The 284,640-nt window shown below is 44.8% G+C and overlaps 10 protein-coding genes, 1 non-coding gene and 2 pseudogenes across 38 annotated transcripts; 5 read left to right on the plus strand and 8 right to left on the minus strand.

The window, feature by feature from the left end:
* The first annotated feature begins 10,021 nt into the window (after nt 1-10,021).
* LOC132514206 (U6 spliceosomal RNA) lies at nt 10,022-10,126 on the plus strand. The gene has a single exon (XR_009538693.1). It is a non-coding gene; the product is annotated as a U6 spliceosomal RNA (small nuclear RNA).
* A 125-nt stretch (nt 10,127-10,251) lies between these two features.
* ITGB1BP2 (integrin subunit beta 1 binding protein 2) lies at nt 10,252-42,926 on the minus strand. Of its 3 annotated transcripts, XM_060137812.1 has the most exons (12): nt 42,788-42,926; nt 42,482-42,531; nt 42,336-42,392; nt 42,113-42,258; nt 41,142-41,236; nt 40,977-41,035; nt 40,764-40,834; nt 40,545-40,644; nt 40,161-40,274; nt 39,854-39,916; nt 10,616-10,735; nt 10,253-10,497 (listed from the first exon to the last, which is right to left on the minus strand). In XM_060137812.1, exons 1-11 carry the CDS (start codon nt 42,849-42,851, stop codon nt 10,643-10,645), a joined length of 912 nt encoding a protein of 303 aa, XP_059993795.1. In that variant the 5' UTR covers nt 42,852-42,926; the 3' UTR covers nt 10,253-10,497; nt 10,616-10,642. The 3 variants fall into 3 exon arrangements, with proteins under 3 accessions (XP_059993794.1, XP_059993795.1, XP_059993793.1); XM_060137811.1 differs by having other exon boundaries at nt 10,252-10,735; XM_060137810.1 differs by lacking the exons at nt 10,253-10,497; nt 10,616-10,735 and adding an exon at nt 39,085-39,492.
* A 559-nt stretch (nt 42,927-43,485) lies between these two features.
* Nucleotides 43,486-57,236, minus strand: NONO (non-POU domain containing octamer binding). Of its 4 annotated transcripts, XM_060137885.1 has the most exons (13): nt 56,993-57,092; nt 56,255-56,311; nt 51,433-51,592; nt 50,103-50,296; nt 48,565-48,866; nt 47,576-47,671; nt 47,184-47,380; nt 46,755-46,839; nt 46,223-46,325; nt 46,084-46,108; nt 45,603-45,642; nt 45,265-45,374; nt 43,486-44,530 (listed from the first exon to the last, which is right to left on the minus strand). In XM_060137885.1, the coding sequence occupies exons 3-13, from the start codon at nt 51,581-51,583 to the stop codon at nt 44,514-44,516; spliced, it is 1,320 nt and encodes a 439-aa protein (XP_059993868.1). In that variant the 5' UTR covers nt 51,584-51,592; nt 56,255-56,311; nt 56,993-57,092; the 3' UTR covers nt 43,486-44,513. The 4 variants fall into 4 exon arrangements, with proteins under 4 accessions (XP_059993868.1, XP_059993864.1, XP_059993867.1 ...); XM_060137881.1 differs by lacking the exon at nt 46,084-46,108; XM_060137884.1 differs by lacking the exons at nt 46,084-46,108; nt 56,255-56,311; nt 56,993-57,092 and adding an exon at nt 57,143-57,236.
* An 11,309-nt stretch (nt 57,237-68,545) lies between these two features.
* On the plus strand, nt 68,546-83,259 carry ZMYM3 (zinc finger MYM-type containing 3). Of its 4 annotated transcripts, none has more exons than XM_060138076.1 (25): nt 68,546-68,566; nt 69,760-70,445; nt 71,428-71,471; nt 71,793-71,865; nt 72,295-72,589; nt 72,823-73,000; nt 73,354-73,572; nt 73,865-74,015; nt 74,249-74,364; nt 74,532-74,618; nt 74,746-74,896; nt 75,149-75,321; nt 75,524-75,689; nt 76,339-76,436; nt 76,519-76,681; nt 76,958-77,070; nt 77,211-77,385; nt 77,570-77,716; nt 78,165-78,268; nt 78,598-78,766; nt 79,052-79,203; nt 79,798-79,912; nt 80,500-80,754; nt 81,545-81,662; nt 81,779-83,259. In XM_060138076.1, the coding sequence occupies exons 2-25, from the start codon at nt 69,779-69,781 to the stop codon at nt 81,969-81,971; spliced, it is 4,122 nt and encodes a 1,373-aa protein (XP_059994059.1). In that variant the 5' UTR covers nt 68,546-68,566; nt 69,760-69,778; the 3' UTR covers nt 81,972-83,259. The 4 variants fall into 4 exon arrangements, with proteins under 4 accessions (XP_059994059.1, XP_059994058.1, XP_059994060.1 ...); XM_060138075.1 differs by lacking the exon at nt 68,546-68,566 and adding an exon at nt 68,891-69,002; XM_060138077.1 differs by lacking the exon at nt 68,546-68,566 and adding an exon at nt 68,891-69,002 and having other exon boundaries at nt 71,799-71,865.
* An 886-nt stretch (nt 83,260-84,145) lies between these two features.
* Nucleotides 84,146-84,493, minus strand: LOC132513141 (large ribosomal subunit protein eL33-like; annotated as a pseudogene).
* An 8,438-nt stretch (nt 84,494-92,931) lies between these two features.
* On the minus strand, nt 92,932-137,860 carry GJB1 (gap junction protein beta 1). Of its 2 annotated transcripts, none has more exons than XM_060137813.1 (2): nt 137,727-137,860; nt 92,932-94,191 (listed from the first exon to the last, which is right to left on the minus strand). In XM_060137813.1, the coding sequence occupies exon 2, from the start codon at nt 94,173-94,175 to the stop codon at nt 93,321-93,323; it is 855 nt and encodes a 284-aa protein (XP_059993796.1). In that variant the 5' UTR covers nt 94,176-94,191; nt 137,727-137,860; the 3' UTR covers nt 92,932-93,320. The 2 variants fall into 2 exon arrangements, with proteins under 2 accessions (XP_059993796.1, XP_059993797.1); XM_060137814.1 differs by lacking the exon at nt 137,727-137,860 and adding an exon at nt 94,575-94,678.
* Nucleotides 134,937-157,539, minus strand: NLGN3 (neuroligin 3). 3 transcript variants are annotated; one of them, XM_060137808.1, is made up of 8 exons: nt 157,424-157,539; nt 154,182-154,838; nt 153,488-153,547; nt 149,466-149,525; nt 147,604-147,753; nt 141,293-141,478; nt 137,727-138,516; nt 134,937-136,855 (listed from the first exon to the last, which is right to left on the minus strand). In XM_060137808.1, exons 2-8 carry the CDS (start codon nt 154,636-154,638, stop codon nt 136,012-136,014), a joined length of 2,547 nt encoding a protein of 848 aa, XP_059993791.1. In that variant the 5' UTR covers nt 154,639-154,838; nt 157,424-157,539; the 3' UTR covers nt 134,937-136,011. The 3 variants fall into 3 exon arrangements, with proteins under 3 accessions (XP_059993791.1, XP_059993789.1, XP_059993790.1); XM_060137806.1 differs by lacking the exons at nt 149,466-149,525; nt 153,488-153,547; XM_060137807.1 differs by lacking the exons at nt 149,466-149,525; nt 153,488-153,547; nt 157,424-157,539 and adding an exon at nt 148,359-148,426 and having other exon boundaries at nt 154,182-154,259.
* Nucleotides 157,540-159,308: 1,769 nt separating this feature from the next.
* On the minus strand, nt 159,309-181,427 carry MED12 (mediator complex subunit 12). Of its 15 annotated transcripts, none has more exons than XM_060136908.1 (46): nt 181,123-181,427; nt 180,501-180,605; nt 180,102-180,293; nt 179,806-179,965; nt 178,908-179,089; nt 178,609-178,719; nt 178,008-178,262; nt 177,496-177,642; nt 177,233-177,332; nt 176,966-177,102; nt 176,607-176,738; nt 176,142-176,268; nt 175,417-175,646; nt 174,826-174,906; nt 174,524-174,694; nt 174,177-174,321; nt 173,960-174,010; nt 173,518-173,636; nt 173,185-173,328; nt 172,582-172,745; nt 172,238-172,369; nt 171,582-171,809; nt 171,260-171,404; nt 170,966-171,086; nt 170,503-170,604; nt 170,289-170,414; nt 169,862-170,037; nt 169,502-169,681; nt 168,357-168,428; nt 167,774-167,907; nt 167,444-167,605; nt 167,052-167,163; nt 166,803-166,892; nt 166,201-166,310; nt 165,834-165,969; nt 165,405-165,566; nt 164,041-164,415; nt 163,667-163,817; nt 163,306-163,511; nt 163,075-163,152; nt 162,928-162,982; nt 162,765-162,852; nt 160,625-160,847; nt 160,063-160,234; nt 159,805-159,886; nt 159,309-159,584 (listed from the first exon to the last, which is right to left on the minus strand). In XM_060136908.1, the coding sequence occupies exons 1-46, from the start codon at nt 181,219-181,221 to the stop codon at nt 159,392-159,394; spliced, it is 6,663 nt and encodes a 2,220-aa protein (XP_059992891.1). In that variant the 5' UTR covers nt 181,222-181,427; the 3' UTR covers nt 159,309-159,391. The 15 variants fall into 15 exon arrangements, with proteins under 15 accessions (XP_059992891.1, XP_059992894.1, XP_059992892.1 ...); XM_060136911.1 differs by having other exon boundaries at nt 163,315-163,511; nt 170,289-170,402; nt 181,123-181,426; XM_060136909.1 differs by having other exon boundaries at nt 170,289-170,402; nt 181,123-181,426.
* Nucleotides 181,428-184,159: 2,732 nt separating this feature from the next.
* IL2RG (interleukin 2 receptor subunit gamma) lies at nt 184,160-187,747 on the plus strand. Of its 2 annotated transcripts, none has more exons than XM_060137992.1 (8): nt 184,160-184,307; nt 184,499-184,652; nt 184,864-185,051; nt 185,256-185,395; nt 185,800-185,962; nt 186,522-186,636; nt 186,884-186,953; nt 187,295-187,747. In XM_060137992.1, exons 1-8 carry the CDS (start codon nt 184,169-184,171, stop codon nt 187,469-187,471), a joined length of 1,146 nt encoding a protein of 381 aa, XP_059993975.1. In that variant the 5' UTR covers nt 184,160-184,168; the 3' UTR covers nt 187,472-187,747. The 2 variants fall into 2 exon arrangements, with proteins under 2 accessions (XP_059993975.1, XP_059993976.1); XM_060137993.1 differs by having other exon boundaries at nt 184,260-184,311.
* A 609-nt stretch (nt 187,748-188,356) lies between these two features.
* Nucleotides 188,357-190,317, plus strand: CXHXorf65 (chromosome X CXorf65 homolog). The gene is made up of 6 exons (XM_060137333.1): nt 188,357-188,381; nt 188,501-188,587; nt 188,790-188,924; nt 189,258-189,326; nt 189,785-189,884; nt 190,188-190,317. The coding sequence occupies exons 1-6, from the start codon at nt 188,357-188,359 to the stop codon at nt 190,315-190,317; spliced, it is 546 nt and encodes a 181-aa protein (XP_059993316.1).
* Nucleotides 190,318-190,759: 442 nt separating this feature from the next.
* FOXO4 (forkhead box O4) lies at nt 190,760-197,852 on the minus strand. Its single transcript, XM_060137843.1, has 3 exons — nt 196,970-197,852; nt 192,508-193,573; nt 190,760-192,185 (listed from the first exon to the last, which is right to left on the minus strand). The coding sequence occupies exons 1-3, from the start codon at nt 197,432-197,434 to the stop codon at nt 192,178-192,180; spliced, it is 1,539 nt and encodes a 512-aa protein (XP_059993826.1). The 5' UTR covers nt 197,435-197,852; the 3' UTR covers nt 190,760-192,177.
* A 16,799-nt stretch (nt 197,853-214,651) lies between these two features.
* Nucleotides 214,652-215,489, minus strand: LOC132513802 (small ribosomal subunit protein eS1-like; annotated as a pseudogene).
* Nucleotides 215,490-218,207: 2,718 nt separating this feature from the next.
* On the plus strand, nt 218,208-224,644 carry SNX12 (sorting nexin 12). 2 transcript variants are annotated; one of them, XM_060136999.1, is made up of 4 exons: nt 218,208-218,491; nt 223,129-223,224; nt 223,759-223,883; nt 224,293-224,644. In XM_060136999.1, the coding sequence occupies exons 1-4, from the start codon at nt 218,339-218,341 to the stop codon at nt 224,393-224,395; spliced, it is 477 nt and encodes a 158-aa protein (XP_059992982.1). In that variant the 5' UTR covers nt 218,208-218,338; the 3' UTR covers nt 224,396-224,644. The 2 variants fall into 2 exon arrangements, with proteins under 2 accessions (XP_059992982.1, XP_059992981.1); XM_060136998.1 differs by having other exon boundaries at nt 218,208-218,503; nt 224,293-224,642.
* Nucleotides 224,645-284,640: the final 59,996 nt, after the last annotated feature.

Below are 284,640 nucleotides of genomic sequence, written 5' to 3' on the forward strand. Positions count from 1 at the left end.
TTCTTGAGTTTCATCCACAATGTAGCATGTATCAGTATTTCATCCCTTTCTATTGCCAAATTATATTTTTTCTTTTTAAATCAAATATATAGAGGTATAATTTATATACCACTAAATAAGCTCATTTTAAGTTTATAGCTTGATGACTTCTGACAAATGTATGTACCACGTAATTACTACCACAATCAAGACATACATTTCCATCACCCCCAAATAGTTCCCTTGTACCCCTTTGTAGTCAATCCTTACCACCCCTAGCCCCAGAGGACCACTGTTCTGCTTGCTGTCACTGAAGATTAATTATACCTTTCTAGAACTTCATATAAATGGAATCAGAGCATTTACTCTTTTGTGTCCTTTTTTTTTTTTTTTGGAATAGGATATCTCAGATAACTGAGCAACTGCTCCAGAGAAGCATGGTTTTCAGCACAGTTTTATATCTTGTCAGAACAAAGAACATCAAATACGTCAGGGATACATTCCTTCAGAGTTTCAAAAAAAAGCAGATCAGTACATACACAGTGAGTCTCTATGGCCCTGGCACCTGGGAAGGGAGTCTTATCATCAAAGGAGTACTAGCACTGGTATCCCAAAAGGGAGGCATTTAATCTTTATTTTTAATATGGACATTATTTCTGGTCAGTGTACCCTTTTCTTTAATAATTACAGCAGGTGTACGATGTATGTTTGATAGGCCACAAGCAGGTTGTTTTAGCTAGCATAAAATTCAAGTTAAATCATGTATAAGCCAGAATGACTTCCCTCATACCTCAATATGTGAAAATTTCTTTCATCACATTGTATATGATAGCTTGATAGTTACCTTCTTAACTTGTATAAGTATTTTGATTTTTCAAAAACCATGAGCTGCTAATTGTTTTCTCAGCATAATATTTCTGAGATTTATTCGTGTTGTGGGGCATAACAGTAGTTCATTCCCTTTTATTGCTTAGTAGCATTCAATCGCAAGGATATATAGCAATTTTTTTCTAGTTTGGGGCCATTATGGATAAAGTTGCTATGAATATTGTATATAAGTCTTGTTGACGAAAATAAAAAATAATCTATAATAGGAAGAGAAAAGAGTTTTATTTGAGCCAAACTGAGGACTGTAGCCCAGAAGACAGCCTCTCAGATAACCCTGAAGAACTGCTCCAGATAAGCATGGTTTTCATCACAATTTTGTATCTGGTCAGAGCAAAGAACATCAAACAAGTCATAGATACATTCTTTCAAGGTTTCCAAAAACAAACCAAAAACCAAATCAGCATGTGCACAGCGAGTCAGTACTGGCCTTGGCACCTGGGAAGGGAGTCTTATCATGGAAGGAGTATCAGTATTGGCATCTCAGGAAGGGAGGCATTTAATCTTTATTTTTAACATGGACATTGTTTACTTCTGGTCAATGCATCCTTTTCTTTAATAACTAAAGCAGAGTTACAATCTATGTTTGTTAGGCCACAAACAGGCTGTGTGCATAAAATTCAAGTTAACTCAAGCCAGAATGACTTCCCCATACCTCAATATTTGAACATTTCTTTCATCAATCAGTCTTTTTGTGGACATATGTTTTCATTTCTCTTGAGGGATACCTAAGAGTGGAATTGTTGGGTCATTGGGTAGGTGTATGTTTAACTTTGTATGTTTAACATTTTAAAAAACTATCAAATAGTACAGCAAAGTGGTTGTACCATTTAAAATTCTAATGTATGAGAGTCCCGGTGCTCCACATCTTCACCATCACTTAGTATTGTCTTTTTAATTTAGCAATTCTAGTGGGTATATATAGTGGTATTTCACATGCATTTCCCTGATGCCCAATGACTTGAGCAGCTTTTCATTTACTTAATTGCTATTGATACATCTTTCCTGGTGTAGTGTCTGTTCAAATCTTTTGCCTATTTTGCTATTAGGTTGTTTTCTTATTTGGAGTTGTAAAAGCTCTTTATATATTCTGGATACAAATCCTTTATCAGAATAGATATTGTGAATATTTTCTCCCACTCTGTGGCTTGCCTTTCATTTTCTTAAATGAAATAGCAGAAGTTAATTTTGATGATGTCCAATCAAATTTTTCTTTTATGCTTAGTGCTTTTTTTATCCTCTCCTATATAAGAGAACATTGCCTATATTCTTATATATTTTATAGCTTTTGTTACTGTTGTGAATGAAATTTCATTTTCTACTTAGTTATTGCTTATATAGAAAGTTATTGATTTAGATATATTTTATAAGTGGCCATCTTGCATGTAAATATTTCTTTTTTAATAACTTGTAAGTTGACTCTCTTGGATTTTCATATCAACTGGAAATAATGACAGTTTTGTCTTTTTCTTAATATTTATTTATTTGGTTGCACCAGGTGGGCTCCTTAGTTGCAGCTCGCTAGCTCCTTAGTTGCAGCATGCAGGCTTCTTAGTTGTGGCATGTGGGATCTAGTTCCCTGACCAGGGATCAACCCGGGCCCCCTGCATTGGGAGCGTGGAGTCTTAACCACTGCACCACCAGGGAAGTCCTGACAGTTTTGTCTTTGCCTTGCCAGTATTTATACCTCTTATTTTGATTTCTCATTTCATGGCATTGGTCAAGACTTCCAGCATAATGCTAAATGGTAGCTAAGTTACCTATGAAGGTCCGAGATTAGATTTTGGAGAATAACAGTGAGACTGGAGAGAAGCTAGAGTCACTACAAGGAAAGAATCAATAGAACTTGGTAACTAACTGAATAAGGGGAATGAAAGAGAAACACAGGTTAGAAATAATTAGGATATTAAGCTTAGGAACAGGGAGAATGAAATATCCATTATCAGAAAGGAGGAAACGAAGAGAATTACTTGGCATGGGGGAAATAGTAAGCTCAATTTTAGGTATTTTCAGTTTGAGTTTACAATAGGGCTTTCATGCAGAAGTGTCCTGTAGGCAGTTAGAAATAGAGAACTGGAGTTTGGATGAGAGGCCTGGGCTAGAGATGAAGATTTTAGTCATTAACAAAGGTGATGTTTATTTTTAAATTGATGTATAGTTGATTGACAGTATTATATTAGTTTCAAGCAAAGGTGATAGTTGAAACAGTAGTGTAGATTAGTTACCTGAAAAGGAAAGTTAAAGAAAAAGAGAAGAGTTCAACATTGGGTCTCAAGGGTACAGGTAGGAGGAAGTAGAGGAGCCAAGAAAAAATAAAAAAGGATTTAGAACAGAAGAACATGCAGAATAGCTTTAAAAGTTATGAGGGGGCTTCCCTGGTGGCGCAGTGGTTGAGAGTCCGCCTGCTGATGCAGGGGACACGGGTTCGTGCCCTGGTCCGGGAAGATCCCACATGCCGCGGAGCGGCTGGGCCCGTGAGCCATGGACGCTGAGCCTGCGCGTCCGGAGCCTGTGCTCTGCAGCGGGAGAGGCCACAGCAGTGAGAGGCCCGCGTACCGCAAAAAAAAAAAAAAAAAAAAAAAGTTATGAGGAATAGCCAACAGTGTCAAATAGGAAAAAGAGCTTAAGGGAAACAAGGAGTGGGAGTGGCAGAGCTTCCGAAATTGTCAATAAAAATATCTGAAGGATGGGGCTTCCCTGGTGGCACAGTGGTTAAGAATCCGCCTGCCAATGCAGGGGACACGGATTCGAGCCCTGGTCTGGGAAGATCCCACATGCCATGGAACAACTAAGCCCGTGCGCCACAACTACTGAGCCTGTGCTCTAGAGCCCATGAGCCACAACTACTGAGCCTGCGTGCTGCAACTAATGAAGCCCACGCATCTAGAGCCCGTGCTCCACAACAAGAGAAGCCACCACGATAAGAAACCTGAGCACCGCAACAAAGAGTAGCCCCTGCTTGCTGCAACTAGAGGAAGCCCGTGTGCAGCAACGAAGACCCAACGGCAGTCAAATTAATTAATTAATTAATTAATTTAAAAAAATCTGAAGGTTGACAGCTGCAAAGTAAAACATTTTTGAGCTACTAAAGGAAAACTAAATACAAACTAGGTATTAGATGATATTGAGAAATTATACATTTTATTGAGTGTGATAATGTTATTGTGGTTGTATTTAAGTCTTTATCTTTTAAAGATATGAGCCAAAATATTTAAAAGTGAAATGATATATCTAGGATATGCTTTAAAATACTCCAGCAAAGTTTTAATAATAATAATATTAATGATAATAAATGCGAGGGATAAATAAGACAATAATAACAGAGTGTTCGTTATTATTGAAATAGGTGATGGGTTCATCGGGCCTCATTATACTATTCTCTCTTCTTTGTACATGTTTGAAAATTTCCACAATGAAAGGTTTAGAAATGCATAATTTGGTATGACCTCCAAGATATATCGTTAAGACAAAAGCAAGATTCAGAACATGTGGATGGTATGCTATCATTTGGATAAGAAAAAAATTAAAAGAAAGACCATGAATGTTTGCTTGTATATGCATAGAATATCTCTGAAAAGATTCTCAAGAAACTGATAACTTTAGTTGTTTCCTCGAAGGAGAACCTGTATGGCTTGGGAACAAGAGTGAGAAGGAGATTTTTAAATTGTATATCCTCTTAAAACGTTTGAAATTTTGAAACTATGTAAATATTCATAAAAGTAAATAACACTAAAAATAAATAATTTCTGATAATATGGTTTTGACTGTTGTACAATAGTTAAGAAAGGATTGCTAAAAAAAATTTAAAAAGAAAAAAAAAGGATTCCTAAAATAAAAGGTATAATGTAGCCAAGAATTTTAATAAGCCTAGAACCAAAATTTCAACTAATTTTACAAAAACATTAGAGGTGGGAAAGAAATATGAGGGGAGAACTATAGGTACTAAATAATTATTGCTATGTACAGAAAAAGTGTAAGTTTAAATATGTTTTTAATATAGGGGTTATTACTCATTGACTAGAAATAAGAACTAGAATTAGAGGGAAAAAAGGAACAAGGACAACTTGATCAGCCAAGCAACCAGACAGATCAATGCAGAAACAGAAGACTTGAACAAGACTATAAACCAGATGGATGCTGGCTCAGGGCTTCTGGATAGCCTCAGGATGGGAGGTGATAGCCAGGGGAACCAACCATGTGATTAGAGGATTGGAACTTTCAGCCCCATCCCCTGACCTCCAAGGGAGAGGGGCTGGAGATTGATGTAATCACCAATGGCCAATGATTGAATCAAACATGCATATCAAACATGCACTCCCAGAAATATCCTAACCAAAGGAGTTTGGAGAGCTTCCAGATTGATGAACATGTGGAGGTACTGAGAGGGTATCGCACCCAGAGGAGTCATGGAAGCTCTGCACTCCTTCCCCCATAACTTTATGTATCTCTTCCATCTGGCTATTTCTGATTTTTATCCTTTTATAACAAACCAGTAATCTAGTAAGTAAACTGTTTTCCTGAGTTCGGTGAGCCATTCTAGCAAGTTATCAAACTCAAGAAGGGGGTTGTGGGAACCTCCAATATGTAGCTGCTTAGTCAGAAACACAAATGACAACCTGGACTTGCAATTGGCATCTGAAGTGGGGGCACACTTGTGGGACTGAGCACTTAAATTGTGGGATCTGATGCTATCTCCAGTTAGATAGTGTCAGAATTGAGTTAAACTATAGAACACCCAGTTGGTGTCCGCTGAGATCTGGAGAATTTCTTGGTGTGGGAAAAACGCTCACACATTTGGAATACAGAAGTATTCTATGAGTAGAGTAAATGAGTATGTCCCTTTCACAGACAATCTACCAAAAATGGCCCGTAAAGAAATAGAAAATCTGAAAAGACCTATAACTAGTAAGGAGATTTAGTCAGTAATTGAAGACTTCCCAACAAAGAAACACTCAGGATTAGATGGCTTCACTGGTGAATTCAATCAAACATTTAAAGAAGAATTAATACCAGTACTTCTCATTCTCTTCTAAAAAATTGAAGAGGAGGAAATACTTCATAACTCACTCTATGAGGCCAGCATCACCCTGATACCAAAGCAAGACAAAGACACCACAAGAAAAGAAAACTACAGGCCAACATCCCTGATGAACATGGATGCAAAAGTCCCCAACAAAATACTAGCAAACTTATTTCAACAGCACATTAAAGGGATCATATACAATGGCCAAGTGGGATTTATCCCTGGGATGCAAGGATGGTTCAACATATGCAAATCAATCAATGTGATATATGATATTAACATAATAAAGGGTTTAAAAATCACATGATCATCTCAATAAATTATATCTATATGTATGTATACACACATACACACAGTTGTAGGGAAAAAAGTGATCTACAGATTCAGTACAATCCTGATCAAAATTCCAATGGAATTTTTTGCAGAAATAGAAAAATCCATTCTAAAATTCATTTGGAATCTGAAGGGACCCTGAATGGCCACAACAGTCTTGAAAAAATAACAAAGTTGGAGGACTCACACTTCCATATTTCAAAACTACCAACTACTACAAAGCTACAGTAGTCAAGACGTGTGGTACTGGCATAAGGAAAGAAATATAGATCAATGGAATAGAACATACAGCCCAGAAATAAACTTTCACATATATAGTTAATTGATTATCAACAAGGTGCCAGAAGATTCAATAGGAAATTGACAGGCTTTTCAACAAAAGCACAGGCAACAACAACAACAAAATAGATAATTGGAATGTATCAAAATTAAAATCTTTTGTGCATCAAAGGATACTATCGAGGAAGTGAAAAGATAATGTATGGAATGCGAGAAAATATTTTCAAATCATATATCTGATAAGGGAATAATATCCAGAATAGAAAAAGAACTCCCACAACTCAGAACAAAAAAACAAACAGCCCAATTCAAAGATGGGCAAACGGACCTCCCAGGTGGTCCAGTGCTTAAGACTCCAGGCTCCCAATGCAGGGGGCCCGGATTCAATCCCTGGTCAGGGAACTAGATCCCTCATGCCACAACTAAAGATCCCGCGTGCCGCAACTAAAGATCTCGCACGTGGCAACAAAGATCCCGCATGCTGCAACTAAGACCCGGCACAGCCAAATAAATAAATATTAAAAAAAAAAAAAGATGGGCAAAGAGCTTGAATAGATATTTTTTCAAAGAGGATATATACAAATGGCCAATAAACACATGAAAATATGCTCAACACATCATTAGGGAAATGCAAATCAAAATTACAATGTGATACAACTTCATACTTATTAGGATGGCTATGATAAAAAATGGAAAATAACAAGTGTTGTTGAGGATGTGAAGAAACTGGAACTCTAGTCAATTTATGACAAAGGAGACAAGAATATACAATGAAGAAAGGACAGTATCTTCAATAAATGGTGTTGGGAAAACTGGACAGCCACATGCAAAAGAATGAAACTAAACCACTATCTTACACCATACACAAAAATTAACTCAAAATGGTTAAGACTTAAACGTAAGACCTGAAACCATAAAACATCCAGAAGAAAATATGCGTGGTAAGCTCCTTGACATTGGTCTTGGTGATGAATTTTTGAATCTGACAGCAAGAGCAAAAGCAACAAAGGCAAAAATCAACAAGTGGGACTACATCAAGCTAAAAAGCTTGTGCACAGCAAAGGAAATTATCAACAAAATGAAAAGGCATCCTATTGAATGGAGAAAATAATTACAAATCATACATCTGAAAAATACAAAGAACTCATACAACTCAATAGCAAAACAAAAAACAATCTGGGCAGAAGATCTGAACAAGACATTTCTCCAGAGAACACATACAGATGACTAACAGGTACATGAAAAGATGATCAACATCATTAATCATCACAGAAATGCAAATCAAAACCACAATGAGATATCACCTCACACTTGTTAAAATGACTATTACAAATAAAAAAACAAACACACACAAAAAACCCAAGAAATAACAATTGTTGGCAAAGATGTGGAGAAAAGGGAACACTTGTGCACTGTTGGTAGGAATGTAAATTGATGCAACCACTATGTAAAACAGTATGGAGGTTCCTCAAAAAATTAAAAACAGGACTACCATATGATCCAGCAGTTCCACTTCTGGGTATTTATCCAAAAAAACCCAAAAATACTAATTTGAAAAGATGTATGCACCCCCATGTTCATTGCAGCATTATTTACAATAGCTCAGATATGGAAACAATGTAACTATCAATGGATGAATGGATAAATAAATATATATTATTCAGTCATTAAAAAGAATGAAATCTTGCAATTTGCAACAACATGGATGGATCTCGAGGGCATTATGCTAAGTGAAATAAGTCATACAGAGAAAGACAAATACCATATGATCTCTCTCATATGTGGAATCTGAAAACAATAACAACAACAATCTCCAAGCTTGTTGGAGATTGTTTATTTTATTTTAAAAAATAAAAATTCTTTTTAAAAATTAAAAAAAAATTTTTTATTTTATTTTAAAAAATAAAAATTATTTAAAAAAAATTATTTATTTTTAAAAAAATAAATTTTTTTTAAAAAGGAAATTGGAACTTTTGTACATTGCTGGTGGAAAGGTAAAAATGTTTGCAGCTACTGTGGGAAATAGCTTGGTGGTTTCTCAGAAAGTTAAACATAGAATTACCATATGATACAAAAACTCCACTCCCAAAGAAATTGAAAGCAAGGACACAAACAGATACTTGTACACCAATGTTCACAGCAGCATTATTCACGATAGCCAAAAGGGAGAAATGACCCAAGTGTCCATCAACAGATGAATGGATAAATAGAATTTGGTATATACATGCAATGGAATATTATTCAGCCATAAAAAGGAATGACATTCTGATATATGCTACAATAAATATGAATCTTGAAAACATTATGCTAAATGAAATAAGACAGAAAAGTTCAAATATTGTACAATTACACTCATATAAGGTACGTACAATAGGAAAATTCATAAAGACAAAAAGGGGGCTTCCCTGGTGGCGCAGTGGTTAGGAATCCGCCTGCCAAGGCAGGGTACATGGGTTCAAGCCCTGGTCCGGGAAGATCCCACATGCCGTGGAACAACTAAGCCCATGCACCACAACTACTGAGCCTGCACTCTAGAGCCTGCAAGCCACAACTACTGAGCCCACGTGCCACAACTACTGAAGCCTGCACACCTAGAGCCTGTGCTCCACAACAAGAGAAGCCACTGCAATGAGAAGCCCGCGCACTGCAACCAAGAGTAGCCCCCGCTCGCCTCAGCTAGAGAAAGCCCACACGCAGCAACGAAGACCCAACGCAGACAAAAATAAAGATAAATAAATTTATATTAAAAAAAGACAAAAAGTAGAATAGAGTTTACCACGGCTGTTGGGAAGGGACAATGGAGAATTACTGTTTAATAGGTACAGAGTTTCTCTTTGGGATGATGAAAAAGTTCTAGAAATAAATAGTGGTGAAGATTATACAACATTGTGAATGTACTTAATGCCAATGAATTGTACACTTTAAAATGGTAAATTTTGTTACATATTTTTTGCCATAAAAAATGCAAAAAGAAAATCAAAGGCCAAAGGAGAAATTCAGAAAATATATTTCAACCCACATAACAGAGGCCTGATTTACCTAGAATACAAACAGCTTTTACAAAGCAATAAAAAAGAGAAATAGAAATAGAAAACTAGGCAAAGGACATGAGCAATACACACACACACACACACACACACACACACACACACACACACGAAAAGAAATATATGTGACTTCTAAGTATATTAGAAAGCTTAGGGAATTCCCTGGTGGTCCAGCGGTTAGGACTCTGCACTTCCACTGCAGGGGGGACGTGTTCAATCCCTGGTTGGGGAAGTAAGATACACATGCCACACAGCGCAGCCAAAAAAAAACCAAACAAACCAAAAAAAGCTTAACCCTACTCATGATAAAAAGATTGTGTTAAGATACCACTCTTTTCCTAGAAAGATGGCAATATCAGAAAGTTTGATAATATATTGTTTTGGCGAGGCTGTGGAGAAACACTCTCATATTCTGTTGTTGGATTGTAAATTGGTATATTTTTTGTAAGGCAACTTATCAAAAAAATTTTAAAGTGTGCTCGCTTTGGCAGCACACATAGTAAAATTGGAACGATACAAAAGATTAGCATGGCCCCTGCGCAAGGATGATATGCAAATTCGTGAAGCGTTCCATATTTTTGAATGCATGTATAACTGAATCACTTTGCTGTACACCTGAAACTAACACAACATTGTAAATCAACTATACTCCAATAAAAATTTCTTAAAAAAGAAAAGAAAATTTAAGTACATATGCCTTTTTATTGGTAAGTAACAGAAAACCCAACTCCAATAGGCTTAAACAATAAAGAGGATGTAGGGCTTCCCTGGTGGCACAGTGGTTGAGAGTCCACCTGCGGATGCAGGGGACACGGGTTCATGCCCCGGTCCGGGAAGATCCCACATGCCGCAGAGCAGCTAGGCCTGTGAGCCATGGCCGCTGAGCCTGCGCGTCCTGAGCCTGTGCTCCGCACCGGGAGAGGCCACAACAGTGAGTAGGCCCGCGTACCGCTAAATAAATAAATAAATAAATAAAGAGGATTTATCAGTTCAAATAACTGCAAATTCCAGGGGATGAGTGAGCTCTGAAATTGGTTTGATTTTGTGGATCAACAATATCACCAGGGACCTAATTTCCTTCCATCTGTCAGTTCAGTCATCCAAAGTGCGAGCTCCACTGTAAATCTGACTCCCTTCTTGGTAGCAAAAGGGCTGCAGCACTTGAAGTCTTCACATCAGCTACACCATACTGTCCAAAAGAAGAGACAAAGCTGGCTTTTGTTCTCTCTCAGAAGAGCAAAGAAAAACAAAAACAAAAACAAACCCTTCTTCCCCCAAATACTTCAAAAAATATCCTCTAACATTTCACTGACTTGCATCATTGGCCCATTCCTGAAATTTCCCCTTGACAGGACAATAGTATGCATTGATTGGCTAAGGCCTGGGTTGCTTGAACCAATAACTGAGACATGGGGGATGGACTTACCCTGATTGGGTTACATGTGTGGTGCACCCCCTCCAGAAGCTGGGAGTGAGATCAATTCTACCCCCTTCAAACTTTATGACTGCTAAACAATGGGGAAGATATGGAATGGATGTTGGGCAGGGAATAACATCAACCACTATATACTTTGATACAGCAACCATACTTCTAGGAATTTATCCTAAAAATATGCTGACCCATGTGTACAAATAAGTATGTTCAGGGAGATCATTTGTAATAACAGGATATTGGAAACAACCAAAATGCCTGGGACTGGTTAAATAAATTATGATGTAGCCATACAAAAGAATAAGGCAGATATAAATGTATTGATATGACACAATCTCAAAAATATATTAAGTGAAAAAAGCAGAGTGAATAGCCTGCTACCATTTGTGACAAAAAGAGAGAAGAAATGGATATATGGATATGATATATTTTAAGTGAAAAAAGTATGATAAACTCCCATTTTCATCAATAACCAGACAGATAGATATCCAAATGCATGTGCACACACACATATATACCCATTTATACTTGTATATCCATGGTTTGCATAGAATATATCTGGAGGATAAGCAAGAAATTGACAGTGGGGTTCTCTGGAAAGGGAACCAAGGGAACTAAGGAATAGGGGTAATATATAACTTTAATTGTATATCCTTTTATATTGCTTGAGTTGTTTTTTACCATGTGCATGTATTTTTAGTTAAAAAACAAAAATATTTATTAGTTATAAGTTTCTATTTTTTACCTGTCAGATTGTCAAAGATAAAAATATTTTTTAATAGTTTTATTGGTCAAGATGGCATAGTAGGAAGACTCTGAGCTCACTTCCTCTCACAGCCACACCAAAATTACAACTATTTACAGAGCAACTATTGATGAGAAAGGCCAGAATCTAGCAGAAAAGATCTTCTACAACTAAAGACATAAAAAAGGAACCACAATGGGGCTTCCCTGGTGGCTCAGTGGTTGAGAGTCCACCTGCCGATGCAGGGGACACGGGTTCCTGCCCCGGTCTGGGAAGATCCCACATGCCACGGAGCGGCTGGGCCCGTGAGCCATGGCCGCTGGGCCTGTGTGTCCGGAGCCTGTGCTCCGCAACGGGAGAGGCCACAACAGTGAGAGGCCCGCGTACTGTAAAAAAAAAAAAAACCACAATGAGATGAGTAGGATGGGCAGAGTCACAGTATAGTCAAGACCCACACCCCAGGGTGGGCAACCCACAGATGGGAGAATAATTACAATTGCAGAGGTTCTCCCCATGGAGAAAGGGGTCTGAGCCCCACATCAGGCTCCCCAGCCCAAATGTCCAGCATCAGGAAGATGATGCCCCAGAAAGTTTGGCTTTGAAGGCCAGTGGGGCTTACTTTCAGGGGAGCCAGAAGGCTGTGGGAGACAGAGATTCCATTCTTTTTTTTTTCTTTGCAGTACATGGGCCTCTCACTGTTGTGGCCTCTCCCATTGTGGAGCACAGGCTCCAGATGCGCAGGTTCAGTGGCCATGGCTCACGGGCCCAGCCGCTCTGCAGCATGTGGGATCTTCCCGGACCAGGGCACAAACCCGTGTCCCCTGCATCGGCAGGTGGACTCTCAACCACTGCGCCACCAGGGAAACCCAGAGAGATTCCATTCTTAAAGGGTGCACACAAAATCTCACACACTCCAGGACCCAGGGCTGCAGCAGTAATTTGAAAGGATCTTGGGTCAGACCCACCTGCTGATCTTGGAGAGTCTCCCAGAGAGGCAGGAGGCAACTGGAGGTCACCCTGGGGACACAGACACTGGTGCTGGCAAATGCCATTTTGGAATACTCCCTCTAGTTTATTAGCCTGGGGACCCAGCCTTGCCCCTGCCCACCAGTCTATAGACACCCATACTGGGATGCTTCAGGCCAAGCAACTAGCCAGGCAGGGACAGCCCCACCCACCATCAGGCAAGCTGCCTTAAGACCCCCTGAGCCCACAGCTTCCCCTGGACACAGCCCTATCAACAGAGGGCCCAGGACCCAGCCCCGTACACCAGAGCACAGGCACTAGACCCAGGACCCCCAGGGCCCTGTAGCTAGAGACCGCAGGACCCAGCTCTGCCCACCAGTGGGCAGGCACCAGCCTTAGGACACCCTGGTACCTGGACCCACCCACCAGTGAGCAATCTCTAGCCTTGGAACCAGCCTCACCCACCAGTGGGCAGACACCTGCCCAAGGACAACTGCAGCCCCACAGCCTGCTATGGCAGGACTCAGACCACCCACCAGCAGGCTGGCACTAGCCCTGGGACCCACTGGGCCACGCCCTTACCCACCAGCAGGCCAACACCAGCTCTGAGACATCTTGAGGCCCTCAGCCAGCTGCTCTAAGATCCATCCTCAATCACCAGTGGGCTGACACAAGCTTCAGGACACCCCAGACCCTGCAGCCATGTCAAGAACTGGCCTCAACCACCAGTGGTCAGACCCCAGCTCTGGGACCCCTGGGCCCTTCAGCCAGAGACCCCAGGACCTGGTTCTACCCACCAGTGGGCTGGCACTAGCCCCAGGACCCAGCTTCACCCACTGGTGAGTGGGCACCAGTGGTGAGATCTCCTGGACTCAAACCCCACCAACCAATGGGTGGACACCAGCCCCAGGATCACCACAGCTCCACAGCCTGCCTTGTCAGTACCCAGCTGAAACACCAGCAGGCAGAGAGTAGCCCTGGAAACCCCACAGACCATGACGCTTCCCACCAGCAGGCCAACTCCAGCTCTGGGACACCTTGGGCTCCTCAGCCAGTGGCCCTGGAATCCATGCCAGTGGGCTGACACCAGCTTCAGGACACACAGGACCCTGAAGCCGGAGACACCAAGACCTGGCTCCACATACCAGTGAGCTGGCACTAGCCCTGGGACCCCCTGGGCCCTAGCCACACCTACTAGCAGGCCAGCACCAGCTCTGAGATGCCTTGGACTCCTCAGGCAGCCACCCCAGGATCTAGCCCTATTCACCAATGGGCCAGTACCAGCATTGGGACACCTGGGAACCTGCAGCCAGCAATGTCAGGAACCAGCCCCACTCACCAGGAGGCCAACACTAGATCCAGGAACTCCAGTCACACAACCACCCACCCTAGAACAAGGTTCTGCCCACCAGTGAGCAAGCACTAGTCTGGGACCCCCCCAGGGTCCCTCAGCCAGGATCTCATGACCCGGCCCTGCCAACTAGCAGCTGGTAGCCTCCATGCAATGCAGGGCCTGACAACCAGTCAAACCAGGGGTGAGCCATGCCTATGAGACCACCCACAGTAGTCAGCCCACCATAACAGAAGGACCCACCCAGCCAACATAGGGGGCACCCCTAGAGCATATAGCTCTGGTGATAACAGGGAGGTGTGCTTCTGGGACACACAGGATGTCTTCTACAAAAGGCCACTTCTCCAAGGTTAGGAAACATAACCAACCACCCAGATACATAGAAATAAAAACAGCAAGTTAGGCAGAATGAGGTGACAGAGGAACATGTTCCAGATGAAGGAACAATATAAAACCCCAGAAGAAAAACTAAGTGAAATGGAGATAGGCAATCTACCCAATAAGGAGTTCAAGGTATTGATCGTAAAGATGATCAAAGAACTCGGGATAAGAATAGATGAAGAGAGTGAGAAGTTAGAAGTTTTTAACAAAGAGTTAGAAAATATAAAGAAGAACCAAACAGATGAAGAATACAATAAGTGAAATGAAAAATACACTAAAAGGAATTAACAGTAGATTAAATGATACAGATAAATGGATCAGCAAGCTGGAAGACAGAGTAGGGGAAATCACTGAAGCAGAACAGAAAAAAGAATAAAAAGAAATGAGGACAGTTTAAGAGACCTCTGAAACAACATCAAGCATACTAACATTCACATTACAGGGGTCCCAGGAGGAGAAGAGAGCGAGAAAGGGACAGAGAACATATCTAGAAGACATAATAGCTGAAAACTTCCCTATCCAGGGAAAGGAAACAGATAGCCAGGTCCAGGAAGCACAGGGTCCTAAACAGGATCAACCCAAGGAGGACCACACCAAGACACATTGTAATTAAGATGGCAAAAATTAAAGATAAAGATAGAATATTAAAAGCAGCAAGGGAAAAGTAACAAATACCATACAAAGGAATTTCCATAAATCTATCAGCTAACTTTTCAGCAGAGACCTTTCAGGCAAGAAGGGAGTGGCACAATACATTTAAAGTGAAGAAAAGGAAAAACCTATGACCAAGACTACTCTACCCAGCAAGGCTTTCATTCAGATTTGAGGGAGAGAGCAAAAGTTTTACAGATAGGCAAAAGCTAAATGAATTCAGCACTACCAAGCCAGCTTTACAAGAAATGTTAAAGGGACTTCTCTAAGTGAAAAAGAAAAGGCCACAGCTAGAAACATGAAAATTACTAAAGGGAAAAACTCACTGATAAAGACAAATATAGTAAAGGTAGTAAATCATCCATGTACAAAGCTGTAGGAAAGTTTTAAAATAAAAGTACTAAAGTAATCTATATCCACAGTAAGTCATTAAAGACTACACAAGACAAAAAGATGTAAAATACAACATCAAAAAAGCAATAATAGGGAGAAGGGAGTAAAAATGCAGGGCTGTTAAAATGCATTTGAAATTAAGAGATAAGCAGCTTAAAGTAATCACATATATGTGTATGTACATGGATTATATATATATATATATATATATATATATATATATATATATACCTGATGGTAACCACAAACTGAAAATCTGTAATAGAGACACACACAAAAAGAGAAAGGAATCATCCAAACTAACACTAAAGATAGTCATAAAATTACAAGGGAAGAGAACCAAAGAAGAAGAAAGGATAAAAAAAATTACGAAAACAATGCCCAAATAATTAACAAAATAGAAATAGGTACATACCTATCAATAATTACTTTAAATGGAAATGGACTAAATGCTCCAATCAAAAGACACAGAGTGGGGACTTCCCTGGTGGTCCAGTGGTTAAGACTCTGCACACTCCCAATGCAAGGGGCTGGGTTTGATCCCTGGTAAGGGAACTAGATCCCACGTGCCACAACTAAGACCCAGCACAGCCAAATAAATAAATAAATAAATAAATATTTTTAAAAAATGACATAGCATGGCTGAATGGATACAAAGACAAGACCCATATATACACTGCCTATAAGAGACACACTTCAGATTTAAAGACACACACAGACTGAAAGTGAGGGGATGGAAAAAGGTATTCATGCAAATGGAAATCAAAAGAAAGCTGGGGTAGCAATACTTATATCAGACAAAATAGACTTTAAAACAAAGACTGTACAAGAGACAAAGAAGGATGTTACATCATGATTAAGGGATCATTCCAAGAAGATACAACAATTGTAAATATATATGCACCAAACATAGGAGAACCTAAATACCTAAAGCAAATATTAACAGACATAAAGGGAGAGATTGACAGCAACACAGTACTAGGTGATTTTAACCTTCCACTTACATCAATGGACAGATCATCTAGACAGAAAATCTGTAAGAAAATTCTGGCCTTAAGTGAAACATTAGTCTAAATGGACTTAATAGAGTACATTCCATCCAAAAACAGCGGAATATACATTCTTTTCTAGTGCACATGGAACATTCTCTAGAAGAGATCATATGCTAGGCCACAAAACAAGTTTCAATACATTTAAGAAAACTGAAATCATATCAAGTATCTTTTCCAACCACAACACTATGAGTCTAGAAATCAACTACAAGAAAAAAAATTGCAAAAAAACACAAACACATGGAAACTAAACAATATGCTACTAAACAAACCAATGGATCACTGAAAAATCAAGGAAGAAAATTTTAAAATATCAATACCTGGAGACAAATGAAAATGAAAACACAATGATCCAAAATCTATGGGACACAGCAAAAGTAGTTCTAAGAGGGAAGTTTATAGTGATACAAGCTTACCTCAGGAAATGAGAAAAATCTCAAATAAACAACCAAATCTTACACCTAAATGAACTAGAAAAATAAGAACAAACAAAACCCAAATTTAGTAGAAGGAAAGAAATCATAAAGATTAGAGAGAAATAAATGAAATAGTGACTAAAAAAAACAATGGAAAAGATCAATGAAACTAAGAGTTACTTCTTTGAATAAAAACAAAAATAAACAAACGGGACTTAATGAAACTTAAAAGCTTTTGCACAGCAAAGGAAACTATAAACAAGACAAAAAGACAACCCTCAGAATGGGAGAAAATATTTGCAAATGAATCAACGGACAAAGGATTAATCTCCAAAATATATAAACAGCTCATACAGCTCAATATTTTAAAAAAACAAAAAACCTAATCAAAAAATGGGCAGAAGACCTAAATAGACATCTCTCCAAAGAAGACACACAGATGGAGAGGCACATGAAAAGATGCTCAACATCACTAATTATTAGAGAAATGCAAATCTAAACTACAATGAGAGACTTCCCTGGTGGCGCAGTGGTTAAGACTCCACGCTGACAATGCAGGGGGCCTGGCTTCGATCCCTGGTCAGGAAACTAGATCCCACATGCATGCTGCAACTAAGAGTTTGCATGCCACAACTAAAGGAGCACACGTGCCGCAACTAAGGAGCTGGTGCACCAAATAATAAATAAATAAATAAAAAACTACAATGAGGTATCACCTCACACCAGTTAGAATGGGCATTATCAGAAAATCTACAAACAACAGATGCTGGAGAGGGTGTGGAGAAAAGGAAACCCTCTTGCACTGTTGCTGGGAATGTAAATTGATATAGCCAGTATGGAAAACAGTATGGAGGTTCCTTAAAAAACTAAAAATAGAATTACCATATAACCCAGCAATCCCACTCCTGGGCATATACCCAGAGAAAACCATAATTCAAAAAGACACATGCACTTCAATATTCATTGTAGCACTATTTACAATAGCCAGGTCATGGAAGCAACCTAAATGCCTGTCAACAGAAGAATGGATAAAGAAGATGTGGTACGTATATACAATGGAATATTACTCAGCCATAAAAAAGAACGAAATTGGGTAATTTGTAGAGATGTGGATGGACCTAGAGACTGTCATACAGAGTGAAGTAAGTCAGAAAGAGAAAAACAAATATCATATATTAATGCATATATATGGAACCTAGAAAAATGGTACAGATGAACCAGTTTGCAAGGCAGAAATAGAGACACAGATGTAGAGAACAAACATATGAACACAAAGGGAGGAAAGTGGGGGTGGGGTGGGATGAACTGGGAGATTGGGATTGACATATATACACTAATATGTATAAAATAGATAACTAATAAGAACCTGCTGTATAAAAAAATAAATAAAATTAAATTTAAAAAATTTTTTAAATTAAAAAAATAAAATTGTACCCTACAAACTTGCCATAAAAAAAGTTAGTTCTTTGAAAAGATAAATGAAATTGATAAACCTTTAGCCAGACTCATCAAGAAAAAAAAGGGTCCTGGGCATGCCTGATGGTGCAGTGGTTAAGAATCTGCCTGCCAATGTGAGGGACACCGGTTCGAGCCCTGGCCTGGGAAGATCCCACATGCCGTGGAACAGCTAAGCCCGTGCACCACAACTACTGAGCCTGTGCTCAAGAGCCCGCAAGCCACAATGACTGAGCCCATGTGCCACAACTACTGAAGCCTACATGCCTAGAGCCCATTCTCCGCAACAAGAGAAGCCACCGCAATGAGAAGCCCGCGCACCACAACGAAGAGTAACCCCTGCTCACCGCAACTAGAGAAAGCCCGCGCACAGCAATGACGACCCAACATAGCCAAAAAAAACCAAAAAAACAACACCACAGGAACGAATAGGATCATAAGAGATTACTACAAACAACTATATGCCAATAAAATGGAAACCTAGAAGAACATTCCTAGAAATGTACACTCTCCCAAGACTGAACCACAAAGAAATAGAAAATATGAACAGACCAATTGCCAGTAATGAAACTGAATCAGTAATAATAATTTAAAAAACTCCCAAAAAACAAAAGTCCAGGACCAGATGGCTTCACAGGTGAATTCTACCAAATATTTAAAGAAGAGTTAATACCTATCCTTCTCAAACTATTCCAAAAAATTGCAGTGGAAGGAACACTTCTGAATTCATTCTACAAGGCCAGCATCACCCTGATACAAAAACCAGACAAGGATATCACAAAAAAAGAGAATTATAGGCCAATATCATTGATGAACTTAGATGTAAATATCCTCAACAAAATATTAGCCAACCAAATCCAACAATACATTAGAGGATCATACATCATGATCAAGTGGGATTTATCCCAGGTGTGTGAGGATGGTTCAATATCCACAAATCAATCAGTGTGATACACCACATTAACAAACTGAAGAATAAAAATCTTATAATCATCTCAAAAGATGCAGAAAAAGTTTTTGATAAAATTCCACATCCATTTATGATAAAAATAAACTCTCCACAGAAAGTGGGTATATTAAAAAAAAGGGGAATTCCATGGCAATCCAGTGGTCAGGACTCTGCACTTTCACTGTCGAGCGCCCCGGTTCAATCCCTGGTCGGGGAACTAAGATCCCACGAGCCATGCAGCACAGCCAAAAAAAAAAAAAAAAGTAGGTATAGAGGGAACATACCTCAACATAATAAAGGCCATAAGCCCACAGCTAACATCGTACTGAATGGTGAAATGCAGAAAGCATTTCCTCTAAAATCAGGAATAAGACAAGGATTCCCACTCTTGCCACTTTTATCAGTACAGTATTAGAAGTCCTATCCACAGCAATCTGACAAGAAAAAGAAATAAAAGGCATCCAAATTGAAAAGGAAGGAAAATTGTCATTTTTTACAGATTGCATGATACAATACATAGAAAATCCTAAAGACAGCACCAGAAAACTACTAGAGCTCATAAATGAATTTGGTAAAGTTGCAGGATACCAAATTAATACACAGAAATCTGCTGCATTTCTATACACTAACAACAAACTATCAGAAAGAGAAATTAAGGAAACAATACAATTTACAATTGCATCAAAAAGAAGAAAATACCTAGGAATAAATCTAACTAAGGAGGTAAAAGACCTGCACTCAGAAAACTATAAGACACTGATGAAATAAATTGAAGATGACATAAACAGATGGAAAGACATACTGTGTCAATGGATTGGAAGAATTAATAGTTAAAATGACCATACTACCCAAGATTATGTACAGATTCAGTGCAATCCCTAACAAAATACCCATGGCATTTTTCACAGAACTAGAACACATAATTTTAAAATTTGTATGGAAAAACAAAACATCCCAAATAGCCAAAACAATTTTGAGAAAGAAGAACAGAACTGGAAGAATCATGCTACCTGATTTCAGACTATACTACAAAGCTATAATAATCAAAACAGCATGGTAATGGCATGAAAACAGACAAATAAATCAATGGAACAGAAAAGAGAGCCCATAAATAAACCCACGCACCTATGGTCAATTAATCTATGACAAAGGAGGCAAGAATATACAATGGAGAAAAGACAATCTCTTCAATAAGTGGTGCTGGGAAAATTGGACAGCTACAAGTAAAAGAATGAAAGTAGAACATTCTCTAATACCATATACAAAAATAAACTCAAAATGGATTAAAGACTTAAATATAAGACCAGAAACCATAAAACTCCTGGAAGAGAGCATAGGCAGAACTCTCTTTGACATAAATTGTAGCAATATTTCTTTGGATCTGTCAACTAAGGCAAAGGAAACAAAAGCAAAAATAAACAAATGGGACCTCATTAGACTTAAAAGCTTTTGCATAACAAAGAAACCATTGAGAAAACAAAAAGGCAGCCAACTGAATGGGAAAAAATATTTGCAAATGATATGACTGATTAGGCGTTAATATCCCCAATATATAAATACCTCATACAGCTCAATACAAAAAAACAAACAACATGATTAAAAAGTGGGCAGAAGACCTGAACAGATATTTTTCCAAAGAAGACATACAGAGGTTCAACAGATACTCAACACTGCTCGTCATCAAAGAAATGCAAAATCAAAACCACAATGAGATACCACCTGTCAGAATGGCTATCATCATAGAGACAACAAATAACAAGTGTTGGCGAGGATATGGAGAAAAGAGAACCCTAGTACACTGCTGGTGGAAATGTAAATTGGTGCAGCCACTGTGGAAAACAGTATGGAGATTCCTCAAAAAACTGAAAATAGAACTACCATACAATCCAGCAATTCCACCCCTGGGCATATATCCAAAGAAAACGAAAACACTAATTTGAAAAGATACATGCACCCCAATGTTCATAGCAACATTATTTACAATAGCCATAATATAGAAGCAAGCTACGTGTCCATCAACAAATGAATGGATAAGGAAGATGTGTTAGACAATGAAATTTTGCCACTTGCAACAACATGGATGGACCTGGTGGGTATTATGCCTAATGAAATAAGTCAGACAGAGAAAGGTAAATACTGTATGTTATCACTTATATGTGGAATCTAAAACATCAAATAAATGAATGAATATGAGAAAACAGAAACAGACTCACAGATACAGAGACAAAACTAGTGGTTACTAGTGGGAAGAGGGAGGAGAAAGGGCAAAATAGGGGTAGGGGATTAAGAGGCACAAATTAATAAGTATAAAATAAATAAGCTACAGGGATATACTGTACAGCACAGGGAATATATCCAATATTTTATAATTTAAATGTGACAATCTATAAAAATTTTGAATCACTATTATATACCTGAAACTAATATAATATTATAAATCGACTATACCTCAATAAAAAAAAATTGTTAATAGTTGGCAAGGATGTTGGGAAACACATCCTTAAATATACTGTTGGTGGACTTATAAATTAGTACATCCTCTTTGGAAGGCAATTTGGCAAAATCTATTAAAATTAATAACGCACATAATATTTCACTTAGCACTTACACATCTAGGATTTTATCCTACTGATATACATATTGGCAAAGATGCATGAATAAACACATGCAGTGCAGTAGTATTTATAGTAACAAAAGACTGAAAACCATTTATATATCCATCAATAGAGGATTTGTTAACTACATTATGATATATCCATAAAATGGAAGTTCATTTTAAGAAAGCAGACTTCTACACAGCAATGAAAAAGAACATATATATATATATATATATATATTTTTTTTTTTGGCCACGCTGCGTGGCTTGCAGGGATCTGAGTTCCCTGACCAGGAATTGAACCCAGGCCCCCGGCAGTGAAAGCCTGGAATCCTAACCGCTCGGCCGCCAGGGAATTCCTAAGAACAAACTACTGATATATTCAAAATAGATGAAGCTCACAGACGATGCTGAATGAAAGAAGGCAGATGCAAAAGAGTACACACTCTGTATGATTCCACTTATATGGAACTCAAATAAAAGCAAAACTAATCTATGACTATAGAAGCCAGAAAGTGGTTAATCTTGGGACTGAATAATGACTGAGAGAGTTCACAAGGAGCTAGCCTCTGTAGTGCTGGAAATGTTCTGCATTTTGACTTGGGGGAGGTTTCATAGATGTATACATACACAAAAACATATACTTCAGATTTGTACATTTTTCTATATGCAAGTTATACTTCAATCAATAAAAAGAAAGAAATGAGGGGACTTCCCTGGTGGTCTAGTGGTTAAGACTTCACCTTCCAATACAGGGGGTGTGGGTTCAGTCCCTGATCAGGGAGCTAAGATCCCACATGCCTCGTGGCCAAAAAACTAAAACAGAAGCAATACTGTAACAAATTCAATAAAGACTTTAAAAATGGTCCACATCAAAAAAAAATCTTAAAAAAAAATAAAGAAAGAAAGAAATGAGGTAAATTATATACTGATATGGAATGAATTTCAAGACATATTTTAAGTGTGTATGAAGATATATATCTCTGTCCATATAGACATATATGGCGCACTGGCAGTAAAGCAGAGGAAACAATTACAACTCTACTGGGTAATTGCTAGAGCAGACTTTTGCTCTGAAGTCATCTGATCCCTCGTGGCCTACGGCCTTAGTTTTAAAAACCCCATACTTACAGGTGATGTCTAATTGGAGTTCAGGCAAAGAAAGAGAAAACAGTAGAGCAGCAGTATTTGAAAAGAAATAGCTGAGAATTGATGAAAAATGCCAAGCTTAAAACTCAGGAATCCCAAACAGGAAAAAGAAAACAAAGAAAGAAATCCCACCCAGACACATTTTAATGAGACTTAAGAACATCAAAGACTTTTAGAAGTATACTACTTATAGAAGTATACAATACTACCTATGACATATTCTTGCCCCTCAATAGAGGAAAAAATAGAACCTAAATCTAAATCTAATCAAGCCTCTAGTTCTAATCAATATTCAGGAAATATAAGGAACAGGGAAACATTACCACAGGGATGCAATTACTAAAATCCATTTTATGCAAAATGCTATAGGACAAACCACCCAGTTTCTTGAACTAATAAATCCCATGGGAGAAAAAAAAAGGGGGGGGGAGAAGGAAGGGGCACCTATAGATTAAGAGATTTGAGAAACATATCAACCAATTGCAGTGTATAGCCTGTATTTGGATCCTGATTCAAACAAAGTAAAAATAAACACACAAACATTTATGAGACAATCAGGAAAATTTGAACAATGACTGTACATTTGATGTCATTAAAGAATTGTTAAGTTTTTAGAAGTGGTGGTTTTGTTGTAATGTTTAAGAAAAGTCCTTATATTTTAGAGATACATACCAAAATATTTATGGATGAGATGAAATAATATGATGTGGGATATTTGCTTCAGAATAATCTTGTGTGGGTGGAGGAGCAGGGGTTAGTGAAATATAGATGAAACGAGATTGGCCATGAGTTAATAATTACTGAAGCTAGGTGACAGGTACATGGGAATTCAGTATACTATTTTCTTTACTCTTGTATGTTTGAAATTTTCTATAATGAAAGTAGGGAAAAAGAGCCAAAAAGAAAAGGCAGATTGATTACCTACAAATAAATGACTGACAGCTGATTTATCAACAAAAAAAATCGGGGTTTAGAATAGTGTTTATAGTATGCCACTATTTGTGTAAAAAATAACATATTCACATATATGCTTATATTTGCATCAATTTATCTCTGGTAGTTCACCTAAAAATTGTTAATAGGAATTGCTTCTCGGTAAGGGAACTGGGAAACTAGGGAATACAAATGGGCAACTCTTCACATACCATTTTGTACCATTTGAATATTTTACCTTATGCTTGTAGTACCTTAAAAATATTTTCTCAGTAGGCTAGGGACAGGAGAATTTTATAACTTGATAAAGAATATAGAAAACAATTGCCATCATCATACTTAATAGTGAAATACTAGTGGCATTCACCTTAAAGTCAGAACAAAACCAAGAATATTCACCTGCTTTCACAACTATTACTGAACGTTGCTCTCCAGGTTCTAGTCAAAGCATTAAGACAAGAGAAGATAAGTTATAAATGTTGGGCTTCCCTCGTGGCGCAGTGGTTGAGAGTCCGCCTGCCGATGCAGGGGACACGGGTTCGTGCCCCGGTCCGGGAAGATCCCACATGCCGCGGAGCGGCTGGGCCCATGAGCATGGCCGCTGAGCCTGCGCGTCTGGAGCCTGTGCTCCACAACGGGAGAGGCCACAACAGTGAGAGGCCCGCGCACCGCGATGAAGAGTGGCCCCCGCTCGCCGCAAATGGAGAAAGCCCTCGCACAGAAGCGAAGACCCAACACGGCCCAAAATAAATAAATTAATTTTAAAAAAAAAAGAATCCGCCTGCCTACTGAATAATATTCCACTGTCTAGATATATCACAGTTTATCCATTCACCTACTGAGGGACATCATAGTTGCTTCCAAGCTTTGTCAATTATGAATAAAGTTGCTATAAACATTTGCATGGAGGTTTTTGTGTCGCTGTAAGTTTTCAATTCATTTGGGTAAATACCAAAGTGTATGACTGCTGGATTGTATGGTAAGAATACGTTTAAAGTTGTAAAAAAACCACCAAACTGGCTGTGTTATTTTGTATTCCCACCAGCAATAAATGAGAGTTCCTGTTTCTCTTAAAAAAAACAGAAAAGAAAAGAATCTGTCTGCCAATGCAGGAGACATGGGTTTGATCCCTGGTCTGGGAAGATCCCACATGCTGTGGAGTAACTAAGCCTGTGTGCCACAACTACTGAGCCTGCGCTCTACAGCCTGCAAGCCATAACTACTGAGCTTGCGTGCCACAACTACTGAAGCCCACACGCCTAGAGCCTGTGCTCCGCAACAAGAGAAGCCACTGCAATGAGAAGCCCACGCACTGCAACAAAGAGTAGCCCCTGCTCGCCACAAGTAAAGAAAGCCTGCGCACAGCAACGAAGACCCAACGCAGCAAAAAATAAATAAATAAATAAAATTTTAAAATGTTGTAAAGTAAGCGTCATAAAATGTCCTTGTTTATATATGTTATATCGATAATCTAAGAGAATGAACTGATATACTATTAAAATTAAACAGAAATAGAGTTTAAGTTTTAAATCAATAACTTTTCTCTATAAAAACAATATCCAATTAGAAAATATAATGGGGGGGAAAGATCCCATTCACAGCAGTGAAAAAAAAAATGATAGGAATAAACCTAACAAGAAACGTACAAAATAATGACATGAATAAAATTACAAAATATTACCGAAGGCTCTAGGTATGAATATTTGACAAATGGATAGATGTATAATATTCCTGAATGAGAAGTTTCATAATTTAAATTTTTTTTCAAAGAAGTATAAATTCCTATAACAATCTCTTTGGGATTTGAGAGGATAGGGTGGGAGTACTGAACAAGTTGGTTCTGAAGTTCATCTGGAAGAACACATAAAAAGAGCCAAGGAACTTTTAAAAGATAGAAATGAGGGAAGACTTACCTACTAGATATCAAATTATTATATAAAGCTGTGATATGGTTCAAGAATAGACAAATATATGAATGGAACTGAATAGAGAGGCGGTTACGTGTGAGAATTTAGTATACAACAAATATAGCATTCCAAATCCTGTCTGAGGCACCACTGAAAGTGTACCAAAATAATATATAAAATATGTACAAACCCAAAAGGACAAAAAGTTCTTGGGGTTTTCTAGATGCAAGAGAAATGGTAGCTGAAATAGTAGCTGGGAAGAAATTTTGGTCTAGTACAAAGGATACAGATAAGAAGGGGCCATTTTACCAGTAAAACTATGGAAAGATACAAGACACCAGGTACAGCAGAGGATGGACATGACATATGGGGCTGAAAACAGAGTTTAATTGAAATTCTGTACATTAATACAGTAAACCCCCCTTATTTGCAGGGGATACTTTCCAAGACCCCCAGTTGATGCCTGAAACCACCACGGATAGTACCAAAACCTATATATACTATGTCTTTCCCCCTATACATACCTATGATAAAGTTTAATTTATTAATTAGGTACAGTAAGAAAATATCCGAATTGCCAGCATCTACTCTTGCACTTTGGGGCCATTATTAAGTAAAATAAGGGTTTCTTGGTTACAAGCACTGTGATACTGAGACCTCTGATAACCTCCAGGAGGTTACTAAGTGACTGATAAGAGGGTAGTGTATATAGCATGGATATGCTGGACAAAGGGATGATTTACATCTGGAGTGGGATGTCACAAGATTTCATCTTGCTATTCATAACTGTGTTCAATTTAAAACGTATAACCCAATCAAAAAATGGGCAGAAGACCCAAACAGACATTTCTCCAAAGAAGACATACAGATGGCCAATAGGCACATGAAAAGATGCTCATCATCGCTAATTATTAGAGAAATGCAAATCAAAACTACAATGAGGTACCACCTCACACCAGTCAGAATGGCCATCATTAAAAGTTCTACAGGGCTTCCTTGGTGGTGCAGTGGTTGAGAGTCTGCCTGCCGATGCAGGGGACGCGGGTTCGTGCCCCGGTCCAGGAAGATCCCACATGCCACAGAGCAGCTGGGCCTGTGAGCCATGGCCGCTGAGCCTGCGCGTCCGGAGCCTGTGCTCCGCAATGGGAGAGGCCACAACAGTGAGAGGCCCGCATACCGCAAAAAAAAAAAAAAAAGTTCTACAAACAATGAATGCTGGAGGGTGTGGAGAAAAGGCAACCCTCCTACAATGTTGGTGGGAATGTAAATTGGTACAGCCACTATGGAGAACAGTATGGAGGTTCCTTAAAAAACTAAAAATAGACCTACCATATGGCCCTGCAATCCCAATCATGGGCATATACCCAAACAAAACTATAATTTGAAAAGATACATGCACCTTTATGTTCATAGCAGCACTATTTATAATAGCCAAGGCATGGAAACGACCTCAATGTCCATCGACAGATGAATGGATAAAGAAGTAACATGGATGGACCTAGAGATTATCATACTAAGCAAAGTAAGTCAGAAAGAGAAAGACAAATACCATATGATAAAACTTATATGTGGAATCTAAAATACGACACAAATGAACCTATCTACAAAATAAAAACAGACTTACAGATATTGAGAACAGACTTGTGGTTGCCAAGGGGGAGGGGGGTGGGGGAGGGAAGAACTGGGAGTTTGGGATTAGCAGATGTACACTATTATATATAGGATGGATAAACAACAAGGTCCTACTGTATAGCACAGAGAACTGTATTTAATATCCTGTGATAAACCATAATGGAAAAGAATACATATATATATGTATATATGTATAACTGAGTCACTTTGTTATACAGCAGAAATTAAATACAACATTGTAAATCAACTATACTTCAATAAAATTTTTTAAAACTTATGAATTGCTTATTTCTGGAATTGTCCATTTAATATTTTCAGACAACATTTGACTGAGGGTAACTGAAACTGTGGAAAGTGAAACCATGGATAAGGGGGACTACTGTATTCAGTAAAAAATGCTTACCCTTTCCTGTAACCAGAGGAAGTGCAAAATAAAAATGAGATACCATTATTTGCATATCTGGTTGGTAAAAATATTTTTTAATGATAACATAAAGTATTGATGAGGGTATTAGGGAAAATGGTACCTCATACACTGTTGGGTGACCATATAAATTGAAACAGCCTTTGTGGAGGGAAATTGAGCAGTATCTATTAACACTTTAGATGTGTAAAGATGTATATACTTTCCTTCCAGCAATCCCACTTCTAGGAATCTATCCTCAAAAAATAGTAGCACAAATATTCAAAGATACATGTATAACGATTTTCATTGCTGCATAATTTGTAACAATAAAAAATTATAAACAACTTGTGTTCACCAATAGGGGAATAGTTAAATAAATCATGGCATATCCATATGATAAAGTACTATGCAACACAAAAAAGCATGTCAGAGATCTATATATATTGACATGGAAATATCTTAAAGTACAATAAAGTGATATGCTTAATGATTAAGTAAGTTACAGAAAAATATTATAGAATGATTCCAAATTGGCCAAAAAGAAAAAACAAATTTCTCTATATAAATGCAGGTATCTGCTCAGATTTTTACTGTCTGTACATGTTATATGCCAATATCTGTTTGTAAATATATAGAAAATATTTGTAATGATACACACCAAACTGCTAACAGTGACTTTCCCTGAGAACAATTTAAGTGTTCAAATATTGTATTTTCCATTTTTTTCACATCTGCGAGTTTTTTTGTTTTTTTAAAGATGAAGGGAGCTCATACAAAGTAAGTTGAATGTTTAAGTGTCACATTGAGGCAGATGATACTCAAATCTATCTTCAGCGCTGACTTTTCTCATGAACTCTAATTTTGCATTTACAATTCACTGCCTGCTAGCATTTCCACTCTTATGCTTTGCCATCATTTCAAACTCGTACCTAAAATAAAATTCATTAGTGGATTATTCAAATAATATTAGTTCTAGTTCTCAGTTTTCCTGTTTCTGTTAAAAGTACTAGCCTTCTACCGTTACTTAAGTTTGAAGCCTTGGAGTAATTATTTTATACCCTTCCCTCCCCTATCAGAAAAAAAAAATCAAGTCCAAGTTTTTTTCTTCCTTTTAAATAATAACTTTTGGGGAAAAACAAAAGACCCCAAATAGCCAACGTAATCTTGAGAAAGAAAAATGGAGTTGGAGGAATCAGGCTCCCTGACTTCAAACTATACCACAAAGCTACAGTAATCAAGACAGTATGGTACTGGCACAAAAACAGAAATATAGACCAATGGTACAGGATAGAATGCCCAGAGATAAAAAACCCACACACATATGGTCACCTAATTTACGACAAAGGAGGCAAGAACATACAATGGAGAAAAGACAGCTTCTTCAATAAGTGGTGCTGGGAAAACTGGACAGCTGCATGTAAAAGAATGAAATTAGAACACTATCTAACACCATACACAAAAAATAAACTCCAAATGGATTAAAGACCTAAATGTAAGACCAGACATTATAAAACTCTTAGAGGAAAACATAGGAAAAACACTCTTTGACATAAACCACAGCAAGAACTTTTTTGACCCACCTTCTAGAGTAATGGAAATAAAAACAAAAATAAACAAATGGGGGGACTTCCCTGGTGGCACAGTGGTTAAGAATCCACCTGCCAGTGCAGGGGACATGGGTTCGAGCACTGGTCTGGGAAGATCCCACATGCCACGGAGCAACAAAGCCCGTGCACCACAACTACTGAGCCTGTGCTCTAGAGCCCATGAGCCACAACTATGGATCCTGCATGCCTAGAGTCTGTGCTCCGCAACAAGAGAAGCCACTGCAATAAGAAGCCTGAGCACCACAATGAAGAGTAGCCCCCGCTCGCCACAACTAGAGAAAGCCTGTACGCAGCAACGAAGACCCAATGCAGCCAAAAGTAAACACATAAAATAAATAAATTTATTTAAAAAAAACAAATGGGACTTAAACTTAAAAGCTTATGCACAGCAAAGGAAACCATAAACAAGACAAAAAGACAACCCTCAGAATGAGAGAACATATTTGCAAATGAAACAACAGACAAAGGATTAATCTCCAAAATATACAAACAGCTCATGGAGCTCAATATCAAAAAAACAAATAATCCAATTAAAAAATGGGCAGAAGACCTAAATAAACATTTCCCCAAGGAAGACATACAGATGGCTAAGAGGCACATGAAAAGATGCTCAACATCACAATTAGAGAAATGCAAATCAAAACGACAATGAGGTATCACCTCACGCCAGTCAGAATGGCCATTATCAAAAAATCTAGAAACAATAAATGCTGGAAAGGGTGTGGTGAAAAGGGAACCCTCCTGCACTGTTGGTGGGAATGTAAATTGATACAACCACTCTGGAAAACAGTATGGAGGTTCCTTAGAAAACTAAAAATAGAATAGAACTACTTTTTTTTTTTTTAATGATGTCTTCTTGGTCAGGACATTTCAGCTGGCTGCTTTTTTTTTTTTGGTAAGATGTTGGGGGTAGGAGTTTATTAATTAATTAATTTATTTTTGCTGTGTTGCATCTTCGTTTCTGTGCGAGGGCTTTCTCTAGTTGTGGCAAGCGGGGGCCACTCTTCATCGCAGTGCACGGGCCTCTCACTATCGCAGCCTCTCTTGTTGTGGAGCACAGGCTCCAGACGCGCAGGCTCAGTAATTGTGGCTCACAGGCCTAGTTGCTCCGTGGCATGTGGGATCCTCCCAGACCAGGGCTCGAACCCGTGTCCCCTGCATTAGCAGGCAGATTCTCAACCACTGTGCCACCAGCAATCCTACTCCTGGGCATATACCCTGAGAAAACCATAATTCCAAAAGAGACATGTACCATAATGTTCATTGCAGCACTATTTACAATAGCCAGGACATGGAACCAACCTAAATGTCCATCGACAGATGAATGGATAAAGAAGATGTGGCACATATATACAATGGAATATTACTCAGCCATAAAAAGAAATGAAACTGAGTTATTTGTAGTGAGGTGGATGGACCTAGAGTCTGTCATACAGAGTGAAATTACTCAGAAAAACAAATACCAAATGCTAATGCGTATATATGGAATCTAAAAAAATGGCACTGATGAACCTAGTGGCAGGGCAGGACTAAAGATGTAGATATAGAGAATGGACTTGAGGACACGGGGTGGGAGGGGGAAGCTGGGGCGAAGTGAGAGTAGCATCGACATATATACACTACCGAATGTAAAATAGTTAGCTAGTGGGAAGCAGCAGCATAGCACAGGGAGATCAGCTCGGTGCTTTGCGATAACCCAGAGGAGTGGGATAGGGAGGATGGGAGGGAGGCTCAAGAGTGAGGGGATATGGGGACATATGTATGCATATGGCTGATTCACTTTAGTGTACAACAGAAACTAACACAGTATTGTGAAGCAATTATACTCCAATAAAGATCTATTAAGAAAACAATACCTTATATGTTTCCTTCATATCTTTCTTTGCCACCATAATTCAGGCCCTTCAATCAACAAACATTTATTAAGCACATATTATATATGTGCTAGGCAGTTTTAGGTGCTGGGTATAGTGAAGAAAGACATATGCTAGTGAAAGAGAGAAATAATGTATAAGCAAAAAAAAATTATGCAATAATATTGTTAGCATTTATAATGCTTATCCTGTACTAGGCACTGTGATAAGCTATGAGATAGGTATGTTATCTCATTTAATATTCCTAATGACCCTATGACATAGGCACCGTTATTAATCCCATTTTATAGTTGGGGAAACTGAGGTCCATAGCTCTTAAGTAGTTTAAGGTCACATAGCCAGTAAGTAGTCAAGATTTGAACCCAGGCAGCGTGATGTTATAGTTTGTCCTCTTAACTGTTATGCTATATTGCTTCTCATGTAAGGAAACCTCAGTTGATGATAAGGGATATGGGGAAAATAAAACAGGGTAATGTGAGAGTAACTTGGAGAGTGGGTGCTTATTTAGAGAAGATGGTCAAGAAAGGCTCTACCTTTTTTTATGGAAGAACTCAAGTTTGACCTGTGAAACTTCTCACTCAGCAGTTTGCCAATTGCATAGGCATCATGCAGTTACTCTATCTGTATTTCCTGCAAATTGGCAGCTGGATCCAAAGACTAGATCAAACTGAGGTTCCATCCCTTTCGTATGACTACAGGATAGACATAATGTCTGATGTCTTTTTATAATCTTAGAAGCTGCTGATGCTCACTATCTCTTTATCAAGGATTGCAAAATGGTGATATTCTAAGTTCATTTCTTTTTATTAATTGGAATCATTTTGGAAAACATGTCCTTTCATCTACTATTTTGTTACCCAGTTCATCTAGGAAAGGAAGGATAAATGCTTGATTCTCTCCCTTTATTGATTAAATTTTGAAATAATGAATTGTTTCTCTATCATGAGTGGTGATATTTGAGCTGAGACTTGTGAGTGACAAGAAAGAGCCAGCTATTCAAAGACCTGGAGGAAGATTATTCCAGGTAGGGGGAACAGATAGTACAGGGGCACTGAGGAAGGAGTGAGTTGCATAAGTTCAAGGAACACAGAAGACCAGCAATGGCCACATTACTTTCACTCCTACCTGTGTTATGGACTGGATGTTTGTGTCCCTCTAAAATTCATACATTGAAATCCTATCCCCCATTGTGATGGTATTAGGAGATGGGGCTTTGGGGAGGTAATTAGGATTAGATGAGGTCATGAATGGGATTAGTGCCTTTGTAAGAGTCATGAGAGAGCTTGCTTCGTGTCTTTGCTCTCCACCTGATAGATGTCCCTCACCAGAACTTGACCATACTGGCACCCTAATCTCAGACTTCCAGCCTCCAGAACTGTGATGAATAAATTTATGTTGTTTATAAGCCACCAAGTCTATGGTACTTTGTTATAGCAGCCTGAACTAAGACATATCTCTTAAATCCATTATTCTCTCCTCCATTCTTACTACCACACCCACTTAGTCTGAGGTCTCATCTTTCTCCCCTGCACCACTGTGATTATCTTCAACTGGTTTCACTGCCTCCAAGTATCTATCTCTTCCACCCTAGTCAATTAACTTCTTACCTACCAAAAGCTTTCAATTCAGTGTATAATTCTTTTTGGTGTGAACACATCTATAATTTTATTAACGGATGTCACTGGCAAAATAACAGTGATTTAATGGAAGGAGGTGTTTGCTGGAAAGTATGCTGGACACCAAAGAGCACAGGCTTTCTACTCAAACCTGGATTTGTGTCCCAGCTCTGACACTTGATAGCTATGTGACCTAGAGAAAATTACATAACCCCCCTGAAGCTCAGTTTCCTCAACTATTAAAAAAATAATAATGCTTTTAATACATTGTTGTGAGAATTAAATGAGAATATAAAATCTCATTTGATATATATAATATAGAGAGATAACAGAAAAAATGTGTATATATATATATATACATATTTTATTACAGTGCTTAGATCATAGTAAAGAGTAGGGTTTTTTTTGTAATTACTCCTCCCACCATGTGTCTTGCAGAATTTCCAGCTTTAGTGATGAATTCCACCTGTTTAAACTTCAGTCATTGCTAAGAGCTGTCTGACAGCCATCTGAGAATATCCAAAAGCTAAGGACCCAACGGCGATCTTTGAAGAGGAGCTTGATATCACATCCCTGTAGCCTAGCAGAGTCCCTTCGACAAGCCTATCTGGGAACCAGCGAGGCCCTTAGTTGATCAGTGATATCTCACACTGATATAACGCTTTCCCAACCACTTTTTGTCTCTGATCACCTCATCCCTAACCTAAGTGGGACCCCTGGGCACTTTACCTCTCACTTCATCCAGATCAGTAATTATCTCCCAGTTACACCAGATTTAGTGTTACTGACTCTGGGACCCCTGCTTCCACTGTCCTCTTTTTCCCTTTCTGCTCCCAAAGTCCAAGAACACTGCTAGAGGGAGAACCAAGCAGACCAATATGAATTCATGCTGTCCAATTTCAACTTGGCCCTTGCAGCTGCTCAGCAACCCTTTTATTTGTCTCATACATTCCCTGGCACTCTCCCCACAGAGGCTGTTCCAGACCTTCCTCTTCTCATATTCCAGCTCCTCCTGTTCCACTCCTTCAGACTAGTACACAAACTTTCATCAGATGTTTGACAATTCAGTAACATTTTAAAAAGCTTTTTAATGGAGAATTTAAAACATGTAAAAAAGTAGACTGGATAGTATAATGAATCCCCATTTACCAAACACTCAGCTTCAACTAGTATCAACTCTTGGGCACTCTTGTTTCATCTATTTCTCCGTCCTGTAATATTTTGGAGCAGATCCCAGACATGACATCATTCCATACCTAAATATTTCAGTATGTATCTTTAAAAGTTAAGGATCCTTTTAAAAAAAATCATAATGGTAATATCATTAGCACACATAAAATAAGCAATATTTCCTTAATATCATCAAATACCAAGTCAGCATTTAAATTTCCAATAGTTTCATAAATGTCAAAAGAATTTTTTACAGCTTTTTTGGTTTCAATTAGTATCCATATAAAGTCCACACATTGTGATTGGTGGATATGTATTATATGTCACTTTTAAACTGAAGGTTCCCCTTCATTTCTTTTTTTCCTTGCAATATTTTTGTTGAGGAAGTTGGACTGTTTTTCAGTAGTTTCACAGTCTGGGTTTTGCCAATTCCATCTCTGTTGTATAGATTAACATGTTTCCTTGACCTCCGTTTGTTGTATATATTGGTAAGATCAGTAATGTCTGTACAATGCATATTCTATATTCATTGTCCTGCTTTCAATGGTGTGAGGAAATTGTCCATGTGACCAAAGAAATGGAAGGTGTCTGGCCCGGAGACTTACTCAGGAAGGAGCTAGGACCTCTTTAGCAGGACTGAAACAGATGGCTCGATAAATAGTAACTGGAGGTCCAGGCAAGATAGAATGGGTGAGGGGCCATGTAGTGTCAGATTTCTACTCTGCTGGTATGTAGAGCAGGACAGTCAGGAAAGCAGATCATGCTGAAGTCAGAACTAGAAAAGGAGAGGTAGCACTTGAGGCAGCAGGTGGGATTATTTCTCAGGGGATTACTCTACTTGCTATACCCTGTTTTCTAAATATATTGTACTCATTTTCACCTCTGTGCCTTTGCCCCGGATGTTTCCTCTGCTTGGAATATCATCTCCTGTCTCTCCACCTATCCAAATCCTACTTATCTTTAACAACCAGTACAAGTTCCCTCCTTTCCGTATTTTTGCTTGTAGAGTCATAAAGTATCTCTGAAAGGATAAATAAGAGATCAAGAACATTGATTGCTTTCCCGGGAAGGAAACTGGATGGCTAGAGGACAGGGCTGGAAGGGAGAAAGATATTACTGATTTGCTGCAGGAGGGACAGTTAATCAGATGAAAGTGTCTAATATAAAATCTGTGTAAGTAGAAGCAGGGAGATTGGAATTTGTAGTCTGAGGAGAAAGAAGAAGTTCTGGAACAGCCTCTGTGGGGAGAGTGCCAGGGAATGTATGAGACAAATAAAAGGGTTGCTGAGCAGCTGCAAGGGCCAAGTTGAAACTGGACAGCATGAATTCATATTGGTCTGCTTGGTTCTCCCTCTAGCAGTGTTCTTGGACTTTGGGAGCAGAAAGGGAAAAAGAGGACAGTGGAAGCAGGGGTCCCAGAGTCAGTAACACTAAATCTGGTGTAACTGGGAGATAATTACTGATCTGGATGAAGTGAGAGGTAAAGTGCCCAGGGGTCCCACTTAGGTTAGGGATGAGGTGATCAGAGACAAAAAGTGGTTGGGAAAGCGTTATATCAGTGTGAGATATCACTGATCAACTAAGGGCCTTGCTGGTTCCCAGATAGGCTTGTCGAAGGGACTCTGCTAGGCTACAGGGATGCGATATCAAGCTCCTCTTCTAAAATCCCCGTTGGGTCCTTAGCTTTTGGATATTCTCAGATGGCTCTAGAACAATGACTGAGGTTTTAATCAGTAGCCATGTGACCTCAGGCTAGCTATGTCCTTCTCTGAGCTTTGGTTTCCTCATCTATAAAAATTGGGGATAATAATACCTACCTCACAGAGCAGATGTGAGGATTAAATAAAATAATGTGGGTAGAAGTGCCCCACACAGTGGCATTCTATACATGATACTTTACTCCCTCAGCAGGTGAATACAATCTTCCTTAATCCTAAAGTTGATGCAATGGTATGGTAAATATGTTATCACTTTATAGACTAGCAAAACCTGACTGTCAAGAAAAATCCTATTTTCGGGAATTCCCTGGCGATCCAATGGTTAGGACCCGGTGCTCTCTGCTGGGACCCGGCTTCGATCCCTAATAGGGAAATTAAGATCCCACAAGCCACGAGGCAGCTGAGGGAGTAAATCTGACTCAAGCGAGACTCAAAAAAGAGATATCAGTCCCCTAAATTAAGAATCTACATTTAAGGGGATTCCCTGGTGGTCCAGTGATTAGAACTCGGCGCTTTCACTACCACGGGCCTGGGTTCAATCCCTGGTTGGGGATCTAAGATCCTCCAAGCCATGTGGCGCAGCCAAAAAGAAAAAAATCTACTTTTAAAAAGAAAAGAAACCCTGGTCGCGCAGTGGTTAAGAATCCGCCTGCCAAGGCAGGGGACACGGGTTCGAGCCCTGATCCGGGAAGATCCCACATGCCATGGAGCAACTAAGCCCATGCGCCACAACTACTGAGCCTGTGCTCTAGAGCCCGCGAGCCACAACTACTGAGCCCGCACGCCTAGAGCCTGTGCTCCGCAACAAGAGAAGCCACCGCAGTGAGAAGCCTGCACCGCAACGAAGAGTAGCGGCCACTCGCCGCAACTAGAGAAAGCCCGTGCACAGCAATAAAGACCCAACGCAGCCAAAAATCAATTAAAAGAAAAAAAAGGCCTATAATGCCTTTTTAACTCTTTTAAATCATGTTCAAAATCCTTGATCTAGCATTTTAGGCTCTTGCCAATCTAGCGACACTTCACTTGACTTTTTTGTTCCCTTGCTTAAACATACCCTTCTGAGGGAATTCCCTGGTGGCCCAGTGGTTAGGGCTCTGCGCTTCCACTGCAGGGGGTATGGGTTCAATCCCTGGTTGGGGAACCAATACCCTCTGATATGTTAGCAGTGGTTACAAACAGCAAAAGGACTAAGCTTGGAGAGAATCTGAAGAGGAGCATTTACTTCTTACTCCATATACTTCTGCATTGAGTCTTTTACAGTGACAATATGTATTGCTTTGGAATTTATAATAAAACACAAAAAGTAAAATAGAACAACTTCCTACCCAAGCCTGGCTCTCCCTACTCTTCCATATCTATCCAAATTTCTCATTCTTCAAATTTCCATTCAAAATATATTTCTTAACCCTCACATTTATGGTTAAGTGGTTTTCAACTAGGGTGCTAGGACAATTCAATGGGGACAGAATAGTCTCTTCCACAAATGGTCCTGGGACAACTGGATATCCATATGCAAAAATGTAAAGTTGGACCCCTACCTCGTACCACATACAAAAACTAACTCGATGGATCAAAGACCTAAATGTAAGAGCTAAAACTATAAAACTCTCAGAAAACATAGGAGTAAATTTTCATGACCTTGGATTAGGCAATGGTTTCTAGGATATGACATCAAATGCATAAGCAACCAAAGGAAAAATGGATAAATTAGACTTCATAAAAATGAAAAAATTTTGCGTATCAAAGGACACCATCAAGGAAGTGTAAAGACAACACAGAGAATGGGAGAAAATATTTATAAGTCATATATCTGACAAGAGACTTGTCTCCAGAATATATTTTTAAAATACAACTCAATAAAAAGACAAACAACCCTATTAACAAATGGGCAAAGGATTTGTATAGACGTTTCTCCAAATAAGATACAAAAATGGCCAATAAGTACATGTAAAGATGCTCAGCATCATTAGCCATCAGGGAAAGTCAAAGTAAAACCACAATGAGATTCTACTTCACACGCACTAGGATGGCCGTAATAAAAAAAGACAAGTAACAAGAGTGTTATTGAGGATGTGGAGAAATTGGAACCCTCATACACTGCTGGTGGGAATGTAAAATGGTGCAGCCTCTTTGGAAAACAGTCTGGCAGTTCCTCAAAAAGTTAAAAGTTACCATTTGACCCAGAAATTACATTCCAATTACACTTGGTATATATGCAAGAGAAATGAAAACATATGTCCACATAAAAACTTGGAACATGAATGCATGGGAGCATTATTATAGGAGCGTTATTCATAATAGCCAAAAAGTGGGAACAACCCAAATATACCTCAACTGATGAAGAGATAAACACAAGTGGTATATCCACACAGTGAAATATTATTTGGCCATTAAAAGGAATGAAGTACTGATACATGCTATAACATGGATGAACCTTGAAAACATCCTAAGTGAAAGAAGCCTGTCACAAACAACCACATATTGTATGATTCCATTCATATGAAATATCCAGCATAGGTAAATCCACAGAGGCAGAAAGTAGATAAGTGGTTGCCTAGGGCTATGAGTTTGGGGGGGACACTGGGAGTGACTGCTAATGGGTACAGAGTTTATTTTTGGAGTGATGAAAACATTGTAAAATTGATTGTGGTTGTACAACTCTGAGTACACTAAAAAAAAAAAACCCTGAATTTTACACTTTGAACGGGCAAATTGTATGGGGTGTGTATTGTATCTAATTAAAGCCGTAAAAAATGTACTTCTTCCATGGAGCTTTCCCTTTCTACTACAGTCCACATTAATCACTCCATTCTCTCAACTCCTACAGCTTTTCAAAACTGTACTGCACAATTTAGCACTCAGTTAAACTACCTGATAATGTTTATTATTATCTCATGTAGAGCCTTGACTTGTCAGCCTGACTACAATTTTCCTGAGAGGAATGAATGAGTCTTCTGTTTCTCAGATACCTCTAAACCACCTAACATATAACTGGGCACATAGTAAGTACTCAGTAAATACTTGGTGGTTGTGAAGAATTGATTACATGTGCTTTTTTCACACATGTGTGTTGCACACACACGGAAGTTGGAGGGAACGAATACAATCTTAGATAGTGAGGTGAGAGAACGACACTATGTGAAACTGCAGAATACAAGATTTATTTAAGGGAAAAAAACAGAATGGTTGGGACACTTTTGTTCTCCCCTCCTTCTGCCTCCTGCTGCTCAATGACACCACATGGCCAACCATATCCTGGTCTCTGAGATCCTAAGGGAGTCACTGAGGTCCTATCTAGACACTTGACTGTCTGGTGTCACTACTCCCCCATCACTTCCTCCTCTTCCTCCTCCTCTGTCCAGCTCAGGTCATCATCTGAATCCTCAGATTCTTCCTCATCCATCTCTAGCCCAACCCCTGCCTTAGCCTTCTCAGCCAGTGCATCGGGGTGCTCCAGCTGGGCCCAGGATCCTGGGTCAGCCTTGACCAGGGAGATTTCAACCCGAGATGGCATCAAGGAGACAGAGCTCTGCTCCACGTTTATGACCTGAGGAGGAGGGAAAGATAGTGGAACACAGAAGAGAAAATGAGGAAATCAAAGGGATTGGAGTCAGGGTAGGATGGTGATGAATGACAGGGAGAAAAATAAAAAATGCAAGGTGGGGAAAAATATAGGGACGAAATAAGTAAGGGAGAGAGAGAAAGAGGAAAGAAAGGGGAGTTGGGGGGGGAGAGGGAGAAAAAGAGGGAGGAAGAGGGAGAGAGAGAGAATATCAAAGCAAATGAAGAGAAAACCTCCACTTTCCCACTACAACTCCTTCCCTCAAGACACCCTCTATTCATTCCAGCCTGGCCCTTCTTTTTACCCCATCTGCCTCCCCCTCCTGTGCCCCCTTATCTTCACTTACCCCCCAGAGCTTCATCTGTGCTTGGAACACACGGTTACCATCAAAGACAATGTGGACATGAAGCTGAGAGAAAAGAATTACAGGGGTAGTAACAATCCCAGAAGGTCAGAACAATTACGACAGAGAAGCAGGCCAGTGGTGTAATCCCTACATCCACGGGTCAGCCAGATAACCCTGACCTAACAGCTCTACCTTCCTCTCAGAGGACTATGGAGCCTACATGTTTACTGCCTACGACGACTCTGCCTGTAAGATTATAATATCACCCAATTCACTGGCTTCCCATCCAGCATCAGACGTTCCTCACCTCAGTTTGACTGGCCTTCACCCAGTTGAACGCAGGAAGTGGAATCTGGCCGTATACAGTCACCACTACTAAGGAATCTGTCTGGTGCCAATCATGACGGCAAGACGCTGGCAGCTAAAAAGAAGACGTGAAAAGTGGGTGGTAAGAATGAACTCTTAACCCAAGGGGCGTTCTCATGGTATATGTGGAGAAGAGACAGAGAGTGTCAGAAAGATTAACACTACCCCATATTGCAAAACCACTGGGCTGGTAAAGGATAAGGAGCAGAATCTTATTTGGTCCATGCAAAAGGGAGAAGATACAGAGCTTGGCCATGAGGTACAGGGAGAAGAAATTATTTTGGAATTGGGTTCTAATCAAGAGTTCAGGAAAGTCGGGACTTACCTGCTTCCCCCAGTCATGTCTACCAACTCTGCACCCTGGCTGTGCCAGGAATGCCCCAAAATCCAGGGTCTGGATACCACAACAACTCCAAGATTTCATCCTGAGGTAGGAATAGAATTCAACTGACTCTCCTTTCCCGTCCCCACAAGCCCCCACTTCCATCTTAAGGTCAACATTGGGAGAAACCTGTCTCACAGCCCACCCAGTCCCCTCCATCACCCCTCATGGAATCGAGGTGCTCCTGGGTGGTAGGTACATGGAGTAGCATCACTCTCCGGGCCTTGGTAAACCTAAGACAGATAAAGGAGAATCAGGAAAAGAATTGGGTCATTTAAAAATGTACCCTATGCAGCCTCATATCTATACCCAGTTATCCCTCAGGCATGGCATCTCTCAACCACATGCTTGAGTCCTCCACAAACTCTCACTCACAGCATCACATCCTGGGTTCTGGCAGCTGGCACCAGTCTGGATCAGACTACTGTCAAGTCCTGGGCAAAGGAAACAGAGTCAGGAACCCTATTCATTTCCTCCACCCAATTGCCACTTTCACTAAATTCCTGCCTGTGAAGCCTGTCCTACTAAAGACCCACTTACCTGCTCCAGGTTCTTGGTCTAATTCCTTCTGTTCCAGTGCCATTCCCAGGGCTTGGGATATATTTAGCGGAAGCAGCTTTGGAGGCAACTCTGACCTAGGGAGTATGGGTGGGGTGATTTCGTCCTGACCCACTAACCGTGATCAACAGCGCCAACCTTCCCACCACTGGTAATGGAATCGAAGAAGTCTGGTGAAAGTGGAGCAGGGTTAGAGAAGATGGGTAGCAACCCCATTGCCAATTTTCTTCTCTGTGGACATGCCAAATCCTTGAACCCTGGGGAATTCTCCAGGGCTCCTCTTGCCCATCTATTCAGTTGCTCTAAATCCAACCATATTTCTCTGCAGAACTGCATCATCCCCTCTTCTTCTTCATCTAATTAGTTATAGACCTAATATGACTTTCTTCTGTTGCTCATACTATTTCCACAAAATTAACTTATTCTTCTCTGCAGTCTCCTGGCTGCCAATACTACTACATCCTTTTCTTGATGCAAACCTTATTTTAAAGCTCTTTTCCAAAAGAAAAAAAGTCATTCTCAACAATCCCCCTTGTATTATAACTAAGTATGTATTCACGAGAGGCTATCTACTCTATTGATTCAAAATACCTATCCCAGGACTTCCCTGGCGGTCCAGTGGTTAACTGTGCTTCCACTGCATGGGCACGGGTTCAATCCCTGGTCAGGGAACTAAGATCCCACATGCCAGACGGAGCGGCCAAAAAAACCCCCAAAAAAACAAAACAAAAAACCCCCACAGAATACCTATCCCATCACCCCGTACCACTTTAGCACAAAGGACATTATTTCCGGACACAAATTTCACCTAAGGCACCAAAGATACACCAAGCCTTGACCCTTGGGTCTCCTGACACCTCTAGTGACTAGTCCCCAAACCTCAATGACCCATTAATCACCCCTAGTAAGCTCCGTTAATGTAGGAAAAACCCAGGGACCTCCCTCCTCTTTACTTGGGCCTCTCTCGGCGCAAAGTCTCTGCTGACTTTGGAATCGTATTCGGAGGTTTTTGCTCCTGAAGTGAACTGCTTGTGGCAGGGCTCTCAGGTTGAGGGGTCTCAGGGAGCTTCTCAGCACAGTGTGGTCCCACAGTACAGCCCTAGTACAGATAAGGAGAGAGGATTAGGGATAGAATCCTTCTGTTAGGGGCAGAATCCCAGGAAGTAAAGAATTTACCTTGATGTTTAAGAACTCAGAGAAATCTACAGTTCGCTTCCGGCAGCAGGACCAACCCTGATAACAAGAGATCCAGCTCAGCTTAGATTCCTGGCTGTATTTCTTTTGCGAAATGCTCTTGCTATCCCGCCTTGCCTATTCCTCACCTTAAGTGCATCATGGAAGATTGGGACCCCAGGGTGATGGCAACAGGAATCTGTGGATACCGGTAGAAGGATCAAGGAAGGAAAGATACTATACCAAACATCACTTCTTACCTTTTTTCCAGGTTTATATGCTTACAGTCTTTCCATATGATGTAAAAAAAATCAGTGAAGACTGAAAATCACTCAGACCAATTAACTATGGCAGGTACACTAAATTTTTCTTTTCTTTCTTCCTTTAACAGAGTGCCCACAGCTGACAACTCCCCCAGCACTCACAGAGCTCCTGGCAAGGTCAGGATTACTCACCAGGAAGGTTGGTTTGGGGGTCAAAGTGCTGCCCACAGCCTTTGTTACGGCAGAGTAGAGACATGGAGGCGTTGGTAGAATTATTGAAAGGGTGTTTCAAGGAGTCTGGCTGCCGAGTGGGGAACACCTCTTAGTCTGGAGGCTTTTAGCTGCCTGGAAGGGCCAGCTGTTTCTATCTTTAGTTCAGGAGGCGTACACCTCCTAACATGGGCAAGGGAACTTCAATTGGTCTGCCCAGCCAATAGGAAAGAGCTCAGGAACATTTTAGCTCTGAGGCTCAAGAAAAAAGGATCAAGCAGAGTAGGGCTTGGAACTTGGGTGAGGTCAGCTAACCACTGCTGAGACGGTTTTAGATTTACCATGCCAATTCCAAGCCTCTGACATACCAGCAGCTGCTCAGAAATGAATACCAATTTTGAGCCCCCTCCCAGCTTGAAGGTATCCCAATTCCTCCAGCCCATTTTCTCCCTTTCAGAGCAGCAGCTTTCCTCCCATCCTCATTACTTCTGTGTACCACCAATAGCCCCGGATCTTTGTCAACCATTTCAGTCATAGCATGCATCCAACCTCCCCATGTTTGCCTGGATAGATGATTAATACTTTAAGCAAAAGGTCATAAAGGATTATTCTTATAGCCTTGTGCTCATCTGAGACAGAACTCCCCTCCCTCCTTGCCCCTTCAAAAACAGCACAGAAAATTAAAAGGCTTAAAATGTATTTTAATAAGTTGATGTTGCATTACTTCATTTCTCAGAAAAACTCCAAAGGTATCAGGGACAAATCAATCATGGTACACCAATAAAAAATGCACAGCATACCTACCTAAGATAGGCAAAGCTAAGAGCTACTGTCTGACCTTCAGCATACAGCAACCCTATTCTCAAGATTGTACTAGGCCTATCAAGAAAAGCTGTGAACAGCAATATCATAGACACAAAAGGGCCATTTCTGAGTTGTCCTTACCCAAGAAAAAGATGGAGGTAAGTTTAACACAAGTTTTTTTAAAGATATACTAAATGAAAATCTCTAAGAGAAAATGTCTTCCTTAGGACACAAAGGCATAATATATGGGATATAACAGAACCGTATGTATGTTGCCTGTGACCTCTGTGGACATCTGCCTGAATTCCCACCTGGGAGTGAATGGAGCAATGGGGCCAAGGTCATTGGGGGATGTTTGGTTTTTGTGGTATATGTGGCAGTGTCTCTGGGATGGGGGGGTGTAAGGACAAGAAAGCAAATAGAACAGGGTGGACAAAGAGTGGAATGATTAAGATTAATGGCCCTAACTGGATCCATTTTGTCATGGCTCCCCGCCCCTCAGGCTCTCAACAATCACATGAGACTTTAGGAATGCACCACACAGAACTGGTTAGTTAAAGGATATACCACACAGAACTGATTTGTTAAATATCGCCCCTCCCTTACCCTCTGCCTCCAGCATACTCCCTAGAGTACTACAGGCAGGGAAGACCTAACTATCGGGAGGAATCCCTAACACTTTTCCAGGGTAGAATTCACCTAGTACACTTTTCCAGGGTAGAATTCATCTAGTCCAAAAAGGGTCCTTCTTTTAAGGGTTTTGGGAAACTAGACACTGCAATTTTATTAGTATCGGCGACGTTTGTTTGGAGCAAATTCAGCTCCAGGAGCTGCACGGTTGAATGCAGGAGGGGTTCCACCAATTGCCCCAATTCCTTCCATTGTAGCAGCTTGGCCAAAGCGTTCAGTTGTTGGTGGGGTCTTAAAGAGAAAGAGAGCAATGTTATAATAGAACCTATGCCCTAGCTTCCCACCCATCTGTAGTCCCTCCCCGGAGGCCATTTCCACCCAACTATTCAAGGCTCCTGATGGTAGGGTTGACCAAGCCTGTTTAGAACTCTAGTGGCTATCCCTAAAAGGAAAGTAGCCTGAAATACAGTCCTACCCAACCATCCTACCTTTAACTTTTTATTCGTATTTCTACATGCTAAGCAATATTACATACTAAATTCCTAGGCTGGATAAGTGCTAGCCAAGTCCTTTTTCCTGAACCAGGTATATGGACGAGGGCAGGCCATCACTCTTCAGCAACCTTAAGCCTATCTAATTGAAACATTTTGACAGTAGAACTAAAACCACCTCAGGATTGTATGAGCCATAAAGCTTTTGGACTCACATCTATTTTATGTGATAATGCCTAGCCTTCGTTGCCTTCCCTCCAAAGAAGAACCTGTTCACCCAGGGTAGCAACTGAACAGTCAATCAAGACTACCCAGTCAGACAGTTATTTGCTTAACTCCTGGGTAAAATATAGTCTGAGACTGGGTTTGCACAAGACTCCAAACAAAGATCTTGAGGTAATATTTCATGGATAACAGTGATCCTAAAAACTGTTATCTGTAGCAAAATTGTGGCAGGCCCAGGGATCACGAAGGCAAAGTCTTTCCTCCTCCTATTACCATTTAGAGTTACTATAAGGCCCTGCAGTTTATTACCAATCCCAAGGTTCCATCTGGCATCATAGTGGCAGGTCCTGGAGGAGCTGGGGTACCAGCTGGCACAGGAGCAGGGGGCATAGCGCCTCTGTTGTTTATGCCCATAGCACCTAAAGCAGAGCAGTGTGATCAGTATAGGAGACAGAGATTGTCAGTCTTTTTCTATGCCAAAGGAAATAATTCAAGATCTCTGGGCTAAGACATGTTACCCTCCCACCAAAATGATGCTCCCAGAAATGTCAAGCCTCTTAAATTTGGACTAGGTAGGAGAAGCTACCTAGTTTACCAGAGACGAGACAAAAAAGGAAATCAGAGCCATTAACCCCTTAAGTCCTTACCTCCCATAGCCATCTGGCCCATTCGTATCTCCTGCTCTCTCTGAAAAACAAAAAATACTCAAGACAGTCCACGACAGCACTGCATTCATTCTACCACAATCCACTGAGGCCCACATACTAAGGGAAGTAGACAGTGATAACACATCCTAAGTGCACTGAGACCAAGCTGAGGAAGAACATCAACAACAGCTCCTTGAACTCATTACAGCTGTACAATGAATTCAAGATTAGAGCTACTAGGACACAAGTCAGAGTTTCCTATTAGGAACAGAAGGAAAGATGAAAGAAAAGGAGAGACATAGCTGATTTCTTCTAGGGCTCCAACCTGTACAGCTGCCAAGGACATCAGAAGACCAGTCAAGGCTGCTACAGGACTGGGTCTATCTGATCCTGCAGTCACTGAGTTTAAACAGCATACAATGGCCTCCCAGCTTTTCATCCTAAATTGCCTGTGAGGCAAGAGCTCCTCTTCAAACCTTACCTTTCCTTCCTATGAATGCTTCTTTCTATAAGGAGTGTCATAGAATGGAAAAATTGGTCATAGCCTAGTGTGTTTTTAATAGTCCTAATGGACAATTCATGATGAGTTTTTCATATCATGGGCACATGGGAGATAATACCGCATCAGGGAATGTTCCCTTGAATCCTTCCTGCTGTCGTCGCATCATTTCTTCTTGTTGCCGCCGCATCTCTTCCTCACGGCGCCTGCGCTCCTCTTCCTGCCTACAGAGAAGTCACCAAGATATTTAAGCAGAGGCATTCCAAAACTCGAACAGATTATCTTAATAGGGGACTCAGCCAAGGAGATCAAGAGCCTACTGAAAACTATCATAGCTCTCCAGGAAACTCACTGTTAAATGTGCCCAGCCCTAAAACAACCCAGATGTGTCCTTCAGGGAAAAAAGTTCTTTCCCAAAGGAGCCAGTCTCTTAAGACCAGCACTCAGCTGCTTTCCTCTTTAGCGCAGTCCCAGGAATTCCTAGAACCATGGGTACCTGAAACATCTCCCATCTAAAGGGAGAACTTGAGAAGCAGCCAGGAAATATTTGCCAACATATTTACAAATGCATGAGGTAGCATGGTGGTAGGAAACAGGAGAGAGACATTACATTTTAAAGTTGTCAGATAAAAAGGGTTGGAGAAAAGAGTTACCTGAGCTCCAGCTGCTTTCGTTTTTGCACTTCTTGGTTGTGCAGCTCTTCCATCCTCCTAAGTTCTTCTTGACGCCTCATCAAATCTATGAAAACAACAGACTGACTGAGCGTATTCTTCATGATCCTCATATAGGCCCAGTAATTTTCCATAAAGATAGATCCAGAAAGCAATGGGGATATTTAATCCCTGAGTGGCCATCCGAGGTATCCAGATTCCAAAAATGAAGTCAAACCTATTATTTCCTTCTCCACAGAATCCAGTATCCTCTGCCACATCTCCAAGCTCATTTGCCTACCAAGATCAACAAAATATTTCAGAGAATAAAAGTTGAAGTTTAGGCCTTTCTCTACTGATTGATAAAGAAACTCCTGAAAAAAAGTTACTCTGTCCTTCTTCTAGTTATAAGACTTACAGGCCGATACTCACCCTGCCTCATTAGCATGACCTGGTGCTCATGGCGAGCAGCCTCCATCTCCATCTCCAGCTTCTCACGAGCTTCCTTAATGTTTCGGTCCACTTGGTCCTGCTGCTGCTTCTCCATCTCAATAAGTGCCTTCCAGCGCATGGCATACTCATACTCAAAGGAGCCAGGCTGTGCAAATCTGGGTGGCTGCTCTCGCTCCCTATATACAAGGTTCCTAGGTTACTAAAACTTTTGTCCAAGATTTTCCCAACAAAACACTACATTCCTCCTGAGGGCCAAGACGATGGCTGCCAGTGAACACATACAGCAAAGATGTGCCTCTTTTACACATCTCTTTACAAGCTTCCTTAAGAACAGGCAAATACCTAACAGGGAATCTATCAGGACCACATACTTGTGAAATTGCTGGTTCTTTATAACCAGCTTCTCTGGGAGTCCCTCTTCATCATCTAACTGGTCCATGGGCTCCACAGTCACAGGTCGAGGAAATCTGGGAGAGAGACGCTCAGTGTTAATCAAATTATACCGGCACAGTGAACTAGTTAGGGGTCAGGACTGGACAATTAAACATACTTCTGAAGGGGTTTTTATACCCAGTCCTAAGTAACCACGCCCTTTTAATGGCATCATGTGGAATCTGGGGTTGACAGGATAGAGTCAGGTTTCAGATCTCTGAATACAGTCTTTAAGTAGGTGGAGGACTTAAGTGCAGCCTTTATTTATTTATTTTTAAATTTTATTTATTTTTTTGGCTGCATTGGGTCTTTGCTGCTGCGCATAGGCTTTCTCTAGTTGCGGTGAGCAGGGGCTACTCTTCGTTGTGGTGTGGGGGCTTCTCATCACGGTGGCTTCTCTTGTTGAAGAGCACTGGCTCTAGGCACACGGGCTTCAGTCGTTGTGGTGTGTGGGCTCAGTATTGTGGCGCATGGGCTTAGTTGCTCCGTGGCACGTGGGATCTTCCCGGACCAGGGATCAAACCCATGTCCCCTGCATTGCCAGGCAGATTCTTAACCACTGGGCCATCAGGGACGTTCCAAGTGCAGCCTTTATATATGGTATCTACAGAACTCAAGGTAACGACTTGGGGTAAATACTAAGAGAGATGCTACATGCACAAAACAACTTTTTAGAGTTCTAAAACTTCACCATAAGGGGAGACTTAACACTGATTAAATGACAACCTACTGAAAGACTGCAAAGGTTTATTTTTAAATCCTCATACCATTTCCATTAATTTAAGAGTACACTGAAAACTCTACTAGAGCTGAATTGTATCAAAAGTCTTTAAATGAACACAGGAACATGGTTCTTAGAGGCTAGCTCCCCAGACCACAGAAGGAAGTAGCATTTAAGGTATGTTTCTGAAAATGACCCCTCACTCACGTGGTTAGCAGGAAGGAGCCTTCACTGCATCTGTCCAGAGCTTTCCGAGCCGCTGGCTTCCCTGAGAATTCAACAATGCCTTTTCCTGAGGGCCTTCCTCGATCATCCACAATGACTACAGCCCTCTCCACCTGGCCGAACACAGAAAAGGCTTCCTCCAGCAGTTCATTGGACACATACTGAGGAAGGTTTCGGACTGTAAGGGATGCACTATGGCAGGCAAAGCGCACACGCAGCTGCTTTCCACGGAGCGGCATGTTGTCCAGTTCCACTTTGGCAATCTCTGCTAGGGTTCGTGTTTCCTAGGAAGCAGAGGAAAGTCAGAATAACTCAGTTGGACAAAGATCACGTACACAGCCATCAAGAGCCTCAAGAAGAATAGCTCAATGTCTCCAAAAAAACCCAAAAAACCCTTGGCAACAAGCATACAAAGAAACATGGATAGAACTGGAAGAATGGAGTCAGGTGTTTCAGATAACTCTTTGGTTAGCCTAATTTCTCTGATGGCCTTGCAATATATCAACTGGAAATTCTAGAGTTAATACCACTTACATGGTCACTGGTATCATAGGCTATTCCCTGAAGTGTTAACAGATCATCTGGACAAGAATGACCATCATAAAGCCTACCCTTAAAATACAGCAGCCAGAATTATTTTAATTTTTGCTAGCTACATACAAGTTTAACCAGAATCACTATGCCCTACAAGAGGCCTCTTTAGAACCACAGACCTTGATGGGACCCTCCACATTACTGAAGAGGAAGCTGAGCCCTAGAAAAAATGACTTGCCTATATAGTTAGTGGTAGATCTGGAATGAAGACTAGTTCTGACCGTAACATCCAGTGATCTTGCTAGCACATTATGTCCCTCATTTATGGAGATAGATAATGCCCAGAAACGTTTCCCCCATGCACTTAAACAAATTTCCTAAATCAAATCAGATTTTTTTAAAAGATCTACACTTAAAATTTTTTAAAAAATAGATACAAATAAAACTGTTCCCTCAAGGTTTTGACGAATCTTAAGTGAGATAACATATGTGTAAGGGCTTTGGAAATAAATTATATAAACCTTGATCATTACTAAAATAAAAACCTTTTTTCATTTTTTTTTGGAAAAAAGGCTAATTTATTAAAATATTTGTGGGGAGCAGTAAATAGAAGGGTAGAGATAAAACAAAATTAACTATGAGTTGATAGTTACTGAAGCTGGGTAACGAGTACATGCAGGTTCATTATACTATTCACTCCACTTCTGTATGTTTGAAATTTCCGAATTAAAACAAAAAAAGTTCCAAAGGGCATACTTTATCCCCAGAGTCCTAGGCAAATAAACCTATGTTGTCCTTGAAACAAAACAAAAACCTATGAGGAAAAATTAAAATAAAATCTGCATTTTTGTCCTGTTCCGCCAACTGTAACTATAAGCTTTTAATATCATCTGAGAATTATTTCTACTGCCTAACTTTCCATATCCATCATTGCCCAGCTTCCCCACCTTTTAGAGCACATGCTCTAAAAGCCCACAGTTGCTCACCAAGCGGATAAAGCCAAAGCCCTTGTCCTTATGAATGAAGACTTCGCCTGCCTTCCCATATTTCTCAAATAGTTTCCTCATTTCCTCCTCAGTGATGTCAGGAGGAAGATTGCCCACAAAGAGCCGGCTACGCTGGGTGAAGGTCTTCTCTCCTGGTTTCCTAAAATTCTTCAGGTCAATAGTCAAGCCTTCATCTGAGAGAAGACACACAGTCACATTCTCAAAGAGTTACAACTGCCGCTAGATGGGCAATATAATTGCTGTAGAGAAGTCAAACACCATTTCCCAATGGAATCTATCCACTAACCACTTATCGGTAAATTGCACCTTAGAATGTGAAAGCAGTAGGCAGAGATCTGGGGAGACTTCTTAACAACTCTACTATGGGCCAGGAGCCACCCCGGACTAACTCAGAGACAGAAAGAGAAAATTAAGCAAGTCAAGGAGCCCTAGATCAGAAGAGATCAGATTTTTACATTTAAAACATAATTGTTCCATTTCCCAATCCCTCACTAATCTTCATAACCTTAACAGTTCCCATTCTTTCAGGCTTGGGGTAATGGAATGAAAAGAATGAGTTAGGAAAGAGTATTCTTTGTAGGAATCTCTGGAAATAAAAGAGGGTTGAGGTTGGTTGTAGTCTTAGAGGCACACAACAGGTGCTCAAAATTTGCTGAATGGATGGAAACATACCTTTAAAGACCTTTTACTCTGATTAAAAATGGGGTGGCACAGAGACTTCCCTGGTGGCACAGTGTACAGGACTCCAGGCTCCCAATGCAGGGGGCTCAGGTTTGATCCCTGGTCAGGGAACTAGATCCCACATGCATGCCAAGGCTGGGAGTTCGCATGCCACAACTGGGAAGCCTGCCTGCTGCAACTAAGACCCAGTGCAATCAAATAAATAAATAAATATTTTTAAAAAAAATGGGGTGGCACAGGCCCCAAGATAAAAATATAATACTTAATACCAGATTTCTTCTCCATTAAGTCTTAAAGACCTTTTCTATATTTTCTCTATGTACTAGTCATCTGATGCTTACCTCTAAGAACCAAGCTCTGAGGTAAAGCATGCAGCCATCTGTCTAGCAACAGAATGTGCCAATGCAGCAAAGCAACCTGTACTCAACTGCTGTCCTACATGTCTGCTCCTTATTTCAGAGAATCAGCCTTTTTCTATCCTAAGTATTAAGAGGTAAATAGAGAAAAGAACAACAAAGGTGTGCTACAAAGGCCCATTACTTTATAATCCCAAGAATCTAATCTAAAAATCCAGAAACTATTCCCAAGAAGGGACCTATTTCTACCCCACTACCTAGCATGTACTCACTTTGGCTGCTGGCTTGTTGCCCATTTGCAGGTATTGGTGGAGGTGGTGGCTGCTGCTGTTGCTGCTGGTGGTGCTGCTGATGGTGATGCTGATGATGTTTCCTCGGAGTGTGGTTTTGTTTCTCCAAGTTAAAAGTTTTATTGCTCTGCATTTTTGCACCCTAAAAAGAAACGGTAGGTCAAATACATTCAGTGCTAAGAGCACAATCAGCCATCTTCCTGATGACTTGTATGTCATTAATCACCTTTGGTATTATTTTTAACAAGTATGGCAAAGGAGTACAATTCAAAAATCTAAAAACCACCAGCACTAGCAGTTATGTTGTACATAGAAACTAGACAAGTACTAGATAAGAACAGCTTGCACTAGAATGACTTGAGGAAACTTCCAGTTCAATAACTATATGGATTAATAGGAAACTACTTTCCCAAAAGAATCTACTCCCTAAAAATTGGCCTTATCATAATATTAAAGCACACTTTAAAACACAATGACTAAAACAGATTCTAGTTATCACAAGGACTAATAATAAGTCCTGTTCTTCTCTGGTACCTTGCAGTCCTAGCCTACAGTAGATACTGTGGAATGAACAGCAGGAAAAGTATGGGCTGTGGAGTTAGATATACTTAGATTTGAAGCATGGTCCTAATACTTACTTACTAGCCATGTACTACTTAGTAAATTACTTCTGCACCAGTTTCTTAAGCTGTTATAAAGGGAATAATAAAAATACCTACCTCTCAAAGTAGCTATAAAGATTAATGAGTATGTGAAAACACTAGTTCTGTACTGGCATATAGTAAACACTAGGTAAATACTGCTATTAATCACAATGGAAAAATAAACGACTACCAAAGCAATAAAAGCAGCAAATACAAAATTATACAATCATAAAATCTTAAATTCTGTCATTTAAAAATCAACATAAGGGAGTTCCCTGGTGGCCTAGTGGTTAGGATTCTGGGCTTTCACTACTGTGGCCTGAGTTAAATCCCTGGCTGGAGAACTGAGATCCCATAAGCCACACAGGTGTGGCCAAAAAAAAAAAAAAAGGCAGCATAAAATTAAATGAAAACTCCTGGTATAATCCAGACTGAATCAACAAAAGTTGATGGTTTTAAAATGGAAATTTCCTAATGGATCAGGTTAACAAAGTGAGGACCATCTTCCTCATCCAAAGGCAGTTCTCCAGTAAATTAAAGGGCAAAATCAATCCTGAATCTTTTCCCCTCAACACAGGACCCTCCAGTCAGATTTAACTGAAGGAAAGATGCAGAAAAGGACCTTTTCCCTGAATACTCTATTATTAACATGATTCCTTTAAAAGAAATTATATTCCTCAGACAAAAAAAAATGTGACAAAGGCTTAATAACTGTTGATTTTGGATTATGGGTATATAAGAATACTTCTATGTGTATAAAAACTTTCTAATACATTTTATATCATATCCCACCAAAACTGAAAACATCAATGCAATTAAGTTCTGTATCCAAAAGTTGTTTCATAAGACAATAGGTAACAAGAGCTATCAAGATGTTCCTATTCTTTTAACTCAGGAATTCTACTTCCAGTAATTTATCCTAAGAATATCATTTTAAAATTTAAAACTACATCCAAGAAATACTCACTGTTATGGGCTTTCTGGTAACAAAAATGATAAAAATGACTTAGGTACCCAAAATTAGGGGCAGTGTTTTTAATAAATTGTGGTACATCTATACAATGGAATGTTACACAGCATTAAAAATTACAAAGACCATGTAAACATGAAAAATGTTTGATGCTTTAAGAGGGGAAGTGTTTTTTTAAATGCATGAATGTAGATAAGAAACAGAAGGTGGGCAAAAATGAAATCTGTCCTGCTTGTAGATTGATAATTTTTTTACTAATTTTTTAAACTTATTCATTCAACAAATATTCACTGAATGCTTCCTATTTGCTAGGCACTATTCTAGGTGCTTGGGATGCCTCAATGAACAAAGCAGATTCTTGCCTTCAGCAGTGATAGCCTTCCAGGGAGAGAAAACAATATATATAATAATTAAATTACACAGTACTTAAGAAGAGGTTAAGTGTAGCGGAAAATAAAGAAAAGGGGGTGGAGGGGGGGAAAAAATGGACAGGGAGTGGAAGGGGGAAGATTGCAATTTTAAATAGACCTGTGAGGTTAGCCTCACTAGAAACCTGACATTCAAGCCAAGACTTGAATTCTCATTTGTATCATTTCATTAATCTTTTGTTTCTCATTAATAAGGTACAAAATACATCTTTAACATAGAAAACGTAGAAATAAAAATAAAGAAAACCCCGAAGACCCACCACTACAAAAGTCACTGTTAACATTTTGGTATACCCTTTCAGTCACTGATTTATACATTTGTATGTATTCTAAATGGTATATTCCATGTCACTAAATCTTCTACTGTTGGCAGACAAAGTATTCAGCTGTCAACCAAGCCCCTATTGTGTTGGGACACTTGGGCTGTTTCTAACTTTTCACCATTATAAACAATGCTCACAGCTAAATCTTGGGGCACCTCCATGACTAAATATTCCTCCCACAATTTCCATTTTTGCTTATTTACCTTCAAAACATACACTATCATTTCAAAACTGTAATCATAAATGCATTGTTGTATATTCACCCTTTCCCCATTTCTATAGTGTCAACTTAATTATACTTGTTAATGGCTACATAAAGTCCAATTGGATGTACACTAATTTACTAAACTACTCCCTATGAGACATTTAGGCTGTTTTCAGCTTTTTCCTATTAAAATGCTGAAATAAATACCTTCTTGCTTATAGCTTTCTGTTGATTTCCTTAGGATAAATTCTTAAAAATAGAATAATTAAATGCCTTTGTGACTCTTGCCACATAGTGTAACAACTTTAAGCACCATGAATAAGTGTACCAGTTTCACAGCAAATGGGATACCTTAAAAAATGTTTTTAAAAACAAGATATAAAAGTAGGAAATTAAAAATTTCCTACAAAATTTAAAGTCTACTCCAGCTACAGGTGAGGATAGGTAAGTGGGCGTTAGAACCAGATCTTTTCCTATTTGAATCCCATGAATCAAACACCTCCATTCCCCTGACCTCAAAGTGGCCTACAGCAGAAACTTGAATTATCCACAGCCATTTCTCCAACTAGTTCTTACCTCTGGCTAGAATCCAAGGAGCCTCTTTGTTTTTTCCTCCAGCCTTTAATATAAGAGTCAGTGGCCCCAGCCTCAATACCCTGCATCCCATTCAGGAACCCACAATGTATATGTTAACAGAAATCCTTATAGCGATCCACTCAAAACTGAAATATTAAAAACTCTATATTTACATCCTAACCACACCTCACCACTCCATTTCAAAAAAAGCCATTTTACAACTTAGTAGAAATGATCTTGAGCACTGGGATGTCCTAAACCATTTAGAATTACTTCAAGGGAGGTTATTTTTGGTTTTAGAAAGTGTAGCCTGGTAGTTAAGATGATAATACCAGATATTTATTGACCACTATATGTCAGGCACTGTGCTAAGTCCGTATTATCTCATTTAATGCTCATAACTATCATTCTTCTGAATAAGAAAACTGATGCACATCCAAGGTCACACAAAAAGGTGATGGAGCATGGAGTAGAACTCAGGTCTGTTGAACTCTAAAGCTCATACTCATCCCTATGCTACAAACTGTGTAATCAAGCTCACCTTGATTTTAGAGTTCAGAATCCAAAAAACTTACTAAAATGTCACTTAACTTCTGAGCCTCAGTTTCCTCACCTGTAACATCCATCTCACAGGGCTGGTTATTTTGACTAAATGAGGTCACTTGTTCCTGCTGGCAACCACTACCCTTAATTCTACATATGGTGGGTGCTCCAGTTAGACAAATGTCATCAATTACATTCTTCCCCTGCTCTTCTGCATTCTAGCAAAAATATTTTTACAACCAAACTGCCTACCTTTGTGTTGAATAAATGTCTCCATACTGCCAATCTTTATAATCTTTCCCTTCAGTTTTTTATTTCCCAAGCAGGCATTCAACGGTGAACACTAAATATTGTATAAATCACCTAAAACAGTGCCCACAAAGTAGCAAGTACTCAGTAAGTGTTGTCCCTATAATGTACTTCTGATGATGACCACCAATATAATTTGTAAGTATGTGCAGGTATCTTGGTAATAAATTCACTGCCCCCTAACCACTGGGCCTCTGAGAAAAGAACACAGCATAAAGATCATTAGTAAGGATTTCTGTCTACTTATCTGCCCTTAAGTCTAACCCTGATGGACTTTCTTGAGAGAAAACACATATTTATGTTAGAAAAACTGGTGCTATTTGCAACACAACTGCACAAATGTTGTTCAGGTACAGACCAAACACTACATCACATATATCTGAAATCTAAATAAATGTCCCCTTAATTTTCAGGAAAAGGATCAACTTTTTTAGTGGAAACTGCGGGGGTAAATCTAGTAAAAATCTACCAGACGGAGATGGCTGCCTGGATGTGGACCAGCCTGAAAGCTGTAGGAGGCACTGGCATGGTAAGGTCCTTTCCTAAGAGTCTCTTAAGACCTTTAGTAATAAGAAGTTGGACAAAGAAACAATGTAAGTGCAACCAGCACCCTCCCATTACAGTTGCCAGACGTATCAAATAAAAACACACTACAGTTAAATTTGAATTTCAGGTGTTAAAAAATGAATGATTTTTAGTATAAGTCCCATGCAACGTATACTAAAAAATAATCTGTTGCCTACGTGAAATTCAAATCTAACGGGGTGTCCTGTATTTCATCTGGCAACTCTACCCCCTACACCTACCTCAACTTCCACCGAAGATAGCAAAGTGCCTCCCAGTCCTCTCTAACCTCGACTTCTCTGTTAAGAACACAAAGAAAAGCATCAACTTTCGACAATAATTTTTCCAAATGTAAAATACCCAATAGAAAATCCATAACATTCATTTTCATTTTAAAAAGTGATGTCATAGATGGGTCGAGTAGCTAGGCAACAAGACCAAAAAAAAAAAAAAAGCCTCCAGGAACCTGCCTAGGAAAGCGGCGAGGTCTGGACTAGCAGATGAACTTCCCAGCTAAGAGTTTCTACAAAAAAACATCGCTGGGAGGGGGGGCGCTTTCTCCTCCGGAATTAATGGCCTCAAGAGGTCGAGAGGAGGAGCACCCGACAAAGCGCCTCCTCCTGCAGCCGCGACTTCAGGGCTCTCGGATAATAGACCCCACACCCTCAGGCCCAGGTCGGCTCAAGGGCCGGGGAACTTACTGACAGGGCTCAGATTCCAAGATGTGTCGCACAAAGAAAAGAGGCGGGAAGGGAAACGGGAACCAGGTTAGAGCCGAAGGCGAGGCGAGGGGAGAGCGATGGGCCTCCGCGGGTGGGCTGAGGAGGCCGTGTGGCGGCGGGGACAAGGCCTTAAGAGGCCTCGGAACGAACGGCCCAACTCCCTCCAAACCCAGCCTCGCTCTCGCCTCTATCTTCACCGACTGTCGCGAAAAATCCTACTCCCCTCTCGAACAAGAACTAAGTCGTCCCCAAACTCACCCTCTACCGACTGTTTTCTCCTCAGAGTAAAGGCGACGCTACACGGCCTCTACCGTCCCGAGAAAAGAGCGCGCGACCGCCGGAAACCAGACGACGGAGCTCTGTGGCTCCCAAGGGCTACAAAGTGGCGTTCTCTATTGGTTTTCTTACCTGCCAATCAACGTTTATCTCCAGAGGCGGAATCGGTTTTCCACGATTTCTTCGATCTTATTGGCTACCGAATGCGAAAGACTTGAGTTCGTGTGAACGACAGTTGGGGACAAAGAGCGAGGCTTTGTACCGAGTGCGCATGCGCAAGTTGCGTCCGCTAGAGGCGGAAAAGGAGGGGGGAGGGGGATAAAGGGTTGGAAGGAGAGACATCAACGGACTGACTGAAAGACCGAAAGACCAAGTGATGGGAGGGGGAAAGGAGAGGGGAAAAAAGGGAGAGAGGAAAGTGGAAAGAGAGTGAAACAGAAGGGGAGAAAATGTGCGCGTAGGCGTGCTCTGAGAATTCCTGCACTGCGCCTGTACAAGAAGCTAGAGTAACAATGTCATTGTATTCAGTGTAGTAGATCTAGACTTTTCCTACTGAAAAAATGCCCCGCCATGTTTCTTTTTTCACACTTCCTCATTAGGGCTTGCACTCTGACACTCCTTACTTAATCTGATTTTCTAGTTGCTTCTCCTGCTGCCAGGTTTACTCCTAAAGCCCAGCTGAAATAGTCATCACTATGGCTATGGTTATAGAAAGGGATGGGGGAGGGGGGATCGATACTTTAGTCTCTGTGTGATTACAAAGAACTGTAACCAGTACCCTCATTTCCATGGTAACCAGGGAACCCAGCAGTCCAAACATCACTATTCTCATGATTTACAGAGACTCAACAGGTGTCATCATTGCCATGGATACATTGTAGGCCTCCAGATCAGACTGATTCTATATTCCAAAGGATGCCAATTAGGTAATCACCTTCATTTTTCAGTAACGCCTAACTAGCCCTGTGGTTAATCAAGGGCTACAACACTCAAGTGATAGGTGTTTGTAGTTAATTCCCACTAATTAACTAATTCACACTCAAGGTTTCAGGGTGTTCCGACTGGCTCCACCTTATGTGGGGACACAGTGATCTAGAGCCTGTCTAGAACCTTCTGCAATGACAGAAATGTTCTATATCTTCTCTGTTCAATACAGTAGCTACCGGCCATATGTGGCCATTGAGGGCTTGAAATATGATGAGTGCAAGTGAGGAACTGAATTGTTAATTCCATTTCATTTTAATTAGCTAAAATTAAGTAGTCACATATGGCTAGTGGCTACCATATTGGACATATCTAGACCAATGGAATTGTTATTTTTGAGAATAAATAACACCTCTATTATGAAAAAAGAATTCCTCTATTCTGAAAAAGCCATTTTTTCTTGCTTACAGAAAAAAAAAATCAAACAATACCCAAGAGTAAAAAGAGAAAAGTCTCTCCCTCTATTCATCCCAGTGATTACAATTATGACATTATTGCATTTCTATTTTCTATGTACTGTCCTGGTCAAAGGGAAAACTTCATACCTTTTTATACATGTAGGATTAAGCTATACATACTTTTCTGAGCCATGACTTTCTCACTTAAAATACTTTAGCTATCTTTCCATATAAATGCATAAAGATCTATGAGGACTTTTCATATCTAATATTTTAGAGACTCCAGCATGATGGTTTCTAGTATCTGTTAAGTGAAAAAATACATAGTTACAAAAAAGCTACTATGGGACTTCCCTGGTGGCACAGTGGTTAAGAATCTGCCTGCCAATGGAGGGGACACGGGTTTGTGCCCTGGTCCAGGAAGATCCCACATGCTGTGGAGCAACTAAGCCTGTATGCCACAACTACTGAGCCTGCATGCCACAACTACTGAAGCCCACACACTACAACTACTGAAGCCTGCACGCATAGAGCCCATGCTCAGCAACAAGAGAAGCCACTGCAATGAGAAGCCTGCACACCACAACAAAGAGTAGACGCCGCTCGCCGCAACTAGAGAAAGCCCGCGTGCAGCAACGGAGACACAATGCAGCCATAAATAAATAATAAATAAAGCTACTATGGATTCAATACCATTTTAATGAACTTATACTTTGTTAATCACGACAGCTGTTTACACCATTGAAAAACTAAAATAACAAATGAAAAATTGTTGTACTTTTGTGTAGCTCCTCAAGGCAATCACAACATAAGCAGAGAAATGTTAATGTAAACAAATAACTTCAATACTGTAGGCAAATAAAATAATAGTATCATATTAGAGGTAAAGGTAGCTCTGCTTGAGTGGATCAAGAATGCCTTCACAGAAAAGAGCACCTTTGAATTGGGTCTTAACTAAGAAGTTGAAGTCAGATCAGTGTGCAAAGGGTCAGAGACAGAATGACCTATGTTTTAGGTAATTTGTCATGGCTGAAGAGAAGTGGGGAGGCTGAGTGACAGGAAATTAGCCTAGAGAGATAGACATAGGCCAAACAATTAAGGGCCTGTGCCATGCTTAGAATTTTTTACTTTAATCTGTAGGTGATGGAGAGATATTGAAGGGTTTTGTAAAAATAATGGGGTTTTTTTCTGATTTTAAAAGTAATATATACTTATTGAAGGAAACATTCAAAAATACACAGAAGTATATTGGGCTTCCCTGGTGGCACAGTGGTTAAGAAAAAGAGAATAACTTCCGGGTTAAATTCCCTGAGAGCCTTGTCAACAAGGTGTTGAATTTTTTTTTAAACTAGTCCCTTATCAGCTCTGTAGATGTGGTCCATGAGTTTTGGTGGACGTGTTTTCATGCCTTCTTTTAAAAGCAAAATAAAGTTAGTCCCTTCTGGCCACTGTTAACTTCCACTGAGAGGCTATAAAAGTGCTAGCAACTACAGATACTTTTTTAATGTGCACTGACTGAAATCCCAAAGAATAGCAAGCCCTTATTTTATGAGGCTTTCACTGATGCTGGGTGTCCCCCCACCAAATGCACACTTTATGTTATGAACAAGATCCTTTGCCTGGTGTGGATTCATTGCTAATCTATGCTAGGAAAAAAAAGATACCACTGGAAAAATGCATTGAGGAAGTCAGCTGAGAATAATATACTCATACTTATGGTTTTTCTTTTCATTACTACTCAGTATACTGAAGCATATTGTTCATGTTGAGGACGGATAGATTGGTAAAGGGAATGAATTAAAAGACATTTATAGGTCTCATATTTTATCACTGGTAAATTACCTCTGTTTAACATCATATGCTTTGTGGCAACCTTGAGGGGTGGGATAGGGAGGGTAGGAGGGAGACGCAAGAGGGAGGAGATATGGGGATATATGTATATGTATAGCCGATTCACTTTGTTATACAGCAGAAACTAACATACCATTATAAAGCAATTATACTCCAACAGAGATGTTAAAAAAACATACGATTTCATGAAACAGATTGCTTTTTTTTTTTTTTTGGCGGTACGCGGGCCTCTCACTGTTGTGGCCTCTCCTGTTGCGGAGCACAGGCTCCGGACACGCAGGCTCAGCGGCCATGGCTCACGGGCCTAGCCGCTCCGCGGCATGTGGGATCTTCCCGGACCAGGGCACCAATCCGTGTCCCCTGCATCAGCAGGCGGACTCTCAACCACTGTGCCACCAGGGAAGCCCCACAGATTGTTTTTTTTTTTGTCTCCTTTTTTTAAGTTTTATTTTTTTATTTTTAAAAATAAATTTATTTATTTATTTTTGGGTGCCTTGGGTCTTCGTTGCTGCCTGTCGATTTTCTCTAGTTGTGGCGAGCGGAGGCTACTCTTCGTTGAGGAGCAGGGGCTTCTCATTGCGGTGGCTTCTCTTGTTGTGGAGCACGGGCTCTAGGCGCACAGGCTTCAGTAGTTGTGGCACGTGGGCTCAGTAGTTGTGGCTCGCGGGCTCTAGAGCACAGGCACTGTAGTTGTGGCGCATGGGCTTAGTCGCTCCATGGCATGTGGGATCTTCCCGGACCAGGGATCGAATCCGTGTCCCCTGCATTGGCAGGCAGATTCTTAACCACTGTGCCACCAGGGAAGTCCTGCCTCTCTCTTATAACAACACTTGTCATTATATTTAGGGACCACCTGGAAAATCTCCCCATCTTAAGATCCTTAACCTGGGATTGCCCTGGTGGTCCACCAGTTAAGACTCCATGCTCAGTGCAGGGGACCCGAGTTCGATCCCTGGTCAGGGAAGTAGATCCTGCATGCCACAACTAAAGATCCCGCACGTGGCAATGAAGAGCCCACATGCCACAACTAAGACCCGGTGCGGCCAAAAGATAAATATTAAAAAAAAAAGATCCTTAACTTAATCACATCTGCAAAGTCCTACTTTTTTTTGCTATATAAGGTAACATTCACAGGCTCTAGGAATTAGGACATGGATATCTTTTCTTTTTTTGGGGGGGTGGCGAGTATTACTCAGCTTACCACAATCACCCTGGCAACAGTATGTAGAAAAGATTGGAGGAGATAAGCTAGAAGATAAGGACACCGGCTAGAATACAATCATAATAATTTCAGGTGAGGGACTTCTCTGGTGGTGCAGTGGTTAAGAATCAGCCTGCCAATGCAGGGGACATGGGTTCGAGCTGTGGTCCGGGAACATCCCACATGCCACAGAGCAACTAAGCCCATGTGCCACAACTACTGAGCCTGTGCTCTAGGGCCTGCGAGCCACAACTACTGAGCCCACGTGCCTTAGAGCTCGTGCTCCACAACCAGAGAAGCTACCACATTGAGAAGCCCATGCACCACAACAAAGAGTAGCCCCCACTCGCCACAACTAGAGAAAGCCCGCGCGCAGCAACGAAGGCCCAACGCAACCAAAACTAAATAAATTTATAATAAATAAATAAAATAAAATAAAATAATAATAATTTCAGGTGAAAGGTGGGGAAGGCCTGAACTAAGACAGTGGTTGTAGGGATAGAGAAGAGGAAACCAAATCTAAATAATTAGAAGGTAGGATCAAGGGGACTTAATCAATTAAACATAGGAGGTAAGGAGTAGAAGACTAGAATGATTTGAAGGTTTCTGGTTTGGGTGCCTGGTTGTCTGGTTATAACCAGGACAGGAAATAGAGGCAGAGGGTAAGTCAATTAGTGCATTTTGGTTTAAGGTGAGAGGAGCCAGCCAAGCAACAGATGAAAAGTGTCAAAGCAAGGCTCTGAGAGGTCAATTTTTTTTCTAATTATCATTATCAATCACATAATACTTATTGAATATTTTTAAGATACTGAACATAATAATGTGGGGTTTTTCAGTACTAAGGATGACTTCTGTCCTCAGTAAATTACCAAGTAACTAGATAAACAGGTAACATCAATCAAAAAAAACAAAAAGGGAATGGCCTAGTGTACAAAAACTATAAGTGGATGCCACCTGTATTCAACATTGTATTAGAGGTTCTAGCCAGGGTAATTGGCAAGAGAAAGCAATAAATGGTATCCAAAATGGAAAGGAAGAAGTAAAACTATCTCTACTTGTAGATGACATGATCTTGTATACAGAAAATCCTAAGAAATCCACTAAAAAAAGATTAGAACTAATAAATGAGTTCAGCAGGGTTGCAGGATACAAGATCAATATACAAATGTCAATTGAATTCCTATTTACTTGCAATGAACAATTTGAAAATGAAATTAAGAAACAATTCTATTTACAATAACATGAAAAAGAATAAAATGCTTAGGGACAAACTTAACAAAAGAATGCAAAAATATACTCTGAAAACTATAAAACATTGTTGGAAGAAATTAAAGAAGAGCTAAATAAATGGGCTTTGATTAATCAAATAAGTGTTAGCAAGGATGTGGAGAAACTGGAACTCTGCTGGTGGGAATATAAAATAGTGCAGCTACTTTGGAAGACAATTTGGCAGTTCCACAAACAATTAAACATAAAGTTACCATTTGATCCAGAAATGCCACTCCCAGTTATCTTTTTTTTTTTTTTTTGGCTGCATTGGGTCTTCGTTGCTGCACGCGGGCCTTCTCTAGTTGCGACGAGTGGGGGCTACTCTTCGTTGAGGTGCGTGGGCTTCTCATTGCAGTGGCTTCTCTTGTTGCGGAGCATGGGCTCTAGGTGCGTGGGCTCCGTAGTCGCAGCGCACAGGGCTCTAGGGTGCACGGGCTTAGTTGCACCACGGCACGTAGGATCTTCCCAGACCAGGGCTCGAACCCATGTCCCCTGCATTGGCAGGCGGATTCTTAACTACTGCACCATCAGGGAAGTCCCAACTCCCAGTTACCTACCCAAGAGAACTGAAAACGTGTTCACATAAAAGCTTGTAAAAGTGAATGTTTATAGCAGCGTTATTCATAATAGCCAAAAGGTACATCAACTGATGAATGGTTAAGCAAATACGGTATATCTGTACAATGGGATATTATTCAGTCATAAAAAAGTAATGAAGTTCTGATACATGCTACAACATGGATGAACCTTGAAAACATGCTAAGTGGAAAAAGCCAGTCACAAAAGACCACATATTATATGATTCTATTTATATGAAATGTTCAGAATAGGGGAATCTATGGAGAAAAGAAGTAGAACAGTGCTTGCATAAGGCTTTGGGAGATGGAGAGATGGGGGAAGATAGCTAAAGGGTACAAGGTTTCTTTTTAAAATGATGAAAATGTAAAATCGACTGTGGTCATTAATGGTTGCACATATCTGTGAATATACTAAAATCCATTAAGTTGTATACTTTAAATGGGCAAATTGTATAGTATATGAATTCTATCTCAATAAAGCTCTTATTAAAAAAAAGAAAGTATAAGTGGGACCTAAAGAAGTAATAATAACCTAAGTTGATTTCCCAAGGGACAGCACCATAGCAGAAAGTCCTGTAGAGATCCTGGAACCCATATAGACCCTAGGGTGTGTGTCTCATAAAGTCAGTTGACCTCCTGTGGAGTGAATTAGGATATGTTGCCTCCCAAATTGGGAGAGATGTTTGGACAGGAGAGAGTGAATGTTAAAGAGTGGCGTGTAGTCAGAATCACACTAAATCAGACTGCCACCATTGGACTTGCTGATAAGGAGGAATAGGCGCGCTTTTACTACATTTCACTGATTTTTCTTCATTTTTTTTAAAGTTTCAAATAATACTGTGTTTTAAAACTTTCTTAGCAATACAAAAAGAATTTTGCTCTCAATAGAATATTCGTTTGATAATTTTCACTGAGGCAGTGTTATTGACTCTCTGCTTAATTTTTTATTGAAGTATAGTTAATTTACAATGTTGTGTTGATTTCTGCTGTACAGCAAAGTGATGCAGTTATACATATATACACACTCTTTTTTATATTGTTTTTTAAATTATTTTTATTTATTTTTGGCTGCGTTGGGTCTTTGTTGCTGTGCGCAGGCTTTCTCTAGTTGCGGTGAGCGGGGGCTACTCTTTGTTGCGGTGCACAGGCTTCTCATTGCGGTGGCTTTTCTTGTTGTGGAGCATGGGCTCTAGGCACGCAGGCTTCAGTAATTGCAGCACACGGGCTCAGTAGTTGTGGCACGCAGGCCCTAGAGCACGTGGGTTTCAGTAGTTGTGGCTTGCGGGCTTAGTTGCTCCTAGGCATGGGAGATCTTCCCAGACCAGGGATGGAACCCATGTCCCCAGCATTGGCAGGTGGATTCTTAACCACTGTGCCACCAGAGAAGTCCCTATATTCTTTTCCATCATGGTTTATCACAAGATATTGAATACAATTCCCTGTGCTGTACAGTCAGTAGGGCCTTCTTTTTTATCTATTCTATATATAATAGTTTGCATCCATTGACTCCAAACTCCCACTCCTTCCCTCCCCCAACCCCCTCCCCCTTGGCAACCACAAGTCTGTTCTTTATGTCTGTGAGTCTGTTTCTGTTTCATAGATAGGTTTGTTTGCATCACATTTTAGATTCCACATATAAGTGATATCATGTGGTATTTGTCTTTCTCTTTCTGACTTACTTCACTTAGTATTATCATCTCTAGGTCCACCCATGTTGCTGCAAATGGCATTATTTCATTCTTTTTTATGGCTGAGTAGTATTCTTCCTTTTAAAGATAAAGATGAAGATTCCTTATCTTTGCCTGCCTGCCTTTGCTCCCCTCTTGCTTCACTCTTACCTCTTTCCTTATATCATAGAAATATTACTACAATTTGAGTTCATTGAGGCTTTTTTTCCCCTCTCTCTCCCTTATTCATTCATCCAACAAACATATCAAGGACTATGCTAGATGCTGGAGACAGAGATGAGTAAGAACTGGTCCCTATTGTTGAGGAGCTCACGGTCTAGCAGTTCCCCAAAGTCTCTCTAAATGGATATTTCCTTTTCTTCATTCCATGGTAATTTAGAATGGTATAAGACATTAAATAAGAATCCATATGTTTCCAGAGTCGGTTCTAAAGAGTGAACTTCACTCTAATCAAATGGCTGCCAAATAGAATAGATCCAATTGTTTGATCAAGTTACATGTAGCCTTGCCTGTCATAAAAAAATAATAAAAGTTTGACACCCAGCGTAGTTCAGTAAAGCATGGCACATGCAAATGATGGAATAATATACAGCCATTACAATTATGTTGTAGAACATATTGTACAAGATAATACCAATTTTGTAAAAAAAAAGTATGCAAAAAGAAAACAAAGGACTGGAAGGATATACATCAAAAAGAGTAGTGGTTATCTCCAGGTATGATGGATAGGATAAAAGTGATCATTGCTTTCTTCTTCAGATCTTCTATGCTTTCCAAAACTTTTACAGTGAACATTTATATTTTTGTAATCAGAAAAGTATATATATAATTAAAATGAAAGAACTCTCATGAAGACAGGGACTGAGTTTTTACCTGTCTTATAGTATTACAGAGCTTTAGGAGTGCTTTATAAATGGTGAATAACAAGTAACAGAATTGAGTACTATGCCATAAATGCAACAAGGCTGAAAATGAGAGTGTTGAATTGCAGGCCATACTCTTACTCAACACCTTCCCTGTCGTCCCCCATCAGCCCATTTATGTTAGAGCTTTTCATCTGTGGCTGATACATACTCAAACCTATCAACTATGGGCACTCTTGGCTTACTCAAAGAGAAAAAGTAGATATTTATTTTAAGGACATGAAGGTTCCAGGGTGTGAAGTCCCAAACCTTTCATAGGTCAGCTCTATTTCTCTTATAATAGTAACAAGTATCTATTAAACACCTGCTATATGTCAGGCAAGTGCACACCTCAATCTTAGTAGCATTGCTATGGGGTATCATTATCCCCAGTATTTCTTTCCAGTCTTTTTCTAAGTATACATGTATATAGAATTTCTCTACAAAGTTGGTATCATATTTTAACTCCTGTAAAAAATGTAACATTATATCTGGAGCGTTTTCATGTCTCATTTGCTTTTTTAACAGACTTTATTTTTTTTTAAAGAAGATGTTGGGGGTAGGAGTTTATTAATTAATTTATTTATTTTTGCTGTGTTGGGTTTTCGTTTCTGTGCAAGGGCTTTCTCTAGTTGTGGCAAGTGGGGGCCACTCTTCATTGTGGTGCTCCGGCCTCTCACTATCGCGGCCTCTCTTGTTGCAGAGCACAGGCTACAGACGCGCAGGCTCAGTAGTTGTGGCTCATGGGCCTAGTTGCTCCATGGCATGTGGGATCCTCCCAGACCAGGGCTCGAACCCGTGTCCCCTGCATTAGCAGGCAGATTCTCAACCACTGCGCCACCAGGGAAGCCCCTGTAGACTTTAATCTTTTAGAGTAGTTTTATGTTTGCAGCAAAATAGTAATTTGTAGTAACGGTTGTTAATTACTACATCCATTGTATGAATATAACCAAAATTGATTTGACCAATCTTCTATTGTACATTTAGCTGGTTTTCTTATCTCTGTTTTAAAGATGAGAAAAATAAGACCTGGTGACTTGACAAGAGACAAATCCAAAGTCAACTGGTTAAAAAGCAGGCAGAGTTGAGATTAGAATTCTGGTCTATCTGTCTCCAGAACTCACACACATTGCCTCTGAATACACCATCAGTCCCCTTTAGATTGTCTCCCCTCAGTTTGAAACCAGGCATTCTCCACAACCAGAGCAGTCAAGGATCCAAGCATGTGTTGAGAAGGGCAGGCAATACAAAAGAACGACGTGACCCAACTGAGATGGAACAAATTGAAAATGCAAAAGGAGGTACAGGGACACAGAAATAAGCAGAAGGTGTGAGATGGGTGCACAGTATACTGGTTAAGATAAAGAGAAAGCTGCATTTGGGAAACCTAAAGGGGAAAACTCTTGCTTTTATCTCTGTATATAGGAGAGAGCAAAGATAACCTCAAGGCCATGGGGGGAGCCAGGAAGGATAAGGTTTCTGAGAAAGTGAATGAGATAAGGGAGGATAAAACTCCGGAGGACTACAAGGCTAGCAGAGGCATAGTGTGGGAAGGAAGAAAGGCCCAGGTCAAAGAGGCAGGCCAGAGCAGGCACTGGACACCAAACCTAAAAATGTGATGGGACTCCCTTCCAGCCTGAGCCTCTTCTAGTATCTCAGATACTAAATACCCTCCAGCGTTTAGGGGTCGGAGTGGGAAAGTGGAGAGAGCGGGGATTGTAAAGTGCTCTAACTCTAATGGGGACTGAGAATGGATCCTGGCACACATTTTTTAAAGCCAGTAGGCCTAATGCTAATGCCTCCTCCCCCTACCCCACTTCCCTAGCTTCAACCCCAGCCACACCCACACGCTAAGGACCATCCAGGAGGGGGAGTGTGTGTGTGCGCGCGCGCGTGCGTGCTCGTGCCTAAGAGAGCCTGAGAGACAGAGACGAGACAAAAAGAGACCGGGAGAGAGAGAGTGCGCGCCAGAGTGGGGGGGGGGGAGAGAGAGAGGGACAAGGACAGAAAGAGGGAGGGAGGGAGACAGAGACAGAGAGACAGAGAAAGGAGGAAGGAGAGCTGTCGGCATCGGTGAGGAAAACTACTGAAGAGATAACGCTGGGGGCTCCTGCGCGAAGACTCAGGGAGAAGATCTCAGAACTTACCCTAAGACCGTGGAAGGAGTGGGGGAATGTCTTTGCAGGACCTGGTTTTGGGGTCATCAGGCAGTAACGGTTACTGCATAGGCGTTGTCACTGAGCCAGAGCCATTTAACTCGCCCTGGGTGGCTGGAGACCAGGCTTAAGACACCCCACAACTCTGAGTCTCAGAATGGTTAGGGGGGCCCGAGGCTGCAGACAAGGGGAGGAGGGGCACGTGAGGGTTGGGTCACTGCCTCCCCCCACCCTTCGCTGTCACTCATTACCCCAACAGTCGCCCAGGGGGCGGGCCCCGGAGAGGTGGGGTTGGGGGGGAGGGTAATCTTGGCAGGCGCCTGCGGCATGGCGTAGGTAGGGACTGTTGAGGGGGGCGGACGCCGGGGGGTTGAACACGAGTGGGAAGCAGAGAGAGACACGGGGAGGGGGAGGGGACCGGGAACCATTTGAATGAGAGGAGGGGATCACGGGTAGAGTGGGCTCCAGGAGGTAGGGCGGGCACGGGTGTTGACGGGGGCCAGACTCTCAAGCCAGGTAAGGGAAGCAGGTGCGTAGATCTGTTTTTTGTGGGTTAGTGTACTCGGCCCTTTGGTGGAGAGGGGGTGCCGCCTTCCCCGGGGGCGGGCTTCCAAGCTCCGGAGGCTAGCTTTTCCTCCTCAACTAACGGGGCCCCGGGCGGGGGCTCAAGCTCCATCTCCAGTGCCGACGTTCCACTCCACAATTTCCAGGCATCCACTGGGCTGGGAGTCTCGCGCCGGGGGCCGGCGCTGTCTCGCGAGCCCCCTCCTCGAGCCAGCCAATGGGGTTGGTTGCTGGCGCCGCCCGCCCGCCTGGTGCAGAGCGCTGGGCGCTGTGAGCGGCGCTGCCATTTAAAGGGGCCGCGACCCCTGTCCCGGCTGCTAGGGAGGGAGGTGGAGAAGGAGCGCGGGGCCGTCGCTGTCTGCAGTTCTAGGCTTGTAGCCTTTACACTAACCCTGCCGCAGGTAGGGGTCGAGCCTGATAAAGCCGAACCGAACCTGCAGGCGGGTTCTCGCAGTAGCCGGGAGGGGGGTCTAAGGAGAGATCGTAGCTCCAAAATGTCTTCCTGTAAATGCCTGAGGTGGGGGGTGGGCAACAGGAGAAGGAGGACTGGGGGAGCAATAGGAAAGGGGGACTGGGCTGAGGAAGTGGGCGACCCTGAAAGGTAACTGGGGGGGGAGGGGTTAGGAAGGGCAGTTTGTGGGGGCGAGGGAAGGGCTGAGGGAGGACCATGCAACGCGGGGAGGGGGGGTGGGGCCAGACAGGGTGGGTAAAGACTGGGGAACTGGGGGTCTCTAGGAGAGAGGGGAGGGGATAGAAACTGAGAACGCGGGGGCGGGAAAGGCTCCTGTTGGCAGCGGCCCTGGGAGACTCTAAGGGGGCGTTCAGCCCGCGTTGTGGGGGGGGAGTGAAAGGTGAGGGGGGAGGGGAACTGGGAGTTGCAGTGGGGTGGCGGGGGCTAGGCGGGCGGGTGGAACGACGGACTGCCTGGCGAGTGGGGCACAGGGCCAGGGCGGGGAACGCCTCTCCCCACAGGGGGCGCTGTATGTTGGTGGGGGGAGTGGTCATTTGCACTAAAGCCTGTGGAAATGCTTGTCTGTTGTGGTGGGGGCGATTCAAGAGAAATCCAAGTGGATGATGGGGTGTGTCCCAGAGCCTATATAAGAAGGAATTCTGGCGAAGACCACCTCTTCTGTCCTCTTTTCTACCCCTAACCTACAGCCTATATCCAGTCATCCTCATGGACCCCAGTGATTTCCCCAGTCCGTTTGACCCGTTGACCCTGCCAGAGAAGCCCCTGGCTGGAGACCTTCCAGTTGACATGGAATTTGGAGAGGATCTACTGGAATCCCAGACTGCCCCAACTCGAGGATGGGCCCCCCCTGGCCCTTCTCCATCCTCAGGAACCCTGGACCTGCTTGATACCCCTGCTGGCCTGGAAAAAGACCCTGGAGTCCTGGATGGAGCCACTGAGCTGCTGGGGCTGGGAGGGCTGCTCTATAAAGCCCCCTCCCCCCCAGAGGTGGACCATGGTCCTGAGGGGACCCTTGCATGGGAGGCAGGAGATCAGACCCTAGAGCCTGGACCAGGGGGCCAGACCCCTGAGGTGGTGCCACCTGACCCAGGGGCTGGGGCAAATCCCTCTTCACCTGAGGGGCTACTAGAGCCTTTGGCTCCAGATTCTCCAATAACCTTGCAGTCCCCACATATTGAAGAGGAGGAGACCACCTCCATAGCTACAGGGCGAAGGGGCTCCCCTGGGCAGGAGGAGGAGCTTCCCCAAGGGCAGCCACAGAGCCCAAATGGCCCCCCCAGCCCTTCAGTGGGAGAGACTCTGGGGGATGGAATCAACAGTTCTCAGACTAAACCTGGGGGCCCTAGCCCCCCTGCACACCCTTCCTTGCCAGGTAGGTTGCCTGATCAGCTGGAAAATCAAGGATGGGGAGAGGGTGGGGGTAAGGAGGGTGGCTGTGTGTTTGGGGAAGAAGTTGTGGGAGGAGGGTGGAGAGATAAGCGTAGGGATGTGTATGGAGGAGTTGGGAGTTTGGAAGGAGGAGTGGGGGTGTGGTGAAGAAGGTTAAGGAAAGTAGGGGTGGGGGAGCTCAGTGGCTGTGGAGGAGAAATAGGAGTGAGTTTTCAGGGGGTGAGTTGAGAAGACTGGGTTCGGTGGCAGAGGTTCCCTTTTTCTTCCCCCAGTGGGCTTTTGGTACCAGGGTCCTCCTTCCTTCGGGATTTGGGGAGGACACCAGGCTTCTTGGTTCTAAGATCTTTCTAGCTGTTTTGTTCTAGATGAGACTGGGGTTTCTGGGTTTGATGAATGATAACTAGGCTCTGGAGCCACCAAGTGCATAGTGATTTCAGAGGAATGGTAGACATGCAGGGCCTAGGATTGTGTCTCTGATAGGGGAGGGCCAGCCTAGACTTGAGAGGCTCTCATTTCTCCCCAATTCTGCCTAGTGTTGTGCCTCTCCCAGGCTGTGACCAGGGTCTTAGGGCTTATATAACCACCTGAGTCCAGGGGAACCTCCCCATACATTAATGCTTCCTTTTTCCCTTGCTACCTTTGGGTGGTTGCATTTGTTTTTGTTGATAAACTATAAATGCTTGATGAAAGGTGTATTACTTGTATTTCCTTAACTCCCAATGATTGGGACAGAAAGCTGGTGGGAAGGTAGGATTTTTTTCATGGAGAATAGCTGCGCGCCGCCCCCCCTCCTTAGTGCAGAGCTCAAGGTAACCCTGAGAGGGGCCCCAAGAAGCCACAGGCACTCGAGTTTTCCCTTTCAGTTTTGAGTAAGTTCTTCCCCAGGAATGGAGGTGGGGGTTGGGCCAGGGAGGGGGTGGTGAAGGCAGGCTCAAGATTTAGGTTGCTTTCTGCTTCCTTTGCAGGAGATGGCCTGACTGGGAAGGCAAGTGAGAAGCCGCCTGAGAGGGTGAGGGGGGGAGGGGATTGGAGGGAGTCTGGTTCCCCCTGTAGCTCTGGGAAGGACAGACCCTTCATTTTCCCTCCCAGATGTTGCTCTGTGGAGGGTGTGTGTGAGGAGAGTTAGGAGGAGGGAGGGAGTGCTTGTGTCTATTGCTTCTTAAGGAGAAGGTCCAGCCTCCTTTTCTCCCCTCCTCCTAAGGGCAGGGCCAAGGGTCCCTACTCTCCCTTCCCCCTCCTATTTCTGTACCCCCCCAAACCCTGTACTAGTGCAGCTGGCCCTTTAGCCTGGCCCTGGTGTCAGCTTTCCTCCCCTCCCCATGTTTCCAAGGTGCAGAAGAGAAGCGAGCGCGTTAGAAGAGTAGAGCCTCCAAAACCTGAGGTTGTGGATTCCACTGAGAGCAGTGAGTAGGCCTTGAGGAAGTGTGACCCAGTGGGATGTGGCGGCCACGGATCTCAGGGCTCCTGTAGTGCCGCACTCTGCAGAGTGCAAAGCGCCTGTCTCTGCTCTGGGTTGGCATGGGAACCAGGGGCAGTGGGGGAAATTGAAAACAAGAGCAGTGAGAATGGAGTTTCCTGTTTCAGCTCTGCCATCCCTGTCCCTGAATCTTCTCACTTGGATCCCTTCCTTCCCCTCCCTGGGAGGTTACAGAGTAACTAAGGGAGAGTGACACCGGGTGGCTTGAGATTCCAATGTAATAGGGGCGGGGTATAAAGCCAAGAACTACAGGGATTGGGGATCCCAGGATCAGCTGAGCTACCTGTTGGTCAGGTGATGGCTGGAGGCCTGGTCCCTCAGCCTTTTCTCCCCGCCCCTCCCCCCTCTTCCTCAGTTCCAGTGTCAGATGAGGATTCTGATGCCATGGTAGATGACCCCAACGATGAGGACTTTGTGCCATTCCGGCCCCGGCGCTCTCCTCGCATGTCCCTACGCTCAAGCGTGGCACAGAGGACTGGGCGCTCAGCGGTAGGCACCAAGATGACTTGTGCCCACTGCCGGACACCACTGCAGAAGGGCCAGACGGCCTACCAGCGCAAGGGGCTGCCACAGCTCTTCTGCTCTTCATCCTGTCTCACCACCTTCTCCAAGAAGCCCTCCGGCAAAAAGACCTGTACCTTCTGCAAGAAGTAAGTGAGGGTCCCGGGCTGTGGGGAGGGCAGGGATCGGGCTGGGAGTAAAGGGTGAGACAGAGACTATGTTAGCAAGAACCTAGCAAAGTGGAACTGGGAGAGAGGTGATTTAGGGAGGGGGTCCGAGAGTATTTTGGTTCTGTGGTCATTGATCCCAGAGGAGGGGGGTGGAGGCTGATGAAATGAGAGGGTGGTACTGAGTGAATGTGCAAACCTGTCCCCACCTCCAGGGAGATCTGGAACACCAAGGACTCAGTTGTGGCGCAGACTGGTTCAGGAGGCTCCTTCCATGAGTTCTGCACGTCTGTCTGTCTCTCTCTGTATGAGGCCCAGCAGCAGCGCCCAATCCCCCAGTCTGGGGATCCCGCCGATGCCACTCGCTGCAGTATATGCCAGAAGACTGGAGAGGTGAGGAAGCTCGATGGGGGCTAATTTACAGAGCCTGGCCAGCCCTGAGCTGCCCCTGCAATCCTGGGGCTGCAGGGGCCAGGCCCTGTGGAAGAGGGGAGTGGGGAGGGGTAGCAGCCATCGTGAGGGAGCGTATTCAAGGATAGAGCTTCTCCAGGATGTGTGCAGCTGGCCTTCCTTGCCTCCCAGGACCTCACCATCAAGTCGGCAGCCCGATGTGCAGGTTGGGGGGTCCCTGGGCCCACTGTCTGCTGTGAAGGTCTAGGGTGAGGCGGGGCGGGCCGTCCTTGCACTAGGGTGGGTGGTGGTGGCCAGGCCCTAGCTCAGGGTATGTGTGTGTGTGTATGTGGCAGGTCCTGCACGAGGTCAGCAATGGCAGCGTGGTGCACCGGCTCTGCAGCGACTCTTGCTTCTCCAAATTCCGGGCCAACAAGGGACTGAAAACCAACTGTTGTGACCAGTGTGGGGCTTACATCTACACCAAGACCGGGAGCCCTGGCCCCGAGCTCCTCTTCCACGAGGGCCAACAAAAGCGGTTCTGCAACACAACCTGCTTGGGGGCGTACAAGAAGGTGGGGCCGAGGGAGTAGTGCATTAGAGGGCTGTGGAAGGGGGTGCGGTCCTTGGGTGAGAAATAAAGGTGCCTGATGGGTCGAGGGCTGGGAGAAATAAAACGAATAAAGGGGGTTTCAATTGTATCTGTTATGTTTTATTTTTGAAGCTGGCTGGTGGATACACAGGTCTTTGTTATCTCATCATCTATACTTTTTTTGTATGCCTGAAATATTTCATGTTTTAAAAATTTAAAAAAATAAAAGTGAAGGGACAAATCCAGCCTCAGCCTCTCCTTCCCCATCCTCACAGAAAAACACACGGGTGTACCCATGTGTCTGGTGCAAGACCCTGTGTAAGAACTTTGAGATGCTATCCCATGTGGACCGTAATGGCAAGACCAGCTTGTTCTGTTCCCTGTGCTGTACCACCTCTTACAAAGTGAAGCAGGCAGGGCTCACTGGTAGGTGCAAAGCCCTCTTCTCTGAGACCCCTGCTGGCCTTCCTTCCACCTCCCATACTCCCTTCTTCTAAAGTAACCCCTGCTGCCCGACTTCAGCCCCAACCACATCTTCCCGTGGATTTCCTGTTCCATCTCTGCACTGCCTTACACCTTCTGTGTGCTCTCTCTCTCTTTCTCTCTCTCTCTCTTTCTCTCTCTCTCTTTCTCTCTCTCCTTTTCTCTCTATGCCCCAGGCCCTCCCCGACCCTGCAGCTTCTGCCGCCGCAGCCTCTCTGACCCCTGTTACTACAACAAGGTTGATCGCACAGTCTACCAGTTCTGCAGCCCCAGCTGCTGGACCAAGTTCCAGGTACTCCAAACCCTGGACCAGGGATAAAGGGTGTGGCGACGTAGAGAGGGTATGAGATTTGGGGTAGGTAGGCCTGGGCAGAGCAAAGAACAAGCCTGACTTCCCCTACCCCTACCCGCCCACCACACACATCTTGCCCCTCCCTTACTTGTCTTCCTTCCCTCCAGCGCACAAGCCCCGAGGGGGGCATTCACCTGAGCTGTCACTACTGCCACAGCCTCTTCAGTGGCAAGCCTGAGGTCTTGGACTGGCAGGTAAGATCCCCACCCCCACCCACATCTCGCTACACAGAGACATCTGTCTGAAGGGGTCCTTCCACTTGGCTCTCGCCAGGTCCAGATGTCACAGCCCTGTCCTCCCCGCCCTGTGCCCCTGTCCCAGGACCAGGTGTTCCAGTTCTGCTGCCGTGATTGCTGTGAGGACTTCAAGCGTCTTCGGGGTGTGGTGTCCCAGTGTGAGCACTGCCGGCAGGAGAAACTCCTGCATGAGAAGCTCCGATTCAGTGGGGTGGAGAAGAGCTTCTGCAGCGAAGGTAAGGAGATGGGGAAGGGGCAGAGGGCTCTGTACCTCACAGCTGGGGAGAATGGCAGATTAAGTAAGGAGGGCTTGCAGTGTGGTCTGCGGGGCCAGGGCCTTCTGCTCAGGATGCTCTACCCCGTCTGTCCCCAGGCTTTGGGCACGGGAGGTTGTTAGAGGTTTCAGGTGCACCGCCTTGAAAAGGTTGGGTCTCACGGCCATGGAGATTTCTGCGTCTCTGGACTCTTCCCTCTCGCCCCCTTTCCAGGCTGTGTGCTGCTGTACAAACAGGACTTCACTAAGAAGCTGGGATTGTGTTGTATCACTTGTACTTACTGCTCCCAGACCTGCCAGCGCGGAGTCACCGAGCAACTGGACGGCAGCACCTGGGACTTCTGCAGCGAGGACTGTAAGAGCAAGTACCTGCTGTGGTACTGCAAGGTAAGGGGGGCAGCACGTTACAAAGGAGGGAAAAGGTGGCAGGGAGCATGGGCTCTTGTGCTGCCATCAGGGTGTGGGCTGATCTCCAGGGAGGGGGCTCCGGCTTACCCAGCCTCCAAGGGGAGCAGCACAGCTTATCCCAGGGCAAAGGGCCCAGCACATTTTAGGGAGGCAGGTCTGACCATCCTGTTGACACCCTCAGGCTGCCCGGTGCCATGCCTGTAAGCGCCAGGGGAAGCTGCTGGAGACCATCCACTGGCGTGGGCAGATCCGTCATTTCTGCAACCAACAATGTCTGCTACGTTTCTACAGCCAGCAGAACCAACCCAACCTGGATACCCAGAGTGGGCCCGAGAGCCTCCTGAACAGTGAGTCCTGGGCAGGGGGCACAGTCTGTTAGAACTGGCCTGGACTCTTCTGATCCTGGGCCTGGCCCCTTTCTTCTTCCTCTCCCGCTTTCACCTCATCCCTGGCCAGAGGTCCTGGTACTGCATTCTCTTTCAGCTTCCGGACTGTAGAGGTACTAGAGGAGTCTCGTTTCAAGGTTCTGAGAGTTAGATCCTACTGATTTTCTATAAAGGATTTATTGTAGGGAATGGGTACCTGCCCAGGTAGGGTGGGGCATATGGGGGCTGTGGTTAGTTTTAAGAGAGAAGGAAGTGTTGGCATAAGCTCTGCCTTTAGTGAGAGTGAAGGCTGTTGTTTCTAGAATGTTACCCTGGCCCCTCCGCACTCCAGGGGTACTAAACTCCTGAGGGCCATCTAAATGGAAGGCCTTAAATTATGGGTCATTGGGGGGACACTATTTTTCATCCTTGGCATCCAGGAGCAAAGAATCTTTTTGGCCACTATTGCTGGGACCTAGAGAAGACTAGACCTGGGGGCGGGGGTGGAGGGAAAATTTGAGACTTCCCATTCGTATTTGGTGTTCTCTTAATGAAGCTCTCCTGGAGCAGGGGTGAGGAAAATGGAGAGCTAGTGCCTCAGCTGAGAGCTTTCGTTTGCTTTGATCTACAGGTCAGTCTTCTGAGGCGAAGCCCCAGACACCCTCTCAGACCAAAGTGGAGAACAGCAACACTGTAAAGACCTCAGAGGAAAATGGGAATCTGGGCAAGGTCAGGGCAAAAGCCAGGGGGTAGGATGGTCTCAGAGGAGGGTACCGTAGTCAGCAGCACTAAAATTCCTTTGTCTTTGCAGATCCCTGTGAAGATCCGAACAGCCCCCGCTGCTCCCACCCCTCCTCCACCCCCACCGCCCCCAGCAACACCCCGCAAAAACAAAGCTGCCATGTGTAAACCACTGATGCAGAATCGGGGGGTCTCCTGCAAGGTGGAAATGAAGTCCAAAGGGAGTCAGACAGGTGAGTGAGGGTGCCAAGACGCCACAGGCTGTATTCCATGGTCTTGGGCCTCCAGCCCTGTGCCTGGGAGCTGGACAAGGGGGTTTCTTAGGTGGCCGAAGCGTCCTGCATATTGTCGTCCTAGAATCCCAGAGTTGTCTCTCAACATTTGGTTCAAGGGCAGTTTTGTGACACTGAGCACGTGTTAGAGCTTTGCGGGGGTAACAAGCACCAGGTCCTGGGTCAGATGTGACCCATCTGGCAGGCACTCTGAGAAGACCCCTTTTTTGTCAGCAGAAGAGTGGAAGCCACAGGTGATCGTGCTGCCCATCCCAGTGCCCATCTTTGTGCCAGTGCCTATGCATCTGTACTGCCAGAAAGTCCCGGTGCCTTTCTCAATGCCTATCCCGGTAAGTTTTCCTGCCCTTCCTGGTGGGGGCCTCCTTTACCCTCCCAGGCTTGAGACCCACCCTGCCCCCTCCCTCTCACCAGCCGTTCCTCTCATCTGCTGGTATGGTTCTTGGCGTTTAGTTGGGATTCGTGCCTCCAGGTGCCTGTGCCCATGTTCCTGCCCACTACCTTGGAGAGCACAGACAAGATTGTGGAGACCATCGAGGAGCTGAAGGTGAAGATCCCTTCTAACCCCTTGGAGGCTGACATCCTGGCTATGGCAGAAATGATTGCAGAGGCCGAGGAGTTAGACAAGGCCTCATCTGACCTTTGTGGTATGCCATGGACAGCGGCGGTGAGGGAGACAGGGTGCTGCCAGTCTGTCTCTGCCTAAGGGGGCGGAGAGTGGTGATCTCGGTGCCTGGCGGGATGGGGGAATAGTTGGGATCAGCCCCTGAAAGCCAGTTGAGGGCGCCAAGTAGGAGCTGCAGGGACTAAGCCAACCTCTCTGCCTCCCAGATCTCGTGAGCAACCAGAGTGCAGAGGGACTTCTGGAAGACTGCGACCTGTTTGGGCCAGCTCGGGATGATGTCCTGGCCATGGCCGTCAAGATGGCCAATGTGTTGGATGAGCCTGGGCAAGACTTGGAGGCGGACTTCCCCAAAAGTGAGTAGGATTCAGGGCGTGCCCGCTGTGTACAGTAGCATTTGCGCTATCAGGAAAGGAGTGTTCCTTGTTACCCCGAGCATGACCCTAAACAGAAGACTGTCACAGGGAGTGGTGCCAGAGACACCGGGACAGGCAGACTATTCTATACTTGAATCTTGTTGTTGTTGTTTTTTTAATTGTGGTAAAACACATAACATAAAATTTACCATCTTAACCATGTTTAAAAGTTTACAGTTCAGTAGTGCTAGGAATGTTCCCATTGTTGTGAGTTTTTGTGTGTATGTGCCTCTGAGCACGTTCTTAGTATATAGCTTTGTCCTGGTGACCACGATGAAGCTGTCTGGGAGGCTCATCTCGAGTCAGGTGAACAAGTAGCAGGGGTGGGGTGGGAGGACTACAGGGTTGAGGTCTTAGAAAATTGATTTCTTCTTCCTTTCCCCTCTAGATCCTTTAGATATTAACCCCAGCGTAGATTTCCTGTTTGATTGTGGCCTGGTAGGGCCTGAGGACGTGTCTACTGAACAAGACCTTCCCCGAACCATGAGGAAGGTGAGGGCTGGGGCTGCTGTATCCACAAAAGAGGGATGGAGGCTCAAAGGGCGGGGTGGGGGGTGGCTTTCGTAGCCAAGTCAGCAGCCTTAGTTTCGCCTTCCCTAGCCTCCTTTCTCCACCACTGTGAGTGCTAAGGTACAGCCAAACTCTGCTCTCTCCCCAGTTCATCAGAGGTTATAAGAGCTGTTCCTGGGGTTCTGCGCTGTGGAAGCTTGCTGTGTTCTTTCATCAGTCCCCACCTCCCCTGGTGGTGAACACTGTCCTGACTAGTTTCCATGGTGCCCTGGCCTTACCTCCACCACTCCCTCCTTTCTCTTCCCCTCCAGGGTCAAAAGCGGCTGGTGCTTTCAGAGAGCTGTTCCCGGGACTCCATGAGCAGCCAGCCTAGCTGTACTGGACTCAACTATTCATATGGTGTCAATGCTTGGAAGTGCTGGGTGCAGTCGAAATACGCCAATGGAGAAACCAGCAAGGGTGATGAGCTGCGCTTTGGCCGTAAGTACCCAGGCGGGGAGCAGGGGCAGAGCTGTGATTCAGCTGTAGATGTCTACAAGTGATAAGGCTGTGATCACTTAAGGGTATCCTGTGAAGATGGGGAGCAGTTGCAGAATAAGGGGAGATGCCATCTAGGTTTCAAGGCTGAGGGCTCTTTGTGTAATTGGTGGGTTTGTTCTGGAGCTGGACGTGACTAAGGGGTGAAGGGGTTAATGGTGGAGCTAAAGGAAATTCTTAATGTGCAGTTGTCTTAATGCCAGCCACCTCCACTGTGTATCACTGCAGCCAAACCTATGCGTATCAAAGAGGATATTCTGGCCTGCTCAGCTGCTGAGCTCAACTACGGTCTGGCCCAGTTTGTGAGAGAAATCACTCGACCCAACGGTGAACGATATGAACCTGACAGTATCTACTATCTGTGTCTTGGCATCCAACAGGTACCCCTTGCGCCCTGCCTCACTTGCCGTCACTTAACACAGCAGGCAGGGTCCCACCAGAAATGATCCTGTCCCACTCCCTGTTCCTCACCTTGTTTCCTGCCTTGAACAGGCAGCTTGCCTCTCATCTCCTACTCTAGACACGACAAGAAATGAGAATACTCTTCTAAAATCAAAGCTGTGTTCCAGGACTTTTGACCAAGGAGCAGTCTTCATTGCTCTGCGGGTCCCTTTGTCATCCTGAAACTCACTTTAGGAGGGGAGGGATGGGCAGAGCTGGGTTCCCTGAGTGGTGGGGTAATGTTTGGTTCCCACTGGGAGACGTCAGCCATGCCTCAGCTGACAAGGGGGTCTGGGCTTGTGAAGAAGCGGCTGTGACACATCTCTTCCAAACTTCCTCCTCTTCCAGCAAGGCCTCAGCTCCTCAGAGCTGTAGGTATACCTGGGGAAAACCACTCTGGATCACTAAATCCAGCAACTGTTTCCCATGGGCTCCTAACGGTCAAGGTCGCCATGTGTGGGGCCTTCGGTCTCATCGTCTTTCCTCTAGGGCCTAGAGTCTAGCTCTATGTGTGTCTGTTTTTCTTTTTCCAGTACTTGTTGGAAAATAACCGAATGGTGAACATTTTCACGGACCTTTACTACCTGACTTTTGTTCAAGAACTCAACAAGTCTCTGAGTACCTGGCAGCCCACACTCCTCCCCAACAGTAAGGGACAGGGACTTAGCAACCCCTCCGCCCTTTCCTCCTTTCTTCCAGTGCACCATTCTGAGTCCAGGGCTCTTGGGTCTGCCACTCTTCACAGAAGGGTCTGAGCATAGACGTGTGTAGTGGGGTCCCTCAGGGTTAAGAGCTAGAGGAGCCAGAGCCCCTGTCCTTGAACATAAGGAGGGGATCAAGACTTAGGTCTGAAGGGCTATCTCTGGGACCCAAAATGGTGACCAGGGTTTGAGTGGTAAGTGAAGGAAAAAAAGGAAGAAGTTGTGGGGCTCCTCAAGGTTTACGTCGACCTGCCTGTAACCTGAGGATGGTGAGCAAAGCTCTGAATGCAGGTGGAAACTGTTAAAAAATAATATCCCCCCCAAAAACCCCCCACCCAATACCGAACCAAAACAAACCCCAAAATCCAGCCCTCCTGTGCAGTATAGCGAGGCGTCAGGGTTTTACGTGCAATGGTCCCTCACCGAATGAGTCTGGCGTGCCCAGTGCTTGTGAGCCGGACATGTGGGAGCAGAAGTGGTTGGGTTTGTGTAGTCAATCCCTCCTGACCAGCCTCTCCCCCTTGCCCATTGCAGATACGGTGTTCTCCCGAGTGGAGGAAGAGCACCTCTGGGAGTGTAAGCAGCTGGGGGTCTACTCGCCCTTTGTCCTTCTCAACACCCTCATGTTCTTCAACACTAAGTTTTTTGGGCTGCAGACGGCTGAGGAACACATGCAGCTCTCCTTCACCAACGTGGTGCGGCAGTCCCGCAAGTGTACCACCCCTCGGGGCACCACCAAGGTGGTGAGCATCCGCTACTACGCCCCTGTCCGCCAGAGGAAAGGGCGAGGTACGAAGCTGCCCCCTCCGTTGCTTTTCCCCCCCTCTCTACTTTCCCCTTCCGTGCCCCACCGTGCCACCAGGTTGGCCCTCTCCATTGCCCCTAGCTTCTCTATCCTTCCGTTCCTGGGTTTGCAGAAAAGATGAAAACAGCCAGTCCTTCAATCCGATGGGCAGTGGCTATTGCATAAATAGGAGGTCACCAAGCTGCCTGTTTCCCACTTTTCCTCATTTCAGGGCAGTTTACTTTTGGGGCTGGGGGGTTGGGTGTTGGACAGGTGGGAAACTGTTAGGTGTGTTTGGCTGAGGGGAAAAGTTGACGAGAGTGAATGACAGCCTTTCCATCGCTCTTTGCTAGTGGGCATAACTGCCACAGCACCTTGGTTTCCATTCTGGCCCTGGAATCAGTTCCCAAGGTCCCTTCTGAACCTGAGCCTCTACCAGGACTAATGTGCCAGGGGCTGGGGCCATCGCTGTTTATCCCAGAAGGCAACCCCAATCTTGCAGTAGGGTCGTTTTGTCAGTTTTTCCGTGTAACTTCTGAGATCACCTCTTCAGGAAATCAACTTGGGGAAGATGATAGAGACTTTAGCAATGAAAACCAGGGTACACTGCAGAGCAACACCCTGCAGAGCGTTGGGTTGGTACAGAGAGACTGACAGACTCTTCTTCTGCCTTTATTTCTCCATGAGACTGTTTTGTGTCCTGAGGCCTTTCCCCTGTGCCCTAGACTGTGCTCTTGGAGGTGCCTCGTTGAGACTGCACTTTTAAGGAGTCTGGTTCATTCGTCTCCTTCACAGACACCGGTCCTGGGAAACGGAAGAGAGAAGACGAAGCCCCCATCTTAGAGCAGCGTGAGAACCGCATGAATCCCCTCCGCTGCCCTGTCAAGTTCTATGAATTCTATCTCTCAAAATGGTGAGTTGGCAGGTTCGCAGGAATGGCATTAGCGGGGACGGGGGGACCCACAGGCTCTACTTCGCCCAGGAACTGATCTCTGTCCTCCCGCCCCACCCCCACCCCCACCATTGCAGTCCCGAAAGCCTCCGGACTCGCAACGATGTGTTCTACCTGCAACCTGAGCGGTCCTGCATTGCCGAGTCACCTCTCTGGTATTCTGTGATCCCCATGGACCGCAGCATGTTGGAGAGCATGCTCAATCGTATTCTGGCTGTGCGTGAGATTTATGAGGAGCTGGGTCGTCCCGGGGAGGAAGACCTGGACTAAGCCCACGTGCTTCCCGGATCCATCTTTCACACCAATGTCTGTCCCGTGGCCACGTCCCACAGGGCGATTGGCCCAGGAACCAATGCTACTCATTCTGAAGGGCCCTGACTGCCCTTTTCTACTCATCCATTCCCTGCCTTCCCTAGGAATCCCTGGCTTTTGTCTTCTCCCAAACCACTTGACAACCGCAGGGCCCCAGTTCTCTGTACTGAGGGACTGGTCTCCCAGTGATGGGCAAAAACCAGCTAGGCCATTTTCTTTATGTTTCAGAGTAAACCCCTTCTCCTGGGGCCAGACTCTGGGTGGAGTGTTAATGGCTCTGGTGATCCTGTTGGCTTTGGGTTTCCTGACCCATCCCACATAGGTAAAGGCCCTTGTTCCTAGGTTTGGCCAAGGGAAGAACCCAGCTGCCTTCTCTGCCCTGTGCCCACTCCCTTCTCTACTCTTCCCCGGTACCAAGCTAAAGGGTCTTGTATGAAAGATACGAGAGAAAGCATGAAAGTAACGAGGGGACCATTTACCTAAAACACAGAGCTTAGGCACTCTTCCCTTCCCATGAGATAACTGGTGGTTGGAACCTCCTCGCCACCTTGTTCCCCCTCTCCACCCCTGCAAGCATCAACCCTTGGTGCTGCGATTAAAAAAAAATCTTCCAAATGCTTTCTTTCCCTCAAAGGCAGAGAATGACTCTTTAAGTATGGGGAGCAGACTCCTGTCCCCTTGGTTTATGTGTTTGTCTCTCTCTGCCATCTTAGGTTGGCATGAGCCATGGTGTCAACATGCTTAGCCCCCTTCTGTAACTGCTTCCCTTTAGTTCAGTGGACAGAGTTCCCAAGGCAAAAACTACCTTGTGACTTGGGTTGGGGCTGGGTTCCCCACTCTTGTTCTTCCCCCATCGTGAGAGCCAGGCCAAGCCTGTGGGGGCCCTGGGTCATGCAGGATGGGATCTGTAGTCAAAGGGTAGGTGAGGAGCTGTGGGCGTGGGTCCTGCCCCCACTGCCTCCATCTCCTCTCTTCCCCATCTTGCCTCTGTAGTTCCAGAAAACTCTTAGCACCTGGCAAAGGGGTACCCAGTTCTTTCCCTGTTGGCTTTGCTGTTCCCCCGCCTCCTTTTTGTGTTTTTATAACTCACCAGTTTAGCCACTGTTTAAATTGTATATATTGTTCTGAGGCGCCTGGCCTGTCCCTTCAGTGAGCCATGCCCGCCCTTGTGTTGTAGTGAGAAGCTGTTGTCACGACTAACCTTCTGTCTCTGGAATTGTTTGTTTCAAATAAAGAGTTAAAATTGTCTTTTGCCTTCACTGGGGGAGGGAGAGCAGTGTATGGAGAGGTGAGGGATATAGAGGAGCAATGCTGGACCACTTCAGATCTCTCAAGGTATAAAGAAGTGAGGTATCCCACCACAGGTTGAGAATCATTTTTACCCAGCTCACTGAACGGCCCCACTAGGAGTATGGGCCTTGTTATAACAAATTTCCAAACACTTAAGGGAAAAATTTATTCAGCAGCTGTCTATTAAGGACCTACTATGTTTAAGGACCTAGATTCCATGTTTCAGAGAAGACAGAGATTAACTAGACCGGGATCCTATCCCCAGCAGGCTCCCGGGCTAGAGGGGAGACAGAACGGTGCACAGTTAGTTGCAAGACCGGCAGAATGAAATAAATACCTAGTGCTATGGGAGAGCAGAGGAATAAGGAACTCATTTCAAGTTTACAGGGGGGTTGTGTGCAAGTTCACGAAGGGAGGTGACATTTGACCTGGGCCTCCAAGTGTAGGTAGGAGGGGTTGGGGGACCAGCACAATCAAAGGCTGCGATTTTCTAACCCGGGAGGGACAGGATCAGATCTGTTGCTTTAGGGAGGAGATCCCTAGGACAATATGAAGGATCGGAGGTGGGGCAGATCTGAAAGCCGGGGCAGATCTGAAAGGCAGGACAGCAGTGAAAGGAGTGTGGCTAAGAGATTCTGTAAGCCTCGATGGGGATAGAGAAGCAAAAGAGAGGATGAATTCAAAATGAGTTTCAGACATTGTGAAGGTCAAGTCTGCAGGCTATGGAGGAGTGGGAGGAATCGAGCATGAAACCAAGGTTTCTAGCCTTGATGATTAGGAAAGTTAGATACTTTTTTTTTAACAAGAAAACAAATCCACACTTTATTTACTTTTCAATAAGTTTAACTCCTCAAAGGGTACGGCGTCACACGGATTCTGTGTCCGATGGCCTTAGCACGAAGGTTCCTTCGGAATTTGGCACGAACCATGCCACTGATTCCATGAGTGCGAGTTACCTTTCCCCAGATTACTCTGGTTTTGTTAGGTTTTCCACCAGGAGTTACTGTGTTGTTCTTTGCTTTGTACACCTAAGCACATCTCTTGCCTAGATAGAATTCAGTTTCATCTCGAGCATAAACACCTTCAATTTTAAGAAGAGCTGTAGGCTCCCTCTGGTTCTGGAGACACCGCTTATAGTCAGCAAAAGTGGCCTTGGGCCACAACCTTCGAGACATATTTGTCGTTTTAGAAGTCCTTTTCCCAGCAGGCCTCCATTAACCGAGTTGGGAAACAGAGGCAGGGTTTTGTTGTTTTGTTTTTTGGGTTTGTTTGTTTTTTCAGGGGAGTAGGGGTAGGAGGAGGTTGGTAACAAGTTGAGGTTTTGATCACGTTGAGTTTGAGACTCCATTGAAACATCCATGTGGTGGGCTGTGCAACATGGCATAACAGAAAGAACACCCAAACTTGAGTTTTTAATCATAGCTCTGCCACTAAAACTTGGGCAAGCCTACCTTTCTGTGTCTCCCCTAAAAAATACATTCATATTCTGCCCTGACTTTCTCACAGAACTGTTGCAAGGGTCAGATGAGAAAATGGATATGAAAGCAATATTGATGCTAGATATTACCATATAAACTAGGCAGTTGGAAATGTGGGTCTGAGGCTTAAAAGAGAGATGAGTTGTCTGTTTTTTTCCAGCTTTATTGAGATGTAATTGGCATATAGCATTGTATAAGTTTGAGGTGTACAGTGTGTTGATTTGATGCACTTATATATTGCAAAATGATTACCACCATAGTGTTAGCCAACACCTCCATCCTGTCATATAATTACTGTTTCTTTTTTGCGATAAGAACCTTTAAGATCTCTCATAGCAACTTTCAAGTATATGATACAGTGTTGTTAACTATAGTCACCATGCTGTACCTTAGATCCCCAGAACTTATTCATATTAGAACTGGAAGTGTATACCCTTTGACCAACATCTCCCCATTTCCCCCACCCCCTGGCCCCTGCAAACCACCATTTTACTCTCTGTTTCTATGAGTTCAGCTTCTTTTGGATTCCACATATAAGTGATATCACACAGTATTTGTCTTCCTCTATCTCGACTTGTTTCGCTCAGCATAATGCATGAGGTGTCCATTTAGAAGTCATCTACAAAGGGCTCCTAGCTGAAGCTCTGGGAGTGGACAGGATCATTCAGAGGAAAATAAGGAGAGAAAAGGACAAAAAAAATGGTACCTTGGAGAATATCTCCGGTTAACCAGCGAAAGGAACTGAGAGGGAGAGACCAGAGAAGTAGGAAGAGCCGCAGATCTGCCAGGTGCCAAGGGTAAAAGCACCTGATGAAAAGCTATCCTCATACCCCAGGCCAGAATGGAGTCTGTTAATTTGCTTTCACCTTCTTCCATCCTCAGCAGGGCCCAAAGCCATCTGGCTCTCCTACCTCCTTCCCCTACTGGAACGGAGAAGGGTTTGATGTCATTTGTGCAGCTAGATTTCCGCTCTGTGCCCACCCTTGTGCTAATCACTAGGGATACGAAGATAAGTAAGAACTTGGAGTCTGTTCTCGAGGACTCCCCAGTCTGATAGGACCAAGGCTGGGACTAAGGTGAGGCAATTAAGGTACTTAGGGTGCAAAGTTTAAGGAGGCACTCACTGCTGGGGTCAGGCGAGTATAGGGTTGGCATTTGAGCAACCCCAAGAGCGAATGCCTCTTTAGATTTTGCACCCCAGGTGCCTTGATCGCCTCACCCTAGTGTGACCCTGGGGAAGACTCACATGTCAATAAAATGGTCAAGGTAGAAGGTAATTGTTATTCATTCTGTCCCAGGGAATCAAGAAAGACCACAGAGGTGCTGTGGGAGCTGGGTTCTCATGAAGAGTGGATAGTTTATCAGGCAGCATAGAGGTACAGTGTGCACAAAGGCATGGAGATAAAAAAGATCTTGGAGTGTCTTCAGGGAAGGATGGTTGGGCTGCAGAGGACGTGGAGAGGGCACAGTAAAAGGGGTGAGGAATGGTGGGAGCTGTTGCTGGGGAAGAAGAGATCGGGTTGTGAAAGGCATCCAATGCCACGCCCTGCTAGGGTGACCAACCATCTCAGTTTGCCCAGGACCTTCCCAGTTTTAGCCATGAAAGCCCAGCAACCCGGGAACTCCCCCGGTCCTGGCAAACTGAAACAGTCATACCTTATCCTCAAAACAGTGGAAAGCCATTAAAGGATTTTCACAAAGAACTGGCAGGGTAGGCTTCATGTTTTAAGGTAACTCTAGCATGTCTGGGTGGGTGGAGGAGAACTGGGTGCTGAAGAAACCTGGGAGGCCAGTTATAGGGAGCCAGTGGCACAGAAATGGGTACGTGCTTTGCCTATGGCCTCTGGCAGACGTGAGTTCCAGATCCCCGGCTCAGCCCTTTCTTTCCTAGCTGTTTGGTCTGACCAAGTTACTACGTGGCCTGTTTCCTCATCTGTAAATTGGGGCAATAATGGTGCTTACCTCCATGAATAGTGAGGATTAAGGGAGATACAGTTTAGCACAGTGCCCAGCACACAGCAAGCACTTAATAAACATTAGTTTTTTTTAATTAATTAATTTATTGATTGATTGATTTTGGTTGCGTTGGGTCTTCGTTGCTGCCCGCGGGCTTTCTCTAGTTGCGGCGAGCGGGTGCTACTCTTCATTGTGGAGCGTGGGCTTCTCATTGTGGTGGCTTCTCTTGTTGCGGAGCACAGGCTCTAGGCGCGTGGGCTTCAGTAGTTGTGGCACACGGGCTCAGTAGTTGTGGCTCATGGGCTGTAGAGCACAGGCTCAGTAGTTGTGGTGCGCGGGCTTAGTTGCTCCGTGGCATGTGGGATCTTCCCGGACCAGGGCTCAAACCCGTGTCCCCTGCATTGGCAGGTGGATTCTTAACCACTGGGCCACTAGGGGAGCCCCCTAAACATTAGTTTTTATTGTCCACATTATCAGTCAGGAGATAATTTCAAGGCCTGAAGGAAGGCAGCAGCACGATGGGACTGCTGAGGAGGAAAGGGACTTGAGAAAGATGTGGGAGGCTGACTTACCAGACTTTCTTCGTTGGTGAATTGATTATATTTTAGCATGAATGATTTTTTGTTGGCATTAATCCCCCAAAGTATCTGCTTTTCAAGACTTTTATCTCTAATTGTGGAATGAAAGTCTTTGTCACCTTGAAGGGAAGGCGGAGGGGAAAGAGAAAGGAGCAAGGGAACTGCTGGAAAACCAAGCATGTGTTTGAGATCCCTAAGGTTAAGGGAAAGAAATAGTGGAATTTTCAAAAGCTTATCTTGATTTAGGGGGTTGAAAGGTAGGGGTTCTGAATAACTCTCTTGCCCCATCTTGCCTGTACTCCCCACATTGCCTTGCTTCCCAGGGATGGACAGTTTCTTCATCCTGCTCCAGGCAGAGATCTCAGAAGACACCCTCTCCCTCCAGACTGCCCTTCCCTGTCTGAGCACAGGACAGCCCCTTCCTCAGCTTTCACCGTTTCTCTCTCTTAACCTTAGGGCCCCCACAAAGCACATCTTGGTTTCCAGCAGTTTAATATTTTCATATCGTACTGAGCTTCCCCCACTTCACCCCTCCATCATGAAACCCTTCCTGAGGCAGCGTAGAGTGGTTACTTTGGTGTAGAGGAGATAGCACAGATTTTGGATTAGAATAGGCCTAAGTGTTCATTCTAGCGCTGCAGTTTTCAGCTGGACATATTACTTAACCTCTCTGACCCTCCATTTCCTCACCTACAAGCATGGGTGTAGTAATAGCTATGTTGCCATTACTGAGATGATGTATGTAAGTGCTTAATTTGACACCAAATCTGGTCCATACTGGGTGCTCCATAAGGAGCCTCCTTTCCTTTCATCCGCCTAAGTTGTTTGTAAGTCTGGGAATAAAGTTTCAGACTTTATTATGATTGAGACACATGCTTTTCATTAAAATTACATTAAGAATTAAGACCACCACCCCCTGACAGCCATCCTTCCACTTATATCTGAACGTGGCCATATGTACCGCTACGTCTGTGCAAACATGCTGACTTGCGTACTTCAGCACACACACGGCAATTGACAACTAGACAGTCAAGAAAGCACAGTTAGGTGAGACAAAGAGTTTAGTTCAGTGTTTCAAAGATCTGGTGAATTGTTGGAGGGTGGCAAAGATGGTGAGAGGAAATAGAAATACACACCTGTATAGAGCTTACTATCAACTAGGCACTATTCTAAGTGCTTTTTATGTAATGAATGCATTTGATCCTCACTACAGCCCTGTGACATATGTACTATTATTATCTCTATTTTACAGAAGAGGAAACTAGGCATAGAGTGGCCAAGCGACTTGGCGAAGGTCACTATGCCGTACCAACTTTTCACAGGGGCTTTAGTTGACATGGAAGACATCCGGTCACCGTCCTGAGTAAATTACCCTTTCTCTCTGAAGTCCATTGAAGTCCACTGTCAAATCGCTCAGCCATTTCTTCCACAGTTCACCGTCAACCTTAATGCATCGATCTTGGATCTCCTCAAGATCTCCACAGTCTGCCTACCATGATGAGTACAGAATTGCCTACAAGTCTAGTAGGGGCCTAACTTTTAAAAAAAGAAGGGTCCTGCCTGCGACAGCTGAGAGTTCAAATTCCTGTGTAAGTTTCTCCACACAGCTTATGAGACCCTTCATGACCTGGCCCCAACCTACTTTGCCAGTCTCACCTCCTATGATGCCCCCCACTCCCCATCCCCGGCATTCTTTGCTCTAGAACACACTCTACTCCTTCAAGACTCTGAGCCTTTGCACATGCCTCTATCCTCTTCCCTGCTGCCCTTAATTCAACAGGCTAAGCACCTACTGTGTGCTAAGGTTGTGAAAGTAATTACCACACAGCTTGACAAGCACTCTAATCAACCGCACTACTACAACGTCCTGTGGGGATTCAGAATGGGGAGAGGACTCCTTCTCCCTGAGGGACTTGGGGGGAGGGGGCGAGGAGAAGAGAGTTGAGGGCTTCACATAGGAAATGACCTTTGAGCTGAGCCTTGAATGATTAGGAGTCTGCCGGTCAAGGAAGGGGAAGGAAACCGCTAAATTATCTCTGGCTCCTCCATCTCCCCACACTCAGACATCAAGTCCTGGTGTCGATTCTACATCTGAAGTGTCTCTTACGTTGGTCTCCTCTTATTCCTCCTGCCACTGTATGAGTCCCACAGGCCCCACTTGGGCTATTGCCCCAGTTCCATAGCTGGTCATTCTGCCTCTCATTTTTCCAACCCCCAATCCACTGTCTGTAGCTGCCAGAGTGAGCTCCCCAACCGCAAATCTGAAGGTGGCACTCCCCTACTCAAAACACTTAATGGTTTCCACCAGCCATAGGACAGTCTTAACCCCTTATAGTGACGTACAAGGCCCATCATATGATGGTCATAGTTTATCTGTCCTACCTCCCCTCTAGCCATTCCCCTCCTCAAATCCCACGCAGCAGATTATTTGTCTAAGTCTGAAGACAATACCATACACTTTCAGACATCTGTGTGGTTTCTGCCTGCTTTATTCCCCCTCCCTAGAGTGCCCCAATCCTTTCCCCACCTGACAGGTTCAGACTGGCCTAGTCCAGGGATCAAAGAGAGCCCAGCTTGGTGGGCTTTTATAGCACCTTCTCTCCCACAGGTCAGGTCTGGCATTTAAGTACTGTGGAATCAGTAAATGGAGCAAGCAGTCCCTTCTAGCCACCACTGTGTGCACCCAGGCTGTCTGATTGGGCATCTGAATCAGTTCATGGTTGCCATGCCAATTCTCTATGGAGACTGCAGCCTGCTTTGAAATCCCAACTCAGTTGGCTGGGGCCTTGACTACTCTCCTAGTTCGGCCAGTCCCTTCATCCAGGAGCTGACTCTGTTCCTTTGTCCTCAGCTCCTCGTATCTCTGCACACAGATGCCTTTAAAAGACCATAAATGTCCCTAGAAGCACCAGTGCCATGAGAGAGAGTGCAAGAAGCTCCTATTACCAGCCCTTTTCTACCTCCAGATCAGACCCCTTGAATAGTGACCCTTAAATGGATCATGCTCAAGAGAAGTTTGCGACATCTTCTGGACTCTGCTGTTTGGACTGCTGTCCATTCCCTCGGGGAGCCAACCCTACTGTTGCCAAGTTCCTTCCACTATCTCCAGCCTAGCTGAACCGGCCTCACTCCTTTCTGGCTCTTTGTGAGTTCTAGCATGCCCTAAGGCTGTGGCCTCAGTGCTTCTGATACTATCATTCCTTACTTTACAGTGTGTAACCGGCTTTTGAACACATCTTGTTTGATTCTCACAAAAGCTCTGTGAAAGAGGTAGAGAGGTTATCATCAATCCTATATTGCAGATGAGGAAGCTGAGACTCAGAAAGGGTAAGTATGATGTGTCCAAGGGGCTAGAGCGCCAGGTTTCCGAATTCCATCGCCGTCTTCACTACCCTGGTCACTCTTCCAAGTGTGTACTGTGTGGCAAGTACTAAGCCCCGCTTGCCTCCTGTTTCTCCCTTACACGATTGTGACAGAACAAATACAAAAGTCAGTCCTGGGGTTAGCCCGCCACACCCTCCTTGCTATCTTGTGTACACCAGCTCCCCTCAAGCTTCCTTTGGCCTGCTCCCACCTGCTTCACAGCAAACAAGAGTGAGTCCTCCTTTTGGCTGGAACACCCTGCCCGGTAGCTTTATTGTTCCACCACTGCCCCCTGGAGAGGAAAGCCTGGATCTGGAGATGGAACCTCTTTCCAAGGGGGATTCGTAGACTCTTTTGAAGAGAAACTAGATGTCTGAGGTGAGGGATTTAACATTTCTCAATGTGAGAAGGGCATGAAGTTCCTTTGTTGAACCAGGATGGATTTTTAAAAAGAAAAGCTTTCTCTCCATGGCCTTTTGGACAGAGAGGAAATGCTGTTGTTTGTGTTGTGTTGTGTTGTGTTGTGTTGTGGGTGGGTGGATTTCAATAAGAAAAGAAATCTCCCTACCATGAGGGGGTGGGGACCTCTCCTCTGACAGAGTATGCTGTCTGTTTCTAAGGAGGAAGGAAATTTCTTGCAGGAAAGGAATGTCTCTCTTTTATGAGAGGGGGAAGCTCTCTCTCAGGATTGCTGAGTGTGTGGGAAAGGAATACTTACTCTCCTTTCTTTTCTAAAGGAGAAACCTCCTTGAATGAGGAGCCCTTCCAGGCTTTCTGTCTGAAGGGAAAAGACTGTTTCTGGAGAACAATTCTGATAAGATTATGCCTGATTTTCTCTTCCTTTCTGATATACATTCACACTCAGCATTCTCTGAGAGGGAGTGTCACATTTTTTTCTATTAAGAGGTAGGGAAGCTGAGGGGAGAAACTTACTGTGGGGAAAACTCTTACTCCGAGGGGCCATAGGTGAGGGCAGTGACTCTGTGATGGGGAACCCTCATGAAACTGGGGGAGTCCTTTGGGAATCCGAGGAACCCAGAGTGTTAACGGGAGCTTAGAGAGGTGCTAGGGCAGCCCTTGTCTGCTCACAAGGAAGCTGAAGCTTGGGGAAGGGAATGCCTTGCTACTAAGTGACAGAACCAGGAGTTGAACCCAGCATTATCAAGGGCCAGCCTGGACCTCTTCCTACCACAGCTGACCGAGAGAGAGGGAGCTACCTGCTTCTTGGGCGAGTGATGCTGGCGAGGAAACTGCTGCTGCTGCTGTGAAATCTTTGACCTGTGTTAGAGGCATCTCTGGGGTGGGAGGCATTGATTCCTGAGGGAAGGAAACTGGGGAGGAGGGTAGAATCTGGGGCTATGTCGGAGGAAAGGGGTCAAAGTCACTGTGCAATCCAATGGGTGGCTTGGGGGCATCAGTCAGCAGTGAACGCTGATTTTCGAGGAAGAACAGGGTATATTTCTCCCAGGAGCGCAGGGGACGTGTGGATGGAGCCACAGGGATGCCGGCTACCCTCTCCGACTTGCGAACTTTCTCTATCATTTCCTGTCTCTCCAGGAGGAGTTGTCGTTTTAATCTTTTTAAAATCAGAGGAAGGGGCCCAAGGAAACTTTTTGAGGGAATGTAGATGTTTTATAATAGATCGTGGTCATGTTTATGAAACTGCCCACAATTACCAAAACTCAATAAACTGTATACTTAAAATGGATGAAAAAAATCACATCAGAGGAAGGGGTAAGTGAATTAAAGCCCAATAAAGCTGTTATTAAAAAATGGGAGGGGGGAACCCCAAACCAAAACAACAAAAAACAGGAGAGAATGGCCCTGGGCCTGGTTTTGCCCGGCCTGGGGGGTGGCGATCCCTCCTTGGCAGTCTCAGCTACTCAAGTCACTAACTCTTTTGCCCATTCCTTTCTTGATCAGCAAAAAGCCAAGGTCAGCTCATCCAGGGGGAGGTCAGAGGTTGCAGGAGAAAGAACTTCACAAACACACAAGCCACCTCTTCGTTTACTGTAAAATCCTGTTTAATGTGTAACATTTCAGGCAGAGAGAGGCCTTAGGGACTAGAGGCAAAGGCAGCCCTGACCAACCCCCACTCCAGCTTATCTGCCTGCTTCTCCCCCCCTACCTCCTCCACCCCAGACATGTCCTCCTTTTCCTCGGGCCCGGCAAGCACTCTTCCTCCTTTTCTTGTGTTTGCTACCCTCCCTTCTCCACCCACACGTCCACAGCACCCTCCCTCCACTCCACTTGCCCACATCCCTCCCTACTGATGTGACTCCAGAAATAGGGTATCTGACAGCACGGGGTTAAGATTAGTTTCATAATTGGAGATGTTGTCAGAGCATCCTACCTCTGGTCCCCAGTGGTCCCAGGGAGAGAGAGAGTGAAGTGGAAGGGGTGCGGGCAACGAGCGCGGCCCACACGCCCAGTAGCCTTGAGTGTTGGCGTGGGTGGCCTCCAGCTCCCCACCCCTTCAGCCCCTGAGGCAGAAGGCCCTGGGAGGAAGGGAAGTTGGGAGGGAAGGAAGGTTTTGATGGAGCAATCCCTAGCAGTCCGAGGCCTGTGCACCGGCAGGGGAGAAGGAGGGGCAGGCCGGTGCAGGGTGGGGGACGGGATGGGAGGTTGCCTGGTCTGTGGCATCAGCAGGCTGAGCAGCGGTCGCTCTTCTCGGCCAGCCCGGCCCCGGTGCCGGGGCTGCGGCGCAGTATGTCTTTCAGGGAGCCGTCCTGCTCGCTGAGCAGCTTGTTGATCTCGTTCTGCTTGTACTCAGGTGAGAGGCGGTGGCCGAAGCCCCCGGAGCCCTTGCGGGAGGGTGGATTGGAGTGGCGCTGGGCTCGGCGGGCGCAGGCCCGGAAGATGAGGTACACCACCTCAGCCACGTTGAGGATGATACAGATGCCGGAGGCGGCCAGCATGAAGACGGTGAAGACGGTTTTCTCCGTGGGGCGGGACACGAAGCAGTCCACTGTGTTGGGGCAGGGGTAGGCCTCACATTTGACCAGCCGCACCATGGCATAGCCAGGGTAGAGCAGATAAAAGACGTACATGAAGGCGGCCTCGAACAGCAGCCGGAAGACCACGCTGATGACATAGGTCCACCACAGTGTCCCTGAGATGTGGACCTTGTGCCTCTTCACCTCCTCCAGGTGTAGGGGGTCCCCGTGGCCCTCAAGTCGCAGCATTTTCTTTTCTATGTGCTGCTGGTGAGCCACGTGCATGGCCACGAGGAGAGCTGGGGTGGAAACCAAGATGAGCTGCAGAGACCACAGACGCACATGGGAAATGGGGAAAAAGTGGTCGTAGCAGACGCTGTTGCAGCCAGGCTGGAGGGTGTTACAGATGAAGGAAGACTTCTCGTCACCCCACACGCTCTCGGCAGCCACCACCAGCACCATGATTCTGAAGATAAAGATGACCGAGAGCCACACTCGGCCAATGGCAGTAGAATGCCGGTTCACACCACTGAGCAAGGTGTACAAACCCGTCCAATTCATCCTGCCTCATTCACACCTGCAAAACATGAGCCACAGAGCAAGCTGTCAGGAAGCTGGGGCCGAAAGCCAGGCACCATGACACTGCCTGACACTCCCTTACCCCTTCCAAGAGCCAGTGACAAAAAAGGAAGAAGGAGAGTCATAGCTTTCCTCACCACCCCCTCTCCCGTGCTAGCCTCTCCTTCTCTTTCTCTTCCTCCTCCTTCTCCTCCCTCATTCACTTGATGACTTGACCTCCCTGAGCCCCATCTCCCTTCTTCGCCTTCATCCAACATTCTTTCCTCTCCTGCCCTTTGTTGCCAGGCCCATCTTGTTCTGCTGTCGGCCCATCCTCTTTAGCTCCCCCTCCCCCAGCTCCTTAAGTCTGGACCTGGGGCAAACCCAACAAAGCCTCATTACCTTGGGGAGCGCCTATCCCTGAGGCCACCCAGACAGGTCCCCTATGGTCTCATGTCTGTGCAGGGGGAGTGGTCCCTGGGTCCGCGCCTGCGTCCCAATTCATCGCCGCCCGGTGCTGGGGAGTCATATGCTGCTTTATACCCAGTGTCTGCACAATGGGACCTTTGTGGGGCTCTGAACAACGCCCTTTAGAATTCAGATCAAACGCCCTGACTTCCGCCCACCCTACACACAGAGCACTTGTGTCCCAGCGCCGGACACCCAGCCTGCACCCACCTGTTCTGTGCCCGCCCGGTCCATCGCCGCACCCGCCCCATAGCCCCACCAGAAGAATGGCCACAGCGGGGCGGGCGGGGGGAAGATGGAACAAAGACAGGTGCATGTAAGAGGGGACCCGGGGGAACCAGGAGGCTCTGGGCTGAGGCCCTCTCCGGTGACTCTACTAGAAACTTAGATTCAGCAGGATTTTTCCTAGGCTTAGATCCGCTCCAGGGAACGGGTGAGCTTGAGCTTAGGAAAGGGAGCTCACATTTATCAAGCCAGGAACTGTGCTAAGCGTTTTCCCATACATTCTTTCTTTTGACCCATTTAGCAAGCGTCTAAGGACTGTTACCCCAGTCTTTCCAGCTGAGGAAGCTGAAGCTCAGATAAGTTAAGTAACTCACTCAAGATCACACAGCTGAAGTGTTTGAGTAAGATGAAACACAAAGGTATCCGCAGCAGAAGTCTAGGCTCTTTCCACGGTATAATCCTTGTGCTTTTTCTGATGGTGTCCACAAAAGCGAAGCCTAGCCGTTAATGACAACAATAGCAGCAGCAGCAACAAAAGCAAAGGCTAATGCTAGCCATAAAAGCACAAGAAACAAGGAAGCTGCTGACCGGTGCGTACAGTCCAACTCCAGTGTCATGGAGCAAACCCTGACCATCCCTCCTTGAGCCCATATCGAGGGTGGCCAGGTGAGGACAAGCCAGGAGGAGAAAGCAAACGTTAAGCAAGCAAACAGAAAGTTAGAAGACGGAATAGGTAAGAGTCACCTAGCTTTGGGTGTGAATCCTGGTTCTTCACTGGCTACGACTTTGGGCTGAGTTACCGAACCTCTGAGTCTGCCGTGTTCATCTATAAATGGGGCTAATACCCAGGGTTATGGTGAGGTTCAAAGAAGCAACCTGCAAAAGTTCTTAGCCCAGCTCCAATATCATAGTTGGTGATCAAGGGAAGTAAAAACCTTATCAGGAAGAGAATACAATGTGGCTTCGGAGGAACTAAGTGATCTGCCAAACCCAATATCCCTCTTTTTTCCTTCCCAATGCTGTTGTTGACCTATAGTGTCTCTCTGAGACAGAACAGACTGTTCCATTGCTGCCCTGCCCCCAAGTCAAGCATACATGGTAACTCCTGGTTTCCTGAGTTTGCCGGTTGCTCTAGGGAAGAAATTCCCCTCTGTCCCTTAGGCAGGCAAAGAAGGCCTCCTTCTACCTCCCACCACTTCTGCCATTAAGTTGCAAGGAGATCATGCTGGAAGCCGGGAACTGGCTGTGAGAACACACAGGCCTGGATGCAGGGGCAGTGGTTGTTGTAGGGGAAAGGGTAGGGTATTAGCAACTGGAAAAGCTGTGGGGAACGGAACGGAATGACAGGAACTAGGGGACGAAGGGACGGCCCATGGGAGATAGATTACGTCCCTGAACAAGGTTCCTTCATTTAGCTTAACAAAAAAACCTCAGCCAGTTTATGCTGTGGGCCTAAACCAGTATGGGAAAAGCAGGGACGCAGGTGCCCTTTCTCCCAAGCCTGGGATTCTGAAGGCAGAGCTGCTACAGGAGGTACCCCGGGAAGAAACGCTTCATCCAGTGAGACATGTTAGAGTCAAAAACAGGTGGTCGAGGAGCATTATTAAGAATAACCATTTCCTGAACCCCTGTTATGTGCCAGGCCCTTGCACGCACACGATCTCATGTGAATCTCAGAACAACCCCGTGACGGAGGTGTTATTTGTAATCCTCATGTCACAGACGAGGAAACTGAGGCAAAGGAAGGCGAAGGGACTTACCCCAGTGTCACAAGGGTCATGCAGTGAGTACGTGCCAGAGCTGGGATTTGAGCCAGGTCAAGCTGACTCCAGAGCCCATACCCTTTCCCATAAGGTTTTACTGCCTCAGTAAATCATTTTTCTTTCTATGAGTGTGTTTCAGAAACAGAGAGATCGAAGACTGGTCTGGCTTTTATTCTCCTCTAGCCCTTCTCCCCTTTCCTATAACTGACAGCTGTTTTCCTCTCCTCCCTTCCCAGGGCTTTCGGGGGCCTCCTGATTTGTTCTGTTTCCCCTTCCTTACCTTTCTCCAGCTGCTTCCTCAAGCCCCAAAGCAAACTTTATGTGTTCTCTTCTCTCTGTCCCTCAGCGGTGCCCCACAGACAGCCTGGCCACCCCTGAGTTTCTAGGTTCTTGTAGCTCTCCGCCTCCCATCTTCTTGAGCCCTCTGGGACATATCCAGGAGCTCCCTTTGGGGCCCCTAAGGACCCTTGTGCAGGCGCTGGGATCTCAATTTTTGCTCTCCCTTTGGAAGGAGAGCTGATCCCTATGTCAACATCAATACCTCAAGGGTTTCATTTCAAAAACATCCAGGGGACTTACCTGATTTTGAAATCCAAACTGTTTTTGTGACTTTGGGTTAAAGTCCAGGTATTGATATGCTCTGTGTTGCTCCAGGAGTGTTTTGCTCTCATGTTTAATTGGGCAAGACTTCTCTGACCATGTCAGGCTCTGGCCTTGTCCTCATATTCAGGTTTGCCCAAGCACTCGAGCACAGTTCCAAATCAGGAGATCGTCCTTAGTGCCTCCAACTAATATTATACCCACTTCTCAGACAAGGCAGTCGAGGCTCAGGGAGGTTAAATAACTTACCTCAATGACAACTGCACTGCTGCTAAATGGTAGAGTCAAATTTCAAATTTGTTCTCCTCTGACCCTAAAGCCTTTGTACACTGGCAGCCTCTCTTCCTTAAAGGACAATGCATTCTGAGACCAGGCCCATAACTCAAAAACGTATACTCCTTTCCACATGTGCCAGCATGCGTGGGTGTGCGTGCACACACGCACACTTTCATCAAGTCTGTCTCTCTCTTTCTGCTCCCACCTCTTCCCTGTACCTCCTTCCAACTCCTTGTGTCTTTCTGGTTTGGGGAAGAGAGGCCCGGCTGGGCTGGCTGAGGTTACACTCAGCTTCAGACTCCACACTCCCTCCCCTGTTTCACAGGCAGCCTCTGGCCAGGAAAGGACAGGGACCTTTCTTTGAGATTTTCTTCTGAATTCTGGGCTGCCTTCATCAGTTTGGCGTGGCTAAGACCAAACTCCTCCAGCCCTCTGCCTCTTCACCTGCTTCTCTTCCCTGCCTACCCCCTGTGGTTCCACAGCACCTCAGTCGCTGCACTGTTCCCTCTACGCTGCCATACGTATTCTGTGGCCGGGCTTGGGTCAGGGCCAATCTAGCTCATTCCAGTTTTCTTCTTCTCTCACTCTGCCATGGTCTTTCCACAGAACTCCTGCTAATATCAGCTCCCTTCGTCACTGTTTGGACTATGCCCTCTTACGGCTCAATCAGACTATGCCCTCTTACGGCTCCATCAGCTATCTGACTTCCTGTTGCTCTCTACTTGGGCTTATTATAGCAGCCACCGTTTATGAAATACCTACTGTGTGCTAGAAGTGGTCTGTTCCTTAACTCTTATCCTCACTACAACCCTGTGAGCTGTGGGTTATTGTCTGCAATTCACAGAGGAGGAGATGGAGGCTCAAAGAAGCTGAGTAACTTATCACACAGCTGGTAAGCCAGTCCTGGAGCTCAGATTAGGATTCATGTTGGCCCCTCACCAAAGCCTGGGTCCCTTCCCCATTGCTCTGCTGCATCCTCATATATACTTCTCTCCATTCAAACCCCTCTTGTCTCTATTCTCCTCTCCCCATCTCATTTTCTAAAAGTCCATGCATTCTGAAGTACTATTCCCAACAGCTGGAACAACTTTTAAACAGCTGGGGGGGGAGCCACCCGTCTTTTAGATCTCCCAGTCATCAGTTACTCCAAGCTCAGCTTGAGTCTCCCTGTCTCCCTCAAGAAGATGGAAACACATGCTCCCAAATCTTGGCCCCATTGGCTGGTCCTCTGGGCCTGCTGAGTGCACTGTATTCATCCGCTGACAGCCCCCATGTTGGTTGCATGCCTGGTTTACCTTCTAATCAGGGAAGGAAGACAGCACCTGGCAGTGCCCAGAGGCCCCACCGAACCCTAACCCTGTGTGGCAGGAAATGTCTTAAAGAGATAAACTTGGCCACCCTGAGCTTGGTGGGGGCCCCTCAAGTCTTTCTGGGGATTTGACCCTGTGGAGATGAGGGGGATTCTTGTCTGGGAAAAAAAGAGTGAGAGCAGAAGCAACACGGAGCCTGGAAAGAGGATGAGTTGGGGGTTACAGAGAGAAACTAAGCAAGCCTGGCGGGAGGGGCCTCAGCCCAGCTCAGAGGGAAGCAGAGGAGGGATCTAAGTGGCTGAATGCTGAGCCCAAGAGAAGGCAAAACCCGGGCCTCTCCCCAGCCCCCGCTTCTGCCCTCCTGGGCCACACCAGCCCCCGGGGCCCACCTCCCTCAGCCCCCAGCTTCCTCACCTGGCTGCTGCTGCCCTTTCCCAGGGAATGTCTGCAGGCGTGTCTGCACTATGTCACTAGGTACTGTCAGCCCAGTCCAGGGGAGGGACAAAGAGTCCAGGGCTGGAGCCAGATATGGCCCACAGCCCAAGAGGAACCAGACAAACATTAACCAGCCCTACTTCCTCCCACACACAATCATTAAATAAGATTGATCCCCTGAGCTCCCAGTGGCTTTGGAGACACAAATCACGTAGCCTGAAGTTACTGCCCCGTCCCAGAGGAAGAGAGGCATCATCGTCGCCCATGTATGCATATTTAGCCCAGTCTGGGGGGCTGAACTGGATCTGGGCTCATTAACAGCCCTCAGCCTTCCCCCACCCCTGGCCATAGGTAGATCCAATGTGTGCCATCCCTTCCATCCCTTCCAGCTCCCAGTCTTTAAAATGATATGACTATGGGGAGGAAAAAAAAAAGCCATGGGCAATGCTTACTGGCCCCTTGAGGCTGAGGTGAGAGACAGCAGTGTTTCCCCCACATGGCAGTACCAGAGTGCTCTGTGGCCCTCTGTTTATTGCCCATGCCCTGAGTGGCTAGGGATGGACCAAAGTATTTCCAATCCCATCCCAGAACCCCAAAACCTCTTCAGAATTGCCTTCTACCCTCGGGGCCAAGGCAGTTGAACCACAAAATGTATCGTGTGCAGCAACAGATCTTGGCAATCATTAAGGTAAACAGAGAATGTCAACCATTAACTGAGGGATCAGTCCAGTTTGAAGGAAGGTTTACCTGAAGATCCTGCTAATTCTGTGACCTGAGGGGCAGTGAAGAAATAAGTGAAGTCAGCAGAAACTGGTCATCTGCCTTCTCTTCACCCCAGCCCAAGCTCACTGCCAGAAAGAGAGCCAGAGCTCTGGCTTCCCTTGGCCATACCCGGGCATATGGGTACATCAATTGATAAGTCTTCACTGGACACCTGTTGGGTACCCAGTACTGGTTACATGCCAGGGGCAGATGGCAGGAGAGGGGAAAACATCCTAACTGTTCTTAAGGAATTTATCAACTTCCGGAGGAGACAAGACCAAGACTCAAAAGTTGCCATGAGGGATTTCCCTGGTGGCGCAGTGGTTGGGAATCTGCCTGCCAATGAAGGGGACATGGGTTCGAACCCTGGTCCGGAAAGATCCCACATGCCGCAGAGCAACTAAACCCGTGTGCCACAACTACTGAGCCTACGTGCCACAACTACTGAAGCCCACGTGCCTAGAGCCTGTGCTCTGCAACAAGAGAAGCCATCACAATGAGAAGCCCTCGCACCCCAACGAAGAGTAGCCCCCACTCGCCGCAACTAAAGAAAGCCCATGGGCAGCAACAAAGACCCAAAGCAGCCAAAAATAAATAAATAAATAAATAAATTGTGTGTGTGTGTGTGTGTGTGTGTGTGTGTGTGTGTGTGTGTATACATACATAATAAGAGTAAAGTATGGGTGGGAGTTGGAAAGGTAAAGGGTAGGGTTAGCATTCCGGGGAGGAAGAACACTGTGAGTAAAGGCACAAAGGTAGGAATGAGTGGGGCATGTCTGGGAGACAGAAAGGAGACAAGACTGTGTTGGGTGGCTGTGGACAATACCATCAGTCAGCTAAGGGGCTCAGAGCAGGAAGAATATTTAAAGTCAGGTAGGGAATTCCTTCAGTGAGTGTCTGGTAAACTTGGTATAAGGCAAAACTGAGCTAGACACCATGGGGGACAGGCTGAATGCCATTCTTTGGCGCTTGGCAGTTCCTGCTGAGAGTACAGGTTGGAGTAGATAAAGAGGACTAGCTTTTCTTGAGTACTTAATGGGTGAAAGGCAACGTTCAAAGTTCTTTGCAAGTATCACTTTGATTCTCAAAATAACCCTCTGTGGGCTTCCCTGGTGGCGCAGCGGTTAAGAATCCGCCTGCCAATGCAGGAGACACGGGTCCAAGCCCTGGTCTGGGAAGATCCCACATGCCGCGGAGCAACTAAGCCCGTGTGCCACAACTACTGAAGCACGCGGGCCTAGAGCCCGTGCTCCGCATCAAGAGAAGCCACCACAATGAGAAGCCCGCAGACCGCAACGAAGAGCACCCCCTTGCTGCAACTAGAGAAAGCCCGCGCACAGTAGCAAAGACCCAACGCAGCTAAAAGTAAATAAAATAAAAAATAAATTTATTAAAAAAAATAGCCCTCTGCGGTATATGCTATTAATATTCCCATGTTACAGGGGAATTAAGGCACACAGAGGATAAGTGACATAACTGAGGTCACCCAGCTAGCAAGTGACAAAGCAAGATTTGAACCCAGGGAGTCTGGCACCAGAGCTTGTTAGTTTAACCATGACATCACAGCTGATGAGCTCTATAGGTCCCATGGAGTATCTGAGTGAGAACTGGTCCTTGACTCTAGAAGGGTCTAAGCTAGCAGGAGAGATGAGAGGTATACCCGAGTACCTACAACAAGGGAGTATGTCCTAAATGACATACGTAGATATGAGGGGCCAGAAGGCATTCAGATATAGGAGTATTAAGGTAGGTTTTATTGGAAGAGGCAGAGTGGGACATGGGTCATAAAAGAGGTAGAGACGCCAGGCATTCCAGGTGACAGGAAGCTGTGAGATGTTTAGGGAATGGTGGGCAGACCTGTTTGACCAGAAGAGAAAGCTCCTATAACAGAGCTCCTAGGAAGGGAAAATACAGGTCAACATCAGTGTGTATTCATTGTTTCTTAGAGTTCGGACATGGTCTCTCTAGGGTGCTTGCAGTTCTAGGCTACAGGAAGTCTTTTAGAGTAGTTTGTAGCTGTATAAAAAATACTATTGTTAGAAGCCACTTATCCTCTGCCTGTTTATTGCTGCTTGAATACATCTTCTGGATGGGGTGCTGCAAGAGAGAGAGGAAAGGCGAGGGGAGAGAAGGGAGAGCAAGGGAGAGGGAAAGAGGGGAGGAAAACGGAGAGGAGAGGAGGAAAACTGTACTGCAGGGAGCAGTGCAAATCCATTTGCTTCTGGTAAGCAGCTAAAATCAGCGTCTGCCTTGAATCCTAAGTAGACCTTCTTCTTGCAGTGGACGTTTTGGGGGAATATTAAAATTTTTTTTACATCAGACTGCTTATTTCCTCAGATTCACTCAGGGAGATCTTCATTAGATCTGGAAACATACAAGATAAGAGGCCCTAAACATAAGCCTGCTGTCTCCGGCGTGGCTCAGACATTAGCCCAAACAAGGGCTTTCCCCATTCTGTTCCACCCAGGACCAGGACAGTTGCTGGAAAAAACTGATCACTTTATTTCAGAGCACATTTCACCAGCAACATGGTCATAGTTCAGAGGTTCTGAACTCATCAACAGAATCAGCAGGCCGGTGGGAGCTCTGCTCATCATACCCCAGAGCAGTGCCGGCTGCCTCAGCACAGCGATCTTGAGGCTTCCCGGGATGGCCTGCAGCAGTACTGAATTGCATGTGGAGTCCATCATCCAGTCCGTCCCTGGGCCTCATTACTGAACAAAATGTGGCATTTTGTATGGCTTTGATCAATGAGACAGCATTGCTGTATGGCTCAGCAATCAAAGGGGACAGCTTCCCATATAAATGTTGCTTAAGACACACAGGCCAAAAAGATCTTCCCAAATGGGTCCATAAGATTAAGGAAATGGCTAACCCTGAAAATCTGCAGAACATTTCAAAAGTCCCCACCCCAGCTCAGGCTGTGGAAGGTTATGCAAACTGTTTCCATAAGGGCTGCTAGGGAAAAATGGAAGTTTTCCTGTATTCATAATTGGTTTTCGTTGTCACAAATCCTTTTTAAAGGACACATATTATATGAATGAGTTTGTGTCTCAGGAATTCATATTCTTAGAAGAGGTCAAGAAGGGGGAGTTATTGGGCTTCCCTGGTGGCGCAGTGGTTAGAGTCCGCCTGCTAATGCAGGGGACACGGGTTCGTGCCCCGGTCTGGGAAGATCCCACATGCCGCGGAGCGGCTGGGCCCGTGAGCCATGGCCGCTGAGCCTGCGCGTCCGGAGCCTGTGCTCCACAACGGGAGAGGCCACAACAGTGAGAGGCCCGCGTACCGAAAAAAAAAAAAAAAGGGAGGAGTTATCAATATTTTTTCAAGAGAGTTTCTGAACAACTGGACACAGTGTACCAATTCACTTGACATTAAGCATATACCTTTTGCTCTCAGGACAGTTTGGAGCAGGGAACAAAGCAAAGTTGCTTCAGCCATCCCCTCAAAAAACCTAAGAGTGTAAAATATCCTGAAACCAGCCCCACATGGTCAGGATAGTGCACTCATTCTACCAACAGTAAAGCTTATTGATTTCTTGGGAGTAAGAGCATTAAGCAGCACTATATCCACTCCCTGCAGTTTGAAATTCACTTTGCCTCCATTTTTGTATTTTATCAAGACCCGAATTCCTGGGGTTTGAGGAATGGTACTGTATTTCACTGGCATCTGATCACTGCACCAAAAGAGGGTACGCTTGCAAAAGATTCCAGAAAATTCCACATCATTTCAGGTAGCCAAGTGAAACAAGGGTAATGGGAAATTGGAACTTTTGGGCTCCCATCTTAATGCTACAGCTTGATGTCCATTTCCTGATCTTTCTGCTTTGGGATACAGTGTGCTGTAGGACCCAGGGAGCGGTGCAGGGGAAGAAAATTCCTAGGTTGCATCCAATCCCAAGGGGTCTAGACGTAGCATGATAGCAGTGAGGAATCAGAGAGGAGTCCAGGTTATAGCCAGAAAAATGAGGCCAAGAGTCAAGTTTGAAGGGTGACGCAAAAAGGACACAGAAGAATTTAGCTTGTTCTGCTAATTGTCCAAGTTTGCTAATTGTCCAATCTGATGAGCTGACTCCCTGCCCATTAAGCTGCTAATAGTTTAGTACTTTCTTTCCAGTTTCCTTTCTTTTTCTTTTCTTTTTTTTTTTTTTGGTCGCACCCTACAGCTTGTGGGATCCTAGTTCCTCGACCAGGGATTGAACTCGGGCTCTCAGCAGTGAAAACTGCAGAGTCCTAAGCACTGGACCACCAGGGAATTCCCACTAGTTTCCTTTCTTTACATATACACTGATCACTGAAATCATACTGTATATAAAGGGGATTTCTTTTTCATAGGATCCTTTTCCAGGACTTCCAAGTAGAAATGTATTGGTTCATCACCCACCCCCTCAAACTGATAATCCAATAAAACATGTAAATCAGGCCTAAATAGAAGTCCCGAGGCTCATCATTTCTGTCTAATCTTTGGACTTCTCTGCTCTTCCCTCTGTCACCCAAGTTTGTCAACAATAACACCATGAATGCCTCATCCAGAATCCCTCTGCCTCAGCAATCAGAGCCACTGCCCCTCTTATTTCTCTGAACCACCCAGTGCTCTTATGTCAATACCTAAGGGAGTGCCAGGCTGCTGACGACACCCTGAAGGCCAAGGCTTTTGTTGACAAGCATTGCTCATAGGAGGGATGGTAGGCTGCCTAGGTACGAAACCCAGGCACTTTTCCCCCAATTCCACCTGCCCCAGTCAACTCTGCTGCCAATTAAAGGACTGATTCCTAGGCCCATTCAGATCCTGAAATCATGAACCCCATTGCCTTCTGCCTAAAGCTGCCCCTGTTCCTGTTCACGTACATCCATCCACCCTACCAGGGATAGGGAGTCAGCAAGTGTGTTACAGGGATTCCTGGATAGCCTCACCAACCTGGATTCCAGGGAGAGAACTGTGGGTCAGAGGGGTACCCCTAAGAGCTTGAGTCCAACCTTAACTCTCATCCATAATGCTTTGAGCCAACTCACCTCCAGCCCCAGCCAATACAGTGGTGTGTGTGTGTGTGTGTGCGTGCGTGTGTGTGCGCGTGCGTGTGTCACAAGGAGAAAATAGGATCTACTCCTATATATCTTCTTTAAACTGCCAAATCAGTCCCTGCAACAGGCTCTGAGCACTGTATAAAAGAGGGAGCTCTCATACCTCTTCATCCTTTACAGCCTTCATTCTAACTTGCCTACTTCCCTTAATTTGTTCCTTGCACCTGAATAGGACAATCCTGCTCCCAAGCCTCTCAGACAAAGATTTTGTCTCCCTTCTGTTTCCATCCTCATCTTGCCTTCTGTTTAAAGATTATGGTTCTCCTCTATGGCTTTGCTGCTCTGGGCCTCCACATGTGAAAACCTCTTCTATTTGGATGCCCCTAGGATCCTTCTCCCTCTGCTCGCCCCAGAAGCAGACACATCCTGAATCAGGATTCCATAATCTATGGAGCCTCTGCCTCAGATAAAAAAATAAGAGCTTCAGATTCTCTGAAGAGGCCTCCATTTTGGTTGATTTTTCCTCCTACAAAAGACAAGGGTGATTGAGCTACTTCATTGTCTCCTAGGCAATGGGTGTTCAGTGGCATTGGATTTGCCAGCATGAGGGCGCTTTTCAGAATGTCAAGTGGTTATTGATTGCTGAATCTGTGTTGGTGCTTTAATAAACATAAACTGCTCTTTCTCACTGTTGACATTTCACTTCACAGTGTTGGGGATGGGTTGAGCTGTAGCATGCACTGAGGTTTGGCCTTACTCCTAGAGAACAACATTGTCTACAAAACTGAGTTACACACCTTGATAAAGAAGCCCTGACTGTTATCACATGAGTCACAAGAACTTCCACAATGATTTCATACTTATCACAAGATTTTGGGGAGGGCTCTTTCCCAAGTATTAACCCACACTTTAAACTAGGTAGCCACATACGTAGCATTGGAGTGTTTCACTCAGTTCTAATGATCGTAAGTTTGTCTCTGAGCCCGGAAGAGCAATTTCTGACGTTGATTCCTAGAGCTGGCTGTTGCTTCCAATTCCACACTATGCTGTACCCCTTACACTGAAAATTTGAGTGTCAGAAGACCTTCATAACCTACCCCTCTTCAGGGTGCTTAAAGCCACCACACATAGTGTGGGAGTCTTAAACTGGATGATATCTGAAAGTGGGCTTCTGCCCTATGTCTTTTCCTTCTTAACCACCTTTTTAAAAATTAATTTATTAATTTATTTTTATTTTTGGCTGTGTTGGGTCTTCTTTGCTGCACACAGGCTTTCTCTCGTTGCGGCGAGCGGGGGCTACTCTTTGTTGCGGTGCCGCAGGCTTCTCACTGCGGTGACTTCTCTTGTTGCAGAGCACAGGCTCTAGGCACGCAGGCTTCAGTAGCTATAGCACATGGGCACAGTAGTAGTGGCTCACAGGCTCTAAAGCGCAGGCTCAGTTGTTGTGGTGCACAAGCTTAGTTGCTCCGTGGCATGTGGGATCTTCCCAGACCAGGGCTCGAACCCATGTCTCCTGCATTGGCAGACAGATTCTTAACCACTGTGCCACCAGGGAAGCCCTTAACCACAGTTTTTGAATGACATGTCTATACTTGCCGTCTACACTTCTTCATCTCCCGTTCACTCTTCCATTCCTCTCCAGTCTGACTTCTGCCCCTGCTCCCTACTCCATTGAAATAGTTTTCACCAGGGTCACTTTGTTGCTAAATCCAATGGACATCCCTCAGAACTAGTCTTACTGACTCTGAGGTGTTGGATTCAGCTGACCACTCCCACCTTCTCTAAAGTTCCTTCTTTGATTTTTTCCCTTTTATATTAATTTTTTTTTTTTTTTTGCGGTACACGGGCCTCTCACTGTTGTGGCCTCTCCCGTTGTGGAGCACAGGCTCCGGACGCGCAGGCTCAGCGGCCATGGCTCACGGGCCTAGCCGCTCCGTGGCATGTGGGATCTTCCCGGACCGGGCCACGAACCCGCCTCCCCTGCATCGGCAGGCGGACTCTCAACCACTGCGCCACCAGGGAAGCCCTATATTAATTTTTTTATGTTTGCTGTTACACAAGTAATGCACGTTCCTTATGGAAAACTGGAAAATACCAAAACAAATCATAAAAATAGTCTGTAACAGGAGCCTGCGAGCCACAAATACTGAGCCCACGTGCTGCAACTACTGAAGCCCACGCACCTAGAGCCCATGCTCCACAACAAGAGAAGCCACCGCAATGAGAAGCCCGTGCACCACAACAAAGAGTAGCCCCCGCTCACCGCAACTAGGGAGAAGCCCGCGCGCAGTAACGAAGACCCAACGCATCCAAAAATAAATAAATAAAATAAATAAATTTATATTTTAAAAAAGTGTTATTCTAGGGACTTCCCTGGTGGCACAGTGGTTAAGAATCTGCCTGCCAATGCAGGGGACATGGATTCGAGCCCTGGTCCGGGAAGATCCCACGTGCCACGGAACAACTAAGCCCGTGCGCCACAGCTACTGAACCCACGTCCCTAGAGCCCATGCTCTGCATCAAGAGAAGCCACTGCAATGAGAAGTCCGTGCACCGCAACGAAGAGTAGCCCCTGTTCGCCACAACTAGAGAAAGCCCGCATGCAGCAATGAAGACCCAACGCTACCAATAAATAAATAAAAAAGAAAAAAAAATAGTCTGTAACATCACCACCCATAGATAACCATTACTGCAAGGTGTGAAACCTTAGTCATTTTTCAATGAAAATATATACATATACTTTTAAAATAAAATTGTCATTATAGAATGCATATTATTTTTATGAGGTATAATTGACATGTAACATTATATTAATTTTAGGTGTACAACATAATGATTCAATATTTGTATGCACTGTGAAATGATCACCACAGTAACTCTAGTTACCACACATAGGTACAGAATTTTTTGTGTGTGATGAGAACTTTTAACATCTACTCTCTTAACAACTTTCAAATATGCAATACAGTATTATTTACTACAGTTACCATGCTGTTCATTACATCCCCATGACTTATTTTGTAAGTGCAAGTGTGTACCTTTTGACTCCCTTCATGCTTTTGCCCACCTTCCACCCCCCACCTCTGGCAATCACCAATCTGTTCTCTGCAATATGTATTATTTTATATCCTCTTTCACTTGCCATTATATCATGACCATTTAAAAAATGTCATTAAATATTTTTCTAAAACATATTTTTTAACAGCCTCTTCCAATCCATTCTCCAAACTTTATTCAGAGTGATCTTTCTAAAATATATATCTGATCATATCCTTCCCCTGCTTCAAATGCCCCATTGGCTCCTCACTGCCTTTAGGATAAAATCTGCCTATAACACCTCTTCCCCATTTCTTTGCCAACTCTTCATTCTTTGAAACTCAGCTCAGATAGTCTGCCCTTCACATACAAAGGTTGAGGAGAGGTGAGAGGTAGCCAGTAGCCATTTATGCTAAATTCAGGAGTTTAGGTTTGGTTCCGTCCCCTTTCTCTATCCCTCATTTCCTCCTCTGTGCTGTATATCGTAGTCCACCATATTGTCTGTTTACTTGTGTGTCTCCTCTATTGTGTGTCTCCTCTTACTTGTGTGTCTCCTCGTAGTCCACCATATTGTCTGTTTACTTGTGTGTCTCCTCTATTAGAATAATACTTTTCTTTTAATTAATTAATTAATTTTATTATTTATTTTTGGCTGCGTTGGGTCTTTGATGCTGCACGTGGGCTTTCTCTAGTTGTGGCAAGCAGGGGCTACTCTCCGTTGCGGTGTGTGGGCTTCTCATTGCAGTGGCTTCTCTTGTTGCGGAGCACAGGCTCTAGGGACGCGGGTTCAGTAGCTGTGGCGCACGGGCTTAGTTGCTCCGTGGCACGTGGGATCTTCCCGGACCAGGGCTTGAACCTGTGTCCCCTGCATTGGCAGGCAGATTCGTAACCACTGCACCACCAGGGAAGTCCCTAGAATAACACTTTTTTATATATAAATTTATTTATTTTATTTATTTATTTTTGGATGCGTTGGGTCTTCGTTGCTGCGTGCGGGCTTCTCCCTAGTTGCGGTGAGACGGGGCTACTCTTGGTTGTGGTGCACGGGCTTCTCATTGCGGTGGCTTCTCTTGTTGCAGAGCATGGGCTCTAGGTGCGTGGGCTTCAGTAGTTGCAGCACGTGGGCTCAGTAGTTGTGGCTCGCAGGCTCTAGAGCACAGGCTCAGTAGTTGTGGCACACCGGTTTAGCTGCTCCATGGCATGTGGGATCCTCCCGGACCAGAGCTCGAACCCGTGTCCCCTGCATTGGCAGGCGGATTCTTAACCACTGCGCCACCAGGGAAGCCCCTAAAATAATACTTTTTAAAAAAAATTTAATTAATTAATTTATTTATTTTTGGCTGCGTGGGGTCTTTGTTACTGTGTGTGGGTTTTTCTCTAGTTGCAGCGAATGGGGGCCACCCTCCATTATAGTGCATGTGCCCCTCACTGTAGTGGTTCTCTTGCTGTAGAGCACAGGCTCCAGGAGCGCGGGCTCAGTAGTTGTGGTGCATGGGCTTCGTTGCTCCGTGGCATGTGGGATCTCCCCAGACCAGGGCTCGAACCCATGTCCCCTGCATTGGCAGGCAGACTCTCAACCACTGCACTACCAGGGAAGTCCCTAGAATAATACTTTTTAAAGGCAGAGACCATTCATCTCTGTATCGGTACTAGGTACCTGGCACGTAGTAGGTGTTTAGAAAAATTTTAATGAACGACAATTGAATTAATGATGGATGTGGCCAACAAAGAAATGAAATTGAGTTTTTCAACCTGTTATTAAACTGTCAACATGAGAATGCAGGGAATTCCCTGGCAGTTCAGTTGTTAGGACTCTGCTCTCTCACTGCCTAGGGCCCGGGTTCAGTCCCTGGTCTGGGAACTAAGATCCCACAAGCCGCGTGGTGCGGCCAAAAACATGAGAATGCAAATCGTCTTTTATCTAGGCATTACTCCAGGCATCACTTCCAGAATTGGGATGATCTGCAGAGTGGCCTTAGCTAAAAGCTCCATCCAGTATGTCCTGGAACAGATCCTGCTACTGAGAGACCATAAAGGAGTGTCACACATGCCAACCTACTCGGCCTGCATCACCCATCACAGTTACCCACTCTTCCAAGGGAAGTGATCCAGGGAGCTCAGTCAAGAATCCTTTTCCATACTACTCAGCCATAAAAAAGTACAAAATAATGCCATTTGCAGCAACAAGCTGCAAGTAGAGATTATCATACTAAGTGAAGTTAGTCAGAAACAGAAAGATAAATACCATATGATGTTACTTATATGTGGAATCTAAAATATGACACAAATGAACCTATCTATGAAACAGAAACAGAATCACGGACGTAGAGAACAGACTGATAGTTGCCAAGGGGGTGGAGGTTAGGGGAGGCATGGAGTGGGAGGCTGGGGTTAGCAGATGTGAGCTTTTATATTTAGAATGGATACACAACAAGGTCCTACTGTATGGCATAGGGAACTATATTCAATATCCTATGATAAACCATAATGGAAAAGAATATAAAAAAAGAAAATGTATATATATATATATATATATATATATATACACATATATATATAAGTATGTATAACAGAATCACTTTGCTGTATGGCAGTAATTAACACAACACTGTAAATCAACTACACTTCAATTTAAAAAAAAAAGAATCCTTTTCAGGGAAAGATTAATTTCTGGATCATGATAGCCTCCCTTTGCTAAAGGCTCCAAAGAGGTTCTGCTTCCACCTCCTCCCCTCTTCAGCACCAGTCTCTGCTCTCTCCAGCTATTTGTAAACCCGCTGGCCGAGGACAATGGACCTGCATTGACCTCAGCTTATTTTAAATAAGGTGTGGATAAGAACTTTATCTGAGTTGTGTCACGTCTCCTACCTTATCACCCTCAAGCAAACTGTCAGGTTGAACCAAGGCTTCTCCGAAGCACACTGTTGAAGATTTTCCAATGAGGTTTCCCAGATTTTTCTTCTCTCAACATGTCACTCCATGTTCAGCAGCAGGAATTGGCCTTGCTGAATTACTAATGAGGTGATGTCTCAAGACTTGGCTCCAAAGTTTTCCTCTCCTTTTCATTCCTTTCAATAAATATTCGTTAAGTACCTATTGTATGCCAGGAACTCTGTTAGGGGCCGTAGGGGATGCAAAGATGAATAAGACAAGTCTCATTAGTTGTTTAAATAACCAGTGTGAGGCTTCCCTGGTGGCGCAGTGGTTGAGAGTCTGCCTGCCGATGCAGGGGACACAGGTTCGTGCCCCAGTCCGGGAAGATCCCACATGCCGCGGAGCGGCTGGGCCCATGAGCCATGGCCACTGAGCCTGCGCATCCGAGCCTGTGCTCCCCAACAGGAGAGGCCACAACAGTGAGAGGTCCGCGTACCGCAAAAAAAAAAATAAATAAAAAATAACCGGTGTGAATAAGTGAAAAGTGTTAAACAGAAGTATAAGCAATATGTTGTGGGAACACAGGTGAAAAAAAGGGGGACAGGAACTCTCTAAACACTTATCTATGTTGTCAACTACTATCACATATGTTATCATAGAGATTAATTCTGACTGGGGAAATCTGAAAAGTATTCATGCACTAGGACATTTAGTTGGGCCTTGAAAAATGAATAAGAATTTGACAAGAGGAAATCAAAGTAAGACACTCAAAGTTGAAAGAACATTATGTAAAAAGGCAACAGGGCATGAAAGTGCATGAGCTGTTCAAAGAACACAGAGTTTTGGGCATGGCTGGGTCATGAAGTATAAAAGGGTAGTGTGGGTAATGAAGCATGGAAAGGTGGGCTGGCAGCAGACTTTGGAGGAGTTTTGATGCCTAGCTTAACCATTTGAATTTTACTTAGGAGGCAATGAGGAACCACTAAAAGCTTTTCGATGAGGGGAATGACAAGACGGAAATGAAGCTTTAGGGAGATTAATGTGGCAGAATGAAATGGGGATGGGTAAAAAAGAAGTTGCAAGAGTAGGTAGAAGGTTGTGTCAATAATCCAGGCACAAAGTTACAAATATTCAGTCTTGGGAGGTGGCGGTGGTGACAGAACCAATAAGATTGCGAGAGGCAATATGGCGCAGGACAAAGCCCATGAACTGGGGACTCCAATAGCCCTGGGTTCCAGTTCTGACTCCTATTTACAGTCAATGGGGATTTACCTTTCACAGATTCAGGTTTCTTTTCTGGAAAAGATGAAGCTTAGAGAAATAATTATCTTCAAGTTCTCTTCCAGCTCTAATGGCCTGTGGTTCAGACTAAGTCACTTGTCCAATAACACAGAGCCAGGATTTGCTCCCAGGCAGTCTTGTGTCTAGGGGCAGTGTGCTTAACTCCTATACGACTAATTGACCAGATTTGGTAAGGGATTAGCTGTCTCGGAGAATGAAGGTGCCATTGATATGACGATGGAGTCAAAGAAGGAAGCTAGCCTTGTGGGGAAAGATGATGTTTCAGGCATGCTGAGTATGAGGTGTTGGTGGAACATCTGACTAACTGTTGAAAGGGTGGGAGAGCAGCTCTGGAGAGAGGCAAGGGTGGGAGATTTCGAGTTGGTGATCAAAAAACCTAAAGGCAATCCTAGAAGCTGTGCAAACCAATGAGTTTATAGAAAGAGGAAGTGAGCATAGGAGAGCAAAGAGCAAAGAACTATGGGAAGTGAGAAAAGGGGAAAAAAAGGCAAGGAAGGAACAACTGACTGTGAACCTTGAACCAGCTACTTCCATTTTCTGGCTCTTCTGTCTCCTCATTTGTAAAATGAGGGGGTTGGCACAAGTAAGCGATAAGACTGAGACATCCTATGCATAATCAGAGAAGATAGAAGAGAAGAGAATGCCATGGAAACTGAAGAAGAGAGTTTCTAAAAGAAGGTTTGAAGAGGTCACTTGCATCCAGTGGTGCAGAGGTGTCAGGAATTGACGACTTAGATGAAGGCACTGCGTTTAGCAGTTTAAGGAGATCCTCTCCATGGACTTCCCTGGCGGTCCAGTGGTTAAGACTCCATGCTCCTAACACAGGGGGTGCAGGTTCGATCCCTGGTTGGGGAACTAAGATCCCACATGCCACGCGGTGTGGCCAAAAGTTTTAAAAATAAATAAATAAATAAAAAGATCCTCTCCAAGGTAAGGACTTCTCCCTCTCTCTCACACCACTAATTTTGTGTACAATATTCTGCAAAATTCCATTCTCTGCTCTTCACAGTGGCTCAGCCAGTCTCCGAGATTATAAGGTGACTCAAAAATCTCTGGTGTGTGGGACTTCCCTGGTGGTCCAGTGGTTAAGAGTCCGCCTTCCAATGCAGGGGATGCTGGTTCGATTGCTGATCGGGGAACTAAGATCCCACATGCCACAACTACAGAGCCCACGCTCTCTGGAGTCCACGTGCCACAACTAGAGAGAAGCCCCCGCACGACGCAACGAAGAGCCCATGCACCACAAAGAAAAATCCCACATGCCGGAACTAAGACCCAACATGGCCAAAAATAAATACATAAATTTTAAAAAAATCTCTGGTGTGAATCAAAAATCTTTGGTCCAGGGACTTCCCTGGTGGTGCAGTGGTTAAGAATTCTCCTGCCAATGCAGGGGACGCGGTTTGAGTCCTGGTCCGGGAAGATCCCACATGCCGCGGAGCAAATAAGCCTGTGCGCCACAACTACTGAGCCTGTGCTCTAGAGCCCGCAAACCACAACTACTGAGCCCATGTGCCGCAACTACTGAAGGCTGCGTGCCTAGAGTCCGTGCTCCACAACAAGGGAAGCCACCACAATGAGAAGCCCGCGCACTGCAATGAAGAGCAGCCCCCACTCGCCGCAACTAGAGAAAGCCCGTGCGCAGCAACAAAGACCCAACACAGCCAAAAATAAATACATAAATAAATTTATTTTAAAAAAATCTCTGGGGCTTCCCTGGTGGCGCAGTGGTTGAGAGTCCGCTTGCCGATGCAGGGGACACGGGCTCGTGCCCCGGTCTGGGAAGATCCCACATGCCGCGGAGTGGCTGGGCCCGTGAGCCATGGCCGTTGAGCCTGCGCGTCCAGAGCCTGTGCTCCGCAAAGGGAGAGGCCACAACAGTGAGAGGCCCGCGTACCACACACACAAAAAAATCTCTGGTCCATACCTTCCTTTTGCACTTCAGTTCACATTTCTAACTGCCTATTAGGCATTTCCATCAGTCACTGAAATTTAGCTGGCAGTAAAAATAATAATATTAAACATAATAGCTAACATTTATTGAGTACTTACTCTATTTTGTCCCATATGGTAGGCATTTTATTATCCCCACTATGCAATGAGGAAACAGACTCAGAGATGTTAAATAACGTGTCTAAGATCACACAAATGGAATGTTGCAGAACTAGGATTCTTCCTGATTCCAGAGCTCGAGAGCTTAATAATTCACTATGATCAATCAATCACAAAGTCATAATCTTTATTTTCTAAATCAGTTCAACTGCGTTACTTTGCTATTTGTTTCATTCTCCTTCAACATCTTGCCACTCTCTTAGAACAGGTTATCAGCCCCTCGTGATCAGACAGTTATGAAAGTCTCTCAAGTCCACTTGCAGTTTGACCCTTCCAATTCTGGACATGTGACTAATCTAGCTTTAAAAAACTCTGGAAGCTTCCCATTACCTCCATTAAAGTCCAAACTCACTAACATGCCCTTTATCTGTACTGAGCCGCTAGTCATCCCCAAACATAGCAGAGACATTGCTGTCTATAAGCCTTTGCCTATGTGTCCCTCTACCTAGAATACCCTCCCTACCCGTCACCAGAACTTCCACTCATCTTTCAAATCCCAGCTCTAATGTCATTTCCTCCGTCAAGACTTCTCAGATTCCCAACCCCTTCTTCCAACAGAAATTATATTCCCTCCTCTGTGCTCCCAGACCTCTATGTCTGTCTTCTACTACACTATGAGCACCTTGGGGACAGTGACCTCACCTTGATCTTCTTCATATCCCTAACGACCAAGGAAGGCACCCAATAAATGTCTGCTGGAGTTGAAAGGAATTGTAATACTCACCTTCTGTATATTTGTTATTTAACATATGGTAACTGGTATTGCTACTGCGAAAAGAAATGCCCAGATTCCAGTTTTCAGGAAAAATAGTTCACACTCACTATCTTCACTTCCTTACTTCCCACCATAATTCAATCCCTGCATTCTGGTCTCTGCCCCAACCATCAGCTTTCATTATGCTCGTAAGTGGCTTCCATATTGGAAAAGCCACAGACATACTTCAGAGGGAACTTCTCAGTAGTATTTGATACTAAGAACAAATCTCGTTTCTAGAAAGTTACTCCTCCTTTGACTTCCGTAATATCATGCTCATGATTTTACTCTTCATTTTCCTCCTCTGGCTTCTCTGTCTCTGTAGATGTTGCCCAGAATTCTAGCCTCAGTGTCTTCTTACTCCAAGACTCTTGCTGAGTGATTTACTTGACTCTCTTGCTTTCAAGTACCATCTGTTTGTTGATGACTCCTAGAGCTGTATTTCAGGTTTTGATGGTTCCTTTCCACCTCCACCCCTCCAGCTCATTCCAGCTATTCCCAGTGTGAACATCCATTTCTCTGCAAACTCGCATACTCCTCTTCTGGAATCTATGCAAGGTCAATAGATGAATATATCTTCATATATAGTCTTCACCTCACATCTGGGAAGGTTTTTTTTTTTTTCCTTTCTTTCTTTTGGCTAAGCTGGGTCTTTCTTGCTGCACAGGGGCTTTCTCTAGTTGCGGAGAGCGGGGGCTACTTTTTGTTGTGGTGTGCGGGCTTCTCACTGTAGTGGCTTCTCTTGTTGCGGAGCATGGGATCCAGGCGAGTGGGCTTCAGCAGTTGTGGCACGTGGGCTCAGTAGTTGTGGCTCGCGGGCTAAGTTGCTCAGCGGCATGTGGGATCTTCCCGGACCAGGGATTGAACCTGTGTCCCCTGCATTGGCAGGTGGATTCTTAACCACTGTGCCACCAGGGAAGTCCCTGGGAAGGTTTTTAATCCATTTATATGCTATGGTGAAGGGCAAAGTTGCTGGGCACTCCTGTGAGTGTATCAGACAGTGATTATTTGTGGATACAGTAGTGTCCATCATAAGCACATTAAACTGAAATGAATGAATTCACCTAACGATTTAGAGAGAGAGAAAAAAATATTTAAATAGTCCAGATCCCACCTTTGCCACCCCCCCCGCCACTATTCCAAATCAACCCTGTAGTGAGGTACTATAGGAAATGTGGATCTAACGTTTTCTCCAAATTGCTCTCCAGCCCCATAGGAATTTCATGACACCAAGTGGGGCTTGAATTTACAGATTTCCCAGCAACATGGTTCCTAACTGCATGTGTACAACTTCATCAATGGCTCAGCTCAAGAAACAGCAATCTGTCGCAAGCTCTGTTGAATTTCTTGAGATAAAGTATGTTGGTCTCCAGCGTGATATCTTCCTCATGGGTTTTTAAAGGGTGGGTTTAACTACTGTTGCTTGGGAAGAAGAAAAAGGGAGGAGGAGTTGATATAAAGGCAACTGAAAGAAACATGTTAAGTAAATAATAGTACAAGTGGTCACATGGATCTGTCAAAAATTGTGAAGGTTAGGCTTCCCTGGTGGCGCAGTGGTTGAGAGTCCGCCTGCCGATGTAGGGGACGTGGGTTCTTGCCCCGGTACGGGAGAATCCCACATGCCGCGGAGCGGCTGGGCCCGTGAGCCATGGCCGCTGGGCCTGCACGTCCGGAGCCTGTGCTCTGCAACGGGAGAGGCCACAGCAGTGAGAGGCCCACGTACCGAAAAAAAAAAAATTGTGAAGGTTATTCTTGAATGACTAAAGCTTGGGAAATATTGCCAGGGTACTCAGGTGAGAACTGGGCTAAACTGTCCTGGGGGAGTCTTGCAAGACACTCTTGCATTGAGTTGCAAAAAAGATTAAATTACAATCCAAAGGGTTTGTGGAGGACGGATTCCTGATCCTGACTTGCTGGTATCTAGGAGAGGGCTAAGGGAGGCTATGCAAGAATGCATATGGGCAGGCCCTTCAGGAAGAGCTGGGCCAGGGCAAGGACCGAGGCAAGGGTAGAGAAGCCCTGACCTTCCTAGCTCTAGACCTGTGTTTCCAACGGCCTTCTAAATATCTCCTAGATGTTCCTCAGGCACCTCTATTGGTATGCTGGAGTCAGCCTGTACTGGCAGTCGGTTGTTAATTTTTTAAAAAGACAATTTTTTTTAGAGCAGTTTTAGTTTCATAGCAAAACTGAGAAGAAGGTACAGCGATTTCCCATATACTCCCTGCCCTGACACATGATAGCCTACTTCACTATCAACATCTCTCACTAGAGTGGTACATTCAAAGTCCATAGTTTACCTTAGGATTCACTCTTGTTGTTGTACATTGTATGCGTTTGGGCAAATGCATAATGACATATATCCACCATTATAGTATCATACAGAGTAGTTTCACTGCTGTAAAAATCCTCTGTGCTCTGCCTATTCATTCCTCCCCCAACTCCAGCCCCTGGCAAGCACTAATTTTTTCACTGTCTCCAAAGTTTTGTCTTTCCCAGGATGTTATATATTGAAATCATAGTTATGTAGCCCTTTCCAATTGGCTTCTTTCACTTAGTAAGGTGCATTTGAGGTTCTTCCTTGTCTTTTTATGGCTTGATCACTCATCCCTTTTTATGAAAAATACTCCATTGTTTGGGTGTACCACATTTTATTTATCCATTCACCTAATGAAGGACATCTTGGTTGCTTCCAAGTTGTGGCAATTATGAATAAAGCTGTAATAAACATCTCAGTGCAGGTTTTTGAGTGGACATAACTTTTCAACTCCTTTGGGTAAATACCGAGGAGTGTGATTGCTGGGTTGTATGGTAAGAGTATGTTTAGTTTTTTAAGAAACCACCAAACTGTCTTCCATTTTGCACACCCACCAGCAATGAATGAGAGTTCCTGCTGCTCCATATCCTCACCAGCATTTGGTATTGTCAGTGTTCTGGATTTGGAGGATTCTAATAAGTGTGTAGTGGTATCTCACTGTTGTTTTAATTTGCATTTCCCTGATGGCATACAATGTAGAGAATATTTTTGTATGCTTATTTGCCAGTTGGTTATCTTCTTTGATGAGGTGTCTGTTAAGGTCTTTGGCCCATTTTTAAATTGGGTTGTTTTCTCATCATGGAGTTTTAAGTGTTCTTTGTATATTTTGAATAACAGTCTTTTATCAGATGTGTCATTGTCAAATATTTTCTCTTAGTCTGTAGCTTGTATTCTCATTCTCTTGACATTCTTCACAGAGCAGAAGTTTTTCATTTTAATTTTAAGCTTATTAATTCTTTCTTTCATGTGCCTTTGGTGTTGTATCTAAAAAGTCATTGCCATACCCAAAGTCATCTAGGATTTTGCCTATGCTATCTCCTAGGAGTTTTATTTTTAGTTACTTTTATTTTTTTATTTTTTGGCCACACCACGTCGCATGCGGGATCTTAGTTCTCTGGCCAGGGATCAAACCTGTGCCCTCTGCAGTGGAAGTGTGGAGTCTTAACCACTGGACCACGAGGAAAGTCCCTAGATCCATTTTTTGGATGTAGATGTCCCGTTGTTCCAGCCCTTGTTGAAAAGGCTGTCTTTGCTCCATTGTATTGCCTTTGCTCCTTTGTCAAAGATCAGTTGGCTATATTTATGTGGATCTATTTCGGGGTTTGTATCCTTTTCCGTTGATCTTTTTATCTATTCTTGCACCAATACCACAATGTCTTGATTACTGTAGCTTTATAGTAAGTCTTGACGTTGGGTAGTGTCAGTCCTCCAATTTTGTTCTTCTCCTTCAGTATTGTGTTGGCTATTCTGGGTCTATTGCCCAGAATAAATTTGCTGATATCCACAAAATAACTTGCTGGGATTTTGATTGTGGTTTCTTTGAATATATATATCAAGTTGGGAAGAACTGGGAAGACATCTTGACATTATTGAGTCTTCCGGTCCATGAACATGGAGGATCTCTCCATTTATATAGTTCTTTTTCACTTTTGTTCATAAGAGTTTTGTAGTTTTCCTCATATATTGTATGTACATATTTTGTTAGATTTATATCTAAGTATTTGATTTTGGAGGGTGCTAATGTAAATGGTATTGTGTCTTCAGTTTCAAATTTCACATGTTCATTACTGGTATTTAGGAAAGTGACTGACTTTTGTATATTAACCTTGCTATAATTGCTTATTAGTTCCAGGAGTTTTTTGTCATTGTTGATTCTTTTGTATTTTCTACATATCATGCCATTTGCAGACAAAGATATTTTATTTCTTTCTTCCCAATCTGTATAAATTTTCTTCTCTTTTCTTGTCTTATTGCATTAGCTAGAACTGCCAGTACAGTGTTGAAAAGGAGTGGTGAGAGGGGACATCCTTGCCTTGTTCCTAATCTTGGTGGGAAACTTCAAGTTTCTTACCATTAAGTATGATGTTAGCTGTAGGGTTTTTGGTAGATATTATTTATCAAGTGGAGAAAGTTTGCCTCTATTCCTAGTTTACTGAGATTTTTTTTTTTATCATGAATCAGTGTTGGATTTTATCAAATGCTTTTTCTGCATCTACTGATATGGTCATGTGATTTTTCTTCTTTAACTTATTCATGTGATAGACTACCTTAATTGATTTTAGAATGTTGTACCAGTCTTGCATACCTGGGATAAATCCTAATTGATCATGGTGTATAATTCTTTTAATACAAATTAATTCTTTTAATATAATTGTTGAAGTTGGTTTGCTAATATTTCATTGAGGATTTTTGCATCTGTGTTCATGAGAGCTATTTGTCTGTAGTTTTCTTTTCTTGTAATATCTTTTTCTGGTTTTAATGTTAGGGTAATGCTGGCTTCGTAGAATGAGTTAGGAAGTGTTCCTTTTCATTCTATCCTCTAAAAGAGATTGTAAAGAATTGGTATAATTTCTCCTTAAATGTTTGGGTGAATTCACCAGTGAACTCATCTGGATCTGGTGTTTTCTGTTTTTGGAGGGTTATTGATTCAATTTCATTAATAATTAGGCCTATTCGGATTGTCTATTTCTCCTTGTGTGAGTTTTGGCTGCTCGTGTCTTTCAAGGAATTGGTCCATTTCATCCAGGTAGCCAAATTTGTGGGCATAGAGTTGTTTGTGGTATTCCTTTATTATCCTTTTACTGTTCATGGATCTGTAATAATGACCCCTCTTTCATTTCTGATGTTAGTAATTTGTGTTCTCCCTCTTTTTTCTTAGTTAGCCTGGCCAGAGGCTTATCAATTTTTTTTTGAGGCTTATCAATTTTATTGATTTTTTTCAAAGACTCAGCTTGTTTTTGTTGATTTTTCTCTATTGATTTCCTGTTTTCAATTTCACTGATTTCTGCTCTACTTCTTCTTTTTTTCTTCTTCTGCTTATTTTACATTTAATTTGCTCTTTTCTTTTTTCCTGTTTCTTATGGTGGCAACTTAGATGATTGATTTTAGATGTTTATTCTTTTTTTTCTTTATTCTTTTTGAATACAAGGATTCAATGCTATAAATTTCCCTCTAAGCACTGCTTTTGCTGCATTCCACACATTTTTGATAAGTTGTGTATTCATTTTCGTTTAGTTCCAAATATTTTAAAATTTGTCTTGAGATTTCTTCTTTGACTTTTGTGTTATTTAGAAGTGTGTTGTTTAATCTCCACATATTTTGGGATTTTTCCAGTTAACTTTCTATTATTGATTTCTATTTTAATTCCACTGTGGCCTGAGAACAGACATTTCTCTCTACAGCCACCCCACCTTTTTGATTCTTGTTTACAAAATACATCTCATCTCATTAGATTTGGCCTGATTATTTACCTAAATGCAGCAAAAAAATGGTAATTGACCACATAGGCCTTTTAAAGTTTGCTTTGCTGGAACTGTTCATGAAGAGTCTCATGTTAGACTTTCAAAAGCCTTCTGGAAGCCAAGCTGAGAACTTGCCATCAGATTTCACTTGCAGTACCTATAGATGTGGGTGAATTCCTCTTTTCTTGAGGTCTCCAAAATATCTCAAGATTCCTGGGCCTTCCTTGCAAGAAGTGACCTTCTTTACTCACCTGTAAGTCTGGGAACCCTGTAAGCCAGGTACCAGGCCAGTTTTCTCAAGAGGACTTTGTAAGTATTGGCTCCATAAAGTCAACCTTAGTTCCTTAAAGCTGTCTGGTCATATCTGATTCTATGCATATCATTTTCAAATATGACATTCCAATCAACGTCTTGGTTATATATGCAATGTTTCTAATTATGTCCTGTTACAAGGAGGACAGATCCCTACTGAACTTATGCAAATAATTATATTGCCATGGAAATAAGAATACTCAATAAGAGTTTTCAAATTCTGGAGAGAGGACTTCCCTGATGGCAGAGTGGTTAAGAATCTGCCCACCAATGCAGAGGACAGGGTTCGAGCCCTGGTCTGGGAAGATCCCACATGCCATGGAGCAACCAAGCCCATGCACCACAACTACTGAGCCTGCGCTTTAGAGCCTGCAAGCCTCAACTACTGAAGGCCATGCACCTAGAGCCCATGCTCCTCAACAAGAGAAGCCACCGCAATGAGAAGCCCATGCACCACAATGAAGAGTAGCCCCTGCTTGCCGCAACCAGAGAAAGCCCACACACAGCAACGAAGACCCAATGCAGCAAAAAATAAATAATATAAATTTTAAAAAATTCTGGAGAGATCAGTTAGGGAGAAAATATAAAAGTTTCATTTCTGTTTACAAAAGTACAATATACTAGTTTTCATGAGTATAGTTAACTAAAGAGAAAAGAGAAAGGGGTTCCTTGAACCCAGCAGCGATATTCCAAACAAAAGCTATAATCATCCTTCATCAGTTCATTCAGTGCCATATAATTCATTCTTGTTCTTCTTGATCTTGGGTTAGCAGCTTAATGAACCCATTAGTTCTCCACTGGAGTTCTGAAAATCCTAAGTCCACTGGTATGGTCTCAAAATTATTTCAGTAATGCCATCAGAAGCCTGTGCCCCAGATTACCTGGCACAGTCCTTTCTGGGGCTCTGAGACTGATTGTTAAATTTTCAGGAATTTTGTGAGTGGGTTGACATCACATTGGTAGCTTGAAATTGGCTACGGTGGGTGTATTTACACCACAGAAATCAGTAAGTTAAGGATCCCCCCCCAACCGCCACTCCAGAGCTGGTAGTTAAGCATTTACCAGCACAATACCAGGCACCTCCAACTCAGCTTATCCCAAACTGAACTCCTTATCTCCTCCCATAAAACCCACTCCTCACCCTATATTCCCAATCTTTATGTGAATGATGTCACCACAGATCCAGTTGTCAAGCAAGAAAACTTTGGCACTGTCCATGACTCCTTTTTCCCCATCACTCACCACATTAGTCACTGAGACTTGTCAGCTCTCCCTCAGAAATATTTTCCTGAACTAATCTTCTCTGTCACTATTTTAATTCAAGCTCCTATCATTTTTTACCTGCACAATTGCAATAACCTCCTGAGTGATCTGCCTGCCTGCAGTACATCTGGGCACTATTTCCCATGCAGTCTTCCCGAAATACCTCAGTGCAATCCCATCACTTGTCAACATAAAGACCGCAGCTGGGTCTCCTTTACCTGTGGGAGAATGTCCAAGATTGTCAGCAGCACCCACAAAAGCCTTCATAATCTCGCCTCAGGTCTTATTCAGCTTCATATTCCCCACCCCTCCCTACTGTATACCCCATGATCTGGTATGAATTGCTTATTGTTCCCCAAATGTGGCCTATTCTCTCAAAACTTTAAGCCTTGGCCCATGGTATTCCCTCTGCCTGAAATCCTCTCTACCACTCAGAGCCTGGGAAATTTCCCCTCTTCTTTGAAGACCTAGCTCAGAGTTAATATTCTCTGTGAACTCCCCAAGGAAAGTTAGTCTCCTCCCTCCTCCACACACAGAGTCTGTTTGTTCCTCTAATATAGAACTAATCACCGTTTTGTAGCTATCCGTTTTATAAGTCTGTCTCCCCCAACTAGACTGTGTCTTACCCCAGAGCCTAGCACAGCGCTTACAACCTAGTGAGAGCTCAAAAAATGTTGTTGAAAGAAGAGATGGGAGGATGAATGAATGGAGTTGATTCCTAGCTCTAATAACTGGGCTGTTTCCTGGTTTGTTGTATAGAAGCCCATACTTTAAGCCCCATTCAGGTGCTCCCAGCTCCTTAGTCCTACCTTGGTGCCCTGTCTGGCACCTTAGTCTTTGCTAGAATAGTGCTTCATCTGGCTCTTGCCAGACCTTTTGACATCTGGCATCCTGCTCTGGAAGCCCAGGCCCCATGGCAGAGCCTCTGTCACTGGCTGCCAGAAACTCTGGCTGCCAACCACCTGCCTATCTGGGCTTCCTCCTAGTGTCTGCTGTATCCTGGTTACCCTGATGCTTGCTCTACCTGCCTGTCTAAATAGCTGACTGGGGACTCTGCTGCTGCTTCTGGGATCTTCTGCTTTACCTGGTCTACTTTCAGAGTCCTGGCCCTCCTGTTTTGCTTCCCCTGCCATCAAAGGAGTTCCATTTCTATCATTGTCCAACTAGAAGATTAGGTAAAGCATACTGATTAAATTCATGGGCTCTAGACTCTAACTGCCTAGATTCAAATCTCACCTCTTCCACTTACAGCCAGCTGTGTGATCTTGGGGCAAGTCACTTCACCTCTTTGAACCACAGTTTTCTCATCTACAACATGGACATAATAATGATACCTACATCATAAGGCCAATGTGAGATGTAAATAAGATAATGTACTTAACACAGTACCTGGCACATAGTACGTACTCAATAACTATTTGCTATCATTCTTATTTTTATGTTCCCAGTATCTAAGACAGAGTTGGCATTCAACAAGTGTGTGTTGAGAAGGGAGGAGGGAAAGGAATAACAATCAGTGGTTATTAAAGCTTTCCTGATCAAAGTCTACTCCATCTGCAAATTCCACTCCCACCTCAGGATGTAAATCCCTTGTGGCCATTTGGTTCTGTCACTCAGCTATTTCTGAAATCGCAACTCCTCTAGGAATCCCTTACAATTAAGAGCCAATAGCTTTGCTTGTCCCAATCTACCTAGATCTAAAACTCTCACAACTGCCCACCCCCACTTTCATCACCATTACATGCATTTATCCTGATTCCTTAGCCACAAACGGCATTGATCCCCAGATGTGTCACTGGCATGAACATCTCTGGAATCCACATTTTACCACATTAGCCCACTTCTCCCCTCCCATCTCCATGTGTTAGTGTTTTATGCATTTTCCGTGTCATTCACTCCTTGTTGCCTTCGATGGTCAGGGCAAGGACTGTGTGCAAACTAATGAGGATAGACAGAGCTTTGGACAGAGGAACACTTCCGAATTGTTTTTTGATGAAGATGAAGGAGAGAAGGTGCATGCAGAAGCTGAGAAAGGGACAGGATTTGTGTCCCCACTTACTCTTCACCCCAGCAGGGGCAGAAAGCATGCTGCCTCTTTCTTGTTCATTGGCTACATTCCTCTCAGAGGCCAGAGGGGCAAGCCTGGACAATGCAAATGAGCTGTGTGGATGGGACTTAGCCAAGGGGCCTCCAAAGGGAGAGCAGCGGGGCTGCCGAGGAGGGAACAGAAAAGGAAGGTGCCTTACATATTTCTCAGCACCTTCTTTTCCCCAAGCAACAAACTACTCTCTTCTCCCAGAGACACAATACCAAAGTGCATAAGCTCCCCCTGAATAGATGCCCGAGCCTGAGAGCACTTCGCAAACTGGGTGGTCCCTGAGTCTCTAGGCTTTGGTATGATACTCAGACTCCAGGGAATTTGTTGTGCACCCACTCTGCACAAAGCCCTATACAGGCAGTGTTAAACCTAGGCAAACTGAAGCTTTCAATAACAGGCTTTAGCTGTGGCATAAGAGACAGAGAGAAGTGGTGATGAGCATGTGAGCATGAAAGAGCAACTGAGCCTACAAGTGCCCAAAGGGGACAAATTCAGCCAGTTCCTTGCCAATTTCCTACTATCGATTTTCTGCTGGCGTCACTTCACCCTATCCGGGGAAAGCATGCTGTGAGGACACTTGCCCAGGTGAAACTCCATTCATTCACTTATTTAAATGGACGGGGTCAAGGACAGCTTCTAAGTTCAGTCCCAGCCCCCTACTTGTTTTGCTCACCGCCCCCCACCCCCAACCGCCCACTTCCCTCTCCACACCATTAACGACTCCAAGTCTGTTTCCCCTTTAGGGCCGTAGTCCCCAGCACAGCTGTCGTATGTACCTGATGCAGATGCCCAAGAGACCCACAGAAATGTTTGAAAACTTCCAACCCTAATCGCGCCTCCCCTTGAGTCCTCCCTCTGCGAGGCCAGCCGCTGAAGCAGGACTACTTGACCTTTGCTAGGAACTCAGAGCTGCCTGGGGTTTGGAATTGAACTGGAAACAGAGGCAGAAGGCAGCCCCCATCACCCCATCATCATTTCTCACGAGAAAGAGAAAGCTCAAAGAACAGTGACGGGTTAAGCTCCTTATAAGGAAACGAACCTTCCCGTTCCTGCGCGGAAATTGTTTTCTGCTTCTGTATCTTTCGAATACACTGTAAAAACTACACTTGATAGGATTCACAAAAACCATTCCCCCAAGGGTGGGGGACACCTTGGAGCCAAGAGAGATAGGACGGGCGGGGCGGGTATAAGTAAGGAGCGTCAGCGAAGAATTTAAGGGATGAGTCATCAAAAAGAAGCTGGGAAAGAGAGCGGAACAAGTAATCTGAGCTGGGAAGGAGGCGAGCATTCATTAGGCACAGACCGTGTCAATCACGTCTGCTCCACAAATGACCTGAGAGCCTCCCAGGCTTCTCAGACCGGAAAGAGGGTCTCAGTGGGCGGTCGTAAGGCTTTGAAATCGGAAAAGACAGAGCGCGAGCAGCAGTCGGAGGACTCTGATGCAGCGCCGGTAGGCTGCTTGGAAAGATGGCGTTTGCCATCAAGGTCGCATGGCCACTTTAGGGGACTAAGAGAAATACTAGTGAGAATGATAGGAACAGCCAACTAAGGATTCAGATTTTCAGAAGCAGTCTCGAATCCAAATATTTTTTTGCCAGTTAAACTCATAAGCACACTTAGGTTTGTCAGAACGTAGGTCCTAAAAAACATAAAAACGATATGGGAAGGGGTGGAGTTTCACCGGGGCTCTTCTCTCAGGGAGCAGGAAAGTGTGGGAGATCCCAGGGCTCAGGGTGACTGCACAACCAGAAGGCAGCTGGGTGCCTGCCAGGAGGCAAGGTGGGAGGCCGATTCTGCCTGGGACTGCTAATCTCACCAGATCTATGTCAGGCTAAAGTCAAGGCAGCTTGGTCTAACTTCTGGCCTCTCACCTGTTTTGCAAGGTTGCCCCGACACAAAAGGACTTGGTTGGGTTCCCTGTACATTGCACCAGGTAAGTTCACCTACAGTTAGACTTCAGCTGATCCAGGATAGGATAAGGAATGTTAGTTAACCCCTAAACCCATTTGTTTGTATGTTCTTTTGTTAGTCTTCTTATCTGTTTCCTAGCAGATGTTACTTTAAAAAAATTGGCAACCCAGTTGTAGCTAAACTACAGGATAAAAAGGGATTTGTTAACTTCTTGGCCAGTCCCGTTTGGGGGCCTCCACTCATGCCACCCTGTATTGTAGGGACCAGGGAAGAGCTGGGACATGTAAAAGTAGTGATCTGAGAATGAAAGCATTCTAATCTAGCTGATTCCTTCCATTTGCACTTCAGCCATTTTCAGTCTCCCACCCACAATCCATAATCCAAACAGAGCTACCCAGGATTCCCAGCACTCAGAGGAGCCTGCAAAAGCTGTGCCTGAGAAGATGGGGGCACAACAGAAAAGCAGACTTCAAGGGTACCTGAGAATGCAGGCAGTGGCAGAGGGATTCACCTCTTCACTAGCTCAGTCTTGTCCTAACTCAGCTCCGGCCATCCCAATTCAAGCGACCCCCTCAATCTACCCTCTACGATTACCCCATTGTGAGGCATCATCAGACCAATTCGGTTTTAGTTTTATCGATCGTTTTGAATCTATTCAGGAATGGGATTTGAGGGCAAAAGGGGCTACCGTCTGTTCTACTCTCTGAGAACCCCCCATTCTCCCTCCCCTAACCTTTTAGAAGGGCTGTAGGAAGCCTAAGTATAGCCTCCGGGAACAGATTTCTCTTGGAAGAGTTTGGGCTCAGTCATTCTAGAACAGTATAACTCACACGGGAGGAAACAGAGGTGAGCTCATGGGGGAACCAGACCTTTTTACTGTTCCTCCCTTGGCCGCCCTAGAGGCTGACAACAATGTCTCTTGGTCAGATCTGAAAGAGAGATCTTGTAGCATCTGTTACGGATATTCAAGCCATCGTAAGAAAGTGTGTGTGAGTGGGGTTGGGTGGAGGAAGGGGGACACAGCAAACATAATCCTGTAGTACTTGGGTAAGCACACATCTCCAGGGGTACTCTGGGGGAAACTGGAGCTTTAATGACAGAGGAAAGGATGGCCATGAGGCCTGCCTGGAGCAGTATTTTCCCTTTCTCCCTCTTCTTTTCTGTTACCCAGACCCCAGAGTGACTCTACCCTACTGGAAGGAAGCTTGCCTCATCCTAGATGCTGGGCGGCGGTCCAGTGCTCTCAACTTAGGAAGGAGGCTGCTATATTCCATCTCGGACACCAGGTGGCACCAAAGTATAACCATAACTCCAAAGAAACCGGCAGGAAATGGACCTTGAGAGAGTCCTTGAACTATTTTCCTCTCCCTCCCCGCTCCCCACGTGGAATTGAAAAATAAGAAGCCTTTCAGATATGGTGGATAACTCTCATTCAATAAAAACGCTTGAATCTTTAATCTTCCAGCTGAAGATTCCAAGGATTTAAATGCAGCCTCAGTCCTCACCCTTCTCGGAGACCTATTTCTCAGCGGCAGATAAGGAAAATGGGACTTTCCTGGAATCATTTCAGATGCCTCCACCCTCCAGAAGAGTTGTTTTTCTTCAAGGTGGTCAGCTGAGGAGTAGCAGACATCAAACCTCGGCGGCTCTGCTCAAATCCTGGGCCCCCTTCTGAAGGGCTGAGTGCTCTGTCATGGGCATGCTAGGAATGACCATGTCTAAACAAGTTGTGATGTGGCCAACCAGCCTCATGGCCTCTTACAGTCAAACAGGACTGCTTCCAGCCCCTCAGACACGCTCCATAAATCCCCATTCCCAGGCTCCTCCACCTGGAATTCTGTCCACTCTCAGCTGTTTTTATCTGTCAGATCCAAGGCACTTGTTGAGGTGCAGATAGAGCTCCATGAAGCCTTCCTTCACTTCCCCCAGTCTGAAGGGACCTCCACTTTTCTAAATTACCATAACAACTTGTGCCATTTGCCCTATTCTTCTACTTTATGTTATAGTTGTTTTTGAACATGTCTCCCCTACAAAATTATGAGCTCCCCAAGGGCAAGGACCATATTTTATGTATCTTTTTTATACCCTGTACTGATGAACACAGTAGGCACTCAATAAATAATGATAATAATATCTTACATTTGTATGGTGCTTACAGTTTACAAAGCACATTCACATCCATTTTCCCATTTAATCCTCACAACAACCCTGTGAGGTAGGTGTTATCATCCCTGTTTTACAGATGAGCAAACAGACTCAGAGAAGTTAAAGAACTTGCCCATGGTCATACAGCTGGGAAGAGGCAGAGATGGGTCTGAATGCAGTTTTTCTGACCCTAAATTCAGTTCTTTCAACTTTCTCTACCTGAGCTGGTGGCTGGAAATTCCTTCCTGGAGACTGAGGTCATGGAACTCATCATGGGACTGGGGAAAAGGGAGGGGAAGATCTAAAGGTCAAACTCCTTTCATCTCTGCTCCATTCGCTTCCCCCTCCCTTGTTTCCAAAGAGGATTTCAGAATGCAATCTCACTTTGTTTAAGAATGTCCTGGTGTGAGATGTCCTTGTGGATAAGAAGAAAAAATGTGGGGTGAAGATAGGACAGTAAAGGTGTATTCACAGCCGGTGACTAGTGGATCTTTGGAGGCCTGAAGGGAGGTCCCTGGCCTGTCCAATAATTTAATTAACAACTTGGATCAGGACATTGATGGCATGCTGGTCAAATTTGTAAATGATGCTGGTTTCAGGAAGATCCCAAGAGGCCATAATGAACCAGGAAAATGAAATGTGAAGTTTCATAATCTAGTTCATCAAAACCAAATGCTTCAGTGCAAGGGAGGAGAGACGTGACTCTGTGTGAAAGGGTTTCAGGTGTTTGAGGTGCCTGTAGGCTCATTATTTTTGACATTAGCTGCCTGCAGTGCTAATGAATTCAGGGCTAGGATGTGGGAGATTACAGTTGTGCTTTCTTCTCTGCTCACTAGACCACAGTGGAGGACTGTCTTTAGCCTTGGACACCACACAAGAACAGGGGCATTAGCAACCTGGAGCATGCACAAACGACGGAGACCAGGAGTGTGAGGGGATTTTAGAATCATCGTCTGTGAACCTGGAGAAGGGATCAAAAAGGGGATGGTGGTGGATCCAGATCAAGTTTTCAAATATTGGAAGCTTCATCATACAGAAGAAGGAGTCATCTTGTTTTGCTCGATAAGAGGGACAAAGGGCATGTGCTCTGGGAAAACATATTTTGACTCAACCTAAGGAAGAACTTTATGATGGTTCAAGATGACCAAATATTATGCAATGGTCGGCTTTGAAAGGACAAGATATTCCCATCACTGGAGGTATTTAAACAGAGAGAGGCACGATAACTATTGGCAAAGAGGTTGCAGAGGGGATCAAGCATCAGATCATTAGGGTGAGGAATTAGGCAACCATTAAGTCAGCTTCTGACACTGTAATTTGGGGATTCAAGTCAGGGGTAGGGGTGGGGGCCAGAGGTGAAAATCGTTGTGGCCCTCAAAGTAGGTACCTCCCAACCAGTTAGTATCTCTGCTTCCAGCCTGCCCTGCACAGAGACTCCAGTAATATTTTTCTGAATACTTTATCATGAGACTTTCCAGCTCACGTATCATAGAATCCCAGTAACTCTAGAGGTCATCCGGCACAGTCCTTTATCAGATGCTTTCTTTGCCTTTGAATCACCCACATGAAGTGATTGTCCAGTCACTGTTTGAATATCTCAGGTGATGGTGAGCTGCCTACCGTTTGGGGTAGTCTATTTCTAATTTCAGAGACTATTACTAATCATTAGAAAGTTCTTCCTAAACACAGCGAAATGCTTATATCAGGCTGTTGAGATTAGGAAATTTTTTCTTCTCTGTTTTTGAAACTGTCGGTAGTAAATTTTAAAAGGACTTCAAGAGGCTGGAATCATGAGCCAAAATTTTTATTATCATTTTTTTCATTATAAAAAAGAAAAAAAAAGCCTCTTCCTCTGTTGAACCAAAATCTGCTTTCCTGTAACTTCCACCCATTAGATCTCAGAGCCCTTGGAGTCATACACAGAATAAATCTGCAGCTTCCTCTTCACCATGAGCCCAGTAATGATTTGCTGACAGTAGACAAATTTCTCTGGGGATTTGCTAGTCCCCTCACTATTCTCACCACTCTTTCTCTGGCTGTACTTTTGTTGACATGTCCTTTGAAGTGTGATGCCTCCATTGAACGGAGGACCTCAGGTGTGGTCTGACCAGTGCAGAGTAGCACAAGATGATCACCTCCTTTATTCTGGACGTTATACTCTTATTAATACAGCCCAAGGTCACAATACTTTTTTTTTTTTAAAGATTTGTTTTTTTGATGTGAACCATTTTTTTTTAAAGTCTTTATTGAATTTGTTACAATATTGCTTCTGTTTTTTGGTTTTTTGGCCGCGAGGCATGTGGGATCTTAGCTTCCCGACCAGGGATCGAACCTGCACTCCCTGTATTGGAAGGCGAAGTCTTAACCGCTGGACCACCAGGGAAGTCCCCACAATACTTTTTGTAACAACCAAACCGTGCTTTTGACTCATGGATCATGAAGAGTTTTCATTTATTCTAAAACCCTCTAAGCAACGTCTCTCACTTCCTACGGTTGTACTGTTACATTTTGGAATTCAAATAGGTGACTTCATATTTGTCCCTGTAAACTTTGATTTTGCTATAGTGAGTCCAGCCTCATGACTGGTATATATCATACCAGCCTCTTGACAGCTCTACGAATTCTTTTTCTGTCATCTCACATTTTGGCTCTCTCTCCCAGCTATGCGTAATTTTCAAATTTGATCTAGTGACATTAAAACAGAAAGAACCCTTTTGTGTGTGGTCGTTCAACTGCTTAAGAATCGCTTAGAATCCCCACATTTCTTTATATTGTCCCAAGAGTATGGTGAGAGAACGTTTTATTGAACTCCAAATACATTGTAGGGGTAGCATTCTCCTCATCTGCCCATCGAGACACCCTATCAAAGGAAATGAGCTTGAGCGGGGAATGACTTGTTTTTCCTGAATCCATGCAGAGGCTGAGTGATCTTCTCTTCCTTTTGTAAGTGCTCACCAATCCTCCTTTTAATCATTTGTTCTCGAATCTTGCCTTCAATCAATATTTAACTCGTTGATCTCAGTGACACCACAGCAGTGTGCATCCCTTTCACCCTCCGTGGGGTTTTCAAAGACATCACCAGTTGTCCTGCAACTTGAGCTGCAGGTCATCATAATGCCCTGGGCTGTTATTGACCTAAACTATGAGATGGAGTTGCTCAGAGCAGCTAAAGGCTCTCTGGGACTAGACTGCCTTGAGGAGCCTCTCTCTGGGGCTCACTTTGTCCCTTTGACTCTGAAAATCCTTCTCTTTGCAGAAGAGAAGGAACACAAAGGTTGCCTAGGAGGTTTTGATTCCTCTCTGTAAAACCATTAGCAAATGAAAAAGGGCGCCCCATCACTCATCTGGTAACACCCAAACTCCTCAGCTGTTATGAAGGCCTCCACAACCTACGTTTCCAATCTGATTTCCCACCGTTTAACTTGAACCCTCTACTTCGGTCAAGTCAGTTCCCTCACTGCTCCTCAAGCACATCTAGACCTTATCTCCATGCTCTGGCTGAGGACTTTCTCCCAATTTGGAATGCCCACTATTCCACCCATCTCATCATAGCCTTTCTTGCAATTTCTGTAACTCCTTTAACCTTTATCATACAATTGAAGTCACAGAGATTATGCATGTCACTCATTTGATCATAGTTCAGTTTTGTCTTCCTGACAGTATGCACACCAAAAGGGGTATGTTTTATCCCTCATGGTATATAAACCAGCACAGGGCCTGGCCTACAGTCCTGATAACCATCTTCACTTCCTACAGAGATTTTCCACAGTGACCAACCTCTGGCCCTTCACACATACCACAAGTTCAGATCCCAAGATAGCTGTGTCCAGCTCCTCAAAGGACTAATATAGAAACTAGATAAATCTAGGGATGCAGGCTGGACCTGGTCTAGGCACTAATGATTTTTGCAGTGTGAAATCAAATCTAACTATACCCTCAGCCCTTTCAACAAGAACCTGGGCTTTCTTAGCTGGGCTCAGGGCTGGCGGTCAACAAGGGGGCCAAGAACACTCAAGGCACCCCGGGACAGCACTGACTGTCAATTAGACTGAAACCCTGCCTGCCTTGGAGGTCACTCAGACCTTTTGAAGGTGTGAAGACCAACTGTAATCTCTCACTGATGGGTCCCAAATAGGATTGGAGCTGGGTTTGCTATGGCACCTTGAGTTCTTAGAGGAGAAGCAATGTCTAAATCTTCCCAACTAGAAAGCCTCCTAATTTGGAGGTACACACACACACCCCATAAGAGGAGGCCCAATTTGGTAATATCTGACATGGAGCAATGAAAGGATCATGACAACAAAGACTCTGAATTGATCTAAAATGGTCACGTAACCCAGCCCTCTCCGCCTTCAGGAAGGTGAGCACCATGGCTTCCCTTAGTCATTCACTCAATTTGGCAATTATTATTGAGGACTTACTACGTGCCATGATCAGCTCCTATCTACAGCAAAGTTTTGCCGTGTGTTTAACAATCTTTTCCCCTCTATCTGTCTCAGAAGAAATGGAGAACAGATCACCACCTCTGTCCTTATTTAAGAGTTACATTTTTGAAGATGGTATAGCACACTTGTCATATAGTAGGTGCTCTACAATTATTGAATGTTACTTCATCAGCTTCTTCCTTTCTAAATTAAAAAAAAAAACCCTAGTCCTTTGGCACATTGTTTTTGCTCTTCTCCAGACCCTCTGCAGCTTTTCCACATATGCTGAAAATGTGTTGACCAAGGGCAGACCCACGACTGTTTTCAAAGGCCTAACCAATACTAGGTAGAGTGGAGAAAGTTGAGGAGCATGAGAAAGGTCATATGTTACTGGACTGCATTCTAGATCTGTTTCTAACACTGTGACATTGTGCTTTTCTGAGCCCATTTACCCAATTATAAAATAAGTGGGTTGGACTACATGACTCTGAGGTTACTTCTAATTCTAAAAATTCGGATTCTGATTACTTCCCAGGGATTCCATCCTAAATTTTTGTTATGATATGCTAGTATTATTTATTTATTTATTTTGCGGTACGCGGGCCTCTCACTGTTGTGGCCTCTCCCGTTGCAGAGCACAGGCTCCGGACGCGCAGGCTCAGCGGCCATGGCTCACGGGCGCAGCCGCTCCGCGGCATGTGGGATCTTCCCAGACCGGGGCACGAACCCGCGTCCCTTGCATCGGCAGGCGGACTCTCAACCACTGCACCACCAGGGAAGCCCCAATGATATGCTAGTATTTGAGTTAGTTTTGTAAAGAAGGAAGGGAGGGAGGGAGGGAGGGAGGAAGAGAAAGAAGAGGGTGGGAGGGAGCAGGGAGGGAAGAGAAAACCAGTTCTACACTACGGACTCAGACTCATTCAACTCGTGACCCACCCTGCCAGCCTCCCCCCAGTTCTTTTTTTCTTTTGTAACTAACCTGGGTCAAGTCAATCATTGCCCATCTCTCTTGTCCCCACGTACCATAGTAGTATACTAGTCCTCGATTTTGGTCTTTGTACTGCCTTGTGTTTGTCCCCTCTGAACATCATCCTGTTGTGTTGGTTCATCTCCCTCATTTTGTCAGGGTCACTTTGAAGAATTCTATTCCTGGTTTCTGAGGTGTGAGCAACCCCACCCAACTGTCACACTTGATGAGCAGACTCCTGGTTCAGTCCTTCAAGTCACTGAGAATAATACGATACCATAATGCTAACTCTGTGGAGCCCATTGAATCTGTCCCCCAGGGTTGACAGGGAGCCACTGATCACCATCCTGGAGAGGAATGCTCCAAGAGCCCCAGTGACTTCTCCAATTTTAATTCATAGACCAGGAAACCAGTATCTCTGGGGAGGAGAGGGCCCCTGCTCTGTCAGTCACCCAAGGCCAGGGAGTCCACATATCTGATGCTGCACTGGATTCAGACACGAAAAAGAATTTCAGCACGTTAGACGGCAAACCTCCTCCCAGCCCCCAGTCCAGGACGAGGGCAGGGTGGTGGCAATGGTGGCAGTGGCAGAGGCAGCGGCGGGTGGTGGCGGCGGCAGCAGAGTGGTGCAGTGAAGAAGGAAGTGTTTTTTTTTGATGTTTCATTAGGAGGCCCGAGGTGCTGAGAGAAGGCTTCAGCTGCAGGAACCCAGAGCGTTGGGGGGGTAGGGGGGTGGGGACTGCAACCTGATTAAGATTGGAGAGGCCTTCGTGAAGGGGGCCGGTAGTGTGCTGCCCAGACTTGTATCAGCTTAAAGGCACAGGATGCAGAGGGAGGCGCCCTGCCAGGAGGTCTGTTGGGCAAGGCCTGTGCAAGGGAGGCAGGTTGGGAGTGCTAACTGGATTTTTTATTTTTATATCAAGACACTGTGTTTAAAATTTTTACAAAGGACAAACTCCGTGGGTTTCCGTTAGTGTTTTAAGAACTTTTCTTTAAAAAAAAAAAAAAGCCAACAACAACAAAAAACACCACCTTTTTGAAAGAGAAATGACAGACACAAAAGAGACTCTGTAAAGAAAATGGGGCGAACTTCTGATAGCATTACCCCAAGGGCAGAGGCAGAACCCAGATTGTACCCAGGGCACCGATAATCACATGGCCTCCACAAAACCTCCTTCACCAAATTTGCAGTCCCCTGCCTGGTCTAGCTAGGCCGATGCTCCTGGCCTCTGGGGGACGCAGGTCACCCTGTGGTCTCTGCAGCCCTCCGCAGAGATACAGAGGTGGCTGGCAAGTTGCCCCCTAAGGCCCTCCAACCCCATCCAGTGAGAGCCCCTTCCTCCTTCTCCCCATGGTTTTGCTGGAACCTGTTTCTTGGGGGCCATGTTCCTTGGTCGGATTGTGTGAGCACTGGGAGTTCCAGAGCCAGAGAGACCTGGGCCTGGAGCCCTCCCTTCCGGAGCTTCTTTGCACCCATCGGTTGGAGAAGCGTTTGTTCCAAAATTTTTTTTAAAAATCAACAAAAACAAGACCCAGAAAAAAGACCAAGTCTGGGGGAGAAAGAGCTACTCTGCTCTTTAAAGCTCCCAAGTCTGGAGTTGGTCGGTGGTGCAGTTCCAAGAGAGGTGGAAGGCGAGCACCAAGGGGGTGTCCAGCTGGTGCTTCAGGCTCCCCAGTAGTGTCTGTGGTCAGGCTCGGGGAGCCGGCTTCAGCTGCTGTTCCACGGGTCCTCAGTTCCCCAAGGACTTGTTTGCGTCCCCACTTGAAGGGTTTGTTCAGGTTTACTTCCTTATTTGTGTTGTTGCACATGCGGGTGCATGCCCACATCTGTCTATGTTTGTGCAGGTGGGTCTGCTGTCGGGTGTGGGTGCGTGCGTATACATATATGTCTGTGTGTGTGTGTGTGTATGTGTGTGTGTGTGTGTGTGTGTGTGTGTGTGTGTGTGTGTGTGTTCGTGGATCCGGGAGGGACAGAGCCGGGATATATGCTGTGCTCTGGGCTGCAGCTATACCCGGGTGGTGGAGTGTGAGTGGGGCAGCCCGGTACTGTTGAACCCTGCGGCAAAGGTGTTATAGGGGTGCAATGTCTGCAGCCCCACCAGGGAGTTGGGGATCATAGTGATAGTGTTGGGGGTCATGAGTGGGATGTCATCAGGGGAGCGCCGCAGGGTCAGCGTGTAGTCGGGCAGTGCAGTGAGGCGCAGGGTGTCATGGGGGGGACCCGCCTCACACTCGTGGTGGGTGGGGCCCAGCTGCAGTGCTGCCAGCTCCTCCTCGGGAGCAGCTCCCAATTCAGGAGCCCCGGCTCCCCTCTGAGGGCTGGGCTGCCGCAGGGGCTCCTGACGCCGCTTGTCCTTCCGATAGTAGAGGGCAGCGAAGGCCAGGACATTAAGGAAGAGGAGGGAGGCCCCCACGGCGATGGTGACGCTTAATTCAGTGGAGTAGTCACGAGGGTTCTCCACCAGGAGCGGCCCTGCATCCTGGTCCCCGTTCCAGGACCCTTGGGCATTCTCATTGCTGTAGGCAGGTGAGATGGCTGGTCGTTTGGTGCTCCAGGTCTTGCCATTGGGCCTGCGGGTGATGTGGGAGCTGTGGGTGGTATCCGGGGGTGGCACTTTGGTGGTTGTGGACGTGTAGTGGAACATGTCATGCAGGTTGTATAGGTGGGGCACCAGGTGTTTCCAAAAGGCCACCTTAGTGGCACGGTAATGATCGCGGACCCTTGGCTTCAGGCCGATGTGAAGGTAGAGCTGGTCTCGGGGATTGTATTTGGACCAGGCCACTTCCTCAAAGCGGTTGGCCTTGGTGTGAATGAACTTGGTGTCCTGGGGGACCGGCTTGTTGGGATCCCTGAAATACCACATGGAAATCTGGGGTCACCACTCTACCTAGACAAGGAAAGCGTCCAGGATTCTTCCTCTCACACCCAGCCCTAAACCCCTTTCCCAGTCCAAAATGTCCCACCGTTTCCATCTTTTTCAGGGTCCTTCCCTCTGTCCATACCCCTGTTTGTCCCCAGGCCTTGAACTCCTATTGCCCGTGACATCATGGAAACCATTTCATCCTTCCCTACGCCCATCCTGTGAGATCAACCTATAGGACGCTTCTTCTTCTTCTCACAAGCTACAGAGCACCCATCAATCTTTTCAGCTGCCCAATTTTTCTGAGCGCCCTTTAAAAGTTCTTTCTGAATGTACTTTATTCCCACTTCACATGGCCTCCGACCATCTAACCTTGAATCCCATAGTTCTGCCAGTAACTCTCACTCCTGCTCAATCCTAATGCTGAGTTCTGAGCCTCAACAAAATTTTTTTACTTTTTTTTTTTTTTTTTTTTTTTTGCAGTATGTGGGCCTCTCATTGTTGTGGCCTCTCCCGTTGCGGAGCACAGGCTCCGGACGCGCAGGCTCAGCGGCCACGGCTCACGGGCCCAGCCGCTCCACAGCATGTGGGATCTTCCCGGACCGGGGCACGAACCCGCGTCCCCTGCATCGGCAGGCGGACTCTCAACCACTGCGCCACCAGGGAAGCCCAGCAAAATTTTTAAGGGAAGGAAATGGCATGAAAGACTAGAAAGGGGGACGTAGGAAGAGGGATGAAGGGGTTACCAATCAAGATTTGGGGACTGTCTTAGGAAGGGAGATGATGGAAGAGGTTTGGATAGAGGAGCAGAGGGGAGGGCATGCTGGGGTCCCAAAGAAGAACCCCCAGTTTCTCCTTACCCGGTCTTGGCAAAGTTGGTCCAGTAGGTCATGACGACAGCACTGAGCATAACGTCATTCTTGGAGAAGTTGCAGGGGAAAAGGTCAGTGGGGCCTACCATAGGGACACCGAAAACGTAGGGTACTTCATCCCCATGAGCTGCGTCTGACCAAGCAGGCTTCATGAGGCTCTGGCAGTGATGGTAGAAGGCGTAGAAGTAGGTAGGCGAGCCATAGCGGGCGTGCAGATCAGCTGTCACCACTGAGGGCTCCACCCACTGGTGGTCAGTGAAGAGTGCCACCAGTGTTTTACGGCGGGTCTCAGGATTGTCACGGTCTGCCCAGTCTGTGTACATGAACTTGATGGTCTCCCGCAGGGTGTCCTTACCCTCAGGATAGCCATACAGATTGTCCACAAAGTTGGAGACTGAGTAATCAAAGTCAGTGCCAGAGACACCATCTTCAGGGTCCACCACCCCTTCCACAAACTTGAGCCCCTCACCCTGGTTGACGCCTAGCATGATGTCATAGTTGAGGAACTCGCCCTGTTCCATGAGAATCTCCGGGTCATCAGGAATGACATCACCGTCAATCACGGGGCCAAAGGCCACATGGTAGCGGGCAGGCTGGATGTCCTGCTCTACCAGCTCCTTGGCACTCTTTTGCCGAAGACAGTCCACCATGTCGACGGTGTCTAGCACGTTACAGCCTACCTTGTCTGCCAGCAGGCTGGTGTACTTCACTGGTTGGTAGTTCACAGCCCAGCTGGACAGAGCAGAACCACTTTGGATGATGGCCCTCTGGAAAAGCCCTATAGAAAATAAGCAGCACCAGGTCAGATCTGTCGTGTCTCTCACAGCCTAAGCCTCCCTTGCTTGTCCCTGAGGGACAGATTGAACACCTCCTCATTCCTTTGTTACTGAGGCTGCCCTCTGGGTTGAATGGACTGCAAAGGACAAGTAACCCTTTCGGCTGGAATGATGGGTTAGGACCAGAGGATGGTTGTTGGGCTCCTTTCCTGACTGATCCCCTGCCTGCTTCTTGCTTCCTTGTTCTGGGTGATGGTTGGTAACTTGGGGGTTAAGGAAACACCAGGAAGAATTAACCCCTTGGGTCCCAGACATCAGCTTCCTTATGCTCCCTCTCTTTATCTCTCCTTGTCTTCCCCTCTTGCTTCCTGCCCAGCTGGGCCCAGCTCTGTGCCAGCACACCACCAGGGAGCTGGCGCTTCCACCACAAAGGGGTCTTTTTCATGAGAGATGAGAAATGCAGACAGGAGAGAGCCTCACATTCTGGGAGTTTAGGGAAAGATTCCCAAGGGCAAAGGCCCTATGGTCTGAAAGTCTCCAGGGAACATGCCCTCCCAGGCTGTAACCTCCACAGACACTTTCCTTTTCCCAAAGCTACTGATGCCTCAGATCCAAATTTCCCCCTAGGTGAGAGGGAACCAGTCCCCCAAACTCAAAAAGTAGATGATTCTTCCCCCCTAGGGGAAAAAGGTATCATTCTCTCTCTGGCCCCAACATTCCCAAGTAAGGGAGAACCTGGCCCTCAGGTGCACAGTTCTGTTCCTCTAAGAGAAAGGGAGTTTACGGGACTTCCCTGGTGGTCCAGTGGTTAAGACTCCATGCTCCCAATGCAGGGGCCACGGGTTCGATCCCTGGTCAGGGAACTAAGATCCTGCATGCCGCATGGTGCGGCCAAAAAAAAAAAGAGAGAGAGAGAGAGAGAGAGAGAGAGAGAGAGAGAGAGAGAGAGAGAAAGGGAGTTTGCATGGGTGAAAAAGAGAGGGAGAGAAATATAGATGAGTACTTAAGTGAGCCTCACTTTTTGAAAGATTATTCTCCATTAATCAGTTACAGAAAAACAGAGAGAATAAATCTTTTTTTTTAGATTTTTTTAAAAAAGTCTTTATTGAATTTGTTACAATATTGCTTCTGTTTTCTGTTTTGGTTTTTTGGCCAGGAGGCATGTGGGATCTTAGCTCCTGGACCAGGGATCGAACCTGCACCCCATACACTGGACGGCAAAGTCTTAACCTCTGGATCACCGGGGAAGTCCCAAGAGAATAAATCTTTTTTTTTTTAGATATTTCTTTTTTAATATTTATTTATTTATTTGGTTGCTCCAGGTCTTAGTTGCGGCAGGCGGGCTCCTTAGTTGTGGCATGCAAACTCTTAGTTGCAGCATACATGTGGGATCTAGTTCCCTGACCAGGGATTGAACCCAGGGCCCCTGCATTGGGACCTTGGAGTCTTATCCACTGTGCCACCAGGGAAGTCCCGAGAATAAATCTTAAAAGCAGCCAGGTCTCCAGGGACACAGGCCCCCTATGAGACAGAGAATAGCAGCACACCAAGAAAGGCCTTCTCCTCCCAGGAAAACAGTCCCTAATCAGAGGAGGCACCGTTCCTCTTTCCAAACAGAGGCACCCTCACAACTAGTCACTTCACCCTCCTTGGTGGAAAAAAGGAATTCCCGTTCCTGTACTGTCACCTAGAAACATATTCTAAAGGAGGGATGTACATCCGACATTCCCTACATCCCACCTTAGTCTCCCCTCATGGAGTCCCTGGAGGGATAGAGACAGAATTTCTAGGTCAGAGAAGGTGATTTTTCTTCTTCAGAAAGACAGGCCTTCTTCAAAGAGAGACTGCAAGTCTTTCTGTTAGAATATCACTAACTCATAAGGTTGATTTCAGTAATAAACCCTGTCCTCTCTTACGGCCTTCCTTATCTTGGAGAAGGACACTTATTTTGGGAAGATCTCTTTGTGAGAAGCTCATCTTTGCCTCTCAGAGGTAGAAAGGGCTCTTATAGTCCAGAGGTGAAGAGAATGAAGAGAACACTTCCTGCTGAGCAAAAAAAAGGCCCTATTTGGCCCCCTTGGAAGGGTCACTGGCAGGGGGACCCAGAGCAAGGAGAGAGGTTTCCCTTCGGGCTAAAAATGAAAGTCTCCCTTAGAGGGGGCTGTACAGCCCGGGGGCGGGAGAGGTCTGGTCTGGAGTCTGATAAGAGCTCGACATCCCTCAGGCAAAGCCCACCCGCAGGTTTGTAATCCTCACTTCGGTCCCATCTCTGCCCCCCCCATCCCCACCCCCACCCCCATCAAGGGCAGTTCCCGTCTTGCACAGACTTGTTCTTCAGCGAGAAAGGCAGAGAATGTCTCTTACACCTAAAAACTAATTTCCACTCTAGAGCTCTACCGGAAGTCATGTGTCCTTCCCACACGGAAAGATTTCCCCCCCCCCGCCCCCGCCCAAAAAGAGCCGTTGTCCTTCAGAGAGAGACATTCTACTCCCACGCTCCTCAATAAGACTCCCACATCAGGAGAACATTCCTTTCTCAAGATGTAAATGGGATTCTCTCCTTCCCTCTCTCACAGTGGGAGAATTACATCTTCCCCTCGAGAAACATTTCCCTTCCACTTCTCCCCAAAGGGACACCGAGCTGGCAGGTGAGGGCTGCTGACTCCCCTGGATGCTCCTGGGACATGGAATTGGGTACCCTGGAGCCTGGAGGGACTGGGGCTCAGGGTCGGCGGCCAGCACTTGTCTAGTTCCTGTTTCGTTCCAAGAGCTACTCACCCTCAGAGTGATGCGACAGCGTGAGGAGGCTGACACAGGACGCGCCAATGCCCGAGCCAAAGACGGTGATACGGCGGGGATCACCACCGAAGAAGGCAATATTCTCGCTCACCCAGCGGAGGGCCTGGATTTGGTCAAGGAGCCCATAGTTGCCCTTGGCAGCCTGATCGCCAGTGCTCAGGAAACCTGGATTCAACAAAGGGCACGAGGACAGTGAAGGTGGAGGGATGGAGGATTTGGATGACGGTGACAGTTGGGGGCATGAGGACGGAGGATGAGCATGCAGTGCAGCTCTTTCCACCCAGCTAGCATTAACCATTGCTCCTTTCTGCAAGGACCAGCGCCATCACTATAGGAAGGATTGGCTTCCTACCTCCCACCCATTCTCCAGTTTGGAAGGTGAGGTCTCCAAACCGTTCAAAAGGGATGCCTCCAGCTGGGAGACTTAAACTGCAGGAACTGCAAATGACCAGGACCCAGCATCCTCTGCCCTGATGTACCAGCCGGGACTTTACCCTAGCACCTGGCAAGATAGAGTGGAAAGAGCAGGGACCCTGGAGTCAGTTTGGTTTGAGTCCTGGCTCTACCACTTACTGGCCATGTAGCTTTAGGCAAGTTATTGAGAATCTCTGGGCTCTAGTTTCCTCTTCTGTAAAATGGGGATAAAATACCTCAAAGGGTTGTAACAAGGATAAAATGAACATAAGCGTCTCGAATATGCTCAGCACATTACACATCTATAGTTACTTCTCGTTCCCCATCCTTCTCTCTCTGGAGGAAGTGAAGATCCCAAGAGGCTACAATTCCTAAGCCTTCCTTGCCCCTCCTGTCCAAGTTCATCCATTTCCACTTCCTTCCAGGGTCTCGGATGCCCCCTTCTCTTCATTCTCACGGCAGGTCCTCACTTCCCCCTCCTCCAAGACCTAATGAATCGGAAACTCTGGGGATGGGGCCCAGCAATCCGTGTGTTTAACAAGCTCTCCAGGTAATTCTGATGCCTGCTAAAGTTGGAAAACCACTGGGTTAGACCATCTTTTTCCTCTAGTGGAGAAATGGGGAAGTCAGTGCAGTGCGGTTACCACAGAAACAGGTCTTCCTGCCCACCCACTGGGATTTGCTGCTGAGGAGACATGTCACCATGGAGACTACCTTCCCACCCACCTGCTGGGATTTGCTGCTGTGGAGACTTGTTGCCATGGCAACTACCTTCCCGCCCACCTGCTGGCTATCCCACAGAGATGTCCTATATTCCCCCCCACCCTGCTTCCATTTTAGTCTGATCTTGCTGCTTCATTTTTTCTCTCTTCCCTGATCCTTAGTCTACTTGGAAGGCTCTATCTTCTCCTGCCCTAGGCTTTTAGAAAGGTTCTTTCCAAGTGGGTAGCTGTGGTGCTCCTACACATTGGAAACCTATACCTGGGTGAGTATTTTTTGACCCCACAGTTAAAAGCTCATTTGTAGCCCCTGGGATCAACTTTGTGGGAGGCCATGTTTGAGGAGGCTCCCTCAGCTCACAGAGAGTTCTCTGACGGTCCTGGTAGTCCACGGGCAGAAGCTGACCTTAAACAGACTCAGGCAGGCACAAGACCCCATCACTGTCTTTCTTGAGTCCTTTTGTTTCTAGTTTCTGTAAAAGAGCTCATTTCACCCTCTTCAAGTGTGTTATTAATTTACCTTTGGTGCAATTAAGTATGTAAAGTACTTAGTTATTCCTCCCAGGACCTAGTCACAAGCCCTCTTTAGCCCCAGGTTCCCGATGAGGAAATGAGAAGGAATTAGAGAAAGCCTGAATGAGGATGAACGGAGGAGCAGCTCTTGTTCCTCTAGACAAGAGAACCAGCTTCTCCTTTGCCTGGCTCGTTCACAAGCTGAAGTTGCTCCTGCAAGTCTTAAAGTATGCTGACCAAGATCCATCCCGGCTGTCCAAGCCTTGAGAACCTCCAGCAAAAATCACTATGTGTTTCTCTTAGCCTGCCTGTCCTCTCTCCCTCCTCTCTCCTTCCCCCGTTTTCTCTCTCCCTTTTCTCTTATTTTCGCAATAGCAGACTTGGCTTCGGTCTTTGCCAAGGTATCGTTCAGTGAAATGTGTCAAATACGTCTGTCCTAACCAGCATGAAGAGCCTGCATTTGGGTGCAGTAGATTTCTCCAACATGTACCAATTCCCTGGCTTAGAAACAAAGGTCTGAAAGGGCTGGGTGGAGGATTTGACCATCACTCTCTGCTCCCTCAGATCCCACAAACCTCAGGATAAGAGGCACTGAAGCCTGTGGATGACGTCATGCCAACCATCCTACTACAAGCGTCCTGCTTGAAGTGCTCTATCCAACAGGCTCAGGCGGATGATACAGAAAACGTCGCGGACCACAAGCACACAAAAACCTGTCAGTCTGGGAGAGCGATCACTCGCTACTAGCTCCCCAGTAACTCAGTCACCCACAGAAACCATGTGAGAATGAGGGCTGAAACACCAAACTCCATAAACTGTTAGAGCAAATCTGAGCCAGTCTCCCTGGGCCCAAGTTTATACTGCAGTGCATGGTAAGCTGCTTGTCAACAGAAGATAGGGGAATCTGGCACATTGTATCAAAACCAGGTATCTGTGTCACCCAAGGCTTGACATTTATCAGGTTTTCAGTTTGCCTGAAGGGTACCTGAGCAAGAATGTAGGATTAAATTCTGAAACCCAGAATAAAACTCGGCAAGCCCCTACTTCCTCAGCCCCAGGGATATCCACGTCCTGTATCCTGCTGGGGTCCCTTTCTTTTGTTGGTCTCAAGCCCAGTGGGGGCTTCTCCGATTATAGCTACCCCTCTGCCTTGGATGGGATCCATGGAATAGCCTGTGACATTCTCCAAATACATGAATCACCAAGATGTCTAAAGAAGCACCTTGGAGGAAACCGTCTGCTTGGGCTCAGGGCTCAGAGAAGCTGATGGGAGGGAGGGTGAATGAATGCATATAATTGAGGTCCAAAACTGGCCACCTGTTCTGGGATGTTTTGGGAAACAAAACAACAGAGCCTCAGCTCTACAGCAAAATCCCCAAGATTCAGAGACAGACCCGTGTTCTAAATCTGGCGCCAAGAGACAAAAACATCTTGAATGTACCCAGAATCCAATCAGCGGCTTATTGATTACATTTGTGTTCCAGAGCAGGCACTAAAGGGTACACAGGAAGTGGTGGGGAACTTCTGGCCAAATCTCAGTTTATGGCTCCTTCTGAGGTTTGGGTAATATTAGTTTGATCATTAACTATTTAAGCTCAAAGAATAAAAATCCTACCCCGAGATGTGCTGTTCTGGTTACCCAAACGAGAGGAGGCTATAAGGTGGTGGTGGTGTGGTCTTTTAACCTGAATTTCGTGGATGAGTTTCAGCGGGATCCATGAAATAACTTCTGTGTGTGTGTGTGTGCACACACATGCATTTTTGGGGGAAGAGTCCATAGCTTTCATCAGAATTTCAAAGGGGTCCAAGACTCCCCAAAAGGTTAAGAACTTCTGATATACAAGCTTAAAGATTAGAGCAATTGAAGGGTTGTGAAGTAATCAGCAAATCAGAATATCATAGGGAGCGCTCGCCAGCAATAATAGCCTTCCGTGAAGCCCACAGCTCCCAACTGACACTTCAAATCTTGAGTCTCTCCTCTGTCTCCTTTCCGCCTCCTTTCTGTGTGTCACTCGTATCCTCTTTTCTCTTTCCCGTCCTTTCCTTCTCTTCCTTATTTTCTCCTCTCTTCTCCCCCGATGCTCCACTCTCTTTTCTTTCATTCCTACCTGGTCCGATCATTTGGAACTGAAGCATATTCTTAGTATTCTCCGTGCTTTCCATTGATCCTTAGAGACTGGAGCTTTGTGTTGATAATTTTTAAAAGCAACCGAGTTGAATATTTCCTGTCACCCTCATTTAGAAAATAAAGTAACACAGTTACTTCTGGCCTTCAACAACCATGCACTTGTGCCTGTGTATCTGTGTGTGATTACGTTTGTATACGCATTACTCTTCAGGAACTATGCAGCCCAAGCGTGTGGGTTTGCAGCCACCTTCATGGTACCATTTTTACTATCAGACACTCAGATCCCCTTTCTCAACAGGACAGAACAGCTTACAGAACAGAGCCTTGCCATGATGTCTGTGGCAACTCAGAGAGACAGAGGAGCAGTGGCAGAACCATGAAACCCAAAGCCCACTAGACTGTGGAGAGGCCAGGGAGATGCCCTGCATATGTCACACCCAGCATCCAGATGCCGCTGAAGGGAACGCAGGCTCCACTTTTTTCTGGGAATATCATTTCTCTCATCTGAACCCCCAGAAGGTGTCTTGCTATCCCACATAGTATTAAGGGGAAGTCAAGAGAAGATTGCCTTTCCGTGTACGTGGATGCACCCAGAAGTGAAACGCAGCTCTGGGGCCTCTGGGATGCCAACTGCCAAAGCCACAACATACTCAAAAGCAAATTAAAATAGGGTCCTGTCAGCCGACAAGCCCTGGAGTAAGCCGTGCCTAATTGCTCGTTCAGCACCCAGGCCTGCAGACCTGAGAAACAGCCCAGACACCCACTGGGACTCAGGACCCCAGCCTTCCGGGCAGGAAGTTGGCTTCTTTGTGCCACTCCAGGGCTATGGGGCCGCGTGTGCCCTCAGAGGCCTGGGTGAGCATCCGAAAGGGAGCAAGGCCGTGTGTGCTTGGTCGCCCTCTCTGAGGCACTTGTTTACCTCAAGACCTTGGCCACAGTTAGGCATTAACAGTTACCAAGGAAGGCACAGGGTAGAGGGGCAGCGTAAATCACCAAAATAAGCATGTGGGTGACAGAGTATGTGTGGGGAAGGGGATATGGGTGTGTATCAGGAGGTATTTGGGAAGTAAGTGTGTGTGTGTGGGAGGAAGATGGTGTAATGGGTGGGAGTGTATGGGGATGTATGTGTGGAGAGAGTAGAATAAATGTGCAATGTGTGTATGTGGGATATGTAAGTGTGGGGTGTGCATGAGTGTGTATGCGTGTATGGATATGGAAGACCAGGTGTGGGGATATGGATGCGTGTATATTCGTGGGGTAGGAATATGTAATATGTATGTATTGGACATATATATGCCAGATGTGTATAGGAAGAGTGTGTGTGTGTATGTGATATGGGTACGTGTATCGGGGCCTGTGGGTGTGTGTTTAAGGGGGGATGTGTAAGCGTAGTGCATGGGATGTGTACGTAGATGTGGAAGCAGGGATATGAGGGGTCCGTGCGTAGTATCTGTGTACTATGGGCTGGGGAGGTGTGGACGTGCAGGTATGGCTCCCACATGTGTAGGGAGGGGAACGCTGGTTCGTGTTTGTGTAGGGAAGGTGAGGGACATACGTGTGTGTGTGGCTGTTGGAGGAGAGGTGGAAGTGGGGTGTGTAGGGGGACATGGATCTGCCCGTGTATGTGTGGAAGGAACATTTGTGTACATTTAAGGTGTATATATGTGGGGCTTGTGCGCGGATGTGGACGTGCAGGGTGTGGGTCTTTGTGTAGAGTGTATTATGGGGGTAGAGGAAAGCGTGAGCGTGGGGGCACTTGTGGTGTATGTGGGCACAGATGTGGATACAGAGATGTGGAGGGAGAGATACATGGGAACGTGTGTGTGTGTATGCGTCCATGGAAGGTGAGAGAAATCTGTGTAGATGTGCGGTGTGGATGTGGAGTGTAGAGAGGCATCTGGGTATGTGGATATGTGCATCAGGGAGACTATACGTGTGCAGTGTGTATGGAGTGGTGGGGGAATGTGCATATATGTGAGGGGGTCTGTAGATGTAGATGTCGGGGTCTGTATGTGTATGGGTATGTATGTGTGTTTGGGGGGGTGAGCGAGAAATAGATGCATGCTGGTGGATGTGGGCAGGGTGGACGGTGGACATGTGAGGGTACGTGGGTGTGTGGATATGTGATTGGCTAGAAGGAGTATCTGTGCATGTGTGGGGTGTTTAGGGATGTGGGGTGGGTGGGTCGGGATGAGGCTAGGACACCAGAAAATGAATCGACTCTACAAAACTCAGTCAGGCAAAAGTCTGGAACCAGAGACCTGGCTGGAGACCTAAGAGAAGGTGTGAAGTTTGAATTGAGTTTCCAGTGGCATCTCAACATTCCAGGAACGGGCCTAGGGACACTGTGGGGAAGCCCCAGGCAGTTGGGTAGGGGCTATGGTATAACAACATTGTGGCCATGGTCATTAGCACCAGCTAGAGAACCAAGGCGGCCTGTTCTCAGCTCCTCAGCTTTCTTTCCTCCCTCCTTGAGAACCCAGGCTTCCTTCTAGGCACCCAGCAGGGAACCATACCTAGCACTCCAACCCGATAGTTGAGGGTGATGACGATGACGTTGCCATAACTGGCCAGGACGCTGCCGTCAATCATGTTGCCTGTCCCTTCCATGTAAGAGCCTCCATGGATGTAGACCATGACAGGCTTAGCGCCACTGTCCCGGATGTCTGCAAGGAGAAGGGGTGAGACACAGGCTGGGTAGGCTGCCCTTCCTCCCCCACCCCCGCCAGCCCTGGGTGGGGGGGTGTGGGCAGCAAAGCTATCCCAGGTGCCAGGACACCACCGCCATCTCTGAGGGCAGGACTCATGGGGCTGTTCAGCCCGGAGCTTGAGCATCAGCCAGAGAAAGTTGGACGTCGGTGATGCTTTTAAAGACTCTGGTTTCAAGTGCCTCCCAGTAGAAGGCAGCCAGGCGTTCCTGATACAGCTAGGTCTACAGAGGCTGTGGCTGGGCCCTGGGGGACAGGGGGAGGGAGGAAGAGAAAGGGCAGGTCCCTTAGCTGGATCAGTGAGTCCCTGCCCCGGGCACCCAGGAGTCCTGGGACCTGACATGGCTTTAGAGAGCAGGGGCTGGGGAGCCCTGAAACCCCCAGGACTAGACCAGTTACATGGAAATACGGCCATTGGCAGCAGCTGGCCCCCCAGTGCAGACAGAGACAAGAGGGGCGGGAATAGGGGGTGGCACAGGAAGAGAACAAGGGAGAATGTGGGGACAGGGGAGTGAATGGCAGAGATGGGGTGTGTGTGTTGTGGCGGGGAGAACCTCACTGACATGGTTTCTCAGCCACGTGCTCGTTTACCCCATTCTCCCCGGGCATCAGGCAGACTTAACTGGAAACACTGGGGATGGGGAAGAGGTGGGGGCAGAACTAAGGATGAGAGAGCCTGCCCCCAGGCAGCTTTAAGATGAAGATGGAGCCTCCGCAGAGGCCACTCAACGAGAGACCTTTAAGCGGCTGCTCCCAAGACCCGAGCAGTGCGGCGACTGGGCTGGGCGGCCACGAGAAGGCTCCCAGCCTGATCACCTCGACCTGAAGCCTCTCGGCCTGTGAGCTGGACCACACTCTGCCGCACCGGCACAGCCCTACCAGCCACCAGTGGGTCCCCCTGAGCTGTGTGGCCCCCAGGCCAGGTCTGGGGCGTGGAGGTAGAAGAGAATGCTCTCTGCTGCCGAGCAAACACAACCTGTTTTCCTGAGGAGGAAGGAAGACTGGTTCAACCGTCACCCAAGGATCTTATGCCATCCACTGACCGGGCTGTGGCGTCCTGGCCTCAGCCCGGTGCTTTGGCCCAGTCCTTGTGGCCCTGTCCTGAACCTAATGCAGCCCCTGGCCCTGAGGCCATCTCTCTCTTTCTGGGTGAAGGCCAAGGAGGTTCTAGGTGGCGCTGTTCCCCAGGCCCTGTGGTTGTCACTGCCTCACTCCTCAGTTCAGCATCCTGCTGGGCCCCTCTTCCAGGAGCCAGCCTCCCCGCAGAAACACAGGGGTTCCTCGCCATTCCGTTTCCTCTGTGCCTCTCCTCGCCCCCGCCCCCCTCAGTCCTGCTTTCTCTCCACTCTCGCTGCTGCTCAGTAGGGGCAGGTGCCCGTGAACCACAGAAGATGGGGGAGGAAGCTGTCTCTGGGCAGTGGGGACCGGGGCGAGGAGGATGCCCTCCCCATGGCTCTGCTCGTGGTGCCCTGTTCCCGCCAGCCGTGTCCATCACCCTGGAACTCCCAGGGGCCGACCAGGCCAAAGATGGATGAACAGCCCAACGGCCTCATACAGGAACAGAAACACACCAACGGACGGACAGACAGACAGACGGGGCTTCTCCCCATCGAGAGGGGGAGGGGCTCTGTGCCATGCACCAGCCGCCACGCCCTGCAGCCCCCAAATACCTTCATCTTCATCCCCGTCATTATCCGCTAAGTCCTCGCCCTGTTTCTTAGCGCCGGATCCTGGGGACCAGACACGGGGAGACACAACAGCACAGAACAGAGAACAAAACAGAGAGAGAATTCAAAAACAGCATGACTGCAGTGTGGCCCAGCAAGCCAGCTCTGGGCCTGGGCCCAGGACAGGCAGGAGGGATGGCAAGAACTGAGGGAATGGGTGGGCTGAGGCCCAGACCTTCATCAGGATGACAGTGTTGCAAGGCCCCTGCTGTGCTGGCCTCCCTGCACCTCTCTGTCCCCAACAGCCTGTCTCAACCAACCACCTTCCCAGTTAGGAAGGAGGTAGCAGCAGGTGGGCCAGGGCACAGAGCCAGAGGCCCACTCAGGGAAAGGACTTCTCCTGGGTGGAAGGGGCTGCACGTGTGTACACAGGCAGGCTGAGCTGGAGAGCAGAGGCAGGCACCAAAGGTGAGAGGCGGCATCGCCAGCACGTGTAGATACGGATATGAGCTGTTAAGGCAGAGCCAGGGACCCCAGCCCTGAGCTATTCGGGCCCAGTGGGCAGGCTCCAGCTGGGCCTCAGCTGACCCTGATTCCCACAGGAGAAAATGGGAGATGAAGCTTTCCCTCCGGTCTTCCTCACTGGGGCCTGCTCTGGGTAATGGCAAATGGGGTTCCTGCCCACAGGAACCAGGCCTGAGAGCAGCAAGCATTGCTCTGAGATCGAAAGAGAGCCAGAGAGGGAGGGAGGGAGAGAAGGAAGGGGAAAAGGAGAAAAGGGACATGAGAGAGAGAGAAAGAGAGAGAGGGGGAGAGAGAGAGAAAAAAACAGAGATAGGAATAATGGTAGCAGCTCCTACCATGTACCGAATGGTTACCATGTGCCAGACACTCTACTTCTGCCTTACTGTCTGATCCTTACACCCCACTGAGGGAGGGACTATCTTTATTCCTGTTTCACTGATGGGGAAACTGAGGTTCAGAGAGGCAAAGTGACTTGCTTAAGATTGCACAGCTAGGAAGTGCTAGAGGTGAGATCCAAACCCAGGTCTGCTTGATTCCAAAGCCCATGGTCTTTCCACTGCACCATGCCACCTTTCTGGGACGGGGGAAAGGGAAGGGAAAAAATAAGTCAGGAAAGAGGTGGAGCATGGGGTGGGGTGGAGGGGAGGGGAGGGAAGGAGAGAAAAGAAGAGACCCGAGGAGAGAAGAGAGACGTTTAGGGCCTGGGTGAGCTATCCCCAATTCTCCTTCTCATTCTAAGGAGGTGAGAAGTTCATCATGAGAACGGCTTTGAGAAAGAGGACCCACCGCCTGGGTGCTTGTCAGTGTGTAGAAACGGAGGTCATTCTGTTGGCACCCCAGGGCTTATCCTCTTGTCTAAGACGTCAGATACTCTCGGCCTGGAGGCAGCAAATAGCCCTCTTTCTCAGCTGGTCTGGGTTCCCTTACAGCTATTAATCACAACAGGAGCCGCCCTCCAATTACAAAATGGCTTTTCAACCAGGGCAAGAGCCCAGCCTGAGGGGCAGAAACTGCCTCCGGCTTCCCGAACCTCCCGTGGCGCCTACCCTCTTAACACCTGACGACGACGACGACGGTGCTGCCCTCAGAAACCCTGTGGGACATGGGGCGTCATCACCCACACAGCAGACAGCCCCCCGAACGGCAAGGAATCACCCATCCCTAAACATGAATTCCCTCCAACTTGATGGGGGTGGAGGTTGGGGGACAGGGCTGATCTTCCCCAAGAAATCCTTCGCTTCCCCTGGACCCCGACTTAGAAGATGCATCCCGTTTGCCCCCCTCTGGGAATGTCCCTGGGTTGCTGCCTTGTCCCAGCTTCCTCCTTACAGATGCCTTTGCTCCCTCAGCTTAGCACTTGCTGAGCAACTCCTTGCTGCCACGCCTGTCCCCCACCCCCGGGCCAGCTCGACCACCGTCCCCCAGCCCAACAACTGTGCTGAGGCAGGAGCCCAGCCAGGCCAGCCCTGCCTGCCCTGCACACATCACAACCCTAACCACCTCTGGGGACGGGTCTCCCCCGAGAGGCAGACTTTTTAAGTCTGTTCCAAATGGCCAACAGGCCCTGGATAGGGAACTCATTTGAGCAGCTAAATGACCAGATGCCCTCTCCCACGCTGTCTGGAACCCACTTCCCAGCTCGGCCTGTGGGGCTTAGCTAAACCAGCTGAGTTTCAGTGCTAGGCTAGGAGTTTCCTCAGAGTAGCAATCAGGTCTTCAGTTATTTCTAAATCTTTCCTCCACCTCGTATCCCTCCACATCCCAACAGCACCTAGCACGTGACCTTGCCCATAGTCAACAATCACGATTGGTAAGTGTTTGAACTTGACTGGAGCGTCCAGTTGGCTCTCTAGCCAAACTCTCAGGACTGGACTGGACTGGACTGCCCTAGGCTCTTACTGGTGCCCTGGGGGATCATTGCTCCTAGGAAATGGTTAATGTCATCGCCTCCCCCTCTGCCACCCTGCACCCAAGTAAGCAAGTAACTAGTAGCAGTAGGTTTAAGAGACCCTCTTCCTGAAATCTTTGATACGTTAATGGAATGTTAAGACCAGAATAGTCCCCTACCACCTTCAGATGCACAAACAGAGGTTCTCAAAGGAAAAGACTTGTCTAAGGTTTCACTGTGAGTGAGCAGCAGAGCTGGGACTCGGTCAGGCTTGTGGCTCCCAGACCCATACTCTTTCTGCGGCACCGCAATGCGTCTTCATTCGTGCAAAAACATGTTTACTGATTGCCTTCTGAGTGTGAGGTCCTGGGCTGGGTGTGGGGAGGTGGTGTAACGCTTATCCCCAGGGCAGCAGACCTCACTCAAAGCTTCAGTGAGCATCAAAAGTGCAACAGGCAGATCGCCGGGCTCTGCCCGCAGAGATTCTTACTTAGTAGGGGGCGCTCAGTCCCAGGAATCCTGACGACCCCACTTGGGGGAACCCCGCCCTATGATTTCAAAGGAAAACAAACTCCAAGCTTGCCAAAGGGTTGTAGGGACTAGGCTGTGCTTTTCCACTTGTTCCTTAGTCTTACTGTTTCCAATTCGGTTCAACCCATCCACATTTCACCATTTGTTTCAGAGTAGGGGAGGTGGGAAGGACTAGATGGGAGTTGCCTCGCATGCTACAGTGGAAAGAACACGGCCCTGAGGGTCAAGAGACCCAGGTTATGGTCCAGGCCCTGCCACAGACCAGCGACGGGGCCCTGAGCAGCAGCAAGTCACTCCCCTGGGCCTGTTTCCTCATCTGTAAAATTGGGATACCAATTCCTGCCTCATAAGCTTCCACAGAAGTGGGAGGGGGGGATTTTCTGAGGTAAGTATGCAAGCGCTTTGCAGAAAACCTAAAGTGGTATTTGAACAGGAAGAATTATTACACGGGTGGAGGGTGACAGATTCCTCCCGGAAAGAGGGTCAGTTTGCAATTCGGGATCCCGTGCCTCCTTCAGAGTGCACAGTTCCTGGAGACCCCCAAGGTCTGCCACCAGGCTAGCCCGGGTCACTCAGCTAGGCCCTGGCCAGAGGTGGTGGGCGGGGGTGGGGTGGGTGGGCAGGGTTGCTACACTTGGCTACAGTTTGGTCTAAGCTCCGCGGCTGGAGAGTTGACTCTCGACTTTCAATCCGGGAAAGAGCACGGAAGGATGAGCTGGTGGCTCCCTCACCAGGCAAAGGTCAGAGCCTCTGGCTCCATCTTGGCGGCTTAGAGTTTCTCCTGAGGTGTCCCAGAGGGAACCACTGGCTCTGTCTTTGGCACACACTTTAGGGTGGACTTTGGGGCTGGGAAGGTTGGAAGAAATGGGGTTGCTGCTTCTGCTCTGGACCTGCCTTAGGCCACCAGAGCCTCCCTGAAGAGCAGCCGGGGCCCTCGGACAAGATGGAGCTTATGCTTGCTCACCGACCGCCCCCTGAGCCTGGGCTACTTGAAGGAAGGCTGGGTCCTCGGGGGCAAGGGCAGGTGGGCAGGCAGCCCTCCCTCTCTCTCTCTCTCCCTCCCCGCCGGCTCGCTACCTACCTCCTTTCCTACAAATTTTCTTGTTGGGCTTTCGGGCGCATTCCTTGGAAATCCGCTTTACTGTAAAATGAATAAAAAACTAAAAAATAACAGGAGGCCTCTGCCCAGGGGCATGCACCCGCACCCCCCCAGGCCCCAAGAGCTGCTCTGCAGGCGGCACGTGGCAGAGAGCCTGTCCCACCATCTCCTTGCTTCTGTCACTTACCTTAGTGTGACCCCCGCGGGAGGAGGCATCAGCTAGTGAAAGAGGAGGCACCTGAGCACTGCCCACCAGGCTTGCCCCCTGCCCCCTCACACACCCAGCTCCCTTGGCCACACACACCTACCACCTCTCCGAGCAGGTGGAATGGCAACAGGGGGGCCTGGTGGCGCCAGCATCCTCCCGCGGGCAGCTGCCAGCAGTGACCCATACTCCCCCAGGGAACCCCCATCCAGCACCTGGCCCTAGACCTGTCAAAGCTCTCAGGCCTGGCCAGGCCCCTCCTGGTAACAGTGTCACTCACACATGGGAGCTCAGACAATGCTGGGAGAGGAAAGAACAGGGAGGAGGAAGGGGGAGGCCAAGCAGAGTGATGGTTAGAAGCATTTTCACAGACAGACAGATGCATGCAGCAGGGCACACCACCACATGCCAGCCACAAACACAGCGGGGCGGGTGGGAGGCAAGGAGGGCACAGTGCCTGGCCGCACTCACCATCCTCCGTGGGCACATAGACGTTCAGGTAGAGGCAGTCTTCGTTGGGCTCCTGAATGTAAGTAGCGACGATATCCAAGTTGGCCGTGAACCAGACAGGGAGCATGACTTCGGGCACAGCTGTGTGGATGTTCTGGGGGCACACTGGGGGAAAGTGTGTGGCGTTCCGGATGCCCGACCAGGATGGGGGTGGTTCAGGGGGCAGGAAACGTTTTTCGCCGATGGGGGGGGCTGCGTAGGGCACCCCAAGGTATTGGTCCACAGGCCCCAGGATCTCACTGGGCAATGGTACCCGGGCACCCCTTAGCTTCCCAAAGTGAGTATTGACTGTGGGTGCTGGGGCCTGGGTACTGGCCCTCAGCACCAAGCTCAGGAACCACAGGGTGAGGCACAGGCTCCGGCCAACTGTGGGCTTGGGGCTCAGGGACAGCGAGGGCAGGCCAAGCCGCAGCCACATGTTCCGGGCCGGGGGACTGGCAGGAAAGGCAGACTCCGGGGTCACAGCATCAGCCCAATAGGCAGCCCCTTCATGGCCACACTGACTTGAACCTCAAAACTGAGCTCTCGAGGGACACCTACAGGTGCCCGGCAACGTAGAGAGCAGGTCTTCCGAGCACCACAGCTTCAGAAAGGGGACTCCCTCAGGGCCAGACAGGCCTGTGGAAAGAGGGAAGTATGCGTCATCCAAGATGGTCACAGAGGGCTATGGAGTGGGTCTTTGGGGCCCCGCTGCTCTTGGGCTACTCTCCTACAGTTAGGAGAGGTTTCCCATGCCCAGGGTTCCAGGGACCCTCAGACGATCTCCACTGCCAGTCAGAGCCACTTGCTGTGTCCGGGCCATGGTTGGAAAAGCCAAGGGGGTCGACAGATTGACAATTGTTGCCACTGCAAGTTGCCAGTCCCCGACTTCAACTCCTCAGCCAATGGAGCTCATCGGGGTCAGCTGGAACCAGAGTAGCATATGGTAGCAGGCGATGGGAGAACAGGAAATGGAGCTGGGCACGCTGCGTGGACACTGAGCTCCTAGCCCCCCAAGACCCATGACCCCACACAGGGACCTCAACCTCAGGAGACGGTAGGATTGTGAACCTCACTCCGGGACTAAGGCAGAAGAAGGGAACACAGCAGATAGGCAAAGGGGCCCCCAGAGAGACCCCGTCTCCCTCTGGCAGGGCAGGGGGCAAGACAGCCATTCACCAGAGTCCCCAGACCCTCCTGTACATTTCTCAAAGCCCTCACTGCTCCCACATCCTTAAGCCTTGGTCCTTTCTGTCAGCTATCTCTAATTCACGTGGGGTGCCAGAGACTGAGGCAGAAAACGTTCTGCCTAGCACCCTAGGCATTGTTGATGCTCAGCCAGTGTAAAATAAACAGCAGAGTGCGGGGGACACACACTCAGAGACTCATAGAAATAAACTCACAAACACTCAAAGAGGGAGTGAGAGAGCAAGCCGGGACCACAGACACCATGATGTTCACTCACAGAGACATACAATCCAAATCCACAGAGATCGCCTCATATAGTCTCACATTCTGAGACAGAGAGCTTCACAGAGCCAGAGACTCACAGAGAGATACATTCAGAGACACACGCAGAGACTTACTGAAACATAATCACACACACATCGCATAGGTAAATATCCAGAGACACATGCAGCATAATGGTGACACATAGGTGGAGACAGGAACAGAAACAGCAACACACTCGAGGCACACAGGCCTTCTGACAAAACAGTTGTACAGTCAACATATATACACAGGCACACACAGACACTTCCGCATGGACACACACACACACACACACAATTTAGCTTCCCCCTATTTCTCCCGCCTTCCAAGATTGTGGGCCTGCTCCTTTAAGAACTGGCTGAAGGGGTGGGGGGAGGGAGATTGGGAACGCCCGGCAATCGGCCACCGAGAGAGGGGAATGAGAATGTGTGTGTGTGTGTGTGTGTGTGTGTGTGTGTGTGTCGTGTGTGTGTGTGTGTGTGTGTGTGTGTGTGTGTGTGTGTGTGTGTGAGAGAGAGAGAGAGAGAGAGAGAGAGAGAGAGAGAGAAAGAAAAAGAAGGAGGAGGAGGAGGGAGGGCGGGCAAAGCGACTAAAGGGGTGGGGGCTCGGAGGAAAAGGGGAGCAAAGTATGGGTGGTTAGATCCCAGACGCTGCCCAGAATGCACCCGGGTGGAGGGGAGGAGGGGACGGGGAAGGAAGGGGTAAGGGTAGGGAGGTGGGGCAGGAGGGAGTGTGTGTGTGTGTGTGTGCGTGTGTGTGTGTGTGTGTGTGTATGGGGGGGGATAGTCCGCAGCTGAGTTCACACAATCCCCCCATTCACTGTCTCCATGGCAACTCCGGGGCACAGACCGCTCATTCACACGGCTTCCCCGCCAGCAACCCCCCCACACACACATCATTAACCCCCTCGGTGCCGCCCCTCCCCGCAAATTCCATTAACCCTTTCGGGATGCCTCCCACTCCAGTAACCCTTCCGCACCAGATGCCATTCTCCTTTGAGTCAATTTCCTGCAGCCCCTCCCCCCGTGAACACCTAGACAAATCGACCGACCCCCAAACGCCCTTTGTACCCTAGGACCCACTGTGAGTCTTCAAGGCCAAGATCTCCATCCTGGTCCAACTTGCAATTTGGGAGAAGACAAGGGGAGGCGGCAATGCCGGGGATTAGAATGGCATCTGGGGGTACTTTCTGGGCTGGAGCAGTATTGGGCTAGGGGCATTGTGCAGGAATGGACTGGTGTCAAGAACTGCAGTATTGGGGGCTATGCGGGTTCGGAATGGTATTGGGGGACGGAGCTGCATTGGAATGGGGGAGGATAGGATAAAGGCCTCCATTGGGGGGGGCTGCAGAGAGTGGGGGAGGGAGCCTGGCTGTGAGATGCTATGATGGAAGAGAGATGGGGCTGCACTGCGGGGGAGGGGGGACTGGCAATGTACTATACAGGAATGGGGCTGGGGGCCTTCAGGAGGGATATTTTGATGAGCATGCGGGCCGGGCTGTGGAAATAGAGGGACCATGGGCGGGAGGATGATAAGGGTGCGGGATTCAGGGAGGAGGTGGAGGAGAAAAGCAGGGGAGGATTGGGGGGTCAGGGGTGCTGATGGAGAACGTGGGGTTGAGATGGATGGAGAGCACTGGCTGGGAAGTGGAGCACCCCAGGATTGGGGGGGGGATAGGATCAGGGCAAGGTATGGGCAGCTAGAGGATGAGAGACCGGGGCAGGCGGCCTCACCTGTTCCCCGGGCTGTTGCGAGCGACTGAACCGGGCCACGGACCACCCATATCGCCTCCAGGCCAAGGGCTCCGCACCCGAATCCCCGAGATCTGCTCTCCGGCAGCCTGGCTGCTGTGCCCGCGCACCGAGGGGGCGCGCTGCGCGTGCCCGGACACGGGGGGGCGCGGTCCCTGCCATTAACTCCTTTTGTGCCAGAGATGGCTCAAGTCCTGGGGCATGGCCCAATTCCTCCCAGGCTCAAGCACGCTCTCCTCAAGCTCTCTCCCCACCCTCTCTCTCTCACACCCCTCAAGTCACAGTCAGGTGATCTTCCGGGGCAGCTAGTCCAAACTTTACCTGCAAAGCTTGAGACCTTGAAACAAAGGGAGAAACTGAGGCACTGCCTGCAGGAGTCCCCAGTCACACTCCACGAAGACCCACCTCCACCTCACTTGGCATCCCTCACCTCTCCTCAGCACCAGCACCACTCAAGCAGCAACCAGGAGGTGTGCGTGTGGGAGGGGCACTTTGCCCTCATCCTGTCACTTTCCCAAAGGTCAATGCTGTTCCTTTCTGCTGGGGCATGTCACACTCCGGCTGTCAGCGTGCCAGTTGTCGGACCACTTCAGTCTCTCTCCTCCAGATCTGGCTGTCTTTGTGTCTTGTGTTTCTGTGTGTAGTGCACCTGTCCAGTTTCAGTAGCCCCCCACCCCAAGCCCCTCTGAGTGTCCCTTATCCCAGCAAAGCCTCTACCCCTATAGCTCCTCAGAATGTTTCTGTCAGGATAGGACAGGGCAGAAGAAAGCTTTAATCATGTTCAACTTTACCCTGTCGGGGAGTTCCACTCCTTGTGTACGCAACTCTTAAACTTGGTAAGTCCCATCTGAGCAAGGGCTTCATGGACCTCAAAGAGGGAATTTTTTGTAACTTGGGTATTGACTGGTGCTCCTGGTTTTACCAGCACACTTGACACTTCCCAGTAATAGAGTGCAACTACGACCTGGACGGTATCCTGAAGTTGTCAGATCATCTGGTACCACCCACCCATGAGGCTGGGGCTAGCCCTCTTCCAGCTCCAGCCTGGGCATACCAGAAGACTCCATGGTAGTAAACCAGTTGGCTCTACTGGATAGCCTTAGATCTAGGGCCCCAAACCTGAAGGCAAGGGGGCTGAGAATGGCCCCGCTGCAGTTCCAAACGTGACCCCGGAGCAACAGTTTTGAGTTTTCTCTACTGTAAAATGGGAGTGAGCAGGTCACACTGGGTAACTGCCAAGGTGGGTCGTGTGAAAACAAGCAGTTTCGGCAACAGAGCAGAGAGAGAAAAGGGTGCTTCCTTTTGCTGGTTTCTCTTCCTCCTAGAACCATACTGTCCTTCCACCACCTATGTGGTGGCGACACTTGCCAATGGAGGGCAATGTTTCATCCCAGAAATGTGACTCAGGGAAGTTCTCTATCTAGGATATCACTTGGAACGTTAGGGAGACCACAGAAGGTGGCAAAATGGGTAAGCAGTGTCTGTCACCCCCCACCCCGAAGCTTGTTCGAGACCCAGCATGTGGGATGGGTGGAAGGAGAATCAGGTTCCAGTGACTTTTCCTCTGGCCCAGCGGCCCCCCACCAATCCCAGTGGTGTATCCTCCCATGGAGACAAACTATACAGAAGCCGCACCATCTAGCTGAGAAGGTGAACCGCCCTTACTGAGAGACTAAGGCCCCAACCCTTAACACGTTGCCAGGTTGGAGAAAAGAGAGGGTAGTAAGCCAATTAGAATTCAGAAATTTAGGAGGTGGAAGGTAAACAGGGGAGATGATCTGAACAGAATGAAGGTGCTGACTTGCTGGTCCGGCCCGCACCCTTCCGAGAGCCCGCCCTTCCCGGACATGCAGACTCACACACTCCCTTTGCAAAGAAGCTCTGTGTATTGGGTGCAACAGCTCTGGGGTCTCTATATAAATAATATACAAAACCCAACAGCTCAATGCCTCACATTAACAAAAATACTAAAAACTCATTAAAAATGGAGCCTGAGGGAAGAGCCCCAACCACTACTGGTGCTAGCCCAGGAAGGGGACTGGGAATTAAGAGGAAAGGGTGGGGCCCCATCCAGTGCACAAGCAGTTCCTCCAGGTGGCTCAGTAGCGTCCAAATATGTTGGTACTGGGCTGTGGCTGGGTATCTGTGAAAAACCAGAGATTATCAGGGGTGGGAGGCCGAGCAGGGGTGGCGGCGGTCTGCATTGAGGAGAGCCATTCAGGCACCGAGGGAAGGGATGGAAGGCAACGCTTCCCCTCACAACCGGGGCCTGAAGCAATCACCTCAGCTACTTTGGCCTTCCCCGCCCCGCCGGCCCCCCAGTTATTCTGTGGGGCTCTCCTTGGGAAGAAAGGCGGGCTTACTGGAGAGCTGTTGTTGGAGCTGCCGGACCAAAGCTGCTGTCTGCTGTTGTTGCTGGGTCTGCTGAAGCCCCTGGCGCTGGAACTGAGGTGAAAATGGGAAGGGGAAGACTGAACTCGAACCTTCCCCCTTCCTTCCCCGTCCTCATGTCCCCAGCTCTCGGAGGAGGGCCCTGCCTTGCCCCCCGCCTCGCCATGGCTGCACACTGTCCCCAGCCTGGGCCGCTGTCCCAGAGCCCGGGGCTGGAGTCCAGCAGCTACCTGGGGCTGGGACTGGGGCTGGGGCTGGGGAGGAGCTGCCTGCTGCTGCTGCTGCTGGTGTGCCTGCTGCTGCTGCTGCTGCTGCTGCTGCTGCTGTTGCTGCTGCTGCTGCTGCTGCTGCTGCTGCTGTTGCTGCTGCTGCTGCTGCTGCTGCTGTGAAGACAGAAGAGATCTGTCTAAGGAGAGCGAGGGGCTGAACCTCAGTGGTGGAGGGATGGGGATGGGGGAAGAAGCACAGGGTGGGAACTCCGGCTCCGCTGCCCTCCCCGCTCGGAGAGCTGCAGAGAAAATCAAATGTGGAGCACCAAGCAGATGACCCCCAACACTCTCCCACCAGGACCCCCGGAAAAAGGGGGAGGGAAGGAACTGGCTTCTTAAGCCCCTACTACGTGCCAGCTGCCCTGCCGGGGTACGCCCTTACACTGCCTCATTCAGCGCTGAAAACCACCTGGAAGAGCCTGTGCCTCTCCTCCCCCTCCTCCTCTCCGCTCCCAGTCCCCTTCCTCCTCCTCCCCCTCCTCCTCGGGCTCCCAGGTCCCAGGCGAAAATCCTAGGGCCTTACCCGCAGGATCTGCTGCTGCTGCTGCTGCCGGATGTGGTACTGTTGCTGCTGCTGCTGCTGCTGCTGCTGTTGCTGCTGCTGCTGCTGCTGCTGTTGCTGCTGCTGCTGCTGCTGCTGCTCAGGCAGGATGGAAGCCGACCGGACGCCAGCCTGGACACCCTGGGCGCCCAGTGGGGTCATAGTGCCTATCATGGGTGTCTGCTGCAGTGTCTGGTGGGAAAACCTACAAAGACAAGGAGGCGCAGAGATCAAGGCACGGGCTGTGGGAGATGGGGGTGCAGATGAGCCCCAGGTCCCTGACCCCAAAGAAACATCAACAGGCCATTTCATTCACTCCTCCTGTCACCAACCAGAAGAGACTTTTTGGCTTCTGACAGATTTCTAGGTTGGGGAATGAGGAGCAAAGACAACACTCCATTTTAGTGTCTCCTAACCTTCGTGGTTAGGAATTTTTCAATTCTGTTGTAGCTGGTTTTCTCTTATGAAAATGAAACACAGTCTCAGCACAAGCTAGGCATTCCATAGACACCACTGAGGTGGTTCTGCTTATCACTGTTGTTGGTCCCCAGTAACCGTCAGGGTCTTGAAGACTGTTGTGTTCTATTGCTCCTTACACCTTTCTGATCCCAATCTGTACTTCACTGCAACAGGCTACTGGCTGGGCCCGTCTCAAGTCTTCTGTCACCTTCCGTACGCATCCTCTCCATGAATTCCACATTAATCTCTCAACACGCCCAAATCATCACATCACTTTCCTGATCAAAAGAGTACTTTCTGGGGACTTCCCTGGTGGTGCAGTGGTTAAGAATCCGCCTGCCAATGCAGGGATCACGGGTTCGATTCCTGGTCCGGGAAGATCCCACATGCCGCGAAGCAACTAAGCCCGTGCGCCACAACTACCGAGCCTGCGCTCTAGAGCCCACGAGCCACAACTGCTGAGCCTATGTGCCACAACTCCTGAAGCCCGCATGCCTAGAGTCCGTGCTCTGCAACAAGAGAAGCCACTGCAATGAGAAGCCCCCGCACCGCAACAAAGAGTAGCCCCCGCTCGCCGCAACTAGAGAAAGCCCGCGCACAGCAACAAAGACCCAACGCAGCCAAAAATAAATAAAATATAAATAAATTTGTTAAAAAAAAAAGAATGCTTTCTGGGATTGTGTCTCAATCCCTCACCGAACGTTCAAGGCTCTCTCTCAACCTGCACACTCCCAGCTTATCCCTACTCCTTCCCTGGCACAAGTCTTACATTTCAGCCAAGCTCTTCTCCTTCCTGTCCTCCCAGCCACCCTACTCACTCGGGTCCCCATGTCTTTGTTCATGCTACGTCCTCTACCTGGGATCCCCCTCCTTCTCCTCCTCCCCGCAAATCCAAATCACAGCTATGCTTCAAAGGCCAACTCAAGTCTGACCTCCTTCACGGAACTTTCTCTGATGACTCAGGCCCACAGTGATATCATCCCGCACTCTTCCTGAATTCCCATTTACTTCGCGGCACCCAACTGCACAGCTGATTATATCTTTCATCACTGTGTTCCCTAAGTGTTCTTCTGAGTAAGTCTCCTCTCCCCAGGTATAGTAGAAATTCTCTGTGGTGAGGGACTTTGTATTTTTTTCAAATAGCTTTCCTCACCCCACCTGGTCCTAGCATAGTGCTGGCCACACAGGGGGCCTAAGGCACGTCTAAGTAAGGGACTTTGCTTCTGGTCCACCCTGCAATGTTCTCCACCCTAAGCTGCAGAGCCTCAAGCCATGACTCCAAAGTCTTAACTAAGGCCTGACTGACGTTCGGCATGGTGGGAGAATGTGTTCGCTGGTCCATTCCAGCACTAAACTGCTCTAATAGTGGCTGGATGACTCCTTACCACACACTGCATCTATGAACCCCCGATCTTTCCTTTTCATAGTCATATATAAATGATTTCCCCTCTTTGGTCCTCGAAGAAATGTTGGGAAGCAGGTGTGAGAACACTGGCCGCCAGGGTCCCTTCCAGCTCCGGCATTTTGTGGCGACAGGCCAGGTGGCCAGATAAGTGTTCTTGATGCCTCCAAAAGTTCTGACTAGTCCCATCACCTCCAGGCCCAGGTTCTCCCTAATTGAAAGCCTCAGTGTGTCTTCACGACCCCCGGCTCCCTTGGGTACCTTTGAGTAGAGGTCAGCCCGTGTCCGTAGGTTGGGGCCTGCTGGTGCACATAGCCACTGGGCCGCTGCTGCAGATGGCGGGTAGGATCTACAAGAGTAGGATTGGTAGAAGAGTGGGTGCTCTGATAAGGCTGGCTGGAGTAGCTGGGGGGCACCATGGTACCTGCGGGGCCTGTGTGTTGCTGCAATCCCACATGAGAAACGTAAGGAGTATAGCCCTGGAGGGAAGGAAGAGAGACGGAGTCAGGGCCAAGACTGTGCAGCGCAGCCTGCCTCAAGCTCCCTGATTCTCACCATCTTGTGCCCTTACCTGGGAGGTCTGCAAACCGTAGGAAGAGCTGGGAGTCATCTGATGGACAGATGACTGTCCCAACATCCCCTGACTCTGCTAGAGGGAAAAAGGAGACAAACTCAAACTCAGGAAGGGCTTTCTGCCACCTCGTTTCTTGTATCTCCTACTCTGTGTGTCCTTGTGAAGATCCCAATCCCTGTGACCCCAAAAGCCCCTCTCCCTGACGGCCCTCCCTACGGCCCCTCTCACTATCTTTGCCTGGAGCTGTTGGCGAAGGCGCTGTCCCTGGGGCACCGCAGGCTGCTGCTGTCGGTACACAGACGTCTTGTAGGAGGAGGGTTCCAGTCCCATGACGCCAGTCATGGTGGTGGGCAGCACTCCAGGGTAAGGTGGTCGGGTCGGCAGCTTCTGCATCGGTAACCGCACAGGGCGGTACGGGTCCACACGGGGGCCACCTGGAAAGGGGAGCAGGCTGACCTCTTTAGGCTCTTCGTCCCTCTGCGCCCTGCTCAGCGCCCCGGGCATCCACAGCTCCTGGGAGGAGTGGCATCGCCCCTCAGGTGGAAGGCATGTTCGGGTCAGTCCCTCGTGCCTGGTAGCTGGCACTCACCTGCCGGCAGTGGCTGGTTCTGGGTGTAGAGGCCTATGGAGCCCTGCCTGTAGCTAAGGTGGGATATGGAGCCAGGGTTGGTGTGGTGCAGGAGGTCCGGAGGCACTGTCACTCCATAGGGGCCACTCCGGCCTGGGCCCATTCCATAGTCCTGTGTGAACGGCACAGGAGGAAGGGGAGAGGGCTGGGGTCAGGTGGGGTAGGAGGGGGGAACAGGAGCTGGATGTACGTGGTTCCCTGTTCTAATTCTAAAGGTACCCCTTCCCCAGATGCCCCCAGCCCTCCCACAAACCAGTCGCTCGACAGCATCCGGAAGAGAGAGGGGCTGGGGAAGGGGCATGACGGGGCTGTGGCGAGGTGGCAGCGGCGCTCACCTCTGTCTTGGCGGCCGGCTGGCTGCGTTTCTTGCCCTTGGTGGACTTCTTCTTGCGTTCCTCAGTGCTGGGGGGAGCGGCCCCAGGTTTGTCAGTTTTGGGGGGCTCTGGAGCCTTTTTCTCAGGCTCCAGCAGGGCGGGGGCTGGGGGCTCCTCATCTTCCGGCGGCAGCGGCAGTGGCTCCAGGTAATAGGCGCGGGGCCGGGGCCTCAGGTGCGTGTGGTACAGCAGCAGCCGCTGCTGCTCCTCTCCGCGGGCCACGCGCCGGTCCACCCGGACTGTTCCAAACCAGCCCCAAGACAGTGGTGCTGATGGCTTCAAGCCTTCAAAAAGATCCCAGGGGGAGATCTTTTGTTTGGTGGAAACCTGTAGACCCTGCTCCGGAAAATGAGAAACAGTGAGCTGTTGAGACTTGGAAAACAGAAGACAGAAGACTTGGAAAACTTGAGGACTTGGAGGAGAGGGAAAAGTATCTGTTGGCAATAAAAGAAAAAGAAAGTCATGGGTAGATTCAGGGAAGATGGTGAAAGGAAGACACACGGACACACGGAAACACACACACACACACACACACACACACAGGGGAGAGAGAGTTAAGAGGAGATGGCGGGGAGCAGAGGGAGACAGAGACAGAGACAGACACTGACAGAGGAAGACAGATACAGAAACAGGAAGGTCGAGAAAGAAAAGGCAGTGAGAGACTGAAAACAGGCAGAGAGAGAGACAGGGAGAGAGAGAGAAAAACAGGAAGAGAGAGACAGGCAGAGAGAGAGAGAGAGAGAGACAAAGACAGGCAGAAAGACAGACAGAGACACACTGAGCCAGGAAAAGAACGAAGAGTATGGCTATATGAACGGGTTGGACTTTGGCTTTTGAACTCCGCGTTCTCTTGCTCCTCTCCCTCTACTCACACAATGATTATGGTTACTCAACAAATACTGTAACTGACAAAGAGAGGGGACAGAGAAAACTGTGCAGAGATGAGTTGACAGGGTCGGGGGGAGAGAGATGCAGGGATAAAAGGGGTGCAGGCCGGGGTGGAGCAGTATGGGAGGCAGGTGGGGCAGAGGAAAGAGGAGGGTAGGGTGCTGAGAAATGGGTGGTACGTATAAAGGTGGGTGGGGGTGATGAGAGGTGCAGAGGGGTGAAGGGAGAGACCAAGGAAAGAGAGGGAGACTCCCAAGATGGGAAGAAGAAATGTGAGGAAAATTAAGTGATTAGCTCAACACCCCAGGGATGGCTCTCGCCCACAGAGCCTGATAAACCTGTTGCAGCTACAGAGGTTAATGCAGGGGAGGCTCTGACCCAAAGGGGAACAAAGGTGGGGAGCGGGGAGCAGGGGATGGGAAGATAATGGAACATGCCTCCTTCTTGAAGATGGAGTCGAAGCCGGCGATCTTGTTGCCTTTGGTGTCGATAAGGGAGCCCTGCGGCTCACATGTGATGACATCTCGGGTCTGCTTGGGCAGCGGCAGCAGCTGGCGAACTTTTTCCAGACTGTCTGACTGGCGCTCCCCCAACTCCTTCTGCAGGCACAGAAAGACAGGACAAGAGTTCAAGGACACAGGAAAAGAGGGACGGGAAGTCTCAGGGGACAGTACAGAAGCTAGCAGGAAGAAGACACTCGGTAAATCCTTACCATATGAATAACAAAGAAAACACGGACGTGAAAGGGAAGGGTAAGGGGCTCTGGGCAGGACGATGCCACTGAGGCTGGACAGCAAACGCAAGGTCAGGGAATAGGGGGCTGAGACCCCAGGCCTCTAGGCCTCGCCCTCGTCCCCTCCTCTCACCCGCAGCTTCTTCACCAGGTTCATGTAGGCACGTTTGTTTTCCTCCATGCTGCCCTGGGAGATGCTGGACATGTCCGCAGCTAGGGTCCCATTGATGAGCACGCTCAGCATGTCCAAGACGGTGGTGAAGAGCTCACTGTGGCAGGAAGCCGGGGGCGGGGGGGAAACCAGAGGAGAAAGAGTTCAGACAGACAGAGACAGCCGGGTTGGACACGAGCAGGGAGCGGGCACCAAAACCGTGTGGGGAACCCCGGACCGCAGAGTCCGCAGTATGAGCCACACCGATTGCGGCGGGTCGTGCACCTGGTGTCAGGGAAGGGGATCCTCTCGGGTACAAAACTGGAGGGAGGGGATGGGGATGCTTTACTTGTTGGACTGCATGTCGACAGTGCCGCTGATGATGATCTCCAGGAGGAGCACAGCCCACTCCGTGGTCTGCTGGGTGCTGCGCTGCACCGTGTCAAACATGCCCCCCACCTGCCAGGGCCACAACAAGTCAGTCAGATGGCTCAGAGGCGGAGTGCAGCATTTAAGGAAAGCTTAGATTAGAACCTGGGCTGGATGTGACTCGGGACACCTGAGGTCAATGTTCCAGCTGTACCTATGATTTGCTACATGATCTCAGGCCAACGACTTAATTCTTGACATCTCTCGGCCTTGGTTTCCTTACTTATAAAATGATGGAGTTGGACCAAAGGATGTCCAGGATCTCATTCAACATTCCACAATAGACGTCTAGGGCTTCTCGGGCCCAGCCAGAATCTAGGATACTGAGGCAGGTTCCCTGCAAGGATCCAGTCTCCTTAACCACTTTCAGGTCCTGCGTCCTTTAGGAGAGCTGGGCTAATACGTGAAGACCCAGAAGAGCCTGGGCCCTCCATCCTCACCCTCGCCTCCCTGGGCTGGGGCTTCTTTGTCTGCAGTCCTAGCCCCACCCCTTTCCTTCGTCTCCCCAGCTCCCTCTCTCACCAGGTTGAGCCGCAGTTTGAGCGCCTCATGCATTAGCTGCTTTGGCTTGCAATCGTCTAAGTACTGGTCATCTCTCCAATTATTCACAATCTAAGATAAAAACAAGTACAACACACAGCTCAGGGATCTTCTCGTTTCCATGCCAAAGCACCCAGGGTGTTCTTGTCAGAAAACACTGAAGATTCAGTGGCCTCTTGGCTGCATCCTTCTCTGCCCTCCTGCCCGGCTCCAGGGCCCAGAGACCTGTACCTGGTGGACCTGGCTGTAGAGGGAGGTAAGGAGTCCCTCGCGCTGCTCGTCCTGACCCTTCAGACACGTCAGCACCAGGGATAAGAAGGGCTGCTGGCTCAACAGGGACATGCTAGAGATGGGAGGAAAAGAAAAAGAAAAGTACAGGACTGTGGGTTGTAGGTCAGGCGACTTGCAACCTCATTCCTCTGAGCCCCAGACTCTACTCTTTTAAGATCTAGCCTTCTTCTTCAAAAAAAAAAAGATCTAGCCTCTTGCTCAACTATCACTCTTATCCTCTGTCCACTTTTCTGATTTTGATCCTCACCTCTTTGCCCCAACTTTTCTTCTTCCCTGGGTATGCCTCCTCTCCTTTCTACCCCTCAATCCCGGCCCCCTCGTAGCCGCTTTACCTCTTTTGCTTTTGTCGATCGCGTTCTTTGCGCGAAGAGGAACCCAGGTGCTGGCCCTTCTCCAATTCTTCCCCAGCAGCCTTTAACACATGCCCCTGGACTGAGGTGGGCAGTTTGGCAATGAGAGGAGCCACCAGCCATACACCAGAGCGCTCTAGGGAGCTGGAGAGATGGCGCGCACAGGGTTACAGAGGAGCCGGGCAAGGTTGGAACAACCCATCCTCTCCTTTCCTGATGGACATGCCTGGCATCTCCAGGTGGCTGAAATCATTTACACTACCAGAGGAGAAAACTCAGAAGGGGATGGGTCCTAACACGTTTCTACCCAACCTGAGCACGGGCTTGGTCTTGCTGCTGCTGGGCATGTTGCTTGCAGTGTTTCCAGAAGACGACCCTGTCTCTGCAGACTGTTGGAAAACCTCGATTGTGGCCTTGGCGATGTTCTCTAAGAGGGAGTTCATCTCCTGAGGAGGATGAAGGGCACAGGGGTGCTAAATAGGTAGCTGGCGGCAAAGGCAAAGAGATGGTAGGAGAGCTGGGAGATGAGGACATAGGAAGGCATCCATGGAGGTTGATAGGAGGGTAACGGACACAACTCTGCTGGGTGTCGTGTCCTCCAGCACCTCGCAGTATCTCTCCAATGCCCCACTGTCTTCTCCTTTACATACCTCCTTACAGCTGTGGCCAGAGAAACAGCCTCTATGGCCACCGCCACCAACCTTCCCCACAGCTCAGAGCCCCAACAATCCCAATCCATGTGCCTTATCATCGGCTCCAAACGTCCGCCATCTTCCCATCCTCTCTGATCTCCAGAACCCAAAGGTAGGACCTAGGTTCTTCTATGGCGGCCCGCCTCCGTGACATGTGTCGCTGGAAGTAAGCATGGGAAAGAGAGGGCCCGGGCACCACTCACATTGTTAGGGGTCTGCTTGATCATGAGCTGCAGCTCCAAGGAAGACTGGCGCATGGTCCACTGGTCCAAGTTCTGTGACAGAGACCCCACCCACAAGCTAGTCATCATTGTGTCATCCCAGCCACTCAGCACCCCGATGCCAGCTCCTGATCTCTCACAAACTTGAATCACATATGCCTGGAGGTCTGAAAAGGACCTCTATGTCCCCTCTTTAGGGAAGATCATACCTAAATAGTCCAAAATGACTGAAAAGTCTATCCTATTTTAAAAGTGGTTCTGGAAAGATTTCACATCTTTCCCCAGTTTCCTGTTCCAGAGCCTCACATTCCTTAGCATCAGGAAGTTCTGCTTAATGCTTAACCTAAATCTTTGATGTTGAAGTTGAAGCTCGCCGCTCCTGTTTCCAACCAGCTGCTCAAAGTCCTTTACAGACCCGAAGGCTAGTCTCAGCTAATCTCTCTTTGGCATTATCTCCTCCAGGCTGAAGAGGCCTCATTCCTTTAGCTTTTCCTCAACGGCTTTATTTTTCCACCCTCCAGTCACATGAATGTCTGCAGCAGCGTGGTGAGGCAGGAAGGGCACAGGCAGACCTGGGCTCATATACTGACTGGGCTCATAAACTTCCTAGCTGTGTGAGTTCCTGAACCTTGGGCAAGTTACTTAACCTCTTCAAGCCTCAGTTTCCTCACTGGTCAAATAGGGATATTCTTACCTACTTCACAGGGCTGTAAAGAGTAAATGAGAAAATGTACGTAGAGTGCTGAGCATGGTACCCCACGTGAAGCAGCCGCTCGATAAGTAATAGCTCTTCGGTAGTATTACTACTCATGACAGAGCCACGACCAACATGCCAAACATACAAGGCCAAAAACTAGGCCTCCCAGATGCTATGCCTCCCACTGATAAGCTGGAGTCCTACTCCAGATAGCTGTGCACTCACCCAACAGTTCACTCTCCAGTCTAGACCATATTGGCTTAACTTCGAAACCCATGCTGGAGCTGTTTCTCTCACCACCTTTCACCCACATCCTCGAGTGAAGCCTTCCTACTTCACTCCCTCTCTCTTTTCCTCTCAAGGTCCCCATCGTCTCACCCCAGGCTCAGGCCCCACTGCTTCCTCCAAGACCCCCATCGCTTTGGCCTACCTGGAGAATACGCTTAATGCGTTGCCGCTGGGGGTTTTCCCCATCCTCATTGTCCAGCAGCCGATGTGGGTAGCAGATGAGCTGCATGAGGCGCTGGGCCTGGGCGCTACTCAACACTGGGTCTTGCAAGTCATTGCTGTCCTCACACAGCGATTTAAGGCAACGTTCTCCTACCCATTCCTGAGGAAGCCGAGAATCGGGGGACTGGGGCAACCAGTAAGCAGGTTAGGAATAAGGGGGATGGACTGGGGGGTTGGTGAGGGACATGATGTATGGCAGGGAGGTGGTGCGATCACGGTAGGAAACAGGACTATATTATATAGCGGCGTTTAGGAGGTGTGGGGGGAAGGTGAGACTGACCTGCTGGCAGATGCTGCGTAGCACGTACTTGGCATAGACATCCAGACTGGCTGTCTCCACAGAGATGTTGCGGCCACCCTGCCTCCGACCGCCACTGCCACCTCCTCCCTCCTCCTCTGGAAGTTCTTCTGTTCCTCCTGTCACAGTGAAGCCTGAACCCTTCAGTTCCGCATCCCCTGTGGTTCACAGGCAGGAGATAGGGAGGGCAGAGTGAGATCCGAATGCTGTGTGGAGACCCACCCCGGACCCACAGAAGCAGCAACTCCCCAGATCCTGCCCTATGGGACAGAAATATACTTCCCTCCCTCGTCTCCTCCCCAAAGGTCAGAGAGACCACCTTCAGGAGAGAGAAAGACTGTCCTTTGTAGTTTAGCTGGCGCTCCACCCTATACACACTTCTGGCACCACTCCCTTCCTACCCCCATACCAAGTACAAACACAGCCTTGAGAACAGCAAACACAGCTCCATCCACAATGCGGTTCTGGGAGGCAGCCAGCAGGTGGCGGTCACAGGAGGAGCGGATTCCTACCGTAGGCTTGTCTGGGGAGACAGCTGAAGTCAGGGGAAGCAAAAGTAGAAACGGTGTGGGTGGGGTGGCCACACTTTCCACGGCTGGCCGGCTCAGATCAAGGTCACTTACTTCCGTCCGACTGGCAAGGATTGAGTTGAGGTGTCTTGAAAAGGTGGAGGAGGATGCGGCAGGTAAGCCGGGCCCCCGGCTCAGAGTCCTGTTCACTGCAAGCTACAGAGAGGAAGACGAAGCAGAGGGGAAAGGATGAAGGCGGACTGTATGTGGATCTGTAGGTGGTGAGGGGCTAAAAGGGAAGCTGAGGCCAGGCGAAAAGAGATAAAACATTGGAGGAGAGGTGGGGTAGCAAACTGTTCTGCAGTATAAGGGGAGTACCTGGAAGGGTCAGGAACCGGAAAGATCGGGGCTGCAAATGCAGGGTTAGAAAGACGCCCCTCCCAGCCTGAGGCACACCACAGGACTGGCCTCTGGTGCCACCAGGAGCCCCACACTGAACAACCAGAGTGCGGCCATCCAGTGTGTATTGAGACTGGGGGGGTCTAGACATTCTAGGGGTTATGGATTGGTAGTTCACCAGCATTAAGAAGCGAAGGGATGGCTGCACAGCGAATCAGATCCTCCAGGAGCAAACACTGCCGAGCGATGAGGATGGCAACAAAAGTGGCCAGGGAGTCGTGAAAAGACAGGTCACTGACCTGGAGGAAAAAAGCAGACAGACACCAGGACTCAGTGTGGAGAGAGGGCGGCTACTCAGAGCGCTTGGCCTCCACTCTGCAAAACTCTGTCCCTCCGCTCCTGTGATTACTGGGAGCAGACCCCTGCCCCGGGACATGCCCGGTGTCCGGCACTCCCCCACCCCCAGTCTCACATCTACATTGCAGAGGAGGTCGTTGAAACCACAAGTGCCATTGTTAGAGGAGCAGCACAAGGCCTTAAGCACTCCCAGCCACTCTGCACTCAGTGACTTGCAATAGCCGGTCAGCTCTGCACACAGGATTGCGATGTCATTCACCCTGGGGAAAAGTACAAATGCCCTCAGGAAAAACCTTGTTCCCGGCAAAACCTCAGACTCATTAACTTTTCATCTCCACCCCGGCCATAACCAAGGTTGCAGTACCTCCCAGGCATCTCATCCCTCCCAATATCAGGCGGGAGCGTGGTGCCCATTCCTCACTCAGTACGCCCCATACCTATCGGGATCATGGTGCCCCACACAGACGTGCATAAGGGCATTGCAGACAAAGCTGTAGCGGTTAGCAGGGTTCTCACTAAGACTCTTGCCTAGCCCTGTGTAGGTGAAGGTGTGAGCGGCAGGGTTCTCCAGAGTGTCAATCATGAACTCAGGTGCCCAGCGCATGTTGGATTCTGACGGCTCCACGTTGCAGTAGATGGTGTTCTTCACCTTGGAGCAGAAGTCGCTGCAGGGGTGGGGGAAAGGAGAGAGCAGCGTTGAGGAAGGGCTAGTGAACTAGAGGGATGGTCAGGAAAGGCGAGAAAAGAAAGAAAAAAAAGGAGAATGTGAGGGACAAGGGGCCTTAGGGCAAGAAAAGGGGAAATGGGACAAAGCAGACCGACCGGGCAGGAAAGGAACCCAGTGAGAAGAAGGCACAGGGGCCTCTGGAGGCAGGGAGGAGGAATGTGGGCCCCGCAGACATGGGCTGGAGGCAAGGCTGATGAGGAAGGAGGCCCACTCTCAGGAACCAAGAACACGCAGAGGACACCATCCCCAAATGACCCTTCAGAGACAGCAGGGTCCTGGGCTGTGCTCTGCTCCTGAGTGGGGCAGTAATGGGAAGGAGACGGGACGAGGTCCCAGTCTCTACCCCTTACCTCCCACCTCTCTTACCTGAAGAGCTCCCCAAATTTGCTCTTTAAATGGCTACAGGAGGTGTACAGATCATAGAGATAAGCAAGGATACAGCGTTCTGCGGAGGAGCCATCGGACCGGTTCATCCCATGCTTGACTACGCCACACAGCCTGTCACGAAGGGGCAAGGTCGGGAGGTGTGCCTGAAGCAATGGCAGGCCGGGGCGCAAAGATTCCCATCCCTTGGCAATACTCTCTCCCCTCCCCACCTGAATGGCACGCACTTCCGCACAGTGAGAGCCCCACATGTTCTTCGCAGGCCACTTCCACCAGCATTCACCAGGGCCCTGCACCAGGGCCCTGCAGTTTGAAGCCCTGCTTACCCCTCAAAGACCTGTGCCATCTGGTCCTGGTTGAGGATGAGGCAGGCGTGATAGTGCCGCAGGACAGCCACGATGCACAGGCACAGGCTGGTGGTGTAGCTGCCCACCAGATCCGAGGATTTGAGAAGCAACTCGGCCTCAACTACACTCAGTTCATTCAGTAGCTAGAGCAGAGTGAGCGGGGGTTGACAAATGAGAAGAGGCCTTGAGTATTACACATAACCCGCCTTCCTGTGAGAAAACTGGAGCCCCTTCCTGCTGGAGCTGCCTCAGCCTGGAAGGGCCCTGGTGCCATATCCCACTGTCCTTTATTCTAGTAACGACAAGTCACGTCAATGATGTAACCAGTCTCCGGGATACAATCCTATGAACCTCACGATGGGAGGACAGTCTGTGCCCAGTGCTCTAATCCATCTCTCGGGTCTCCTCAGGGAGCACTTGAGTCTCTATTCCTGCTGGCTTAGCTCATGGGCCACTCCCCCCACACTAGTCTTTCGGTCCCTCCAAATAGCCTGGGACACTGGCTTGAGCCTCTCCTCCTGTCCTTATGACCCTGTACAGCACAAACTCCTTCCTCCACCCTCATCTCCCCAGCTTCCCCACCTGAATGGCAAAGTCGATGAGGCCACTGATGCTGAGTGAATATTCCATGAGGTCGAAGATGAACTGCACATGCTGCACCAGAGGCAAGTGGTACGACATGCCAAGGGCAAAGCTCGTGATCTGCTCCAGAACATTCCGGGAGACCTAATAAGGGCAGTGGGAGTGAGACAGGAATGGAGAGAGGTGGGAAAAACCAAGGAAGCAGGAAAGGATGGTGGAAGGGGATGAGACCAGGAGGCTTAGCCTGCCTGAGGGGGGAAAAAAGACAAGGAGGAAAGGAAAACGGGACAAGGAGGCCGGAATGTGGGAAGGGGGCTGGACTTAGGCCCTCACCTGAGCTGTGACCTGGTGTTGGTCATAATGTGAAAGGTGCTGGAACTTAGCAAAGATATCCTCGGCAGTGGGGAAGGCTTCAGGCCGGTTGCGCCGCCGCTTCTGCCCATCCTCCCCACCTGAGGGGACAGTTGAAAGGGACCAGTCAGGACAGGGAAGATAACTAGGTGACTGGGGGTGGGGAGGGGGGGTATGGAGAGAAGGCTATTGGGGGGGCAAGGGGAAGGAAGGGATGGAGGGAGAGAGGGAAGGAAGGAAGAGGGAAGATGGGAAGGGAGGGTCAAGGAAGGGGCGGGGAGGGATGAAGGGAAGGGGACAGTGAAGCAAAGGTTTGGAGGACCACAGACTATGTGGACCTTAGAGGAATACGTACAGGGAGGTGCTAGGTTGAGGGAGGGAAGGGAGAGGGAGGGCGGGCAGTATGGGGCTTACTGTGAGGTACCTAAGAATGTCAGGTCTCCAGGATTCAGAGGCACAATAGGAGCAAGCTGGTCTGCAGAGGGGGGGAATGAGGGGGGAAGTTTCAAAAGGACTAGAGCTCTCAGGAGACTCCAAGAGACAGGACATCGGGACATGACTGGGAGTTCCCTACACTGGGGAAGGGAAGACTGACTAGGGCGCTTTTTGGGGGAGATCCATTTAAGGTGCCTCAAACCCACCAGTTTCCGCTGTCCCTTTGCGGTTCAGAACCTTCAGGATATCCTTGGTAATTTTCTTGATGGCATGGCGGGCATCATCTCGCTGCTTTCCCACCCCAAACAGTACGACCAACCGCTGGTTGCACTCATGGCTGCATGACTCCTCCTGCATCCCAGCGGCACCATCAGACTCCAGCACGGATCGTTCTCCCTCCTCTTAAAAGCATGCTCCATGCCCCTCAGCATCCCAGTGCTCAAGCCCTTCCCAGCATACCACACCCTTAAGAACAGCTCCAACCCCTCAGCACAGTCCTTGGACAGAAACCTGGGCTCAGAACAGATGGTCGCAAGGTGTTGGGGAACGGTACCTGGGGGATGGGAAAGTGCGTGGCATACTGCACATGCCGCGGCTGGTCATAAAGAACCCCAAGGGTCCCTTCTAGCTTCTCCTTGGGTGGGGGCTTCACCTCCTTCTCAACATCTGGTTTCTCAGGGGATGGACTGCCCTTCCCCTCACAGGGCATAGTGGGGGAGAACAACTAAGAGAAAGGCGAAAGGGCAGAACATTTAGAGGAAGACAAAGGGATGAGGGGGCACAAAGAAACTCCCCAAAGTGGCATAACGGGAGGACCTCAGGAGCTGGATTCTCCCACACCAGGATCTAACTTACTGAGAAATCAGGCTTCTCCATGTCCTCAAAGAGCACACTGGAGCTAGGGTCGATGTCCATAGACTCCGAGAGGCCTGGATCCTGACGGCAGAGAACAGAAGCGAAGCTGCTTTAGCCCCGAGGAGCTGCTCCCCACCATCTAGAAAAGTTGACCAGGGAGTCGAAGAGAGGAGACCATATTGGGAAAAGCACCAGTTCCAGATGCAAGCCTTGACTGGTCCATTAACCACCACAGGCCTTGGTTTCCTTCAGCTTTAAAATGAGGATAAGAATACCTCACAAGGGGGAATTCCCGGCAGTCCAGTGGTTAGGACTCAGCACTTTCACTGCCATGGACCCTGGTTGGATACCTGGTGGGGGAACTAAGATCTGCAAGCCGCCCGACACAGCCAAAAAAAAAAAAAAAGAATACCTCACAGGGCTGCTGTGAGGATCCAATGAAAAAAACTGATATGAGAGTGCTTGCTAAACTGCAAAGCACTAAGCAAATCTTACCCTTGTCACTAGGTAAAGGATTCTCAGAGGATTCCAGGAGCCAGGAAGATGGGACTGTCAGAAGAAATGATCTAGGGCGAGGAAAAGCCCCCTCACCTCCAGCTTGCTGCTGCTGCTGCCCTCAGCCTCTTTGCGCTCAGGGTCATCGGCAGGGTCATCAAAGGGAGAGGGAGGCCGGGGACCAGGGGCTCCGAAGGCAAGGTCCCCTCGGGAGATGAGGGTACAAGTGTACATGTTGTGGGAGAAAACATCATGTCGAATCAGTTCACAGAAAAGCAGTACCAAGTTAAAGAACTCCACTCGCTCACTCTCACTTCGGGGGTCCGCTGGAGAGAGGGAATGAGAAAAGATGAGTTAGGGGAGCACAAAAGAGATGGGCAGAAAGAGAGAGAGACACACCTAAGGCATGGTGCTCCTAGGGTTCCTGAAGTAGGCAAGAATAGCAATGACTCAAAAAAAAAAAAGAAACCCGAAAAACCAAAAGCCAAACCAAAAACAACAACAACAATAAAACCAAAACTGTTGAAGGATAAAGTGTGGTTGGTTACCCAAACTCCTGCCCCACACACCATCTCATAAAGGAATACAGCATCTCTGCTATTTATACGTGAAAATGCTTCGATCGTATGCTCCTTTTATTCTTCTCTTTACTTCTCTACTCTGTTAAACTGTAAGATGAGCAAAGGCTAGAATTATGTCCCAAAGTCATTCTGCATAGAGCTCAAGACAGAAATATATCCAGAAGGCCCTTCATATGCTTTCTGATGACAGGGATGGGTGAGTCTAGGCAGAGGTAACCAGAGGGTGGCAGGGGTCCATACTCAGCATGGGAGCCTGTGTATCCAGAAACTGCAGGAGGACATCCTGGAAAATGGGAGCACTAGGAGCAGAAAGGGAGCCAGAGGCTATGGAACCCTTCTCATCTGCGGCTTCCGATTCTCCACAACGCTGTAAGATGAGAGAACAAACTGTAGGATTGGGTTTTACCTGTTTCTTCACTCGTCCATGTGCAATCCTTGAACTACTGCCTATTTTGGATCCATCCCAAGCTTTTCACTTCTACCCTCCCCCCCTTGACTCCCATTTTCTTTACCGTCTCCCAGCTGCAGCCTTGGTCACTTCTCTAACTCTGACATCGATCCACTCCTTTCTACTTTTGCCTTATGTCCTCAATTTTCCCTGTACATTCTCTACCCCTTCTTCACTCTCACAACTTCAACTTTGGTCCCACTACCAGCTCAATGTGGCTCCAACCCCAGCTGCCACTGCCCCATGGGCCCCCTAACCTCAGCCTCAATCTCTGCCTGTCTCTTCTCCAGCAGCTTGGCTACCACCATCGCACGATGACGACCAGAGCGCTTGCAGCTGACAGCCCATTCACACAGTAATGATACCACAGCATCATCATCTGAGGAGATCTGGAGACCAAAGGAAGACCAAAAGGGTGAGTAAGGTAGAGCTGGGGACAAAGAACCGAGTTCCAGTCTCCCAGCGACTAGGCCCCATCTTAAAACATCCTAGGCCCAGTAAGACCGGCTGTCTCTTCAGACATCCTCTGGTTTCAATGCCTTGCCAAGCCTTCCCCTCATATATAATGTTGCTCTTGCTGTTTTTCACTTCTTCTCTTCCCCTTCTTGCTTATTACCTCGTGCCCATCCTTGCTAGGCCCCAATCCAAAGATTCGATTACAGAGGGAATCAAGAGAGTTGCTGAAGTCAGAGCGCTCAAAACTATGGCTGTCCAGCACTTCCAAAGTATGGAGCACCCGTCCAATGGTGAAGCCTGAGGAGGAAAGTGGTAAAGGGGACTTTAACTAGAGGCCCGATGTACTCCAACTTTCAGATCTATATGTCCTTACCATCCCCATCCTTTCCTCAAACATCCTTCTTACTGTCTGTCCTCTGGCACCCACCTGCAGTAGCTTCTTGGCACTTATCAAAAGACCAGCGAACCTCAACGGCCTGTCCTCGCTCCTTGATCTGCTGCTCAATCTCCCGCAACTTTGCACGGACCTGCAAAGAGGAAGGCTTTAAGGATGTAGCAAGGCATACAAAAAAGGCCAGGGCTCCAAGCTAAAAGAATAGTAGCAGACTCCGAGTCACTATTTCTGAAAGAGTAACTTAAGCCTCTCACATCCCAGTTGCCTGGGAGTACCAGGCTATTGGTCAGACTTACCTGCTGAGTGAAGGCACTGTTGCCCTCTGGCATGGGCAGGTTGGAGGGGGCAATAGGCAGGTGGTCAAGTGGTGAGCCAGTCTTGATTCGGCTATCAGTCAGTGAGTAGTGCCAAACCAGGGCACTAGGACAACACAGGAGGATGGTCTGCCAGACAGCAACAGCTAAGTCAAACTCAGTTATCACGGCTACCTGTCTAGAAGCCCATTATAAGACCCAACCCTTCAGTTTCTGATCCAAAGTTATTCTGAGCCCCTGAGGTGGCATCACTCCATCTCTGAGCCCCTCCCCTCATCCACTCTCCTAAAAGGCTTTGGGCCTCCTATTTAGACCTGGAAGGGAACTAACTGAAAAGGAACTAACACCCCAGAAATGAGAAGCCAACAATTTCCAAGCAAGTACTCAGTGCCTACTCTCGCCTCCAATTTAGAACCAGTCCCATTTTCCAGGACAGGCACCTGAGTCTTCTCAAGATGCCTTTTAATACTTCCATGGGCCCACCTAGTACCTACCTGAAGGATACAGCTGAGGCCAAAAACTAGGGGCCGGTGCTGAGGGCACATAAGCAGGTCACTAAAGGGTGTAGAGGGTGTGCTGCTAGTTGGGGGCTGAGGAGCAGGGGTCGTGGGCAGTGTGCTTGTTGACTGAGCAGACATCACATGAGATGAGTGACTGCTCATGCCATCCAGCTGCAGGGCCAGTCTCCGCGTACAGAAGTAGGCAAGGCGGCGGGAGAGGTATGCAGACTGAACGAATTCCCCAGAGTACTGTGAAGACACGACGATCAAAACCCCCCAGTTGGGGACTTCCCTGGTGGCGCAGTGGATAAGACTCTGCACTCCCAATGCAGGGGGCCTGAGTTTGATCCCTGGTCAGGGAACTAGATCCCACATGCATGCCGCAACTAAGAGTTTGCATGCCACAACTAAGGAGCTCGCCTGCCACAACTGAGGAACCCTGGAGCCGCAACTAAGACCCGGCGCGACCAAATAAATAAATAAATATTAGGAAAACAAACAAACAAACAAAAAACAGTTCTCTCCAAGGGACATTGCTTTCACGTCTTATATCTCCTCACATCCTCCCTAGACCCCCCCAAATCCTAGGCCTTACTCGAAGCAGCAGGGGCAGCAGCAGTTTAAGCAATTCATCCTCTCCAGGGCGGATTTTCTCAAAACACTCAAGTACCCAGGTCAGGAACTCATGTCTGTCCAGCATTCCGTCCTATGGGTACAAGGGATGGGAAGAGGATTAGTTTTGCCAAGGGACTATTAGAGATGAGGCAGAGAAAGTAAATGAAATAATAAAGAGAACCACGAGTGGGGCAAGGTGGCAGGCAGATTCTGTTCTATGCTGGCAGAGTGTGAGGTCAGGCTCAATCCCACATCCCACACGACATGCCTTCTTCCTACCTGAAACATGAACATGGCTAGCTTCTCATTGTAGTCCCACTGCCGGATTGCCACCTCTACATCATGGGGCAAGGGCCCTATAGTAGAACCACAGCCCCCACTTCCGGAAGGCCCTGGCCGGTAGTATTCAGCCATCTTTTGCAGCTGCTCCCATAAGTACTTGGTGATGATCTGAGTCCATTCTAGGGGAAAGACGGGAAAAGGGCTATTTTATACTGTCCCTTTGCTTAGAACACCTTCTGTCCCCCACCCCCAGTCACCATACTTCTAAATCCTATTCATCCCCTTAGGCTCAAGTCAAGTGCCACCTTCAACAACAAGGTCCTACTGTAGAGCACAGGGAGCTATATTCAATATCCCATAATAAACAATAACGGAAAAGAATATGCAAGAGAGTGTATATATATATATATATATGTATATATATGTAAAACTGAATCACTTCGTTGTACACCAGAAACTAACATGACATTGTAAATCAACTATACTTCAAAAAAATTAATTAAAACAAAACAAAGAAACAAATGCCACCTTCCTAAAGCCTTCCCAGGTGTCCCCAAAAGAAAGTAATCTTTTTGTTCACTGAATTCTCAAAGAAGCTTCTGCCTCCACTTTTGACACTACGCTTCTATATTCAATTATGGGATTCGTACATATGCCTTAGCATCCCTACTAGACTATAAGCATCCTAAGGGCAGGGATTAGGTAGTGGTCATCTTTATAGCCCAGTACATGCACACAGCAGATACTCAAGATACGTGATGCTTACTAATTGAGTGAATGCAAGATACAAGCAGAAGCAAGGAATACAGATGAGGAAGGAGAATAATTGCAAGGGTCTCTCTACCGCTCCTTGAAGCGATCAGTGGTGGGACCTCTGGTATTAGGAGTTACTCACCCATGAAAGGGTCAATGACGTGTCTCTTCTTAACCTTGGTCTCTGTGATCGCTGCATAGTAGGCACAGGTCATCTTAATGAGCCAGGCAGCCCGCATCACAGGCACTGTGTACTTGGCCAAGTACCCAAACACTTCTTCTTTCTTACTGAAAATGGGGACCTGGATGGACATCGCAAATAGTGAGACCTCTCTCACCCCCATGAGCTGGCACCCGTGTAGCTTCATCTGGAAATCGGAGGGTACTTGGCACCCGCGCTCCCCTCCTTGGCCTGAAGAACAGGAAACAGTACCTCACCTTTTTGGCTAGTTGTGTGAGTGGCTTGGTGCCAGCCAGATCGGTGAACCAGGTGTTAATGGCACTCTGGGATCGTGCAGTCACCAGCCAGAAGTTGTCCTTCTGGTTCACTTGGGGCTTCCTTCTACCGGTGTCAGGGAGGGTGTTACAACGTAACTTCTCTGCAATAATGCTGCTGAAGTTGGAACTGATCTGAGGGAAGAAAACTACACCTCAGGGTGGGAAGAAGGGGCAAAGAAGTGGTCGTGCCTTTGATGGGCAAATGCCAATGTGGTAGCATTAGGTTATGAAGGAAAACTCGGCCATTTAGGTCATCCCTTTAAGTCTTCCCAACCCAGGGCCTTTGCTCCTTCTCAGATTCTTCCAGCCTTTTCCTTCAGCCTGGCAGGGTTGTCTCACCTTGGCAGGATTGAAGTTGACGTTCTTGGCACTGCCATGTTCATCCCCAGAGACAGCTGGCTGGTTATTGAAACCTTGTTTTACATTCAAGGCTGTTAGTTCATCCTGAGGCAGGAAAACAACATTTTACCTTTTTTTTTTCCCTTGGGGGTGGGGGTGATGGGAGAGGAGGGTAGAAGAGAGGGGAACAAGCGGGGGAAAAGGTAGGAGGAGGATTCGGAGAACAGATTGTGATTTAAAGCTAGGCCCTTATATTCATTTGGACCCCACCCTCACTAAGATTCCCAATTCCCCAGAGCTCGCTCAACAGCACTGTGCCCCTGCGAGCTTGCAAGCAGCCGTAGCTCACCCAGCCGCCTCAGACAACTTTCTGAGGTGTGTGTGTGTGGAGAGGGGGGCGCCTCCAGCGTGGCCCCGACATCACTCCCGGTTCGCGCCCAGGAACCAACCCCCACCCCCACTAGGTCCTACTCTCCTACACCAGCCCACTTTACTCTTCCCCCTTTCGGGACTTGCGCTCCCACCGAACCGCCCCGCCCCCCCCTTCCCCGAGCCATCAGTTCTTCCTCCTATGGCGATCGCTGGCCCCTGGCCCCGTGGGAGCCCGGATTTCTGAACGCACCTCCTTCTGTTTGGGATCTTGAGGGTATACATCGGGAGGCCCCAGCCGCGGCCGCTTCAGGGGCCGGTGTTCGTAGCTCAAGATCCCGAAGGCCGCCATCTTGCCCAGCCCGTAGCGCCAGAGGCGCCAGCCGGGCCCGGCCGCGGGGGAGGGGGAGAGGGAGCCGAAAAGGGGGGCGGCGGTGGCGAGGACGGCAGCCGAGAGACAAGGGGGCACATTAGAAACTCTCGATCATTGCCGGAAACTACCGAGGGAAACCGAGGGACGCCGGGAACCATCGGACAATACCGACAGCAGCGGGGGGGGGGGGGGGGGGGCGGGGCCCAGCCCGGCGTGGGGCGGAGCTCCGCGCTCGGGGAGCTTTTCCACCCCGGCCGCCGGAGAATCGATTTCACTCAGTCAAGATCCCTGCAACGTCCGCCAGCCAGGCGCTGGGGATACGAACCTGCGAGGCGGGAGGCGGACGCGGCGCTGAGCTCCGACTGGAACTGGATTCCCAGCGCCTCGCTCAGTTCTCGGCCTAGAATAAGTGCTCTATCGTCTGTGCGTTGCTTAGAAACTCTGCCTTTTGCAAACCGCTTCTTTGTTTCTTAGTTCCTGCATCTGAAAAATGGGTGTACTAACACCTTCAAGGGACTGTTGCGAAGATTAGAAACTACGTATGCATAAGAAAGCACCTATTAAACCCTGAAAGGTCGGCTCTAATCTTTATTAGAAACTATGTATGCATAAGAAAGCACCAATTAAACCCTGAAAGGTCGGCTCAAGGTCTTTATGGTCTAGCACTGAGGTTCTTAACCTCTTCTGCTTCACAGTCCCTTTAAAATGCTGATGGAAGCTATGGCCCTTCTTCCCAGAAAACTGCACGTAAAGATATACAAAATGTTAGATACTTTGCCGGGAGATTCTTAGACCCCCTCTTGAAGTTCACTCACATATCTCCTAAAGGTCCATGAACTCCAGGTTAAGAACCCTTGCTGTATCGAAAGAGGCACCTACTGAGTGTCAGATGCTTTTCAGACATTGTCTCCTCTAATCCGCAAAAAACTCCTATGAGTTAGGGATTATTATTGTCTCCATTTTGTGGATGAGGAAGCTGATTTTCAAAGAGTGGAAGTTTGCTTGCCCTATATTATATGGCTACTGTGTAACAGAGCTGAGACTAGGATTTTTTCTTGTCTCTGTCTCTCACTCTCTCTCTTTAAAGTAGTGTATCATCTCATTGCTGTTCTTTTTTTTCCTGCCTTTTTCAATTGCAGTATATTCGATGTACAATATTATATCAGTTACAGGTGTACAACATAGTGATTGACAATTTTTAAAGTTTACACTCCATTTATAATTATTATAAAATATTGGCTATATTCCCCGTGTTGTACAATATATCCTTGTAGCTCATTTTATACATAATAGTTTGTACCTTAGTCCCCTACCCCTATATTGCCCCTCCCCCCTTCCCTCTCCCCACTGGTAACCCCTAGTTTGTTCTCTGTATCTGTGAATCTATTTCGTTTTTGTTATATTCACTACTTTGTTGTATTTTTTATCTTTTTTTTTTTTTTGGCCGCGCGGCTCTCACGATCTTAGTTCCCCAGTTCCCCCACCAGGGATGGAACCCGTGCCTCCTGCAGTGGAAGGGCGGAGCTCTAACCACTGGACCACCAGGGAATTCCCTGTTGTATTTTTTTAGATTTCACATATAAGTGATATCATACTTTTCTTGACTCTTGATATTCTTTCTATGATGGTATTGCCTTTTAGAGAAAATATAGAGTGCTGTAATAAAAGTAACAAATAACAATAAATAAAAAATAATAAAACTAGCACATAACAAATAAAAGTAACAATAACACAATGCTATTGAATCACAATGGAACGACAAATTAATTCTGATTGGGGAGAGGAAGACATATTGGAGGAGGTAACATTTGCGCTAACCCTGAGGAATTTAAACCCACGGAAAATTAGGGTGGGTTAGAACATAAGCATAGTGCCTGGCACATATTAAAGGCTCAGTAAATGTTTACTAAATAAACTATTTATGTAAATAGTGTCTCCAATCAGCTCTGCATTTGGGGGAAGATACATCTGGCAACAGAATGAAGAGTGGTTTAGAGAGCAGGGGGCCTTTAGAAAGGGAGGCCAGTTAGTGGGTTCTAGTACTAATCGTGACTAGAGGGAATGAAAGGCTGATTTAGCACCATGGCCGTGGTCATGGAAAGGAGGACACGACTGGGAGAAACACAACAGAAGTAGAGCTGATAGGATTCTCAGGGTGAGAGAGACGGAGGAATCGAAGATGACTTTGAGGTTTGAAGTCTGGGTGACTGAGAGAGTGATGATACCATTAACTGAGATACGGAACACAGGAAGAGAAGCAGATTCAGGGGAAGATGAGGAGTTTGAAGCCAGTATTGTTGTTCCTTCATTTCCAGAATCTACTTCTAAGTCAGACCTCCTCACCAGTCACAATGGGGACCCAGCTCTCGCAACAGCTAAGGGTGGCTATTCTGGTTTGGATAAGGTCAGGGGAAAGATAGCTATAGATGTGCCCACGGGAGCCAAGACTGCAATTTCCATCCAGCCAAGACAGTAGAGCTTTGATAGCGATTTCAGGGTGACTGAGCCAAGGAAGGAGCATAGCATAGGATGGAGGGAGGTTCAGACACTCCACTATATGGGATAAAATAATTTAGATGAGAAGGTGGCCGGGAATGGTGGTGGTGATGAGCAGATCCTTCCCGGGATCTAGGTAGTCTGAGGCTTCTTGGGTCTGTGACAATTTTGGATACCCAGCTTTAGTCTCTACTTAACACCACATTACAGTGGTGGTATTACTTCTACAGATTAGATTAACACCTAATCTCCCAGAGGATTTAGCCTGTGTCATAGCACACATTCACCACACCCTCCGTAAAGCCCTGGCTTCTAAGGTTCTTTCCACCGGAAGTTATGACAGAAGGAAATGTGTGGGTGGGGAGGGGTAGTGGGTAAGGGGCCCAGGTTCCTGACACAGTCTACACCCAGGGAACGAAGAGTAAGCGCCATGTTGAAGCCACCATTGCCACTCAGATCCCTCTTATTCCTGCAACTGCCTCTGCTGGGGGTGGGGCTGAACCCAAAGGTCCTCACGCCCAATGGGAATGAAGACATCACAGCTGGTGGGAAACCTGGGACTGGAGGAGGTTGGTGAGAAGGGAAGCTGTGGGAAGGGGTCCTATTGAATTCTGGAACCTGCCACTGGACATTAGGATGCGGGCAGAGTTTTAAGAGTACCATGGGGAGGGCAAGGGGAAGGGTTCCCTGCCTCACGCTGCTTCTTCTGACCATCGTGTCTTCTCTTACCCTCCCCCACTTCATTTTCTCCCCAACCTAGATTTCTTCCTGACCTCTACACCCGCTGGGACCCTCAGTGTTTCCACTCTGCCCCTCCCAAAGGTTCAGTGTTTTGTGTTCAATGTCGAGTACATGAATTGCACCTGGAACAGCAGCTCTGAGCCCCAGCGCACCAACCTGACTCTGCATTATGGGTATGAGAAGGGGAGAGGGAATCGCACGGGGGAGGAAGAGGAGGTGGGCTAGATGTGAGAGACTGCGTGGGGACCAAGAGTATCCCAGGCTCCCCACTGTTTTCTCGTGGGGTGAGTCATAAGTCAGTTCAGAGGAACTGAGGCTGGGCTGTGGAAATCCGGAGTACCCAAGTTTACCTCACTGTTCTTCTTCCTTGAAATCCTTCTCTAGGTACAAGAACTTTAATGATGATGATAAACTCCAAGAGTGTGGCCACTATCTATTCTCTGAAGGGATCACTTCTGGCTGTTGGTTTGGAAAAAAGGAGATCCATCTCTACCAAACATTTGTTGTCCAGCTCCAGGACCCATGGGAACACAGGAGGCAGCCCGAACAGTTGCTAAAACTGCAGGATCTGGGTAATTTGGATAGGAGGGTCAAAGGATATTGTGGGGTATTGAGGAAAGGGGTATATAAACTAGTGTTCTTTCACCATAAGGGTACTTGGGCAGAAAAGAGGCGAGGAATAGAATGGGGAAGGGAGGAGGGCTCAGGCGCACTACCTTCAGGATCCTGACTTGTCTAGGCCAGGGGAATGACCACACACGCACACATATCTCCAGTGATCCCCTGGGCTCCGGAGAATCTGACACTTCGCAACCTGAGTGAATTCCAGCTAGAACTGAGCTGGAGCAACAGACACTTGGACCATTGTTTGGAGCACCTGGTGCAGTACCGGAGTGACCGGGACCACAGCTGGACTGTGAGTGAGTGGGGATAGCAGCTCAGGCTGAGCAAGTGGGGATGAAGGATTCAATTAGCCAATAGGAAGGTCTGATCCCCAGCTCCTGTTCTGTGCCTCCCAGTTCCCCTGCCCACCTTCCACCCTCCTCTGACTCCTTTCCCTCTCATCACCAGTGAGTTTTCCTCAAGGTTTCCCTACCCATGCTCTTCCCAAAGCCAGAAAGGCAAGTAAACAAAGGCAAGCCTTTAAGGAGGCATTAAATTCTAGGCAGTGAAGGGAGCAGTGTGGCTTGAGTAGTCAAGAGAGGAGGGAGAAACTGGGAAGAACCAGAAGATGACCTGGGGTGGGGGTGGGGGGCAGCAGTTTCCATTCTCCCTTCTTTTATAGACACCCATCTTTCCCTCACCCTCTTTCACCTCAAGGAACAAGCCGTGGATCACAGACATAGCTTCTCTCTGCCTAGCGTGGATGCACAGAAATTCTACACGTTCCGTGTTCGAAGCCGCTATAACCCACTCTGTGGAAGCGCTCAGCAATGGAGTGACTGGAGCTGCCCCGTTCACTGGGGCAGCAATACTTCAAAGGGTAAAATGGGCCTAATGCATCACCCCAACCCATGAGCCCAGGAACCTTTCTAGCACCACTGTCTTTTGCCCTACCTCCCTACCCCTAAGCCCCCAAACTTGGTGGCTCATCTCCCCTCACTGTTCAACTCCAACCCCCAGGAAGCAGGATTTTTCTGTGTAGGGTTGGATCAGTGTGTTGTTACAGTAGGGGGGTGGATTGGGAAGGAGGCTGAGGGGGTCCTCAAAGGGGATACAGAACGTATAAAATTTCCCCGCAGCATTCCCAGAAAGCCTGCATGGTAAAGATGGCTTTGGAATCAGGCAAATCTAGGGTTTAAACCTGCCTCTGCCACTTCCTACCTCTTTGACCTTGGGCACATCACTCACCTCTTTGATTCTGTTTCCTCATCTGTAAAATGGAGATAATAATTGCTCCCCGCCCCGCTCAGGAGTTATGAGGATTAAGTATACAGATAGCGTCTGGCACAGTGTCTGGCACCAAGTTGGGGCTCTAAATGTTGGCACGTAGTAGGGGCGCTACAAATGTTCGGTCTCTTTTCCTTTCCTCTTTTCCATAGAGAATCCTGAGAATCCTGAGACTCTTTCGTTGTTTGCATGGAAAGCTGTGCTGATCCCCCTTGTCTCCATGGCATCTATCGTGATCCTCATCTGTTTGTACTGCTGGCTGGAACGGTGAGAATTCGGAATCCCAGAAAAATGAGGTGGGGGCTGGGAATAGGGGAAGAGGGTTGTTACCGGGTCTCCAGGAGTAGAGGGCGGGACAGTAAGGAATGAGGGATCACCCAAGTGGGCATGGTGATGGAAGGAAGATGCAGGCGCAGACAACACAGAATCGCTTCATTCCATGTGGGAGAACTGCGAGAAGGGTAATAAAAGAGCGTAACCGATGTGTTCCTGCTCCCTCTTTCTCCCCACTCAGGACGATGCCCCGAATTCCTACCCTCAAGAACCTAGAGGATCTGGTTACTGAATACCACGGGAACTTTTCGGTGAGAACATTGTCATAGGCAGACTGCAGTCTGTCAATGGCCAACTGCCTGCCAGCTAGACAGACAGAGCATGGGGTGCAGAGGGGAGGGGAGGGAGGCCTGCACTAACAGGATGTGGCCGACCAGTTGGGGGATAGGCTAGACGCAGAGAGACACCCAGAAGAACTGATCCTAGATTGGTTGAGGCAGATGGAAACAGTGGTATTGAGGGCCCAGGAGTGTGTGTGTCCCTTCTGTAATCACAGTGGTTGCAGATCTTGGGAGAGTTCCCCTGGCACAGAGCCTGGGTCTTCTACTTCCTGCTCCTAATTGAGCCCTGACCTGGAGATATCTGTCTTTAGGCCTGGAGTGGTGTGTCTAAGGGACTGGCAGAAAGTCTGCAGCCAGACTACAGTGAACGGCTTTGCCACGTCAGTGAGATCCCCCCAAAAGGAGGGGAAGGGCCTGGGGGCTCCCCCTGCAGCCAGCATAGCCCCTACTGGGCTCCTCCATGTTACACCCTGAAACCTGAGCCCTGACACCCTGACAGAACCCCAGGGCCCTGTAGCCCTAAATTTTACTAACTTGCCCTTGTCCAACCAACCTGGGTCCAGGGCTCACCTCGCCCCCCTGTGGCAGATTTTGAATTTTGTGCCCCCTATAACTGCCTTCTCATTTAATATCTCCTACTTGAGAATTGCCCCTTTGCCCTGTCCATGTTTCTCATCTCCCCCAGCCCAGCCCTTCCTCCTCACAGCATTGCTTCTGCTGTCCCTCCCTCCCTCCCCCTTTCCATCTACCCTTCAACTGTTCCAGAAACGAATGAGAAATAAAAGTTCTGTTGATAATCATCAAGGAAGTCTGCTGTTGGGGGGGGAAGCAATGGAAACGTGGGGTGCAATGCGGGTGGGAGGCATGGTGCCGAGGGGAGGAAAGAGGCGCGGTGGACTCATGCCGCGGAGGCAGCAGCACTACAGACTCACTCGAAAAGAGTGCTGTTCCAGAAACGGACTTTTCTCTAGGTGTCCTACACTCCTTCTAAGGGCCAGTTTAGAGTTAGATTTACCATGCTGCCCCCATTTTCTGTTGTTGTTGTTGTTGCCCCCATTTTAACAAATCTTTTATAGACCCCACCCAGGTTCTTCTTTCCTTAGCCTTACCTCACCTTCTGTCACACATACCACTTCTGACCTCATAATCCCTCAGCTGCAGCCTCAGGCCCTACCCCTAGGGATGCTGCTTATCCACAACTGCCCATAGCTCTCTCCTGTTTGCACAGTCTGGACCTCCTCAGCCAATTTAATCCATCTTCCTCTCCAGTCCCCCGACCTTATGGGCCCACTTGGCCCCCCAAGGCCTCTAGAACACCCTCCTTCTGCCATGACTTATTAAGACTCTCTGAAGAATGAGAAGATCTTCAGAGCATGTTCATCTATGTCGAACATGGAGGTGAGGGGTATCACATAGCTGATGTCTATGTGTAGGGTTGGGGATGTTGGAGGGCAGTGGAGATCACAGAGGTGGTATAACTGCGGAAGGACCACATACCCCGTGCCATCTCTTCTCAGATAATCAGCAGTTTCTGGCCAATACTAATTGTTCTGTCCTCCTGTTGCTGCAATATGTCCGTCATGAAGTGGGGGTGCCTAAAACAGGTGAGGAGTGTGGGGAGGAGACTCATGGCCAAGGATCAGAAGTAGCAGGGTCATCTCTAGCCGTCAAGTCCTCCTCCTGCCAAGAAGAGAGCTTCTTGAATCCAGACAGCTTCCTCCAACACGTTCTGAATAGGATCACTGGCCTCTTTTGCTCCCTCTCTCCCTCCTTAGCTGCCCCAATTACCCTGTGGTCTCCCTCCAGACATCATCGATTTGTGTGATGCAATGGGGACAATGCAGATGTTTTTCCTGAAGAAGACCCTTGGAGACTATGCCAACAAATTCCTTACAGCTCGAGACACCTACTACGTTTGCAGGGTGGAGTATGGGTTAGCAGGTAGCGGCTTGGGAGCATTCCCCAGAGATAGAGCAAGGCCCCAAAGATGGACTGTGGACCTGGTCCTTCAAATAGGGCCCCTAAACCAGATCCAAATTGACCGTCTCTAGTCAGCCTAAGGAAGGGCACTGCCTCTATGACATTGGTTAGGTTAGCACATTCTATGCACCGCTCCCCCCCTCCCCTGACCTGACCTAGGGATGGACCAGAGGGGAGAAAATAAGTTACACCAGCTCAAGGTAGTGTTGAGTGTTAGGGTCCTGAAATCTTGGGCTTTGGAAGGGTGGAGGCTGGGTGACGGGGGCTGGGGATCATGCACTGCCGTGTTCACAGGAACTGTACTTCAGAATGTCTACAGAGCTTTTGTGCCCCTCCTGAAGAACCCAGATCCCAAGCTAATTGGTAAGGAGCATGGTGGAGGAAGAAGGCACATGGAGGGTACTGTATAATGGTGGGTGATGGAGAATATAGGGTGGGGCTGGTGTAGTCCATCAGGCAGGATCACAAGATCCTAGGAAAAGGGGAATAGGGTCTAGGGCCACTTCAGAAGGGATGTTTAGCTCAAACCAGGTGCAGTGTGCCTGTGTCACTCATCCCTCCTCGCTGTTTCTCAGCCATCTCCTCAGTACATCTCCCTATCCCCACCACATCATTCCCATCTTTCCCTTCACCTTTCGCTCTTGGAGTCTTGGTGTCCCGATTGCCACTGAAAAGAGCAAAGCTTGGGCACCTTCAGGTCACTCCTCAGCCTAGCTTTAGGCCCGGTTACTCCAAGTGATCATTTGAATGATGGGAGGGACAGGATGGGAAGGGAAGTTCTCCAGTCCTCGGAGGTGGGGGCGCCTTTTCCTGGTTCCTAGATGCCTTGCATACACAATGTGACCTCCTGCGGAGGGGTCAAATAAAAATGCTTAGAAGACAAGAAGCCAAGAAACGTGCTCGAACTGAATCCTCAATGAAATCGGCAATGAAATCGGCAATGAAATCGTCAATGAAATCGTCAGGGAAATCGTCAGGGAAATCGTCAGGGAAATCAGTGAAACTCCCAGTAAGCCTTCCCAAACATGGTCTGTCTCAGCAACCTCCTTTCCCCCGCCAGTCTACCGAAGGCTTCTCCACCTTGGCCCTCTGGGATGAATTTCCTTTCCAAATCCAACATCCATGCCCAAGACCTGCCTCTCACCTCTTTTGTCCTGCCTTCGGTCCTAGTTTGTAGAAAGCTTCCCTGCAGGGGCCTCTTTCTCTACTTACTGACCCTATCCTTTTCCAGTCCAAATCATCAGGACGCTCAGATGGAGGAGGGACCACTCGCAGTGGTCCACCCGTTAAGACCAAAGCGAACTTAACTCGTAGTAGGGATAAAGGTCGCCAGCAAAATAAAGTGACCAACTGAGAGCAGCAATACTAGGTATGAAATTACTGGCATTTAATGTGAGGTTCCTTTTTTCAAGAAAGACTTCTTCTCCCAATATCTGCACCAAGGCTTAAGTCTGCGCCAGGCATTGTGGAGGCTCTCAGGGTGGGTAGGAGCAGCGAGGGCAAGCACATGGGTGGGGGTGAGGAAAGACAGCGAAGTCTAGCACAATGAGCCTTTGAGGGACAGAGTGGGGGGTGGGGTCTTCTCCAACCAGACTACCTCCCCCTGGGAGACCTATCACAGCCCGCCTACTCCTGCTGGGGTTAGGTGACGGATGGGCATCCCCCCCCACCCCCGCCACACTCCACCAAGTCCCCGTCTGAAATTCCCCCACCTCCCATCAGTCTGCCTCTGGGCAGTCCCTACCTCCCCCTCCGCTATCCGCGGGGAACAGCGAGGCAGCAGAAACCAGAGCTGGTTATAGGCATTTATTGAATTTATTCATTTATTGATTTGACACACTTCCCCACTCCAATCTAGCACATGATACAATCTGGGTAGGCCAGGCGCTGACACAGGAAATGATGGGAACCCACAGCAGGGGCGGGGGAGGGGACAATGCAAAGGGGACTGGGGGAGGGGCTGCTTTGGGGGCTAGGGTGGAGAAGGAGCCCCAGATGGCCTTTCCTAGCAGGTGCTAGTAAACCTGATCCACATTCCCCTCCATCCCTGCTCATTTCCCAGACCCTCAGCCAAGCTCCCCAGCTCCCCTTTCCCTGTTCCGCCCCTCCCCCTGCCTGCTACTGCACACACTTCCACATAACCCCTGCAGTCAGGCAAGGGGAAGAAGGGCAGGGACAGCTGTCTGGGGCCTTGAACAGGGAGGTCTCTGTGCCTAACTTTACCACCCTAAATCCTTCCCTCCTTCTCTTCTCCCCCCTCCCACCCCCTTCCCAGGCCACAAACTCATTCCTGGCCCTCAACACACTCTCCCACCATAGCACAAACCCACAGGGGGTCACACGAGAGTGTGACTGTACCCCAACACCACACTCCCAGGCACAAGGTGACAGAGTGAGGGGACCTGGCTTAGGGAAACTCCAAGCTAGTTCCGTGTAGGCCATGTTTTACACCTGGTCCTCACGGGAGCTCTTCCCCTTGCCCCCTGCTCTCTGCTGACCTGGGGTTCTCTCCCCTATTTCCCCCATGTTTCCCGGAGTAATGTCTGTAGTGTTTGCATCAGGTCACTATGACAAAGCCTTCAGAAAGAAGAAAGCATTCTCCCCATCACTAGCACCTTGCCACTGTTAAAAATCTCTATATTTGTGTTTATATTTCTTTAAAAGTTTATAAAAAGCCTTTCTGTTATCTGTAGCCGTCCAAGGGTGATTTGGCCTGGTGAGCCACTCCAGGCTTCAGACCTCGGCCCTTCCAGCTCCCCATTACCACCCCCCCCAGTCCCACACCACTGGCCCAAGGGGCCACTGCATAAAAATCCCAGGCTCAACCCAGCCTGGACCAGCTCAGATAAGACTCTACAAAAAATCCTGCTCCCAAAGGCAGGGGTAAGGCCACTGGTGACTTCACATTTCCAACAGTACTGCCCGCCCCTGCTACAAAACCTATGGGGTGGGAATGGGAGGGGCCCAAGGATGGCTCCTGAGAGGGGGGCCTTACCCCCTAATTGGCACAGTGAGAATAAACCCTCTCCCTTTCCCCCTCCCCTTTCCCTCCCCACCCCCAGCTTTATAATTTCCTCAACACCCAGGTGAGCAGACCCTACCCTAGCTCTAAAGCAGGGTCCCAAATTCCCAGGGAGGGGTCAAGGGTAAAGAGTGGATATGGGCACGCCTGGCTCCGTCTCTGAAGCAGGGAATAAAGCTGCCAGCCAATGGCTCAGGGATCTGTGGGAAGAGAAAACGGAGGACAACGTAAGAGGCTCATCTGGGGCATGACAACTTTCCACCATCAAGATCCACACCAAGGAAAACAGAGACGGCCCCTTCCCCACCTCTCCCATGCTACCTTGTAGGGGTGAGCACTGCTGAGGGGCCTGGAGGTCCCATCTGGAAACTATGCCACTCTAACATGACATTGCCCTTCCAGTTCCCCGGGACCTCCAGCTACCCCTTGTTCTAGCTCTCCTTCGCTCAATCACAGGACTAGCTGGACACCTAGGAGGAGGTATAGGTTGTGAGATGCTACCGTGATTCGGCGGTGCCGTACCTGGCTCAAAGTTGAAGTCCAGTCCTTCGCCCCCATCCATGAGGTCACTGATGATGTTATCCATGTCACACTCCAGATTTTCCATGTACATATCAAGATCGAGATCCTGAGGCATTCGGTCTTGGCTTGGAGCTTCAGTAGGAGGTGTGAGCACAGGAGCCCCCAGGGGCTTGGGGACGGGAGCACCCGCCATGACTGGAGGCGGTGCTGGTGCTATCATCGGAAGGGTGGGAACCAGACCACTGGGGCCTGGAGCCTCTAGGGGCTTAGGACACAGGCCACCCCCTGTGCCTAGCTTACTGGAGGAAGGTATCCCCCCCAGCAACAGAAGTGTCGGAGCCTGGGACAGAATGGGATCTACCTGGGTCATGAGGACATCAGCAGGAGGTGGTGGCGTATCAGAGGTGAGCAGGGCCTCCAGGGACTGGGAGCTTGAGAAGCACCCTTCTCCTGCTGACAGGGGCCCCTCTGCTGGGCTGAAGAGGGAGGTGCTGTAGGTGTGTAAAGGGCCTGAAACCCCAGGATGCTGCAAAGAGAAGCCAGAGAGGCTGCTCCGAGACAGCAGGGAATGGGGAGATGTGAGATTGAGCCCATCTAACAGCTCCAGATCTTCTTTTAGGGTGGGAGGGACACCCCCAGCATAGCTGCTGGCCGAGGCTGGCATTTCCTCTTCCGCCAGCACCTCAGGCTCTGGCCTCCTGGGGGAGGGCCGGGTGCTGACAGTGCTAGCATTGGAACTGCTTCGTGGACGGAAGGTGCTCCACACATCAGCTTCCTCGCGGTTTCGAGAGCAAGGGCTGCCTGACCACTTGGCAAAGTGGCCAACAGGGCTCCTCGGAGTGGCACCTTCGGGCGGAGCTGGCAGCACAGCTGGTTTCTTCTTGGGGGCCTTGCTGCGGCCCCGGAGCAGCTTGCTGCTGCTATCCATGGAGGCTGCCCGGCGGCGGGGCGCCTTGCCACTCTTGCCTCCCTCTGGATTCAGCATCCACCAAGAGCTCTTGCCGGTAGCCTCGTTGTGAACCTTGATGAACTTGCTGTGCAGGGACAGGTTGTGGCGGATCGAGTTCTGGAGGGGGCAGAGGCAACAGGAAAGGAAGGTCAGCGGCCGGCAGTGCAGTCTAAAAGGACGCTGGGATGCAGCGGGGGCATTCCTGGAGACGCAAAGCTATTCAAATCCAGGGGGAAAAGAGGCAAAGGTAGGGGTGGGGGGTGGTGGCAGGGGATGAGACCACACACAGTTCCCACCCGAGCAATGAGCTAGTCAGAGGGCACCGTGCCCCCCTCCCCGCACCCCCCCCAAGAGCTCACAGCACTCTACCCCTCCCAAGTCTCTGGTGGCTGTCTGGGGCTTGTGGGCGTTGAGAAGACGCACTCCTGGTTCAGCAAGAACTAGGCTCAAGTGGGAAAGAGCGTTCCACAGCTCCACCCCTTTCCTTGAGTGCAGGCTTGGGTGGAATTTACAGGACAGTGGCGCAACAGCAGCCCAGGACAGACCCACCCTGTCCTGAGCCGGTCCTCGGAACTGGCTGAGGGGCTGGAACCTCAGCAAGGCTGGTGCTCCACTCTGTACAGGGCATTTGGGCCCCGACTCTCTATAGGATCGGCAGATTCCTTTTTTCTGATTTCTCCCAATTCCTGGACACACACCCTCAAGTACATTCAGGCCAGGCTTCTCTCTGTGCCTCAAATACACCAGGCCCATCCCTCCCCTCCCTCCCTCCTTGTCCGGGGAAGGATCTCCCCCCTCTCTAAATTCTACTAGCTCGTCAAGATAAAGCTGAAGTCCTCTCTCTTTTCTAAAGTGGTTGCTTGACTTCTGCAGCCAAATTTCTTGTACAGCATTTTTCATCTGTTCCACGCAAATTTCCCCAATCTATATTATGCTGTTTATGGTTTCAAGTAATTCGTCTTATCAAGTGTAAACGCCAGGACACGTTGTCCAGGTGGGCAGCCCCCAGCAGTGCCCCCCTCAGAGTGCCAATCTCCCAGTACATAATCAATATTTGTTGCCTGATTGGTGGGTGGCCCTCTGGTGACGGATGGTGAATCTCCCCTTGAGGCTCCGTCAGCTCTTGAGTGCCTTGAGTATTAGAAGCTGTGTTCTTCCTTCCTCCCTCGCTGCTGATTTTCTGCTAGAGATAAGTTTTTTTCTCCAGGGGCCCAGGGAGCTGAGATTGGCAGCTTCTTGAGCCCCCAGAGCAGCTTATTTCTACTGGCTGCTCCAGGCTAGTTACACCATCCTTTTGTGTCCGCCCCACCCCACCCTCCAGGAACCTCCCTTCTCTTTCCTACCTCCTTTTCCCCACTTCTCCTCAGGAATTTGTGCATAGGATCTCCAACCTTAGAGGCATTTGACCTCCCACATGAAGGTCTTTAGTGTTTAGAAACTTGGGAGGAGCCCAGAAGGGCTTAGAGCAACTAGCAGGTTGAGGCTATGGACAGTCAGAAATCACTTCATGTGTTTCAGACTGATGCTCTAGATAAGGAGACCCTCTGCCTGGGGAAAGATGTTTAAGCAGCCTCTTGCTCCAGGGCTCTTTAGAAGTCATTGTCTGTAGTAATGGCATTCCAACTCCTCTGGCTGCGTTAATGTTTTTGGTTCCTTCAAGGAATCACACTTGTCCATCCAGCCTGGGCTCTTAGTAACTGAGAACCACGGTGACTTTTGGCACTGTGATTTCCCCCCCCCCCGCACCCCCTGCCTTCCCATCCTCTAACTCTGGGTCTACTGAGAAGGCTCATTCCTTTCCCTACTACTCAGTACCCACGAGTGCCATTTGTTCATCCTCTCTTCTTTAGGCCTTGGAACTAGTACATTGTACAGCCTCCTACCTGGAGAGGTCGGCTCCCTAGAAGCCTACCGTTCTAACCTGTTGGAAGGGGGGTGACTGCTAATTGCTCCACCAGCCACCTAAATTAAGCCTTCTTGTTCTAGGTGAGTGCCGCCCCCTGGTGGAGTGGTAGTAACCTTGGCACATCACCAGGGAAGCCAGCTCAGTCTTGAGGTCTCCCCCTTGGAGTGGGGTGGGGGTGGGGAGTGGGAGGTGAGGGCCTTGGAGGCCCCAGATTTGGCCTGATTTGACTTTGCCATCATTCCATGGCAGCATGGATTAGCAGAAAGAGCATATGATTTATAGTTAGACCTGAGTTCAAGTCCTCATTCTATCGATTTTGGCGAGTTTCCTAACCTTTCTGTACCTTAGTTTCCTAATATGTAAAATGTGGAATCTCAGAATTGCTGTGAAGACAAATGAAATTAAAATTTTTAATTACTTTGTAAACTAAAAAACCCCGTACAAGTGTAAATTCTAAGGAGGGACTACACTACCACAGCATAACTAACAACTCATGGTTATTTCTTCTACCCTGGAAAATGAACCTAAGAGAAAAGAAAAACAGCTGTGTAGGCTGGGTCCAAGGAGGGGAGCTCTGTATGAGCTGAGACTGTGGTGTGGCAGTCTACCCAGAAATAGTGCCAAGGGTCTCAGTCAGCTGTCCTGCTTTCTGTTCTGCCCAACCCCTAGGGATACTGCGGATCCGATCCCTTGATCTCTTATACCTAGGACAAGACCCTCCTCTGCTCACTCAACCCTCTGCATTTCCTTGCATGCTGATCTCACCACCTATGGGGGCACAAGGCGTCAATAGGAGTTAAAGCTCCCAAATCTTGTGATTAGAGTCCCATATTTCTCAGGACAAGCTTTCAGAGCATCTAGCGAGATCTTTCCTCGCAGTTTCCTCGTGGAAGGCCAAGGGAGCTCCCAACCTTGTGCTCTGAAGTCAGAGCCCTATCTATTTTTTCCGTAAATATTCCTCAACAGTAAATGAAAACTTCCCCCCACAACTTGGATAGCCCCTTACTAAGGAGAGTTTCTTGGCATTATATAGGGTAAACCGAGACAGCCCACCCTTTTTTCTTAGTGCATAAGATCTGCTACCTTACCACATGGATATCACTCTTTTTACCTTTCGCCACTTCACTCCATCTTCTTGGGTAGCAGAGTCCTAGAACAGTACTTCTACCCTGAGGTATTGGGAGGCAAGCAGGGAATCCAAGTGATCCCACAGGAATGGGAGAAAAGGTGTTGGGGTGGGAGGTGGGGGAGGAGGGAAGGCTAGGTTCCTGTGGGGAATCCACACAGTTCCTGCTGTACATAGGATAAAGACTTCTCTGTGGGGATAAGTGTTTGGGGCAGGCCAAGCCAAAGTGCTGGGAGTGTTGAGCAGTGAGCAGAGAATTCAATTTTCTCCAGGGCAAGGACAGTGTCTTATTCATCTGTGATCCTCCAGCATCAAGCACCCAGCGGCATATACTATGTCTTAAGTAAATGTTTGTCTAAATGACGACGGAAGGTGGACCTCTGGGCTAGGGGTGTAAAAGGGGCCCCAGAGTAGAGGTAAGGAGACTGGGGGGACCAGGAGCAGACGGGTATTGGGACGGAGGTAAGGGGGTCATAGTTACCTTCCATCCTGCTGAGCTGTTGCTGTCACCCTTGTCCTTGAAGTAGGGCACTGTGCGGACCATCCACTCATAGATCTGGGCGAGTGTCAGTCGCTTCTCGGGGGCGCTTTCAATGGCCTGGCTGATGAGTTCTGCATATGACTGATTTCCCCAGGCATTCCGGCGGGAGCCTCCCTTCCGAGGACCTGTTACGGCCCCCAGGATCCCAGGCTGGGGGCCCCCTGCCGGGTCAGGGAGCCGGGAGGGCAACAGGGTCGGCTGGGAGCGCCCCTCCGAGCGCCCCTCCGTGTGTACCTTCTCTCCCAGACCTGACTCCACCTCGGCCGGCTCGGACGGCTCGGGAGCGAGCTCTGGTCGGGGAAGGGGCCAGGTGCAGGAGCGGGGACGGCTCTGGGGTTCGAAGTCGGGATCGAGGTCTACGAGCGCGGCAGCCTCTCTGGCTGAATTCTCATTCACTGGATCCATACGTGGAGTTGGACCTCCGCCGCTCAGCGTTCAGAGGAGCCTGCCACAGTCCCTCGCGATGCCTCCCCCCAGGGGGGAAGCACCGAGGGCCAGGAGGCACATTCCTGCCAGTCCTCAGAAAGTCTCGAACTTCCCCCTCGCCCCTGGACGCTAGCCCCTAAGCTGTCCCTTGCACACAGTTAGTTCTCTGATCCTCTCCTCCACTACAGCCTGCAGCCTCGGAGCTCTTTCCGAGACACCACCTGTAACCTTCGCCTAGCGAAGGCACTTTTTCCCCAACCTCTCACTCAGCTTCCTGCTCTTTTAAACCTGAGGCACCGTATCCCCTCACAAATCGCGCTCCCATCACCGAACGTCTCTTTAGCCGCAGTTCCCTCCCCCTTTTAAGTTGCTGCCCCCCGGACACTCCTCCCGAATTTCCTCCACCCGGATCACTGCCCTCCCCCACGCCCCGCTCCCCCGCGTCACTCGCCCCTCCCCTGACTCCCCCTCCCCCCGCCTCTTCCCTCCCCCCAACTCTTACTCGGGTCCACGTCCCCGCGGCCCCAGCCTCTCGAATTCCCGCACCAATCCCCCTATCAAACCCCCCCACCCCCCGCCCCCCGGGTTTCCCTTTTGTTTTGCTCCAAGCTGCGGCCCCCGCCTGACGTCTCTGTTTACCACTCGCCGGGGCAGCCATCTGCGCACGCGCCTGGAGAGCGGGTTGGGAAACAGAGTTCTCTAGTCGTGCCAGCCTGGTCGGGCTTGGGGACTACATCTCCCGTCCTACTTCGCGGCCAGGAGCCCGATCTGGGTGGCAGGAGAGCGGCGTGGCAGGATATAGAGAGGGGGAACATTAATTATTAGAGGTCGTCGCGGACTTTTTCTTTTCTTTAAAAATCATTTTCTTCCTTTTCTCCCCTTCCCCCCTCCTCCCTTGTGATTCGGGATCGCCTAGATGAGCGTGTCGAGAGATGTTAGACCGTTCCGTCTTTCCATCGGAAGAGGGCAAAAGGAAAAAATGCGGTCTCTGCAAGAAGCAGAAAACCGAGAAGCACGAAGCAAAGAACTGACTAAAGAATAGGCTTGTTTTCGTGTTGAGGAGATGGGCGGAGGGCTTGGGGAACATAAACAAATGGTTAGCTGATGATGGTGTCTCCCCCACCGCTCTCGACTCCCCATACGCAGTTCCCATTGATAGTGCGGTTGCTAACCAGTTTTCTCCACTGGCTCTTCTGGCCTCTCCTCAAATATTGATATTCTCCAGGTTCCCATCTTCGGCGGCTTCACTTCTCATTCAACAGGTTCCAAACAGAACTCATTATCTGTTCCTGCACCCACACCCCTATCCTCTGGATACTCTTATCTCTGAATTTGGTTAATGGTTGTCCTAATCTACCCAGTCTCCTAAGCTAGATTTACCCTTCATCTTTTCATCTCCCTAACCTCCCACATCCAAATCCCAGTTCAGGATCTTATTTATCACCGGACTAAATTGCAGCATCGTCTTAATCAGACCTCCCACCACGAATCTTTTCCCAACTGCAGTTTATGTTCTGTGCTGTCAACAAAGTAACCTTTCTAAGAAACACTCCTGGTAATAACTAAAATTTATGGAGCACTTATTATGTGCTGGGCGCTGTGCTGACTGCTTTATATAAACTAGCTCCTTTACTCCTCAAATCAACCCTGTGAGGTAGGTACCCCTGTCATCCCCATTTTCCAGACGAAGACACTAATGCTCAGAGATTTAGTGACTTGCCCAAAGTCACACAGCTAGGAGGCAGGAGAACTGGAATATCACCTATATGTGATCATAGCATTTCCCTGCTTAAAACTTCCTTTGATTTTCCCCATTGCCTATGTGATAAAGTTCAAACTCCTTAGCAAGGCATACAGGTCTCTTCAGATTCAGGCCACCTTTCCTGCTTCCTCTTTCACTGGGCACATTAAGTTCTGACCAGTTCGAGTTTCACACTATTTCCTGGAAATGCCATACATACCCTTTTATACCTTTCCCTCCACATCCTGGGATGTCCTCCCTCTCATCATCCCTTCCCCAAGTCTCTTATTCTGGAAAACTCTTACTCAGCCTTCCTGGTCTCCCTCACGTACAGTTAGTTCTCTGTCTTATGCATTCCCAAGCATTTTGTGCAGGCTTATGTTATATAGCATAAACCATATTATACTGTAATTATTTGCTTATGTGTATGCATGTCTCTTTCACTAAACTGTGAACTCCTTGAAGGCAGAGACAAGTTTTATGTATCTCTGTGAGCCCACATAACAGACATTCAATAAATGTTTGTCAAATGAATGAGGTCAGGAATCGAGTGACCATTGCACTTGTGCATTTGACAACGTTTTAATAAATGTATCATATTTATTTACTGCCTGGCCATGTCCCATTTTTCCTGTTAGATGACAAGCTCCTAGGGGTAGAGACTGTAATTTAACTTATCTGTATAGTGCCTAGCATTATACCATTGGCAGTGTTGCTTGATACGTGCTCTGTGATGACCAGGCTTTCCTCCCATCACGGTTGTAAAGCCATACCACCTGAAGTTTTTCAGAGGCCGCAGCACATTAGACCTTCAAAGTGATATTAGTCTGCTCATGGTAACATAACCATCTTGGTTCTACATATTCCTGCCTTCTTCTACTCCAACACGCAGTTGTCATATAGAGGGTAAAGAGAAGACTGTGTATTCCCACCTGAGGTCCAGACTAGAGGGACAGGAGATAGTTGCTCACAATGTCTGCGAACATTTCCTGCCTACGCCTCTTCCAGAACAGCCTGGAGTACGCGGAAAGTGCTGCACAAGCAGTGAATTTGGTAGAAGAGGGAGCCTGGTGGGCACTAGGTCACAAGGAGCTCTCTTCTAACTGAAACAGGTGTGGTGGCAGATCATGAAGAGCTGCTGAGACAGGGAAATGGCAGGGTGGGGCAGGCACCTGTCATGGCTTGAGTTATATCTTGTGTTGTCTCCCTTTGTGCATTTGTTTGGAAAGGTCCACCTCTCTACCAACTCATGTCCATCACCTTAAATTTCCAATTCAAAGCTCAAAACTTACATGCTCTTGGAAACTTTCCCCAACTAGCCCAACCTGACAGATCACTTAACAACTTTGCATCTCCTGAGCCTCTATGAACTCAGTTTGTATTCTTTCATTTTGTGCTTGGGGTTACATGGCTTTTCATTTCATGAGGGCATATTGTCTCCCCAACTAGAGTATAAATTCTTCAGTCAATCCACAAATGCTTATTGAGCCTTTACTGTTAAGATGAGGGTATACCTTGTAACTCCAGACAGATGAAAATGACCATAAACCATAGGACCTCCAGATGCTTTAGGAGGGTGAGCTGAAGGATCGATGGAATGGTAAGAACACCAAGACTTTAAAGCATGCATCCAGAGAGGTCAGAATTATGCACTTTATTACTGTGGCAGTGTTGGAATATACATTAGTCAAGAGAGAGAGTCAGCATGGTGGCCTTGGAAAATAGAAGAGACATTGGTCATGAAAGAGGATCAACACAGATGCAAACTATTATACATAGGATGGATAAACAACAAGGACCTACTACTGTATAGCACAGGGAACTATGTTCAATATCCTGTGATAAACCTTAATGGAGAAGAATATGAAAAAGAATTTATATATGTATAACTGAGTCACTTTGCTGTACTGCAGAAATTAAACACAACATTGTAAGTCACCCATCCTCCGATAAAACTAAAAAAAAAAGAGGACCAACAGCAGGCCCCCAGAAAACTGCTATAGTTATAAGTTACAAACAGAAATATGGTAGGATATGGGGGGCACAGGCCTTTTTCCCAATTGCAAGCCAGGAGTTTATGATCTCAACTGGCTCCCCATTCCCACGTGTTTTTTTCCTCTTGAAGGTCAAAGATGTTTGGCTCTCTTGCCTCTTTCACCACCACCACCCACTCTTCTACCTGGGTGCCACCCCCCAAGCCTGCTGCCAAACCTGCTTTATTCATTTGAATTGAGATAGACATTTCCCCACTTCTTTCTTACCCTGCCCAGCTTTGAAAACACCCCTCCCCCCATCTAGGGTTTTTGCTAGTAACTACAGAGAAAGATGAAGGGGTTAACAAAAATAACAATGAGAAAGCTCAAGGAACCTCAGCTTGTCCCTGGTCTTCACAGACGTGTATGGAACATCCATGTTTTTGTAGCCCTCTTCCCTAAATCCTTCTTTTATGTGTTTCCGTGAAAGATTTCTTGTTCTTCTCGTAGAAGCCAACAACACCCTCCCAACCCCGTCGTTGTTTTTAAAAATCTTTTTAGTTAATAAACATTTCGTAAGAGCCTACATTTCCAGACACCAGGCTACGTGCTTTTGCATAAAGTACACCCCAGACTAAAGTCCTAAGATTTAGCCCCAAGTAGATTTGAGTTGGCACCACTACTAAGATCGAGGCAGCTTTCAGTCCTTTCCAAACCCTGGAAGTCAGTCTGATGTAGTAAAAAGAGCACTAGGTTGAGTCAGGAGATCTGAGTCCTTGTCGTTGTTCTGTCACTAACTAGTTGAATAATGATAATAATTACACTACTGTTAATAAGTAACATCTATTGAGTTTTTATTATGTATTAGGCACCGTGTTAAGTGCTTTACACAGATTATCTGGTTTAATCCACACGATAAGCATGTAAATTAAATGCTATTGCTATTTTCATTTCACAGAGGAAAATGAGACTTAGAGAGGGTACAGGAACCTACTTAAGATCCAGAGTTACTAAGTGGTAGGGCAGACGTGCAAATCCAGGCCATCTGACTCCAGAGCCTATACAAATCAATTCACCTCTTTGGCTTTGTTTTTTTCCGTTGTAAAATGGGAATACTGTATTAGGTGATCTCTAAAGTCTCTCCTAGGTCTAAAATCCTATTTTCTGTGATGTTTGATATGGGTACAAGACTCCAGATTGCCCTTTTGGCTTTAGACTGCCCTGAGCTTACACTTCACACCCACACAAATTCTGTCCTGGTCCCCTGCAGGAATAAGGTCCACAAAGCTTCATCTCTCACATTTCTGGCTCTTTGAACTGACCTTTGAGCTTTCTCATTAACCATTCCTATAGGCCTCTATGGTTTCAACCTTCGAATGGCATGATACTTACTAGGCTTATTACCAGAAGAGCATCCAATACACAAAAAGATGCTTGTATTTTAAAATTGCATGAAAAGAGCTAGATGTGATGCTTTATATGCTATATGCTCATAATTTTGTTTAAAATACATTGAGAAAAAAATAGGAAGAAATACCCAAAAGTGTTAACAGTGGTTATTTTTTCTTTTTACTTTCTTATATTTTTCCAATTTTCTTTGTGTATAACTTTTAAAATGTGGGAAATGCCTTATGTTTTGCTCTTTCTATAAGGGATTTGAGGCACTTTACCAGAAAAAAAACCAGTACAAATGTCATCAGATTATAGAAGTAGAACATCAGAGGCATGTAGAGGAAAAAGCAGCTAATGTGCGATGACTGAACATTAAATTAATCTTCTGGGCCGCCCAGGGGAACGGGGAAAACACAGTAAATTACACAATTCTTCTTATCAGAAAGAAAGACACGTGGCAATTCCTCAAGAGAGATAGAGATTTTCGTCACTAAATTCTTTTTTCCCTCACTTGAAAAGACAGGGCTACAGCAAACAAAATTTTTTGAAAAAAATAAAAGATTCGTAATCCCATCGCCCTCATGCAATTTTCATCTTTGCCTATAGCTTTCCGTCCTTGTCCACAGACACAAATAATTTTTCATAGCTGCAATTAGACCCTATGTACCATTCTGTGTTGTTTTTTTTCAATGAACATATCATAAACACGTTTTCATATTTAGTCTTCCAGAATTACAATTTTTAACAGCTACATAATGGTTCATCACTGACACTAAATTCCATAAGAAATTTCTCATGTGGGATTTACCATAAGGGACAATGTCCTCAGTAACAGTTTTATAATGCACGCAGAAGAGATTTTCATATTACTTTCTTGTAACTACCCTGGCTAAAAGCCAAGGGTATAACATTAAAGCATTTCTGCAGGGGCTGAGCTAATATGGTTCAGGCATGTAACCTTCTGGTGCTCTAACTTGATCTGAGGACACAACTTAAAATGCCACCTAAAGAAGTGGATGGATAGAATGTCCCTTATAATATATTCCATAAATATCTCTTCTCACAGCCAGGCTTTTGACAGGACCTCAGAGGCTGACTACATTTATTCTCTGATGAAGCCCAGAAGAGTTGGTATGCTCTGTTGTTGACTGAGGCAGGATCCATATGTTTTGGAAGCCAGATGAACAGGTGGTTGGGTGACAGGGTTAACATTCTGGCTTGAAAGTTGAGAAGCTTGACCAGTGTTGTTGCCTGCGTGGAAGTTGACCTTGCATCCCCATGGAGGTAGGGTGCAGGTGAAGCCAGATTTGTCTTAGCAAACAGCTTTTGGAACTGAGTTCCACACCACAGAGGAGAGTTTTTTTTTTACCTCCTTGGCCGTGCCGCATGGCATGTGGGATCTTAGTTCCCCGACCAGGGATCAAACCCGAACCCCCTGCACTGGAAGTGCAGAGTCGTAACCACTGGACTGCCAGGGAAATCCCCAGAGGAGGCATTTTTGATCTGAACAATTTTCAAAGCCCATAACCAGTCAGGTGTCCCGGGCATAAGAAGGGAATTCTCGTAAATATTCCAATGGATCCTCTGTTTTTAGGAACTGTAGGGTCCCAGTGTGTCTGCCAGTATGAATTAGCTGCAGAATGGGGTTTTTATTGACCAATTGAATCTTGGAGACTGTCACCAAGGACAATTGAAATTTTTTACATAAATGAGATTGAGCTGTTATTTCTGGCACTAATTGTATACCAGAGCCCATTGCCTCTTAAGAACTACATTTAATGTGTGATAATACTATGTCAGCAGAATAAAGGTGGATTCATTTTTTTAAATTAATTAATTAATTTATTTATGGCTGTGTTGAGTCTTAGTTGATGCACGGGGGCTTTTTCTAGTTGCGGCGAGCGGGGGCTACTCCTCGTTGCCATGCGCGGCCTCTCACTGTGGTGGCTTCTCGTATTGCGGAGCATGGGCTCTAGGCACGCGGGCCTCAGCAGTCGTGGCATACAAGCTCAGCAGTTGTGGCTCACGGGCTCTAGAGTGCAGGCTCAGCAGCCGTGGCCCACAGGCTCAGTTGCTCCACGGCATGTGGGATCTTCCCGGACCAGGACTCGAACCCGTATTCCCTGCGTTGGCAGGCAGACTCTCAACCACTGTGCCACCAGGGAAGTCCCCGGATTCATTTTTTATTTAAGAATTTTTATTGTATTAGCATTACAGCCATAAAACAAAAAAAAAATTTTTAAAAATAGGGAAATATGGGCTTCCCTGGTGGCCCAGTGGTTGAGAATCCGCCTACCGACGCTGGGGACGCGGGTTCGTGCCCCGGTCCAGGAAGATCCCACATGCCGCGGAGCGGCTGGGTCCGTGAGCCATGGCCGCTGAGCCTGTGCTCCGCAACGGGAGAGGCCACAACAGTGAGGGGCCCGTGTACCACAAAAAAAAAAAAATAGGGAAATAGAATAAAATAATTACCCACAAACCCACCATCTTAACACAACTATCATTAGGATTTTGTATACTTCCCTTATTTTTTTCACCACCATATTTTTACATATTTATATTCACGTTATGTATATAAATTTGTGTCCTGTTTTAATAATTGTAGTTACACAAGTAATACATGAATAGATTTTTCTTTAAAATTTTAGAACATTACAGAAAAATCTAAAAATCCCTTTTAAAAAAATCCCTTTGGTCCCTTATCCCATTCACCTTTCCTCCCTCCTTGAAGTTAGCACTGTCATTAGTTTCATATGTACTCTTCCAGACCTTTTAAAAAAATACTCTTACATAGGAAAAATGTAGTATTGTTTTGTGTGCAATAAATGATTACATTCAGCAACTGACTTTTTTCACACAAAAATGTTTTTGAGATCTATCCTTGTTGATACTTCTAGCTCATTCCCTGTAACTGCTGTATTGTATTCCATTTAACGAATATGTCACATTTTATTTAGCCATTCCCCAAGGGAGAATTCTTATATGTGTGTGTGTGTGTGTGTGTGTGTGTGTGTGTGTGTGTGTGGCAAGAGGGTTAAAAGGTCTGCTAAACTGCCTTAGTTTCCCTGGTGTCACTTGGAGCACATTGATGCAAAGAGACAACCTGAAGTAAGAAAAAAAATAAGTCACTTTAGGAACCCTCCTACACTGTTGGTGGAAATGTAAACTGGTACAGCCACTATGGAGAGCAGTATGGAGGTTCCTTTAAAAACTGCAAATAGAGCTACCATATGATCCAGTAATCCCAATCCTGGGCATATACCCAGAGAAAACCATAATTCGAAAAGATACATGCACCCCAATGCTCATTGCAGCACTATTTACAATAGCCAGGACATGGAAGCAACCTAAATGTCCATCAACAGAGGAATGGATAAAGAAGATGTGGTACACATGTACAATGGAATATTACTCAGCCATAAAAAAGAATGAAATAATGCCATTTGCAGCAACATGGATGGACCTAGAGATTGTTATACTGAGTGAAGTAAATCAGACCAAGAAAGACAAATATATGATATCACTTATGTGTGGAATCTAAAAAAAGGCTACAAATGAATTTATCTACAAAACAGAAATAGAGTTACAGATGTAGAAAATAAACTTATGGTTACCAGGGGGTAAGGGGGGGGAGGATAAATTGGAAGATTGGAACTGACACATATACACTATTATATATAAAATAGATAACTAAGAAGGACCTACTGTACAGCACAGGGAACTCTACTCAGTACTCTGTAATGGCCTATACGGGAAAAGAATCTAAAAAAGAGTGGATATATTATGTGTATAACAGATTCACTTTGCTGTACACCTGAAACTAGCACAACATTGTAAATCAACTATACCCCAATAAAATTTTTTTAAAAGTCACTTTACATGCAGACGCAGAGATGCCTGATCCTCAGATCATCATCCTGCGAGTCTAGATTCACAGTGCTGTCCAATGGAACCTTCTATGATGATGGAAATATTCTATATCTGCTCTGTTCAATACAGTAGCCATTAGCCACATGTGCTTATTCAGCATTTGAAATGTGGCCAGGCAACTGAGGAGCTGAAGTTTTAATTTAATTTAAATTTGGTGACATGTGGCTAGTGGCTACTGTATTGGATGGTGCAAGACTCTAGCGTACGGTAATGGAAGCCACAGTTTTTTACCCTACAAATTATATCATCAGGAGCTCTAAGACAATTGCATCCACCCTCTAAAGGTCAATGAATGATGCTAAGATCTTGTGTTGGTCCCTTTACATGTCCTACTTTTAAGTCTCCTTGTTCCTGATTTCCAGGTGGGTTAAAAGATGGATTATCATACAGAAAAGACAAGGTTGCTGGAAATCCTTTCTGGGAAATGACTATACTCAAACCAAACCATGTAGAAATTAACTTCTAATTCCAACACTCTCGCATGACATTTAATAATCGAACCCCCCCCATCAGCCATCCCACTAGCCCAGTGAAAGTTTCAAGGATGACGGAAGCAATATACAAAGTCAACAGAATAATATGAATATCTTAAAAACAATCTTGGCTATGAGCTGTCGAGTTGTTTGTCATAAATGGGTTTAGACCCGGAGAGAACTAATCTACTTTCTTGTTTTCCATAAATGCCTCTGGGACTTCCCGAATCCCCATCCAGATCTCCTTTATCACCCAGAATGTTCCCGACTGTCCCACATAGTCTGCTAAATCTATAGCTCACGTAGATAGGCACGTGGTTATGCAATTTGCTCCCAGAGTAGGCTCCAGAATGTCCAGACCTAGTGTCCAGTTGATCTTCCCTGGCAACATCAGGCAGATATGACAGCACATGTGGGCTGAAGAAATACATAGTGTGCCCCTGGGGAATAGTGAGGCACGAGGCACAAACACACATACTCTTAATACAGATAATAATAAAATAACATGAAAAATATGCTAGCTATGCCTGTAATAAAAATCCATGACCAGCTCCTCTTTTTCATGCGGGTGCCAATGTATGAAAGTATGTATATACATATACCTATCCTCTTGTCTTTCCCTCCCCCCTCCCGTTTCCTGTTCTTTTATGTTTACTTTCTCTGATCTCTTTGCTTAGTCTCTTTCTCCTTCTGCCTCTGGCAGTTTCCACTGCTGATCCCCTTTCTTCTTTTCCTGAGGCCAATCTTATAGCATCCTTCAACAAGGTCATGCACTTAGTTAATCTATGAGTGGTATCAGGCCATTAAGGTACAAGTTAAAGAGAAAGGAGGCTTAAACACAGTCCTGTTTTACTTGTGATTGTCGTCTGGTGTATCAGGGGACCTCTACCTACCCTTAGACTTTCTATTTTAAACTTTTTAAAAAAGAAAGTCCCCCCCCACTCACTATAGGAATAATGCTGCTTAAATAATGTGTTTATTAAAGAAAAATTGTGAAATACAGAAAAGAATTGTTTAAAGTAACTGTAGTTCCATCACCCAGTGAAAACCACAGCCAATAATTTGGCTATATTTCTTTCCAGCATTATTTTCCCCTTCCACATAGATTTTTTTTTTTCAAAAACAATGTAATCACACTATACATACAATTTTGTATTTTTGGTTTTGTCTTTTTCCCACTTAACATATAAGTGTGTTTTCAAATGATTACACAGGTTTATAAATATAATTTTAGTGCCTACATAATATTCTATAAGTTGGATGCACCATAGTTTAATCATTTCCACGTTACTCATCATTTATCTTGAAGTGGTATTGAATGAAGATTTTCACAAGCATTGATTACCAAGGATCTATGTTAAGCACATATGGATAGCCTCCAAACAGTAATTGCCCATGAAATCACAGGAAAATGATAGTTCAATGAAAGCTTCAGTTTTTCAAAGCACAGTAGATTTCTCCATAAAGTTTAAGAGAGTATAATAGTAGTCAATCTTATAGTAGTGTCAGGACCTCCTTCTCGATGATGACAGCCTGGCATAGTAGAAAGGAAAAAATACTTTGGAATCAGACTTTCTTTTCTTTATTCGATAATATTAATTGAGTGCTTATTGCATGCACTGTAAATACACCAATAAGGAAAACATGATGCATGCCCTAATGGAACATATAGTCTAGTGAAGTCACAGACAATCAACTCATGTAATTACATACAGCATGATAAATGCTAAGATTGGAGAAATGTGGGGGGCTATTGATGTATTAGTGAGGGACACCTAACTTGGACTTGGGAGATCAGGAAGGCTTCCTGGAGGAAGTGGCGTTTAAGCTTAGTTGTGAAGGATGAGTAGGAGTTAGCAGGCTGAAGATAGGGAGGGGACTAGAGGAGAGACTGTGTGTTCCAGACATAGGGAACAGCAAGAATAAAGGATTATAAGCATGAGAGAGACTCTCTTTATCTGAAGAGAGTCTTTATTTTGCCTTTGTTATTGAAGAATATTTTTACTGAACATAGAATTCTGGGTCGCCAGTGATTTTTTCCCCCAGTAATTTAAAGATGTTTTTCTACTGTCTTTTAGCATCCACAGATTCTGAGAAGTCCATTGTTATTTGAATCATTATATGTAATGTGCTGTTTTTCTCTGGCTGATTTCGAGATTTTCTCTTGATCTTTGGTTCTCAGCAGTTCGACTATGATGCACATAGGTGCAATTTTCTCCATATTTATCCTGTTTGGGCTTTGCTGAGCTTGAATCTTTAAATATATGTCCTTCACCAAATTTGGGAAGGGTTCAACCATTTTTTCTTCCAATACTGTTTCTGGCCCCATTCTCTCTTTTCTCTCCTTCAGGGATGCTAATCACACCTATTTTAGACCACTGATGTTCTCTCATGGGTCTATAAGGCTCTGTTCATTTTATTTCAACCAACTCTCTTCTTCAGATCAGATAGTTTTTATTGCTGTACCTTCAAGTTCACTTACTCTTTCCTCTGGTGTTTCATTCTGCTATTAAGTGCATCTAGTTAATTTTTTAAATTTCAGACATTGTGTTTTTCAGTTTTAGAATTTCCATTTAGTTCCTTTTTATATTTTCTATTTCTCTGCTGAAGTTTCCTATCTCTTCATTCATTACCAGGGCATTTTTCCTCTCCTCATTGAGCATCATCATCTCAGGGTTGGCCTCCATGAATTGTCTTTCCCTTGAGAATGGGCCACATTTTCCTGATTCTTCATATAGTGAGCAATTTTAGAGGGTTTACTGGACATTGTGAATGCTATCTTGTGGAGTCTCTGGATACTGTTATACTTCTCTGAAGAGTGAGGATGCATTTGTTTCAGCAGGCAATTAACTTGGTTAGATTCAAACTAAAAACCCTGCCTTGCCTGTGGTGGGTGGCAGCTCAAATCTCAGTTCCATTCTTTTAGTCTTAGATGAAAGTTGTTTTCAGTCCACCCTGTGCATGCATGGTTTAGGATAAGTCTTGGGAGGAATTTATACAGATAATTTAGGGCTCCTCCTCAGGATGTCTTTCTGATATATCCCCTCATTTTCTAGAGACTGTCGTTTCCCCAGATCCTGTCCTCTGGTTCTATAGGCTAGAAAGATGAGGGCTTCCTGTTGTAGTTTTAGCGATGTGGCTGATGACTACAGCCTGTCCTCAGGCTAAATCCATAAAAATAGGAACCCTGGCCCCTGCTGTTCCCTTCTTCTAAGTTCCAACCTCCATCCAATATCCGCCTAGTTTTGTTTACTCTCTGGAGTTTTCATGTGTGTGTGTGTGTGTGTGTGTGTGTGTGTGTGTGTGTATTTTGTCCAGAGTTTATAGTTGTTACCGGTTGAGAGTTTATTCCATCAAACCTGTGAGAGAATCTCAGATGAGCTTACTTCACATTTTGGGGGGAAAATCATTGCCCCTTTCTTTTTCACCTTAACATTTCTCTATATTATTACCCATATTCTCCTCTTGCTTCAGAGAAAAAGAAAGGCTAACTTGTTTACTTTTCCCCATCACCTCCTATTTTTAGCAGGAACTACAGTTCTTCCGACCATTTATTCAGTTATTCAACAAATATGTATTGAACCAGGCATTGAACTAGGCATTATAGGTAACAAGAGTAAGTCAAAATAGACCCTACTTCACTGAGACCTCTCTCTTCAAGGTCATCAAACGTCTGGCTTCTTAATCACCAGATCAAATAACCTTATCTCAGTCTTATCCTTCCTAACTTCATTGATCCATCCTCCATTGACTCTGGTGACCAGTCTCTCCTTAAAACTCTCTTCTTCATCTTCCAGTTCTCTCACCTCATTGATTTCTCCTCTCATTTTCCCATTAGAGGAATTCTCAGAGATTTTGTCCTTGGTTGCTTTGTTCTCTTGTCCTTAGTAGTCTTAATCTTAGTGTTTCAACTACTACTTACATACCCAAGACTCCAAGTCTCTGTCTGCAGTCCTGACATCTCTCCTGAGATTGAGACTTGAATTTCAGCTGTTTGTCTCCACTTCGTTGTCTAACAATCACAGTAAACTGCATGTAGTCAGAATCCAACTCATTATGTAGCTCCTGAACCTATTCTTCCTCCTATGCTTCCTATATTGATTAATTTTGATACTGGAAGTGTATAATTAAATAAGAGCTGAATCAGGGCTGTTGCAAAAGGGATTTTTGCGTTGGGTGGGAAGTTTGACAATAGGGAAATCTCTAAAGTCCTTTCTAATTCTGTGATTCCATTATGGTCCCAGCACAGTGTTATCCATTTCCTTCAAGGAGCTTGCAATTGAATCAGGGGAGACAACAACTGAGTGATAGCTAGTCCTGACTTCAAATGCAGCAGGAATTCAGAGAAAGGAGATAGTGTGCATTGAAGTAGTAAGAGAAGCCTAAGCTAAGGTATTCAAAGGTAGAAGCTGTATCCTCTATTTAATTTCTATCCCCACACCCCATTCTCTACACAGTGTAGAAGCTCTATAAAAACTCTTTGAATGATTTTGTAATCATCATTAATGTTTATTGAGTACACATTGAGTGCATAGCTCTTCACTAATGATTCAGGGGTTAACCAAGATTTGATGTAGTCTCTGACCTTTGCCAATCAATTAGTCAACCAACAAATATTTGCTGAGTGCCTATTATTTGCAATACACCATGCTAGGCATTATGGGGGATACACGATGCAAGAGAAATAAAAGTCATAGTCTCTTCCCTTAGGGAGTTTACGGTATGGTTGGTAAGATGAGACATAAATGTACACAAGACTAATTAAAAATGCGAGTCAGAGCCAAATGAACGCTACAGACAAGAAGTCTGTAAAAAATTTCAAAAGTACAGATTACTGTAGACTGGATGAATATGGAGGCTTTATGGAGGAGGTGGGACCTGCACTGGGCTTTGAAGGATGGGCAGAAATTAAATAGGCTTGAAGTTATCATAGGTATTAAGAAGATAGAATTTAATACAAAAAGTTTCAGATTAAAGGCCAGATGAAGAACATCTAGGCAGGAGCAGGCAACTTACACCAGAATGTTACTAAGCTGTTGTTAGTGACATTCTACCCCTTAAAGTTTTTTTTTTTGGTCTTTATTTCTCTCCTTTTTCCTTTCCTAATTCTTTTTCCATCTTACACCCTTTATGATGACTCCTTTTTAGCCCTGTATGGGCTAAAAGGATCTTCTCTGGGCGGCAGGTTGAAAACCTGGGCTCCAAAACCAGACTGGCTGGGTTCAAATCCTGACTTTACCGCTAATTAGCTGTGTGATTTTGGGCAAATTGCTTAATCTGTCTGTGCCTCATTAGTAAAATGCAGCTATAAAAATAGCACCTATGTCATAGGATTGTTCTGAGGATTAACTGAGTTAAAATACATAAAGTGATTAAAAGAGTGCCTGGCAGATAGTAAGTGTTCAATAAATGTTAGCTTTTATTAAGGGAAGAAAGCTGGCTAATTGCAACATTATCATCTTTCCAGGTCTTATTGTTGCTAGAAGATTCATTATATAATTAACAAACATCTGTATGGAAGCTGGAGGCCAAACTCTTGTCAGCTAAAGGGTTAGGTCTTTAGCAACACCTGATAAACATGCATAGCTACTCACACACTTAGGCCGCACCACTTTTCTTCAGATTGCCCTCACCCTTAGGCGATCGAGAGATACTTTAGTAAAGTAAATACAATCACCAAGTTAAGTAGACAAGTTGAGTATTTAAAGGACTTTTCATCAACATTGGAAATGTTTCATTAACATTTCATCCAACTTTCAGAAGGGATTTAGTTAAAGTAGAGACGATCCCTAGGGAGGCGCCAGGTGAAATTAGGGTTAAAGGAACTTCAAGAGGAGAAGTCACTACTAGTAGTAGGCAGTTGGATGGATGTGTGCAGAAGGAGAGCGGGGCTCCATAGAAAGGCAGGTAAATTCTGGATCAACATTCCCTGGAGTAGACTGTATGTCATGAGCCCTGCTCTCTGGATTTCCTCTCTACACTACCTCTTTTACACTCAGACCCTCCCCCTACTCCCTCCCTGCAGTTCCAGACCCCTGCTCCCAAGAACACAAACACTCCAAATTATAGGGGCTCTTGATTTGCCAATTCCTCAGGACAGTCTGAATAGAGACTAGAAAGAAGTTCTTGTCAGTATGATTGCGTATGACTGATTCGGAGATTGTGCAATCTCCTTTGGGAAAAATTTAAAGGCAGAAAGATGGATAGATGTATGTTTAAGGTCCAGTATTGCCTGTGGGCAGGAGGATGAACTAATGAGATTCCTTCCAATTTGAGGATCCTAAATCTCTCTCTCTCATTCCCCTCCCAACACTGGACTCCTTTTGGCAAAGAATGAACATAGTCAAAGAAATCCAATGAGAGGAAAACGCGCATTGCTCTCACATCATGCTCTGATGTCACCTGTTTGCCAAGAGATTTGCCTTGGCTATTCTATTCTATTCTCTCTCTCTCTCTCTCTCTCTCTGTGTGTGTGTGTATATGTGTGTGTGTGTGTGTGTGTGTGTGTGTGTGTATAGGAGCCAGCTGATAACAGCTGTCAATTGCATTATTACTGCAAAACATTTAAGTAGCCCAGTACCCTGCTACTCTCCTCTCCACGTTATCAAATGTTTCTCTTAAAAAAAAAGACCGTGTATTTACACCTCATTGTGAATTTAACTTTCGCAATTCTCCAAGGGCTATTTGATTTTAAGCCTTTTCCTATTACTTACCTGTATATTCAACTTCTCTCTTTCTATGAAATTCTTCCCCCCCACGCCAGTCGTTAAACATATTCAAGCCTCCTTTCTCTTTAAACAAACAGACAAACAAATCCTTCTTTGTCAATGCATTGCTCTCTAGCTACCACATTCCTCAAATCTTGGGCAAGCTTCTTTAAAGAATAGTCTGTACTAAATGCTTCCACTTCACCTCTGATTCAATTCTTTTTTTTTTTTTTTTTTTTGCGGTACACGGGCCTCTCACTGTTGTGGCCTCTCCCGTTGTGAAGCACAGGCTCCGGACGCGCAAGCTCAGCGGCCATGGCTCACGGGCCCAGCCGCTCCGCGGCATGTGGGATCTTCCCGGACCGGGGCACGAACCCGTATCCCCTGCATCGGCAGGCAGCCTCTCAACCACTGCGCCACCAGGGAAGCCCTGATTCAATTCTTAATCTGCTGCAATCTGGGTTCTACTCCCAGCGCTCTACCAAACCTCTCACCTTTAGGTAATTGTCAAATTGAGTGTACATTTCCCAGGTTTTATTTGACCATTCTACTGTATTAAACACTGTTAACCACCTACTTTCCTTTTGGAAACATTTTTTATCCCACTCCTTCAGATCACTATTGTCTCCTGGTTCTCTTTCTACCTCTCCGAAAATTCCTTCCTGGGTTTCCTTCACAATCTTCTCTTCCTGTGCCTGTCCTTTAATTTTTTTCCCAGATGGAAATAGTTTTATTTTTTCTGATTAAAAAAAGATACATGTTTATTGTTAAAAATCAGGTCCTTTAGAAAATTATAAATAAAAACATAAAACTGAAACCCCACCACCACAGAGGTAACTACCACTAACATTTTTAATTTATATCCTTCTAGTCTTTAAAAATTATCATATATATCATATACAGTAATACAAATGGTATCACATTACAATAGTTTTTTCACAAATAAGATCTTTTATTTGTCACCATTAAAAGTCTGAATTTTAAACAGATTCTTGGACTGGCAGCTAATATCCATCAACTCATTCAACTTTAGCACCTGTCTCAACCCCAGTAGCTTTTCGAGAACTACTACCTTTTTTTCCCCTTTTAAAAATAATTAATTAATTTATTTATTTATTTTTGGCTGTGTTGGGTCTTTGTTGCTGCACGCGGGCTTTCTCTAGTTGCGGAGAGTGGGGGGCTATTCTTCGTTGTGGAGCACGGGCTCCAGGCACGTGGGCTCAGTAGTTGTGGCTCACAGGCTCTAGAGCGCAGGCTCAGTAGTTGTGGCACACGGGCTTAGTTGCTCCGCGGCATGTGGGTTCTTCCCGGACCAGGGATCGAACTTGTGTCCCCTGCATTGGCAGGCAGATTCTTAACCACTGTGCCACCAGGGAAGTCCCAGAACTACTACCTTCACCATGCAAACTCACCATGTTGCTCCATGAGTTTTCCCAATTCAAACTTGGGCTTGTTCAGCATTTTTACTTTTCTAACAAAGACACCATGGAGCGGATAAATAGATTGGCAAGTGTTTTCTATGTCTTTTCCAATGCTGTCTGGAATCAATTTATTGACTACCTCTTTCAAGTCACTTGTCTGCACCTCTTGGGTCATGATTTCCATCATCTTCTTCCGAATTTGGTGGACCTGCTGGTGCTGGGCATAAGAGGTCTTCCGAATCTGATTGTTGCATTTTTTTAGTAAAACCCACACAGAATAGATGAAGCAAATAACCATCGGTAGTCTTGACATCAACGTGAGCTTCAATCATGGTACTTTCTTCTTGGCTCCTTTTTTGCTGCCTTTTGTAAGGCGCTTCTTCTTGCTGACCGCCATGGTGTACAGTATTTTTTTACCAGCTTTTTTTCATTTTTTTCGTGGGCATCACTCCATATCAACGAATATAAGAACATTATTTTACATGGATACATAGGAGAACCCTGAATTTGGCCATTTACACAAGACACTGAGTTTTATGATCGAGGTGAAAATTTTGAGCCAAAAGTTTTGATAAATAACATTAATTTTGTTTTTGGCGGCGCCCCATGGATTGCAGGATCTCAGTTCCCCCATCAGGGATTGAACCCGGGCCCCAGCAGTGAAAGAGTTGAGTCCTAACCACTGGACCGCCAGGGAATTCCCATTTAAAATATTTTTACAATACAAAAGCACTTAAACATAAATGAAATGAAAATGAAAAACAACTCTCCCTGCTGTCCCTGACTCCTGTTCTCCAGTTCTGCTCTCCAGAGACAACCAGTATTACAAGTTTCCTGAGGTCAAAGGTGTTGTTTGTTTTTTTTAATACATACTGCCAATTAGCTTCCCAGAAAGATTGTACAGATTTACACTCTCATCAACATTGCATGCCTTCATCAATTTTTAAATATTCTGTCCTTGCCTCTTCACATTTTTCTTTCTACACTGTATGCTAATAATTCCCAAATCTCTAATTCTAGTCACACCCTCGAGGTCCAGGCCTGTATTTCCAGCTGCCTCCTGGACATTTGGATGTCCTACAGACACCCCAGATTTATCCAAATTGAACTCACTGTCTTCCCTCCCAAGCTCACTCTTCTTTCTGTAATTCCAATTTCGATTGGTGATACCAGCAATCCACATAGTTACCTACCTCAGAAACCTAGGAGTCATTTTATCTATTTTCTCTCTCTCCCATCAAATAGTAATAATAGCTAATAGTTACTGAGGACTTACTATTTGCACATATTTTATTTCATTGAATTCTCACAAAAGCCCCGGGGTAGCTTTTAGTCTTATTTCCATTTTACAGAGAAGGAAAACTTGTTGGATAACATGCTCAAGGTTATACATCTAGGAAGCAATGATCTAAACCCAGGCAGCCTAAGTCCATAGCTCACACATTTAAGCCCTACACTATACTACCACCATATCTATCAGATACAACTCCTATCTATTTTATTTCCTCAGTCTCAGCCTTCTCTCTTCCCTTTTCTCCATTCCCACCACCATCATCTGATTCCAAGTACTACTGTATCAATAGATACTCATAATTGGTCACACTCAACTCAGACACATCTTCCATGTTGCTTGCAAAATAATCCTTCTAAAACACAAATCTGATCATGCCTTTGTGTGTGTGTGTGTTGTAGATCCTTCAGTGGCTTCTTATCGTCTACATTATAAAACCAAAGATCCTTTGCTTAATATAGAAGGATCATCCTCATCTGCCCATCCTCAGCCAGGCTACCTCTCTAAGCACTTCCACTACACAACCTGAATTGGTGATAATTGCCTAAAAATATCATGCTGTTTCTTATCTGGATGACTTTGCATATGCTATTCCCTCTGCAAGAAATTACCTTTCCCCATTTCCATTCCTGTTTGTCTTTTCATGTCTGTCAAACTCAGATGTTTCCTCCTCCAGGAAGCCTTCCTTAATTCCTCCACTTACTCATGTCCTATGTGCTGCTTGGAATATTCACTTATTTTGTATTTGTCACATTATATTAGTTTATTTACTCGTCTCCTTTTCTAAAACATTAACTCCTTGAGGGCGGGGACTCTAGGTCTTTAGTGTTTAGCATGGTGCCTGATGCGTAAGTAGTTGCTTAGGAGATATCACTTAAATTGAATTAAATAACTTAACTGTGAAATTATAGGGCCTTGTACTCCGTTGAAAGAATTTCAGGCATCAATGATATGGGAAATTTTTTTTTTGAGCAGAAGAGGGCTGGTGCAAGGAGGAGAAAGGATGACCTAAAATCACCACCTTTACTGTGGGCACTACCCTCTTCATGTGGGCCATGTGCAAATTAGTCATACTAATATTAGTATTTCTATAGATATTCTCATGTAGACACATATTCTATCTCCATTATGGGCTGTAAGCAACCTCAGAGCAGCGCCAAATTTGGAGTTTTGCAGAGTAGCGACAGAAGGTGTTGAAATAAATGCCCTCAGTTTGCTGAGAGATGTAATATCCGAGTACACCTGAAATTAGCTTTTATGTGGCAACAAGTGGAGGATGAAGATATGCCCAAATTTTCCTGAAAAGTGAGAATGAGAAATCATCTTTGTATACCCCATCCTCGCTGCTTTCCTGACACCATAAGTAGCGCTCACTGAGTGCTCAATTGTGTGTGAGATGACTTGAAACTACTAGTGGCACAAGTGGCTGGGCTGCGTTTTAGGTTCTTAGTACCATTGTTGAAACCCCACCGTCGGGAAACCACCATTCTATTTTCGCGCAAAACCAGGACTTATTCAGGTCACGGGGCTTCGGCCTATCACTGTACGGTCCTAGCTTGCGGGGCAGTGCCCACTGCTGATTGATGCACAGTATAAGACAATTTCTTGGCTTGAGGAGCAGCGATTGGCGGATCTCCCCTGTAGTGCTTCCTAGGATACTGGGAGTGCGTATTGGAGACGCAGGTTCCGGGGCGGCCACAAACACTGCCCGGAAGTCTGAATGACGCCTCCTCGGTACAGGACTTCCAGCCGTCCGCTTCGCCTCTATTCAGGGTGCCGGGCCCCGGGCCGCGACGGCGTGCGCGTGCGCGCGTGCGTGCGTGGGCGCGCGTGCGCGGCGCCGCAGTCTGTGGGTTGGCTGGTTATTTTGCAAGCGGGAGGGGTCGTGCGCGCTCCTGCCTTCGGTCTCTGTCCCCCATCCCCCCTTCCCCGGTCCCGGTCTCTCCTTCGGAAAGATGTCGGACACGGCAGTAGCTGACACTCGGCGCCTTAACTCGAAGCCGCAGGACCTGACCGACGCTTACGGGCCGCCAAGTAACTTCCTGGAGATCGACATCTTTAACCCACAGACGGTGGGCGTGGGCCGCGCGCGCTTCACCACCTATGAGGTTCGCATGCGGGTGAGTCACGGGGTGAGGGAGACAGCTGAGGGAGGACCGGGCGACAGGGCGGGGGTGGGCGGGGGGTGAGGCTGCCATAGGGACGGCCAACGGTGGAGAAGACGCTGGAGGGGTCATTTGGGGGTTAGGGGCTTAATAGGTTTGCAGAGAGGTCTGCCCACTCGGTTGTGGCCCGAGGATACAGAAAACTCCTGAGGGGGGACATCGGACCGGCGTGAGGGAAAACAAGTACCCATGAGCAAGAAGTGAAGCATGGCTGGAGACGGTGGGGAAGGATGGAGAGGATTAGAGTGAGGAATCCCAGGAAATAGGAATCAGGACTGTAGCGACAGAAGGAGGGAAGGAGGAGTGGAAGAGGGCTGGGGGATGGAGAGCCAAGGCGATATGCTGCAGGGTCCCATAACTAAACTAGGTTGTGGGAAGTCAGTCTGAAGAAGGGGGACAGGAAGGCCCAGAGGAGCTTCTTCTTAATGAGGTCTCCGTGGATGATGGAGTTGAGCAAAGCCTAGATTAAAGGGAAGAGAGATTCCAGGAACGGGAGACAGGACAGTGGGCTTGGTGGAGCAGAAATAAGAAGGGGAGTCTCCTTGAGACTGAGTGCTTCCCAGACTTGTGTAGAATTAACATCTGAAGGAGAGAAGTGTTTAATGCTTAAGTTTTCTCAGGTACTACATGCTCACTGGAAAACCTGACCTTGCACTCGGATTGGCGGATTGTCAGTCGCTACCCTCATCCTGGGCTGACCCTTTAGATTTGAAGTATCCAGAATATTTATTTCAATATTTACTGGCTCTCATTTGGCATTTCTGTGTATGAATGGCCATTTGCTCTTTCTGCTCTAGATTAACCTTTTGGATTCATTATATTAGTCCCTAGTCTGTAGTTAACTTTAATATATGACATTTCAGGACTGCCCCAGGAGTGGTTTCTTCCAGTGTGCATTACAGAGGACTTTATTCTCTAGTTCTTAGTCCACGATGCAAGGATGGAATGTGCAGAGTACATGGTTTGCAATTTCTTTGGCCCCATTGAAGTGGTTACAAGCAAAAAAGTTTGAGAGCCATTTCCTAATTTTCCTTATGTTTTCTTCTCAGACTAGAGGGCCAGAATATTCTCTATGGACAGCATGCTGCTCAAACAGCATTTGAAGACCTAAAAGAGTGTATGTGCTTTTATTTTTGAATGAATGAATTGAATGAGAGAGTGTGCTCTCCCACCTGGGCTTTGAAACCTAATTAAGAAGCTATGATCTCCAAATTCCAAGTTTGGCAAAGTTCAAACTGAAGAAAGAAACGCAAATAGAAAAAAATGAGAAAAACTTGTCTATATAAGAACTGTTTGAAATCATCTCTTTGGGGAAGAATGGACATTAGAGCCCTCAAAATATGATAAAAGCTGGGAACTGTTAATGGCAGAGAACTTAATTACCTGAGGAATCCTGGGCATAACTTGTTCAGTGTAAGAACTCTCTGCTGTGGGGTTTTGGAGACATTGTCTTGATGTATTACCCAAGAGCTGTAGGGATTATGAATGGAATTGTTCTCTACTTCAGGCATTCTAATAAAACAGGAATTGTTCATCTAGTGCCTACTGTGTGCCAGGCACTGAACTAGGTTTTAGTTTCTAAATCCTTACAAAAACACCATTTTACAGATAGAAAACTGAGGAGGAATGCAGTTTAAGTAATTTGCCCAAGTACACATAGCTAATAAGTGTCATGGTTGAGATTTGAACCCAGGTCCGTCTGACTCCAAAGCCCACCATACTCTTTCCACTACACTTTAGTCTCTTTGGCAATGCTTAGTTGCAAAACTTTAGTGTGCAAAATTTTTTTTTAACCCACTAAGTTTTTCATCAGTCTTTTCCACAATTACTAATTGTATAGTGATTGATGATAGGGTTGATGGCAGTTCCTAATTCTGTGGGTTTGAGTTAATTTGTATTTATGTTAATTTTGTATGGCCATATAGGCTTTTAATATTTTTGTTGAACTCTGTTTTGGGGAAAATTGGTGAAACCATTTGGTTTGAAATTGCTAATTTAAGTGACTGATCACGGTAGGCATTATAGGGAGCATGAGACTCAAGAGAATGGGCTTTGGGAATTAAGCATTGTGTATGGTAGAAGTAGATGGCACTGCCTTGTTTCTTTGTATAATAGCTCAGGGAAGGAGTACCCACCCCAAGAAATAAGGAGTCTGGAGAGGTATTCTGGTGGCTTAACAAGATATGTATGGAACTTTTCAAATGTCAGTTGTCCTGTTGACTTGAACTTTGCTTCTTTCTCCCCTTTCCCTTGATTTTGTGTTGATCAGAGCCAAAGGACTCTATATGCTGTACTACACGATCGTGTCTCCCTCATATAATTTGTAGGTTGGAGTTGAGAGAGTATCCTAGTACATAGTATCCCCTTCCTTAGATGGCTAGGTGCTGAGATGAAAGGCCGTTACTGTCACCATCCTGTGGGGGTGGGGAAAGAATAGCATTTTTGTAAGTCAAAGGAGGAAGTTCACAAAATGGCAGTGGGTGGTTTTGCTGTGTCTTGGAGGAATCTACTCAGCACTTTTTTTCTTTTCTTAGATCCTTCTGTTGGCTTCTGTAAAGGCCTACTGGTTAAGGTTCTACTGTTTGAGGATCACAGTATTTGTAATGAACTCTGGTGGAAACCTGGAATCTCATGATACTGAAGGGCTTTTTTTCTTGAATGATTATTTTTACTCTCAGCTTTATTGAGATATAATTGACAGATAACTTTGTGTAGGTTTGAGGTATAGAATGTGATGATTTGATACACATATATACTTTGTGCAGGATTCTGAGAATGTTCTCTATAATGGCTTATTGTGAATAGGTAATACGTGCACATGGTACAAAATTCAAAAGGTATAAAAATGATATACTATAGTTATTGAAAAAAATCTGTGTATAAGTGGACCCATGCGGTTCAAACCTGTGTTGTTCAAGTGTCAACTGTACTTAAAAATGAAGTCTCCCTCTCTCCCTCTGCCTTACAGAGGTTCCCCTTTCTGAAGAAACCACTGTTTCCATTTTCTTATTTATTCTTCTAGAAAATAGTTTAGATAATAAGATATTACTTTACATATATCTCACTCCACTTCAACCCATTGACATTCCTGGGACCTTGATCCTGAGTAGAGTTGTAACTAATGTAAGTTGGCCAGTTATTTGGCTTTTGATGCCCTATACCTAGAGCTAGATCCTGAAAAGACAGTTTCCAGACTTGAGGACTACAAAGCATGACATAGTGAGGAATGTGTGAAGCTCTAGCATAGCTCCAATGCTCTTTACCTGCTCTGAGTTAGCTGTGGAGAAAGGAGAGAAACTAGCTCCTTTTTTTCCCATCTACTGATTTGAATTGACTGGTGGGAAATATAGCCAGTATTAATACATTTGGCCATTTCTACTTAGAACTTGTAGATAGGAGTGAGGATCAGGGCTTTTTGTTTGTCGGAGGTTCCTGTTGCCATTGGAGCCTTGGGAAAATTCTCAGTGATTAAGATGTGGGAATAAGCCGATTTATATCAGGGAGCGAGCCATGGTAAGCCAACTTAATGTAAGTGCTATTTCTGCTGCACTTTCTGGATAAGGAAAGGGTAAACAGATATACATAGGGCCACTATTAATCAATTGAGTATTTACTGAGTAACTTGCATAATCTGCATTTAGGGAGATGCAGCAGTAGTCATGGCTCCCGATTTCAATGAAATTATAATTTAGTTAGGTAGCAAGACTAACATAATGCTTGAAACAGTGGTGTGTCAGGCAGTACTAAAGTCTGTGTGTCATAGGAGTTCAGAGGAGAGGGAGACCAATAAATTAAACTGGTGTTGTCAGGACAGATTTCCTGGATGAAGTGGGACTTGAGCTGGGCTTGTAGAATGGAGAGGATTTGGACAGGAAAAGCAGAGGAAAGCATACTTTGGAGGTGCTTATCTCTTGTTCTTTCCAGGGAACTTAAATTCACTTTTCAACTGAAAATGTAATGCATGCATATGATAAATTCAAATTGCACAATGAAAAATGTGACCTACCCATTCCAGTTGTCTAGTCTTATTCTCCAAAGTCAATCATTGTTATCAGTATTTTTCATAAATATTTAATTCATAAATATAAATATATATACATATACATATCCCTCTTAAAAACAAATAGAGGCAGGCTGTATATACTGTCGTGTGCCTTGATTTTAATGCTTGATATCTTTCCATACTGGGACATATATATCTTTTGTATTCTTTTCATAGTTGTATTCCACTGTACAAGTGTACTATAATTTATTTAATCAGTTATCTGTTGATGGACATTTATTATTATTACAAATGAGAAAATTCAGTGAAAACCTTTGTACATACATATTTATGTACAACTTCAAGTCTATTTGTAGGATAAATTCTAAGCAGCAAGGGACTTCTAATCACCACCTGTGACAAGGCTGGATGTGGTAAGGATTGGTATTCACCTGGTGGTGTTTTGAAAGGGTTCTAGGAACATGGTCCATAGGAGCTGTTTCTTTCTTAGGACCTGTCCAAGTGGTTGTGATAGGTGGCCATCACAGGCTGACATTTCTTACCATCTCTCTTCTCTCACGTTCTTTCTTCCCTGTAGACAAACCTACCTATCTTCAAGCTGAAGGAGTCCTGTGTACGACGGCGCTACAGTGACTTCGAGTGGCTAAAAAATGAGCTGGAGCGAGATAGTAAGGTATGGCCCTGTTTCCTGTGTGGCACCCTTGAGAGAGGAGATCTGCATAGGTTTATAAAATCTTGAAGGCAACAGAGAGGGTGAACACACTCTGTCTACCAAATCCCAATATATTGGATCTGGGTGATACCCTTTGAAACTTGAAAGTGGTAAGTTCAGGAGAAATTGTAAGGAAAAACTATTAGTTGATTTAGTGGCTAGAAAAGTCATACAACTTAATTCCTTTAGGTGTAAAAATGGAAAGTGTAGCTAAATTTTTGGATGGTAGTGGACTGTCAAAGAAAGTGAAGAATATTTGGAGTTTACTTCCTTTCTTTTGAGATGGTAAACCTGTCCTCCCACAGAAACAGAACTGGATTAATTTTTGACCTGAGCCACCCCCTGATTGTTCTTATAACCTCAGTTCTTGCAAGTTGCTGAACTATGGCATAGGATGGACCCTATGCCTAATAGGAAATGAAGTGTGTAGTGCTTTACCACCTTATTCCGTCTCTGTGCTCTCCCGTGTGACTGATATTTTGCGTCTGCCTACAGATTGTAGTACCACCACTGCCTGGGAAAGCCTTGAAGCGGCAGCTCCCTTTTCGAGGAGATGAAGGGATCTTTGAGGAGTCCTTTATTGAAGAAAGGAGGCAGGGCCTCGAACAGTTTATTAACAAGTGAGCCAAGTTCCTGGGGATTCCTTTTGCTACTTTTGCCATTTTGGTCTTTCTATATGTTTCGTCTCTTTCCTCTTTTGTAATGGGTAATATGATGTGGTGCCGATTGTGTGCTGGGCTCACTGGACAGTAAAACTCCATTCCTTTGAGCAGAATTCCGATCCTGTACCTCAGGGCCTGAGAAAGCGCTGCATGTTGGATGTGTCTAGCGATTTCCCCCACCTTACACCTCTATCCCCTTCCCTTCTGCAATATTAGGGTTGAAGTGGTACCCTGCTGCTGTCCTCTACTTGCTTGAACTTCAGGGCTGACTTTGCCCTTCTTCCCCTGTCCACATCCACAGCCCTGTCCCTCTGCAAATTCTCTCTGATCCCAAATACAACTGATAACCGTCTTGGTCTCTTTATAGAATTGCTGGGCACCCACTGGCTCAGAACGAACGCTGCCTACACATGTTCCTGCAGGAGGAGGCAATTGACAGGAACTACGTCCCTGGGAAGGTGCGCCAGTAGGAGCCCCTCTCACCACTTGCCCTCTACTTTCCTGCTGAAATGACATTGGTTTTTACACTAAGCCTCTCTCTCTCTCTCTTTGATCTGAAGTTGGCTCTCCATCCCCTGGCCTGATAGACTGTCTGGCATTGTGTTCCTTGGTACCTGACTATACCATGGGCACTCTGCTAGGATCCTCTCCTCTGAGGAGAGGTGGGAAACCACAGGCAGATGCCCTTTGCTTGGGGTTGGGGGGTGGGTGGGGGGATTGGACTGGAAGGCAATTTCTTGGGCATTTACCCATGCCAGAAGGCTAACCTTGCGGGGGGCGGGTCTTGTGCTGGTGGGGCACTTGGGTACATACTGATGCTGCAAGTCCAGGGGATTTTTCTTACTCTTAGGTTTAACCAGGAACACTGAGCAGGGAAAGACCCTGCCTTTCCTACCTGCATGAACTTTTTTCCTTGTGGGGAAGGTGGCAGAGACCGAAAAGCTCTCGTTTTCTCTAGGCCCGTTCCCAGTTTTCTCAAGAGTTTCTTTTGTTGTACTTTCTCTCTCCCTTGTTGCTTTTCATGGCAGTAATTCTAGAGTCTAAGCAGTCTGTTGTGTGGAGCAAGGTGTGTGGGTTTTCTAGGCCCATCATCATGGCTGCTTCAGAGTCAGAAGAAAGCCATAGGGCAGTTGGGGAGCTCCTGTTGCCTAGCCCCTTTCCTTTGTGGCTCCCCGCTCTGGCTGCCTATTCTCGCTCACCAGCAGGTGAGTCAGAATGGGCTGGGCCGGCAGTTCTCCCTCCCCAAGCCCTTGCTACTTTTATGGGTTAGCTTTGCAGATTTGGAGGCTTGAGGGCTAGGGGAAACTCACCACTGCCAGGTAACTCCCTGAAGGGTGGGAGTGGATCATTTTCTAGGTACCTCCCAGTGGTAGGGAAGGGCATCACCACTCTCTTCCTTCCATTCTCCCTTCCCCCCATCCCATTTAGTGCTGCCACGAGACAGAAAACACATGAACAAACCACACAGTCTCTGACTTCTCCTAAGCACTTTGAGCTATTGATGGGGCTTAGGGGCAAGAGTTGTCGCTGCCCTCCCCAGCTTGGTCACAGGGTTATTGAACTGCCTGCACTTGTTTCCCATGGAACCCCAGCATTCTCCCCGGAAGCTGAGCTAGGGTTAGCACCTGGGTATAGATTTCTTAAAACTTAGAGTCTGAGGCAGCTTCTTGAGGCTGGTGACTTTCCTGGGCTTCTGTCTGGGATGTAGTGGTTTGTTTGCTGGGGCCCGATATCTGTCCCAGGTGGTGGGATGGGAGCAGGTTAACTCTGGTGTCAGGTCAAAAGTGGGGCTCTTTGCTTAGACACCCTATCATGGAAGGACTGGAATTCTTTATATAGGGTCCTGAGGAAAAGGATTACTGATTCTGACAAGACCCTGATCGGAGAGATTAGGATTGGATTTTGATATGGGGTTTGGAGTCCATCTAAATGTTGAAGTTCCCTGACACAGATCAGCTCTTCAGCTGCCGGGCCTGTGCCAGGGGCTGAGCAGCCCCTAGAGTGAGGCTCTGCTCCCTTTCCCACCTTCCCAGTGTTGGTGTTGTTGCTGCCTTTTTCATTTGTATCCTCTGTTATTGACTTTTTTTTAAAAAAAGATTCCTCCTTTCATTGTGCACAAGTGCTGAGAGCCTGAGGCCCCATTTCTGCTGTGTATATATCCTGACTCGGGGCTTTTATTCAGCAAAATGTTCATTCTTCTGTCAGACAATGTCATATTCAACTCTGTTCATATTAAACCACTGTGAAGCAAGCCTCTGTTTTCCTGCTTAAGTTGTAAATTTAGTACTTTTTAGTTTCTAGGATATTCTGGATATTGTGCAGAAATTATACAACATGGTCAATGTCCTGAAGTGATAAGTAATTTTTACATGTAAATTTTAAAAAAAGCAGAATCCTAGCTGCCTGTAGCAGTATTTACCTATCTTTCTTGCAACATGCAATTGACTTTGTCACAGAGGTAATGCATCTGCTTGCAGGAAGTAGCCATAGGTCTCAGTAACTGTGGTTTGGGTCAGATTTAGTAGATTTGGTTTTTAAGCTTGTGGGTGTGTGCTAATTTGGGCAAAATATATTTATTGTGTGTGTGTGTGTATAGGTATATGTATATGCTATCTGTGTACATAAATACGTTTGTGCATACGCTTATCCTCCGACACACCCTCACACCCCTTACAAACACTATTTCTTTCATAGGCTTTTTACCTCAATTGAGCTGTTTTTCTTACACATAGATTTGATGCAGGCAGAAAGGTGAGTGAACTCTGAGAATTTTTGATGGATGGGTATTTTCACTTGACCAGTAGATTCTGAAATGGCTTCATCCACAAAGTGGGTTTTGGGAAAGGTTTGGGATGAGAGGTTAGGTAGGAATCTTGACATTTGGGGAGTCAAAGGTAGTTTTAATCATGTAGTTGAGTGTGGAAAGAAGGTATAGAAAGTGATGTGGTCAAAACATTATGAATTAAGATGACTTAACAATGGTATTTGGGTACAAGTAGAAGAGTGGGGGCTGAATTGAAGAAGTTAAGAGGTTTTGGTAGTTCAGGAATTAGATGACTAAAGATATATGAGAGGATAGGGAAGAATAGCTGTTTCTGTGAGATAAGAGAAAGGAAGAGTAATAAGAGAAATGCAACCTTCACAGGCAGCAGTGTTGGAGAATGAATAGAGAATAACTAGAAAAAGCAGCTGTAAAATAAAATATTAAGCTGGGCTGTGATGGGGCGGGGTGCTTGAGGTAAAATAAAATGATTACATTCTCTTTCTTCAAAGACCTTATACTTCTTATACTTTAGTTCAGGAGATATCTAAACAAGACAAAAAAATGCTAGAGACAAAATAAAAGGTCCAGATGCATCTAGTTAGTTGTCTAAACTTTTTTAATATCAGGTAAATTCCCTCTTTGGAGTCAAATGTAACGGTCCTGAAAGAACCCCAAATCCAAGCCCATCAACACTGAGAAGGAGAAGCATACTTTTATAAGGAATTCAAGTTTATGCATGCATCTAGGTATTTGCTACTAATTAATCCCCTTTTTCCATAGCACAGAAAGCAGCTCAACCTTTCACTGGGACCTGGGGGACAGAGACTAACAAAAATTTTTGAACATAGTAGCTACAACCAAAAGAAGTCTAAATCCTCACATTCCACAGATGCCTTATCCACCCTTTGAACCATTCTTTGAGATGAGTTGAGCTAGTAAAGGGTGGGAGAGGTGGACAGCATTCAGGCTTCTCTGGAGTTTTTGTTGGATGAGGTGTCCTATTTAAGCCACTTCCATCTTCAAATACATGCTGTAATAATTTAAGTAAAATTACTTTTTTGCTTTGGAAATGCAGACCAGCTGCTCACTGAAATGGATATTTCTTCCCATCCTTGAGGACTGTTGAGTCATCTCTGGTCTTCTCTTCTTAGACACAATAACAGTTCTAAGTTTTCCTCACTTCACTCATTTTTAACCCTTTTATCTTTATTATTCTTAAATCTCTCCAAGGTCCTCATATGTCCCTAAGTCATAGAGTCTAAAACTGGACACCACTTTAATTATACCCTGAAGTTTAGGTGGTTGTTAGTCCATTTATACTTCACAGTGTTCAAGTTTACTTTTAAAATGTAAACACTTTGTGACTAATTTAGCTTGTGGTTCTCTGCCACTCCCTTCCCGACCACCCACCACCCCTCATTCTTCTTATCTGTTTTCTTGCCTTGTACAAAAAAAATTGTTCCCTATTTTACTTTTATTTTCTCTCTCCCTCCTGTCTGTCTGTCTACCTGTCTATCTATCTGTCTGTCTCTGCTATTGAGAACAGAAAAGTCATTCCTTACAAAACAGACAAAATGGGGGTAATTATTCACATTATACAGAATAAAGGATTCTTTAAATCATGACAGGGTTTCTTTAAATAGGTGCTTCCTATGGTGGTTTTAAGTGTTTGTATATAGATCAACAACTACTTAATGTAGAGAAACTGAAGGTAAAGGATTAAGAGGCACTGCCAATTGAAGAACAATCAGAAATTGGATAAAACAGTAGTTCTTAAGTGAACAGTAAAATAGTTAGATTCACAGAAATTTATGCATTACTTTTCAAGAAAATTGTTATGCCAATAATTTCTTTCATCCAGATACAGTCAACTTTTGATCATCTGTGCTAGTAGAGGGATATACTTTTTTATTTTGCTATGCATTTTCTAAAATTTAAATATAGGGATGTCTGATATTCATAAGACTTAAAAAATATTCCCTAATACGTCATCAGAAAAAAGACTCAGGAAAATCTGAAAAGTAGTAGAAAGAGTAATAGGCCTGGAATAGAAACCTGGGTTCTGGAGCTGGCTATGCTATTAGCTGGCTATAGCACCTTAGGCAAATTGCTTCACCACTCTGGGCCTGTTTTCTCAGCTTTAAAGTGAGGGGATTTGACTAAATTATATCTGAGTTATCTTAAATCTCTAATGCTTATGATTTCTGACCCTTGCCAAGGAGTTGAGAAACCCTGGAGGTGATGCCACCAAAAAGGTGAAAGCACAATTTCCCTGTGTGATGGAGTTTGCTGTAGTGCAGTTAGTTTTCTCTCCCAGAAATGAAAGACTCTTCACTTATCCTGATTAGATTTTGTTTGCCTATATCCTGTTGTGTCAAATCATGAGTACCCCCATTGAATCTCCGTGGTGATTTGATTTACAGCTGCCCTAATTTTACCATAGGTCTTCTAGCTGAAATTTTTATTTATTATTTTTTTTAAATTAAAAAAAAATATTTTTTGGCCACACAGCATGCAGGATCTTAGTTCCCCAACCAGGGATCGAACCTGCGCCCCCTGCAGTAGAAGGGCAGAGTCTTAACCACTGGACCACCAGGGAAGTCCCTAGCCGAAATTTTTTAATGAAATAGTCACCTCATAACTATATGTAATTATTCTTATTTAAAATATATAAATTATAACTTGATCTGATTACAAAATATATAAATTATAACGATCTGATTTAAAATATATAAATTATAACGATCTGATTACAAAATTATAACTTATCTGATTACAAAAAATTACAGTATTATAAATTATAACTTGATCTGATTATAAAAGTGCCTATTTTGTTAAAATGTTTTATTGTGATAAAGTTCAAAAGTAATTAATGCTAATTGACAAAATTGAAACAAAACATAAATATGTAGAAAGTGAGATTTCTCCTTATTCCCTAATCCTATTCCCATTCCTCAAGAATAACTTAATTTGGTATGTGTTTTCCTAGACTTTTTTCTATGCACAAATATATGTATATGAATATATACGTATATTCATACACACATATACAATCATCGAATATATAGTTTTTTGAAAACAAAATGGGATATTTTATGTAGTATTTTGCAACTTTATCACTTTGTAATATAGTGTGGACTTCCTCTCACATTAGTACATGGAAATTTACCTCATTTTTTAAGTAACATTTCATAGTGTAGTTGTATCATCAGCCACTATTATAAGTAACGCTGCATATAACCTTGCTCGTGTGTTTTAAGTGTTTCTGTAGGATAGATTTTGAGAGAAGGAATTCCTGGGTCAAAGGATGTGTGCATTTTAGATTTTGATACGTACTACTAAGCTACTTTCTTAAAAAGTGCCGTTTAGGGCTTCAGTGGCGCAGTGGCTGAGGGTCCGCCTGCCGATGCAGGGGACACGGGTTCGTGCCCCGGTCCGGGAAGATCCCACATGCCGCGGAGCGGCTGGGCCCGTGAGCCATGGCCGCTGAGCCTGCGCGTCCGGAGCCTGTGCTCCGCAACGGAAGAGGCCACAACAGTGAGAGGCCTGCGTACCGCAAAAAAAAAAAAAAAAAGGTGCCGTTTAGATTCCCACTTAGAGCAAATGAGAATTTCTGTTTCTTCCCCAAAGTGGAGAAATCCCTGTTTCCCTATAAGTAGTTTTTTTTGCCAAAAGTGGAAAAATATTAAACAATTCATAATTATCCAAACTAGTTGGTGGAAGTGGTATTTCTTAGTTTTAATTTGCATTTTCTGGCATATTTAGTTGTAATGATACCACTATCAGGTTTTCAAAAATTTCTCCACACATTTCATTTTAGTTGTTCTAGAAGCAGTATTTATTACTGCTAATTGAGTATCCCTACACTCCTCGCTATAGAAAAACCAATAATCTCAATTAAAGGCCCTGGATGTTCCTAGCCTTCTTCCCACCTAAATTTGGGGGAAATGAAACAACTAGCCCAGTGGCAAAGCAACGTATCTGAGGCATTCTCATGACCAATACTTTTCTCAGGTTGGCACTCGTTGAGGCCAATCCCAGAGCAGCACTGACCGCTCAACCACATGCTCATCTGACCTCAGGGCCAACCTTCTTGGAAACTCAGGGAGATATCACTTTGCCTCTTGGGCCACGATTCCTCCAGCTTGGATCTCATTTTCGGTTATTTCTCCCAGATCCAAACCTTAGATTACAGGTAGGAACGGGACAAGGACAGTGACGTAGATCGAGACGGCGACTGAAATAGGAAGCCGACTTACCAGGCCTTGGCTCTTCTGGTTGGCTACCCACACGTCAGTCAGAAATGAGCAAACTTTTAGTTGGTCTTACGCAACGGGAAGCACATACTCTCCTCTGATTGGCTTCTTAGTCGAGGGGGTGGGCCATAGGGAGACCTGCTGGTTGGCTGGAATGGAAGACCAATGGGGACCCTGTGGCGCTGCTTTCGAAAGCAAAGCCTTCCTCTCGGCACTTGGAAGAGTCGGCGGGGTTGCCTCGGACCTCCTTCGGCTTGTTTGGTAATTGCCTGCACCCCGCAACCTAGCTACCCTCTAATCCCCACCCCCACCCCATCACCCCAGGCCCTGTCACGCTTCGGCGTCCTAGAGTGTCTCCGGGTGTGCCGCCGCGACTCTGGCTGTAGTCTCCATGTATAGCACTTAGCGGGGCCATGCCTTAGCCTGCAGGGCTCCTTCCACCACCGCCCGCCCGGAGCTCTTCCTCTGATGCGGCCCAGGGAGTGGGTGTCGGGGACCCGGACTGGGGCAAGAATTTGCTGGCAACAGGAAGAGGTTTGTGACGCCGGAAGCGGGAGAGGCTGGGCTGTGTGGCGGTGAAGGCCTTTGAATTAATCCCAGGAAGGGAGCAGGAGGTGTCTGACTCAGAAAGTTCCGCCATCCAGGCGGTCACCACCGTTTGAGCCATCCATTCCCTCCGTCGCCTGATTTCACCCCTCGTCGCTTCTTCCTAGACTCATCAGCTCCAGAAGCCCTGCAGCAAATACACTGGCCCTCTCAGCCTGGATTCAGAGCCAGTGCCCTTTCTTTCTCAGTGTCAATGGACCTGACCTCGTTGCTTTATTCCTTTTCCCCAATAATTTTTAATTGCACTAGTACATTTTCCTTGGGGGGGGAAAACCCTCAAAACATTATACAAGGATAGTGCTAAAGTACACACTGGCCATTACCCACAATCCTAGTCCTCTTCCCCTTCCCAAAGGTCAGCAGTTTGGTATGTATCCTGGTAGCCTTCCAGGTTTTTTTCTTTAAGAAAATGTGTTGTGTCTTTATTTCTACAAAAAGTATACCATACTGTACATATCCTGAAAGTTTTTCATTAAATGTTTTGGAAACATTTTAATTTCACTACATCAAGATTTACTTCACTTTAAAAAAATGTGGCATAATACACCATAGAATGGCTACTAAATGGTTTATTTAACCATTCCTTATCGATTGACTGCTAGATTTTTCCAATTTTTTTGCTTTTACAAGCAGTCCTGCTATGAACATTCCTGACATGACTTTTTTGTCAGAGTTTCTCTCGGGAAGTGGTTCTCAAACTTTTTTTTTTTTTTTTTTTTTTTTGCGGTACGCGGGCCTCTCACCTCTGTGGCCTCCCCCGCTGCGGAGCCCAGGCTCCGGACGCACAGGCTCAGCGGCCATGGCTCGTGGGCCCAGCCGCTTCGCGGCACGTGGGATCCTCCCAGACCGGGGCACGAACCCGCGTCCCCTGCATCGGCAGGCAGACTCTCAAACACTGCGCCACCAGGGAAGCCCTGTTCTCAAACTTTTTGATGTCAGGACCCCTTTACACTCCTAAGAGAATTTATGTGGGTTTATATCTATCACTATTCAATGTATTAGAAATTAATAGTGAGAATTTAAAATTTTTCATTAAAAATAACATCAATAAGCCCATTACATGTTAGCATAAATATTTTTAGATGAAAAATAACTTTGCCAAAGCAAAAAAAATTAGAACAGTAAAATTGTGTTACATTTTTTGCAAGTCTCTTTAATAGAGTTAATATGAAACATCTGGATGTTCATATCTGCTTCTGTATTTGATCTATTATGATGTTTTGGTTGAAGTATATCACAGATGTAATTAGAAAAACAAGCAGTATTTTAATAGCCTTTTCAGGTAATTGTGGATATTCTTTCATACTACATCAATCCTCAACAAGTGGTAGTTTCTTAAAGATTACATTTTTTTTTTAAAGATTACATTTTTAAAGATTACTTTAATGTGGATTTTGAAACCATATCAGTCAACTTTTCATATTTTGTTGCATTAAAATCCATTAGTCTGGGCTTCCCTGGTGGCACAGTGGTTGAGAGTCCGCCTGCCGATGCAGGGGACGCGGGTTCGTGCCCCGGTCCGGGAAGATCCCGCATGCCGCGGAGCGGCTGGGCCCGTGGGCCATGGCCACTGAGCCTGCACGTCTGGAGCCTGTGCTCCGCAGCAGGAGAGGCCACAGCAGTGAGAGGCCCGCGTACAGCAAAAAAAAAAAAAAAAAAAAAATCCATTAGTCTACCCTGTACTTTAATAGATCTTTTATCGGGTGCATGATTTTATAACATGCACTGGCAATTTATTTATTTATTTATTTTTGCTGAAGAGTTTTTTTTTTAAATAAATTCATTTATTTATTTATCTTTGGCTGCGTTGGGTCTTCATTGCTGTGCGCGGGCTTTCTCTGGTTGCTGCGAGCGGGGGCTACCCTTCATTGTGGTGTGCGGGCTTCTCATTGTGGTGGCTTCTCTCGTGCTGCGAGCAGGGGCTACTCTTCATTGTGGTGTGTGGGCTTCTCACTGTGGTAGCTTCTCTTGTTGCAGAGCATGGGTTCTAGGCACGCGGGCTCAGTAGTTGTGGCTCATGGGCTCTAGAGCGCAGGCTCCGTAGTTGTGGCGCACTGGCTTATTTGCTCTGTGGCATGTGGGATCTTCCCGGACCAGGGCTCGAACCCTTGTCCACTGCATTGGCAGGAGGATTCTTAACCACTGCGCCACCAGGGAAGCCCTGCACTGGCAATTTAGAAAATGTTGGTTTCACTGAGTTATGCAGGTCTTTCCAATGTTGACACAGTGTCAAAAAATCACATTCATTCATATAACCACTGCTCTCATCAGAAGTCGTTAAGTATTGGAAAGCTGCCAAACCTATGGTGGAGGTGCAAGTTTTCCAAAGTTCTAATTTTTGCTCCAAAGCTCAGATTTTATCAGCACTGAATATTGTCAGTTGTTTTTCTTGAAGTGACAGGTTCACTTTGTCCATTTTGAGAAAATACCTGCCAAGAACACAAGTCCAAATAGCCATGGTAAAATATTAGAAAGCCGTGTACTCAGCAATAGAGATTTAATAATTTTTACTGCTTCATCAAGGACATTCTTAAGTGTGCAGTGGTGAAAAAATACAGTGACTACTAGTACAGTTTGGTGCTACTGCCTTTTACCCACCTTTGCTTTTTCTATTTCTCCCACCTTTGCTTTTGCACCATCAGTGCAAATGTCAACACAGTAAAAAAGGCAAATACATCTTAATACTTTTATGAAAATAGTTTTGAATCTCACAGACCGCCTGAAAGGATCTTGGGAGCTTCCAGGTATCTGTGGACCACCTTTTGAGAACATCTGAACATCTGCTCTAGGGCATGTACCTAGGAGTGGTATCGTAAACTATATGCATTTGTAATCTTAGTAGATATTACCAAATGCCCCTTCAACGTGGCTGTACTAGTCTATGCTCCCCCCAGCAGAGTGTAAGAGGTCTCAATTCTTTTTACTCTTCCCAACACTGAATATTATCAAACTTTAAATTTTGCCAATATGATAGGTAGAAAATAGAATCTCATTGCTTATTTGTAGTACTCTGATTAAGAGGGAAGTTGAACATCCATTCATATGTTTATTGGCAATTTGTATTTTTTCTGTGATGTGCCTGCTCATATCCTTTACCTGTTTTTCTATATTGTTTGTCTTTTTCTTATCCAGGATAAATAAAGAAAAATATTAGTCCTTTGTTTTATATATATTGCAAATATTTTCTCTCAATCTCTTGCCTTTTAACTTTATGGTATCTTTTCTTTTTTCTTTTTTTTTGTGGTATGCAGGCCTCTCACTGTTGTGGCCTCTCCTGTTGTGGAGCACAGGCTCCGGATGCACAGGCTCAGCGGCCATGGCTCACGGGCCCAGCCGCTCCGCGGCATGTGGGATCTTCCCGGACCGGGGCATGAACCCGTGTCCCCTGCATCGGCAGGTGGACTCTCAACCACTGCACCACCAGGGAAGCCCTATGGTATCTTTTCCTGAGTAGAAGTTTTAAATTTCAAGGTCAGATTTATCTTTTGTTTTTTGGCTTTTGATTTTTGTGTTCTGTTTAATAAGGTCTTCCATATGCCAAGGTCATAAACATTCCTCCGTGTTTTCTTGTACAGGGGTTTCTGTGTGTTTGATTATATCTTTGATACAGCTAGGATTTATTTTTGTGGATGCTGTGAGTGACTTATATTTTTTTGTTCTTTATTTTCAAAGGACCATCTTTGAAAATAGATGAGAATACAGCAGAGAATACAGCGAAGAATAAAGGGAATTTAGGATTGTGAATCTCCAGGGTTCCTCAATTGAAGTCTTGTCCATGATGTTTTCTGACCTTAGTAGTTGGCTGCATTCAATGGGACACCTGATGAAGGGGTCATTTCCTGTAAAGAAGGATCCTATTCAGAGTCCAGCATCCCCACACCCAGCTCTCATCTGCCAATCAGTGGGAACTTCCTATATGGCAGTGGCTCTTTCCTGGCCTCCACCCTCATGCTGGGAAAGAGGTAGTCTATAGGTGAGCTAACATCTTCCTAGAGAAATCCTCATCTGGGATGAAGGGAAGGGAAGAAGCAGCCTAGTTCCAGGTATCTTTTGGAGGGTGGGAGTGGGAGAGTACCTAGCCCATCCAGACAAACAGCCCTTAAGGCAAGATAGAAGAAAAATCACCAGGTGGTCTCTCTAGACTTACTCTGGAGAATAGGTTCCTTGAGTTTTTTCTTGTCATGATAGAAAGTCCTAAGAGGTTTCTTTGGGTCAGCCATCTTTTCCTTAGGATTCAGTTTGTTCCTCTATTTTTTTTCCTTTTAAAGTGGGTATATTAGTTTCCTATTGCTGTTGTTACAAATTACCACAAACTCAATGGCTTAAAACAGCACAGATTTATTGTCTTACAGCTCTAGATGTCAGAAGTCCAAATAGGTCTTACGGGGCTAAAATCAACGTGTTGGCAGGGCTGTGTTCCTTTTGGAGGCTTTCCGGGAAATCCGTTCCTTGTCTTTTCCAGCTTCTAGAGGATATCCGCATTCCTTGGCTCATGGTTCCGTTCCATCTTCAAAGCCAGCAATCTCCACTTCAACTTCTACTTCTGTCTTTTCATCTCCTTCTCTGACTCTCCTGCCTCCTTCTTTCACTTATAGGGACCCTTGTGATTATGTAGAAGCCACCAGGATAATTTCCCTAACTTTAACTTAAATCACTGAAATCTTTAACTTAATCACATCATCAAAGTTTTTTTTTCTTCTGCAAAGTCTCTTGCCATGTAAGGTAAAATATTCACAGGTTTTGGGGATTAGGACATGGACATCTTTGGCTATTTAGCCTACCACAGTGGGTTACTTCAGCAGAAGGCTATGCTTATTCATTTGATATTGATTCATAGTGGGTAGAGAAGCATCTTTTAGGCTTGCAGGATTATACGCAACAGAATTTGTAACCCTCCCATAATAATTTCCCAGTCATATACTATCTGCCTTTGGTTGGATTATAGAGGCAGTACAAGGTAGAAGGGAGAAGCTCACAAAGGAAGCTGAGGAATGGGAAGAGATGTAAGAGGAAAACCAGGAGGGTGAGGTGTCATGAAAACCAAGGGAATAGAGTATTATTGAAAGGAAGGAAGGAAGGAAGGGGTTACATTTAATACTGTATTATATGCTGCTGAGAGAGTAAAGTAAGATGAGGACTGAAAGGCATCTGTTAGATTTAGTGACCTTTGCAATAGCTATTTCCGTGGAGTGATGGGAAGTGGGAAGAACATTGAGTACAGAGCTCATTTAAGAGTTTTCAGGGACTTACCCGGTGGTCCAGTGGTTAAGACTCCGTGCCTCCATTGCAGGGGGCACGGGTTCTATCCCTGGTCAGGGAACTAAGATCCTGAATGCTGTGCGGTGTGCCCCCCCCCCGCAAAAAAGAAAAAAAATGATTAAAATTAATAAAGTTAAAAAATTATATATAAAAAACTTTTCAAATATTTTTATGAAACAGTAGAGAATGGCACGATGGAGTTGAGAAAGGATTTTTTCCCCTCTTAAAGGTGAGTGACTTGCATCTACTTATAAATGATGATGGAAAGGACCCAGTTGAGGGGGTAAGGTTTAATGATATAGAAAGGACTGAATTCTCATGGTTTCAGTAACCTGATTCCCGAATGTGGTTCTAATCAGATCTCTCTCTCAAGTTCCAGACCTGTATAATCCAACTTCCTACTGAACATGTCCACTTGGAAATCCTTCTCAAACTTAAAATGTCCATTATTAAATAACACTTTGTTGCTCCTTGCCTGCCCCTCTTCATCAACTCCCACTCCCTTTTATCATTTCTCTTCCGGATTGCTAAAGTAGCTTTCAAAGTGGCCTTTTTGTGTCTACAACTACTGTCCAATCTATTTTCTGCACAGCACCTAGAGTGATCTTTCTAAAACAGGTAGGTGACTCCAGTAAGCTTTAAAAATTCCCTACTGTTTTCAGTGTAAAAGTCAAATCCTATATTCATCTACATAGATTCTATGCTTCAAGCCTGATGAACTATTTCCAGTTCCCAGAGAAAGCTATGTTCCTTTATGCCTCCATGCCTTCACACATACAATTCCCTCTGCTTATAATACCTTCTCCATCTTTTTGTTCCCATTCACACTTTTCTTGGCTAGTTTCTACTCATCTTTCAAGGCTCATTTCAGGCTTTCCTTTCAACTTCCTTTTGGAGGCCTTCCTTGGTTTTCCCAGGCTGGGAACTTAGGTCTCTCTCTATCCCCACAGCACCTGTGCCTTTTTTCCTTACCATACTATATATTTTCTGTAGTTGACCCATTCTTTTAATTTTTTATAAAAAGCATTTTGATTCTTCAAGTAATACATGAATATATTTTTATTAAGTCAAACATTATAGATAGTTCTTCTTTCCAGCCCCTGCAATGCAGGTCCCTGTCCCAGAGGAAACCAATGTTACCAGGTTGGTGTTTGTTCTTCCAGATCATCTTCTGTGTATTTAAAACTAGAAATATATTTTTTGTTTATTTTTTCCTGTATAAGTGCTATACTCCACACTGTTCCACAGCTTGCTTTTCCACTTGGCAATATACCTAAGGGAATGAGGTAAATCAGTGTTTCTGATACAAGACATGCTGCATAGTATTCTATAGTATGCATATAGCATTTCCCACTTCCCTTTTTTTAATTGTGGTAAAATAAACATAACATTTACCATTTAATAATTATTTTCATTTTTAAAATTGAAATGTAGTTGATGTGCAATATTACATAAGTTACAGGTGTTACTGGTCCTTTACCACATGCAGTTTGAGAATCACTGAGAGATAGTTTCTAGTTTTCTGGGTTTTTTCCCATTAACTCTTTTAAAAAAAATTTTACTACTAAAATTTTTATATTGTTTTCTTATGGAAGTATAACACATCTTTATTGTAGAAAATAAGAAAATACAAATAAAATAAAAGAAATAGCAACACAACATGTTATTATGTAGATGTCAATCTTTTTTCTATCCATGTCTAAAATTTATCTCATGGTCTCCTATTGATGTACACTTGAATTTTTTGTTATTGTAAACAATACTGTAATAAACACCCTGTGTGTTGATCTTTTTTTTTTTTTGCATCTCTGATTATTTTGTTAGAATTAGTTCCTAGAACTGCTATTAGTGACTCAAAGCATATTGCATTTTTAAGGCTTTAAAAAACTTTTTTTATTGAAGTATAGTTAATTTGTAATGTGTTAGTTTCAAGTGCACAGTAAAGTGATTCAGTTATACATACATACATATATATGTATAATACATATACATATATATGTATATACATACATGTATAATACATATATTATACATATGTATATACATACATATATATGTATGTAATTTTTCAGATTCTTTTCTGTTATAGGTTATTACAAGATACTGAGTATAGTTCCCTGTGCTATACAGTAGGTCCTTGTTGTTTATTTTATATATTGTATTGTGTATATGTTAATCCCAAACTCCTAATTTATATTTTTGTGGACATATGCAAGTGTTTCTCTAGGGTAGGTAATGAAGAATAGAATTACTGGGTTGGAGGGTATGCACGTTTTACATTTTCATAGATGGTACAAAATTGTTCACCAAAAGGCTGAATATTTCCAACAAGTGTATGAGAGCACCTATTTCCCCATACCCCTGCCAGCAATTGATATCAATCTTTTTAAACTTAAAAATCTGTAAGGCAAAAGCTGATGTTTTGATTCATAGTTCTGATTATTAGCCAAATTATATGTCTTCCTTTCATATGTTTATTAATATTTGTATTTCCTCTTGTATTATTTGCTTGTTATATCTTTTGCTCATGTTTCTATTGAGTTGTTTTTTCTTATTGATTTGTAGGAGTTCTTTATTTTGGGGATATTAGTTATCTGTCGTCTATGTATGTTGCAAACATTTCCCCCAATCTACCCTTCTTTTGTATTTATTTTTTACGTCTTTAGAATAGAAACTTTAAATTTTGATGTAGTCAAATATATATCATTCTTTTCCTTTATGGCTTTTGCTTTTTTGGTCTGTTTAAGAAGGCTGTCCCTATTCCAAGGTTTTAAACATAGTCACTTATATTTTCTTCTCATACATATCTTCCTCCTTTTTTAAACAGCTTTACTGAGGTATGATTGATGTACAATAAACTGTACATAAAGGATATAATTTGATGAGTTTTGACATATGTACACGCCCATTAAACTATCACCACAACGAACATATCCATCACCCCCCAAAATCTTCTTGTTCCTTTGTTCTCATACATTTCTAAGTGTGTATGTTTGTGTATGCATGTGTGTGCTAGGATTATTTTTTTTTCATTTTTAATTAAGGTATAATTTGCATATAGTAAAATTCTCTCTTTGTAGTGTGCATTTCTGCATGTTTTGACAAGTGCATACAGTTGTGTAACAACCACCATAATCAAGATATGGAATAGATCCATCACTTCAAAAAATTCCCCAGTTCCCCTTTATGGTCAACTCCTTCTCCCTACTTCCTAGTACTCACTACCTATTTTCTGTCATTATAGTTTTACGTTTTCAAAACTGTCATATAAATGAAATCATACAGAATATAACCTTTTGAAACTGGCTTATTCCAATCCACACATTGCCTTTAAATTGTATCCATGTCATTCCTTGTATCATCAGTACTTTGTTCCTTTTTATTGCTAAGTAGATTCCAATGTATGGATATACCACAGTTTGTTTTTCCATTCCCCAGTTGAGGGACGTTTGGGTTGTTTCCAGCGTTTAGTGATTACAAATGCAGTCACTGTAAACATTAGCATCAGGTTTTTGTGTGAACACAAGTCTTCATTTCACTTGGGTGAATGCCTAGGAGTGGGACTGCTAGGTTGTGTAGTCAGTGTGTGTTTAACTTTGTAAGAAACTGCCAAACTGTTTTCCAAATTGGTTATACAATTTTGTATTCCTTTCAGTAATGTATGAGAGTTCCAGTTACTTCTAGTTCCCCAGCACTTGGTAGTGTCAGTTTTTGGTTTTGTTTTTTTTTAAGATGTTCTAATAGGTATGTAACGTTTTTTTTTAAATAAATTTATTTATTTTATTTTTGGCTGCATTGGGTCCCTGTTGCTGCGCTCAGGCCTTCTCCACTTGCGGGGAGCAGGGCCACTCCTCGTTGCAGTGCACGGGCCCCTCATTGTGGTGGCCTCTCTTGTTGTGGAGCACGGGCTCCAGGCACACAGGCTTCAGTAGTTGTGGCCCGTGGGCTCAGTAGTTGTGGCTCACGGGCTCTAGAGCGCAGGCTCAGTAGTTGTGGCGCATGGGCCCAGCTGCTCCATGGCATGCGGGATCTTCCCGGACCAGGGCTCGAACCCGTGTCCGCTGCATTGGCAGGCAGACTCCCAACCACTGCACCACCAGGGAAGCCTTATGTAATGGTTTTTCATTGTGGTCTTAATTTGTATATTCCTGATGACTTAATGATATTGAGCATCTTTGGTATAATGTCTGTTCAAATCTTTTGCCCACTTAAAAAAAAACTGGATTGTTTTCTTATTATTGAGGTTTTTTTTTTTTTTTTTTTGCGGTATGTGGGCCTTTCACTGTTGTGGCCTCTCCTGTTGCGGAGCACAGGCTCCGGACGCGCAGGCTCAATGGCCATGGCTCACAGGCCTAGCCGCTCCGCCGCATGTGGGATCTTCCTGGACCGGGGCACGAACCCGTGTCCCCTGCATTGGCAGGCGGACTCGCAACCACTGCGCCACCAGGGAAGCCCTATTATTGAGTTTTGAGAGTTCTTATGTATTTTTGGGTACAAGTCCTTTATCAGATATGTGATTTGCAAACATTTCCTGTCAGTCTGTAGCTTGTCTTTTCATTCTCTTAGCAGTATCTTCTGAAGAGCAGAAATTCATAATTTTGATGAAGGTCAGTATATCGATTTTTTCTTTTATGACTCATGTTTTTGGTTTCATATCTAAGGAATCTTTGTCCAACATAGGTTGTTTCTGAGTTTGTTTTTTAGGTTTTATTCTTTAAACTGTTTAGAATTTATTTTTGTGAGTGGTGTGAGGTATTGCTATAATTTAATTTTTTTCCAAACAGGTAGCTAATTGTCCCAGCACTACTTATTGACTTTCTCCAATGATTTGAAATGCCACCTTTATCATATACTAAATTCCCCTATACACATCAGTGTGTTTCTGGACCATCTTTTTGTTTTGCTGATGTATTTGTTTGTTCTTATGCCACTATTAATGTCAATATCAATATCAATATGAAAATTACTGCTAAGCCTTTATCACAAATTTTGATACCTGGTAAGGCAAGTTTTCCTCTGTTGTATTTAAAATATTTCTTGACTAATCTACCTCATTTTTCCTTCCATGAGAATTTTTAGAATCAGCCAATAAATTCCACAAAATATCTTGCTGAGATTTTAGTTGCGATTACATTGAAATTTCAGCTTAATTGAGGGGGAGTTGATATCTTTACGTTATTGAGTTTTCCCAACAGGAACGTGGTATATCTTTCCATTTATTTAGATCTTCATTTATGTTTTATACTATTTTGTAATCCTTTGTTTACTTCTCTCTTTTTCTTATCTGTGAATTTTTTGAGTGTACCTGCTGCCATCCATAAACCTCGTGTTAAGTATCCCTCATCAAAAGTGATAAATCCTATAATAGTGGTTGTATAAACTGCTATAGGATTTGAGGGAAGGATTTCATAACTCTACCACAGGGTATTAGGGAAAGCCTCATTAAAAATAATCTTTGGTCTGAGACTTAAAGAATGAGTAGGAGTTTCCTGGACTTTCAAGGGTGGGGTAAGGGCATCTTACACTGAAGGATCCAGTTAACCTGAAAGCCAGTTTATCCTGCAAGCCTCCTTGATCATTTGCCTTTTTGTTCACTCTTTTTTGAGCTTCCAGCTACCCTTCCACACCTTCCCTTACCCCGTTCATCCACCCACTGTTGCCTCTCTTGCCAATTCTTTGCACGGTGTTTTCTGCAAAACTGATTTCATTGTAAACAAACTCAAGTGTACACTAAATTTCCTCCCCCAATTCTCTTTTCAGTTGCTTTAACTGAAGCCTTGCTTCTCCCCAAGGATACACCTCCCTTATTGCTATGACTCTTGAGTAAAAGCCTCATGTTATTTGTTTAACCAGTGTCCTTACTGATGAACATTTAGGTTGTTTCCAGCTTTGTTTTGTTTTTGCTATTACAATGCCACAATGAACATCCTTACATCTATGTTTGAGTACATGAGAATGGATTTGTAGGATAGATTTATGGAATTGGAACTGCTGAATTAGATGGCATGAGAATTAAAAAATTCGATAAATACTGCCAAATTAATTTTATCCAGAAAGTTTGTTCTAATGTACATTCTTACCAGCCATACATGAGAGTGCCCATATTCTTACACCTCACCATTACTGGAAAGTTATTTATCTTTTTCAGTCATTAGTCATTTTTATTTGTTTCACAGGAGAAGTTATCATTCTTATTCTTCACTGTTTTCAGACCGTTGCTTTCAACTCTCAGATTAAAAGTTTCTCCTTTGAGGCTCATGCCTTCTGGTAGTATTACTTTTTATTCCTTCTTTTTTTTTTTTTGGTCACGTCCCATACCTTGTGGTATCTTAGTTCCCTGACCAGGGATTGAACCCGGCCCCCTGGCAGTCAGAATGTGGAGTCCCAACCACTGGACCACCAGGGAATTCCTGCTGGGAATTCTTTATTCCTTCTTGATGTAGTCATTTATTAACTTCTTTTATATTTCCTTATATTCTTTGAGAACTCGGGCATCTGGTTCTTATTCTCCCCTCTTCCCAAACTCCAGCTCTTCACCTGCTAGCCGATCACAATGCTCTGAGATTGGACTGGCCAAGCAACACCCTAGCTTCACAGTTCCCTGGCCACAGCTAGTGTTCTTCTCCACTCTACTTCTGTGACAAAAATCTCTCCACCTGCTCCTGGATTTGGTCATTTCCCAGAATTACTCTACTGAAAATGTAAAATTCCATTATCTCATTCTTTGTCCTTGACTTTGGTTTGTTCCAGCTTTCTCACTACCTTAATCCTTTGTAATTGCCCTTCAGATCCATAACCCCTCCACTTTATTTTTCAAACGTGTTATTATTATTTTAAACATAATATGTGTTATAAAAGATTTGCTTAATAATATAAACCTACAACCTAGACAGTGTAAGTCTCTGGTAATTCTACCACTCTGAGATAACCCCTGTTAAGAATTTAGTGTAAGTCTTCCAGAGTTTCATCTACACATATACTTTCAGATAATTTTTATAATAAATGGGTACACACTATATTATATTTTATTTTAATATTTATTTATTTATTTGGCTGCATCAGGTCTTAGTTGCAGCACGCAGGATCTTCATTGTGGCATGCGGGATCTTTTGTTATGGTGCACGGGCTTCTCTCTAGTTGTGGCTCATGGGCTCTAGAGTGCGCGGCATGCAGGCTCTCTAGTTGTGGCGCGAGGGCTCTAGAGTGCACAGGCTTAGTTGCCCCGCAGCATGTAGGATCTTAGTTCCCCCACCAGGGATTGAACCCGTGTCCCCTGAATTAGAAGGTGGATTCTTAACTGCTGGACCACCAGGGAAGTCCCCGCATGCTATATTTTGTACACCATTCTGCAACTTCCTTTTTGCATAATATATTTTGGACATTTTTGTCTTTTTATACATACAGCATCAATGCATTCATGTTTTCTAAATTCAAACTTAATTTTTTATTGAGGTATAAATGGACATATAACATTATAATAGTTTCAGGTGTACAACATGATTCAACATTTGTGTATATTGAGAAATGATCACCAAAGTAAGTCTAGTTAACATCCATCACTATACATAGCTACAAACTTTTTTTTCTTGTGGTGAGAACTTTTAAAGATTTACTCTCTTTTTTATTTTTCCTGCATTGGGTCTTCGTTGCTGCATGTGGGCTTTCTCTAGCTGCGGTGAGCTGGGGCTACTCTTCGTTGTGGTGCGCGGGCTTCTCATTGCGGCGGCTTCTCTGGTTGCGGAGCACAGGCTCTAGGCGCATGGGCTTCAGTAGTTGCAGCACGCGGGCTCAGTAGTTGTGCCACACAGGCTCAGTAGTTGCAGCTCATGGGCTCTAGAGCTCAGGCTCAGTAATGTGGCACACGGGCTTGGTTGCTCCGAGGCATGTGGGATCTTCCCAGACCAGGGCTTGAACGCTTGTCCACTGCACTGGCAGGCGGATTCTTAACCACTGCACCACCTGGGAAGTCCCTTTTTTTCATTTTTTAAAAAAAATTATTTTATATTGGAGTATAGTTGATTTACAATATTGTGTTAGTTTCAGGTGTACAACAAAGTGATTGTTATACATATTAATATATCTATTCTTTTTCAAATTCTTTTTCCATATAGGTTATTATAGAGTATTGAGTATAGTTCCCTGTACTATACAGTAGGTCCTTGTTGATTATTAAAAAAAAAAGATTTACTCTCTTAGCAACTTTCAAATATGCAATACAGTATTATTAATTACAGTCACCATGCTTTACGTTATATCTCCATGATTTATTTATTTTATAACTGGATGTTTGTACCTTTTGACTCCCTTTACTCATATTGCCCCCCACCTCTGGCAACCACTAATTTGTTCTCTCATGTCTATGAGCTTGGTTTGTTTTGTTTTTTGTGTGTTTGTTTGCTTTTAGATTCCACATACAAGTGAGATCATATGGTATCTGTTTTTTTCTGACTTATTTCCCTTATCATAATGCCTTCAAGGTCCATCCATGTTGTCACAGATGGTAAGATTTCATTCTTTTTTGTGGCTGAATAATATTCCACTGTATATGTTTTCCACATCATCTTTATCCATTTATCCATTGATGGACAGTTATTTTTTTATTTCACTTTTGAGTTTTTGCACTTTTCCTGATTATTCCATGTAAGGTGGAAACTATGTATGTTTAAAAGACATACACAAATCTAGTACATCAGTAACTGAGTTTTTTTCTTTTTTGCTATACTATTTTTACAACCATGGGTGTGCTTGATATGCAATATAACCATCACAGAAGCAAACGTGGGGCAGAATACTGGTAAGGAAAAGAAAGCAAGAGAGAGCTACCAGATATACAGACAGGCTTGTTCCACATCATTGATGGACATTTAGGTTGTTTCCATATCTTGACTATTGTAAATAATGCTGCACTGAATATGGGGGTGCATATACCTTTTTGAGTTAGCGTTTTCATTTTCTTTTTTATTTATATATCTTTATTTTATTTTTGGCTGCGTTGGGTCTTTGTTGCTGCACGTGGGCTTTCTCTAGTTGTGGCGAGCAGGGGCTATTCTTCATTGTGGTGCGTGGGCTTCTCATTGCAGTGGCTTCTTTTGTTGTGGATCATGGGCTCTAGGGCGTGCGGGCTTAGTAGTTGTGGCTCGCGGGCTCTAGAGCGCAGGCTCAGTAGTTGTGGTGCACGGGCTTAGTTGCTCCGAGGCATGTGGGATCTTCCCGGAAGAGGGCTCGAACCCATGTTCCCTTCATTGACAGGCAGATTCTTAACCACTGTGCCACCAGGGAAGTCCAGCGTTTTCATTTTCTTCAGAAAAATACCAAAATGTGGAATTGCTGGATCATATGGTAGTTCTATTTTTAATTTTTTGAGGAACCTCCAAACTGTTTTCCCTCATGGCTACACCAATTTACATTCCCACCAATGGTGCACAAGTGTTCCCTTTTCTCCACATCCTTACCAACACTTGCCATTTCTTGTCTTTTTGATAATGGCCATTCTAACAATTGTGAGTTGATATCTCATTGTGGTTTTGACTTGCATTTCCCTGATGATTAGTGACGTTGAGCATCATTTCGTGTGCCTCTTGGCCATTTGTATGTCTTCTTTGAAAACATGTCTATTCAGATCCTCTGCTCATTTTTTAAAAATTAATTAATTAATTTTTGGCTGTGTTGGGTCTTCATTGCTGCGTGCGGGCCTTCTCTAGTTGTGGCGAGTGGGGGCCACTCTTTGTTGCAGTGTGCAGGCTTTTCTCATTGCGGTGGCTTCTCTTGTTGCGGAACATGGGCTCTAGGCTTGTGGGCTTCAGTAGTTGTGGCATGTAGGCTCAGTAGTTGTGGCTCGCAGGCTCTAGAGCGCAGGCTCAGTAGTTGTGGCACATGGGCTTAGTTGCTCCAAGGCATGTGGGATCTTCCTGGACCAGGGCTCGAACCTGTGTCCCCTGCATTGGCAGGCGGATTCTTAACCACTGCACCACCAGCAAAGTCCCCCTCTGCTCATTTTTAAATCAGGTTTCTGTTTTGTTTGTTTGTTTTTACTCTTGAGTGTATGAGTTCTTTATATATTTTGAATATTTACCCCTTAGCAGATATATGAGTTGCACATATGTTCTCCCATTCATTAGGTTGTCTTTTCATTTTATTGATGGTTCCCTTTGCTGTGCAGAAGCTTTTTAGTTTGATGTAGTCCTACATGTTTGTTTTTGCTTTTGTTGCCTTTGCTTTTGATGTCAAATCCAAAAAATCATCACCAAGACCCAAGTCAAGGAACTTACCACCTATGTTTTCCTCTAGGAGTTTTATAGTATCCAATCTTACATTTAGGTCTTTAATCCATTTTGAGTTTGTTTTTGTATATGGTGTTAGAAAATGTTCTAATTTCATTCTTTTACATGTAGCTGTCCAGTTTCCCCAGCACCATTTGTTGAAGAGACTGCCCTTTCTCCATTGTATATTCTTGTCTCCTTTGTCATAGATTAATTGACCATAAGTGCATGGGTTTATTTTTGGGCTATTTATTCTATTCCATAGATCTATGTGTCTGTTTTTATGCCCATACCATACTCTTTTGATTACTCTAGCTTTGTGATATAGTTTGAAATTGGGAAGTGTGGTACTATGTTCTTCTTTCTCAAGATTGCTTTGCCTATTTGGGGTGTTAACTCACTCATTTAAAAAATACTTTATTTATTTATTTAGATGAATAAAAATTGTATATACATATGTATTTTTAAAAATTGTATATATTTAAGGTATAAAATGTGATGTTTTGATAAATGTATACATTGTGATATGACTACCACAACCAAACTACTTAACATACCTCCCATAGTTATCTTTTTTTGGTGTGTGTGGTGAGAACACTTGAGATCTACTCTCTTAGCAATGTAATACATTTTTATTAACTACAGTCACCATGCTGTACATTAGGTTTCCAGAACTTATTTATCTTATAACTGAAAGTTTGTACCCTTTGATAAAAAAAAAATTATCTTCTCTTTCCCCACCCCACCCCCAGCCTGTGGTAGCCACCATTCCACTTTCTGATTCAATGCCAATTAATTAATTTTAATAGCTGCATAGTGTTCCATTGTATATACGGACCATCATTTTATTTAGCCAAATCCACTGATAGACATTTGGGTTGTTATAATGTTTGACTATTACAAGTACTGCTACATTCTTTGTACACATAACTGTGTGCCTATGTGAGTATTTATGTAGGATGAAGTTTTAGAAATTATTGCTATGTGAAATGGTATGCACATTTAGAATTTTAATTATAGTCATGTAGCCTTCTAGAGTCTACCATTTTACACTCCTTACCAATAGGATATGAAAGTATTGATATGTTTTTCCCACATATTTGTCAATATTGGGTATTATCAGTCATTTTTCATCCTTACCAATATGATAGATGAGAAATTTCTTGTTCTTTCTTTCATGTTGTTTGTAATCCATTTTGTTTGCACTCAGCAGTATGTTCTGAACTTCTTTATATTCTGAACTTCTTTCTGTGTCAATGAATATAGACTATATCATCATTTTAAGTGGCTGTGTAGCATTGCATTGTATGGATGTGACATAATTTTATTTAATTTTCTCCTAATGGACTTTTTTTTTTTTTTTTTGCGGTACACGGGCCTCTCACTGCTGCGGCCCCTCCCAGCGCGGAGCACAGGCTCCGGACGCGCAGGCCCAGTGGCCATGGCCCACGGGCCCAGCTGCTTCACGGCATGTGGGATCCTCCTGGACCGGGGCACGAACCCGTGCGCCCTGCATCGGCAGGCGGACTCCCAACCACTGCGCCACCAGGGAAGCCCCTGGACATTTAGATTGTCTTCTTGCTATTATAAGCTCTTGTGATGAACATTCTTACCCATGCATCTTTGTGTACTTGTCTGGTTCTCTCCTTAAAGTAAAATGTATTGCTTATTAATGCATTTATTAACCAACATTTATTCCAAAATCTATAGCTTGTAAGGAACAATTTTTGTGTAATGCTTTTTTTGCTCAGCATAATGTTTCTGAGATTTTCCCATGTTAATCGTGCATATCAAGTTTTCTCCTTTTCATTATTGAGTGACATTGCATTGTATGAATACACCACAGTTTGTCCTTTCTTTTATTGATGGACATTTGAATTGTTTACGTTTTTTAGCTATTATGACTAAAGCTGCAATGAACATTCTAGTACAAGTCTTTTTGTAAACGTATGCTTTTTTTGTTTTTGTTCCTTTGTTTTTGGTAAGTATCTAGAAGTGGCATTTCTAGACTGTAGGGTAGAAGTATATTTAAATTTATAAGACACTTCAGAACAATTCTCTTAAGTGGTTGTACCATTTTATATTCATATTGACAATGTATAGGAATTCCACTTGCTCTTCATCCTGTCCAACATTTGATATGGTCAGTCTTTTAAATTTTAGCCATTTTGGTGTGTAGTAGTATCTCATTATAGTTTTAATATGCATTTCTCTGATGACTAGTGATGTCAAGCACTTTTTCACATGCTTATTGACTATTCATATATCTTTCTTTGTGAAGTGTCTATTTAAATAGTTTCTCCATTTTTCAAATTGGATTGCTTGACTTTTTAAATTATTAAATTGTAGGAGTTCTTTTTTCTGTATTTTTAAATTAAGACTTTAATTTCTTGGGAAATTTTTAGGTTCACAACAAAATTGAGGGGAAGGGGCAGAGATTTCCCATATACTCCCTGTACCTATGCTTACAGATGAAGTTTTTATACGTGTTGCTGGCAGAGAGGTAGCGAAACGAGTATACTCATGCAGTGCCTGTGGAAGTGGTTCCTTTAGCTCCTGTTAAGACTGTGCGGAAGACGCCTCCTCCTGTTGTACCTACAGGTCTGGTTGCTATGACCACAAACCATCTGGTAAACAGAGATGCCATTTATCTTTCTCCTACATTGTGACTTTCAACACATTCTATATATTTTGACATCATTTTCTAAGATAGGAGTTCTTTCTATACTCTGGTAACAAGTTCTTTGTCAGGTATATGTTTTGCAAATATTTTCTCCTAGTCTGTCACTTACCTATTCATTTTCTTAGTGGTGATTTTTTTGTGTGTGTGGTGATTTTTGATGAACAGGTTCTTTTAATTTGGTGAAATCTAATTTATAAGTTTTTTCTTTTACGATTACTGCCTTCTGTGTCCTTTCTAAGAAAGCTTTGTCTATCCCCAAGTCTCAAAGATCCTTTCCTGAGTTTTCTTCTAGAAACTTTATAGTTTTAACAGTTATCTTTTATGGCTAGTTCCATGATCCATCTTCAATTAGTTTTCTAAAAATTTCAGCTTTATTGAGGTATAATTGACATTCAGTTAGTTTTTTGTGAATGGTGTAGGGTTGGGGTTGAGGTTTATTTTCTCTGTATTGATATCCAGTTATTCCAGCACCATTTGTTGAAAGACTTTTCCTTTCCCCAGTTCAATATTGCTTTGTCAAAAATCAAATTACTTTATATATATAGGATTCACTGTTCTGTTCCATTGACCTATTTGTCTGTCAAATATTGTAGCTTTGTAGTAAGTCTTAAAGTCAGGAATATAGATCCTCCAACTTTTGTTATTCTTTTTCAAGATTCCTTTGGATATTTTTAGGTCTTTTGCATTTCCACAGACATTTAAAAATCAGCTTGTCAATTTCTATTTTTAAAACCTGGTGGGATTATTATTACAATTTTATTAAATCTATAGATGAATTTTGGGAGGTTTAGCACCTTAACAATATTGAGTCATTCAGTCTAGGAACATGGTATATCCATTTATTTAGGCCTTTAAAAATTTCTCGTTAGAATGTTTTGCAGCTTTCAGTGTAGAAGTTTCTAGATCAGTTTTAATGGATGTTATCAAATGCCTTATAGAAATGTTGTACCAGTTTGCATTATCACCAATAGTACATTTTCTCATACTTTCATCAACACTGGATTTTATCAATGTTTTTATTCCTTGCCAGTCTCATAGGTTAAAAATTATATTTCATTTTTATTGGCATGTCTTTGACTAATGGTGAGGTTAAACATTTTTTCAAAAACTGTATTTATTATCTGTATATAATTTTTCATTAATTGCCTGTTCTTATTCTTTGCCCATTTTTCTTTTGGGAGGAGTTCATCATTTTCATGTTGATTCGTAATGATTTATGAAAGCTCTTTGTAAGTTAGGGAGGGGTGTGTTTGTGTGTGTGTGTCTGTGTGTGTGTCTGTGTGTGTAAGTGTAACTAGAGAAGTAAATAGTATTGTCTTTACAACATGAAGAAATTGAGGCTGAGAAAAGCTAAGCCCAAGGTCATGCAAATAATAAGTGACAGAGCAAGGATTTGAATCCTGGCCTGTGTGACACAAAATACCATGTTCCTTCTTTTACATAAAGACTATTTTTAGTCTCTTTATAACTTTTTCAAGACGTGTAGAGCTTCCCTGGTGGCACAGTGGTTAAGAATCCGTCTGCCAATGCAGGGGACACAAGTTCAAGCCCTGGTCCGGGAAGATCCCACATGCTGCGGAGCAACTAAACCCGTGTGCCACAACTACTGAGCCTGCACTGTAGAGCCCATGAGCCACAACTATTGAAGCCCGCGTGCCTAGAGCCTGTGCTCCGCAACAAGAGAAGCCACCGCAATGAGAAGCCCACGCACCACAACGAAGAGTAGCCCCCGCTCGCCACAACTAGAGAAAGCCTGCGCAGCAACAATGACACAACGCAGCCAAAAATTTAAAAAAATAATAAATAAATAAATAAATTTATTAAAAAAAGACTTGTAAAAATTCTTTAAGATTATTGTCTCTTTGGGGAAGAGATCAAAATGGTGGAGTATGAGGACACTGAGCTCACCTACCCCTATAAACACATCAAAAATACATCTACATGTGGAGCAGTTCTCACTGAAAACAAACTGGAGAGAGGCAGAAAGACTCTGCTGCAACCAAAGCTGTAAAGAAAGATCCAAATGAAGTTGCGTAGAAAGGGAGGAGAAGTGATCTCGTCAGGACCTGTGCACCTTGGAGGGGACATAGAAGAGGAGAGGGATTATGTGGACTTGGAGATCCTCCCTGGGGAGTGAGCAGTTCAAACCACATATTGGGCACCCCAGCCCTGGGGTCTGACACTGGGAAGACAAGTCCTCTTAGCTGGTTTGAAAGCTAGTGGGACTAACAGGAGGGCTGTAAGAAACATAGTCTGTGCCCCTGAAGAGCATGCACACACTTGCTTACTCCCAAAACAAGGCAGAGGAAGCAGATCAAAACTGCCTGGGACTCTGGCCAGTATCCCATGAACTCCCCAACATGTGCCCTGGCCCACATCAAGCACCCACTATGACCTCTCTTGCTCCAGCACAGCTCCCCACTAGGGCGAGGGCTGCTGTTGCTGAGGAGAGTGTACAGTGTACTAATTGAATTAGTAATTAAAAAGAATCCCAGCAAACTGAAGTCCAGTACTGGATGGCTTCACAGGGGAGTTCTACCAAACATGTAAAGAATCCTATCCTTCTCAAACTCTTCCGAAAAACTGAAGAGGATGGAACACTACCAAATTCATTCTACGAGGCCACCATTACCCTGATACCAAAACCAGACAAAGACACTACAAAAAAGAGATTACAGGCTAGTATCTCTGATGAATATAGATGCAAAAATCCTAACAAAATATAAGCAAACTGAATTCAACAATATATAAAAAGGATCATACATCATGAACAAGTGGGATCTATTCCAGTGATGCAAGGATGGTTCAACATTCGCAAATCAATCAATGTGATACACCACATTAACAAAAGGAAGGATAAAAATCACATGATCATCTCAATAGATGCAGAAAAAGCATTTGACAAAATTCAACATTCATTCATAATAAAAACTCTCATCAAAGTGGATATAGGGGGAACAAATCTCAACATAATAAAGGCCATATATGAAATACCCACAGCTAACATCACACTCAATGGTGAAACGCTGAAAGCTTTTCCTCTTAAATTGGGAAAAAGACAAGGATGCCCACTCTCACCATGTGTATTTAACATAGTATTGGAAGTCCTAGCCACAGCAATCAGACAAGACAAAGAAATAAAAGGCATTTAAATTGGGAGGGAAGAAGTAAAACTCTCACTATTTACAGATGACATGATACTATATATAGAAGACCCTAAAGTCTCCATCAGAAAACTACTAGAACTAATAAATGAATTCAGTAAAGTTGCAGGATACAAGATTAATATACAGAAATCTGTTGCTTTTCTATACACTTATAATGAACTATCAGCAAGAGAAAGCAAGAAAACAATCCTGCTTAAAATCACATCAAAAAGAATAAAATACCTAGGAGTAAACTTAACCAAGGAGGTGAAAGACCTATACACTGAAAACTATAAAACACCGGTGAAGGGAATTGAAAACAGTACAAAGAAATGGAAAGATATCCCGTGTTCATGGATTGGAAGTATTAACTTTGTTAAAATGGCCATACTACCCAAAGCAATCTACAGATTTAATGCAATCCCTATTAAAATACCCATGGTATTTTGCACAGAACCAGAACAAATAATCCTAAAACTTATATGGAAATCAGAAAAGACACCCCCCCCCCGCCCAGTAGCCAAAGCAACCTTGAGAAAAAGAACAAAGCCGGAGGTATCATGCTCACTGATTTCTTGGCACAAAAATAGACACAGGTCAATGGAATAGAATAGAGAGCACAGAAATAAACTCATACACTTATGGTCAGTTAATCTATGACAAGGTAGGCAAGAATATATAATGGGGTTAAAGGCAATCTCTTCAGTAAGTGGTGCTGGGAAAACTGGACAGCTGTATGTAGAAGAATGAAATTAGAACATTTTCTCACACCTCATACAAAAATAAACTCAAAATGGATTAAACGCCTAAATGTAAAACCGGAAACCATAAAACTCCTGGGAGAAGACACAGGCAGAACACTCTTTGACATAAATAGTAGCAATATTTTTATGGATCTGTCTTCTAAGGCAAAGGAAACAGAAGCAAAAATAAAATATGGGATGTAATTAAACTTAAAAGCTTTTGCACAGCAAAGGAAACCATTGATAAAATGAAAAGACAACTGAGTGGGAGAAAGTATTTGCAAGTGATAGGACCAATAAAGGGTTAATAATCCAAAATATATAAACAGATCATACAACTCAGTATCAAAAACAAACAACCTGATTTTAAAATGGGCAGAAGGCTTGAATAGACATTTTTCCAAGGAGGAAATGCAGTTGGCCAACAGGCACATGAAAAGGTGCTCAACATTGCTAATCATCAGACAAATGTAAATCAAAACCACAATGAGATATCACCTCATACCTGTTAGAATGGCTATCATCAAAAAGGCCAAAAATGACAAATGTGGGCAAGGCTGTGGAGAAAAGGGAACTGTAGTACACTGTTGGTGGGAATGCAGTACAGCCACTATGGAAAACAGTACGGAGGTTCCTCAAAAAACTAAAAATAGAACTACCATATGATCCAGCAATTCCACTCCAGGGTGTATATCCAAAGACAATGAAAACACTAATTTGAAAAGATACATGCACCCCAATGTTCATAGCAGCATTATTTACAATAGCCAAGATATGTAAGCAACCTATGTGTCCATCAAGAGATGAATGGATAAAGAAGACGTGTGTGTGTGTGTATGCATACATATATCTATATATATATATAATGGAATATTACTCAGGCATAAAAAAGAATGAAATTTTGCCGTTACAACAATATGGATGGACCTGGTGGCTATTATGCTTAGTGAAATAAGTCAGAGATAGTCAAATATTGTATGTTATCACTTATATGTGAGACCTTAAAAAATAAACAAATAAATGAATATAATGAAACAGAAACAGACTCACAAATATAAAGAAAAAACTAGTGGTTACCAGTGGGGAGAGGGAAGGGGGAGAGGCAGGAGAGGGGTATGGGATTAAGAGGTACAAACTATTATGTACAATAAATAAATGCATAATCGAACCCGTGCCCCCCTGCAATGGAAGCGCCGAGTCCTAACCACTGGACCACCAGGGAAATCCCTATTCTCCTTTAATCTAAAATGGTTCCTCTGTCTCTTTTTCTTTCATTGTGTTGTCATTTTAGAAGAGTTCAGGCCAGTTATTTTGTAGAATGTCCCTTAGTTTGGGATTATCTATGATTAGCTTCAGGTTATGCATTTTTTAGAGGAATATAGCAGAAGTGGTATGTTCTTAATGCATTACAACAGGAGGTACATGATGTCAGTTTGTCCCACGATTGCTGATGTTAAGTTTGGCTATTCAGTTAAAGCGTAGTCTGCCAGGTTTCTCCATTGTAAATTTACTATTTTCCCTTTGTAATTAATATCCAATTTGTGGAGGTATAATTTGAGACTGTATAAACGTCTTGTTCCTCATCAAACTTTCACCCAATAGTTTTTAACATTCATTGATGATTCTTGCCTGAATCAGTTACTACTGTGTTGTTTGAAAAATGGTGGTTTTCTAAATACATCTCTATTTCTACATTTATTAGTTGGCATTCTACTGTAACGAAGAGCTTTCCCTTTACCCCATGTATTGATTGATTGATTCTTGATTATCAGTATGGACACATGGATTCTTATTTTTTGCATGGGTTATGATGTTTTTACTATCATTATTCAGTTTGATGCTTAAATTGGCCCAGACTTGGCCAGTAGGAGCCCTTTCAAGCTGATTTCTGTGTCTATTTACATGTCCCCACCATTCTTTAGCACTTCCTTACTTTCTGGGACAACAAGAATATTTCAGGCTTATCTTATATTTTCCCTGCTGTAGTCCTGGAATCAGCTATTTCTTCAAGGAGCTTTGGCTCTGTTAAATGAGGAATGATATTTAGAAACCAAGATCTGGGTGCTAGGTATATTTATTGCTACTGAAGTGTCATGGCTTTTGGCTAAAAGCAGAGAGACCTAGGAATTATCCTAGGCTTTTGAATCTCTCTCAATATTCCCACCAAGTGATTGTCTAGGTCTGTGCTTGAACACTTCATTATTTGAGGATACTGCTCCAGAGATAGTCTCTTCCATTGTTGGTCGCTTAAACACTTCATTATTTGAGGATACTGCTCCAGAGATAGTCTCTTCCATTGTTGGTCAGCTCTGATACTTGACGACCCCTTTACATTTGAAAACAGTGGTCATTGGTTTGCTCTACTAAGTCTTGTCTTCTTTGTGCTAAACATCTGCAATTCCTTTACTGCCATTATTCTCATGGCAGAATTTTAAGATTTACTCATCATTCTGGTTATTCTGTTCTCTTCATATTTCAGTTCATTAATATCTCTCTTTAAAGATTGGCATCTAGAATGAAACGTACTATTTCAAGTAATGTTCTGATCACTACAGAGGAGTGGTTCAATGACTTTTTTTGTTCTAGACCCTATGCTACTACTCATGCAGGCCAAGATTAATTTAGCTTTTTTCTTTTCTTTTTTTTTTCTTTCTTCACAATCACATCAATCACTCTGTTGACTTATGTTGAGGAAGGTAGTTGGAATCCCTAAGACTAATTATGCTGCTGTGTTCATCCATTTGGTACTTGCACAGTTGTGTTTTAGGACCCAGTACATGTCTTTAAGTTGATCTCTTTCTCTTCACCTTGTTAAATTTAGCCTATTATTCCTGCTTGTCAAGCTTATTTTGAATCCCAAAAGTCATCCAGTTGTACTAGCTTTCTTTCTAGCTATCATCTGCAAATTTGATTAGTATGCAATTAGTGTGTTCATACAAGAAACTATTTAAAAATATCAAGAAGGGCAGGGTAAAGCTCAAATCTTTTCAGCCTGACTAGAGACTTTCTCCCATGTTGAAATCAATCCATCAAATAAGGGTTACTGCTGTTCATCTACCTTCAGTTACTGTTGTATATAGGATCTGAGCTAACAGACCTATCACAGTACACAAAATAGGTCCAATTTTTAAGTTTTTTTCATAGGGTCAATGCTTCAAGGTCATAGGAAGGCTTATTTCCTGTAAAATGGAGGCCTTTCACATAGTCCAAACTTATTCTTGAGTGGAAATTGACCTGGTCTGGCTCCTTCTCTGTCCTCCTTGGTGACAGAGGCAAAGAGAAATGTTTCAGGGAGCCAAGACTATTCTACTTTAATCATGGAATCTTCATTGAATCTAAGGAACTTTAAGGGTCATCTAGTTCAAGCTTCAAAAATTTGACTGACAAAAACCTCCTATTAATGTACCCTTCTCTTTTAATCTGCTAAATCAGTCAACAAGTACTTATACACCTTATTAAAAAGGAGGAAATGTGCCTTATTCTATAAGGTGCTCTCAGAATTGCAAATAAGCATAAGGAAAGGTTATTGTCTTAAAATTAAATATGAAGGATAAAAGCAGCTATCTGAAAGCATACATCTAACAGAATTAACCTACCTTAAGAGAGAGTTTCTAGGTTTTCTTTTAATGAGACTAGAGTAACTTTCAAGTTTCCATCAAAGACCAGAGTGTAGTCTTAGGAAGAAGAGAATGAAATGTAATAACGCAAAGAAATCCCAACTTACTCAACTGTGTTATAACTTGGCCATCTGACATAGTGATCCATGCATAGAAGGGGAAAGGTGGTTATCAGCAAGGAGCCTGGAAAGGAGAAGAGTGATATTTTGTTTCTTTAGCCTTTTCTGAGGGTTCTTTCTGTTATTTGTTTTAAATTACACTGATAATATGTGAATACTTCTTCCTGTAAATAATATTAAAACATTACAGGTAAGAATAAGTGTCCTTTCACCAATTCTCTTGCCCCTGGTTCTGGTTAGGTAGGCTTTTTTTTTTTAACATCTTTATTGGAGTATAATTGCTTTACAATGGTGTGTTAGTTTCTGCTTTATAACAAAGTGAATCAGCTATACGTATACATATATCCCCATATCTCCTCCCTCTTGCGTCTCCCTCCCACCCTCCCTATCCCACCTCTCTAGATGGTCACAAAGCACTGAGCTGATCTCCCTGTGCTATGTGGCTGCTTCCCACTAGCTATCTATTTTACATTTGGTAGTATTTTTAAGTCCATGCCACTCTCTCACTTCGTCCCAGCTTACCCTTCCCTGTCCCCGTGTCCTCAAGTCCATTCTCTACATCTGCGTCTTTACTCCTGTCCTGCCCCTAGGTTCTTCAGAACCTTTTTTTTTTTTAGATTCCATATATATGTGTTACCATATGGTATTTGTTTTTCTCTTTCTGACTTCACTCTGTATGACAGACCCTAGGTCCATCCACCTCGCTACAAATAACTCAATTTCGTTTATTTTTATGGCTGAGTAATATTCCATTATATATATGTGCCACATCTTCTTTATCCATTCATCTGTCGACGGACACTTAGGTTGCTTCCATATCCTGGCTATAGTAAATAGAGCTGCAGTGAACCTTGTGGTACATGACTCTTTTTGAATTATGGTTTTCTCAGGGTATATGCCCAGTAGTTGGATTGCTGGGTTGTATGGTAGTTCTATTTTTAGTTTTTTAAGGGACCTCCGTACTGTTCTCCATAGTGGCTGTATCAATTTATATTCCCACCAACAGTGCAAGAGGGTTCCCTTTTCTCCACACCCTCTCCAGCATTTTCTTGTTTGTAGATTTTTTATTGATAGCCATTCTGACTGGTGTGAGGTGATACCTCATTGTAGTTTTGATTTGCATTTCTCTAATGATTAGTGATGTTGAGCATTCTTTCATGTGTTTGTTGGCAATCTGTATATCTTCTTTGGAGAAATGTCTGTTTAGGTCTTCTGCCCCTTTTTGGATTGGGTTGTTTGTTTTTTTGATATTGAGTTCCATGAGCTGCTTGTAAATTTTGGAGGTTAATCCTTTGTCAGTTGCTTCATTTGCAAATATTTTCTCCCATTCTGAGGGTTGTCTTTTTGTCTTGTTTATGTCTTCCTTTGCTGTGCAAAAGCTTTTGAGTTTCATTAGGTCCCATTTGTTTATTTTTGTTTTTTATTTCCATTTCTCTAGGAGGTGGGTCAAGAAGGATCTTGCTGTGATTTATGTCATAGAGTGTTCTGCCTATGTTTTCCTCTAAGAGTTTGTTAGTGTCTGGCCTTACATTTAGGTCTTTAATCCATTTTGAGTTTATTTTTGTGTATGGTGTTAAGGAGTGTTCTAATTTCATTCTTTTACCTGTAGCTGTCCAGTTTTCCCAGCACCACTTATTGAAGAGGCTGTCTTTTCTCCATTGTATATTCTTGCCTCCTTTATCAAAAATAAGGTGACCATATGTGCGTGGGTTTATCTCTGGGCTTTCTCTCCTGTTCTACTGATCTATATTTCTGTTTTGGTGCCAGTGCCATACTGTCTTGATTACTGTAGCTTTGCAGTATAGTCTGAAGTCCAGGAGCCTGATTCCTCCAGCTCCATTTTTCTTTCTCAAGATTGCTTTAGCTATTCGGGGTCTTTTGTGTTTCCATACAAATTGTGAAATTTTTTGTTCTAGTTCTGTGAAAAATGCCATTGGTAGTTTGATAGGGATTGCATTGAATCTGTAGATTGCTTTGGGTAGTATAGTCATTTTCACAATGTTGCTTCGTCCAATCCAAGAACATGGTATATCTCTCCATCTTTTTGTATTATTTTTAATTTCTTTCATCAGTGTCTTATAGTTTTCTGCATACTAGGTCGGCTTTTTATAGAAATATCTTGAGTAGAGAAGGGTATTTTATCAGGCTCTTATAATTTGATGGGTATATATCCTTTGTGGATATAAACTCCTTTTGTTTTAAAATTGTGCTCACAAATCCACCTTTTAATATATAGTCTGGACTGCTGAATATGCCTGCCCCCCTAGAGGGACTGTCCTGTACAGATGACCTGGTGCTGGTTCTTAAAGTAATTCTGCTTCCCTTTTGTAAATTAACACTTTGGCAGATTGACTAATTTGGCTTCCTAAGCACCATACCTTGGACCACTGAGATGCCACAAAGATATTGCCTACCTAGGAGGTCATTCTTCTGTAGTTGGCAACAAGCCTTCTGACCTTAAACAGCTCTTTGACTTCTGTACGTATAGTGTGGGATGCAAAGACATTTTTAAAAGCTCCATGAGGAGCTTATAGTTTTCCTGAGAAGAGTAGACATGCATTTAAGGCATTTCTTGAAGAAGATAACACTATATATTTATAACATAGGACAGTATTTAGTAAAGGGTTAATTGGGCAGCATGGATGAATGCTATACAAATTCATATTCTCTTTCAGTTCCTGTCCTCTCTCCTTCTTTACCTTCAGTCACCTTTTATTTCCTCACCTCTTGCTCTTCAATTCATCTGGCTTCTCTTCTGCCATTGGCCTGGAGTTGCTAGTGGTTAAAGATATGAGGCCACAGGCAATGTGTTTTGCGGTGTTGCTTTGTTTTTTGGCCGCACCATGTGGCTTATGGGATCTCAGTTCCCTGACCAGGGATTGAACCCAGGCCACAGCAGTGAAAGCCTGGAATCCTAACTGCTAGTCCACCAGGGAACTCCCACTTTTTTTTTTTTTTAAATAGGGTTATCTTATCCATTCCCATGGCTTCAACTGCTTACTATACACTCACTTCACACAAGTGTATGTCCAACCCAGACCTCTTTCCTGAGCTTCAGACACCGTGTATCCATCTGCCTATGTGGATAGGCATCTCAAATTCACCATTTCCCATATTGAGCTTGTTCTTCCCCTTTCCTTCTAAACCTGTTCCTCCTCTTGTGTTCCTTATCTCAGAGAATGGCACCACTGTCAACTCAGTCGCCTAAGCCTGAAACCTTCATACCATCCTCCCTCTAGTTATTCTACCACTAAATCCTTTTAGTTCTATTTGCTAAATAGCTGTTGAATCCATATACTTCTCTCTACTCCTACTGCCACTATTCTGGTCCAGGCCACCATCACCTCTCACCTGAACTACTGCAACTGTCTCTTAATCTCCCTGCTCCCACTCTTTCCTACCCCCAAATCATTCTCCACACTGTAGCCAGAGAACACCTTCTAAAGCACAACCCTTCCGTGGCTTCCTAGTCCCCATAAGAGAAAGTCCACAATTCTTTGAGTAGCTTCCAAGGCCCTACATCTTGCTCCTGCATCCGCTTCATTTATCAAAACTTTCCATCTCAAACTCTTTTATCTCAGTAATTCTAAACTCCTTCTTCCATTCTTGGACAACTCCATGCTCTCTTGCTCTCGAATCCAAACCTTCACACATGCTATTCCAGTGTCTGGTTGTTCCACTTTTAGTGATGCTGTGATTGAGCAGTGAGTGCAGATTGGTGACCACTTGATCCTCCCACTGTAAAGTTCCCTATTTGTCTTCTATTAGTTTTAGCATCCAGTGGTGATCATTATGTGAATCAGTTATTTCATAAGGGGCTTCAAACTGGTGATTTTTCTAGTTCTATCATTCTTTCTACATCTGTTAGCTGGAATTCTTTCATAAAGAATTTTCCCTTACTGACTAGGTCTATTTGGTATACTGAAATACAGTTTGTACATGATTGGTGACGTAAATGTTTAATTCTTTTGTGATTATATTTTTAAACGTTTATTTAAATTAGTGACTTGAAGTTTGGGACAATTTTATCAGAGAAACCATTTATGAGTAGTGGTTGTGTTTCCAGAATAGCAGATAAAAGCCTACTTAATCCACAGGGTAAATTAAACATTACACATAAGCAATGAAAAATAGAAAATATTTTTGTAATATTAGTTATTAAACAAATGAAAATTGAATGAGTTTTTGAAGTTTAACTTGAGTGCTAGTACTTGAGAGAAAGGCAGTTTCACTTAGAGGAAGAAGATGTAGATGCATACTTATGGTGATTTGAAGGGGTCCACTGAGTATTTTCAAGAGCTTTTAGAATTTGATGGCACTGGTTCTTATGTTTAATTTCACTAAGCATTTAAGCTATTTCCATTTCTGTGACTGATGTAATACCAACACTTCTGTTATACTCAGCAACCAGGGCCCACAATCAGGGGAAATTTTCAGCTTACAAATGAAGAGAGGCACATTTTCCCATATGTCAAGTATTAGAAGGGAGTTAAAGAGGTGAATGTGGGTGAGTGCACCTGAGACTAGAGTGGTAAAATATAAGAGGAAGGACTTTAATGCTTGGACATAGGTGTGGGGAGGGACCAGGGCCAGAACTAGGGTGAAGCAAATGAGGTGCCTGTAGTGCCGATGCTACACTTGCTTGACCCTGAGAGTGAGTGCCTCCTTAAATGTTGTGCTGTAGGACAGTGACTTTGAGCTCTGTCAGTGGGAAACAGACCAGTGAGAGCCATGGAAGGACTAGGTGCAAGAGTTCCTGGGTACAGGAGTTCGAACCTCACCAAAGACTTTAAGGCTACAGATGAGAACCCAGACATTATGTGATAGGAGAATAAAGTTCAAAACCAGAGTAGACTGAATATTGGAGGTCAAGAAAGGCTTCACAGAGACCTGTGTTGGATTCAGAAAGCTCTTCTCAGGTCAGAAAGGTTTGGGAAGAAGTGCGATAACAAAGGACAGAAGAAACAGTGGATGCAAAGGCATGGAGGTATGAAATAGGTTTAGTGGCTGGAATTTAGGGAGCAGTAGGAGATGAGGTTGGGGACCACATTATGGAGGGCTTTATAGACCATGCTGTAGATTTGAGCTTTATCTCTGTGGACCTTGGGGAACAATTGAAGTTGTTTTTATACTTGGAAGTTACATGGTCAGATTTGTGACTTTAAAAAATTATTAAATGTTTTCACATGTACTCATAAGTAAAGAAAACTGTATAATGGACCTTCATGTACCCATTAACTACATTCAATAATTATCAAGATTTTGCCGATCTTGTTTCAGCTATCTCTTTTTTTCTTTCTTAAAATTTGCTGAAGTATTTTAAAGCCAATTCCAGACATCATGTTATTTCACCTGTGCATATTCAGTAGGCATGTCTAAAAAGTACAAACATTTTCTTATATAACCATGCTGTCGTTAGGCTATCTTACAAAATTAATAATTCCTTAATAGCATCTAATACCCTGTCCATTATAAAATTTCTCAGATTATCTCAAAAGGTTGTCTAACGGTTGGTTTGTTCATATAAAGATCCAAACAATGTTCTTATATTACAATTGGTTATTATCTTTTTTATCAGCTTATTGAGATTGCTATAGATTAAATGTTTGTGTCACCCCCCACAATTCATATGTTGAAACCTAACCCGCAGTGTGATGGTGTTAGGAGGTGGGGCCTTTGGGAGGTGATTAGGTCATGAGGACAGAGCCCTCATGAATGGGATTAGTGCCCTTATAAAAGAGACTCCAGAGAGATCCCTCACCCATTCCACCATGTGAGGACACAGCGAAAAGAGGATTGTCTATGAACAAGAAGCGGGCTCTTACCAGACACTTAATGTGCCAGTGCGTTGATCTTGGACTTCCCTGCCTCTAGAACTGTGAGAAATAAATTTCTGTTGTTTATAAGCTACCAAGTATATGGTATTTTGTTATAGCAGCCTGGATGAACAGACTAAGACAAGGTGTCACTGACAAATAAAAATTGTGTATATTTAGGGAATTCCCTGGTGGTCCAGTTGTTAGGACGCTGTGCTTCCACTGCAGGGGACCCGTGTTTGATCCCTGGTTGGGGAACTAAGATCCTGCAAGCCGCTCAGCACAGCCAAAAAAAAAAATTCATATATTTAAGGTGTACAACTTGATGATTTATTTTTATTTATTTATTTTTTGCGGTATGCGGGCCTCTCACTGTTGTGGCCTCTCCCGTTGTGGAGCACAGGCTCCGGACGTGCAGGCCCCGCGGCCACGGCTCACGGGCCCAGCCGCTCCACAGCATGTTGGATCTTCCTGGACCAGGGCACGAACCCGTGTCCCCTGCATCAGCAGGCGGACTCTCAACCACTGCACCGCCAGGGAAGCCCTCTTAAGTCTCTCTTAATCTAAAGAAGTCTGCACCTCACTTTTTCTTTTTCAAGCCATCGACTTGTCGCAGAAAGTGTGTCAGTTGTCCTAGAAAATCCTGCATTTTGGACTTGTCTGTTATCTTTCTTACACTGTCATTTACTTTATTCTTCTATACACCCCATATTTTTCTATAATGGAAGTTAGCTTTAGAAGCTTGATGATATTCAGGTTCAATTTTTTTTTTTTGTCAAGAATATTTCACGGGGGTTGGTGTGTAATGCACTTTGAATCACATCTGGAGGCTCATGTCTGCTCCATCTTTAATGAGCAGGTGACAGTCTGATTCCTTCTTTATGATGTTTCCCATTAACCTTTCATCTAATAGTTTAATCCATTGATGATCATTGCCAGAATTAATTATTTCACTAGGAATTTCAAAGTGGTGATTTCCTAATTTTATCTTCTACATTAGTTAGCTGGAATTCTTCGGAAAATAAACTTTCCCTCATCAGTTATGGCTATCGAGTTACCTGCACAGAGAGGACAGGAAAGATGCTTAATTCTTCATCTTGGACTTTATTGCCAATTTTTAGAATAAAGGCTTGGTGCCCTGATTACTTACTTTCAATGATATCCAATGAGTTGTATGTGTCTGTTCTCTCTTTATCATTATGAGCTGGTGTTTTTAAAAATACATTCAGTTGGTTTCAATTGATTGCATTCATTATCCTTGTTAATGCTCAAATTGTCCCATATCTTGCCCACATGTTACTTCCTGTATCCTTTCCACACTACTCATTAGGTTTCTATAGTTTGCTTGATTTTTGGCACAAAGATTATCATGTATATTTCCTGCCTGAGACCTGCCATTTCTCTAAGGAGCCTTAGTTTATTTATGTTTTCTTTTTTAACAATAGCTTTATTGAGGTATAATTTACATACCATAAAATTCACCTATCTGAAGTATACAATTCAGTGATTTTTAGTAAATTATATAATTGTACAACTATGACCACAATCTGACTTTAGAACATTTCCATCAGACTACAAGATCTTTTGTACCCTTTTCCCATCAATTCCCTTTCTCACCCCTAGCCAACCACTAATCTACTTTCTGCCTCTATAGATTTGCCTTTTCTGTAGAATTCATATAAATAGAATCATACACTATATAACCTTTCGCATCTTGCTGCTTTCACTTAGCATTAGTTTTTTTTAAAAAAGTTAAGATGTAATTCACATACCATAAAATTCACCATTTCAAAGTATATAACTCAGTGGTTTTTAGTGTATTCACAAGGTTGTGCAAACATCACTACCATCTAATTCCAGAACATTTTCATCACGCCAAAAAGAAACTCTGTACCAGTTAGCAGTCAGTTCCCTTTTTCCCCCTACCCCCAGGCCCTGGCAACCAACAATCTACTTTATGTCTCTATGAATTTGTCCACTCTGAACATTTCATATAAATGGAATCATACAATATATGACCTTTTGGTCTGGCTTCTTTCACCTATCACAGTATTTTCAAGGTTCATCCGTGTTATAACATGTATCAGAACTTACTTTATTCCTTTTATGTCTGAATAGTATTCCACTGTATGAATATACCATATTTTGTTTATCCATTTATCAGTTGCTGGATATTTTGGGTTGTTTGGGACATATGGTAGGTAACTCTAAGTTTAACCTTTTGAGGAACTGTCACACTGTTTTCCAGAGCAGTTGCACCATTTTACATTCCCAGCAATAGTGTATGAGAGTTCCAGTTTTTTCCACATCCTTGCCAACACTTGTTTATTGTCCATCTTTTTGATCATAGCCATCCTAGTGGGTGTAGCCACTTTGGAAAACACTTGGCAGTTCCTCAAAAGGTTAATTTCAGGTTCTGATCCCTACCCACCCCTCCTCTGAGGTTTCTGTGTGACTTGCCTCGACTAATTCTGTAGATTCTGTCTCCTCTTCAGTTTGTAACCTATTAATGTTTCTACTCTTTTTATTTATAAGCCTGGCTTCCTAGGTGTCATACCTGGGTCAGGATAGCTTAGTGTTCAGCCAATGATTTGTTAGAGATTGTCTCTAAACACCTTGGGCCAGTATTGTCTTCCACCCTTTGTTGATGGAATTGTGTATAGGTTGGGAAGTATAGTCGAAGTTCAGGGAGTTTACAAATCTTCCCTGATTTTTACTTTCTGCTAGGCCTTCTCATGTCTCCTCTGTACCTGTGTAAGGCTTCACATTCAGACAGGGAAATGTAGGTAACTAGGACCCTCTCCAGTACCTTGAGCTTGAGTGCAGCCATGTACATATGTATAGCCTTCTAGACCCCAGGGATATGAGTGAGCTTATCAAGCCCTACTAGGGTTGTCTTATTTTCTGGATCTCTCTGCTAAACTTTCAGCAGACCTGCTGTTCTGTTGCTTGCCCCAACCGATGTTGTAATCTCAGGTAACTGTGATGTTCATTTTCTCTGATCTAAGGAGTTTGCTATTATTTTCAACACCCCTGGGCATAGAACTTTTTTTGAGCTCATTCCTATACAAGTAATTCCCCTCCAGCAGCCAAGTTGTTGGTTTTTATGGCTTGACTTGGCCTACCCTTGTAAAATCAGCTCCAGTAGAGCTGGGGAGGGAAGTGGGAATGTGAACAGCCTCAGGCTAAAACACCATAGATTCCCACTGTTCTTACCCAAGGTTCAATAAGTTTTCTTAAATACTTCTTAATTTATTATTTAATTTTGATCTATTTCCAGAATCCTGAAATGGTTGTTTTTGACAAATTTGTACAGTTGTATCATTGTTCTGGGGGGAGACAATTAGCTGAACCCCTCATTCTGCCATTCCTGAAGTCCTGCTTAATTTATGTTTTATAAGATCATTCTGATAGCAATGGAAGATCACTTGGGTGGAGGGAAAACTAGTGGTCAGGAGTAGAGGATTTTACTCAGTAGTAGTTTGTAATCTATAAACAGGAATAGCAAATAGAGATAGTTGGGTTGATTTGTGGGTGGGGATTGGCAGGATAGGTATGGTGGAAAATCAAGGGGATAGGAGAATTGAGAGCGCTGGTTACTGTCATTGAAATCCCACTGTCCATGGAATCTTTCCTAGGTAGAGAAGGAAGTGAAGTCCAAAGGGACATTGAGGCCTTGGAGAATAAGTAAGAGGGTTGATGAATCAAAGGCCTTGGGAAAGTTGAAGGGTAAATTCAAATAGTGTAAGGTGTAGAACAGGTAGCAAAATGGGTAGTTCTGAGTGTGGACTCTGGTTTTGGAGGTAGAACCATTCCAGGTGGCACTACAGAAATGGATGACTGAAATGGAGTTGAGCTGAAGAAATTAAAATAGGATATGTCATAGAGCTGCGAAGTTTGGATGTTAGATCATCAAGGGGGGATAGTGAAGGCTTTCAGGATGAAAAGGGGAAAGAAAACCGTTGGTACCAAAGTCCTCAGTGAGTGTCAGGGAGAGATCTGGAAGTTGACATTTAACATTAACAGGATGATAAAACTGAGTAGTATAAATTTTGAAGAAAGAAGGGCTGTTGAGAGAAGATGGTAAAATAATACTTTGGGGATCCAGCGAACAAGACATGAGAAGATGCTAACTTGGTCTTGACTTATGTGGAAGGATGAATAAAGGAAAATGAGTAGCTTCCAATTATGAACTTTGCAAGGGAAACAGAATTTTGGATACCCAGAGTTAAGGAGAAGAGATAGAGATTGAATGGATGAACAAGACCAAAAGCAAGAAGGTTTTAGGAAATGGTGGATAGTTCTTTTTTTTGCTTAAGCATAGGTGTAATTAGGAGTGTATTAGAAGATAATATTGGAATCTATGTGGTAAGTTTGAGTCTAAAATATAACTAGGGTTATTTTTAAAATATTAGTTAGATGGTACACTAAGGAAACTTTTTGAAATTATTTTGTTTAGATCTTAGGGAAATTCTGGAACTGGTATTGGTAGCTGGGAAACAATTTGACAGCATTGGAATACTTTGACTGTGACAAATGTGAACTGGTGTAGGTTTGATAAGTTATTAATGCCACCATTGGAATTGAAGGTGACTGTAAATCATAATTTTGATAGGAATGTATCCAGTAGACTGATGAGTTTAGGTCTTTTGTAATTAGAAAATTGAAGCTGTAGGGCTTCCCTGGTTGCGCAGTGGTTAAGAATGCACCTGCCAATGCAGGGGACACAGTTTCGAGCCCTGATCCAGGAAGATCCCACATTACCATGGAGTCACTAAGCCTATGCGCCACAACTACTGAGCCTGCGAGCCGAGAGCCTGTGCTCTGCAACAAGAGAAGGCCCCACTCACCGCAACTAGAGAAAGCCCGTGCGCAGCAACGAAGACTCAGCACAGCCAAAAATAAATACATTTGAAAAAAAAAGTTTGCCATCTATCAAAGAAAAAGATTGGAGCTTTAAAAATGTATTGACTTTTTGAGAGTCATGTACCACAATGTTCATTGCATCTCTATTTACAATAGCCAGGACATGGAAGCAACCTAAGTGTCCATCAACAGTTGAATGGATAAAGAAGATGTGGCAAAAAAAAAAGAAGAAGATGTGGCACATATATACAATACAATATTACTCAGCCCTAAAAAGAAACGAAACTGAGTTATTTGTAGTGAGGTGGATGGACCTAGAGTCTGTCATACAGAGTGAAGTAAGTCAGAAAGAGAAAAACAAATACAGTATGCTAACACATATATATGGAATCTAAAAAAAAAAAATTGGTCATGAAGAACCTAGGGGCAAGACGGGAATAAAGACACAGACCTATTAGAGAATGGACTTGAGGACACAGGGAGGGGGAAGGGTAAGCTGGGACAAAGTGAGAGAGTGGCATGGACATATATACACTACCAAATGTAAAACTGATAGCTAGTGGGAAGCAGCCGCATAGCACAGGGAGATCAGCTCGATGCTTTGTGACCACCTAGAGAGGTGGGATAGGGAGGGTAGGAGGGAGGGAGATGCAAGAGGGAAGAGATATGGGAACATATGTATATGTATAACTGATTCACTTTGTTATAAAGCAGAAACTAACACACCATTGTAAAGCAATTATACTCCAATAAAGATGTAAAAAAAATGTATTGACTTTTTGGAATAATCTATTCTTTTCCAGAACCATATGTAATTCACTATATATAGAAGACTGTGTAGGATCTGCTTTAGTGTGAGGATTTTGATCTCAGTTGCCCTGACTAACTCTATTTGATGTGATTGTGTCTATGTATAAGAAACATAGGAGCGTAGGAGAAGAGAAAATGTAAAGCAAAAATGAGACTGAATTGTAGATGTAGAGCTCCAGCTATGAAAACTTTAAGAAGATTAACTGCTGTGATGGTAATCTGGTGTATTTTCAATTCTAGCTATCCTTTGTTATGAACTGAAAGAACATTGAAATAATTGGATACTGAGGTGCATAATTGCTGGCAATGGGATGGAGGAGGGGAGTTGGTTAGCTGGCAAGAAGCCTTATAGCTGTTTTTATATTAATACTGTGTATTTGGCATTGGTTGATAACAGCAGAAAAATTATTTATGATTATGCTGGGGACTTGTTTTATTAATTCTACTCTGTAATAATATGAAAGAGTTTAATGGTTACTCTTATAGATGTAATATTTCTCTTTTTTTGTCATTCCAGTAGCCATCAGGAAAGAGATCACAGAAAAGCGATTGCCTGTACAGTCCTCTTCATCATTTGTGACCTGGGATATTGAGCTCTTGGGCTGTCAGAATTCCAGTTCATGAGGCAATCTATGTCATTCTGGTCTAGCCAGGTGAGTAGTCCCTATGGACTAATTCCTTGTTCTCTGAAAAGAACAAGAAAGAAAAAAAGCAAAGGAGGGGAGTATGGAAAAATCTAGATATGAATCTTAGGCCCTAGAGTAGAAGTTAAGCCTTGGGCCATAAGCAGCAAAACAGGTGGAGATGACCCTGGGGGTTATGTACAAGTTCACTAGAGTGGTATTCATGAAAAAAACGCCGGGAGAATTACGTCTGTTTTGAGACCTGGCTTGACTTCAAGAATGAAGAAACTTAGATTGAACTGCAATAAAAATACCTATGAAGGCAAGGTTAAATAGGAAGGAAGTATGCTTTGAAGTTAAGATGGATAGAAGTTTAATTTTAATGAAGTATCTTTTTCTTTCTTTCTTTTTATACCAATATTTTATTTTTTTGTTTGTTTTTTTAATTTTTATTTTATATTGGACTATAGTTGATTTACAATGTTGTGTTAGTTTCAGGTGTACAGTAAAATGATTCAGTTATGAAGTATCTTTTTCTAAAGAAACATCAGCTCTCTATAGATGATAATCATATTTTAAAGATTTCTTTAATATTTAATAGTTAAGAGAATGAATCCCAGCTCTTTCACTTACTAGCTATGTGATCATGGGAAAATTGGTTAACCTTCTCAAACTTCAGTTTCTTTACCTATCAAATAGATTATTTATACTTACATGGTTATTGTACGAATTAAATGAAAAAATATATAAAGCATAAACATGATGCCTAGCACATACATAGAGCTCAATATACAGTCACTATTATCAGGCATTGGAAAGGAGAGTATACGAGATGGAAGTTCAATACTGTGATAAATGATTCTTCACAGGTAGGCATGCAATCAGTTATTTCTTGTCAGAACAGTTTGCAGCAAGAAGTTTCAGGGTCAGAACATCTTGGAGATCAGGCTAGTGGGTGCTAATTAGGCCAGTTTGAAGGAAGGTAGCTTCCTTTGTTTCCTGAGTTTGTAACAAATTAGGTGTTCTACACTTTCCTTCCAGAACAGTGCTTTTAACATTAGTATTTTTAGTTAGATTTGTCATTAGTGTTTTTAATATTTTTGTTTGTTTGACTTAGATCTTGAATTTTGGGGAAGATGGCAAAATGAAGGACAGGTCAGGTAGATAGACCATGCTAGTTGAAAACAGAGAAGATGGTAAGAGTATAAAAGGTAAAGATTTCTCCATAGTTAGTACAGATCACCTTTTGGATTGAACTCATTAGGTCATTTGTCTGGGTAGAGTGAAACAGAATGCCTGGAGTTGAAGTGCCACAGGGAGTCTAAAACAGAGGTCCTAATGAGGCTCTCTGGCCAGCCTATTCAAGTTAAGGAGGAGGAGTTAGGCTTCTCAGTCTAGATAGCAAAGGAGGACATGGACTGTGCTTTTTATGGACCTAGTTTTGCTAGGCCTAAAAAGGAGCCATGCAAGAGAAAGTATAAAGGTACAGGATTTTTTGTGTTGTTATTTCACGTTCTATTTGAAGAGTCTCTGATTTAAATTTGTTTTTCTTTTTAAATATCCTTTATTTTTAGAGCAGTTTTATGTTCACAGCAAAACTGAGCTATAAGTACTGAGAGTTCCTGTGTACCTCCTGACCCCATGCATGCACAGCCTCCCCCACAATCAACATTCTGCCCCAGAGTGGTGCATTTCTTATAATCAATGAACCTGCAATGACACATTATTATCACCCAAAGTCCATAGTTTATATTAGGGTTCATTCCTGGTATTGTACATTCAGTGGGTTTTGACAAATGTGTATGATGACATATAGCCACCATTATAGTATCATACAGAATAGTTCCACCACCCTAAAAATTTTCTGTGCTCTTCCTATTTATCCCTCTCTCCTAACCCCTGGCAACCACTGGTCTTTTTACTGTTTCTATAGTTTTGATCTGATTTTTAAAAATAGCTTTATTGAGGTCTAATTCACACACCACAGAAGTCACCCATTCAAAGTGTACAATCCAATGTATAATTTAGTATATTGATCTTTTCAAAGAACCAGCTTTTAGTTTCATTGATTTTTCTCTACTGATTTCTATTTTCAGTTTCATTGATTTCTGCTCTCATTCTTATTATTTCTTTTCTTCTGCTTACTTAGAATTTAACTTGCTCTTCTTTTTCTAGTTTCCTAAGGTGGAAACTTAGATTACTGATTTTAGATTGTTCTTCTTTCATGCATTTGATGCTATGACTTTCTCTCTAAGCACTGCTTTTGTGGTATCCCACACATTTTGATAAGTTATGTTTTCTTTTTTTTTAAGATTTATTATTTATTTATTTATTTATTTATTTTTGGCTGTGTTGTGTCTTAGTTGCGGCACACAGGATCTTCATTGAGGCACTCAGGATCTTTTGTTGTGGCGCGTGGGCTTCTCTCTAGTTGTGGCGTGCGGGTTTTCTCTTCTCTAGTTGTGGCATGCAGGCTCCAGGGCGCATGGTCTCTGTAGTTGTGGCGTGCAGGTTCTAGAGTGTGTGGGCTCTGTAGTTTGCAGCAGATGGCCTCTCTAGTTGAGGTGCATGAGCTCAGTAGTTGTGGCACGTGGGCTTAGTTGCCCCGCGGCATGTGGGACCTTAGTTCCCTGACCAGGGATCGAACCCACATCCCCTGCATTGTAAGGTGGATTCTTTACCTCTGGACCACCAGGGAAATCCCCAAGTTATGTTTTCATTTTCATCTAGTCAAAATATTTTTAAATTTCTCTTGAGATTTCTCCTTTGACCCATGTATTATTTAGAAGTGTGTTGTTTAATCTCCATATATTTGGGGATTTTTTTTCAGTCATCTTTCTGTTATGATTTCTGGTTTCATTCTACTGTGGCCTGACAGCAGAAATTGTATCATTTCTATTCTTTTAAATTCTGTTCTTTAAATTGTTAAGGTGTGTTTTATCCTGGTGCATGGTCCATGTGAGCTTGAGAAGAATGTATATTCTGCTGTTGTTGTATGAAGTAGTCTATAGATGTCAGTTATATCCAGTTGATTGATGGTATTGTTGAGTTCAACTGCATCCTCACTGATTTTCTGTCTGCTGGATCTGTCCATTCCTGACAGAGGGATGTTGAAATCTCCAACCAAGATATTGGATTTATCTATTTCTCTTTACAATGCTATTAGTTTTTGCCTCACATAATTTGATGCTCTGTTGTTAGGTTGTATATACATTAAGGATTGTTATGTCTTCCTGGAGAAGTGACCCTTTTATCATTATGTAATGCTCTTCTTTATCCCAGATAACTTTTCTTGCTTCAGAGTCCACTCTGTATGAAATTAATATAGCTACTACTTCCTGTTTTGTTGTTGTTAGTGTTAGCACAGTGAATTTTATTCCATGCATTTACTTTTAATCTATGTGTGTCTATATTTAAAATGGGCTTCTTGTGGACAGCATATAGCTGGGTCTTGTTTTTTTATTCACTCTAACAACCTCTGTCTTTTAATTGGTACATTTAGACCATTAACATTCAAAGTGATAATATTTATCATATTCATTAGTGTTTTCTTCTATTTGCTGCCCTTGTTCTTTGTTCCCATTTTCATCTTCCATTCTTTTTCTGTCTTCTGTGGTTTTAACTGAACATTTTTTATGGTTCCTTTTTGTCTCCTTTCTTAGTATGTCAATTATACTTTTTTTCCCCTTTTTAGTAGTTGCCCTAGAGTTTTCCATATACATTTATAGCTAGTACAAGTCTACTTTTCAAATAACACTACAGTAGACCTTTGAACAACATGCACAGGTCCATTTATATGCAGATTTTTTCCAATAATTATACAGTTAGCCCTCTGTATTCACGGGTTTTGCATCTGTGGATTCAACTAACTGCATATTGAAATTTCCATCTGCGGTTGGTTGAATCTACAGATGTGAAACCCGCAGATATGGAGGGGCAACTGTACTATGCCATTTTATATAAGGGAGTTGAGCATCCATGGATTGGGGGCTCCTGGAAACAATCCCCTGTGGATACCTAGGGATGACTGTATACTGCTTCACAGGTAGCATGAGTGCCTTATAATAACAAAATAATCCTAATTCCTCCCTCCCATTCTTTGTATCATTGCTGTCACTCATTTTGCTTCATTATAAACACACACACACACACAAGCATACATAATTGAATACACTGTTGCTATTTGAGCAAACTGGTATTTAAGATCAATTTAGAATGAGAAAATTTCTTCTGTTCCTTTTTTTATTTCTTCTCCTTCTGGTACTCCCATTATGCATATATTACACTTTTATTTTTGTTGACCCACAGTTCTTAGATAGTCTTTTCCTTTTTTTAAAAAAGTCTTTTTTTTTACTTTGCTTTTTATTTCTGGAGGATTCTATTGATATATCCTCAAGTTCAGAGATCCTTTCCTCAGCCATGTGCAGTCTACTAATGAGCCTGTCAAAGGCATTCTTAATTTCTGTTACAGTGTTTTTGATCTCTAGAAAATCTTTTTGATTCTTTCTTAGAATTTTCATCTCTCTGCTTAAATTACTCATCTGTTCTTACACATTATCTGCTTTTTCCATTACATCCCCTAGCATATTTATCATAGTTGTTTTAAATTCATGGCCTGATAATTCTAGCATCTGGTATGTCTGAGTCTGGTTCTGATGTTTGCTCTTTCACTTCAAACTGTATTTTGCCTTTTGGCATGCCCTGTAATTTTTCACTGGAAGCCAGACATGGTGTATGAGGTAAAAGAACTTTGGTAAATAGCACTGTAGTAATGTACTGGTAAGGTATGGTGGGAGGAGAAGTGTTTTATAATCCTCTGATTAAGTCTTAGTCTTTTAGTGAGCCTGTGTCCCTGGGCTGTGAACCTTATGTGTCTCTCAGTTTTTTCTCCCCACTTAGGTGGTACAGGGTGTTTAGAGGGGGCAAGAGTTGGGTATTTCCCTTCCTCTAAGTTGGTTAGGCTCTGATGAGACCCCAACAGATTAGGCTCTGGTGAAATAGTTTCTCTTAAGGGTAGAACAGAATGGTCTAGCATATTTCAAAATGATTACTTTCTCCTCCTCCTACTGGAATCCTGAGAGTTGTGGGTTCCCCATGACTGGGTCTCCCTGGCTTTTTTTTTAATCTCTCAGGCTTGTCGACTCTGATACTCCAGCATTTCATCAATAGTTCAGAGTTTTCTACCCCAGTACTGGTTCCCATGGAGATTTCTGCTCATGGGTTTCTGTTCTGTCAAGTTGTGATTCTCTGTATCTGCCTGTTTGTCTTTGCAATTTTAGGGGCAGTGTTTGCCTTGTTACCTCACTGACAGATCTAGAAGAGTTGTTGATTTTTTTAGTTTGTTCAGCTTTTTACTTGTTAAGATGGAGTGGTGACTTCTCCTTATATGCCAGACTAGAAATTGGAAGGCTCCTTTGTCAATTTTTAATTGGATTATTTGTTTTAGTATTAAGTTGTAAGAATTTATATATTTTGATATAAGTCCCTTAACATATATATGATTTGCAAATATTTTTCTCCCATTCTGTGAGTTGTCTTTCCACTTTCTTTCTTTTTCTTTTTTCATTACTCCCTGGAAGTCTAGTACCTTCTTTCTTCATTGTCCTGGAGAAGCTCAACCTTTTCCTCTAAATTTGAGTTATTTCTTCCCCCAGATGTTTTAACCACTTTCTATCCCAGTACCTTTTTATGAGCTGCCATCTCTCAAACAAGATCTGATGGCAGGAACTGGGGGATTTTTGTCTTTCATGTGTTTGTCAACGTCTTATTTTAGGTTATGTCACAGAACAGTCATTAAGGTCCTTGACTTAGGGAGCCTAGATTCTGGACACATTCGTGTGGCTACTGATTTAGAATGGGGAGGGTCTAATACCTCTCATTTTTTGATGTTTCACAGAAGAGAGAATAAAACACAAATTATTGTCTAAATAAATCATCCTCTGAATTCTCCTCCCCAAGTAAATTTTTGTGCTTTAAAAATAGTTTCCCTGCTGAATTGTCTCTTTATAAGTGTCCTGTGCATCTCAGGTACCTGTGCATCTGCCTTCTCTGAGTAGTTATTCTCATAGGTAAAGTGGTATCTCTTATTTATGTTATCTCTGAGCATTTTGAATTTGGGTATGTGAGATTACCTTCAAGAATAAAATTAGATAAGTTGATTGCAATTGGAGAGACCTTCATAATCCTGGATGTCTTGTACTTTAAAACTGTAAGAAAATTAATTTAGATGCAGTTTACAGCTATGACCTCTTTATTCTCCTTGTCCAAGTTCTTTAGCCCCTGCTTATATTTTGGGAGCTCATGTCTTATTCTCCTGGGATCTGACATGGACTATCTTGCCATGGATCCTTTTACTGATGGAAAATCTTTTCACTTAATTGATATGTCCTTTGAAATACCAAAGTTTAAAATTTCTGTTAGTCCAGTACATCTATTTTTTTCTTTGATTACTCATGTCTTTGGTGTCATACCTAAGAATCCATTGCCCAATCCAAGGTAATGAATATTTACATTTATGTTACATTTAGGTCTTTGATCCAATTTGAGTTAATTTTGTATATGATGTGAGATAAGGGTCCAACTTTATCTTTTGAATGTGGCTATCCAATGTTCCCAGCACCATTTGTTGAAAAGACAACTCTTTCCCTATTGAATGTATTTGGCACCCTTTTCAAAAATCAATTGACCACAGATACATGGGTTTATTTCTGGACTCTTAATTCTATTCCATTGATCTATATGTCTGTCCCTAATTCCAGAACCACACTATCTTGATTACTGTAGCTGTGTTTAGTAAGTTTTGAAATTGAGAAATGTGATTCCTCTAGCCTTGTTTCATTTTTTCAAGATTGTTTTGACCTTCTGGGTCCCTTGAATTTCCATATGAATTTTAGGTTCAGTTTATAAATTTCTGTGAAGAAAACAGATGGAAATTTCGTGGAGATTACTTTAAATCTACACATCATTTTGGGGAGTATTGACATTTTAACAATGTCAGACATTATGTTAGACATTAGACATTATGTCTAATATTGTTAAAATGTCTAACAATATTATGTCTAATATTGTTAAAATGTCATCCATGAAATGGGGTGTCTTTCCACTTATTTCGTTCTTTTTGTAAAATGAGGTCTTTACCATTTTATTTATTTATTTGGCCGTGCCATGAGGGATCTTTGTTCCCCAACCAGGGATCGTACCTGTGCCCTGTGCAATGGAAGTGTGGAGTCTTAACCACTGGACCTCCAGGGAAGTTCCTATTTAGTTCTTATTCAAGTTCTTTTAACAATGTTTTATAGTTTTCAGAGTATACATGTTGTACTTTTGATATATTTATTCACAATTCTTTTTAACATTTATAAATGATACTGTTTCATTAATCTCATATTTAGATTGTTCTTTGCAAGTGTATAGAAATACCATCAGTTTTTGTATATTTATCTCATATTTTGCAATGCTGCTGAATTCATTTATTAAGTCTAATTATTTTCTAGTGGATTTCTTAGGATTTTCTATATACAAAACTATGTCATCTACAAATAGAGATAGTTTTACTTTTTTTTTCCAGTCTGGATGCTTTGTATTTCTTTTCTTTTTTCTTTCTCTTCTTTTTTTTTTTTTTTTTTTTGCCTAATTGCCCTGGCTAGATCCTCCAATACAGTGTTGAATACAAGTGGTGAGAGTAGACATACTTGTCTTGCTCCTGAACTTAGGGAAAAACATTCAGTATTTTTTTTTTTTTTTTTTTTTTTTTTTTTTTTTTTTTTTTTTGCGGTACGCCGGCCTCTCACCGTTGTGGCCTCTCCCATTGCAGAGCACAGGCTCTGGACGCGCAGACTCAGCGGCCATGGCTCACGGGCCCAGCCACTCCACGGCATGTGGGATCTTCCTGGACCGGGGCATGAACCCATGTCCCCTGCATCAGCAGGTGGACTCTCAACCACTGCGCCACCAGGGAAGCCCCAACATTCAGTCTTTTACCATGAAATATTATGTTAGCTGTGGGTTTTTCATATATGCCCTTTACCAGGTTGAGGAAGTTCCCTTTTTCCCTGCTTTAGTGAATGTTTTTTATCGTGAAAGGTTTTTGAAGTTTGTCAGTGTGTGTCTATTGAGATGATAATATGGTTTTTGTTTATTCTATTGATATGATGTTTTACACCAATTGATTTTTGGATGTTAAACCAACCTTACATTATTGGGATAAATCCTACTTGGGCTTGGTTTATAATTCCTTTTATGTATTGCTGGATTAATGTGTGTGTGTGTGTCTATAGTCATAAGAGATTCTGTAATTTTCTTTCGTAGTGGTGTTTCTGGTCTTGGTATCAGGGTTATACTGACCTCATAGAATGAGTTGGGAAGTGTTCCCCCTCTTTTATTTTTTTTGGAAGAGTTTATGAAAAATTAGTATTAACTCTTCCTTAAATGTTTGGTAGACTTCACTAGTGAAGTCATCTGGGTCTGGGCTTTTCCTTGTGGGAAGCATTTTGATTACCATTTCAACCTTTTTATTATTTAGACCTATTCACATTTTCAATTTCTTCTTTTTTTAATTAATTAATTTATTTATTTATTTATTTTTGGCTGTGTTGGGTCTTTGTTGCTGCACATGGGCTTTCTCTCTAGTTGCGGCAAGCAGGGGCTACTCTTCATTGTGGTGCGCAGGCTTCTCATTGTGGTGGCTTCTCTTTGTTGCGGAGCACAGGCTCTAGGCGCATGGGCTTCAGTAGTTGTGGCATGCAGGCTCAGTAGTTGTGGCATGCGGGCTCTAGCGTGCAGTCTCAGTAGTTGTGGTGCATGGGCTTAGTTGCTCCACGTCATGTGGGATCTTCCTGGACCAGGGTTCAAACTGGTGTCCCTTGCATTGGCAAGCAGATTCTTAACCACTGTGCCACCAGGGAAGTCCTTGATTTGTTCTTGAGTAATTTTACTTTGTGTCTTTCTAGGAAATTGTCTATTTCAACTAGGTTATCTAATTTGTTGCCATACAGTTTTTCATAGCATTCCCTAATAATCTTTTTTATATTTCTAATGTGAGTAGTGAAGTCTCCACTTTCCTTTCTGATTTTAGTAATTTCAATCTTCTTTTCCTCATCAGTCTAGCTAAAGGTTTGGCAGTTTTTTTGATCTTTTCAGAGATTCAACATTTAATTTCATTGACTTTCTACATTGTTTTTCTAGTCTCTATTTTATTAGTTTCCATTCTAATCCTTATTATTTTCTTTCTTCTGTTTGCTTTCACTTTAGTTTTCTCTTTTTTCCCCAGTGTCTTCAAATGGAAGGTTAAGTTGCTGATTTGAGATCTTTCTTTTTTAATGGAGACATTTATATCTATACAGTTCTTGTAAGCATTGCTTTAGTGGCATTCTATAAGTTTTGGTATATTGTGTTTGCATTTTTATTCATCTCATAGTATTTTCTAAATTCCCTTGTGATTTCTTCTTTTAAACCCTTGCTTGGGGCTTCCCTGGTGGTCCAGTGGTTAAGAATCCACCTGCCAATGTAGGGGACACAGGTTTGAGCCCTGGTCCGGGAAGATCCCACATGTCGTGGAGCAACTAAGCCCATGCACCACAACTACTGAGCCTGTGCTCTAGAGCCCACGAGCCACGACTACTGAGCCCACGTGCCACAACTACTGAAGCCCACACACCTAGAGCCCATGCTCCGCAACAAGAGAAGCTACTGCAATGAGAAGCCTGCGCACTGCAGCAAAGAATAGCCCCTGCTCACTGCAGCTAAAGAAAGCCCGTGTGCAGCAACAAAGCCCCAACACAGCAAAAAATTAATTAATTAATTAATTAATTAAAAAATAAAAGCCAGGATTATTAAAAAAAAAAACCGCCTTCTAATGCAGGGGACACAGGTTTGATCCCTGGTTGGGGAACTAAGATACCACATGCCATGGGTCAACTAAGCCCACGTGCCATGGGGCAACTAAGCCCATGTGCCATAACTACTGAGCCCACTTGCCGCAACTAGAGAGCCTGTGCTCTGCAACTAGAGAGAAGCCCACATGCCGCAACGAAGATCCCGCATTCCGCAACTAAGACCTAATGCAGCCAAATAAATACATATTAAAAATAAACAACCCTTGCTTTTCCAGGAATGCATTGTTTAGTTTCCACATATTTGTTAATTCCTCCAAATTTTTCTGTTACTTAATTTCTAATTTCACTCCATTGTAATTGGAGAATATAGTTTGTATAATTTCAGTCACTTAAAATTTACTGAGGCCTAGCATATAGTCTATCCTAGAGAATGTTCCATGTGCACTTCAGAGGAATGTATAATCTTCTATTGTTGGACATGGTGTTCTGTAGATATCTATTAGGTCTAGTTTGTGTATAGTGTTGTTTAAGTCTTCAGTTTCCTTCCTGATCTTCTGTCCTGTTGTTCTAGCCGTTATCAAAAGTGGGATATTTAAGTCTCCAGCTACTGTTGTTGAATTCTCTTTTTTTCCCTTCAATTCTGTCAGTTTTTGCTTCACATACGTTGGGGTTCTGTTGTTCGGTATGTGTATATTATAATTATTATATATTCATGATGTGTTTGTCATTATAAAATGTCCCTTTTGTCTCTAGTAACATTTTATTCTTAAAGTCTATTTTGTCTGATATTAGTCTAGCCATTCCAGTTTTCTTATGGTTGCTGTTTGCATGGTATATATTTTTCCATCCTTTTATTTTCAACCTATTTGTATCTTTGATCTAAAGTGTTTCTCCTGTAGGGAGGAGATCATGATGGTGGAGTAGGAAGATGCTGAGCTCACGTCCCACACAAACACATCAAAAATACATCTACAAGTGGAGTAATTCTCACTGAAAACAAACTGGAGACTGGTAGAAAGATTCTTCTACAATTGAGCCTGTAAAGAAAGATCCATACAGAGTCAGTTAGGAAGGGAGGAAAAGCAATCAGTTCAGGACCTGTGCCTCCAGGAGGGGACACAGAAGAGGAAGGGAATATCACAGGCTAGGAGATCCTCCCTGGGGAGGGGTTCGAACCATGTATTGGGCACCCCAACCCAGGGGTTCGATAAGAGGAATATGAGTCCCCTTAGCTGGATTGAAAACCAGTGGTACGTACAGGAGGGCTGTAAGAAACTCAGACTCTACTCATGAAGAGCATGCACATGCTTGCTTGCTCCTAGGAACAAGGTGGAGGAATCAGATTGAAATTGCCTGGGGCTTTGGCTGGTTTCCCGTGACCACCCCAGTGCATTCCCTGACCCCTCTAGCTCTGGCACAGCTCCCCACTAGGATGAAGGCTGCTGTTGCTGAGCAGAGTGCACACTTAGTGGGGACAGAGCCAGCTCAAAGCCAGCACTGCATCTGAATGGGGTGAGGTCAGCCATTACTGGTGCTCGCAGAGGTGGCAGATCAGAAGCAGTCTGGAGCTCTGACTGTCATGCCAGGACTATCCCACTGTGTGCACTGGCCCATGCTGAGCGCTTGCTCTGTCCTGGCTAGCTCCTTCAACACAGCTCTGCACTAGGACAAAGGCTGCCATTGCCAAGGAAAGTGCACACTTGGTTGGGACAGAGATGGCTCATACCTGGCACTGCATCTGAACGGGGCTAGGGCAGCCTTACTGGTGCTCACAGAGGCAGCAGATCAGGAGCAGTCTGGAACTCTGACTGGTGTGCTGGGACCACCCCAGCACATGCTGTGACCCATACCGGGAGCCTAGTTCAGCACCCCTTGCTCCAGCACTGCTACCTTCTGGGGCGAAGGTGCTGTTGCCAGGAGTGAGGAGAGCACACACTTAGAAGGAACAGAGCCAGCTCAGACCCTACCTTCAGGGCTTCTGCTCTAGCACCTTGGCACCCAACCCTGACCCTGGTACCAACCACTGAGCATAGGAGAAGCCCTGGCTCTGGCTCTAGCACCTCCATCTCCAGTCCCACCTCCCACCAAGGTGATAACTGCCATCAAACACTGGGGGAAGACATGACCTGCGCTCACTTCAGATCCAACTCTCCCACCAAAGCCACTGGGCACATGCAGACTGTATAAAGATGTCCCCACACAAGAACACCCCTTCAAGACCAGGATAGGTAACTGTTTCACCTAATTTCATAGACACAGAGAAAATTAAACAAAATCAGAAGACAAAGGAATTTGTTTCAAACCAAAGAAAAATTTATAAAACCCTGAAAAACAACTAACGAAACAGAGATAAATAATTTACCAGGTAAAGAGTTCAAAGCATTACTCAGAAAATGCTAACTGAACTTGGGAAAAGAATAGATGAACACAGTGAGAATGTTAACAAGGACCTAGCAAATATAAAAAAGAACCCGTCAGAGCTGAAGACTATAAAAACTGAAATGAAAAGCACACTAGAAGGAATTAACAGAAGACTAAGTGATATAGAAGAACGTGTAAGTGATCCAGAATATAGAATAATGGAAACCACACAATCAGAATAGCAAAACAAAAAAAATTTTTTAAATAAGAACAGTTTAAGGGGCCTCTGGGACAACACAGAGTGTACCAACATTCACATTAAAGTAGTCCAAGAAGGAGAAGAGAGAGAGAAAGAGGTCAAAAATATATTTGATGAAATTATGGCTGAAAATCTCCGGAGCCTGAAGAAAGAAACAGATATCCAGGTACAGGAAGAACAGAGGGTCTCAAACAAGATGAACCCAAACATACCCACACCAAGACATATCATAATTAAAATGGCAAAAATTAAAGAGGATTCTAAAGGCAGCAAGAGAAAAACAAAGAGTCATATATAATGGAACCCCCATAAGGCTATCAGCTGATTTTTCTGCAGAAACTTTGCAGGCCAGAAGGGAGTGGCATTATATATTTAAAATGCTAAAAGGGAAAACCCTACAAAGTAGGATACTCTACCCAGCAAGATTATCATTCAGAACTGGCAGAGAGATAAAGAACTTCTCAGACAAGCCAAAACTAAAAGAGTTCATCAATACTAAACTGACCCTAAAAGAAATGTTAAAGGGTCTTATCTAAGTTGCAAAGAAAGGGCTACAACAAGAAGTAAGAATCTATAGGAAAGAAAAAATCCCACTAGTAAAGGCAAATATATATAGTAAAGGCTGTGGATCAACCACTTAAATAAATAAGCTATAACAAAGATTAAAAGACAAAAATTGTAAAATTAACTATAACTATAATAAACAGTTAAGGAATAAACATGAAGATATAAAATATGACAGCAAAAACATAAAAATGTGGGAGAGGGGAGTAAAAACAGTAAAAAAGAAGGGAATAAAAAAAGGTCTTTTAGAAGGTGTTTGTATTGAAATGACTACCAGTTCAAAACAAGTACATATAGTTATAGGTCAACATATACGAACCCCATGGTAGCCACAAATCAGAAACCTACAGTAGATACACAAAAACTAGAGAGAAAGGAACACAAACATACCACTTAAGAAAATCATCAAACAACAAGTGAAGAAACTAAAAGAAGAGAAAAGGAACAGAGAAGAATTACCAGAACAGTCAGAAAACAGTTAATAAAAAGGCAATAAGAACATACCTATCAATAATCACTTTAAATGTTAATGAACTGAATGCTGAGGGTGGCTGATTGGATAAAGAAAACAAGACCCATCTATATGTTCCTTACAAGAGACTCACTTCAGAGCTAAAAGCACACACAGACTGAAAATGAAGGGATAGAAAAAATATTTCATGCAAATGGAAATGGCGAGAAAGTGGAGGTAGCAATACTCATATTAGACAAAGTAGACTTTAAAACAAAGTCTATACCAAAGACAAAGAAGGGCATTATATAATGATAAAGGGATTAATACAAGAAGAGGATACAGCAGTCATTAATACATGTGCACCTAATACAGGAGCACCTAAATACATAAAGCAAATATTAGCAGACATAAAATGAGAAATTGGCAATAATACGATAATAGTAGTGGACTTCAACAACCCACTTACATCAATGGATAGATCATCCAGGCAGAAAGTCAATAAGGAAACAATGGTCATAAATGATACAGTAGAGCAATTGGACTTAATTGATATCTGCAGGATATTCCATCCCAGAACAGCAGAATACACATTCTTTTCAAGTGCACATGGAATGTTCTCCAGGATAGATCACATGCTAGGCAACAAAACAAGTCTCAACAAATTTAAGAGGGTAGAAATTATATCAAGTATTTTTTCCTACCAGAACGGTATGAAACAAGAAATCAACTACAGGAAGAAAAATGGAAAAAACAAAAACATGTGGAGACTAAACAACATGCTACTAAAAACCAATGGGTCAATGAATAAATCAAAGAGGAAATCAGAAAATACCTGAGGCAAATGAAAATAAAAACACAATGTCCAGAAATCTATGGGACACAGCAAAGCAGTTCCAAGATGCAAGTTTGTAATGATACAGAACTACCTCTAGAAACAAGAAAAAATTGAAACAAACTAACATCTAAAGAAATTGTAAAAAGAAGAACAAACAAAGCCCGAAGTCAGCAGAAGGAAGGAAATAATAAATCAGAGAGGAAATAAATAAAATAGAGACCCCCCCCAAAACAATAGAAAAGATCAATGAAACCAAGAGCTGGTTGTTTGCAAAGACAAACAAGATAATAAACCTTTAGCGAGGTTCATGAAGGAAAAAAAGAGGACCCAAATAAACAAAATAAGAAACGAAAGAGGAGAAATAACATCTGATATTACAGAAATACAAAATATCATAAGAGAATACTACAAATAGTTATATGCCAAAAAATTGGACAACCTAGAAGAAATAGATAAATTTCTAGAAGCATACAACCTTCCAAGACTGAATTGGGAAGAAGTAAAAACCTCAACTGACCAATAATAAATAGTGAAATAGAATTTGTAATAAAAAAACTCCTAGCAAACAAAAGTCCAGGACCAGACAGCTTCATAGGGGAATTCTAGTAAACATATAAAGAAGAACTAATAACCTATCCTTCTCAAACTATTCCAAAAAATTGAAGAGGAGGGAACACTCCCAAATTCATTCCCAGAGGCCACCATTACCCTGATACCAAAACCAGACAAGACACTACAAAAAGATGAATATAGATGCAGAAGTCCTCAACAAAATATTAGCAAACTGAATTCAGCAATATATAAAAAGGATCATACACCACGATCAAGTGGGATTTATTTAT

This window comes from Lagenorhynchus albirostris, chromosome X (genome assembly GCF_949774975.1).
Source record: "Lagenorhynchus albirostris chromosome X, mLagAlb1.1, whole genome shotgun sequence".
NCBI classification, from domain to species: domain Eukaryota; kingdom Metazoa; phylum Chordata; class Mammalia; order Artiodactyla; family Delphinidae; genus Lagenorhynchus; species Lagenorhynchus albirostris.

Excerpts from the sequence above, each read along its gene's own strand:
- GJB1 (XM_060137813.1), bottom strand. The coding sequence starts at position 94,175 with ATGAATTGGACGGGTTTGTACACCTTGCTCAGTGGTGTGAACCGGCAT.
- MED12 (XM_060136902.1), bottom strand. The coding sequence starts at position 181,221 with ATGGCGGCCTTCGGGATCTTGAGCTACGAACACCGGCCCCTGAAGCGG. Across the intron at positions 172,370-172,581 it reads ATGGCACAGGTCTTTGAGGG|GCTGTGTGGCGTAGTCAAGC; the intron begins GTAAGCAGGGCT and ends CCTTCGTGACAG. Across the intron at positions 171,405-171,581 it reads GGGCACCATGATCCCGATAG|GGTGAATGACATCGCAATCC; the intron begins GTATGGGGCGTA and ends ACTTTTCCCCAG.
- ITGB1BP2 (XM_060137810.1), bottom strand. The coding sequence starts at position 42,851 with ATGTCTCTACTCTGCCGTAACAAAGGCTGTGGGCAGCACTTTGACCCC. Across the intron at positions 39,917-40,160 it reads TGAAGGCCAGTCAAACTGAG|CTTCATGTCCACATTGTCTT; the intron begins GTGAGGAACGTC and ends CTTTTCTCTCAG. Across the intron at positions 39,493-39,853 it reads CACAGATGAAGCTCTGGGGG|GTCATAAACGTGGAGCAGAG; the intron begins GTAAGTGAAGAT and ends CCTCCTCCTCAG.
- CXHXorf65 (XM_060137333.1), top strand. The coding sequence starts at position 188,357 with ATGTTCATCTATGTCGAACATGGAG. Across the intron at positions 188,588-188,789 it reads AGTGGGGGTGCCTAAAACAG|ACATCATCGATTTGTGTGAT; the intron begins GTGAGGAGTGTG and ends GTCTCCCTCCAG. Across the intron at positions 189,885-190,187 it reads CGAACTGAATCCTCAATGAA|TTTCCAGTCCAAATCATCAG; the intron begins ATCGGCAATGAA and ends TGACCCTATCCT.
- SNX12 (XM_060136998.1), top strand. The coding sequence starts at position 218,339 with ATGTCGGACACGGCAGTAGCTGACACTCGGCGCCTTAACTCGAAGCCG. Across the intron at positions 223,225-223,758 it reads AGCTGGAGCGAGATAGTAAG|ATTGTAGTACCACCACTGCC; the intron begins GTATGGCCCTGT and ends GTCTGCCTACAG. Across the intron at positions 223,884-224,292 it reads CTCGAACAGTTTATTAACAA|AATTGCTGGGCACCCACTGG; the intron begins GTGAGCCAAGTT and ends GTCTCTTTATAG.
- ZMYM3 (XM_060138076.1), top strand. The coding sequence starts at position 69,779 with ATGGACCCCAGTGATTTCCCCAGTCCGTTTGACCCGTTGACCCTGCCA. Across the intron at positions 71,866-72,294 it reads TGTGGATTCCACTGAGAGCA|TTCCAGTGTCAGATGAGGAT; the intron begins GTGAGTAGGCCT and ends CCTCTTCCTCAG. Across the intron at positions 74,016-74,248 it reads GAAGCAGGCAGGGCTCACTG|GCCCTCCCCGACCCTGCAGC; the intron begins GTAGGTGCAAAG and ends TCTATGCCCCAG.
- NONO (XM_060137884.1), bottom strand. The coding sequence starts at position 51,583 with ATGCAGAGCAATAAAACTTTTAACTTGGAGAAACAAAACCACACTCCG. Across the intron at positions 47,381-47,575 it reads AAGAACCAGCAATTTCACAA|GGAGCGAGAGCAGCCACCCA; the intron begins GTATGTGGTCCT and ends CCTTGTATATAG. Across the intron at positions 45,375-45,602 it reads GGGCCAGATGGCTATGGGAG|GTGCTATGGGCATAAACAAC; the intron begins GTAAGGACTTAA and ends GCTCTGCTTTAG.
- NLGN3 (XM_060137808.1), bottom strand. The coding sequence starts at position 154,638 with ATGTGGCTGCGGCTTGGCCTGCCCTCGCTGTCCCTGAGCCCCAAGCCC. Across the intron at positions 153,548-154,181 it reads CTATGTGCCCACGGAGGATG|TAAAGCGGATTTCCAAGGAA; the intron begins GTGAGTGCGGCC and ends TTCATTTTACAG. Across the intron at positions 141,479-147,603 it reads CTATCGGGTTGGAGTGCTAG|GTTTCCTGAGCACTGGCGAT; the intron begins GTATGGTTCCCT and ends TGTTGAATCCAG.
- IL2RG (XM_060137992.1), top strand. The coding sequence starts at position 184,169 with ATGTTGAAGCCACCATTGCCACTCAGATCCCTCTTATTCCTGCAACTG. Across the intron at positions 185,963-186,521 it reads GGGCAGCAATACTTCAAAGG|AGAATCCTGAGAATCCTGAG; the intron begins GTAAAATGGGCC and ends TCTTTTCCATAG. Across the intron at positions 186,637-186,883 it reads TTGTACTGCTGGCTGGAACG|GACGATGCCCCGAATTCCTA; the intron begins GTGAGAATTCGG and ends CTCCCCACTCAG.
- FOXO4 (XM_060137843.1), bottom strand. The coding sequence starts at position 197,434 with ATGGATCCAGTGAATGAGAATTCAGCCAGAGAGGCTGCCGCGCTCGTA. Across the intron at positions 193,574-196,969 it reads ACAGCTCAGCAGGATGGAAG|AACTCGATCCGCCACAACCT; the intron begins GTAACTATGACC and ends TGCCCCCTCCAG.